The sequence below is a fragment of the Streptopelia decaocto genome (genome assembly GCF_964273445.1).
Source record: "Streptopelia decaocto genome assembly, chromosome: 2".
Taxonomy (NCBI): Eukaryota; Metazoa; Chordata; class Aves; order Columbiformes; family Columbidae; genus Streptopelia; species Streptopelia decaocto.
The window spans coordinates 53,057,991-53,346,348 of NC_138655.1; the positions used below are offsets into that span (position 1 = coordinate 53,057,991).

A 288,358-nucleotide genomic window follows, 5' to 3' on the forward strand; every position below is an offset into this window, starting at 1 on the left:
TACAGGTTAAAAATTCTACAAAAATGCTGAATGCGCAATCACTTATGATTGTAACAAGAAAGGGATTACAGTCTTTTTATCAATATTTTGTTCAGATATCCCACCAAAGTGACACTGTAATGGCAAAGGTAGATGCATAAATCATTAACGCCTTCACAAAACTGCATTTTGTTGTTCATAGCATTTAAAAAAAGGAATACCTTTCTTAAATGTTAAAGCAGTGGCTAAAGGTGGAAAGGGCATTATGTGTATATATATACACATATCTTAAGAAAACATATGTACATATATACACATATGCATACAGATGCCTAAGTATTTGATTTGCCCCTGGAAAACAGTAGTTTTTACAAGGATAATGTTATACAGCTCTGTCTGGTTGGCTTTTTATACAATTAACTATTTTCCCACATATTTTTTCATTACTACCCTAATTGTATGATGTGCAATATAGAAATATTTATAAATATATATATAATTTTAACATGAGGACTCACTTTCCCTGTAACAAATGCAAATGGCTACTCTAATTCCGTAGTTTCAGAGGAATCAGATACACAAGTATTGAAAATGTTCATTGCTGTCCATCCCCAGCCATTTTTCCCATTCCGTGCTGCAGAGACCAATTCCCGTTTTCAGCTTGTTCTTACAGTAACATTTTACAGAAGCAGCCAGCCTCTCCCAATGTTACTTTTCCTAACCTGACCACATTACCACTCCTTCATGTAATTTTAACTTGCCGTCTCGGAACAACAACAAAAAAAAACCCAGACCACAGCATTCAGCTGTGGATGTCAGCTGTCCCAGCTGAAGTGGTTAGATCAACATGTCATGAAGGAGCATGAACCTAATGGATGAATGGAAGGATATGAGCTTTTCTCAAAGTAAACCTCCAGAAAGCCCTATTGTGGCAGACAGATTAAGGAAATTTCCTTTTCTGCGCGTTATTAACATGGGAATAATATACGGGTAGTCTAATCTGGGCTATGGAGAACCAACTTTTGAACTCCTAGAAAATAAATTAGGGTCATTGCTAAGCAAGCAGCTACATAAAATTGCCTAAGGAATTTTTTTCTATGCCTTTGTGTCTTTTTTTTTTAAGATAAAAGAGTCCACATTAAATCACTCGATAAAAAAAATGACCATGTTAAAGTTCACCAAAGTATGATGTATACTTAAATTGGGCCTGAGACTGAAATATATGAGGCTATATTTAACAAAAATGACTTTTTTTTTTAATACTCTAATTAAAAACCTTTGAAATGCCACCAATTGCTATGATACAGGATTTCTATTCTCTTTGCCTAAATAGCCTTGTTACTTAACCTGTTTGTAAAGGACAAGCAACAGCTTTCTCAATGCTGTTTTTAAGATCATTTTGAAAAGACAAAGTAGAATAACAAAGATTTTCCTGTAATTTTGGGGGCTTTTTTTCTCATGAGTTTTTCAGTGTTCTAAAAGCAGTGGGTGTGTTTTGCTGCTACCAGTGAATCTCACCCATTCGCTCACATTCCCAGCTGCCCACGCAGAGGTGCATAAATACCTCACCTTTAGAGTGAAAATAAAAAAAGAGTGTAATCCTTCCAGAATCACAGGAATAGAAAGCACAGATGCTAAATCAAGTATTAGAAGCTATCTTCATGATGTATAAAATTCTTTTAAAGGAAATAGACCTCAAGCCACAGTGAAAATTTTCCTGACACAAGAGTCAGACATTTTCAGTCTTTTGTCACAGAGGGTATTGGTACTGAGCAGCAGAAGACTTTCACATCACTGTCCTTCACTTTCATGTGATTTTGTGGCACTCCTTGTTTTCAGCATCCAGGTGCTTTTTACCCACACCCACCCTTTGGTGTGGTGAGTCCTTCTGCCTCCATGCCTTCAGCGTCTTTCCATCCAAATGACAAATTAGAGATGCTCTTTTTTGTTTTTTTCCCCCAGAGCATGGAGAAATACAGTGCTTCTGGTTTTGGTTTCTTTCACAGAGAAAAGTACAAAATTTATTGCATAGTATGGCCTGAGCAAGAGGGATTAGGAAATTTATGCACAGTGCTAGGATGACATTTTTCCATGTATTGCTCCACTCTATTTCTTTTATTCAATCAGTGAAAAATGCTGTGTCTTACACAGCTTCCTTTAAAACTTAATCTAACCCAAGTTCACATTAAACTGATCCAAAATTAACTTCAAAGTTTTGCAAATTCTGTCCAAGTTTGGCCTGGCTAATTTAAGCTGGAAGCAAGCAATGAAATTCAATACCCAGAAATTTTTGTGTGATTTGTAGTTCAAAGGGGAATTTTGCACTTTCAAGGACTCTGTGGGTGTACTCCTACGATATAATGGTGCATGCCCCCACCATCTCAGGACAAGAACCCCTAGCTGATAAATCCCATCCCTCTCAGTGACAGTCCCCCTTTGATTTAACCAGAAAAGGGTGTTTAAAATTTGTGTGAAAAGTATATTAGTTCCTTTCTAAGCTATAGACATTAAATTTGCCACACAAAGGTTGCCCATTATGTTACTGCCACTAACAGTTACTAGCTAATATTATGAAAAAAGTATTATATTAGCACCAATGAAAATCTTTTTCATTCTTCTCAGTAAGCATTAACTAGTCACTGTGTTTATACTTCTTTCATATGGCTGTCACAAACCTTCTTCAGCAGGAGAGCTGAAGCCTTCATCATACAGCTATATAGCTACTAACTTATGTTTATGAAATGTTAGGTTCATAAAGGTTTTTCACTCCTCATTCTCGAAGTCTGGGCCAATTGATCCATATAAAACCAATTATTTTTCCAAATTTGTGAAAGTGCAAAGCATATTCCCTGGGAACAAGCATAATGTAAAATTCAAAATCACATGGTGCCTGCCTACCAAACCCCAGGGAGCTGCTCATGGGTTCACTGGCTACAGACTCTCCACAGATTCTTCTGTGCTGCAACTTCAGTTTACTGGTTGTCACTGAAAACATCCTCACAATATTCTCACCAAACCGGCATTTCCAGGTTATTTGAAAGGTCTGTGGAACTATTAACTACTTGAAAGAATAATTAGAAGTATAATAGTCCTGAGTACTCCATGATGTAGTATTGAAGAGGATCCTGTAGAAACACAAGCATGTTGGATTAAAATATTTTCCTACTTGCTTCTTTAGAAACCAGGAGAACAAATTCTCCATTAACTCAGGGAATTGCACAGATAGAACTGAAGGAAGAATCTGACCCATGTTGCCTTGTACACTTTTCTGATAGCTGTATCACTAGGCCAGTTAAAACTTTGTTTAAGGGCTGGTATGTGTCTCTAGTTAATTAAGTATCATTTTTAGTTTTCAGTAATATGCAGATGTCTAGCCCCAAGAGCTGTCACGTATATAAACATTTTTAGCTCCCAGTTTGAAATATGTATTTGGCTGATTAATTTTCAAAATATCTATTTGTACTTGTGCAAGTCTGCCATTTCCATACAAGACTCCAGTTTATGTGCAAGCACTTTATAAATCTCCAAATAAAATCTTCCATGTTTATTTTTCTTAGAGAGAAAATCCCATTTAATAAATGTGGGCCTCTTTTCTTTATATACATTTTATGTTGAGAGGCTAACTGTATTCTTTTCTAAGTCATATTGGTGTTTGGGTTTTTTGGTGTGCTGTTTTTTTCTTATTATGGGAAAAGAGGAAACAAAAATAATACTACAAATACATGGTATTTTTACTGTGGGCATTATCAACACATCACCTAAAGCACACAGCCATCATTTTGTTGTTTGATGGTACTGGAGAAAGCCTAGTTCTATGATGCTAGGAAGGGGAGAAAAAATATGTTCCTGGAGCTGCAGCCAATGTTTGTCTGCAGTCTGATCTCCTAAAGGACACCTATTCTGTTTCTGATGGTATTTGGTGTCTTCCACTATCTGTGTTTCTTCAGATGTTTAGTTTCTTGAAGTAAATTTTGTAGAATGCCCTCAAAGGGTGTCAGAAGGTATTTTATAATCTATATTTATAAATTTTTCATTCTCAGTATAATACATGCATTTTGGCTGATCAGTTTTCAAAATATCTATTTACACTTGTGTCAAATACAAATTTATATTTAGAATTTCCTCCCCGTCATCAGACAAGTGGGGTACCCACCTTCTGGTCCAGGAAGAGGAATGTAAAACCAGGGTAGGAACAGAAAAAATTCACATTTGCAGCAGCATCCCTGGTCATCCAGAAGCCAGATATCAACCTGGCATTCAGTCAGTGCTCCACAGGTTTGCAGTATGAGATCCATGGTGGCATCTATCATAATTTTTCAGACCCTATCCCTCTCTTGAATTGTGTTCACTCAGTCCTCACTGGTAGCACCATGGAATATAACCCTGGCACCACTGGCAGTAGGAAATGCTTCCAGAATTATCTTAGAGCCTTGTCCTTCATTTCTAACACACATACGTGGCTGCAGCGTGGCTCCCAGAGGGCCTCCACGCTGCCGTGGAAGCAACCATGATTTTACCCTGTGCAACCTGGCTTTAAAATATTTAATCCAGGACATGTTAACAGCATAGCAAAAGCAAGCCTAGAGGCTCTGCATGTTCAAATATTTATGCTTCCTGGGTGAGTCTGGCAAGAAGTGCTGCCAAGTATACTGTTATCAGTGTCCTATGCTGGCTAATTTAAAATTAACTTGGGCACTGCCTACATGAGTTACAGCAACATATTTGACTGAAACTGTCCTGCCCCTCCAGGCAGGATACGGAGCTCGGGGGAAGGTGGAGATGAGATGAATCATTTTTGTTCCCTTCAAAACCTGAGCTGCTTCGCCAGCTGGAGAGGCCAACAGTGTAATTTAGGCAGCCCTAAAAGATCACCCAGGAGAGCACCTTCCCTCCAGGGGCATGGCAAAGAGGAGCCTGATGGGCATTTTGCACAGCACCTGCACATGCGACCCTGCCCCAAGCTGTGACAAAGCTTCACAGAGGCTGATGTTTCACCTGTGTGCTCACAAGTTGCTCAGAGAGCCGCGGCTCATAGAGTAAAATCAGGGACATCCTTTCCAGAATTTTACAGGCAGAGAAATTTTTCAGGAACAGGTATTTATCAGAAACATTTGTTTTCAAAAAGCCCCGAACATCGAAGAAGTGGGAGAGGAAAATAAAGGGCTGCCTGAGTTTTCTCATTTTGTTTACAGAGTTTTCTCTGGGTGTTATTCCAGAGTTGAACCCCAGTATTTTTGCTTGATTGTTTTCTTTTGAGAGAAAAATATTCAATTAGCATACAAAGATAAAGTGCAATCATGAAAAAATATCGACTGCCTGGGAGTGTATTTATTTATGGGATTGCTCTAGATGAACGCACACTATTGTAAAAATAATTCGCTCATTTCCCAGTGCTCTTCTAATTATGTACACAGCCGTATCAGGAAAAACGAAAGATTTATCTGGTTTCAGGAGAAAGTAAGTGTGGTTCTCTGCCACAGAAATGATCTTGCATGTAGGAAATCAAGGTTCCTGCTCCTTGATAGTTTAAACAGAGCAGAGCCCGCTTGGTTTCTGAATCTCTCATGTAAGCAGCTTAAATGTCACTCCCTGCTCTGCCAAACCACTTTTTGTGTTTGAGTTGTGCTCTCCGCTCGTCCTCCTGCCTAACTGGTAAATAATTTTACTTAGTCGAGCCTATTTCAGGAGCAGGATAAGAAATTGGCTCTCAAAAGGAAAGGAAAAGAATGCAAGCAAGAAGTTTTCCCAGCGGTCGCTCGGTGCCGTGCAGGATTATCTCAGGTTTCTAGTTTCCTAGGAACGTAGTAACTTCCCTGTGGGTTGTTTTGTGGGCGGTGTTTTTGAATATATGCTAATTCAGCTTTCCTGACGGGGAGAGGAGCCGTGTCTCGCTCACACAGCTCTCCTGACAGCAAACGGTGGCGAGAGGCTGTGAGGGAGCCAGGCCATGCTCTGGCGCTCGTGACAGGACCCCTTGCCCTCCCATCAGTGCCCATCGGCACACCCCGGTCACCGGCCTTTGTCACCGGCAGCGGGGCCGACATGTGCCTATGACCATGGAGATGAAGGACTCAGGCAGCGTGGTCCTGACAGCCTACCATCCCCACAGCCCCGCCAGGATCCCAGGCATGGAGCAGAACTTTGTGCAGGACATTCCCCCTGGCCATTCGCCCACCAGCAGGTAAAGCCTGAGGGATGGGGACCGGTGCCGTGCTCTGCCATTTCGCCAGGGTCAGTCATGGTTTTTGCTGGCTGTATGTCAGCCCAAGAGTGTTTCCCGAATGCTCGGTCACTTTGCAAGCGCTTTGCTCTTGCACGTTTCTCCCCATTAGCGGGGAAGTGATTCAGCCCAGCGCTGCTGGTCAGGACTGGGAGGGGGAAACGCGAGTGCTTATTTTAAATCTTGTAAGTCAACAAATCAGGTCAGTTTCCTGCCCAAGATACTCAACAAGACAATCTCCAGGAAAAAAAAAAAACAAAACATGTGAATTCAGCTTCTGCTCAGGTTGTTTAGGACCGTGTTACGCGAAGTGAGAAGGCTGGAGTGACTGAGTCTGGCTCTAAGAAAGTTGATTCTGGCTTTGGTTTATAGGATTTTTTAATTCCTTCCCCATTCACCCATCAGGTCAGGACCAGCTCTTGCCTTTTTGTGAAATTGCAGTTACTGCTTTGCACAGCCATATGCACACAATGGGAGATTGCATGGTTAAAGACTTAGTCTAAATAAGAAAATTCCTTCGTGTTGCAGGAAGCTAAGTATTGTCTTAATTAATGCAGTCTTGTGTATGTTTACTTCCCTGCTCTGTAAGAATGCCTGTATTTGCACAGTTCAAAAATAGCATTTTGGTCAATTTTATTGTTTTGGAAAATCTGACCTTTTTCCTAAACATACGTGTCTGGGTTTTGCAAATTCTCCAAAAGAAGTAGTATGAAAGTTCATACTGCAAAAAGTTGAAGAAAGTAGGAAATGTTACTCTGTGGCTTGACCGAAAAAAAATGAGAACTGAAGTCTGAGGAAACAGTAGATGTTTTTATCCCCAGGAATTAAGTCTGTGTCTTCTCTTAATAAAAATAATGATATTTACTTCATATTGTTTATTTATAGCCGATAGCTGTTTTGTTTTCATTGTCATTATTTAGGTTAGCTGCATCTTCCTGTTCTTTGTGTATTTCCCTGGCTGTCTCATAAAGATAACTCCTTTGTTCTGTTAAACTGTTGTTTGAGAGCAGTACCAAAATACACAATTTTATGTTAAGAAAAGAAACACAGTCTGGGCTTTTAGACATGGTAAGAATGGCATTTGCTGCTCAAAGCAGAGAACAGTGGTTTGGCATTGGGTTACTGGGGAGCATGTCATTTCTTCCCCAAGGAAGAATGCTAAACTGGATCTCCCTTTGAGGAGAGCAACGGAAATGTGGTGGTTTGCTGTGTTTCTTGTAGGTGTGCTAATTGTTTTAAAATGCTCTTGAAACTTAAGCTCAGGGTGTATGAGGGTTTAAATCACATACGTGTCACCTACGGAAAGCAGAAGTGCAAACTGCAGTTCCTGAAAGTAAAAAAGAAAATAGGATCTTGGCATTTTGATGAGGAACAGGTTTTGGAAGCTCCTGCTATGAGGCAAAGCCATGTGTCCCTCTATATGTCTATGTGTCCCTAAAATTTTGGTGCTGCCAGCCTTTTCTTGTCTTCCACTTCCTGCAGCTGTCTAATAGCAATCGCCAAATTCTGCCATATGGGCAGTCAGTGACCGTCTGAGTTTCCAAAGCCTGTTCAAGAGAGGGATTTTATTAACCCAGCATGCAGTCCTCTGGAATGCAGAGTCCATGAAGGCAAATGCACTGAGAGTTTTAGCAAATGGTAAAATAGGCTCTGGCTTAATCCCTACTTCATCTTCTAAGAACTCTTTCCAGGACTGCATTTTCTGTATAGTTTCCTCTGCCGCCATCCTAATGCAAGAAGCTCCACTACAGACTCTGCCTGGCGTTCCTTGATCCCTGGGGCAGCCACCCACACCACAACATGCTAATTCCTTGACTCTCCAGCAGAATGATTTGAAAAAGCATGCAAAGAATAAAGGTGTTAGTCCATTTTTCATTTAATAACAAAAAACGTCGGGACACAAGCTTGACTTTCCTCTGAATTTTGTTGGGTTTAGTTAGATGTAGCTCTAATGAAGTCCATACTTCAGGTATGTATCTGTGAGAACAGAATCAGACTTGCCTATTAGCCTTCACTTTGATAAACTGCTGGCAAGTTCTTCTTCAGCTCAGGGATCAAGATCTTTCGATTTCTTTCTCCCCTCCAAACATCTCTCGTGCTTTGGAGTGCTTCTTCATGTCAGAAGAACAGCTCTATTCACCAGAGCTGGGCTTGGATACGAGTGTCTCCCTGCTACGTTTTCTCTTGCAAACACTTTCACTTTGGGAGTCTTCTAAGTGGAGGTTTCTCACAGAAAGGGGAACTTAATGCAGTTTCAGTTGACATTAAACTGCTCTGTTTCCCACTATTTAAAAAAGGAAAGATTTAAATAGCCATCATGAACCTTTAAACAAATGACTATCTCAAAACACTCTTGCAATCCAAGTACACAGCTGAGAAGCCCATGGACAGCAAAGTTCACACCAACAAAATAACTTATATGCATCACACCACTGGGACTCACATCCATTTACAACTCTTGAAGGGCCACTAAGGCAGGCATCCTGTGCACATCTAAAACATACACCAGCAGCATCAGCATCAGCATGAAGTATAGCAGCCACAAGTATTTTCACTCATAAGCCCAGTGAGGGAAGGGTTGTTAGTTGGTGGGCTTTAAGTGGGACAGAAAAATATGCACTTTAGCTTCTTCAAATGGAAGATGCAGCAGTGTGCAATGATGGATAGCAAATTCATAGCTGTAATGAAGGGGAGGGAGAGTGCGATATAAGTTTAACTATGTAGTGATGCCATCACCAACCTGCAAAGCAGAATTCTACCTTCCAATTTTACTGTTTGATAACACTAATAAAATTATTAAGAAGAGGAACCACAAATCCCAGCCATTCTCTAGAACAAGAGATCATCAGGGGGGCTAGTGATAGCTATACTAAAATGTCTCCTCCTCGGCCATCTATATCATTCATTTCTATCTTAGTCCTTTTGTTCCATCTGGCAGACTTACTTTACTAGTTCCATACATGCGGTGAGCCCTGAAAACTGCACTGTTGAGTTCGCTAGATGTCCAGGAGAATTCTCCAGTCAAATCTTCATTTCATTCTGTTAATGTAACTAGGAAGTTCATTTTCCATTTTTCTCGTGTGACATTCAGGTCCTTTCTCTTCACTTGTCATCTGGTTTGCATGATTGCCCCCGTTCCTCGCATTTATATTTTTCATATTTTTTTTTACTTATTGCCTTTAAGAACAAGGTGTTGGGGAGACCTCTATTTTCTTTGCTTGGCAATTAGACTAATTCTATGACAAATGAGCATAGTGGGGAAGGTTCCTGTACTCGTGGCATCCCTCTCAACTTTTTTTAGTCCCATTTATTAGAACTCAGATGTCACAAGTACCAGTATCAAACACCACAGAATATCATGCTATCCCTTTCAATACATATACTACCTCAGTGCAAAGGTGAAAATGCTGATTTATGTTATGTAATTATAAACTTTACCATTTTCAATTCAAATAATAAAGGCATTTCTAGTTGTGTAGAAATACTTCTCCTGTATTATACAGAGGAAAAGCGAGGCCACAGCCACAGGTCTTCCTCACATCTCCTTTTTATCCTTCTAGGAGAAGCTAGGAGGAGTTTTTCCTGTGCTCAGAGGAAACAGGCATGACCTCTGTGCCAAACGGCCAGTGAGCTCTCTGAGGTAATTAAGCAATTAGGGGAGTACAAAGCATTCCTAAGTGAGTCATGCTTAAGCTTTTCTTGCCTCAAATACGACAGAGAGTTCCTCAGCCCGTTTGTTACTAGCGTATCTACCAGCGAAAAACTCATCCTGCACTACAAATCACAAACATTTCCACTGCAATGAGTGTTTTAGGCTTATATGTTCATGAGATAAGAATCAGGGGAAAGAAAAAGCACGTTCACATGCTTTGTTCCTGCAGTGTGGGTTTAGAGAAGCTTTTAAAGGGCACATCAAGCTGTTTATACATAGAATAAACATCTTCATAATCAATACTCATGCAAAGAGCAGCATATATACTACAAAACCTAGGAGCATGCTTCATAAGGAAAGAATGAAGTGGATTTCACTACCACTGAACAATGCAGCCAAGACCCCTTCTTGGCTTCTCCCCTAGTCAAGGGCAAGTCTGGCACATCCAACTGTCTTAGGGAAATGCCTTTCCAATGTCCTAATGTTCAGCACATCTCCCTCCTCCTGCTGGCAGGACGTGACTTTTAGGCAGACACCACTAAACTGTAGAATCAAAAAAAAGAACAGGAATATTTTCTATAGTTTCCTTGAGTTCCCTGCTGGCAGCTTCCAGAATCCCCACTCTCCAAGGCTAAGACTTGCATTAATTTGGACAAGCATGGGTGCAGATCCCTCTGCAATATTCATCCCCTCTTGTGAGCACCAAGGCATGACAGAGATATGTCATGGTCAGGTAAAGTGTCCTGAAATAAAGACTGTTTCTCTGGAAGTAAAAAACTGGAGAAGCAGCCTTTGTGCACTGAAATTTGGTTTGTGACAAGTGGAGCTCTATGAGTAGTTCAGGTTTTATCCCAACAGAAGCAGATTTTATCGCAGGGAAGTAAGGTCTGTACGCCCTGAGGCTGAGTGATCTGGGTTTAATTTCAGTCAGCACTGATTGAGCAGCTCCCCTGCTCAGTTGTATACAAGTGATGTCAAGAATGTCTTCTAAGTGATGCAGGATAAACAAACTTAGGTATTTTGGATGTTTATCTCACTCTACCACAAACTTCCGCAGAAGACAAAAATAAAAAGCTGTCTCCTTTTCCACAACAAAACTTGAAATGACTTGGGCCTCTTGCAGTAACTTAGACTTAAAACCTATGAAATTAACATTTTAAAATGTACTAAAAGTGGTAAAAGAAAATCCCACAAAAACAGGGATCTAGGAAAATACTGTATTGGCACAGGTTGGGTAAAAATACGTTTTGTGGAAAAAACACTTTTATAATTTCTAGCAGCTTCCTAAAATATGATTTTTAAAGTATATTTTTATAGATGCTAAGAATGATAATTCTTAATAAAACAGTTACCATGAGGATACATATAAATAAGTCAGACAATAGTAGACATGCTTTTCCTGTAGGTTTTAGAAATGCCTACAGAATGTCCTCTGGGAGCTTCACTGAGGAATGTAATATTTATAGCCAGTTCCTCACGTTATGGTTGAAACTAGAGTTGGCTTCTCTGGTTTCTTTTTAGTTTGGTGCTCCTGCTGCTCTCCCTGGTACCTCCATATGCAGAGCTGATGGAAAACATCTGGCACTGTCCCTTTGATCATTTTGTTTGGTTGAGCATTTAGCCAGCTGCCCCCTTCATTTTTTAACTAAGTCACTTATCTCTGATTACATGAGGGTTGGAGCTGCTTGAAAAAAGAAAAAAAAAAAAGAAGTAGGACCTGAGAGCCCTGCATGCCCTACACAGACACCTTCAGATTGCATCAGACAGACTGACAGCACTGGCATAACAAACAGCCAGGAATCAAGAACTGTAAAGTGTCATTTTTGCACAGGAGATCAAAATAATACAGTGTAAATGTGTGGAAAACGTACAGTGGTGGGAGCTGCAAGACAGCTATGGAATACTAGTAAAAGTCCTAGCTAGGACAGTATCTGAAAAGCATCTGGTTAGCACTGTACAAATATAGATTCACATCCTGAAATAATGCAGAGTATCCATAGCAAACAGTCAAGTTAACATCCTGGATTTTGGCAAACCACAGTTCTAGCAGCCACTTGGCCCACAGCGGTGCTTTGCTCCAGCTGGCCAGGCAGCACCGCAGAATGAAGCCAGGAGGCAGCACATCTGCCATTGGGGTGGGATCGCTTTCCGTGCAGCCTTCAGGCACTACCGTGATGGGAGAAGAGTGTCCAGGGTCACGTCCCAGGCTGCTGACTGAAGTCAGGCATCCCATCTGGCATTTTGGCACCTTGGCCTGCCTCCCTCTTTTTGTCTCATTGGAAACAGTCCCCATTGTGTTTTTCCCAGTCCTGTTGTATGTGGAAAGGACTCAAAAGAGGGAGACAAAAAGAGAAAGCAAGGGGATGGGAAGAAGAGGGCAGCAAAGGAGGGCAGGAGAAGAACCATCTTCACAGGCAGGTGATCTAATTCTCCTCCTTGTGTGCAAATAAAAGGAACTGGAGAGAAAAAAAGAAATACGTCCCAAAGGATGTTGTATGGTGAGGCCATTCACAGTGGACCCCCAAGTCCCACCAGAGACACGTGCCAATAGGTTTTGGAATGGCATTTAAACGGTGATTTTTAAGTCAAAAGCTGAAGTGGTTTAAAATACAGGTTGTTTGAAAGAGAACCCCTGCTACTGTGAAAAAGAATTTTAGCAGAGGTCAGTAGAAATGCTTGAGTTGTCATCCCTTGTAATTAATGCAAGAGAAAGACTAGTGCTCTATGAGGGACCCCTCGTCTCTGTAATTTATTTTTTCCCCTGCCTATATCTGTTAGCTTTCCAGGCTCTGCCAGAGTCTCTGAGGAGAATGGAAAAAACACTGGAGCAGGGAGCCTAAAGGAGCTTGTTCATTTGAAGATGGTTATGTTTTCTTATTCAGGGTGTTATGTGTAATAATCGGTTATGTAAGGCTGCAGGATTTTCAGTTGTGCAAAATCATCCAGTTTAGGATGGACCTTTGCTGGATGTTTAGACAGAAGAAGGCTGAACAACAGAAAGACAGAAATCTCTGCTACTAAGTGTTGCTTTTATTGAATTTCCACCTGAAGACTATACGAGCCATTTATAACACCTCTTTTTGTAGAAGTTGTTCTGACCATATAATGAGCAAAATAATGATCATAAGTCTTTTTGTGGAGAAGAGCCCTATCAGTGAAGAGAGGCAGAGGGGATTATAAATTGAAAACCAATACTGGATGTAGAAGTCCAGCTGTGTTGACATCATTCACCAGCTGAAAGACAAGTAAAGCAAGAGGCAAGCTGGGCAACTGTGTTTTGAATATATGTGGGCAAAACCTCGGGACATCAGAGATCAGGTCACTCTCACAGCTTGTTACTAGAGATGCTTGCAGCTCTAGATCTGCAAGTCCTCATATTTTACTATAGCCAACCAGAAAAAAGACTAGCTTCCCAATGAACATATTTGAGCAGGGAATAACAAATTTATACAAGGCCTGAGTTCGACTCACTGAGTAGTATGTTCCTCACTACTGACACCCCTGCAGACATCAGAGAGTCTGCAGTTACCCAGACTCTGGGTTAGTCTATTCAAACTCTAGGTATGGTGATGAAGACCCTTTTCCCCATCAGTTTCTCTTTCTCTGGCTAATAAAAGCTCAGAACAACATATCATCCAAGCTTATTTTCTGGCCCAGTGATGATCATACCTAGTGGTCACAAGGGAATCTAAAAGTGATAATGTCAGATCCTTTTTAAGGTTAACATTAGTGTGAGAGCAAGAACTGGATAGTCATAGCATCCAATCTAACATGAAATGCTCTGTCTTTTTTATACTCTAATAAAAGGTCAATAACATATCCTGCAGTGGAATATCAAGTGGGGCATGAGCCTTGTTTATGCACACAGACTGAGTTAATGGATACTTAGGTGTAATAATGGAGGTTTTACCTCTGAATTTACTGGAAATGGAATCAAGCCATCAGAACTCAGATCTTTTTGTCAATAACTTCGCTTAAAGGGCAAGATCTAGTTGTGTTAACTCTTGTCTCAACTCAGATTGCCTTCCTATTTAATAGGATTCTTGCAGAACAAGACATCGTGATAGATAGATAGATAGAAGATAGTTAAAACATAATGGTGACTAGGCCCGTCTTCTTTTTGCAGTAGTTCCTTCTGTTATTCAAACATTTTGAAAACTCAAGTTCTAAATATTTGCCTGGAGGTATCAGAGATTAATATAAAATCTTTGCTGTAGTTACAGGTGGAACATGGAGCAGGGGAGCCTGGGGCATTCTCTGAAGATGTTTTGCAGGCTTGGCTGTCCTTGGCCATTTCTGGGCCAGATGGTGCCCAGATCGTGCATGTGCAAGGAAGTGAAAGGAAACCGGGAGCTTATACTGATGAACAGAGAAAAGGGAAGCCTTTGTACTCAGGCTGCAGCAGGATTTCACATTGAAAGTGACAGCTTTTGGAGGGAGGGTGGGCAGAAGGAAGCAGGGACAGCTGGCCAAGCACAGGAGAGGGGTCTTTTAAATATGTGGGAGTCTTTAGTCGCCTGCTGAAACAGTTGTGTCTGCCTTGTGTAAGGTCCTTCTTACATCTTACACTCAGAGGATGCACTTCCCCATAATCCCCAGTGATCTGCTGCGATCCTTTGATGCTGCCTTGTTTGCTTGCTTTCTTCCCTCCTCTCTTTCAATTATAAAAAGCAATTAAACCACAAGAATTTAAGTATAACATTACTGGAAATGTGAAGTTTCTGGAAGTATTAATTTGTTCTTATTTATATGTGTATATGGTATGTACCAGTCCAAAAGTGTAGCATGAAGCTTAAGCCTACCCATGTCTCATTGGCAATTCACAGTGTATATGGCACTTATCCCACAAGACAAAAAGTAGCTAGAATCTTCTTCAAGTGTATTTCTACACACCAACTGTCTCCTCCGAGGAAGAGTGGCAAATAAATCTACTATGTCAATTTTTGAAAAGCTTTCTTCAACATACAGGGCCTCCATGTTCTGTATTTAGGAAGCACATCACAGATTTTTGGGAGGGACATTGACTCTGCAGCTGTTTTCTGTGGTCGAGATGCATTTCATCCTGAATTAACTCCATCTTTTGTGGCTTTTTTTAACTGCTGATTTTTTAAAATAAGAATTAGCTAACCCATTCCTGAAGTTAACATTGCCACACTCAGCAATGCAGTAAGACCATGCAGACCAAACCAGCTTGCCTCAGTCTACATTGAATACAAGTAAATCTGTAGTTAATTATGTTAACATGCCATAAAACAATGACCCACTGTAGTTTTAAGTAATCGACCACTTGTATGGAGAGTTTATAATCATAGGATGTTCTTGGAGGCTCATTTTCTCTTTTCAGTTTCAAACATCGGGTATGATATTCATGCAGGTAATGGGGATGTCTGTAACCAACACTTGTTAATGCTATCAAGAAATCTAAGAGATACAGTGAGCTGTAATTTTCAGAGTTAACCTTCTCCTACTTACCTGGAGACTTACTGAAGCAAGAAGGAGGTACAGTGCATTTTTATTTAATTCACAGCCCTTTTTTTTTTTCTCTTAGACACAGGACACTGAAATTTATGTACTATCAGTATTTGAGGCCCAGTTCCGATGCCTGTATTCTGACACCTACTGAAAATCCGTATTAGAGGCAAAAAGGAACCAAATAAACCAATGGAAACAAAATTTAAAAGTTCAGTCTGACACCATAAGGTTTAACAGCAAAGTAATAAATCCATGGCTTCAGTGAATTTTGTGATTACCAGGTAACAATTACAACACAGCAAATCAGGATATCTTTTTATGGGGCGGCTGTGTGCAAATCTGACCTCCCTTTGGCTATGTCCAGGAGCTGTAGAGCGATGTTAGCACGGCTTTTTGCCTAAACCAATACACAGGTGCAGCACCGCACAACACAGCTGTAGGGCTTCTGGCCCTGGGGAGCCTGTTCCCAGCCTGCTGACACAGCTGTAGGTGGAACCTTGAAGGCTGGAATTCAAAATGTTTAGACTAATGCTTCAGAAGTGATAAGAATTTTTTTTTTTTTTTTTAAAAAAAAGGTATGTTTTTTCTGAACAGGCTACTCAGCTGGTAAACAGGTTAAGCCTGGGTATTTTTTTCAGGTCTAGATGCTTAAAGTAAGGAGGTGGAAAGCTGTACTGCAATTTTCTCAAATAGTTTGCAGGCTGAAACTTTATCTGACTTGAATCATAACAGAATATCTCATTCATTTGTGCAAATCAGATTCCTACCAGAGAAAAACACATGAGAGAGGAGTGCTGCTTGTGATATTCAGTTAGAAAAGCTTATTGATAACACTGTGAAAGTATTCTTCACGTCAGTCCCTGCAGATTGCAGCAGAAGAGGCAAGAGTACAGCAGGGAGCCAGAAGTAGTCCTGATGAATAAATTTAAAGAAAATTTTAAATTTTAATTAGAATTTTTTCTCTGAACTTAGCTAATTTGTGTGAAGAGTAGAGTTCTGATTTTCCTAGCAAATAGAGCCTAAAACATCTGGTATTTTTTAAACAATAGATAGGCCAGTCAGCATCTGACTATCCATTAGTATCCCTTTTCTAATTAAATCTCATCAGCTGGATCAGGAAGATGATGATGTTCAGAGGCTGAATTGAGCCACATTCAAACACTGTAAATAAGGTTCATAACCTTTATTCTTGAGCTGTCAGCTCAGCCTTTGGTTTCTGAATCATTGCATGGCATTGATCCAGAGCTTCAGTTATGCTGAGAAAGACATTGACCACTACATAAGTGGGTGGAAAAACACCATTCAACAGTTAGCTGGGTATATCTGCTGAAAGTATGTCTGTGATTTTGTGAAGGAGATGGTGTTACTAAGAACAGATTGGTTTCTGAGACTGTCTTGAACCCAGCCAGCTGTAGTTAAACCCTCAGAAGCTAACAAAGTGCATTCCTAATTATATCAGTGGAGTGGACGGCTAGATTAAGTTACATCCTTTGAGACTGTTGGTGATGAGTTTCCATCATGGGGATAGATTTTATATTTCATCCAAGCCAAGGGGGACCTCAGGCTATACAACAATAGAAATGAACCAATCACTGAAATGATATGCAACTGTGGGGCTACCCTAAAGCCTGCAGATATGCACCTCCCATGAATTCACCGGACGTAGCAGCAGCATACAGATTTGATAGGCAATCGTTGAAGACTTCAAATAAATTTGAACTTACTATTGTATTTATCTTATAAACTAAGTAAAGCATTTTGGAACAGGTACCAGAAACAGGCAGGAAAATGGTAGATAGTGGGAAGAGTTTTTCTCTGATATCTTTACAGAAACACATATACATGGGTTTGGCCATCTTCACATGGTCTTAAAACATTCACTGATGTCAATATACTTAAACAACTGGTATAGCTGTAGATAATAAGCTCAGTGTTTATTTTTCTCTGCTTTTCTGTGATCTATATTTAGTTAAAAACTTAATAGCACTTTTCCATCATTTCTGACAACCTATAAGCCTATAAAATGAGTAATGCTCCATAATGTGGTTACAGCAGATCAGCTTTGTCCTTGCTATCTACTTATTGCTTTCAAGCAATCTTCAGAAGATGTTTAACAATAAACAACACATACCTATGGTGAGAGGAGTGACATATTCTTACAGAAAGGGAGGAAACTCCTTAATCTTCAATATCAATTTTACATTTTATTAAGTATTTGCTTACTTCGCAAAACTGTTGCTGTGCATTTTATGCCAGGAAGATGTAAGGAAAAATCCTGTTTGCTTCAGCTAACATTTCTGTTACCATTGTTTTTTCACACATTTAAACCATGCTACCTAAAGTCAGAGAGATGATACAGTGCTTTGTACATGTCACCTGGAAAATCCTGTTTAGAATTATGTGGTGTGATGGGTCGATCAGATAAGTCACGTCTGTAGAAAGTACATGTTTACTTTAACTGTTGAACCGTTGAGGTTATAGGGAGTTGAATCTCTGGATTATAAATGTAATTGACATCTCACCACATTTAAGGCCAGATCCAAAACTCCTCTTGGTGACAGCAGGCTTTGGGCTTGCCTCTAAAGATAATGTCCCCACAACCAACTCTCTACCCTTCATATATGTTGCAGTGTTCCTCTTTGGTCGTTTATCCTATTCACGCCATCATCTTATTTTAAACCTCTTAAACTCCTCACAGGGATGAATCAGTTATTGATTTTCCCTGTAATTACATTTCTATTGAATCCACTTTTTGCATTTTGTGACTCTGATAAAGACAATAAACTTAGCCAAAAACTACTTAACTACACAGGAAAGATAACTGAGTGGGGCAATTTTGTAATGGTCACTCATGATGGAAAAACTTAGCAAATTCAATGGGATATTTTTTCCTATTAGATTCATCATAGTCACTTTTTTGGATTGCCCTCAGAGAAATATACTTATGAATGGAAATATTATCACAAGTCAGCACTGGACCCCAAAATCCAAAGAAAACAATGAAGCAGCACAGACTTTCCTTCCTATTCTGATTGCGTCACTGGAATCATTGCCTAATAAAGGGATTTTGTTTGAAAAAACTTCCTTCTGTGTTTTTTACAGTGCTGTGTGTCTGCATTCCTGTTCATTTGTCTGCTTGATTAGCCGAAATCAAATACAATGATGCAGACCTCCAAGCAGCTATAAAAACTCAAAGTGAGCAATACTAACAGCACAAAAAAAATATTCTACATTGCAATCTTCATGGGAATTGCTGTGCAGAAAGCAAAAGAGCTGATGCAAAATCACGTATGTTTTTTCCTTCGTGCTATTTTGTCGTTACGTAACTGCGCAGCAGGTTGCTCTTCACCAGACTTCAAATAGCCCTGGGGGCAGGTGACAAAAGATGGACTGTTGGTGTCTCTGCCTGGTGCACAGCTATCCTCTGGCCTGCAACTGGATGGAAACAAGTGGCTAGATTTTAAGAAATTTTGTAAGTATCAGGTTGTGGGATTTTTTTTCTTCTAGCTGTGATATTCTATTTGCTGTTGATATTTTGACTATTGATGAGTTGCTCTTTGGCGGTTTTGCAATGTGTCCTGTAGATTTTGAGAATTGGGAAGGTATTTCAATCTTTGCAGCTGATGTTGTACCTTCTAGAGATGAATTATTGAATAGATTCTGATCATAAACATCCATGAAAATGAATAGAAATAGAATTCTTTGGGTGCCTAAGGGAAGTAGATTGGTGGAGTTTTGTTATCCTATCCGTATTTTCATAAAGATTAGCTTATGTAAAGATAAGATAAAATAAAATAATACAACAACCAATCATAAATCTAATCAAGAAATCTTCCAATCATGACAAAAATCTAAAGTAACTCAAGAGAAAACTCAAAACATAAGGATAAAGATGTGATTAGTAAAGGGAATAGGAAGCACATAGGTTAAAAAGAAAATATCTAAAATCTACTTTCATGACAACCATGCTTTCATGTGCCGGTTTTCACTACTCAGATGAGGGGATTTCTTTGAATTTGTATTGTCATCAAATAAAACTTGGCTAGTCAGTCTTTGGAAATGAGACACATTCGACAGCATTGGAAGAGATTTTGCTCAGTGAAGTGAAGGATAGACCAAAACCATGATGAAAGTAGACGGAAGATCATGCAAAATTCTTTAGTTGAAGCTTATTTTAAATGAATCTCAACTTCAACATCTAGTTTGATGTGCTGCTTTATTTAAATTACTGGTTTATTCATGCACTTCTTGAAATCAAAGCTGTTGAAAAGTTCTGCAATTGCATTATGTGGAAAAAAAGCTTCTGACTAGAATATTAAATACTGATTGTTAAAATCGAATGTTACTCAGAAGTATAAAGAACTAACTAAACACAATGATGTCACTAGGCACTTCAACAAAGAAAGCATAAGAAAATACGCATCCCATATACCAGATTTGACATGGAAACTTTTTTGAAAGGTCAAGTCTGTACATTTCTTTGATGCAAACCTTGAAATGCCTAAGGTCAAATTATTGATTACACTGTGTGTTATCTGACTATTATCCTATACAATATGTAAATAGGAAAGGCCTGCTTCCCTGAAAATTATGATAAGAGAGTAGCTTCTTGGTTATCTGTGACCCCACGCTACAATCCAATGTTTGCTTAATTAAAATGAAATTAGTTTATTTTGCATGACAAAGCCAATCAGATATCTTAGTGAGAATTCTTAACTTATACACTTCTACTCTCTATACCATAGAAAGTTTTCTGATTTGCTCTGTTTCGAAGCACTTGGAACACCTTTTGATGAATGGACTGGTTTTAACCCTAATGACAAGATAAATAACAAGAAAAACTCTATGGCTGCTAAAGTTGTTTAATCTTCATTGGACGCAAACTTTATCACAAACTTATTCTTAGTGGTGCTTACCTTGTGTTTCTTGAAGAGTTTGCTGGGCCTGATTCATGCATTATTTATTCATATTCTGTTTCATATCAGGTTGAATTGTACTTTTGTCACAGATGGACACCTGAAGGAATTAATTGTGTTATCCAGTTGCTCTAAGTCATTTCTAAGCCTGACTGTGGAATTTGGGAGTGCTCTGGGATCCTCCCCATACATCTTCCAGCCCAGGTCTTTGCCTCAAAATGTTACAGTGAGACCAAAAAACTTTTCCCATCAGTTCTCGGAATGGTAGCTCTGCCTGTGGCCAATGTATGGACTGAAAATGTAGGAAAAACAAACAAAATAGCTGTCTGAAGACTCGTGTACCTCCTGGACCTCCAGGAACCTGCTCTTAGCGCAGGGCAAATAAGAAGTAACATGACTAGGCTTTTAACTCTTTCATGACAGAATAACTGAATTATACTACATTTGCCATGGACTAAACTTTCACATGATAGTTAATGTAGCTCAGTTGCCAACGAGGAACTTTTCCAGCACTAGCAAACAACATTATTTTTCTAAGTTCTTAAAATAAGATGCATCTGAAACTTTTTCCTGAACTCCATAACTGTACCTAAGAAAGAAATTTTCTTGGGTGATGAAAGATATGAAGAAAGGGGGGCATTAGTGCTTCCTCATGTACCTACTATCACCTTCTGAGTTAGGAAAAAATACTTTTTTAATTCATGTATCTCAAAAGTACTAGTCAACTGTCAACTTCTTAAATAATAATGCAGCATCAGGCATTCTCACTAAAATGATCATTGAACAACATTTCTCTGTCATAATCATTTGTAAGTGCAGGATCCACAGCACGAATAACTTTGAGAAAGGAAGCTTTTTGCGAACATGTGCTAAATTCATTTAAAATTTCTCTCCAAGGCCAGGAGAAAATTAATGCACTCATGAAAGCAAAGGCCTGGTGTCTGTGCCAGCTCCTTTTCCAGTTGCCTAAATGCTAAATTGATCCCAGAAACTTCCTCACAAGTCTCACTGCGTAGCCCACATATGTGCACAGCTCCAGCACAAGTGACGGCTGGAGCCTGGGAATGGTAGATACCCCTAACCTGTCTGGCAGCTGTCAGCTTGCCCTAATTCAGGCTCCAAGGCTCGGACTTGAGCCCAGACTGCTCTGTCTTGTGCATTAGCAGTACCAGCAGCACAGAGGCAGAGGCTCATGTCCCACCTTGGCTTCTCGCTGTGCCCTCCCTACAGGAAAGTGGCTCCAGCTCGGAAAACTTCCAGTTGAGCAGTGCTCAATTTCAAAAACATCCATGTAAAACCTGGCATGTGCACAAATCACAGGTCTGAGGAAGTTCTGGAGATAGTTGTAACTGTGCTGGAATGGAAGAAGAGGAAAGCCAGGAGCTTGTTTAAAAAAAACAAAGCGGCAAAAAGGGTTTTATTTTATTCCCACTGCCTCTGGCAGGTGACCTCAGTGGTTGTGTGAGTGCTGAGCACTACATGGCAGCAACCTCACTTCAGTTCAGTTAGAACCTGGTTTATGAACAGGCAAAGTGCTATCTCTCATTGTCCCTGCTCAACCATCCCCCAGCAAAAAACCCTGAAGGCATCAGAATGACCTCTGATGCAGGCAATGATGCTCTCAAACACAGCGGCACACTCAGCATGCTTATTTGGGAAGCTCATTAGAGGATAGAGTCAGCATTTTCCGTCCTTCAGCAGCTCCGAACTCCTGACAGTCCTTGTCCAAGCGCCGCTGATTAAATCAGATCTGAGTGAAAAACAAGCAGCAGTTTTCCCAGATCTTGCTTTACAGAATCACAGAATTACAGAATGGTTGAGGTTGGAAGGGACCTCTGGAGATCATCTAGTCCAACCCACCTGCTAAAGCAGGGTCACCTAGAGCAGATCACTCAGGAATATGTCCAGGAAGGTTTTGAATGTCTCCAGAGAAGGAAACTCCACATCCCCTCCAGGCAGCCTCTTCCAGTGCTCTGGCACCCTCAAAGTAGTTTCTCCTCCTATTAAGATGGAAACACCTGTGCTTCAGTCTGTGCCCATTGCCCCTCATCCTGTCATTGGGAATCACTGAAAAGAATCTGGTCTCATCATTTTGACACCCACCCTTGAGATTTTATAAGTGTTGATAAGATCCCCTCTCAGCCTTCTCTTCTCCAGGCTGAACAGACTCTCAGTCTCTCCTCATAAGAAAGATGCTCCAAACCCCTAATAATCTTTGTAGACCTCCACTGGACTCTCTCTGGTAATTCCTTGTCCTTTTTAAACTGGGAAGCCCAGAACTGAACATCGTACTGCAGATGCAGCCTCACAAGGGCAGAGTAGAGGGGGAGAAGAACCTCCCTCGACCTGCTGGTCATACTTTTCTTAATGCACACCAGGATACAATTGGCCTTCTTGGCCACAAGGGTATATTGCTGGCTCATGATCAATCTATTATCCACCAGGACACCCAGGTCCTCTGCAATGCTGCTTTAGTGTCATGCATGTGAAAAGATTATAAGGGGAAATTTTGGTACCTTGTCCTCCTGTCCCATTGCGCATGAGAATTGTTTTATAAAAAAGGCAAAGAAAGAAAGGAGGAAATAAGAGAAAGAGGGAGAGAGAGAAGTCAAAATGCAAACCAAAGACCCTATTAATATGACAAAGCTAGCACAAAGCCATCTGGTTTGTATCTCATCCCAATTTGGAGCTTGATCCTGCCAGGTGCTTAGTGCTCAGGCTGTTCCCTGGGGCATTCTCCAGAGCACCCCTAACACTGGTGGTTTACTGGATTGTGGCCAGCATGCTGAGTACCTCACAGGAATCAATCCTTGCTCAATATTTCTGGTTTGTAGAAAAAACTCTTTCCAGCTCTGAGCCCTGGCACTTCTGACTCAGAGTTTCCTTCCCCACTCCACTCCAACCCCCATATTTTTTCTTTCCTGTTGTGAGTAGTCAGAGCCAAGCAGGCTTAGGCCACAGGTTGCCCACCATGGAAACTCTAGTACAGGCAGCTAGCATCTGACAAGACTCCAGGAGAAAATATTTTAACCTGAACTAAAGTCCTACCTGGAGTTATTCAAAACTCCTATTCATTTTGCTGAGCCCATAAAAAAGAAAAACTTCAGAGGAAAAGGGATAGCATGTAATAAATTCTCGGGCATTGTCAGCATATATCCCAAAGGGGCAATGGGCTGTTAAATCAAATTAAAGAAATCCCTAGAAAACCAGGACTCGTGATGTCCCTGACAGCATATGCTGCATGAAATACTTCAAGTCAGTAACTCTAAATGTGGCTGTCACCATGATGTGCACCTTCCATGCACTCAACTTTCAATTCTTTTCAATAACAGTGAATCTTTGCGAAGAGCAAATGTAGATTACAGTTCCTAAGCAAATTTTCAAATTTTATGGCCAGATCTGTAACCAGTCTGAAAACTGTAATGAGAAAGGGATGACAAAGCAAGCAGAGACACTTTTTGCTGTCATGGCAAAGTTTTAGTTTCAGGGTCAGGCTGCATAATTCCCCTCTCAGTTGATTATTACTAAATGCTTTAAAAATCCTTGATGTGTACACATTCACCATGGTGTGGTGTCTCCAGTGCTCCATACCCATTTGTGCATCCATACATATGTGACTGTGTGCTGGATGTGTTAGTCACCTGCAGTGCATGAGCTGTGGTACCAAAGTGCAGACACCCAGCATTTCAGCCACGTGCAAAACCACAGTCCCCAGTAACACCACCCCTCACCTTTCCCCTGCTCACTCTCTGAATCCCCCCCCCCCACCCCGCAACAAAATTTTAACAGTGTTGCAAACCTCCAGCGATCTTCAAACAGCTGCTACATTCTGTAAACAGTTTGCCAGAAAGAAAAACAAAAATAAAGGAAATATTTACCTCTTTTCCTCAGTTATAAAATTGGCCTAGAATGTGGAAAAGACAAAGTATATGCCTGGATCACTGATTAGATTAAAGACTTGTCCGTCCACACATATGACCATACCCTCCAAGGCTAGAAATAGTTATTTACCAGACCAGAATGCGATGCCTTGTAAGACCCAAGAGAGCAGCTTTAAAATTGCTGTGTAATTGAATATGGGAAAGACACTGATTTTTCCTGTTATTGTTATGTTTTTCTTATCTCCCTAATTTTTTCAGTTTCTGTAGTGAGAAAGTAGCAATTCCATCTTTGAACTGTAGCATATAAAATGACATTTTCTGCCTGAACTGCAATCAGGATTTGGCCAGGGAGCACAAGGCTCTGCATGGGCAGAGGTGGGTGGAGGCTCTTGCTGGTAAACAGCATTTTTCATTTTTCAGTGTAGCTGGTACAAAGCACAGCACCCAGGAGGCTTTTGCTTCTGACTCACACCTCCAGTGCATAGTAATAATAATAATAGTAATAATAAAAGCAACAACAACATTTTCACAGTGCACAGAAACAAATGCAATAAGCAGAAGTAGCATAAGCAGCAGACTGAAATTTCACAAGTACTGTAAACAGGCCTCCATGTACACTGGAATTGGGCCAAAATACTAGAAACAGCACTGCGGCCCTACAAAGACATAGCCTTGTGGGATCACATGGGAGGTCTCTGGCACCCAGACCCCTGAGATCGATGCTGGTGAGGCAGGGGGTAAGGGAACATCTTCATGAGATAGCACTTGTACACGTCCTGTGTTTGTGACATTGGCAGAGATCACTGTCCTCCCTTTAAATTGCATGTTTTTTCCCATCTGCTAGAACCCACGGCTAAGTAAGTCAATATTACATGTCCTATACGACATAAGTTGCCCTCTAAGCTCATACGAATCTGCAGAAAAAGAAGAACAGGGGCCAGCTGAAGCATTCGTCCACCAGAACATTTGAAGAGGGCTGCCTGCAGGTGAGAGACCTGGCAAGGCAGGCTGTTACTGCGGCTTTGACAGTGCTGCCAGGAAAGCCTTTTGAAACACCACCTCTTATCAAATACCTTTAATTTTCCCTTTCTCTGATTCAGCACTTTCTATCAGTGATAATTAGCATTTTTGTTCTGTCTTGCCAGTGCCAGAAAAACCACTGGCACTGGGGTTGGCACCAGTTTTTCCATTAACAGCGACCTGAAGCACTTTGATACAAGGAAGAGTACTCCAAGAGGAAATAATTATCAGATAATCATCTTGCAGAACTACGTGAAACCTGTGATATTGTCACATTTCTGGTGTCCTTGGGCTTCCCAGCTGGATTTGTGCAAGTGTGAGAGGGACTGAGAAAGAAAAGCTGGAAATAACAGGTGATGATTGGCCCTGAAGAACTGCCCGTTTGTATATTGTCATTCCTGAAAACCGTGGAGCTGGGTACATCTTGTTTGGACACTGCTGCTGAAGCCAGAGATTTCTAGATCTTGAAAAAAGCCTTGTTCTTGAAAGCAAGTGGGAACCTCAGTCAGGCTTGTGAAGGCATTTGTGTTTGAAAAGATGATTGTTCCTTTCCTGAGCAGATAGAAGGGCTTTTAGGGGCCTGAGTCTCCACTGCCTTGCACTGCAGCCACTCAGACCTATACAAGTGAGGGCAAAACACTTTCAGTAGTGCTAGCAATGGTCCTGGTTCCTCAGGTGGCATAGGTGTATTTTGGCTGCACTGTGTATGCCAAGCACTGACCATGGTGGGCTCCAGGTCTCTGGACTGAAGCCAAGCAAGGGAGATCTGTGGCCTCAGCAACTGTCACTGTCTTAGTGCCATCAAATTGTCGCAATGGTAAACAATTGTATTACATTTACTTCTGAGGGGGGCTGCTGCCTTTTTTTTTTTCTTTTTTATCTCAGGTTAGAATTTTTTAATTTCTCTTATTTTTTATGTTGAAATGTCTGTTATGGTTCACAATGGAGTGGTTAACATGGATTCCTTCTTTTAAACTTTCTAACAAAAGTTTCTTTTCTCTTACCCTCTTTTTTTGCTGCAATGTACAAGACGGGCATCTCAAATTCTGCCTGACTGCCAAACCCAGTTCTGGTTTCATGACAAATAATTAACAAAATCTTAAACTAACCTAATATTTATGTTATACATGGTAATTAGATATGTCTTTGACTTACGTATGTTTTTGTTTAAAAGAATAAACTTTGGAGGTTGGACATTTGTAATTGATACAGCATATTCAGAGGCATAATTATGTATAGAAAGTAAAAACTTCATTTTCCTTTGTCTGTTTGTGTCCAACAGAGTTTTCAGATGTAATGCCTGTTTAGTTAGGGATTTTTTTTAAGTCCTTTTACTGGAATATATTTCATGATTTACGGTCCCCCTCAAGTAATATTGCTGATTAAATTGGGATTACTCAGTGGGTGAAATTAGTAAAATATTCTATTCAAATTAAGTCCTCCCCTTTAAGAAGTTAATTGGTTCATAGACCATTAGAAACTCTGTAGAAACTCACCCCATTTCTTAAAATAAAGGTTACTGGCCAAACATGAATTTGGCAGTTACAATTACTTTTAAAGTCACATTAGTGAAGAACATCTGTTAATATAAAAATATCTCTGATGCATTACAGTGGTTTAGCTGCAGTTAGTTTAGCAGTGCTTGGTTAACATCTAAGGGAGGAGAGGGAATAAATGTCTTACATTTGGCAATCAGTGAGCCAGGGCTTTTACCCATTGCTTGGCTTTGTTTGGGTTTAGACAAAGTTCCTCTGTTTTTGCTCAAGCTGCAGTAATCCTTCAGCCCTTGATGTCATGCATTCTGGGTTTTCTATACTTTTTATAATCATCTTTGAATCCTCAGCCCACATCATATGTTATGAATATTCTTGTTCTGGAGAAGAGAGGAAGGCAGTCATTTTAGACTGCAGGAACCCTACCCCTAACATTTCCCTGTGCGTCAAAGACATGGAGCAACATCAGGGAGAAAAAGCAGCAGAAAGACCAGTTTGGAAAGATTGTTCGAGATGAGAAAGTTGAAAGCTGATTCAAACTGTACCTAGAAAAGCCTCTTTAGGGCCACACCTGGTTCAGGATGTGGGCATGGTCAGGCTGTTGCTGCAGAGACGTAAAAACCAGAAATTGGTCCTGGTGAATGTAGGAAATTGTAGGAAATTGTGGTGTTACAGGCTATCAGCTCAGGTTCTTTTTTCCTGGTGAAAATACATTGAAAATTGGAGATACTAGCAAGTAATTATTTTCTTCATCTTCTTGCCACATGACTGTTAGGGTATGTTATTTATTTCTTCCTCACTTAGTGGCTCTTCCACTAGAGTGTTATCTTATTATTCTTGGCTGCCTTGACCTGTTCAGCTTTGAAAAAAAAGGATGTCTGTAAGGGGAAGTAAGTGGCTTCCCTAGGGAACTGTATTGTAAATCCTTGGGATTAAGGTAACTAGCAGATTCTCTATGATATAGTTATTGCAAGACATAAGACAGTCTTTTTTGTAGGGACCTAACAGAGGGATATTGTCAAAAGATGACTGAAAATTGAGGTGCAAAATAGTGTTCCTCCAAAGACCAAAGAGCCACCTGAGCAAAACCTCTATGTTCGTAAATTCAGCACAAAAAAAAGTCTCCCCTGTCATATGACTCCACATACTGTTTCCAGTGTACATATGGCCCTTGCCTGTGACTATTGCAATGGGCACTGGAAAACAAGCTCAGTCCCTTCCTGCTAATTTACTGGTGGAGGAAGGTTGTTGTTTTTTTTTTTTTTTCCACCAGGCAAGTTCATTTGTCAAAGTGACCTTTGCAGCTGACACCAAGCATTACCACAGATAAAGAATGCCGTCTCAGCGTATTTGTGAAACCCAGCGCAGCGGCCGGCCACGGGCCTCCTGCGAGGCACAGGGCCATTGCAAAAACAAAACCCTTCCTACGGGCACCGCAAGGCTTTTTCTGTTCCACACTTTTCGTACATCGGCACTGCATGTCGTGCAATCCTTCTTTTGACACACTCTGTAAACCCTCTTCTCTTGCCTGACTGGTTTTATGTCTAAATGGTCTCGAGGTTAAGTAGTTTCTTTTGAAAAATCCCTATTCTGTAAATTAATGGTCTCCTAGGCAAAGCTAAGACCACAATTAAATCTTAATCGATCATGAACATAGGTAAGAAATTTCACAGATCCTTTGCCAAAGCCCAGGCAGAAGAAACAGATCTTCAGAGATCTCTTAAGAGAAGGTTTAATCTTTCATGAAGAGCTGATGTCAAGTCTGGACTGCTTGGCCATGAATTACTATCTTCTTCCTATCTACATAGTTCCTTTCAAATACATCACTTATTAAGTTTTAGGATATTGCCTTTTTTTCTATCATGAAAAACAAACCAGATTTGGAGCATGTGTGCTTAATGTATCCCAGTGTTAATGTAAAATCCAGCTTGGAGAAGAGCCTCTGATTTTTGCTCACTAACAGCTGGAATAGATCAATAGAGTCCCTGTAAATAGCAGTCATGTTTCAGAAGAAACCACCACATGATTATGTCAGTTTAATTTCTGTAGAATACTTAATCCAATGATAACTCTTCCAGTTCCTTCCTTGTAGTTTTATTTTCATGCTTGCCATATGACATCTGTTAGACAAGTCCTTACAGATATTTCTCAGCAGCAGTGACCTGTTAAAACAGGAGACTGTGTGACTGTGTTTAGAACAGAGGCCAAAAAAAAAGGGCATTTCTTTTACAGGGGGGAAAAAAACAAACCACAAACAAACAAACAAAAAAAGCATCATTTGCATTGATCAGAATAATCTGTGGAGCATTTTCTTTTTGAGCCAAGAAATAAATAGGGAAAAATCAGAAAAAGCTGAAACATTTCATTGCAACAGCTTCTAAATGAACTGTTTTGTTTCTAATTTATGTGGATCTAACTTTCAACAGAAAAGTAAAGCAAATCTCAGAGATCAAACTGTTTGTTGTTCTTCTGAATTTCTACAAGAAAATGGCTTTGTTTCAGATGAACTTTAAATGAAGATTTTGTTCAATTATTTGTTTGGCGAAAGCCCTGAAAAATCAGTTATTTAGAAAGCTAAATGTTTATGACTGGTTCTTACATCCAGATACAGCAAAAAGCTTAAACATTTGTCTCATTGTTAGGATAATCTATGTATTTTTCCAGTCATAAAATGGAGTCAACAGCAGGTCTATTTTATGTCTCTGCATTTAACTTTAGAAAAAGACTAGCATGAAAACATTTGTGTCAGTGTTTATCAGTTGTATGACATTCAGTATATCTACTGAAATATTTTATCATTATGGCCCATATATGGAATAAGTTCAGAGCTACTTTTGTACAAACCATGAAATGCAATAGTCAGACTTGAATAAAGTTACCAGTGCACACATATCTCTGTGCGGTGTTTCGGTGGGACACTTGTGTATATGACTTCAACACTGTTTGTTTTTCACAGGACAGCTGTGATTAGCGCTCACCATTGTGCTGGTCCAGGGAAAGAGGGAAAGAAAAAAAAATTTAAAAGGTTCTTAATCATATTTATGCAGTTTTATGGCAAGACTTTTAACCAAAAGGGTTGTTTAAATTGTATTTCAAGAAAATATTGTATTTTGGAGGTAAAATATCTTAAGTGCAAGGACACTGCAGGGAAAGAGTTACAGTTCCCTTAATTTTAAGTGCACCTAAAGTCCAGTGAGCATTTATCCATTTTCAGCACTTAACTGCTCCTTGATGAGTCTCTCACTGCCTGCTCCCTTGATGGGCAGTAAGAAAGACATTCACAGGTGAGCTGAATTGCCCTTTGTAGGTGACTTCCCACACCAAGGAGGATCCTAACTCACACATCCTGGGTCAACATTGAATGTTAGAGAGAGAATCTGACACTTACCAAAACAGCGGGTGTGTTTTAATTGCCGACAGCAGGGAAGACACATTCACTGGGAACTGCTGTGAGGGACCTGACCTCTTCTTCCTCCCCTCCCTCCACAACCCCATTTTTCTGTCCTGCACAGGCAGCAAGCTGCAAGACACTTGGGTTGCAAATGGGAACCCACCTTCATATTTACCAAATGCAAACAAATCTCACTCTAATTCCTGGGAAAATCTAAGTCACTGTTACTGAGGCTTGTTTAAATTCCATCAGAGAAACTTTGGGAAAAGGCAATCCTAAAACTACATTTACCTGACTGTTCAAAGCCTAGAATTAGGTATAAAACAACTTTAATTTATTCATAGAGCAACAGCTTGAAGAAAGTGATAGTGGCAGCTATCTATCTTTTAACTAGAAAGACAAAGAAGACATCCTTGAGGGAAGCGGAGAGGGCAGGCTGGTAACTCTTCGGCCTGGAGGTGGCCTCTGAATGCCTACACTATAGAAGTATTTGGTCAGGATGATATGGACTAGCATCACCGGGCTATGAAGTTGGTGAAAGGTTTGGAGAGGAAATCATATGAGGAGTGGCTAAAGTCACTTGGTTTATTCAGCTTGGAGAAGAAGAAACTAAGGGGAGACTTCATGGCAGTCTACAGCTTCCTCACAAAGGGAGGAGGGAGGGCAGGCACTGGTCTGTAGTGACCAGTGACAGAGCCCAAGAGAATGGCAGGAAAATGTGCCAGGGGAGTTTTAGGTTGGACATAGGGAAAAGGTTCTTCACCCAGAGGGTGGTGAAGCACTGGAACAGGCTCCCCAGGGAGGTCTCATGGCACCGAGCCTGACAGTGCTCAAGAAGAGACTGGACAACGGCCTCAGACACAGTGTGAACTGTGGGGTTGTTATATGCAGGGACAGAAGTTGGACTTGATGATCCTTGTGGGTCCCTTCCAACTCAGGATATTCTATGATCCCATGATTCTATGATCACCATATCATTTCATGCAAAGCAACAGTAGCTGCCAAGCAGTTTCTGGTGACCACCAACACCGGCTGGATTTGTAGCATGAATAGCCCTACAGTCCGCTATCAAATTCTTGAGTCACCCTCTCTCTTCCCTGCAGTTTATCCTTTAAAGCATGACCTACCAGTCCCTAAACAGACCTACAGTAAATGACCAGAAGTTTCCAAAATTTTCTAGGATTTATGTAATCCTAAAAGTTCACCAGAAAAAATAGAAAGCCGACATGAAGTCCTGTTTAAAGCATAAAGCAAATTTAACTTCAAGATGAACTGTAAAACCAAACCACTTCTGGTTTTGCTCTTTTCTGTCCCCTTAGGAAATGTGTGACTGATTCAGGAAGTCCTTTCCTTTCCCTTCTCTTTTCTTTTTTTTTTTTTCAGCTTTTTTTTTCTCTCTCTGCTTGTTCTGATTAAATAATGGGCTTTCTTTTTCCTTTATGCTGCCGAAGGGCTTCAGCCATGTCTTGGGAGGAAGTGAAAGATATCAAAAAGCTTAAAATCAGAAAGTCAGCTTTTCCTCCTGCATTTCAGGCTGGAGGAATGACGACAGGAATGCTGTAAATTTGATAGACTAGTTTAAGTTAGTCTGACAGATAAACAAAGATTCAGTGGAGGAAGAAAAGTTTTACCATCTCATATGTTTTCCATGTTTAAGAGTATTTTCTTAGGGTTCCTTGGACTGCATTAACAGACTCCGGTAGGGAACTTTTTGCAGAGTTTATTTCCTCATCCCACAGCTGCAGCTCAAATCATCCCTGAATTTCAAGATTTTATCTATCTTGGGGCCAAAGCCCAATTCCGGGCCGCTGTTCCAGCAAAACTTGGTGCATGCTTTTCTCAGCATTCATCTGGGCCTCCCACTGATCATCCCACTGTAGGAAAAGCAAGAAAGGCTTCCCCATAAATATTTGATTTCTTAACAGCTGTACTCTGGCTCGCTTCTCCTTCCTCACTGGCATTGTGCACTATGCTTCTGCTTGGGGTGGAGCAGCCATCTCTGTGCAGAGAGGGCTCCTCGTTAATTTGCGTCTGGTCATCTATGATTTTTATGCATTATGCTAATGGTAGTGTCTCATATCCCTTTAGCAGAAAATACATAAATTGGCTCTGCATTTTTCTGGGCCACCCCACAGGCACTCTCCTGAGTAACAGCGCAACTCAGTGCTGATTACTTTTTTATTTCTCCTCTTAGGAAATGGATAAAAGGTTTAAGTTCTGACACAAACAGGAAAACACACTAAGAGGATTTATCCTGAAGGCATTTACTCTTTAAATAGTGATGGAGCAGTGTCAGTCCATTTCCCATAAGGGCCAGAAGCTCCACCGCTCTTTGTTCCCGCAGCCCTTGTATGACTAGAGGCAGAATACCCTATCACAGGCTGTCAGATAACTCCCAGAATATGCAACTTGGTGATCATAGGCTGAGGAGGGACTCACTGCCACAAGGAGCATGAAGAAATTGGGTTTCAGAAGGACTCTGCTCCGCTCCTTTAAGGATAACACCAAAGCTTTATTCTGCTCCAAGGTAAGACTTGCAGAATTTACTAAATCAGTAACTTTTCAGCCTTCCAAACCCTGCTCCCTCCCTCTTGTTTTCTTAAATGAGGAGCGACAGGAGGGAGAGCAAGCTGTCAGAGTTATCACTAGTGGAATTTTCCAGCTTTACCGGGCAGGAAAGGGGGGGGACAAAAACATGATCCACTGTAGAAAAACAGCTGGACACAGTGCAAGAAAAAGCAACTGCAGAATAGGCATATGCATGCTTTGCATTGACTCAAGTTGTATGAAAATACGCAACAAGAATCCATTAACATGAACCTGTTTAAGGTTTTATTAACAAGGTGTTCTTCTGGAAAATTGTACTCTGTTACAATACAACTTTTTCCTCTCTGTTTATTGTGTTTAAAAATGCGTGCCATTGGCATAATGATCCAGAGGGACCAAAACCTTTATTTCAAATTGGACTAATCAGAGTTTTTCCCATTTTTGCTTTCATTTGATTCAAGGTCAGAAATTTGCCTTTTGCAAGTTTTGTTGTCTGATGTCATGTAGATGTTTATGATATTGATGTGTATTTCAGCTCAGTGTCATGACCAGAATTTAACTTGCATTATGAGAGTTTTTTACAAACCTAGCTGTAAGGAAAGAAAAAACTTATGACTTATTCAACAAGAGGAAAGCCAGGTCTGATAATTGTGATGCGTTCACAATAAAGTGATGCATTCATACAGATTACATGGCTAAATGAACTGAAGTGCTTCTACATTCACAAATACATTATCCAAATCCACATTTTCAAACTGTGCTCAAATCTGGCTTGGTTCTGTACATTTGGCAGGCAGGGATTTGCAGGTGGCACCAGCTCTTTGTAATTGCTACTTTCAATGTGAAGGTGCTTATGTCTGGAACTCAGGTAAAAATCCAGGGCAGCAGGGGACTGGTGGTGAAAAGCAGGTAAAACTCTTTACCTAGTAATCAGAAGTGGAAAAAATGAAGGGAGCTGGAAACAAGGACTTGTCCAACATTGTTTCGAGGCAACTGGAAACTTGTTTATACAGTCTAAATAAATGAAATTGCAAACAATAGACCATCAATCCAGCTCTCACAGACAGGATCTCTCATCCCTCACGAAAGGATTCCAGGGGATTTCTCTCCCACTGGCTATCTGGCATGACGCTCACATCTCTGCACCTCCAAAGCAAACATCAGGAGTGTCTGAGGAGTTTCTTTTAGCAGCTCTTGCTCCACGGCAGTTTGCACACGCTGAAATGGCCAGCACAACCTTTCCAGTTCCAAAGTCTCCCTGCAGCAAAATATCATGAGCTGGGGTCACGACCATCAGCAGAAATAGTACTCCTTGCCTTGGGGAAATCTTTTAAAGGATTTCTTCCCCTGTTATTCCGTCTGTCGGGGCAGCATGAGGCCTATACTGGGGATCAAAGAGAAGTCTAAAATGGCATCAGGTTCTGCAGAGCAGCATGGTATGATGATCGTAGTCCAATATGACGAGTACTTAACAGGTTTTACTTGACTTTGATCAGGATGAAAGAGCAAGTACTTTTCCCTTGTCAAACACGAAGGCTCACTGAAAGGAAATTCAGGAAGCCAATGTTATTGGAGATTTGATTTTTGCTATCTAGATTCTTGATTGATTTATTTAGAAAAGAGAATCAGTTCCACAGAACTACTATGAAATTTCTACAGAACAGTTATATTCCTAACACTAATAGAGTTTCTTCAGTAAAACAGCATAATTACGAGTTGCAGTAGTGTTCTGTGAGGATGGGAGATAGGGCTTATTGGCATAAATGATTGTCCAAGCTGCTTTTTGCGATTTTGTGACTCCTTTTTCATATGAATGGAAGAATTTTTAAGATCTTGCGTCACTGTTTTTGCTCCTGTTTGTTCTCAGTGAAGGTGAACCTGTCCATCCAAGGAAAAGACAACTCACTCTTGGGTATTAGGGCTTTTTCAGGCAGGGCTTTGCAGTGCGATTGTGAAGTGATTGCTAATTCAGAAAGTCTCTATGAGAAACAGAAATGTAGATGTTTCTAGACAGCTTTTGATGCTGTTTTAAGATAATGAACAAACTCCGATGAAAATTAACCTAGCTACTCTAAGCAACGTATTTTCTTCAACTCTCTTAATTGCTTTTTATTAGAAAGTCTTTTCAAATGCATAATTTTGGAAAACCTTAGGTGGTAAGCTGTGCATAAGTGATCATGATGATATAGCAGCCCCTTAATTTGACAGATATTTCTCACAACCAAATGTTTCCAACTATTTTGAATAAAGTCTGTTCCATTTTTATCTTGAATTATACTTCCATTAAGAAAACAATTAATGTTGATTCCCTGGTTCATGCCATACAAAACATTCCATTTTATGTGTTATCTAGACTTTTTCACAAAGGCTTTTAGGAGATTACTATTCCCTGCCTTTGTTCCCATCCACTGTGTATTCATACACATATTTATACGCGAGTATGAATCCGTATATATGTATAGTTATCTTCCCCTTAGGATATTCTCTAGATATGTCATAAAGGAAAAGGAGATTAACAGTATAATGCAATACAAACAGGCTGACTTTATGGTGGTCTTGCAGAAAATTCTGCCAAGCAAAAGAATAAATAACAGCTGTGTTAATCAAAGCCAAATTTAAAAGATAAGGGTTGAATTTAGGTGGTCAAAATCCCAGAAAAACTGGGCAAGATTAATTCTCACAGAAACAACAAACAAACAAACAAAACAAAACAAAACCTAAAAAAACAACAAAAACAACAACAAAAAAAAAAAAAAAACAAAAACAAAACAAAAAAAACCCACACATACAAAAAAAAAAAAAACGCCACAAAAAAACCCAAACCCTTCAAGGACAAAGAGTGTAATTTTATATGAGTAAATTGAGGGCAAATTTTTAAAAGTGCTTTTGTGACTTGAAAGGTTAAGTACCACCTTTAAATTGACTTTGTGTGTGGAGGCATTTACTCTCCCTGCATATCCATAGGGTTTATGTTTCTGAATACTTCAGTCTTTTCTGAAAATGGGAGTTAGGTGACTACCCTCCTAAGTCCCTTTTGGAAACATAATCTGTAGTCACCAGAAAAGATCCTAGTCCAAGTAGTGGCTGAATACCAACCAGGTATACCAACTTGAACCAAAGAACTAGACGTACAAGCATGATTATTCCCATTTTACTGGAAAGCCATCATCTCTGCTTCGAATTAAACTCATGAAGATGTGTTAGCCTATTCAAGATCCCGTGGAAGCATTTTGAATCAATTGTAACTGAAGTAAATATAGCCCTTGACTGGCAATCTTCCAGAGTGAGAGAGCTGCAACAGTTCAGCCAAGATGCATTATATCAAAAGCATGGATAAGTAATTCGGTGTCCTCGTGGGAAGGATAGCATTACAGCTTCACAACATTTATAAAGTGCCTGCACAGTGAAAGATCTAACACAATCACTAAAAGATGGATGAATGCCCTGTGAATCCTCACCCCCTATCATGGATCATAGCTCTTATCTAGGCAGGAGCGGGAAGAGGAGCATGTATTCATGATGACAGAGGGCACAATAACTGCTTAGTTGTACCCATTTGACATGAGCATGTGAGCATTCAAACATGATTTACTATGTTTGTACAGAAATATTAATTAAGTTTTTAGAGACTGTCCAGCTGAGAATACGTACAGGGCTGACAAAGCTCAGTGAGAAACTTCAGCCAAGCTCTGCAGGACTTACAGAAGATTAGCAGTTCTATTACTCATGGTGTACCATAGCTTTAAGTCACGAACTATCTTTTGTATTTTTAACTCTCTTCTGTGGCAAAACATCTGTGTGATTGTAGAGATGTCACTTTACCTCCCTCTGTAATTCTTATTTGACAACACCTCTGTACTCCTGTTATGATGAATTAGCTCTTGCCCTTACAGCTAATTAAATGCTACAGGGAGTGGTTGGGTGTTTTAGTAGTTACCAAATTCTTGGTTCTGCTGTTACTATCCACTGCATGATGGTTTGGTATCTGCGTTTAGATTCCCAGCTGTGACTGAAGAGAACTCAACACAGCTTAAGGAGGCAATTCTCCAAAGTCCTCTTTCCATTCTCCCAATACAACCTGGTGCAAACCCAGAACAGCTTAGAACAAACCAGAACAAATCAGTAATTGTCAAAATATCCAAGAGTAATCCCTTCCTGTAATACATGATGTGTATAAAAGGTGCTGTAGGACTTTCTAGCATGGTTCTGGGACATCTAGGGTTTCTGCTTCCCAGATGAACATGAATGTGTATTTTGTACCTATGTTAAGATACTTGAAGCTAAGATAAGATCGCTCTTCTATGTCTTCTGAGCCTTGAAGACTTCCCTCAAATCTGAGCCCATTTTTCTCATAGATTTCCAAGAGCTACCTCTTACTCCCTCAGCATCAATATCAAGACATTTAAACTTCCAAACCCTATGCACAAGAGTCATCTGGCTGGCTTCAGCAGGGCTGCGTGTAGGATTCAGAATTAGTCATATCACTGAGGAACTACAGACCAAGGCACCATGTTTTGTAAACATTAGTGGTCTCTGTAGCTCCAAAAGCTTCAGGAACTACAGCATATTTGAAAAGCTAGGCTTGAAATACCTGGCATGCTGCAGCTTCCCTCAGAGTGCTCATGGATTAAATATTTGAGATAAACCTCTAAAATTAAATAAGCAGGAGGAAGAAAAGGTAGTTGTGGAAACTGGAAAGCTGCTGTGCATCACATACTAGCATTCCCATTGAAGAGTTGATTTTTCTTTTTCTATTATTTGCCTTTGTTGTGGGTATTGCAAAAAAGTGTAATGTAGTCAAACATTTCCAGATTTCACTGGAGTGTAAATGGTTTGTCAACATCACTGATTCATTTGACTCCTTACATCGAAAGGTCATGTTTTTCACAGACATGTTATACAAACATTTGAACACAAATTAGAAAAATACCACTTGAAATGTAGGGTGTTGGCTTTAGAATTCTTGTGAAGATGTTTCCTCCAACCCTTTGGCAGAAGACTCAAAATCACTTTAAGACCACAGAAAAACCTTTTATACCCCATTGTTTGGAATTATATAGCCAAAGTATAAGAAAAGGCATTGGGTTTTTCCCTTCCCTCTTCACTCCTCTGATGAAGACCTGCGAATATAATAAACTATATTTGATATTGTGGTCCATTGTTTCCTCTGAAAATGGGAATGTTTGCTCTTTGGAGAGCTGTGATATTCTATTTGGTCTTCCCTGTTTGTTGTGTTTGTCTCTATCAAATTTAAGTTTAGGGTCTTCATCTTCAGCTCTGCTATGCCCTTTTTATCGTTATATCTCCACCATCTCACCATGACCTTCATAGTATTTCTAATGCCACTACACTCACCTGTCAACTGAAGAGGTTCTTGCCAACACATTTCTGTATCTCTACATTATAAATGAAAATTCTCTAGACCAGTCTTCCACAGGAGTCTTCTATCAGCTTTTGCTTTAAATTCAGCTTTATGCCTATGCGGTTATGCTTGTAGAGTTACTGATGTCCTGAATGGGAAAGGTTACTAAATAATATGCCACTATTTAGTTTCCAAGTGAGTGAACTGCCCTAAAATTTTGACCAAAAATAAGATAAATGAATTAGCAAAGATTAGTTGTTCATTGTTTCCCTCAAAAAATGTAGGTCAAAAACCTGTTCCAATACAGCTTGCTTTTTAAAGCTTGAAGGTGAAATGTGCACTGCATTAGCAAAACTTCCATGTGTTCAGCAGAGCCAAGAGGACTTACTTCTTGACTTGTTGTTTGGACTTTTTTAGTTTTGTTTTGGGTTTTTTGGTTTTTGCTTGGTTTTTTGTGTTGTGGAGTTTTATTTTGGGGTTTTTTTTGCTTGTTTTTTTTTTTTTTTTTTTAATATAAAGTGGCCTGGTTGTTTTGACTCTGACCTTTTTATAAATATTTAGAACTGGATGGAGAGAGATGTTGGTGTGTGACTTCTGATAAAGATATATGATGGTCAAATGATGTTGGAGAAACATGTGAGAGCACACCCATCAGCTGCAATCCCCATCCCTCCCCCTGCATGCATTGGTATCACTTTCTCTCTGCTCAGAGCCATTATCAGCTTCCCTGCTTGCTCCACATCTACACAAGGTTTCCACCCAGCCCAGCAGTACTTGCTTTCTGGAGAGGAAAGGAAGGGAAAGAAGCAGGATTTGGGGATTCCTGCAGATGAAAGGATGGAAAGGGAGATATAGGTAGAGATGAGGCCCCATGTTGCCTCCAGTCATTCAGAATAAAGTCACAGACTGTTCTGAACATTGACAAAGTAATCAACAATGTGCTAAAAATCAGTTTTTCTGTAGTTTACATGTTGATGTAATTTCCACCAGCTTCCAGTTAATGCATAACCATTTTTTTTCAGGTAAAAATAGAAACATTGTGCTTTGAGATGTTCTCCAGGATTCATTGCTCTATTCAATGTACATTCTTTATCTGCACTGCTTTATTAAGCAGTCTCATTAACAAAAGAAGAGTCTTTTCAGCAAATTTGGGAGGCTTTTCAAAGTAACTCATACAACCTTTACCAATGTGTTTGAGTGGTAAAAAAAAGAATTATGTGCACATCTTGATTTGTATTTGGCTATGGCATTTTCCAGTGAATTTTTCATTCCTTCTGACTGATTCAGTATGCCACAAAGTACAATACACTATAGAAAATACAAGCTGAGGGTTCAGAATTGCCTGACAGCCAACCCAGAGCTGCCAAGAAAAATCTAAATGGTGAGAAGTACATTTCCTCATGAAATTTTTGGGATTTGTAGTAACTTCAACATTAGCAGTACCACAAAGAAGGATGTTCTGAATTTGAACATAAGGGATAAATTAAGCCAATGGGGTTGTAACAGCTTATAACTGTATGAGAATCAGATCCAGTATTTTTACAGTGACAAAGTTCCTCCTCACTCTGTTAAACAGTATCTTCACCGCGTAAGTATTTTTTTCAATTAAAAAAATAATTAGAAGTTGTGTGTTCCTTAGTTTTAAAAGTTCAATGTGTTGCTTTACATTATTTCAATCCAGTCCTGTGAATACTATTAAACACAATGTTCAGAATGTTTTCTCATTAATTGCAGGGTAACTGATACCATTCAGGACTAAAATGACAGTGGCTACATTAGGACGTTTATGTGCTCATATTTTGTAGCTCAACCATTGCCTCCTATATACATTAAAACATACTTAAAGGAAAACCCAGTTTCTCATGAAAATAGATACTACATGTTTGCTTAGGTCCTGAAGGGGCTTTAAAAAAAAATGTAATGTGTGGAGTGATGACATTTATTTAAAAGGGTGCATTAATTATAGAAGGGAGAAAGTAACAGCTGGAGTTCACTTAAAGCTAAGAAAATACAAAGCTTCAAAGGAATATTGCATGACTCAGAACTCCTGTTTGGTTTATATGTTCACTCTCTATGTTCACTCGCAGCTTAAAGAGCTTACACTTGCAATGTATGAAGTTGCATTAGATGCCTTCCAGTAGATGGTATTGTCCAGTTCTTTATGTTGTTGCCTTAATTCAACCAAAATGGCTGAATTTGTCTTTTGAAGTGTTTCAGAGAGAGAAAGTCCTATAAATACTGTGAGTTCCTTAATGACGATCATGCTGGTTGAAAATATAGCTTCTTTAGAATGATCTAAAATAAAAACAAGCATATATTCTTCCACAATTGCCACATGAATTCAGGCAACACTAGAAGCTGCAATGAAAGCTATAGAATAAAGTTTGACCCCTTACGTTTTGGCATTTTGGTCTTGCCTGTTGAATATTTACTACTGCTTTTTCTTTAGAAAATCTGGTTTGTGCTTCTTGAGCCACAAATCTTTTAACACTGTCCAGTTTACATCCCCTGTGGGTTTTACTTGGTTTGCTTCTTTGCTTGTTGAATGATTTAAGCCTCACCAGAGCTCTCGAACCTGTGCATTTCCTGCAGCTTTAACTGGAGCCTGTGGTGTTATAGTGCGAGTTGCTGGCAAAGTCTCATCAGTTTTACTGTGAGAGAAGATTCTGGATTAGTCTGCACATTATCTTCCTCCTCCCAACCTTCTTGGCATTTCCAGTTGTACACACATGCATGCATCGTGGCCTGACATATTCCAGTTGGCTTGAGACGATGCCATCCCCGGGGAGAGCTTACAAGGCTGTTGTTTACCTTAGAAGTGACACTGCCAGGGCAGTAGGAATCAAGAGTAAAATACAGCTTTTCCACCGCCTTGTCTGAGACCTTCCTCACTATTGCAGATAGCTCTCTGAGGAGGGACCGAGTGATTGCACAGAACAGCACTAAACTTCATGAAGTACTAGAGTTTAGACAGGGTCTGGTGCATTTGTCTTTGCCTCTTTTTATTCACATCACTCTGCTTCATCTCTGCTTGCTACCTCGGGTAAGACACTGGGTAGCTGCTTGCTCCAAGCAGCAGAACAAAGTGTGTCTGCCTTGCGTTTACTGAGTGGTTTAACCAGGTAGTACATCCCAAGGACTAGTAATCTTATAGTAGTATATCCAGGGCTGTCATACATCTCGATTTCAAATTCAATCCAGGCGGAATTTCAAGAGTTTGCCTCAGATTTCAGGCTGCTTATCTACCTAGTGATCTCTCTGGGTAAGTTCCAGACAGCTGGAATTTTTGGAGACATCTACTCAACCTGAGTGAATAAATTGTATGGTGCATGCACAGTGAGCCCAGCACTCCTGGAGGCCTTCATCAGCGCTGAGGCATATGTACAGTGAATGGTCAAACGCTCAGACACAAATTATTTGTACTGTACATGGACAATAGATCAAACATTTCCTGGAAGCATGGGATTTACTAAACAAGCACCATCTCAGCAGAAGAATTTCTCACTTCTGACAATAGAAATATGCTGGAAATGTTTAAGGTGTTCAAACTGGCTGCTCACAACCAGCTTTTGCCTGCTGTGGGCCATGTCCAGATGCTTCTTTTCTTGCACATAGCCATTGAAAATTACATCTAACACACTCTGTCATGACCTGCTCATGTCCTTAAGTCTTCATCATTCAAAGCTAGCTTATTATGCTTCCTCTTAATGTATATGAAAAGAATTCTTTTCCAATTCACTTGAAAAAAAATGGTTGATAGAACGTACTCTTCTTAGTGTTAATCATCTGGGAATCCCTGCTGCCCTTTAGGAACAGCTTTGTCAGGAGAATGAAGACAAAATAGAGACCCTTTCAGATTTTGACAGACACATTGAAGCCATGTAGTGCACTGTCTCTGTCGTATCGGGCCGGCGCTGAAGTGGTGTGATTGCCAGTGTGGAAGAGAGGTCTGGGTTGTGTCCCCAAAGGTCATTGTTGCCAGCAGGCAATACCTAGAGAACATATTCTTTGCACTCCCCTAGCTCAAAGGGTCTGATTGTGAGAGTCTTCACACTGAAACCCACAAACAGAGAGAGATTATTCTGCAATCTCCATGTCAGCCACAAAGTGGTCACAATGTGGCCCTTGTTACAGACTGGGACTTCCACACCACTCATGAAAACGTTACATAAAAGAGAGCTGAAGAACCCAAGGTGAAATGCATTTTTAAATACTGGCAGGTAACACTGGCGTGCAAACTCCACAGCTGAATCTCCTTACTCCTGTTAGTACCTTGATGAATTGCAGATGAGTTATAAATAAATAAATGAAACTCTTTTCATTCCTTTAAAACATTTTCTCTTTAAAGTCTCTAAATCTTAAGACTCATTGAACAAATCCTTCTGGTCCAAAAAATCCCTGTGGACGCAGAAAACCATCTTTAGAAGTAAAAGTAGTAGTTAATGGAATCATATTTTGTAGAATACAAAGACATGCAAAGTACTGAATTCCTGTGTTTTCAAGTGTGGCCAATACAGTAATGTGATAAGTTAGCTCATTTTCAAACCCAGCTTTGTAACAAAGAGCAATGAGATTCATATAATTTGGGCACTCTGCTAGGCAACAGGATTAGAAAATTATTAAGAAAATAATAACCTTTTCTGGTTCTCACTCAAATACTCTGTTACAAGGGAGGCCAGATGAAAACTCCATGGAATCAATCAGCATGATAGGTGAAATATTTGCTGTGCTAGATGTTAGAGAAAGAAAAGGGAAACTTCAGGATCCACTGCCTACAACTTACCTAACATCTGCAAGATGATCAGAAACAGAAGTGTACAGAGTTGGGAGGATATTGTTTGAAATATATCCCTCTGTGAGCAGAAGCTACCAAGCATGGAGAGAAGGAGCTATGCAAACAGCAAACAGTGCTGGAACAGGGTCACCAGGAAGGAACTAGAAGATGAGAGTACTCAGGCAAGAGTGAAGGATGCCATGAACTGTGCACAAATACATTATTTCAAATTGTTTTCCTCTGCATGGAATTTGTATACATTTTACTAAAAAAAAAAAAAAAAAAAAAAAAAAAAAAAAAAAGATAAATATTGGTTCATGACTGATTCCTAACAATTCAGACCAGAGAAAAATAAAGTTCTTAATAAAGAGGAATAAATTTTGTCTCCTTGTCAGTGCAAGCAGACATCCTGTTTATTACATTTGGGAAGAGATGAGCAGGGAGAGTGTAATTATTTTTTGCCAGAAGTTGGTGAATTGTGATGACAAACTGAAGAACAGAAAGATCTGGAAACAGTAAACAACACTGTACATTGCCACCATTGTGGTATTTGGGCGCTACTGACTTCATTGGATTGAGTGGCTATACTGATAGAATGATTGCAAGATGAAAAGGTGGATCTTAGTGCTAAAATGACCAGCAGAATTTGCTTCCTTCATCTTCCCCATTCCTATAAATGTGACTAATTGTAGTAAAGCAGGTTCAGGACCCATGAATTGAAATGAAGCATAATGGCCCACAAGAGGAAGATGTCCTGTCTCTCCATATAAACAAGGATTAAATGCTGGTTTTAACTACAACATGGCTTCATTGCAACAATTTGTTTTATTGATTCTTTACCACCCATTACTCAATTAAACTGAAAACACAAGCCTGGCTTTTTTATTACTCAGCCTGTGAGCAATCATTAGGTGTCACTGAACCAGTTCTTTGTGTGGTTTGACAAATCTTCACTTTGGGGATACGAAAAAAAATGTTTTCTGGATTTGGCTTGGCTATACTGAAATTGATGTGTGCTGTCAGATCCTGCACAGCACACTTGTGCATGATATATGCAACATGAAATACAGGTTCAGTAGGCCTCCTTTGCTATTGCATTTCATAAGTGTTATCAACATACACCAGGGCAAAACCTGTCACACACTGTTGAATCAGCCTCCTTGTGCCCATGGAAATACCCTGCTTCTTTGCAAAAATCTTTCCACAGAAAGCTTTCTACATGATATCATCATATTTCTCCTCACTGGTACTCTTTAACCCTTTCTCCTGTGACCAATATCCAGTAATAGAAGAATAGAGGAATCCTTTGATAAAGATAACATTGGCCCTTATGGTATACTTTGCCCTTCTTTCTTTTTCTTTCCTTTTTCAAGGTTTCTGTCTGAGTGGCTTTTTTTTTTATATATATTTCATCCTAAAAACAATTTCAGCTCATTCAGTAGAGTCACCATAATTTTTGCTTGGTACTTTAAGGTTCATTCTCCTCTCCCAGCATTTTCCACATAGGAAGCCAGGATCTGAGATCCCTCCTGTGTTTAATTTAGTCAGCATTTCAGATTAGCTCACCACTGCCTGTGTGCGTGAGGGGGGAAAATGAAACTGAGCATGAGCTTCATGATTATTGTTTACTTAACAGAATGGGGTTTCAACTTCTCTGTAAGAACAACAGATTCCGCTTAGTGAAAACATTTTATTCTTGTAAACTTCTCTACAGACACTGAGAATAAGAGCAAACAAGCCAGAAAGCCTTGTGGGTGAAAAAGGTATCAGGAACATAGGTTTTCTGCTACAAGAGTTGCCAGGTGACTGGCAACCTGGGCTTGCTGAGCTATTTCTGAGACAAGCAGGCAGCTTGTTGAGTCAGTGCTCATTCAGTGTCCTTCAAGAATGAATTGAAAGCAATGAAGAATATGCTTTGCTTCCTCAGTAGGATTTTTTTTTTTCCTGAAGCTGTTTTGAGCAGCTTTGGCTGGAGGAAACAGGGACAACTTCCATTATCACATAAAAGCAAAACCACTTCCTCCAGGACAAAAGCCACAGGTATATGGGTCGAAACAGAGGTCTTTTCAAACACGTCAGCTTTTAATAGGCAGATTTGAAATAATTGCAGAACATTTATACCAGACCACCAGGAAACAAGCTTCAGCTATTTATCAATAAGGATAAAGCACCTCCGCCTAACCTTTCTTGTTACAGGAATTTTACACAGCTTGATTTAATCCAGGTTGAGATAACAAACCTCAGATATGAGGTTCTCAGGAGACTTTGTTCAGCTGATTTTCCAAATAAGCTCTGTACTTGTAATATTTTTGTAAATGCACATTAATTACCCAGGAACCTTATATGTATTTGGTAAAGCTTGTTGTCACAGCAGTTGTTGCCATGCTACGTGGTCTGTTTTGCATTTAGCTTTTTAGTATGGTAATATTACAAAATAACATACTGTGAGGAGAAAAGAAATAACCCATCAAGATTCTTTCTTCCTAATATGGTGAAATAAAAAGCCTTGGTTCGAGCTAGCTGAAGTGCTGATGGAGTCAAAGCTCAAAGATCAGTCTGGTGTGTGTGAAGAGCACAAGGGTCATGGTCAAGATTCACACTGGGAGGGCAGAAAATGTTTAAATTCCCTGACCATGACTAAATGATGGGAGCCAGTGATGCTATCAGAGAAAAAGCCCTCTTTTTGTCCTGGCACGTGTTTGATTCCAGACCAGCAAGAGCATTCCTTCCTACAATCGCTGGTGCAGGAGCTCTGGGCTGTGCGTTACACTGATTCAGGGAATTATTTTTCACAGAGTTTCATCCTAAGCAGGGATATGAATTGCAGACTGGGCAGCAGTGTGTGGGGCTCAAACAGAGCTGAAAGGCCAGGGAGGGACAGGCTGCGGTGGGAGGATGGGCACCCACTGCACTCCTGACACCGGGCCTTGGCCTCGCTCACTGCTTGTACAGCGCCTGGTGAATAGGGGCCCCAAACACCGTCAGAGTGCCAGGAAGTTTTGCCTTTTTCCTTATTTGTGTTCACTATCACCTTTTAAACAAAAGAGCACAGCTTTTCACAGCAGTAAGCACTTGGCTGTCGGGAGCTGTTTCCCCCATCCCCATCAGCTCCCAGCTGAAGAGACGAGGGCTTCTGGCTGCTGCTCAGGGGTTCTGCTGGTTAAAAACTCTCCTTGGGGACACTTGGTTCAGTACAAACTCATGATATTTAATTCCTGTGAGACATTTTTTTCCTTGCTGATGTAGGGAAGAGGGATAGGTGAATCAATAAAAAACACAGAGGTCACATCTTGTAGATTCGTAATTACAGTAATTATGATTTATCATGTACCCCAGTCATTGGAGGCTTTACAAACAAAAGCTGTCTGAATAGCTTGCATCTCCCCAGAGGCAGAGCTACGTAGAGAGCACACAAATAGCTTTAACCGTACTTATGTCACAAATTCTTCTCAGATTTGGTGACTGTGGCTTGTTCTAATTAAAATATAATAAGTTTCAGTGCTATGTTTAAAAGCAAACAATCATTTACTGTTTAGGATGGGGAAAAAGGACTGAAACACTGAAGATAGCACTTCTTTTCCTGGACAACCCTGTCTCCACAGCACCATAGTACATTTTCTTCTGCTGAAATATTGTCACCCCTCTGAAAACTTTGCTCCCCAGCAGCTGACCAAGAACACATGGGCAGTTTTGGCAGCTGAATCCACCATATTACACCTCCCTGTGCTCAGAAAGAGGGAAAGGCCTGAGCTTTGCCTTTTTTTAAAACGTCAATAATGTCTGCAGCTGGATTTGTTGTGCTCCATTGTTTCCAGCACAGTTCCCCAACCTGGGGCACAGACGTAACCCAGCAGGGATTGCCTGGGACCACCCAGACGGAGTGAGGAGGCTCCAGGAGCCTCCAGGAAGCAGCCAGCCCTTTGCTGATGAGGAAGATGCAGCAAAGGCAGCACAAAGGGGGAAAAACATGTCCAGTCAGCTTTATTAAATAATATATTGTTTATACATCCATTATGAAAACCTTGACAAGGAGGGAAATACTGAAAAGGAAGTATCTTTTTTTCAGTGGAGTAAAAGTGATGCCTGTGGTTTTAAAACAAAGGCCTGTTGGCAGAATGATGCCATAAAGAAAAGGAAGAGAAAGGGAAACTGCATTTGAATTAAGATAAGTGAAGGCCAGAAGACTTTCTGATAGAATTTTCCATTAAGTCCTGTAGTCTAGCTCTCTGCCATAATTGCCTTACCTCATGATTCCTTTGTACAAATATTATTGTGGATATTATTACTACTTACTGTAACTACTGTAATTAGACTTACAAAAGCTGCTTGCAGTATTGCAGCCATAACGATGCAAAAGAGCAAAGTCAGACGGGACTTTTGCAGTGGGTATTTTATAAGATTTTGAATGAACTTGCATAACGGTCTTCAGCTGCAAGAACTTACAGTAGGGAACAACAAGAACAAAGGAGTAAGGAACAAACTTCTTTGTTTTGATTCCATCACTGTATTGAATCACAACTTTATTTTTTGTTAGTGAATCATAATTTTTTTGAACTTGTGATCAAAACCTTCTGTTTGGCCTAAAACATATTATTTCATTTCAAAGACAAATTTTGTTAAGATTTCACTTATTTTAATTTCATTTAAGAAAAAAATGGATTGTTTTTAAAAGGATTTTCAGATAAAAGCTAATTGTTCTTCTGAATTAAAATATTTCAAGATTTTTAATTCTCTTCTGGAGCCAAGATGAATTTGTAAAATACTTCAGGGTTCCCAAGTCTGATTATTTTTCCCCAAAGTAATTTCAATGGAAGTAATGTCAGCCACTAAGCAAAACAGGAAGAGACAGAAAGAGAAATTGTGGCACAAATAAGTTAAAATACTTTTCTATTGTCTAACTAGATGTGTATCAATGTTAGAATAGAAGTTGCACTTTCTGAGACCTACTCTAGGTGGTAAAAGACTGAAGGACATTGAAGAGATAAATTATTAGCCGCAAAATAAAATTCCATCCATAGCTGTTACGAGCAACAGAGATCATGAAGACCACCAGAACTATGCACTTTGCCCTAGTTGCATGTTTTGTCTGCATGGTACAAGTTTACATGATAGAAAGAGAGAGTATTTTTATTTTCATCTCTATCTTTTTTCAGAAAGTCTCTCCCTCGTTGTCGAAGAATTAACAGAATGCTTTCCAATGAGTCAGCACCTCCTCCTGCATTTAGTCGCTCCAACTCACAGGCATCCATGGACAGTACCTCCATGGAGGACTTCTGGTGCGAAGTGGAGAGCATCAAGGAGAGCAGGGAAGATGGATCTGAAGAAGCAACACTCTTGGAGTTCAAACCTGCTGATGGTGAGCACACAAACACCACTTCTTCACACCTTGACTTTGCCTTGTCTCTTTAGTGATGCCCTGATCTCCCTCCTCGTGTCATCCAGTATGAACAAAAGTGCTAGGCAGGGTATATGATCACTGGAGCTACACTTCTGAACATCACAGTCAATAAATGAGATGTCACTGGGAAGAAATAATAATTTAGTCTGGTGTATGCACTAGGACTGGTAACTGACTTCCGAAGTAAGGTTTTTTGCATTGATTTTATTTGCGCTTCAGGAGGACAGATGTGGTATAATTCAGAAAAGAGAGTCTCTAAATGAAAACTTCATCTCCAGCATGAAATAAACTGAATTAAAACATACAAAAGGACCAAGAAGTTAATTTAGTATACTGGCATTTTCAATTTCCTGGCTTTTGGTAGGATATAATGCAGAAGTTATGAAAGTCTTGAAGCAGTTTTTAGTTAGATATCATTTGGCACTATCAGAAATTTAGTAACTGCCTGTTTCTCTGAGATTGACCCATTTAGATACAATTCAAGGACAGATTACAGATAAGATTGAATACATATATGTCTACATCATTCAGACATCTGCATCATTATGCTGAACGTGTCACTACCTCCTTCTGTTACCTTAATGTTTTCCCCTCTCCTTTTTTGTAATGTATTTGGAAAAGCATGTAATAGTCTGCACCAGCTTGTTGCAACGCAGTTTTGTGTTAGGTGGTTTGATAACATCTAGAACAGCAGTTCTCATTTTTCTTTTCCACTTACGACCCCATTTACAAATGCATTATATTGTGCAACACGAAATACCAGGTGTTACTATAAGATGAAACCAAATTTATTCTGAAGTCATGAACCACTGATAACTGCTGCAACCCTTTTGTGGATCATGGCCACTAGTTTGGTAACTACTGATCTAGAGATGGAATTTGAAACAACACTGTATTTTTTCCATAAAATGATTAACATGACTGATGATGTATTTTTCTTACCCTGATGTGCAAAGGGATGTCATTAATTCTGCTACCAGGAAAAAGGGTGAAAAGGGGGAAAGGGTACTACTTTATTAAGCAACCCAATATGTAACCAGTCATGATAACTATCCCACACAGCGGTATCTAGCTCTGACCATGTACCATTTCTATGGGAACACTTCCCTCTCACTGGTTCCAGATAGGGCTCTCCTGGAAGCAAAAGGAGAAGACCTCCATTCACCAGAAGTCTCAGTCTGCTATGATAGTTATGATCTGGCAGCTTAAATCCAGATTGTACTTCTTTGTCCTGGCTTGGGGTCTCATATATAAATAGATGAAGGTTTAACATCGGAACTTTAACTGTTGTTATGAGAAGGCAGAAAATAAGTCTACCTCAATCATTTTAACCATATTGGGAAAATTCCTGTCTGATCATGCTCTCTAGCTTGGAGAGCCCAGAAAGAGACTGTGAACCTCTCAGCGTCTCCTTCATGCAGTTATCAGCATGAACTGGGTGTTCCTGACTTGTCTGCACAGTCAAGAGAATGTCATATATCTATGAGTTCCTAAGCCAGGTAAGTTAGTAGGACAAGGCAATAGAGGAGCCAATTTGCTATGTTCTCAGAAATTTTTCCATCAGTTTCATCACTTCTGAGCTAAATCTTCACAACAGTGCAAACTCTGCTGCACTCCCATGTTACCCTTTGTCTAATTACACCTCATTACATTGCATTGATTTTTTTCTCCCCTGTCCTGTATTAAAAATGAGACTGCAAGGTAAAATGTAATGCATCTCTACGCTTCATTTGCCTTCCCATTGTTGTTTTAAACACATATATATTGCATACATTCACACACAACTAGGCAGTGTTTGTCCTAGTTATTAACTTCAGGAATATATCTGGCCTGGGATTATGAATCTTGGAAATAACAGTGTGTTCTACTAAGCACCTAATTGGATGATATTCTTTGCCAAGAATCCAAACACTTAAAATTAATGTGGAAGTCCTCAAGGCAAAATAAAAACAAATATTCATCACAGTTTTGAGATGTCTGAGAGGAAGAGATGCAGAATCCTTAAGCAGGAAGCCAAAGCCAAGCACCAGTGACACTGCTGAAACCACGATGCTGTTTTTTGCCAAACCACATGTGCAAGGGGGAGACATCAGCACACTTACTCTGTTGATGTTAGAAACTATGGTCAAGAAACACCAGAAGATCATAACGAGTGATACAATGGACAAAAATGTAGAGGAAGAAGTAGTCATGGGGTATTTATTAATAAGATGGCAGTGATATACAGAACTGCTTTAACACTTTGGGTTACAAGACTGGGACGCTGTGAGTTATATGAGGTTATATCTGAAATTCAAAGAAAGGCACACCTTTTTCCTAACAATTTCTATGAGAAAAAAAGAGAATTACCAACCAGAGGGAACCCTCTCGATTATCTGTTTTTCTTTTGGTGGAGCAGAATCACATACTGTATCAAGACTTTGCCATAGAAGTAGCTACCACTATAAAAATAGTGTTTTGTAAAATGAAATGTTTTTTATTTAGCCCTTATTTAAACCTATGTATCATAAATTTTTGAGGGTTTTTTTAATGCAGAATTTCCTTCTCTTTGATAGTTTTACTCCTCTGGTTGTTGTCATTATTTCTGAGTCTATTGTTTGTGAGTGGTTGGAACAGGAAAAGAGCAAAAGCCAGAGAAAACAAGTCACAGGGGTGGCTGGTAAGGAGGCACAATTTCATGTCTGCTCTACTATTTTTCACAGCATCATGAAAGCCAAATTTGATTAAAAACTAAATTCTTGGAAATCATACATCAGCACAAAAACCAAAATGAATATAATTAAGAAACTGGAACATGAATGGATGTGGCTAGACCAGTGGCACAAGGAAATTACAGGAGACCTTGTTAGAAAGAAGAGTGAGGATGACAAAAGAACCATCACTTCAAGGAGGTAAAGGAACAGCCTGACATCCTATCTGTCAATACATAAAGGATCAGAGGGGAGACAAGTTGTTTCCCAGAATACAGGTCTGGTCACATTCCATCTAACACAGAGCAATGGTTTTAGAAGCAGGTATTTTTTGTAGAGCTTTATAAAGAGACCAAGCAGTTAACAACAAAGTCAGTGAAGGCACGTATGTAAGATACTTTCACTTGTCCCTGTGGTCCAGCCCTGTAATTTTCTCTTTTTGTGTCTCTAACTGCCAAAGTGCAGCAAACTGGTATCTATCAATCTGCCTGCATTCTGGTGTCAAAAAGAGGCAATAAAGGGAGAGTGGAAATACCAGCCCACCATTAAGGCCAGTGCTGGGACAAGAACAATTGGTGCATTGACTAGCTGTCTTACAGAACACACTGCAAATTATTCTATTTCCTGTTTGACATATTTATTTGTAATACCTTTTCTTCAGTCAAAGCTGGAATGCAATTATTGTCATGTCTCAAGAACTAGGATTGTTTGCAGAACTAAAATGAAGGCCCTCAAAACCTCCTATGTTAAGAGAGATTTTAACAGACTATGACTGTCCACTTTGAAAAGCAGACAAATGTAAAGGCAATGACAGCAAAATTTGAAATTACTAAATGGTTTAGGGAAGGTAGATTGGGAGTTTTTGCCTGTCCTACAGTGACAGGGAATATTCATTCAATGTAACAGGTAACAAGCTGAAACCCTGTATTGGCTTTGTGTGGCAAGGTTTTTGTAGGGGGAGGCTGTAGGGCTGGCTCTGTGAGAAGATGCCAGATGCTTTCCCCATGTCCAATAGAGAGAGGAAAGAAAATACTTTTTCACACAATGCATAATTTCACTATGGAACCAGCTGGGGTGTTGAACCAGTTGAGAAGCAGGTGTTGAACAGGATTCAAGAAGATATTAGTCACTAAACAAGATATCAAGAAATGCTGAGGTGTGGAGTGCCAGCTAGTTTTCAATTATTAGAAATCGGGATGATAGCTAGCATGCAAGGAGCTATTTCTGCATCTTCCACCCCTACTTGACGTCTTTGATGCCTACCCTAACATGACTCTTGCTCTTTAATGAGCAGCTCTGGCTCTTAATCATCTTTTTCAAAACAGGTTATTTGACTAGGTGGACATTACGCTTCTCTCAGTGAGGCTTCTTCACCAGAGACTACCAAACTGAAAGTTGACAGTATGTTGACAAAACTAACTTAACTTACACTTGTGGCCTAAGAAAGATTGGAAGTGGAGACTTCTTGAGGTAAAGGCCAAGGCAGCGATTCACCATGTCACCTCCCTTTCTTAGCCCCCTCTCTCTCCCATGCTAGGCCTGGTAACACGCTTTCTTCCTTCACAGAAGGGGAGCTGGAGGCAGAATGGCTGCAAGATGTAGGTTTATCAACGCTGATCTCGGGAGCTGAAGAGGAGGATGGCCAAGCCCTGCTGTCCACTCTGACCCGAACTCAAGCTGCTGCTGTACAGAAGAGGTACAACACCTACACTCAGACCCTGAGGAAGAAGAACAAGCACACAGTCCGAGATGTGCGAGACATCTTTGGCACAAGTGACTCTTCTGTAAGTAGCTAATGCATCTTACCGAATGTTTTTGAGCTTAAATTTTATGTATTTTGTGAGTAGCTCATCAAAGCTTCTACCAGACAGACACCCTTTTCTGCTGACAATGTACAGACAGCCAGTAGCAATACATGACACTAAGTCCAGACTTTTAATGCTGTATTTACTGCATTTTTAGAGGAAAGGAAGAACCCAAATAAGACAGTTTTGCAACTAACCTGTAACATAATGTTGTATCTGTTGCCAGCCTTCCTCCTGCAATCTCCTATCAAGACTAACATTTACTCCCTTATTTTTTGGAAATTGGTGAGTTACTCTTGGCAGCTGTTCAAATTTTTGCAGGCTTCTGGGGACACTTGCTATTTACTCAACAGTCTCAGCAGTGAAGTAAAACCTCTCACATGAAGCAACTGAGGTTCAAATATGCATGAGCTATTAAACACCTGCCGGCATTATTGCAACTGGTATACTGGCAGTTACATTTCACTTATGTAGCAAATGAAAATCTATTAACTGTTCATCTGCTTCATGGCTTCAGAAATGAGCATTGCCTTTGGTGGTTTGATTCGCTTTTCCCTGAGGATAGCCTTAAATGTGTCAGTTCCTATCCGTACACATTTTGATTTTGGTGAATGCAGTCAGCTGTGTGAGTTTATTCCAATGGTCAAAGCAACATGCATGACTTTACATATGTCACTCATGATATCTTAAATGAGAGTCACCAATAAGCTCGCAAGCTCACCTTTGAAATTAATGTTAAAGTTCTTGTCATTACATAACTCCAAAAAACCTCTTTTTGTAATGAAATTGTTTTGTCCTTTTCTATTTTTCCTACTTTCTCCTCAAGGCTTGGCATCCTGGTTGAATTTAAAACAAACAAACAAAAAAAAAGGGAAACAAAATTGTAGCTGCATAGTTATATTAAAATTACACAGACTTAATAGTTGGGAACTTAGTTTATTCATCTCCACTTTAGGTATCTGGGCTCTTTTGAACATCTTGCAAATATATCCAGAAACATCCAGTAGTTTCCTGTGGGCAGACTTTCTTGCATGAGAAATCATCAGGCATGTTTGCATGAACATTAATAAGCTGGTGGCACTTCTTATTAGTTTAGCATACTTCTCCCATTTCAAGTATCTGTAAACCTTAATGTGTTAAAAATTTTTTAAAATTATGATAAAGCCTAAGTTTCCTAACAAATTTCCATCAGCCAAATGAATGTTGTACCCATTCTCTCACCTGGTCATCTTATTGATCTGGTTTTGATCTGCTTCTTTTTCACCTCTGTTTCTTACTTGCTAAAGGAATGAGGAGCTCCAAAGCATTGCCCTTCAAATCACTTTTTTACCTCTTCTGAAATTCAATGCACTTACTAGTTCTGCATTGTCAAAGTCAGAAAGATAAGACTAAAAAAAGTAATTAAGACTTCTAATTCTTCTTTCCCACAAAAATACACAGTTCTGCAGGAAGCTTACCTAATGTTAAAGACAGATACACAAATACAGCTGGAGAGCACACATTCCCCTCCCTCCAACAAACTGCAAAACAGATTGTGTTTTTAAAAGCCTGCAAGGTTCCCAACACCCTTTGGGCATTCCCACTGACCTATCTCCTATTGATTGCTTCTATCTCTGCTGCTCATTATGGGATTTAGGAAGTCCATCCTAATTATCAACTCGTCAGGGGCAAATGCATTACAATGGGGTTGTTGTGTCCCAAACTGATGTTTCCATCAGCAGCCCTTTTTAAGACAGTGTCAGCTGAAGAACATCTTTAGCCATGGCACTACAGCTGTTAGTGAATCTTTGTAATGAATCATTTTAGGAAAGTGATCTGGAATAAAAACTACCCAGCCAAAAAAGAAAAGCAACAGAGAACAGGGAGAGGCAAATCTTTTACAGCTTAGCTGCTGAAGAGAGGCTGATAAAAAAGACTGCTTGAAATGGTGTGCAGGACTTTTGCTTTCCTGTCCTGCTTTTTAGTTGGGAAGGTAAGAAGTAAATGTGTTGCAAATAGCAAAACAGGTCTAATTGCTTCACATCACTCTATAATCCTCCTCATTAGGAGGACAGATTTACACCCTCTTCCCAACAACCTAAGCAAGATCCTAAAGCAATGGGTCACATGGATTACTCTCTTCTTTGCCTAATGATGAGAGAAAAGGTTTTTAGCTCACTAGGGTTACTTGAGGTGAGATTTAGAGGACCACTGAAGGGGCACAAATAGTTGTCATCCAGAGGTGGGGGGGAGACAGAGAGACAGATCTGCCCTAGATTATTTGTTCTGAAACTGCTACTGCTTTGATGGCCAACTTCTGTGTGAGTCAATACAGAGCAAAGGATGCTTTTCCCTCATGCTTTTCCCTTGAAGTCCATGCCCTTAGGGCAGGACTGTTCCCTCAACAGCCCAAGTGGACTGAAATGAAATTAAGCCATATTTCTGATCTGTGGGGGCAAAATGCAGCACCTGTGGTACCTTGCCCCTTGGAGAGTGATGACCTGGTGGAGCAGCCTCCCCTAGCTGAGGTGCTTCTGCTCTGCTTCAGACAGGTCTACACACAGCAGGCTCGACTGACAGTCACACTACGGGGATTTAAATTGGATGGTTTATTAATCACAGTGGCCTGATTTTCCTTACTGCTGGTACCCCACTGCTTCCATCAGAAGCTGTTGGCTCTGCTAGTGCTCAAAGCCTAGAAAAATCAACAGCAGAATCCTAATGGTGGGGTGGAACATTGATTTTATTACTGGAGGGAGGAAATGAAGCATTGTGCTCATTAACAGCCCAACCCTGTGTGCTGTGATCAGCTAAAACTCTTCAAGAATTTTAGGAGCATTTTACTTGAGCAATGCATGAGAATATCATGTCCTAATTAAAGAAGGATCACTAATGAACCCAGAGCTATTTGCATGAAAAAGCATTTGTGATGACAGTGCCTGGAAATATGAATATATTCAAAGCATGGGCAACCCGTATCCTGACCAGAGCTATAAATCTATCCTCCTCTGACAATAGATTCTGATCTCTTTGGTGCTCCAATGATTTGCTTTTACATCTTCTACAATGAGGGTAGCTACTAAAGAACTACCTACCTCATCTCCATCTTTTCCTTGCTTTTCTGGTTTCCTCTTCCCATTGGAAATTCCTGCATACATTGTGACAGTAAATATTTCTCTGATTTTTAGTATCAGATAATAAGAACTGTCTAATTAATCACTTTCAGTCAGAAATCAGGAGGTGAAAAGTCTTGCCTTCGCTGGAGCCCCAGCCACATGAATAAAGCTGTCCCAGTTTAGTTAAGGACACAGTTTGACTCCTGGTCTGTCACATTCATTAAGAAATAAGTTTCAAAAGTTTTTTAATCTCTTTTTTTTACTAAAAAAAAAAAAAAATGAGACCAAAAATATGATGGTTTTAGATACCCCTGATATGGTACATGGTTCACAATATTCAATTGCCACAAGCTAGAGCAGCTGCACACTCCTGCAAGCAGTGCTGGGTGCAAGGCAGAGGGTGCTGTCAGGTCCCTCCACTCAACCACAACTGGCTGCTGCAGCTGCCTCCTTATTGAGTTCACCTGTGTAATAAGGCTGGAGGGACTTTTTCCTTAATAAATTTGACTCACTGTAAATCTGTTCTGAATATTGTTCGCAGGGTCAGACATTTTGAGCCGTGAAAGTAGATGAGCAAGTTGCTAATGTTTACCATTAATATCTCCATCTGGATCTTAAGCAGGAGAATAACTACTATTATGGTTGATTTTCCCAAATTGCTGAGGCAAGTTAAACCATCCCCTCCACTTCCATACTCCCACCTGAAATATATCTTGATTTTTTATGTCCTAAAGCCTTTTGTGTAAATTTTACAGGATTTTATCATAAAAGCATCCTACAGTTCTCCTTTTAAAAAAATCAATGGTGCTTACAGTTTTCTGGCAAAGGAAGTCTATGTGACTCAAATCCTGTTTGCTATCAAGTTTGCAGGCCACTGAATGGACTCTCTCAGGAGAGATTTTATTCTTGTTACATTTGACTTTGTTACCCAAATATCTCAGATGATAGGACTGAATAAAACACCTGCAACATATTTCAGGCTTCCAATTGGAAGAGCTGCCTGTCTTTTAAACATCTGACACTTTTCAGCAGCCTGAATGCTGCTCCTGTGCCTTGGCTAAAAATGAGCATGACAAAATTTCTACCCTGAATCATTACTGCTTGTTGATGAACAGCTGATTTAGCAATTTAAATAGCGGCTGTTGTGGGCTCACTGGGTTCACCTGGGCTGAAGATTTGGCTGGGAAGCTGGGGGCTGCTCTGTCAGGCTTGGGAGTAAGGTAGCAGCTTTGGGAAGGAGAGAGCCCGAAGGGATCCCACCAGGATGCAAAGGACAGCAGAAAAAAATACAAGGCTGGTTTGGGGTATTGTATTAATTTTCACTGAGTACTCTTCAGAGCATTTTTGAAAAATTCTTTACTTTTTTTTTTTCTTGTTGGTTTAGTTGTGGTTTAGTTTTTTTTTTTACCCAAGAACATGCAGATGAGCTGTTGCTGCCCCATGCACGTACGCGCACTCAGATTTGTCTTACGACAAATCCTAAAACTTCCAAGAATAAGGGCAAAACTCAGCTGCCAAGAGACGTGACAGTGCTTCAAAGTCACTCACCGGGCTTCACAGCCCCTTCTGTGCTGTGCCACATTTTCACACAGTGCAGAATGATTTCTGGAGCAGAAAGAAATTAATTTGACTATAGAATAGGACTTTTTTCCCAAAAATCTCTTTTTGCAGTTCACTGATAAAAAGTGTTATTATACGATCTATGGCAGGGCATCTGTCCATTAATAATTTGCTAGTGTCCAAATCTTAAAAGACTGTGAACAGCCTGATTTCTGACAGGTGCTAGGAAGCAGCGGATGTCCGATGTGTCGGAGAGTCCTCAGAAAGATTTGTGGCCTAAATAATTAAAAGCAGGATGGATTACAATTTGACAAGGACCTTTCACTTGCTATGATTACATACAGCAATTTACTTAGCTAATTTGGATCATTATATAGAACAGGACTCATTAGCTACAGTGAGCTTCAGTATTACTGACCTCAATATGATCCAAATCTGCGTGGAGTGGGGAAGATTAATTCTCAGGCTCAGCTATGAAAAATGTACTCTGGCAAATCACAAATACGTTGTTTAAACTTGGCAAAAGAGTGTAAGCTGAGAATAATATGCTGTTGCTTGAACTGTAGCAGTTTCTGTCCATAGACGTTTACCTTCACTGCAGTCTGATCATTTTTCCTTGCCTATCAGCCCACATTTGAGACAGTTCCAGTGTCACCAGTTCCTTCTAATGGTATCCAGCTTCCTGGGCAGAAGCCAGTTTGGAAATCAGTTAGCTGTGAGTATGCCAACATGTAACCAGTGTTCACTTCCTCCTTGGAAAATAAATGATAGACAGAAAGATCCTTTTGTGGTTCTGAGGTTAGTCCCCTCTGCTGTGCTGGGGCTGTGCTGCATATATATTTATTGTCAGCTTATTGTCATGCAGGAACCAAAGTTTCCCATTCAAGACCAGTGTTGTATAGACACAGACCGCTGCCCTTTAGGCATCAGTGTATAAAAGTACTGATCAGTGCAAGGCTGGGAATGTAAAAATAACCTCTAAACAATAAGGTGCAGAATTTGTTGAAAATACGTCAGCAGTGTATTTCCTTGTTGCAAATCATGACAAGAAAGATGTGTATTTCGTTCACATTTCTTCTCCAGTACTGCAGAAACTGTAGTATTAAAAAATTATCATTTTTCTGGTTCTGCCCTATTATTCTGATGTACTAATGGTGTTATTTTGGACATCCCTTAAACTCTTTGCCCTGACAGTGACAGGCAGTGCTAATGAAAATGATAGCTCTGTTCTACTAAGTGCCTGGATAACTGTCAGCAGCCTTCCACAAATATGTCCATCTTTTAGCTTTTCCCATCACCATTGTTCAGGGCTTACCTAAAGGGAAATAATACCGAAGTTTCAAAATTAATCTCTTAGATGGTTACATCTGGATATAGTGTCAGAAACATTTTTCTCGGTTGCAAAAACCATTCATTTCGCTGCTCTGCTGATACCTCTGCTCCACAAGCAGTTGTACTAGAGCAGATAGGGAACCAAATTGCCAAAGACACTGTGGATGCTCTGTGGTCCCAGGTCCAAGGATAGAAAGAGAGATGGAAATCATCTTACAACATCTTGGCCATTAGGTAACATCTAAGGCCACAGTTCAGAAGCTACTTAATAGCACACTTAGCTTTTTCATGCAAGACTTACAAAACAAAGGCTGGCAAAACAAAGGGTGTTGCAAAAAATGCTTAAATCCCGGTGTCTGTAAATTCAGTGACTTAAAATCATGGGGCCCACACATGTAATGCTTTTTGATTGACTTTCTGATTTCCATGGCTTTTGAATGCACTTGGGTCATATTAGTAAACATTCTTGCAGTCCTGGGAGCTGAAATTTTACCTCACTTTCAATAAAAATTATTATTCTGTTACAATTGCATGAGTCTAGGAGCTGGACAGTAGTCGAAAATGTAAAATTGTTCTGAGATGTGAGGGACCAATCATGAAAGTCGGCAACACTGGAACTTATGCATATTATCACACTTTGGACTCCATGACAATAGGGCATTTCTGCACTTGATTGTACTGATTCCAAAAATTTTCCTTAGGCATCCATTACTTTCACTGAGTGACTAAATTTTAGAGTAGAACAATAAGTCGTTTTACAATATCTACCAGAAATTCCAGTAGACAGAGTATTTTTCAAACTGGAAGGTTGTACATTTAGTCCTGTTTTGGTGCTACACCCCTAACTAGCAACTGTGAGAAATATATGTAAGCATACAAAACATATACACAATATCTTACGATTGTAAATAAGTCAACAGTGATGTGAGAAACTGTGTCAACAGCATTTTTCTGTCAGGAACTTTTATTTTAATTGTTCATTAGACAAGTGCCAACACAGTTTGCTGGCCTGCGTAGAGAAGGATGGAGTACAAAAACCTGATAATTCCTGATAAACAGGAAGTTTCAGCCTGACGATCTTTCTCATGAAAAGAAACAAGTTAAATAATCTGAAATGAAAATAGGGATTTTATTTCTAAGAGGTTATTTCCTCCAGACAAAACAGGAACATGCTGTGGTTTACACAGAAATTCCTCTTTGAAGCACTTCCTTTATTACTTTCTCAAGATTTTTGTCATCTTGGTTCATTTTTTTAATGTCTTTGTACTAAATGCAAGCATTCATCCAGCATTCATATATAGTTTCCCTTATTTTCAGCTAATAGCTGTCTAGACTGTGGACTAGATAAAGGCAGCTCATCCATTACAGAAGAGCTCTCCTATGAGGTTTCTTTCTCAGAATCCATCACAGTCCTTCCAAAACCCCAAGAATGGCCGAAAAACCAGAGATTCAAAAAGGAAGACTCTGCTTTGCCTGTAAGTTTGTTCTTGATGTATTTCCTCAATTCTTTTTTTTTTTTTTTTTTTAAAAAAAACCCAGTAATTTCCTGATTTATATCCCCAGCACATTGGAGTCTGTTAAGAATCATTAGGTGTCTTTTGCTGTGTGTGCTTTATAGAGACCGCCCACTGTGCCTGCCTACCACTTGTGACTGATTCCCAGAGAGGCATCAAAGCTAAACTGGATATCCAAGCCTGGTTTTCACTTGTACCCATCACAGATAAATATGTGTAACTCAGTCTACAACTATTGCTTCACCCACACATTTTTCACATAGAAATGAAGGCCGGTTACTGGCACTAAAACTAGCAATCATTTTCATTACTGGTCTGCTTTCCTACTTTATTCCCGCACAGATTATCTGCCTTTGTTGACACATTGATTTAAAATTGCTTCACAGGTGAAGGGGGAAAGCAAGGCTTGGTCCTGCAGCAGTACTGATTGTCTCCAATTAGTAATCAGTGCAATTACACTATGGGAGATACTACATGAATAGTTAAAAGAAAATGTATTGTATCATCTGACCAGACATACACTGAGCAGTTGTGTCATTATGTAGAATTATTTCTTGAAGTCAAAGAAGTCAGTTCTCTATTTCCATCAGCCCTCACAACTTCCATTGCTGAAAACTGAAGCATTAGGTTTATGCTTCAGATACCACCTTTTTAGTGAAATGTATGAAATAGCTGTAAATTATTTGGAAGCATTTCCTGAATGTTATGATGTCCTGAGGTCCTGAACTAATCTGAAATTGTGGCTATCCAAACATTGCAATTTCCAAGAATTATCCATTTGTCCTTCTCAGACACCATCAAGGAAGAAGAACCTGAGACGCAGAAGTAAGCTTCCCTGCTGAAAGGAGGGATAAGACACCGAGTAGATTATACTGGTGTGAAATCCCTGTGCTTTAGTGTGTCTGGGTTTTTTTGTGGTGGGGATAACTTGGTGTCCTGTGGAGAGTAAGTATATCTCTGTATTCATCACGATTTTGTCAAACCAGAGGTTCATTCTTACTCCATGTAATACCAATAGCAAACCCGGGAACCCAGCCTTAGCTACAGCACACATACACAAACACACACATGCAAATTGTTCTCTGCTACAACTCAATTTCCAGTTGATAGAGCAGGGAAACTGGTAACAAACAGGGAAGATGCCACACTGAACACCATGGAGCTGTGGATGCTAAATTGATTAGTATTAGAAAAAGCTAGTATTATGCTGGCGATGAACTATTCTGCATGCAGGACATAATTTTATGTGCTCGGAAGAGTACAAGAGAAATATGCCAGGTCATCACAGACAGAGACTTTCTGAATAAAGTCAACAGCCGTAGCTGTCAACGTTGGCATTTCTCTTACTTCATCTGCTGCCACTCATGGTATTTGTTTTTTCCTCCTGATGGCTCAGACTGTACTGGGCCCCAGCAAAAGAAATCATCTCTTGCTCTGTTACACAGAGTGACCAGTCACCCACACTCTGAAGGAGCGTATCTTCATCCTCAAGGTGGGCCAACAGAGTCAGACTGAAGTCTACACAACATCATACTTTCTCCAGGGCAGGTCTGACACGTCAATGTAAAAACTTCATGAGTGGCATATGCTGAGCTGCGTAGAGAGAGATTATGTAGCATAAAACAGCATGTCCCCTGTAGCTCCCAGGAGTGCCAACTCAATGTCACTGTCTGCATAGCACTGCTTGCAATTTCCTCAATGTGGGGCCATGATAAATGTGACTTGGTTGAAGACATTACAGACCTAAGACTCAGTAAGCATTTCAGGCCTATCTTAGTACACTGTATAATTCTACATAGAAACAACATGTCACATAGTATCAGACAAGATCCTTAGCCAAAATGCTAGTAATCTAATTTCAGGATGGTACAGCCTCCTTCACTGCTGTGTATTGTGACTCCACTGTTTGTAAGAAAAAACACTGGAAAATTATGACAAAAGACAGAAGACAGAGGTTAAGCCCCAAACCTTGTGTTATCACTGCATCACATCACAGTGACCCTAGGAGTCAAGAAGCCACCATGAAAAAGTATTCTAGTTATCTTTTGTAATCAGATTTGGAGTCTTTGTCATTTTTTCTTGGGAATCATACTTGTTCTCTTTCTCCTTAGGAAATATAAGTATACTGTGTGATTTTTTTTTTTCTTATTTTCATCATGATTTATTGTGCTTTGACTGCTTTTGGACTTTTTGCACCACTGGAACCAAAATGCATAGATATTCTTTAGTATTTTATGTGTCTTCAGAAGACTATACTCCATGTAGCTTTTGTTACATTACTAAATCTCAGCATAAGAGTAACAGCGGAATTGCTGCATTTTGGGTAGGGAAAGTTCTGGCCTAAAATGCCCCAGACAGTGTGTAAATTAGTTATTCCACTCACTGCACTCCTTCTCCCCCAGTTATGATTAACTCCTACTGAAAGACCATGTGTAGTGTGATTTAGGAAGTCCTAACATACATGATCTAGATGTGCTCTGTCTTCTCTTACTTTTGAAATCTTGTGTAAGTTTAATTCTTTTCTTGTTTGTTCAGGGTTTGTTGTTGTTGTTATTAAACTATTTGACTGGCTTCATCTAAAAAATGGGTTAAACCTATTGAGTCTGAATTTATTTATAAAAAGAGAGAACTGGGCTGAAATGTCCAGAAGCAAAACATTATTAAAGGCTGGGTTTCCACTCAGTTCCCTAAAGGGAGGAGAAGATTTGTAATTCTATTTATTTATACCTCTAACAATTACTGGATTAAATTACAATTAATTTTTTTTTTAATGCAATACCAAAGATCCACAGTTCTTTGAAAAGCATGTTTTTTACCCTAGCTCTGTTATTATGTCTAACAACTATGTCAAAAACTGATGGTTATTTGTTCTTTTTGACACTGGTACAAATGCTTTTGTCATGACACAACATTCCTGGCTCTGGCCCATGACACTGCAATTTCTAAAATATGTAGACATCTTCACATGCCCTCAAATTACTAAGTATCCTTTAGTTCAAGTCTACTTGAATAAATTTATTTCTTAGCTGCTGGGAGTCCTGTTTCTATGCCTAAATGCTTCTTGAATAATGAAAAGTACCAGTAAATTGGCAGGTTGGCATTGGCACTGATTCTGCTTCTGGGCTTTTCCTCAGGTCTTTAGTTTGAACTCTTCTAGAAGACCTCATAAATTAATAGATATATGCAAAGCAAACATGGATTAATTACACACACACAAATTATATGCAACTCTATCCATGATCAAATGCATCAGCTACTTCAACAGCGTTTTAAAATGTTCAGGGAGAGGCAGAAGCAGAGCAGAATGTTATATCCTGCCGAAGCTGAGCAAAAATTTAAGTAGCACGTATCTAATTTATCCCAGCTGGGTTACAGGCACTGAGGTTAATGCCTGTGCTCCAGCACTGTTTATCAGTCAAACTGCAAGGGAACATGATGAGCAAGAAGCTAAATTTTATATTTCAGATGGATGCAAGTTATGTTAGGATTCCAGACCAACATATAGATGTGTCATTCAGCTCTTTGGTGTTACCCATCTACCCTAATATGACTTACTATCACATACGGGCATCTCTTTCAAAACAAAGATTCACATCCTGCAATTTTTGTGCAAATAAAGAAGTGACTCATCTCTATTGTAGAAATTCATTGTTCGGAAAAGCCGATTTGGACTGACAGAGGTTGGAGACCTCTCTCCTGAAGACATGAAGAAGATCCGCTACCTCTCCCTGATTGAGCTGACGGCCTTCTACGACGCACTGGGGGTGGAGCTAAAGAGGAACCGCTCAGAGAGGGTGCGAGGACGAGGTACCGTGCTGGGGCACCCCCATGGTGGCCACCTGGGCACCACTCAGCATAGCTAAGAACATGTGTACAAGGCTGTACTTTCCCTCTTTCATATTTGCTGTTATTATTTTAAAGAAAATGGTCTATTTGGAGTCCCTCTCACCGTACTGCTGGAGAATGATCAAAAGAAGATTCCTGGAATAAAAGTTCCACTCATTTTCCAAAAAGTGAGTATAACTCAGCCTTTCATCATTTACATTGACACTCAAAAGAGACATCAGCTAAAAGATGATGTAGGCTTTACAGACTTGAAGATGTCTACAGGTTGTCTATATGTTGTGGTTTGAAAACCTTGAGACAAGGAGACAAAATTTGATCCTTTTTTGTGTTTTATCTGTCATGGGAACCTCTTTCCATTTTTGTAATTATATTGTACTGTACTGCATACTTTGGGAAACAAATGTCTGGCTTTGTGTTTCCCTTTCTCATTAAATTAGAGAGCCATGCAAAATTGTGTTTGTGTACAGAAGTGACAGAGTTGAATTTTCTCAGGAGTTTTTATTTCACGTTAATTCAAACCATAGGTATTACTTAGCTGTTATTTCCAGAATGGAAGCGGTATCTTCTCACTGAGGTTTGCATAACAAGATAACATCATTTATGTAAGTCATTTGATAGTACAATGACATCCAGCAATCCATCCTCTTGGAGGGAGTTACACAGACACGAGCAAACATGCAGTTGCACAGGTTTACATGGGCTTGAAACTACAACAAATTTCCCTGTAAATACTGGCAAAAGGGGAAGTAGTGTGGAGTGTCAGGGGAAAGACTGACATGACTTGAATATTTACACGACTTTGCAATCAGCTCCACAGCTCCCGTGTCAAGATACCATGGGAAATTAGAAGGATCCAAAAGCCAGGGCAGGAAACAGAGGTGGTGGTAAAAATCCAGAGCTGTATGAATAAATGCTAGGAAATGATTTTATTATTTAACTTGTTCTGAATTATGTTAAATCAAAACATATTTATTTTTTTAATAAAGAATTAGAGTGGAAAGCCTATTTCTCTGTTCACAGAAATTTCAAAGTAAAATATCCTGGGATCATTTTCTAATCTGAGTTCTCAGTTCCCAGAAACGTATGTTATCTATGGACCTTTCCATTGTGCTCCTCAGGGAAAGACTTAAACATTTCTCAGAGGTTAATTTTCCCTCAAAACACCATTGTGTTTTACTTTACATTGTGTATCTACCCTTTTATTAATATGTTTATGTGTTAATTGTTCTATAGCAATGCCAAGTCTCAAATCAAGGACAGAGGGGCCCATTTCATTATCAGTTTTCCATACTCTGCATACTCTGTCTTTTGGGGTCAGGAATATGGAGAACAAATTAGGAAGGTCTAATACATGAGCTGGCTTGTTTTTAATAGCAAATTACATGTAAATTTATCTTTTATGAATTAGTTTCAAGAATATCTAGACTGAAAAAAGTTAATATTTTTATGTGTTTCTGAGTATTTTCCTGGTGTTTGTTGGGTTTTTTCAGTTGCTGCTCAAGCTTGAGGAAACGGGTCTAGAAACTGAAGGAATTCTACGAGTGCCTGGATCTGCCTCCAGAGTCAAGGTACATGCTTGTGCCAGTTTTCTGTCTCCTGCGCCACAGACCCTATGTAAAATAATGCAGCACACACAAATGCACACTGCACATAAATACTGATGTGGGTAGATCAGCATTTCTGTCTCAACTAGCGAAAGGCCAGATTGGTTCCTGGGAACCAATAAATCACGAAATATATAGACTATTGTTTTGCTTTTGTTAATGTTCTTTATAAAGAACAGATTTGAGACAGAATGCAGTTTTTCTCTACTAAACATTGAGGGATCCTTTCAGTTTATCTCTGTCATCCAAAAATGCTGTGATCTTACCTCTGTTTTAATTTATTCCAGAAATCCAGATACGCTAAGCTGAGTGAACTTCAGAAAACGATCTTATTCTATGTCATTTTAATCTTTGTGCTATTTTATTTCTCATTTATCTTCTGTGATCCTACAATTTCATGTTCCATGTGAGAGAAATTTGGCCTGCATTCACTGTTTGGCAGCCTCAAGTACTGCATTTTCACAGGCTATTTGCAGACTATGAACACAGGCTAGTTGATACCAAATAACCTGACAATGCAGTGCAGTAATGCTTGCAATTCTTTCTCCAGACTAACCTGATTCCAGGAGCTGAAAGCCTTTGGCAGAGGCAAATTAAGAAAACAATTTTTTTCTGGGCTTAGTAGTGTCTAACTCTGACCCAGATTTTTTTAAAATTCTTTTTAAATTTTCCCTAGTCTTTGTTTTGTTTTTGTTTGTTTGTTGGGAGGTGGTGTGGGCGGTTTTATTTGTTTTAATCTGGTTTAAGCAATGACTTAATAGTTCAACCCAAACCCACTTTCTCATCCTTAAGAATGCTAGTCTTGCTTTTTGACGCAGGAAGTCTCAGCATTGTGGCAGCCACACAAAGAATAATGTTGGGGATTGCTAAAGGGATCATAAAAAATGACCGTACAACAAAAAGCAGCATTAGATGGAACGTGCCGTTGATAGGCACTAGCATTCCAGCTCCGTTTGACTCTGTCAATTGATAAAAGCAGCACCATGCAAAGTGCCACATCTTGCAGAAGGGAGCTCCTAATTTGGCCTGTACTTTTCAGCTTCCTCATTTTTTTCATACAAATACTTAAGGTATTATTTCACATAATCTCTTTTTTTTCCAGTCTCCAGGGAGATTACACAGCAGGGCCATGCTCTACCTAATTTAATTACTTTCATATTCTTTGCACATACTGTACTGTGTCTTGTTCGCTTCTTATTCACAACCTATATCCAGAGAGCTCCTATGATATATGACTTTATATGTAACTCTCCTATGGTGGTAAGTTAAACTGCCTATATGAAAGTTTTAAATTATTTGAGTTTTGGCTTCATTTAAGTCTGTCCAACAAGTCAACCAGTGAGAGAATATTTTTTCAAAGCTGATCCAGATTTTATCCTTCAAAGTCTTCATACATTATTATGACATTCGGATTTGAGGGCATTCCAATTTTATTTCAGTCTTGTTTGGAGAACAAAAAGGCATATGGAAGTGATTAAAGATTACTCTTTTATAAAACAAAGGATAGAAGAAATATATACAAGTTTTACTTTGTAATCTGGTTTGTACCAAAAGATCCAGTGAACCAAAAATGCATGATAGTCTACTGTAGGATCAGTCATGTTTAAAAAAAAAAAAACCTGCAAAAGGTTATTTAAAAGTACCTAGGTGCATATATATATATATATATATATATATATATGGCGGGGGGGGGCAGGGTGAGTGTAGAAAATATACATATATTCTTGTCTGTGTAGATATATATATTAAATGTTTATGTTTTAAAAATCTTGCTTTCTATTTCTATGGATTTTTCCCAGTTCTCAGCAGAAAAATGTAGAGTATGTTTTCTCTCCCCTTGTGATTTTGATGAGGTGAGGATTTCTGTTCCACATTTCCCAGTCAGCTACCAGAAGAGAATTTAATCCAGGTGTTTGTATAGATTATGTGCAAAGGATGTGAATACAGAGGAAGCCAAGAGAGCCCAGATTACAACCAGTAAAATGTGTTAGTAAAAATGAGATTGTAACATTTTATACCCAATCCTAAATGACTTTCTATTTCCTTTTGTGCCAGCCATTTCACTTCATTATGTGTGACCATATTTGATATGTAATTTCCTTCCATTCATGTGAGGCACTGTAAACAGAATTAGTTTTTAAAGACTTTCTGTCTGAATGGACTAAATTTTTTGTATAATATTAAAGTACATTTGACAAAAACATGATCCGAAAGCTGAATATTAACTACAATCGTAATTTGTCATAAGTCGTCTCACAAAAAGCACCAACAAACTTACTATGGATAAGGCACTGTTTTGCCAGTAATATTGTGAAAGCTGCATTATTTATGGATATCCTTTGATTACAATAGCCTCATTCAACCTTATTAACCCAAAAATTTTCAGGAGCTTGCATTTTCCAAACAGTGATCTGTGTTTGAAGCCAAATCCTACGAGGAACCTTACTGAATATTTCCCATTCACACACATTTGTGAACTTTAATTAGTTACCCTCCAGAACAGACTCTGTTATCAAGTAAGATGCCACCACTGGATAATAAAAGCATCAAATGAGCACCCAAAATGGTATAATCAATTCTGTCTTAGTTATCTCTTGTGGTTTTTTGAGGGTTTGTTTTTTTTTTTTTTTTTGGCATGTATTAAGTCGATGTTTTCTGACAGTAATGCTTTGATACTTTTATTTTTCTGTGAAGTGATCAAATCTAATTATAACTATCCTAAAAGAAAATACCCTTCAAAGACAGGAAGATCTGAAGTTAAAGCTACTTGCTCAAGGTCCATGGACTCAGATGCCAACAGATTGTCTAGTACGTTCACTGGAAGAAATGCCACTCCTTTGTGATTTAAGGGTTAAAACCTCTGGAGAGCACTTTAAACAAAAAGAACAGCTGTGCTAAAGATCCTGTTTAACTGTATTTTCTGTTTCTTAGTTCTAAGACATTGCACAAAATTATCTTGCTTTAAAATGGTTCAAAGAGGTCACTGGCAGAAATCTAGCTAATGCAAACTGAATTTAGCCTGGGTTGAAAAATATCCCCAGGAACTTGATCTATCAGTCTCCTCTGAACTCCACACAGCTGTGCCTAGACTGCTGCCAGCTTAGGACTACTTTAATTTAACTATGGTGTAAACCTGCCTGCTGTTTGTAATGGGATTTCGGAAGTGATCTCAAACTGCTGGGTCAGAAGCCACGATTAAAAGTCAGATGTTCCTTTTATCTTTCAGAATCTCCATCAAGAACTTGAGGCAAAATTTTATGAAGACACATTTGACTGGGACCAAGTACGAAACAATGATGCAGCAGGACTGCTGAAAATGTTTATAAGAGAACTCCCAAGCCCCCTCTTCACAGTAGAATATCTGCCTGCTTTCATCACACTAGTGGAAAGTAAGTGGAAAAGGAGTTAGTATGAACTAGTCTAGATAAAATGTAATAGAAGATGTTACATGTTTTTCTCTCTCAGAAGTAGAGAGAGAAAAAGGCCCAGAGCGTTGCCTAAAGATTTAAATTTTCTGCAAGCTTTCCTTTTCAAATGGAAAAATGTCTCTGCATTTATCTCATAGCATAGATTGTTAATGTGAGATTTGAAATCTGTGAGCAAATGATGGCTGAGCAATGACTTTCATGTATAGACTCTGATTCACACAAATTATAGATTTCACAGATGAAAATTTCTGCAAAGTAAATTCAGGTCACTGCCCTTTAGTTGATATTCTATTTGATCTATTTTATTTCTCTCTGGGTTTACGCTGAGGTCAGAATATTCGTACAAAGATATATGTGATCACAGGAAGCTTCAGGCAGTTGGGTTTTGTTTTCAAGTGTATATACACCCTCTCAGTCTCAGTACATTTTGTTAATTTATTTTCCAGGAAGAACACAGTTGTACTTTGCAATACTTATTGACTTAATTGCAATTCACTTGAATTAGGACAGAGTGTAACTATCAGGATGGTGAATTTATTAGGCCAATTGGTACAGAAAACTTAGGACCTTTATATAAGGTTACAGCCAAGTTTTCAGTGTTTGCATGAGGCAGTTTAGAAGACACAGGGGGTGATTCCTTCCTGAAACCCTCACATACTTGAGTGTGCTCCTTGGCGGTCCCAGACTGCATGTAGCTATGTTCGCTTAGCAGTTTGGAGGAAAAGACTGAAAAGGAGGTGTCTATGCAAAATAAAATAACTTTATTCCCTACAACAGATACACTGTACACAGCTCACACACTTTTTTTTCCAAACCACTCTCATCCATCCTGAGGGGAGGCAAAAAACAAAGTTATTCTTCCTGTCTTCTCCACACCAGCTCTTCCAGTGAGCATTGCACAGTATCAATATATGCCAACTGCTGAAAACAGGATCGTGTTTTGTAACTGGCAAGGGGGTCTATTTTAATCTAGAGTGCTAGATTGGGACAAATAGTAATATTAGTCAAAAAAAATTGTGTAAACAAATATCCATTTCAGTTTGAAAGGGGAGAAATACTTGATTCATATTCACAAGACAATTTGATCATGATATACACGTGAAAATGGCTAGTACAAAAAAACATTGTCTCCTTGCTATTTAGACAGAATTTTATAGACACTTGTCTCCCCCCTGTGACAATGACCCAAGATGATGAGGAAAAACTCACTCATTAAGTAGATTTTATATTTAGAAAAAAAGGTTATGGATAATCAACACATAAGCGTACTAGTCCCAAATGGGCAGTGGTTGTTGTGTTTCTAGAACTGCTGACCTCAAGGTTTTTAGAACAAACCTATTACAACTGGGATTTTAAAAATATTAATCATTCCTATTCTTAGAAATCTCCAAGATCAAGTTACAGCTACAAGCTTTGCATCTGTTGATCATGCTGCTGCCTGAAGCCAACAGAGACACAGCCAAGGTAAGTTCTTCATTTGCTATCACCTGGCACCTGTGGTGCTTTTGACTTTAAAATGAGAGACCTGTTTTTTTTCTAACAGTCAGTGACCAGATGCTGCACCATGAAAGTATTCATTGGTGTTTTTTATAATTTCCTTGAAAAGAAAAGATGTTCCAATTCCCTGGCTTTCATTTATTTTACAAGAACCAGTTGCCGGAGGTATCCAACTGCTGCTGTCAGTAAATGGCTCCCAGGCATCATTAATTCTGGAGCATGCATTTCAAAGAGGCACGTTCCTCACATAAGTTTGGAAAGAGAAGGTCCATTTTTCTGTATAACTGGAATTCTCCAGGATGAAGTTAAATGAGAAGCTGCCCCCTAAGCTCACCTGGTGCACTCCCAGTGCTGAAGGGCTTCCAGGGCACTGGACCAGACTGGAGGAGGAAGTCCAAACTAAAAACCCCTGAAATGTACATCTGTAGCATGGATGTCAGGACCTCAGCCTCTTCTGGTTTGGCCTTTCCACACCCACATCCACATACTACTTCCTAATACAGACACAATGGCTACAGGCATTTTGGGTGCTTGGGAGCTTCCAGGTGCGTCTGCAGCCTGAGACACTGGTTTCATCTTTGCACTCGTTTCCACATAAAGGAAACCTGGGTGAACAAGCTGCCAGGGAGCCCCCAGACATTCCCCTGCTCATCAGGACCTCTGCCATGCATGTGCAAAAGTGACGTCAGTGAACAACCACTGAGTGCTTCTTGCTTTCATTATCCCAGCATAAATGATTGGTGGGTTGCTGTCAGAAATTCCTCAAATTACATCACATATGGGACTTTTCAAGAGAGGCTGATCATCCTGGTGACTACAATATAAAAAGCCTTGGCCAGATACATCAAAATAGACACCTTGAGATCTATGAAGACAGTAACTATTCCATTGAAACACCTTTGTGTCTTTCCTCTGCTAGAGGATTCAGAGCCTTAGTGCAGGCACTGTACTGGACTTACAGATTTGAGATTATGCTGTAAGTGATAGATAATTTATTAATGTGTGTTTTGATAACACTAACTGTTCCTCTGTGACTGTCTTAGGTGGTCATGCCAGCAAACATCAGAGTAATCCAAATTAGAATGCAAATAGCAAGTGCTACTCCAAAGTAGCAAGTGATAGGACAAGAGGAAATGGCCTCAAGTTGCACCAGGAAAGGTTTAGATTGGATATTAGGGAAAAATTCTTCACAGAAAGGGTTGTCAGGCATTGGAACAGGCTGCCCAGGGAAGTGGTGGAGTCACCACCCCTGGAGGTGTTTAAAAGGCATTTAGATGGGGTTCTCATAGACATGGTCCAGTTGTAGAATTAGGTTATGGTTGGACTCGATGATCCTGAGGGTCTCTTAGGGACTTGAACATAAGACCTATGGGGAGAGGCTGAGGGAGCTGGGGTTGTTTAGTCTAGAGAAGAGGAGGCTTAGAGGTGACCTCATCACTCTCTATAACTACCTGAAGGAAAGTTATAGCCAGGTGGGGATTGGTCTCTTCTCCCAGGCAGTTAGCAATAGGACAAGGGGGCATGGGCTTAAACTCTGCCAGGGGAAATTTAGGCTGGATATTAGAAAGAAATTCTTTACAGAGAGAGTGGTCAGGCATTGGAATGGCCTGCCCAGGGAGGTGGTGGACTCGCCATCCCTGGAGGTTTTTAAACTGAGATTGGACATGGCACTTAGTGCCATGATCTAGTAAATGGACTAGAGTTGGACCAAGGGTTGGACTCGATGATCTCTGAGGTCTTTTCCAACCCAGTCGATTCTGTGATTCTGTGATTCTTGCGACTTAAATGATTCTATGATTCTATGAAAAAACCTGAATTTCACCTCCAAGTGCAAATATGGCAGCTTTCTAGCCAGTTGTGCATTTGAGAATGCTGCATTTAAGAAATAAAATATTTTGTGAGATTCAACATAACAAGTATTGTTTTTCCAGGCTTTCCTTCAGTTCTTGAAGAAGGTGGTTGCTAACGAAGGGAAAAATAAAATGAATTTATGGAATGTTTCTATGATTGTTGCACCAAACCTCTTCATCTACAAAGGGAAACGTGCAAACCAACAAGAAATGCAAGCAGCCACCACCACAGCACACATTGTGCGGCTTTTAATTCGGTACCAGGACATTCTGTGGACAGTGAGTAATGCTGGTTCCCTCCTTACAGCTCCCACATGGAGAAGTATTTAGCTAGATGCAGCAGCTCTGTAGAAATCAGAGTAAACTAACCTTCCTAGAAGAAACAGTTAGCTATTCTCTGTAAACTGTCTGAAGTCTTCTGTAACTAGAATGAGATCGGGTGATGGATAACTCTGGATGGAGATTTACCTCACCTAAGACAACCATTTTAGCACAAATTGCCCTGTGGAGATACCTATACCACACCATTGATTATACAGGAGAATGCACAGTAGAATGATTTAATCTCAATGCCCAGGTGAGATATCCAGACTTCAATGAAATTAAATGACTGTTTAAAATTTAGCCTATAGTCCTTGCTGGACTTTGGAAGGTTGGCATGAAGATGATGACAGTGTCAGCTCATTTCCCTGTAAGAGAGAGAGGGTATGATGGGGATTGCAAAGACAACCTTGTAATAAAGTTCTTACAACTGCAAACATCACTAGAAAGCTTCATATTATATGAAAGATGATCTACAGTTTCACCAAAGGGATAACTGTGAGTTGTCAGAGGGAGCTACTAATCGCACGTATCTTCTGGCAATAAACAGAGCTTCTGCAGCCTAAAATTTGGTGCCTTTCTAAAGCCCCAACACCAGTTTTATAGGGGAAAAAATTACTGTATATTCTCAGCTCTGGTTTCCTCCCTTCAGGTCCCATCCTTCCTGATTTCCCAGGTGAGAAAAATGAATGAGGCATCAATGAACAACAGCAAGAGGCAGCTGATGTTTGACAAAGGAGTGAGAAAACTTCTGAGGAGAAAGACCATGGAGCGGGAAAGACCTGAAAGATCAGAGGTGTGATAAAAATATATCATTTTCAACCAGCCACCCTCCTCTCTTATCTCATAAAAGCTTCTAAGGTCGGGGAGGAAATTTTGCTGTACAAAATAAGCTGATTTGGGAGCTATCTTGAAAGATGTGCTTACCAGTCCAACATTTTGATAAGACAAAGCTCTGGAGCTTGATTGAGAAAAGGTGAGGAAGACAGAATGATTTCAAGCAGCCCAGGCTCTAAACTGTTATAAACACATGCTGCTTTTGTACCTGTTTTATAAGAAAATGGTGGATTGTCCTTGACAGCAATGATCTGTAGACATTAAACAAATGCACAGCTCAATAGATACCTTCAATGGCTTCAATAGATACCTAAAAGTAACTTACATGTTAGGTGTAATACATAATTTGGGTAAAAAAAACATGTTATGTACAAGTGCACAACATTTGCATTTCTTACAGCAACTTACATCTACTATTTCCATGTAGTAAACTACCTTTAAGTATCTGGAGAGAAAGTCTTTAGGGTCTTCCATAGTGGTTTGAAAGAATTGGTGAATTGCAAGAGGCATAATCAAGAAACTTGTCAAGGCCTCTACAGTTGTTGAAGAACAGTCTTGAGGAACAAAATAAAAGACAAATTGGGAAGGAGTGATATTAAGAAACTGTAAGAAATGGAGAATAAGCCACCTAATACAGACAACAGAGAAACTGCAGAAGGGAACCTCTGGAAAAAGAAATAGAGAAATTATATATATGAAGAGTGAATCCATGCTAATGCAGCTTTTTGGAGAATTAATTTGCCAACGTTGTCTGAAATATATTGGCGGTAGGACACACGTTTGTGCTGTAGATGGAGACACAGATGTTTGTTTAAAATGGCGGTGCAGACTACTGTGTTGCAAAACAGTATTCACCCTGGAACAAATACTTCTAAGGAGAGTCAATTACTGCAGTCATTGCACCTTTGGGAAGGCAAGTTCATTGATCATAGTAATTGGCTTTGCATCTAATAAGAACAAGACTAGCCATGGCAGGTAGCTGAAATATGAGGGGTAAACTGGAGACCAACTCTGTTTGGATAACTGAGTTGAATTTTGAGAGCACTTAACACAATCTCCAGGTCTCAGATGTTCTAAATTACACAGGGACAGAGACTGGAGAGACTATTGTACTCTGCTCAGCATGGTATTAACTGGATTAGAACTGGAATGCAAACCTTGCTAATTGATTTATCCACCATTAATCATGGAAGAGTGCATAAACTTCAGAGATGATCATTTGAACCCTACAAAGGGTCAAATTTCAAATTAACAGAAACCGTATGGTACTTTGATATTTTACTGTATCTACGCTTCGATGTAGTTGAAGCTATAGGAAACAGAAATAGGGAACTGGATATTCACACCTCAGAAGAATTTCATCTTTAAAAGCAGAACCAGATATTCTTAGTCATTTTTATATATTTTTAAATAAGCTGTTGGTTCACTGACCAATGATAACAGAAATAACTTTAAAAATCTCACATAATGACTTGACTCAATATTACTGCAAGCAACTAAAATGCAAAGGTCGTACTTTATTCTGCATGTATTTATGTGATGCTTAGCAAGGAGTTTGTGTTTTTTGTGTCATATCTTATTATACTGTATCTATAAATTTGCATTTGTAGGACTGTAAATATGTTTTTTGAATTAATAAGTGAATCCAAAAGAGATTTTTGCAAGCAACCTTAGAAGCATGGCAGAACTGCTTCTAAAAGGAGCTACGGCATTATTTGCCTTATACTTACTCTATTGAATATTGATTTTAGGGAGCTGTCACTTTTCCCCCATACCTGCAGACTGACATACCTGAGGGGGTGATAAGAGTTTATGCTCCACTGCATTCAAAAGTCTCTATGGCAATTCAACTCAACAGCCAAACAAAAGCCAAAGACATCCTGGCTCGATTCCACTGTGAAAACAGGTGGGTAAATCAGAACATTTTGTTTTTCCTGAAAAATAATGTCAAGCTTATTAATTAATATTGTCCCCTTTACAAAGATTAGTTGTGTTACAATAATTCTTTTTCTAATCTAAAATTGCTAATTTATGGTTGTGTTGGTCAAAGAAACCACTGATTCTATTCTTTATATTCTACTTAATAATTGGCTCCTATACAGAATCAATCTGCCCTCTGCCACTTCTAAAAACATACGTTTTATAGATTTGCTGCATAGAGAACCCGGAGGGATTGTCTTACATCTGCCAGTAAGACATTACTGCTTTTATTTCTGTAAGGTAGCAATTATTAAGTTATGGGAAATAGTAAATTGTATCTGAACGTCTTCTCTGCAAAGTTTTCCCACATTACCACATAATTCTGTTCTTTAAATAAATAATACAAAATAAACAATGTAATAGAAGGCTTAGTTAACTGTGACACAGTAATCTATCTCCATAGCAGATTCAGTATTCTGCAGTGCTCCATTTGGTGGAAGTCTTCGCTTTTGATAATTAAGTTCACAGTGGAAAATAAAATCAAATTTCAGCTTAACATAGATGGTGGCTGATAAGACAGTGCTTATAAAAGAAAGGCAAACTGAAGGTTTTTTTTCTATCCTAGCCACGGTTCATCACAGAACATGAGAGGCCAGATCCAAAGTTTACATGAAATTGGAGGAAATATAGGTAGGTCTCATTTTTGAAAATTCAATTCTGAATGTCCTTGGCCCCCTAGAACACCTCAGGCCAGTGCTGTTTTCACACAGCTGGGTCTCTCCAACCTTCCACTCCATCTGCAGGAAAGGTGTCTGACCCAAAAGCTCTTAAAATCAAGGTAATGATTCCTTCTGACTCCAGCATGACTGGAAGGGCACCCTGCTGGAGATAGTGACCTGACCGCAGCAGGACTCCTTACAGCCTTGCCAAATTCATCTGACCTTTCGTTTACCTCTATCACTCTCATAATTGAGTGTTTCTCCATGGTTAAGAGATTCTGAGTCTTCCTCTTGAGACCACATTCCACCTCGCTGTCAAGCCTTTTCCCAAGACCTATTTCTTCCTCACTGTGTTAACCTCCTCCAAATAAAAAACACAGAATTGAGAATTCAGCCCCTGCATGTATGGGTGTTCTATACTCCTACTAATCCATGTGCTTTATTTAGACTGTAAATTCCTTGCAGCGGGGAATTTGTCTTCCGCATTTCATGCAGAGACATTTTTGTAACAACAGGGGCTTGCCACACAAGTTCCTGGCCTAAAGGTCAAAAAACAGATTTTAATTTGATACTGCACAGTCCTGACTCTCTCCTTTCTCTATTCATATTAAAAGTCTGGATACTCTGTTGGAGTCTTTTGTCAACTGTCCAATTAGATTATTCCTTAATTCTTCTAGATTAAGCTCTAAACAGTTGCCATAAAGTTACCAGAAAACAACATGGACTTGCTTCAGCAGCAGCCAATAAGCAAAGTCTTTATTACTGAAGATACACTCATACAAAACTAAATTTGATTAGTGATTTTTTTGCCTGGTTTAAGAGGATGACCAACCAATCCTAAAACAACAGAAGTTCCCAAAGGCCTTGTGAAGCAATGCCAAGTATTCCCTGTATGCTCTTTCAAGCATCTGGACATTTAATTTGCTTCTTCATTTAAAATTATTTTTATAACCATAGATCTTCCAGGGCACCTCATTCCACTGATTATGCATTAATTCATTTATATTGCTTTCATTTTAATAAAATCATTAGGATCTCAATGACCTTATAAGTAACTGTACAAAAGTTTTACCATAATCCTTTGTGTCACAGCCCTGTAACCTTATCAGCTGAATTGCTTCATCACCCAGATTAAATGCAATATAGTCCAACAAATCAACTTAACTCAAGAATTTATTGCCTTATTACTCAATTAAGAGGCACTAAATGCCTTTTTCTGTGACAAAGGCAGCAGGGACCCCCCAGCCACCCAATTCCTAGTCCCAGTCACCCCCTAACAAAACCTTCCGACTGGCAGAATGGTCACTGCCAAAAACCTTGATATAGTTCCTGTATTTCTTTGCAAGACCTTAGCCTAGCTGGATGGGAAGACATGGTTTACAGAGCTACTTTTTCAGCATTTAAAAATAGTGTAGAAACAAAGTCACAGAGCTGCAATTCCAGCCAAGTAAATCCAAGTAAATTAAAAACAAACTGAAACTTACTGCGGCACTTACAGTAACAGTTTTGCTAATGCTTCTAAAGAAACCATGATATGTGTTCACCATTTGACTAAATGCTTCGTTCATAATGCAGGGCATCTTGCCTGGAAGTGAAAGTGAACTCATGACTCTTCTCACTGAGTAAAATCACTGACTAGTTCTCCAAAGCCCCTGTTTGTATCCAGGCAGGATGTCAGCTGGACACACCAAGCTAGGGCCTCTGTGTGCAAGTCAGAGATACATCCAAGGACATTTTAACATCCCGTTTATTCATGTGCTCAAAACATCTGATGATTCATGGCTGTCGTTTTCCATTTCAGGTCAGCACTGTTTGGATCCGGATGCATACATGTTAGATGTTTACCGTGCCAATCCTCAGGCAGAATGGGTGATAAAACCAAAAGCAAGCTGAAGCAGAAGGCAGCGGTGTACTGGAAAAAAGCCAAATGGACAACAGTGATTCCTGTCATTTCAAGAAGCTCTTGGCAGAGATGAAACAAAATGGTAGCTACAGGATATAATTCCTTCCTACTGTACTGTCCAACTGCTGGTCATCACACACTACTTTTGGTATGAGCATTATCACTCCAGCTTCTGGACCATCTGGAGATATCACATCAGTTACACTTTCATATGGGTTACGCTTGTGCTAGTTGGCCCAGGAGTTAAGGAGGACAGACCAAGGTACGGTGCACAGAAAACAACCTGTCGCATACAGAGTTGTTTGTTTCCTGACCTGGTGTTAGAACATTTTTTTTAAAGAATCCAGTAGCATCTGTGGATGCATGAAACACTACCAACCACAGCATAACACACAAGCATCACAGAGATGTTCAAGAAGAGAAGGTATCTGTCAAGTGTGGAAGAGAGGAGCCCGACCTTCAGCAGTGCCAAGATGTAGCTATGGGACAGAATCAAACCCTTCTGCTGAAAGTAAACCTGTGCAGTGTGCATTACTGCAATATTTATGTCTCTCAGTCACACCTCATGAGTACCTGATGCTGGGGGAGGGATGGAGGCAGGAGGAAGAAATACTGTATAGACAGCTAAACTCTTTATATATACATTATATATACTACTACCAGTCCTTCAAAATTGTCTGTCTGGATTACATTACTGTGTGCAATTGTAGCACCACAAACCATTTTCTCCTTCCTTCCCCTGTGACATACACAAGCTTTGGGAGACAAATGCTTGGTGAGAAGGGGCATATTCCCCCGCCTCCATCTTTTACATGATACTCTCAGATTTAAGTCTGTGTAATGCCATAATGAGATATGTGTTAATGGTGCAACTTACAGCCATCATCTTTTTTTGTTAAACATTATAGTTTCTTTATTTGTAACCTAATTATTTTTCTTTTGTTTATTTTAGCTTTAATATGTAAGCAACTTTTATACTATTCAGCTGCATTGAGAAGAGAGATCTTTGTCTGGACCTTGTAAACTACAGCATGGAAAAGAAAAAGAGCTTCCAATGAGCAGAGGGATTTAATACTTTTATTTAACATTTACACATTAAGGCCTTAAAACTGTAGCCAGACTAGGCCCAGTTGTGCTGGAGGGGTTTACAAATGCATAGCAAACTGCAGCTCCTTTTACAGATGGCAAGCAGTCTATGGAAACACACAGGCTGACAAGAGAACAGGGGCTGCAACTGTCGTGGGAATGCAGCACAGTAAATGTTAGACAGTATGGTTTGTAGCCAATCCCAAGGGTGAGCATCATTCTTCACCTAATCCTCTGATTTTAGGCTAAACTATATAGAACTAAAGCATGATCGTTAAGAAGGGAAACCATAAGTCTCTGGAAAACTGCAAGTCTCTTTTTGTTGTTGTCTAACACGAAAAATAGGAACTAATGCCTTCAACTGCACTGCAATGTCTGTTATCGGATGACAATACTGTACAATTAATTCACGCACAGTCTGAGCAGTAGGTTTTGCTCCTGATTCAGACACACGGATAAGGCAGAAGCTGGTCCTCTGCTTACCAGGTAGCAATGAAAAAGCATTCTGAACCAAGTCCTCCAGGTGAACATGAAGTATGTTGTCCTGCAGAGAAACTTGTAACCTGTGATGCTCTGCTGAAGCTGTGCAATAAGGATTTTCACATTCTGGAAACCCTACTTCTGATTCAAAGTTAATTGTATTGTCCAGTAGTTAACTTTCATTGTTAGTGTTCAGTGAAATAAATCAATGTTGAATCAATAATTTTACCAGCAACAATAATGTCTACAGAGGGCAGATCCCATTCATCTTTCTTACCTTCTTGAGATAAAAAAAAATTATAAAGAGTGAAATTTTTAACTTTCCAACTTTGTTTTTTTTTTCCCTTAACACTAACGGGTGCACAGTTGCAGCCAGGTTAAGACCAAGGACAGTTGTATTATAAAATACACTGCTTATTTTGGCAAATATTTATTTTAAGTATGTGAGAGAGAGTAGGTTCTGTGGTTTGTTCATTGGACTAAGCATAAATGTTTTGTCAAGTTCTTTATTCCAGATTCCCTTTAGTTCCCTCTGTGGCAATGGACAACTCTTTCTACTATGCTGCCCTTTTCTTTTAGCTGTAGAACAGGACTAGTACTTTCCTTATAAAGGTAACATGCAAACTAGTGGAGTTAAATTCTGCTCTCAGACGCAGCCAAACAATTCCCTGAGCAGAGCAGGAGTTATAAACACCCATCTAGGAATGACAAACTCAGCAAAGGGATTTTATGTGCCAAGTGCATTGAATACAAAAAGTATCATATAAATGCTAAGCATCATTGTATTTATAGCCAACGAAAGAGCTTTTATGATTATACAGAAAGCCTGAATGTTAACTAAAGAATTTGAAGTGATGTAGCAAATGAGGTAACTTTCTACAGGACTCTCAAACAAATGTATTGACCTCCTCCATCTTGCCCACTCAGTTAACTCTGTGTTCTCAATGGCCACGCAAGGGAAAGCACAGAGCACCCCTGTGCTCACACTGTAACTTGCTCAGCATGTTCTGAACCCTGAAGTGAGGACATCACTAAAATTTTCTGAAGTAGATCTCACTTTATACCATACAGGATAGAAAGGGTCTTTGGAAGACTTTCACCTCTACCACTTTGCAACTTAGGAAAGCCAAATCTGATATAAGGAAATCCATCCTGAGAATACTTGTTTTAAAACAAAAGTAATAATTTTAGTATAAGACATGCATATCAGCAGATGAACTAGATTCTACATACAGTGCCCAGAGTACTACAGCATGACCAATTATCTGCTGTCTCTGAAACAAAATGGCAAAAATTCTTTTTTGATACAAATGGACCTAATGACCCATGTGTACTGTGGTTAATATTGTTACACATTAAGTTTTGTGTTGTCGTGGTACACTAAATTGATTTAATATGCAGCAGACAAACTGAACAACCTGTATGACATTTTTGAATATGAGGTCTCAGCTTTAGGCCTTACATTTCAAAATGCTGGTGGAGACACCTGGATTTTTGTTCCTCCTGACAGCAGTTGAAGTCAAAACCAAGTTATGAGAGGATTGTCACCTAACAGAAAGCAACATATGTGGAAAGCTATTAATAATAAAGTGGTAGCAAGCAGGGAGAAACTCAGTGAACTCCAAAGATGCCTCAGGCATTTATGTACTCCGTGGTTCTACAAAGACAACATTTTGCATGTCAACACATAGAGAGTATATACAAGAAGTAGATATTGGAAACAGACTGGAATGCTCTAACCTGTTGGTGCAGCTAATGTCATTAGAATGTGTGTGTGTGTGCAAATGTGTCTGTGTCTATGTATAATATTAACTACCTCACCCTGCATTTTCCAGGAAAAATATTTTGGCTTAGAGGTTTAATATTAAAAACTTTCCTGTTACAACTTTCACCTCTACGCCAGTCTCTTCCATTGATACAATGTTTCTCCTTCTAATGGGCAAGATTTGGAAATTACCAAAAGAATATATATTAAAAGACATATTTCAGGATACGGATGAAATTTTATCCAAACCATGTTGCTTTAATTACTGCTTGTAATGTGACCCTGATGAGATCAGACCTTGGGGTTAATAGATAAAAAATACAAACATACTGTGGTTCAGTTTTTCAATGGCTTTCCATTAATGTATGTCTTCTCTGGAAAATAATACGATGCCACTAATCAAAGCAAAATGTTTGTATGTATGTTTCCCTTACAATCCTCATTATGTTATGTCTTTTGTTGAAATAAGCCCACACGTAAGTGTATTTGTACAGCAGAATGTGTCCACTGTATCGTATTCGTGTCAAAAATAAAAACAATACCAACAAAAAAAAAAAGCTTTTCAAATCTAAACACGTGGTTTTCAGATAGAAGCAGTGACAGAAATTGCAAACAGCAGTGGTGAAACTGTCCTAAAAACAACTCTCTTGTTAAATCACCTAAGCAGCTCGTCCTTGTTCAAGTGGAGTTCTTTGCTCCAGTCCTTGCTCAAGCGGTGCAGTTCTTCGTTCCAGGAGCTCTTCCCTTTGACTACTTCAATGCAAGGTACAAAATGACACTGCTTGGAATCGTACTTTATTGGAATAAATGACAAACTGCTTTGGGGTTTCATTTGAGATGGTATTTTTTTAAACCAGCATGATATACATGGAGCAAAACTCATTTGAGAATGAATTGTAAAAAAAGTATAGTAAAAGCCAAACAAAATTCTGATGAGCAAATAAAAATACTGCAAGTTCAAAGAGAAAAAAAGGGGATGGATGTGACTTGTAAAGAGCTATGTTTATTACAGATGCATCTTCAAGTACAAGATGTGGCTGTCAGTGCTCAATGATCCAGCCAGCTGATGAATGGATGTCCTCACTTGAGTCAGATCGAGCGACTGTCCCCAAACCTGGCTCAAGCGCAACTACTGGAAACCTCATTTTAGGAACAGAGGCAAGCCCGGTAGGAAGAAGTGAAGATAGAACTGCTAACTGGCCTGTGAATTAGGAATTGCAGGGCATGAAAGGCTCTTCCCTGTGTCCTCTAAGAAATACTGTTTTCCCAAGAAAGATGCATTAGTTCTGACTGCAAGAAAAACCAATAGTTGTTCCCATGCCAATCCAAATCATTTTTTCACCAACACAACATTTTATGTGCATCTCTGTGGTGTGGAGTTGCTGCTTGTCCTGCAGGTGATTCCATGAAAGCATGAACAGGAAAATAATCATCCTAGACAATGTGGCTATAATGGGCATTGGAAGCCCTAGATATCAAAGCAGAGGTAAAAGGGATCAGAGCTACCATACAAACTATAGTAAGAAAATTCTATCAATTAGACTGAATCCAAGACCTTCATCATTAAGGCTTTAGTCTTGTGCTCCCTCTGCTGGACTCCATCCACTTGAACGTGTCACTTCTTAACCTTCCCACTCTTTTACTTCTAACTGAAATACACAGACAACCGAACTACATGAAATAATGCACAGTTTATTGTAGTTTATTATGCAGTTCAAAATTACCTTTTTATAAAACGACCAACACTCAATATGAAATACTGTCACGTAATCAAAAGAAAACATACTGTAAACACTGATTAACAAAAATTCCCAAAAGAAAAACACCCATTTAATGCCATTACCATTGTAGTAGAGGTATTTGTTGTTTAAAACCTTTTTGTTAAAATGCAGACATAGAGCTTCTGACTATAAAAAAATAAATGACCTGAGTTGGAAAACAACCAGAAAAATCGAAGAGATGCAGGCTCTCACCAATTCTTCTTTTCATTACAAAATGAGAATGAAAAATAACAGATCAACAAAAACTCTCTCTCAGACCAGACAAGCTCTGCTGCAGTTCAGTGCTCAGCCCCAGGGCAGGAATGAGGAAAGACTCCACGCAGGTCAAAAGCTCTGCTGAAGTCAAACAACTCCACCTGTTGGCCCTTGGTCAACACAAGCTTCCTCAAACAGCCACGGAATGAGCTCTTGCTTGTGAGGCAGTTTTGCTTCACATCAGCTGAAAAACAAACATGAAATACATTGAATCTATATCCAGTGAACTGAAACAACACAAAGATGCAGGTTATTCAACTGCTTCCCTTCCCTCCTAAACAAGAGAGAAAACCAACAGCTGAGGAGTAGCAAGTTCCCTTCATGTTTGGATGATCTTGGACATTCCAGCATGGACAGTCACTCCTGCCTTCGAGAGTAAGCCATGCTCTGGGATAACTTGTGCAGAGTTTGAAGAAATAATTTGTCAAGATAAGAGAGGGGGAAAGGGCGGAGAAAGCCACTCTAGATAGGTGTCTTTCAAGTTCAAATTGGAACTGGTAGGGTATGAAGCAACAGTTGACCTGTACACAGCCATGGACTCCATTGGCAAACCAAAACATGAGGTTGGTAAAGAGTCCAACTCTTTTTTTCATCCAACCTGTGAAACAATTCATTCCACTTCTGCAGTATTCAACTGAACTGAATAATTTCTCTGTTCACTATTAAACCTAATCTTTACAGATGGAGCACTGAAAGAAAAATTAGTATCACTTTACCCTACTACTAAAAAAAAAAAAAGGTTCACAAGAAGCTGAGAAACCACTTTGGTATGTGAGGAAGATCAAATATTAATCAAGATCTGGTTAATTAGCATGAATTCATTGGACACCTTGTCCAACAGAAGGCTCTATAACATTTCAAGCTATTATCCCTAAAGCTTTCCAAATGTTTAAAAGCTGAGTTTGCCCTTCAAGACCTCATCACTTTGTTTTCACACAAATCTGAGTATCTGAACTGATAAACTGTAACAGCTTTTTCAGAGACAAATGGATATGGGCATTTTTTGCTACGTTTAAAAGCATAAGATATTCAAATCCACACAAAGCCTACTCACTCTCAGTACTGATGCGTTCATTAAAAAGTGTGCCTGCAAAAAGGCTAAACTCATGATGTTCAAAATTCAGTCCTCTTAAAGAACATTGTCTTGGCTCAAATGATCAACTAGTGAGTTGCACAAATTAACTGAAAAGTAATTCAATTATATATTTTTTTGTGTTATTGGCTTTTTACACTACCATCGTACTATGATTGACAGTTACTTCAGAAAGGAATTTACACAGAACAAGGGAAATATGTTCATCTGCAGCAGCCTGACTTCTGCCTGCACAACCCCTGGCAAAAATAAATCAGAGAAGAGCACTACAGAAGCCTTACTTAGACAAATTTAAGGGAAAGCCTTAGTATCAATTTTACTGCAAGAGAACTGCACCTCAGCATACACAGGCAGAGATACTGTGAAATCTGAGAGAGACTGCGAAAGACATGATGTGGAGGAAATCCCTCTGAGGAGCTAAGGAGCAGGTTTGTGTAGGAAAGTGACAGGAGTTGAGTCGATCTTGCCAACATACTCAACAGCTCAACACAGTTCTCCACAGAGACAGAACACTCAAACATTAATATGCTGTGATCCCAGCAACAATGTGGAAAATGGAAACTATGATTAATAACTCAGTCATGAACTCGATTAATCGGGGCAAGAGAGAAAGAGAGCGCAAGGGAGAAGAAGGGGGAGGGAGAGAGTGCATGTGTTAAGAGTCATTTTTATGAGAGAGAGCAAGAGTGGGAGGGAGAGAAAGGAAGAGAAATATTATTGTACCTACCAGGATAGCCTCCAACATAAATGGGATTGTTTGTATCTGCAGATGTTGACTGGATGTAGGGATTATCAGTTTGAACCAAATTCCCATCAATTATCAGCGAAATGTGATGTTTGCTTTTGTTTGCTTGAAGCTTGTGCCATTTTCCATCACACAAACTATTTGTGCCTCTTGGTTCATATGTAGCTGTTATTCTGCCAGCTCCATTGTTGACATGGAATAAAACCTGTATAAACAGCCAGATGCCAATAAAGATATAAAGTAAGAATACATGAACTAATTTGCCTAGATAAAAGCACAATCATGCTGGTGCAGAGATTTCCGTTTTAATAAACGTTTGATAATTATGTAAAGCTCATGTTTACTTTGATAGAGTGTGTCCTTATTGGAGTATCTTTAAAATCTAAAAGACTTAGATCTATCCATGCAGCAGTGCATTGAGTTAGCTTGGTATACTTCACTTGGGCTTTCAATGTTTTTTACAAATACAAATCATTTTCTCACAGAAGCTGAGACTTCAAGATCCACTGTATCTAACTGAAGAAAAGGAGAATGGACTGAAAAGCACTTGTCATTACCAATATGTGTATTGATTTATTTCATGTATTTATTTTTCAAAGCAGTAGACATTTCCTCAACTCTGTGGTGAGGATTAATATGTAAATATTGACTAAGAAAGCAGGTCCCGCAGAAACAGTGATATTTAACGCTGTCTCTAGCTAGGAAGCTTTGAATAAAAAATGAGCTGTTTCTCAGAAAAGCAAATACTTAAGAGCAATCAAGTATACATTTTTTATGCAGGAGATGAGTAGAGAACTATGTATTGATTGTTAAAAGGTTTATGGAGCATAATGGCCAGTAGAAGTAGATAGTGAGTTAATTGCTTATGAATATTGAGGAAGAAATTACAAAACACGGTGTTTTGTACATCCAATAACACGTTTATCAAGGGCAAGCATAGCTCTATGGCAGAAAAAAAATATTAAAATATTAAGCTACAACAAAAGTACATATTTGGTCTACCGTGCAAGGTATGTGGTACAAGTCACAGTAGCTGCACACTAACGTAAATGACACTAACTAACAAGGCAAGAAGTTCCAGGGACTTCTGCTAATCTCCTATTTTATCATATGATGACAAAGAGAAACCTTGAGACTGAAAGTCTGTCCTATTTTAGTTCTGTAGGGATTTCGTTTAAACATTTTGCTTCCACCACATTTCACTGGTGTCTATTTAGTGCCACCTAGCAGTTCTGCAGCCTACCTTGCCATTTACAATCTCCAGTCCAATAGCATCAACCTTAGCACTGCTGACCCCCAGGAGAACGCCGTGCAACGCTGTCGTACGAAACTCCAGTGTGATGTTCACATCCGATCGGACTTTGTAACCTTCTCTGACTGAAAAGAAGTTATGAGTTTCTAATAGAAGACTTGTAACCCACAGTAGAAAGTAGAATACATACATTGTCATTAAAAGGCCTAAAAAGCTTGTTAATTAGTCTGCCAGGATATGACCTTGTGGAACCTCTGAAAAGTAAGTTTTCCAAAAGTCAGCATTCACATTTTATATTGGAAAAGGCGAATTGCCAAATAAGTTTCCTTTCATTTATTTATATTTAATACATTCTATCTTACTTGTAAGAAACTGTAAAGAGCACATATTAATGTAATCCTTCATGTTACTCAACAAGCACCCTACATCTTCTATCTCTATACCATTTAACAGATGTTAACATCATTAACATGGATATTGTTAGCTGAAGAAAGAGGTAGCTCATTTCTTTCTCAGTGCTAGAATCATCAGCTCTTTCATATGTGGAAGACAGCCTTTTGCAGAAATGCTCACTTTGGGATGTACAGAATAAAGAGACCCAAGTTAGAAATATATATGCAGGGCATGCACCCTTTGTGTGAGGAGTCAATTAATTACACTAAGTTCCAACAAGACCTAACAAGAGTATGTTTTCCTTAATATTAATTCAGTAAGGTACTGCTTTCTTCTAATGACACTTACCAAGAGCAGCAAAGCCACTCCCATCGAAGAAAGTACCTTCTTGCACTGTTACATAGCATTTATTCACAGCAAAGATGGACACAGGGCTCTCGTTGTCCAGTTGCTTGCTGTTGATTGTCATGTTACCAATGCAAGCAGGAATACTGTGAGTCACCTAAACAAAATGAAATATGAAGAGTTAGTGTATAATACAAACTGCTGCAGTGCTCTCTCAGTGACTGACTTGATGTTATTGTAAATGAAAAATCCTCTAAACAAAACACAGCAGAATCTAAAATCATTACATTTTTTATTGTCCTGGTTTTGTTAAAAAACAAGTTTCTCTTTTAATGAATTTGCCTGTCAGCTAAAGCCTTCATATTAGCTGCATTTTCCTGGAGAAACAGATACATGTTTTGGTAAACATAGCAATGGAATGTGAAGTTATTGATAAGCATGGATGGACATCTCGCAATCTAAACCCTCAACACTTATTACATATACTTACATAACATGTCTTAAGAGTCAAAATAACTATTGTTCAGAAACAGTATTCGCTCCCTGTAGCATATAAAAAGAATTGCATTTGCCTGAAAATGAGCAGGGATATCCCCCCAACAGTTATGCTTCAGCAAATTAACAAGTAAATCAAGATTAAGACATTTTGTAAGTATACATCACCAGAGCCAAAGTTTCATTAGAATTACTCACTACTACTATTTTTAGCAATTGCAGATTCAAAGTATTAAAGTATTTGTTAGCCCCCTTATCCAATTAAAAAGCATGGATGCAGAAAGTGCACCCAGGAATTGAGAAACATTGTTATCATCACCAGAATCCTCCCTGAGACAACATGCTGCACAAGGAGGAAGGTGACAAAAACCTATTCTCTAAAACCATGTGCAAAAAGTATATGGTAATCTCAGACAGCTAAAAGAAGCCTTTCAGAGATATTTAAGGCACCTCATAAATAAAGACAATAGAATTTAGGTACCAAAGTGTCTGAAATTCTAAGTCATATTTTTATCTTATATTATGAAACACATGAAATTATATTCTTTATCCATTTTTAATAGTGAGATTGATAGGAAAAAACCTATTAAGGGCCATTACCAAAACACAAGGAAACAAACTCTAGTTAGAGTCGCTGAGCCACAGAAAGCTGGAAAGATTTATCTGGTGAAGGGTGATTACTTTCATTGTTGTTTCTTTCCTTAAGTACTACTGTTTTGCCAGTCAGAGACAGGATACTGAATTAGATGGGTTTGATACAGTATACTCATCCTAGTTTTATAAGATGTCAGAGACAACCCATTGCCCCGAATCTTCTTACATTCCCAAGATTCTTCGGCACGTAGTCTAAGGGAAGCCCTCCCAGATAGAGCTTCCCCTCCACATCCAAAGTACTGCCATCTCCCAGAGCATTGACTGCTGTTGATTCATGTCCATCCACAATGATTATACCTTTTCTTTTAACATATTCCGTCTTTATCTGGAAAAAAATGAGAGAATGCAAACATGAATCAGTAAGCTGAATCAGTTGCCTAGTCATCATCTGCCACAGAAGTAAGCAAGACAGTTTTTTAGCAGCTAAATGGCTTTGACATCCCACAGCGAGGGATCCTTGCAGAATCCATTATGAGGCTGAGGACCTTTCATAGGGCAACTGAGCAGCTAAACTGCCTCCTTGTGTGCCCGAGGGATCACAATGATTGCGTGTTGTCCTTGGAAATTTTTCAGTGTCTTAATGATTGTTATTTAAAACCACTAGTTTATCACCTTAGGATACAAGCACATCACTAAATCTGAAGTGGGGAGTACTGTGCTGGTCTTCTGCAACTACTGTGCTGCCCACCAGCTGAGCCATCATAGCTCTCTCAAGTGCACACTCCTACGCTGTAATTTGATGATGGGCAGCGCTCAATTTGCTCTGACCAAAAAGCTTTCCAGTTCTGTCCATCTTGTTCATTCACCCCAATACGCCTTCCTTGCACTAAAGCAATTATTCACATGCAGATGAGGCACTGTATTTTAAGTCAGCCAGACGTTTATTCTTCCCTAGTTACTTTTAGCCCCACTCAGAATCCTGACCAGGTTCAACATGAGGTTTCATGAACATTTGGGGTTGGTAAGAGGATAAAGTGGCACACCAGGATGATATGAGCAGACGGCAGAGAATGAAAAGGAGTAGTGCTTCTTTCAGCAGAAATGCATATTAGCTTAAATTGATTGTAGAGCTGCTGCAATAATCACTCCCAGCTGTGAAGTCATGTGACTCAGCCTTAATCTCTGAAAAAATGTTCAAGCTCATGTTTTTATGTCCTGGACAGTAAAGGTAGATCAGCTCTCATATGGAATCTGTTCATCTCTTGAAGTGGAAAGTGTGAGTTTTATATGAGTATATTTAATTTTAAATATGCAGCTATAAATCACAGAGTGTTCTTCCTTTCAAGGAAGGCAGCAGAGCTTAACTGTGATATCTCTGACAGAAGTTCACATTTGCCATCTTTATGTTGGGTTTTTTCTGTTTTTTCTTATGCTGATTATATATGAAAAGCAAAAATAACACTCTGCTGATTCTCAAGGTGTCTAGGGGAGGTGGCAGCTTTGAGTCAATCACTTTGTCCCACAGAAACCATTTTCTGGAGTTAAGGCTTCACATACAGACAAAGGAAGGGAAGCATAGCAGGATGAATGTTGTCATCCTCACTGGCCTTAAGGAAAAGTAATGTGCTCAGAGTTGCTTTTAAAACTCTTGCAGACACCACTGTCATTTCCTGCAAAAAGAGACAGAGCCGGCAGCAGGTAGGTTGCTCAGAGGATCTGAGCCAGCAGAGTCTGATCCGGAGCCTGGATAAAGAAGGGCCCGAATGCTACATGATACCTGAAAGCTGTAGCCATAATTTCTCCTCAAACTCAACTTGTGCCAAATCCTCCTCCTCCAGTCTTCATTTTTTGCAAATGTCTACCTTTCTCATGTTACATCAACCAGGGAAAGGAAAGAGAGTGGTTCCTTGTTAGCACTAGCTGCTAGGACATTCCCCGGTACTAAGCAATAAGTGGGAGAAAGGAGAAACTGCACCCACAAATCTTTTTCACCCTGTCACACACTCACTTGCAGGTCTTTGGTGACATAATGCAAAGACTTCTGTGGAAAAAGTCAGAGCTTCCAGACATCTCTGCTGAGTTCTTCTCTGGTGAAGAAGACCGTTATTACATAGTTGGTGAACAATTTATCTCTAAATAATCTGAGATAAGTGACAGTAGTTGGATGCTGGAATCGATGCATAATTAATAGGAATGTAAAAAGGAAATAACTATACTCAAACATGAGTTATCTGAATGGTTTTGTGATTTCATTAAAACCTATCCACCTTTGCAACACAGAAAAGTGTACAGGGAAAAACCAGCCCAGTATAACTCCAAGGAAGAGAAAATGGAGTACAAGATTGGTGACTACTTACCGTATGCCATTTTCCATCACTGATAACAGCAGGGTGAAAAGCTACTGCTTTCCCTTTGCCTAGATCAAATGAGAAATAGAGCTGTCCCCCACGGAGCTGTAGGGCTGCATAATCAACCTGGTTCTGGTGAGCCATGTAGTAAATCAGGCCACTGGAGGCAAAGGTTCTGAGATTCAGCTGGACAGAAAGTCTAGACAATAAAAATTCTGTGTTACTAAAAGCCATTTCTTCCGCATTGATAAAAAGCTTTTCTGGAGACAGAGGGCATCCTCAACTAATTTATTATGATGAAAGAAAATTTATTATTACAAAGGACAGAAAAGTAGGTTTTGCATTGATTCTAAGAAAACATGACCTATAATGTATTTCGTAACAAAAATCAGTGCCGTACCTGTCACAGACAGAAAAAGTGATTGTCACAGAGTGAGCTGGGCTTTAAGAGGGACAGGCCCAGCTGTTTGTGACTGCAGGTTTGCCTGTTGCCCCAAGAAAGAAATGAATTCCAGGATAATGTGATGGCATCCATGACTATTAGCCAGGCTTGCTGGGACATAATGGGCAGACTGAGAACAGGAAGAGCCTTAAAAGGTAGAAGAGCTGACTGAGCTATTTGTTATGGAGACACTAGGCTTAGACTACACAGCACCAATCCTCTGCAATGTCCTTATGTTCAAGAGTTACAACAGAAGGGCTAGAAGCAAAAAAAGGCTCTTTTCTCAATGACTGCAAAGGCTTCCTGAGTTGAAAGAAGCACAAGCAAGTGGCTTGTAGGCTGTGTTTTGGAGTCTCTGTTGAGAGCCTCTCAAAGAAATAAGAGTGGCAGAGAGGCTATCACACATTAAGACTCAATGGCATGATTCTTCTTGGTAGTTTTAGCTCCTTTGTTGACCTGGGGAGTGAAGCAGACATGGAAGGTGCAATTGCAGAAAATCCAGAGGAGAGGGCAAGATGTTATCTGCATCAGTCAAAGCAGCAGAGTCCAGCTGAGCTCTGTATGTGGAAAACAGTAATCAAAATACTTACAGAAAGTACAGTGGGGCTCATAAGTCTGAGGGGAAAAAAATGCAGAACTCGGACCATGAGTTTAACTCATGTCAAGAAACCTGGGAAAGACACACTAATTACATTGCAGTGGTAATGATACCTTCTTCCATGAGGAACCACAGAAATTTGAAGCAAGAGCCATGTTCAAAGCTGGTAATGCAGTGATCATTCAAGAAAATCGTAACTGTACCTCTTGTAGCTCAATACAAGATAACACACTGTGTGGATATACTCACTTCTTCCTAACTGCAGACTGATTGAAGAGCAGTGTCAAGTGGCTGCCTTTGGCAAGTCCAAACTGATGGGCACCTTGAAGATGATCAGACAGCTCAACTTTTGCACAAACTACCTGTTAATGAAAGGACTTTATTAAAAAATAATAGTATCGGGTGCTGAACAGCAAGTGTTGAATGGCAGTGTGCCTATGCCAACTTCGTAAGGAACAAACTGTACTACCAGATAAACACGAAATATACAGCAACATCAATAAGTTAAACTACAATCATTCTGAGCTATCTTCAGGATCAAAAAGAACTAGTTCTAATGATTAAGCTATGTCTCATGGACAGCATCGGTCTTTTCTACTGAAAAATGCTTGTAGTTTGAGCAGTAGTCATCCACCATTTGTCTTAATTGATAGCCCCTTTGATAACAAATACTGGAAGACATAGTACAATTCCAGTCTGAAAATCTTATGGACTTAGTAGAAATATTTTCCCATTTAGTGAGGACACACATTTTTGTTGTCATTTGGAGGATGGAGAGCTGAATAACAGAGTATGAGCCAAAGCTATACTTCAGCCCTAAGAAGGACAGCTTATTTCTTTTTATAGCCACAGTTGTATGAAAAGTATAAAATCCTGCTTTCTCTTGCCACAGAAAAATGATTTCAGGATGCTTTGGAAACACTTCATTATAAAGACGTGCAGCTGCAGGAGGAGAGAAGTGACGCTGCCTTCTCTCTGGGGAACAGGGACCATGCGAGAGGAAACAGGTGACGTGCAAGCTGCATTCAGACACTGTGTGTCTCTGGAATGGCTTGTGCCTCTTCTTTGACACAGAGCAGAGACTGCCTGTGTGTGACCAGGAAAAAGTGAATGCTGAATCGCACATCTAATGCAAATCTCAGCACAGAGCCACTTTGGCAGAAACATGCTTAAGATAATTGTTACTTTCAAGTCTTTGTGCTGGGGATTATCACTCTGCTTTTACCTTTTTTTTTTTCAGTCTTGCTGCCTAAACAATGATAAACCTAACTGCATTTCCCTTACAAAAGGCCAACAGGCTGCTACAAAGGTTTGTACCAGTTGTTCTGTAAGAAATAATAATTTCAAATCCACATGCATTGAACCATGCCATACCACAGAAGAAGCAAATATACACAGTCCATGCTTTGAAAACTCTCCACAAAGATGAAACGCATCTTGCTGTTGAACATTTTCCTAGAAGAGGCAATAGAGCTTTGCTGCAATACATACTTTTTTTGTATCTGTAAGAGGCCTCAGGGGAACTGGTAAAGCCTGAAGTTCAGGTTGAATCTCTAGATCTTCTGGCTGTATGGCTGGTTTAGGCTTCTCTGACAAAAAGCAGCTGTCCATATCCACATGTTCATACTTCATGGAAGTGGTGAAATACAAAAGCCTGTGTTTTAAAAACCCTATATTTTAAGAGGTGAAATGCCAAATCTTTACATTTCCAAAGCAGAAGAAGAGTATTTTACAGGGTCTTTCACTAGTAACGTGAAAAAGGAAAAGAAGTGGCATGCTGGGACAAAAAGATTGAGAAGTGGCACATAATCTGTCCATAGAACAATATTAATAGACAAGATTCTTGGAAAACCATTCTGTTTGTGAATGCAGATGAAATTATAGTTGACAAAGTTGCATTTTGGGCAGCGTCTCTATAAACATTAAAGACATTTTTAATGTTGTTTGGAAATTTAGCTGATAAGGCCCATTTTCTGCCTGTTGTAATACCCAGATCATCAGCATCATGCTTGTCTTATGTTAAAAACCAGGCAAATGCACAATGTCATAAAAGGATTACACGCTACAATTAATAATAATATACACTGTTTTGCAAGACAGGGCAGTTACCCCTCAACTTACTCCTTGTTAAATATAAGATTGCTGATACAGCCATGGAAGGATCCAGCCATTTTTAGCCCTAAAATGCCCTCTCCTGCTGGAATGCCACCAGCATAGAAATGGGAAATATTCATGGGGCTCATTTCTGCTGCTGAACCAAGCCTCAGTTCTGCAGGGTTACTTTCATCCACTTGTACAGTTATGATCCTGAAAAAGATAAGGTAGGGAAAACATTCAACAAGAGCCTTAGACATTCATTTTCAAATGAAAAGCATTCCACTCAGGCTCAAAAATGTCCTGTTCTAAGAAATAAAGATTCCATCACTTTGATAATCCTTTCGATGTCTTAAAACTAGAAGACTTTATTCTTTAAATAATTTTTAACATGCAGAGTTTTGACAAATATCTTTCTTAATTATTTTGATAGGTATCTTTCCGAATCATTTTGATAGCTGTATTTTTTTCTAATACTATTTAGCATACTTTACTGAAGCAGTCCAAGCTGTCTATAGATGTAGAGAGCTTTTAACTGCAATTTCATCAGTGGCTATATGCCGTGTACAATTACCATGTAAATCAGAACACTTCCATTAATAGCAAAAAAACAGAGCCCTGATTGTTCCACCTAATAAGCTAGCAAAGGCAGATCCTCAGAGAGCGCAGTGAACTGACAACAGTGTACAATAACTAAACAGGTAGTACTGTTCACAATTGCATGTACCTCTTGTTCCGGATTAGGATGACCGAGTGTTCTTGTCCATCACTGTATGTTCCATTAGCAGCCTGAAGAATTACTTTTCTAGTACTTGCTCTATCTCCAGTGTTAACATGCACAGCAAGATGACCATCAATCAGCATGATGGAAAAGAAGGGCTGTGGATTTAATCAGGAGATTAATTTTTAACTATAACTCACTTTCCTGGCACTCCTTCAGTGTTTAAATAGAACATACTTTGGAAAAAATTAACTTCCAGCTTAGTTGTAAACAAACTTTTAAATGAAACTCAGACTAGGAGGCATGGGTTGGTACCTCTGAGTGTAAAGCCTTCTAACAGAAAACATGGAAGCTGGAAATTTCTCTGGTCATGATAAAAACTCAGGTTAAAATGTAGGACTTTTTTTTATATCACGTTCCTACCCTCCACCCCCTCCCCTTAGAAGAAGAAACTAAGAAGGGGCAGGCATTCCTGCTAAGACTTTGTCCTTAGACTCCAAGAGCTCCAACACAGTCCACCAGATACGAGATAGCTGTTCATCTCAAATCCTTCAGTAACTACTGTTGACTAACAGGGTGGAAAGTGATATTCTGTGCATTTCATGTGCAGTTTACCTCCTTATTGCAAAAGCATTCTGGGTCCTGGTAACTGTAACAGATCTCTGCTAAGAGATCCTTCACCTCTTCTCTGTTACAATGAATATCCTCTGTCCTGTTCCCCACCTAGCCTCTGTATTTGGGCCTTCCTAAGCTGAATAAATTATTCTTTTTCACTCCCTGCAAGTTACAGTCATAAAAACCTAACCTGATATTAAGAAACAAAAATGGCAAAACCAAACCAAAACAAAAATCTTTGTTTTCAGTACTTGCCAAATATGCTTGTCTACGTCGTCGCTTTTTCAGTCCCCTGCTGAGTCCAGCAAGGATGATGCCGCTGCTGTTCTTTGTAGCAAAAGTTGCCATCAGTTCTGACTCTGGACTTAGGGACTTAGGTACCAACTCAATATATCCATTGTTCAAGATGCTCACACTACGGATAGGCTATTTTATGAGAGAGAGAAATAATTACTGACTTTGTCCCTACATAGTGCCCAGTAAGATTTAAAAAAATGAATTCAAGTATAAATTAGATTATTTTAGACTTTTTTTTTAAGATAAACCCATTTATGTGTTCACAAACATTGCTATTTGTTGTTCAATAACAATATAGATGAGGTCACAAAACCTAAAAGTCTCCTACCTCCAATACACAGCCTTTTCTTACTCCATATGAATTTCTAAGCAAGTCAAAGGTTGAACGGGATATTTCCAGATTTTTTATGCATCCCACATACATTCTACTATTAAGACCTTTCCTGAAACACAAAAAAAAAGGCATTTTTTCAAGGAGTAGTATTTGGAATCTCCTGAGAAAAAATATAAAGTTCCGTCCAGTAAGAAAAAAGAAAGATCTGTTTTAAAGAATGCAGTCAGCCCAATGTAAGTGAAAACAGGGGTAATTTAGGTTTTACTCTTAGCAGATATTAATTCTGATCTTAAAGAGAGTCAGACAACATTGTACCCAAATGGAAACATACAGGTGTGTAATAGTGTGCTGCCAGGCCGGGTCATTTTCAGTACTTTACGGTGAATCTTCAGCTGAAATGTAATGGCTTTTGTGTGAGCGGGTAACTGTAGCTCTCTATTACCTAGCAATTCTTTTTCATTTCTTAAGTCTGGAGGATGCCTAATTTGGTTCCAGGCTTCAACCAGAGAAATCTAAGGCTGTCCTTTCATAATCCCTTACAGGCTGCTATACCAGTTAAGATTACCTTTGCAATAACTGCACAAAGACAAATATTGTCCTAAAATTTACCTTATTGTAAAGAGCATGCAGTTTAATTATATTTTCTTTTGCCATGTTCATCTTTTCAAAGTGAAGCCACTGGAAGAAATCTGACTTTACAAGTTCAGCAGGGATGTGAAATACAAAAAGTACAAACTAGAGACATGCTGTAAAATACATATTCGTGACATTTTCTGTTGATCTGTTCTCAAAATTTTTTGTCCTCTGTTCCTTGTTTTAAAATTGAATTACAAGAGTTCCTCTCTGACGTAGAACTCCTGTCCTGCAGCACAGTTTTGCCTATAAATGCCAGCTGGAAAACACAAGGCTCACACAGGTAGAGATCAAAGGAGTATAGTGCCGGGCAGCAGCGCTGAATGCTTCCCGCAGTCTGACACAAAGAGCAGACAGCTGCTGTGGCAGCTGCAGTCGTGGAAATCATCCACAGAGGGGAAAACCAGCAGCTTGCCTCTGATCTGAACTGCAACATCAGACCTACCACTGGAAAGCACCATATTAGAGTTTGAAGGCAGAGGCCAGACAATTCTCTGGTATTCATGGCACTAAACAAGACTTCAGACTTCACCAATTTTCACTAATTTCAGTGGAGACAGCAGAATTTGTGAAAGTCTTTCCCTCTAAAGAGTCTTAGCAAAGGTGGAAAAGAGAGAGGACACTTCACCTCACAGTCCTTGATCTTGGCAGCCCACCAATGAAGATTGGGTCCTTATCAGAGCGGTTCAGGTCTGAGGCAACCCCAGGAGATTCTCCTTGCTTGGTTTCTTTATAATTAAGGTTATACGCATCCATGACTGCCAAAATTCCTGCAAAGAAAAGAGAGTAAAGATCTGGATAAGGACACAAATACACATTCTTTCATTTTGGCAATTTTGTCTCTAATAAAGAAAAATGTATTAATTGACTCAAACACGTATGGACAATCTTCTTATTTTTAGAATGAGTAATTTATTTTACTTCCAGCTATTCTGTTAATCTCATTCATTCTTCTCTGCCAAAACCAAATCTGGGGAAGTCTACAGGAAAATATATATATGAGAATATGTCATAGCTATTAACATTTATTATCTGTAATGCATTACTTCCAAAACGTAGACTCCGAATACTGTTGTACTGGGTACTGTTAAAACACAGAACAGAAAACATCATCCCTGATACACAGATTGGACAGAGATCTTTCACCCTTTGAAGACTATTGATCTGTTTTAGACTGTCAGCTTCTGCACTATCTGCTCTTCATAAGATGGGTCAAACTAAGCACAAGATCTTACACTGCTGTCCTTCTAAAAGTAAAGTAACAAAGGTGTGGCTGCTAAAGAAACTGCAACACAAGTGACCAGATCTGGTTGCAGTGAGGTTTCCTGTGGCTGTCTTAGATATTTGTATTTGTAAATGTGCAGATACCTGTTTTTTTTCAGTCTGTAGCCTACCTTGTTTCTTGTTCCGACTAAATGAAATTTTATACCATGTTCCATTGTTGTAACGATTTTCCGTTGTAAGAGCAAGAGGTCCTGAACCTAGGTCAACAGTCAGTCTCACTTTGCCATCAACAAGCTCGAGGGACAAGAAATCTCTCTGGGAAAACAAAAACAACACAACAGATTAAATTCCTGGAAATAAAATCTTGCAAAAGGATGCATCCCTGGCAAGTTTAGTCTACTGTGTGAAAAAGCTTTGGTAACTCTTGTACCCAGATTGTTTGGTAGGCCCAAGACACTTAGCTATGTTTAAGAAAATTAAGTTAAATGTACCTCACAAGCATGTCTTTTTGTTTTCTTTTGTTGTTATTCTTACTTAAACACATTGTCAGGTTTGATTACACGGCAGAGGAAGGTCTAAATAACAAATCTCACATTTGCTTTTTATTTTGGATGAAGTTGGGAGTAATTTGATATGATTGTTAGCATAACGATCAAAAGCTACAATGTTCTTCCACAAGAAGCAAAGAGCTTCTTCACACAGTAAAAAAGACTTTCTGAATCGTATTAAAAGTGACCCCTCTGCACTGTAAAACTTAAGTCATCTATCATTGTACAATGTATTCAGGCAGTGAGTGCATAAGGCAAATGATTCAGTGATTCTGAAACAATCTGTACCTAAACACAGCTTTGTTATCCTTCAGGAAAAGACAACCATGAGCTAAGTTTATGGTAAACTGCATGACAGTGAAGGTCTGGAGATGGGTCTAGGCTATATTGCTGTTGCAGGGAGTTTTATTTAATTTATTTCAGTTTACTGAATTCCCACATTACATATTTAATTCAATGTCTATTCAGTCTTATATTGTCCTTCTGCAAACTCAGTTCCAAAAGAGTTTACATTCTGCAAAGGTTCCTCCAACTGAACAAAACTTTTTTGTCTGTACCGTTTCTTTTTCTTGCCTTTAGTTAAATGATCATTAATTTTAGTCTAGAATTAAAACAAATTATGAATAACTTTTTTCATTGCTTAATTTTGACCTTAGTGTATGTGAATATTTGCTGTAAAAATGTCTCTAGGGTTCCTGTCTTTACTCCTTTGGCTTATGATGTCAGTCATAACTGATAATATATACAAAGATAATAACTTCTTTTAATATATGTAAGCGGAAAAATAACAAAGAAAGCAAGCAAGAAAACACCAAGTGACACAAATACAGTTTTTGAAAGCTTAAGAATCTGATCAATTTTCTTACAGTGCCATTTGAAGCAAAGTACAGAAGAAGTCCATTACGTGAAAAGGTACTGAAAAATATTATTATCTGAGTCACTGTTGAGCGGAGTGCCTTTTCCACAACTGAGTATCCACTGCCATCAAAATGGAAAGAAGTGTCCTCATCCTGTGGGCTATGGAAGTAGAAAGCAGTTAAAAATGTTAACTGAAGAATCTGTGGTTTTCCAGTCATTTTTATATAAAATATAAGACAAGTTAGATCGGCTGGTGTAGGCCCCAGGCAGTATGATTAGAAAGTGTTGCAAAACACTTCAGTCTTGATGTTACAAATAACTGAAAGATTCCAGCCAAAGGCCACTTTCATTATAGAATCTCACAACACATGAATTAGCCATGGGGAAGGATACATACAAGATAAAAAATGTTCTTCCCTGATGTATGAGAAAAAGCCAATGATTTCTTAAGGGAAAAAAATAACTGTTACAACATACACCCTCTTACTTAAAACATGTAATCCAATTATCAAAATGCTTGCGCAACTGCACTTATATTAAATGTTCTGTTAGCCCCATTCCCTGCAATATAATACTTAGAAAAAAGATCTCATGATCAAGCAGCACCCTCTGCTGTTTCTACATGAAACATTCTGCAAAAGGGAATACAGACAAGTATATTTCTTTTCAGTTCCTTAAGCATAAAAATAGTATAGTCTGCAATACCCTTTCACAAGAACAGTAGCAAGCTCATGGGGTTTTTTTTGCTATGACTTTGTTGTGGTTTTTTGTTTGTTTGTTTGTTTGTTTTTGTAAGAGCGCTTTACACTATTTCTTATTCTAGGAAAGAATATATTTGTCTTGCTGGAAATTACTGCAAAGCAAACATTCCAAAATAGTTTGGTTCACTGTCAGTCCCTGCTTTCAATGCACAAAACATATGACAGCAATAGAACTCCTGAGAAAGTGATTAATAAGTGAGAAGATTCCATACAATTAAATTATTTGACACCACTGGCAAATTCAGATTACTGTGTTCAGAACTGTAAGCCGATGATAAATGAAACTGCAGTTGGGAATGATGTCCCCAGGGAAGCAGTAGATTCCCCAGCAGTGGACAATTTAAGGATTCAGCTGGACAGGGTGCTGGGCCATCTTGTCTAGACCGTGCTTTTGTCAACAAAGGTTGGACCAAATGATCCTGGTGGTCCCTTTCAAACTGGTATTCTATGATTCTATGATTATTTTTAGCTAACGTAGAAATACATATGACAGATGTAAATTACTCAAAATCTGTTCACACAAAAAGAGAGTGGGACAAAATACCTTCCAAAACAACCGTTGCACTTGCCCTCTCTTTCCATGTAGTTCCAAAGACCAACAGATTTGCCATTCAGGGATGTCTCTCCCATGCACCCTTTAAAATGAGTCACCTTTACAGCAGGCGATTTCTATAAGACAGAAATACCCCATGAATATAACTAACGTTATGTACTCTGAAAACTATGCAGCCAAATTTTTGTCTGGTTATTTTCCTTGAACTCATAACTTCGTTAGATATAAATCATAATAAAAGAACAACACATTTTATCATCAACAATTACCATTTAGATGGTAATAGCTTAGTTTTGCAGCAAGTAAAAAAGTAAAATTGCTATATCCTTGACATACCTAAATGCCTCATGGCATGAATAACAATGGCAAAGTAAAAGAAGCCATGGAAGAAATAAACTAAAACCAAATTCATTGTGTAATGTCTATGCATCATGCATGCACACAGAGCCTGCCCTGGTTAACACTTTATGCAAAAACATCCAGGGAATATTAACGTCAGGATATCAGAACATCCTTATAGCATCTTTGTTTTAGTCAGAGTACCTGGGATTTCTGGATGAAGTAACCAATTCATGCAATTATTTCCAAGTCAAAAAGTATATCTTGAACATAATAAAAACATTTTAAAGAATGCTGATCTCAGAATTTAACCTTGATTTGCCCTCCAAGTCCTCCAATAAACATTAGGGTTGATTTGTTAACATCCAGTATGCTGGCTGTCCCCGGAGAGGTTGCAGATTTGAATGAAGGCTTCTGATTGGAGTTCATTTCCTCTATGCTGAGCGTACCTGTTTTTCCAAACCTGCCAAGTAGAAATACTAATAAATAGTTTTAGAAATCACCAGGCTTAATCAACACATGTTATCGGCTTCTCTTTTTAAAGTCAAGAAAAATCTTGTTACTGGAAAACTCAGAAGATAATTCGTGTTTTTTATGCCAAATTCATTCGCTAAGAAGCTGGTAATCTCTACAATACAGCCATCTCAAAAAAAAATAATAATAATTAAAAAAAAAAAAATTCCTATCTGACATTTGTGCCATTCTCATTTTAATTACCTGGTTGCATGTATTCTGTGCCATTTGTTGTTGTCAATTTGGAAATCAGGGTACTCCACTCTTGTTGATCCAGAGCCCAGATCCCAAAGAAGAGCTACCTTACCACGTCGCATCTCCACCGCAAGGAAGTCTGGCTGAAAAACAGCAGGGCTTATTCTAATACATGGCATTGAATGTGGAGCTTCTGTTTTCTGTATTTTACAAGGGTAACATTGAGAAAGTATTTCCAGATTCATGTCCCTACATCCCATATTACAGGAGTTGACTTCTAGCAAAATCAGGCCTCATTAAGTTTTCAGTGATTTTACTTTTAATGAAACCAAAAAACTCAGCTTATATACAAGTAGATGAATGTCTTCTTTATATATTTATAAAAACATGTGATGTACACACATAGACATATAGAAATGCACACTTTTGAGTGCATGTGAAGTGACCTACCACTGTGTGGAAAAGTACTACCATGTGATAGCGTGCCACGAGGAGCTAATGTCTGTGCATTTTTTGGGGATTACATAGAGGAGGGCAACGTGACAGTGACCCATCATGCTCCTTTTCAGGTGGGTGGATGCACCATCCTCATGAGGGCCAAACTCAAGTACTTTCTCTGTGATACCAGGCAAATGGCTTGATATATTCCAGCATGCTATATGAAAGCACATCACGGGAAAAGGAAGGGAGAGTGTCATGACATGGCCAAGAAGCAATGCTAAGGAATCAGGTGCTTTTATTCTCTTCCTTTGAGGATCTCTGGAATCACCTAAGGCACAAAAATATTTCTACCCCTAGCGAACACACTTGTCTGCAAGAGGCCTTACTTGGATACTTAGTTTGAAGTCAAGTAGGAAAAATCATCTATGTGGTCATTTAAAACATCTGACTACCATCACCTGCAGTAAATGCATGCCAGAAACTTACCTTTCCATTGCTACCCAGGTAGAAAAGGAGGTTATCTGGTTCAGCAGTTTTCACATTGAGTGTTAAGGTGTTGTAATTCGTGGATGAAATTTGGGGTTGGTAGGCACGAATGCAGTCTCTGTCTGCTGATACTGCAACTTTAATCTGGAGGGGGAAGGAGGAAACTTAATTTAATCAAGTCTTAGCGTACATAGCACATATTTCTGGAATATGTACTTAGCTTCTGACTAACAAATGAAATCCATTTGCTGAGATACTTTCATACAATGTAAGCATTGCTACCTCGGTTAGATCTCGGCAATCTCCTAGGTATCACTTCACAAAGAGATTCACAAATAGAAAAGGATAAAATCTGTCATAATTCACTCATTCAGTTAGGAGATTTGAAGCAGGTAAATTAAACTATTCAAATACCTCAGAAAATAATATCTTGGGTCAGAAGCCCATGTATCAGTAAAAGCCACAGTAGTAATACCAGAAAATAAAGATACAGAAATTCAAAATGTTTAAAAAAAATAAAGTTTTACAACAAAGTTTACATGATTATTCAAAAAACACATTTGTGAATATATTACAAGTTAAACTTTAAGATTAAGTAGAGAAATTAATATTTCTGCTGTCATACCACTAACTCTTTTGAACATTATCCAGTGTACTGATGGGACACGAATTCATGCTAAATGCAGCCAAACTCCAAGGAGGTTGGTAGTGTAATGATATTTTAATGACAGAAAAGCCTTAACTTCATCAACTTGATTGAATATGCCTGTAACAAACTAAATACATACAGCACACTTGTGCATATGCATATGGACACATATATATATACAGTTTCTGTCCTCTAGTAGAAGTTTACAAAACAACAGAATAAAGTCTCAAAATTCGAAAAGGGCATTTTGCTAATACTTCTTTTTACCCTGCCAGGAACCTCTGTGGCTTATGACACTTCAGAAAATGCTACTCCCTCTTTCCACCAGTGGATTCATTAAGCTTCAGTAGACTGTGACAGAGAAGCAATAACCATATAATTAAGGAGATTTGCAGAAAGAACTGAAAGCCTTTTATTTTTTAAAACAAAACCTCCCTAAACCTTACAATAAGACACACAAACTAAAGCCAAAGGCATACCAAAAATCACTGAGTGCAAAGTCATTTCCATATTCCCCTCACAGTTTAATGAGGCCTATAGTACAGTTGTTTTGCTTTTGTTGCCTTTAAGCAGGGGACAGAGATTTAAAAACAGGTATATTATTTGTCTTAAAGTATTCTGGATGCACAGCAGCTTCTTGCAAAGAAGAACATACAGACATGGCAGGACATGGATAATAAATTTGTTGATAGAATCAACATTCGTTAAAAAAATTTGCAATGATACTTGAAGCTATAGGGAGGCACTCCACATCAATCTCTAAAATAAGCTTATAAATGAACATCTTGTCCTAAAAAGAATGGCAGCACCATTTCCTCACTTGTCTCTTTCTCAGCAGACTACCTCTGTGATTGCTTTCTGGCATATTGTGTGTTCTGGCAAAGTCACAAATGCAGTAAGAAACCTGAAGCTAAAACTATAAAACACACCAACAGCCCTGTCAGTATGCTTCAAGAATCAGCCAGTGCTCTTGGACTTCAGTGACACCTTGGAATAACCAGGTACCTTGACAGTAAAATTCAGGCTCTTTATCTCAAAGAACTTCCCTGATAGAAGTGAAAGTGAAGCCCGTTAAGTCTGGGACAACGGAACTTACAGATGCTGCCTGCTTGCGGGCCTGGCTGATGAGCTCTTTAATTTCAGACAGGTTTCTGTTCAGGTTATCCTCCAGCATTTTCAAAGGTTTCAGCCTATCGAATAAAAGACTTGCTTGTGCTTCTACTTCTTTAACTTGTTTTTCAGCTGTGATTGCTGCCAACACATGAATGAAAAGTTGTTGCAGGCTGAAAGTTAAATGTACTTTTCACTGCTAAAATACTTAGTTTCTGATCATTTTGTTTTCAGCAATTTTAAACATCAGTAAGGAATATGCAAACTTAAGGACATCCCATGTGACTCCTCTAGAGGTCTTTTAAAAAGTTAGCACATTTTTATTGAATTAGGAAGAAATTTTCAGTCCATCTGACTCATATTTAACGCCTATTAAAATTTAATATTAGTACTGCTTCTGCAAGCAGTGACATTTCTAAAGAGCAATGAAGCAGCAAACATACCAGCTTTTGATGTATGAGTTATGAGTTCACTAGTTTTCCTCAATGTATCATTAACTTGGGACAATGTAGAAGAAGTAGTCAGCAGCTTTTGACTGAAATCCCCAAAGTGACGTAAACCCATCACAGCACTGGTGTTTGCAGACACAGCTAGCTCTTTCACCTCAAGCATGTATTTTCTTGTATCTGAAACACAGTTCACAGGTTTAAAAAAAAAAAAAAAAAATCACAGCTTTCATACATACTCGGGAATAATAAATGCCTGGCTTCATAACACAGTTACAAACAATCAAAACACTACAAATGTTGTCAGCTATGTTCCTTTTGTAGTCGAGAGTTCTATTTTCATTTGTATTCTTCAGTCTATGAGGGGAGCTGCAAACCAACACCTACTGTGATCTAACTTTGCTTAACTGTTGAATGCGTCATGGGTGACAGAGTGGGCCATTTACCTCCTGCGAAACTGGAGTGCCAGGAGGCTGGTGCAACTCCTCTTGCCCAGTTCTTAAGTAGCAAAATGGCCACAGACATGGCCCTGAACAAAAAACATGGTCAGTGTTCCCCAGCTGGTGATACAGATATGGTTACAGCTACAGAGGTAGTTCTGTTTGTTGTTACACACATAGGGGTATATAATAATTAAATATTTTACACAAACATATAAATAATAGGATTTGCAGCAATTTTAATTAAGGCTCCTCAGTTTAGATTTTCATGTCTTTTGATCAAGAGACTTAATGAATCCAAAATTTGAATTCTAGAAAAAATGTTTTATTTTTCATGACCAGCTCTGAATACAACATGGACACAGAATGCAGTGATGGGGAACTTGATTCTGCCTATCACAAGATGATGATAGGAATACATCAGGCTCAGTGTTTAATTTCCAAATGAGTGTTGCCACTTCGAGTCACCAGCCTGAGATTTATGTTTCTAATCCTACAGAAAGCTGCTCAGGCAGAAGGTTTATCATACCCTTTGCTTTGGGCTATAATCACTTATATAGTGAGTATGCCAATCTCAGCCTTCTCCTTATAGCACCTGTGCCCGAAATTGTGGGAAGATGCTACAGCTGGCACAAAAGAACTGATTTAGGTCTGCAGGGATCCTTCTTCCAACCAGTACCCTATACAGAGAGCAACGCTACCATGACTCTGTCCCCAGATTAAAAAAAAAAAAAGGGAGGAAAATTCAAGAAATGTAACAACAAAACTGAAAATTAATAAAATCATAGGACAGTCCTCCTTAACTCACAGCTTGTTTGATTTCTAAGTTTAGCTTTATGTAAGATAGCATCCTGCATTTAATATCCAGTGTAACTTCATCACTAATATCACAATTTAGTGTGAGTTAAGAGCCTCAGCTGTAAAATGAGCATTTTAAAGCTGTGAACTTAGAATTCTAATCTAAACATGTCATGTTTCATAGGTTTACTTAAGAAAAGGCAAAAAGGAAAATACTCCTTGTAAGGCAGAAGGCTAAATGAGTCTCCAGTGTAGTTTATTGCTAGGCCTCTGCAATCAGACAATCAACAGGATTTTATTACGATTGTACTAGATGGCTCTTTCATAAGGAAAATGTCAATATAAATTTCACTTACCATTAGGCAATGTTCTTAGTGTCAACAGGGAATCATTAAGCTGGTTGACAATTTTGTTAGTACTTTCCTGAATAATTTCTACCTTTTTGTTCAGCCCATTCAATCCAAATAAAAGGCCTGTTGGAAGAAATAGCTGTGATTTTTCCATGCATAAACAAATACCATACAACTCACAGGAACGCTATGCATAGGGATAACAAGCATTCACTCATTTAACCAATGCAACTGTGTTGTTGTTTGGTTGGTTTTTGTTGTTTTTGTTGTGTTTTTTTTTTTCCAACAGAAGGAGCATTTTACAAACAGGAATGCAAAATGAATACAGTATGCACAGACAAGATCCTGTGGGCACTGTTCCATTCAAAGTTAGCCTTTTTGGTCAATTCCATCAGACTTAATTGATAGAAACAGAGGAAAATACTATAAATTGACTCATGATTGTGAACCCTTATAATTTTTACACTGCTCTTCACTTTGTTGAATGGCTTGTGTCAGGTATCACAAAAAGTGTTTTACTTTCATTTGTGACCTGTTTGCAGAATCCTCTCACAAGAAAATAAAAATACGTAGAAAGAGCAAAATCAGTATGTATTCTGTCCATCTAAATGACATTGAATGTACACATATTTATAAAGCTAATGATTTTAAACGCAAAGACCATTTTACAGTTACAATTTATCTCTCTGAAACGTTCACTTTCTGTCCAGTTTCATCCAAAATTTCCCTTAGGGCCAAGCCTCTAGTTCTACACAAAGTCTGTGTTCAAAATGCTTTTCTGATCTTCCATGGTGCAGACTCCAACGCCTTGCTCATATCTTTGGAGTATTAAAAAAAAAAGCGAGGGGCAGGGGACACTTCGGAATTTCAGCTGTGTACGAGGAACAGGTACAAATGATTATGATTTCAGTATATGATCCTACATACTTGTGTAATCCGTAATATATTATATAAAATTGGATGAATGTATTTCTTCAGTAATTATTTTTGCCAAGAAAGGTTGAACCAGATGATTCCTGAGATCTCTTCCAACCTGGTATTCTATGACTCTGTTTGTTCTTCGTGTACTGCACAATCCCTAATGATTTAATTAATAACGTTTGGAAAAACAGCCATTGAAAGCAAGCATTGCTTGGAGGTAAATGAGGTACAGTGACGGCCAATTTTTTTACCTAAAAAAGTAAAATACATGACTCCATAATACATTAATCTTAAATGTATAAAAATATGTATATAGTCATATGCATTATTTTTCCTTTATTTATGCTAATTTTAAAAAAGGCACAAAAACCACCACTAAAAAAAGGAAAAACAAACCCCACAAAACAAACCCCACAAAACAAACCCCACAAAACAGGAGATAGGAAAATAAATAGAAGCAGAAATGTGAACTCTAAAAAACTGACCATCACTTTTTTTCTTCAGAGTTTTAGCTTCATTCTGAAATTTGGAGCTACGCAGTAGAGCTTCTTTTCCGAGAAAACTGAGAGAATCCTCTGGCTGAAAAACAGACAGTGGTTGTCACATATGAAAAAACAGAAATGCAACTCAAAACATGTAAGCATCTGCAGATGTCCACTTCAAGTTACTGAATATTTTCGTTATTTATGAGATTTCTACTTATTACCTTAAGGGTCAATTAAAAAAACCACAAGTTGTAACCATTTTTCCAAGAATGTGACACTGAATCTTTTTGCAAAATAACAAAAAGAGAAGACTGAAACAAAACATACCACATCCTAGTCTGAACCCGCTACTGATACAGAGTTGCCTTTTGGAACACCACTAATTCTAGTTCCAGGCCTAAATCAAAATTCCCAGCACTTTGCACTTAAAAGCGAGACATCTCAAAATCTCAGTCTTTAAAGTGTTCTTTTAATCCATTTATCCAACTAGAAAAATTTGGAAGAGCACCTTGAAGAATGCATACTGTGCAAAGCTTTAATAAGACAGACAGCTATAAAATCACATACAAGCTCAAAAAACAATGCCAACTATTTTGATCACTATCATGTAAATATTTCAGATATTTGTTTCTTCAGGCACAATGTGCCTGAAGGCACTCGTAAAACATAGCCCATTCCTTCCTTGGTTTTACAATCATGAAAAGTAGAAAGAGATAAAAGGGAAGGGAAAAAGAACAATATGAAAGTAATGAGGTCAGACTGATAACTGGTCAGGTCTTCTTAATCTATCCTTTCAGTAACAGTAACAACCTGATAATCTTGTAAGGCAGAGGGGTAACAGATGAGACACAAACATCCATTTGGTTATGAAATGTCCTCAACTAAGCAAAATATTCATGATTGGGAATATCTATATAGAAATGGAAGAGGGACAGGTCAAGTGAGGAGATGGTTGAATAATTCCAAAGGTGAAAGCGAGCACCAGAGGTTTGGGAACTTATGTTCTACAGGAACGCATGTCAGATGACTGACATAAGCACTCACAGAATGAAGACCAGTCCAGCTAACCATGCATTAGACATTCAAAAAAACCCAGAAACAGTAAATGGTACTATGTCAGAGAGAAAAGCAAAGTAAACAGAACACAGAATCATAGAATAGTTTGGGTTGGAAGGGACCCTTCAAAGGTCATGAGTCCAACCCCCTGCAATGAGCAGGGACATCAACTTGAGAGATTCCAGAGCAGATTTCAAAAGCTTTTTTTCTGCTTTGTCTGAAAGTGCCCCGTTACCGTTTTGGAGTACAGATTCAGGATACAGGATATACTAGTTGGTAGGACAGGCTCCATCAACAAGACTCAGATTTCAGCAAGTGAAAAAGAAACATTCCAAAACGAGAAAGGGAAAGATGTTAATTAAAATACTAATATTGATACTCACTAAATCCAAGGGGCCATTCATAACTCTAGATGCATCATCTGCCAAACTCTCTGTTCTTTCAATCACACTTTTAACGCTGGAGTGGGTGTAGACAGCAGCAGTTGTGTTCAGAGTCACATTTCTTACTTTAGAGAGGCCACTAAATACAGAATTAACAAGTAATTTTTTTTCAAGATAATAGCTTAGTCAAGCACTAAATTCCATGTCTTCAGTTATAACAGGCATATCTTTCTAGGATACATGATGCACTCTGAAAAAATGAGCACACCTTGCCCTATGTTGAATAAGGGGTTTTAAGTTCGTTTTTTTGAACTGAAAGAATTAGTTCAAAAAAAGGTTTTCATCTATTTTTTTCCCATTTCATTCCTTTTTGTTTGTGGTCAGTTTTTCAATTTATAAAGCCACTTAAGTCACATTTTGCATGAAGAACAAATCACATCACCTAAACAGAACAGAAACAATGTTCATAAATGAAGCTCAAAAGCAAAGTAGAGAAAATTACAAGCATCTGAAAGCTATTCTGTATGAAATTTTGCTTTATTTAATTTATCTGGCTGCAGCAAAGTCAGAATTGCTCAGACCAAAATTTTGTCTTCTCAAACTTAAAACACATGTAAATTTTCCAATCTGATAGGATTTAACTTTTAACACACGTATCTGCTGACCTTAAAAGACAAAACAGCAAGAATCCTAGAAGGATTCTTGGGACAGAAGATTAATTTCTATTGAATTAACTGGAATGGCTTTTCAACTTTCAAATTCTAAGAGTGCATTTGAGTGGATTTGAGATTGCAACTCACTCATTTTTGCGAGATGGTTTAAAAGCAACAATAATGGAGGCACAATAGGAATAGCTTCTTGATGAAATTCAGGTGTATTGTCAAGAATTATTCATACACAGACCAGAAGCTTCCCAAGTTATACCATGATATACTGAGTATTTAATAACACACTAGTTATTGTGTAAGTCAGCCACGTGAAAAGCAAGACTAATCAACCCCCTCTATGTCATTTAATAAAGGTACAACTGCATTAAAAGAGAAAAGGACTTTAAATGGAGAATAAAAATTGATCACAGAATAACAGAATGGTTTGGGTTGGAAGGGATCTTTAAAGATCATCTAGCCCAACCCCTCCAACTGTGGGCACGGACCTACTTTAGTGGATTAAGCTACTACCTATTTAAATTAAATCTGCCGGATACCACTGTAAATCTCTCCTGATTTTCTATTTGTCCAGTTTCTTACCTCTCTAGTGCATCTGCAAGTCTTTGGAATTGGGCAGCATGGTCCTCAGCTCTGTATACCAGGTCAAGCACTCCTCGCACAGACATCTGCATCACCAGTTCATCCACATGGTGTCGCAGTTTGGTGCTCCACAAGACTAACTCATCCTGGTGGACCTCCAGGTTCTGCACAACAAAATGGTTTCCCCTTTTATTTTCAATAGCAAAATACACCTGACAGTGTCAAAGGGGATGTTAAAACCTAAGAACTTACAGACGTAGAGTTCTTTACATCTTGGGCAAGAGCAGCAGCAATATTCACTAGGACCTTTCCTTCTTTAATGAGCACAGTCGAGACCTCTTCACCTTCCTTTATATTTAGCTTTTTGTCCTGTATCACAAATTAAGTGTTTTATAGTAGTCAGTCAGCTGGCGCAGATGAGGTCACATATCACATAATCAGTTTTTGGTTTTCAAACAGGGATCTGGTTTCCTTTGAGTTTAAGGTATCGCATACATTAAGATGTTTAAACCTGTATAAATTTATTAAAGTCTAAAAAGCAGCTTTTGAACACAATTTCATAGTTGGTATTTCTTATGCAACAACACTGTCCAGTCTTACATTTAACTCCGCCAGGTTGCTTGAGATAAGAGGAAACAAGCGGTTGGTCTCACTCATGTCAGCAAGCGCCTTATTCACCAGGTCCTGGGCATCTTGCAGTCTGTTGTTGTGCTCTGATAAGAGCTGGCTTGCATCCTTTTTCAGTTCAGCAAGCTCCTGCTGGGGTTTAAGATATTCTTTCTGAACCCGGATCAACAAATTCTCCGCAGCTCTGACAAAGAGAGGAATCGGTAAAATAAATAAATGGCATAGGAGAAACTTAGTCATGATTTCTTGAGGAGAAATTAGGGTCACGTGAAATTAATTTAAATGCATCTTCTTACAAAAGTCTTCATTTTTTTTTCCTATAATAGTATACATACACATTAGCTTAGTCACTCATCTTACCATACAATAAGATGACTGCCTGGGGGAGAAGGTAGGGATACATAAACTTTTTCTGTGGTGACTAGAGGGGAAAGGGGCTAGTATAAATCACATTTGCTTGGACTTGCTTGAGACATTCTCCACATTAAAACCTCTGTGAAACACCCCTCTGGCACTGTTCTATGTCTTAACTGTAGCGATTCATATTTTGAATGTAGGATCAAAACATCAATTATGAGGACTGACACTGGAAAGAAACAAGTAACTACAACTGAAAGACATATATATATATTTATACACATATATACACACACCCCCAAGAGTCCTGAAAATTTAAAATATAAAATAAAAATAAGTAGTAAAATGGACACTGAAATGAGCAATATCTGCACTTATCTTTTAAAATCAGTAACAGAAGTTATCTGGGAAATATCAAATATCCTCAAATATGTCAGTTTTTAATCATTTCAGCTGTCCTTTTTGGGAATATTTTCATCTCTACTTGACCACTTTCCATTTGAACACTTTCCAGTATTGAAGGAATTGAACTAAAAATTATCTGGAAAGTCTATTCCTCTGTTTCTCTTTGTTTCAGCACATATACTGTACACTGCAACTCCCGTAATGATACTTATAATCAGATTTCACATCATACAAAAACCTAGTTTATTTCATAATTATATACAGCACATTCCACCTTGCTTATTGAATAGCAGATGTGCATTTGCATGTATTTCTTAAAACTAATAATTCAGAGTCCTTACACTCACAAGCCACAGCCTTAAAACAGCTACAAGAAAAGAAAGTATTTTACAGACTGTAATGACTTCCACTTCAGTGTAGAGTAAAAAGGTTAAGTTTCAAATTATTTGAGAACTTTGCCTTACATGGTAAATGTGTGGAGACCTCAGTTACAAACATTGCTTAAGAGTGTGTTATTACATGCTCAGTCCACTGTGAGCCATGTGGTAACTTCTGCTCCCTGAAAAATGCACAGCCAAGCTGCTTATTTAAATCAGTTCTGAATTTACAGTTGCACAGCACGATAAATTTTGCAGAGCAAGCAATCTTGTAAATCTTATTAATTCTCTTCTTCAGTCTGTCAAAGGACACTTAAAGAACCTTCAGAAGTTTCAAAGCAGCCTATAATTGAAAAAGCTGATTTACAAATGCCTTGTGTAACAGCTCAAAAGTCGATGTTAAAAATCAGAACATTCTGTTACCATGCAACAGGAGATGTTCCTAAAAAATGTAACAATAAATGGTACATTTCTAGTCCATTTAACTTCGATACAATTTAATATTCAGTACAAGGACAAGCACAGGAGCCTGTTGAACAGAATCAGATACACTACCAGCATAAACATTCTATCCTTCCTAATCCAAAGCATTTAGTTAAGAAAAGTCAGATTTTCAGAAATATTCCACTCTGGTCTAAATCTTTCTCCCTTGAAGCCAATGCTAACACTCTTACTGCTTTTTGTGGGCTATGAGAATACTTAGTATTTCTGAAATTAGAACAAAAATTTCGCTGACTTTGGGAACAATCAACGTTTTCCACTGCCAAGTCTGGCAATAAGTACTAATAAATAATTAATAGAAAAGCCATTTTAAAATAGCTTGCAACTGGGGACAAATCAAGACAATGGAATACAATCCCAAACAGCGGCTCAGGATGCTGAAACAAGTGCCTTGGCTTCATGTCTATGTGATACATATTTCAGTGACAATAAATCGTCATGTCCTTCAGCAGACCTGACATGTTCTGGGCTTGCAATTGACTGAGACAGTTCTACATTTCTAGCCAAACCAGCAAGGAGATGTATATTATGGCCAAATCTGAATCAAACTGAAACCACTGAGTTTTTTCACTTATTGTAATGGAATTTTGTAACACGTCTAAATGAACAGACTGTGGCTACATTAGTATCATGTGGGATGCCCAAATATTTTCAGATAATGCTAACTTCAAATTTAGAGTTCATATAGCTCCACCTAGACTAGTTATCCAACATACCACCGCTTATCATGGCACAATGTTTCCCCAGATTTCTTTCCAAAAAGTAATATTGCATAGTATAGACATTCACCAAAAAAAGTTTTCAGGCTTACTTTAGGATACTGGTAGCATTATGGTGCTGTTGAACAAAATCTTTCTTGCGCAATGCATCCAAAAGGGTAGAAATATCATCATGCAGGCTCTGAGATGTAGCATTTGACAGTGGGAGATCCAGGCCCAGTGTTTCATTTAGTGACATAGCAGCTTCAGTAAGTACTAAGTAGGAGAGTAAACAATTTAGTCATACCATTAAAAAAAGAAATATATGTGAACCCCCTGTGCAAACTGCAGCACTTTCAGTGTTCTTTAAGAGTTGCAAAGGAAATACACTTCTGGGTCTTAAAGAAGTGGAAATATCTTGAAAGTGGGCTACCTTTGATGGTTTCATGTACTGTGTCAATAAATCCAGTCAGTTCTTTAGTTTTATTCCTGGTTTCCTGAGTCACTGTGTAAAGCCGCCAAGCTTTTTTCAAAAATCTGGATGACTAGAATAAAATCAGAGATAATCATTGGCAGTAGTCCCAAACCACTGACTAATTCACTACATTTGTCTATTGTTTTTACACCTTTTTTCCTCAATATTGAGAAAACTTTGTGAAAGGAAAGATAAGGCAGATCTAGCTGATTTATAAATCTCTGATTCTTCCATGCTTGGCAGATGCCTTAATTATATTGAAAGTTTCAACCTCTGATATCAGTGAAGAATTTTGTTATTAATTATTTTTGTAATCAGTAAGATGATATCTATCAAAGCTATTTCTTTAACAAAGTAAACATTAGTTGGGTTTTTTTTAGCTACAATTAATATAAGAAAATCACTCTTCTGGATACAACGCTTTTAGCAATGACAACACTGTTAGTACAAGCACCTAGTTAGATTACATATAAACGATCAGAAAATTATAGGTACGCATGGTCAGCAAATGAGATCTAATGGCTGAAGTACTGTTGTCACTTTTCTACCTGCAATTTTTCTTGTGTTAAAACTGAATAAACAATACAAACATTGTCTACTTTCATGTGGATTTTTAACAGATTTATTTTGTCTGAGATAATTTTAAAGATAATACCATAGATATCAAAGACTTCATGGTAAATATTGAGCTACAACATAATTTGGGATAAGCTCCATGTGTTAAAACTGGTGAGAAGAAATTATCTCCCTTTCTTTAGTTTTAGAGAACAAGCTTAATGTAAATCTAATTTACATTATCATAAAATACTGCAGTTTGCAGAAGAATTCCACAGACCAGTTAACTGTCATCCTCAGAAAAACTACAGAACGGACTGAATGATTTCCTTGAAGTCTATAGATGTTCTTATGTACCATGCTATGAAATCTCAAAGGATTACTTCAGAAAGGCTAAGAATAAAGAAGCCAGCACCTACCTCTTCATGCAGTTGATCAATCCCTCCTGATAAACTCAGAAGACTTTCTTTTGCTGTAGATAATGAGTAAGTTGGATCTTCCCTAGGAACTATAGATGCCTATAAGAAACAAGAAGAATTTGTAACTGTAATTTAAGGACATTGTTGTATATCCAGAAAAGTCCTGGGAACAAAATAACTATGCACACTGTTTAGATTAGTTACATGTTTTAAATGACCGATTTGTAAAGCACATAAGATGACAAACTAATTACACACATACAGTTGATGTGAATTGTGTCATTTCTTTAAATAAAGAAACAAGGATCCAGCCATGTTGTACTTTCAACCAAGTTATAATGAGGAAGCAAAATTTCTGCTTTTCTGATTCTCAGTTTCACCACAGTCCGGGGCTGCCCGCATAAGTTACTTTGAGAAAGAAGTTATGTGATTCCATCCAGTCCCACTGCTGCTACCATATTGACAGGTGGTCTTGTCAAAACAGCTGCATCTGGGTTGTTATATCTGTGAGGATGACCCTGGAGAGCTTCATGTTTCCATGACAAAGCTCAGTGCATTGCACTCAGGAGTTCATTATTTGGTCCTCCAGACATGATATGTTAACTACAAGCAGCCCTGTGGATCCTCTCACCAAGTAGAGAGAATAATGGGCTGCATTTGGCTTCAAGGTCACCTCAAAATTGCTCTATATATGCAATAAACAGGACGCTGTACACAAATGTATCATATTTGATATAGTCAAGGCCTGCAACAGAATATCACTTCTCTAAAGAAGCAAAGAAAGTTCAGGCATCTCTTACAAAGAGAGCAAGTCTGATAAAGGTTATTTTAAGACTTCAGATGCTTCAAAGTCAGCCATCATAAATACCATAATAAGTATCATTCTGCCCAACTTTTTAAAGAAGTAATACATAGGGTATCTGACAGCCTTGTGTCAAATGGAAATTTCAAAGTCTTTTCCTCAGGACAAGGAAAGAACAAGTGAAAGAGAAACACAAGCTGAAGCTCTTGAGCCTCCACAGATAAAGCACAGCAAAGTTTCTTTAAAAGTCCACTTTGAAAACCCAGAATGGGAAAGCAAGTATGCCTGGTTAGTCAGGGCAGTAAAGCATGGGGCACTAGAAAACTAACTAGAAAATCAGAACTGCCAAAGTCCTCAGATGCACTGGACACACAGAAGCAAAGAGGAACAGACGATTTGATAATTTTCTCATTATTGAAAGATCCACACCTAATGCATAGAAAAGAGTAATACTAGAGTATTTCATAATAAATATACATATACAATACATAAAGATATGTACTAAAGGAGAAACTTAAACTGCTTTTATTTTCACATAAGATCTGACTTTGGTTTCTAATTAAAGTGCTAAATAAAAGCTACATATTGAATATTTCTAGTCCCAGAAGGTGATGCACAAAAGTAAGTCAACTGTATTCTTTAAGTAATACAATAATTCAGTATGTTTATGCCTTATTTCATGCAACCAGCATGAGGCAAAGACACAACACTTTGCAGGGGGCAGACCTTCAGAGAAGATCTGTAATTCACATAAATTAACTTGAGGATTCTCTGGTTTCCAGCTACAGTTACTTTGATACGAGGCAAAAGGGAAGGTAATCTTTGATTAGCCAGGAAGAGGGGAATACCCACTTCCAGAGAAAAATTATGAGACTACTAACTTACCCTCAAGTTTAAGTTGAATACAGAACACTTTGGCCTTATATAAACAGAACTGACACCACAGTCACATGGTTTTATATCACTTTTGGTATCCCACTTTCAAGAGTGACAGCTGGCTTTGATTTGATTTCAATATAAAGAAAGATATGTACTAAAGGAGAAACTTAAACTGCTTTTATTTTCACATAAGATCTGACTTTGGTTTATAATTAAAGTGCTAAATAAAAGCTACATATTGAATGTTTGTAGTCCCAGAAGGTGATGCACAAAAGTAAGTCAACCATATTCTTTAAGTATTACAATAATTCAGTATGTTTATGCCTTATGACAGAAAGGAAGAAAAGCATAACTGAAGCTTTACAACTAAAATGTTACCAACTAGAACTAAAGGATAAGAGTATCTCTGCTGAAGCATAAACATGTAATTTAATTGGGTTAGCATTTAGATCTTGAACGTATTAACATGTTGGAGTACACTGACTGGAATTCAGTCTTCCTTACATCTTAAACAGAATAAATTTTAATTTGCCAAATCTAGCAGCACAAGAAGGCTCACATTATTTTGGTTTTATTGTGATATGGTGGAATACAAAAAAAAAAAAGGTTTTTTTGTCTTGGAGCTTGTCTTATTGCTGAGCAAACTGTTATGAATAAATGCCCATATTTTAGTGGTTGTGAACTTGGGAGGATTCTGTTTATCTCTGGCTTTGTGCAGAGACCACATGAACCTAATCCACACCAACACTACATGACCCCCTAGAACCACAAAACAGGGTATTTCATCCTTTGTTTAAGTAGGAGAGGAGCTGGAAGGAAAGTCTGCCACAAGCAGCCTGAAAGTGCCAAACACTGAAACATTCCACCTGGCTTTTTTGTCCTGAGATGGAGGACAACTACACAACCAGAAGGAAAGCAAACTGGTGCATCCCAGGCATGCTGGCTAATGGAGAAGCAGCCTGCCAGACCCCCTCCTCCCAAGGACTCCAGGGGAACAGCCTCAAGATTTATGCCTTGGCAGCTCTTCAACAAATGGACCAAAAAAGGAAAAGACCTGGTCTCATGTTTCTATTTCACTGATGAAAATTATTCCATTTGTTTTCAGTAGGTCTGGGCAATCGCACAATTCAGGTGAAGCACATACATATAGCACATTCAATAATGACAGTGCTGACTGAAAAACATTCATCCATTTATTTAAACGCTAGTTCCACAAACGAAAGTAATACAGGCAACTAAATAACTTAAAGGCATATTTCTATACCAAATTTAACGGTCTTAATCTGATTATCACACATACACACACAAGTTGTGAACTGCAGGAGGGTTTCTGCTAAATTACTGGCATATGTGAGTGGCTACAAGTTCTGTTTCAAAGGTGTGACCAAGCATTTCTGCTATTTGTGCACTTCTTTTACCTTCAGATGTTTCGTTGCATTCTCCAACTCTGACAATATCCCGTAGGGCACAAGGGGAACACCAGTGAGGTTCACTGAAAGTATGGCCTTGTTGAGATCATCCAAAGTGTTTAATAAAACTCCTGTGCAGTTGTCATCACAAGCTAAATAAACCATTTTAATAGGAGAAAGCAATATTAGTATTAACAAGACATGAAATACTGAAATTTATTTTGATTTACATGGTATGTGCCTTAACCTTTTGAGTTAAGAGCAATTAAGTATAATAATTTTGACTATACAGATTTGTAGTATTGCCCTCCCCCTTCTTACCCCAAGAACAGACCTATTCCAAACATACTTTCTTTAGGTTAGCACACATTCAAGTCTTATTGATCATGCTGGCTATTGAGCTGCTTACTGTATTACAAGCTTATTGAGCCTATTTAGCTATATTGCTATAAACCCAGGGTGATACCATTAACATTCACCCAAACAGTTTAGGAAGACAGGAAATTCAAGCCTAGAGTGGTATAATTCAATTTATTATTTGGGTAGAGTTTTTGTTCGTTTGTTTGGGTTTGTTTGGTTTTGTCTGGTTGGTTTTGTTTGTTTTACTTATACAAAGCAAAAGCTGAGTCCTAAATCCCAATTCATTGTAAAAGCAGATTACTGTACTTGCTGTGTCTCTCTGCTATCAGCCCTCTCATAAGAAATTGCATGACTAATTAGTGGTGGAATATGACTAATTACTTGTGGAGAAGGCCTACATACCTGAGATAACTCCAAAAGTATTATCAGCAACCTCACATCCAAAGGGTCAATGTCATGGGAATGCTACATTTTCTAATAAATAAAGGTATACTACGCACATTAAAAAAAGTATTTGAATTATCTTTCCTTAAACTTGTCTATAACACTAAATAAGCCATTTTAAGGATCAACTGTTTATCTCATGTTATGATCTCTACTGTAGTTTCCTCTGTGTTCACAGAATGGTTGAGGTTGGAAGGGACCTCTGGAGATTATCTAATCCAACCCCTGTTTTACAGAGACATTAAGTTGTTAAGATCTTTTTCTTTTCATAGAAAGAATATGGCCTGACATCATTCAAGGAATAATCATGCACACATAAACATCACTGGAATAGACCAAAGCCCACTGGGAAAGTAAATAATTTTAAAACCACCTACAAACACACTCGTCTTCCACAAGAAGATGTCTTGGTTCACACTTGTCACACAGTTGTCCGGTCACACCTTGCTTACAGAGGCACTGGCCAGTTGCTCGATCACAATTAACATGGACAGAGCCGCTTGGATTGCACTGACACGGATGGCAGCTGCCACCGGGAACCTGAGGGTCACCATAATAACCAAGAGAGCACCTAGACAGGGAGGAACAGGACACTGAACAACAGGGGATATTCATCATGAAATTGGATGTTACATTTATCTTTGAGGATCACTGATAGGTTTTTAATTAATGGCTTCTTAACAGTAACTAATAAATCACTATAAGTCCTTGAGCACTCATTTATATATTTATGAACACTGAATAATCTATTCCAAATACAAACATGGCTCATGCTAAACAAACTGTCCTTGGGAGTTCGGGATAATCGGGCATATCATGTGTAACTCACCTTTCACAGTACTGTCCTTCATATCCTGGGAGACAAGCATCACAGTAGTAATCCTGAACATTTTTCAGGACACAGGTAGGACTGAAACTGGAGGAAGGATAAACAAATACCTGCTAGCATATAAATGGAAGACCATACAAAGACATAGAACACCTTCAGCCACAGGTTAAATATTGTAAGCAACAACATCCTCTGCTCAATCTGATGCAATGCTCTAGAATTCGCACTCTGAATTATGTTTCTTAAAAAGTTTGCTTTTCCAATGTAACTCCATTACTGTATAACACACCAAAGCACCTTATTACTTTCTTTTTTAAAAGGTGAGACAAGGAAAAATGGATGCTGCATGGCATGGCTATAGTACATATCTAACTGAGACTTGCATGAGAACAGAGTTGCTAGACTCTTGTTCTGACTCAATTATCCAACAACAAATATGCTTTTCAGACTTCTGGAGAAAAAACAGCCTGCATAGCATTTTGATTTTCAAAATATGAAGTGGACTGTTCCTCTACCAAACAAACATATGTACGAATTTCAAACAAAAGAATACTTGTTCTTCCCCTAGGACTGATCTCATGAAAAGTTCCTGCATTGACTGGACATGGCCTGAATCTTTCTAAATACAAAAGCATTGTTAGAAGAAAGAGACCCAGATTTGAAACTAAATCATGTCAGAGCAACTTACTCCATTATCTATAAAACATTCTATGTGGCTGATCTACTTTTTAAGAAAAAAATGACTATTCTATCAGTTGGTATTTTTATTTTAAAACCTCACAGACTTACCAGTAGCAGTGAAAAACGCAGAATGTAAGCTCAATTTACTAAAATGGGTAGCTTTCAAATGTCTAAAACTTAAGGACATGGTAACTACTGTTGTCATAGCATGGAGGGAGAAGGAGTGGTGACATATAGCGCAATAAACCCAGAATGCTAAAATGCACATTGGATTTAATAAATTCTGGTTACCTAACAGGGTTGGCTCTGGGACAGGCACAAAGAGAGCAGTCGTTGAGGGATCCAATTACTTTCCCATAGTAGCCTGGGGCACAAGCACTGCAGTAATCACCAACTGTGTTATCTCTGCAGTTCTGATACACAAAAAGGAATTCAGACAGTTTAAAACAACAAACAAACAACAAGAACTTTATCTTGGCCCAAATCAATAAATGCATACAATTTCCAACAATCACCTCTAAATGTCACTGCCTGTTGGTCAGCATTCTCTGAATGGAGCAACCTTTTATGCAAAAATAAACAGAATTCTTATACGAATACCCCCTCAGGCAGGCTGACCTAACTTCTGTTCTACATTTCCATTAAAGTTTATATAGTTCTGCTTCTACTAATCCAATTCAGGCCAGGAAATCATGGTACAAAGCAAAAAATCCTCAAAGGAAAAAAAAAAAAAAGCAACTGGTGAAAAACTTAAGCAGGCTACTTGGATGAAAAACATAACCTTTCGGTGTTCCAGTAAATGCATTTGAATGCTATAAACCAAGGATCATCCACAGTTAGGATTCACACACACTATATTTAATTTGCAAACAGTACTGATCAATAGCCAGTGTTATTAATACATTAAATTGGTATTATAAGCATAATTCAACTGACTAGTCCCCAAAATGAATGAAATTCAGTTTCTCTTTTTTTTTTTCCTGTTTTTTGATTCATATTCTTGCTAGTGCATGTATTTTAGAGGTTAGTTGACAACACTAAGCAGTAGCAATGCAGCCTGCTATTGTACAGGAGCAGAAGTCAGAGGAGAAAACCATCTCTTTTGCCTTGACTGCTCAGCCACAAATGTTTAAGTAGTAATTTTAACATGCGGGTGAGTTGCCACCCCTGCAATAAAAAGCTGAGAGGAAGAACGACTAGCATTCACTAGTGTGAAAGACCTATGGCCTTGTAGAAATAAGAATCATAGTTCTTATTCACAACATTCATATTTTAGGACAAATCTGAAAGCTACAGAATAGTTTACAAAAGCCTAATGGACTAAGGAAACTCACTTTAAAAACTGACTTCTAGAATGAATTCAGCAGAAGTTGGCTTTGAAGTAACCAACTTACCACTGGAAAAGCAAAGAATATGAAATAAAAAACTTTAAGAAACAGTACTGAGCCATAACAGAGAACAGACTTAACATGTTTTATTTGGTTAGCTGAGAATTTGCTGTCCACAGGGCCGTCAGCCCAAAAGACAGAGGCAATGTTTTAGTCAGATATGGCCCCTCTTTGCAACCTCTGAGATAAAATGAGAGAAGTGAGCAAATAAACCTCGGTGAGGCATACCCTTATGCTACTTTAGTCTCTGAGAGTTAGAACAGCCTCACTTAAAGCTGCCCAGGGGATGCTCTTCCTGAGAGACAAAGAATTTGTCTTTGACCTAGTCTGTGGTATGGTATGGCTTACTGCTTCCTTTACTTCTTTTTTGTGTAACTACACAGACCTTGGCCAGATCAAGGACAGAAGCCCAAAAAGCCTCACAGAAAAACAGATAAACTAAACTGATACACTAGTTATTTTTAAAGTAAAACTAAAGGTAAAATAATAATTATTTTGAAGATGTTTGCTCCCAAAAAGCTTGATGATTTAACTGAATGGACCCTAAGTGAAATACTATTCAGATTTTCCATTTTTCAGAGTTGTAGGAGAAATTGTACTTTATCCAAGTAGTACAGCCATGTGTACTTGTCCCAGAAAAGCTTTCCATAGGTTACTGCCATTGTATGCTCAGGTGAAACCAATAGAAAAATGTAGAAATTGTACATACCAAGCACTTCCCAGTTTCAGGATCACAGGTCTCACTGTGATTGTTGCACTGACATGGCACACAAGGTGCAATCAGAGTGTGAGGCTCTTTCACATCGAGCTCTGTTTTCTTTCCCCTGTAGTATCCTGGAGCACAGCTCTAGTTTTAAGGAGAGTAAAATAAAAAATATATATGAATATGGCTATCAACAGTTACAAACAATTCTAAAAGGAGTTTAAGTAACTTCTTTATTATTACACTATTAGACACACAAAAAGGATTCAAGAATTCTGTACCTGACAGGATAATCCAGCATACCCAGCAGGACATCTACATTGTTCTACAAAATGAGCTCTAGTTCTGCCAAGATGCATTTCTTCAAACTTCACTGCAATTTCCATTGAGATATTTGCAATTCTACAAGATATATGCAGAAGACAGCGTGAACATCTAGAGAAGTCCTAGCACCAAAACTGAGATCCAAACATTTTTATGCTTCAAGGTCAGAGCTACCACATATAATCTCCCATGAACCCCTTTTCCCCATATCTCAATAAAATCTGAAGATTCCTCACATATTTATGGGATTTCAGGACGTACAACAACCAAATCAGTAGTACTTCAAAGTAATACAAGTCAATTCCCACTGGTGTGTGAAACTTGACAAACCCACCATGCAAGAGTACATATTTCTGCCTCTGAAATGCTAGACAGAAATACATTTGTTTTGCCCCACTGATTTTTGGACAGAGCTAATGAAAAGATAGTTGAGGGTCTGTGAATCAAAAATAATCTCTAATCTGGAGGCAGAACCACACTTGTTCAGAGCTGTGAAGATGCAGAGATATTGGGTTTCTATAGGATGCACCTCTGCTTGTCATGTTCATTTCTGAACTGACAGATGGCAATGACCACATCCCATCTCCTCCCTCTCATTAGTAACCCAGTTCTGTTCAAATGGCAGTAAAATGCCATTGTTCTGAAGCAGGAATATTTTACTACCACTGCTCAGAGTAGATAGATACAAGAGAGACCTAGATTGCTACAAAACAACAACTCAGAGAACCATTTGTTTCAACTGAAAAAACAAACAAATATTTCAATAGTCATAAAATAAGATGGGAAAGAAATAATTTAGAAAACATCTAACTATATCACCCATACTGCAGAACACTGCATCAGCCTGTAAGGTTCTTTATGGGATTTTCTATCAAAGTAAGCAGCAAACACATTCAGTGTGTCACAGAAAGAATTAAAGAGGGATTCTGCTGCCATTAAAGGTCATGTTTTCTTATCAGAGGAAGAACAAAAGTCAAATAGGAAATTGGAAATGTCTCTAATTTGAGTTAAAATGTTACTGTATAGCTCAGTCGGGACTATTTCTAGGTTAAATTACAGTAAATCAGATTGCTTTACCTGCTTTGCTGTAATCCTTTGCCATAAGCTGCCTTAATAAGGATGTATTCAACATTGCTCAGCACAGACATGAAGTCAGAACGTAAGACAGGTTCGTCAGACACGGAGTTAAAATACTTCCAAGAATCCTAGGGAAACATAACATATATTATTAAAACCAAGAGCATTTAAGGGTACTTAAACACTGCCTGAGAGTGACAATACCCGACTGTCTCTCATTTGTTGCTGAAATCTGAGTCTGTGTTTGAAAAGCTTGCCACAGCAATACCTTCAGCACTTCCAAACGAGAAAACAATGTCAAAATGGTCATTGCTTCTATAGCATGATATTCCCAGGCATTTTTTCCCTAAAACAGATGCATTTTAATCCAAGCAGTCTTTACTGCTCAGCTTATTTGACATCAGATACAGAATCATAGAAGGTACTGAGTTGGAAGGGACCCAAGAAGGATCTTTGAGTCCAACTCGGGACCCTGCATATGACAACCCCACAGTTCACACCATGTGTCTGCAGGCATTGTACAATTGCACCTTGAACACTGTCAGGCTTGGGGCTGTGACACCTCCCTGGGGAGCCTGTTCCAGTGCTCCACCACACCCTGGCAGAAGAACCTTTTTCTAAGGTCCAACCTGAACCTCCCCTTGGCACATATTCCTGCCATTCCCTTGGGTTCTGTCACTGGTCACTAAAGAGAAGAGTTCAGCACCTGCCCCTCCCCCTCCTCTTGTGAGGAAGCTGTAGACCTCAATAAGGTCTCCCCTTAGTCTCCTCTTCTCCATGCTTAGCAAACCAAGTGACTTTAACAGCTCCTCATACAGCTTCCCATCCAAACTCTTCACCAACTTTGTAGCCTCTTTTGGACAGTCTCCAGTAGTTTTATATCCTTCTCATCCCGTGACACCAACAACAGGTGAGGCCACACCAGTGCGGAGCAGAGCAGGACAATCATCTCCCTCGCCCAGCTGGCAATGCTGTGCTTGATGCACCCCAGGACACAGGTGGCCCTCTTGGCTGCCAAGCCACACTGTTGGCTCATGTTCAACTTGCCATTGACAAAAACTCCCAGATCCCTCTCTGTGGAGCTGCTTTCCAGCATCTCGTTCCCCAGTCTGTATGTGCAGCCAGGGTTGCCGTGTCTCAGGTGCAAAATCTGGCACTTACCCTTGTTGAACTTTGTGCAGTTAGTGATTGCCCAGTTCTCCAATTTGTCCAGATCCCTCTGCAGGGCCTCCCTGCACTCAAGAGTGTCAACAGCACCTCCCAATTTAGTGTTGTCAGTGAACTTACTTAGTATTCCCAGATAGGCATTTTTTGAAGTATTTTATTAAATATACAGAGCTTTTCTGTAAAATCTCATAGAAGAAAGGAAATATTTCCATACTAATATTTTGGCTTACCTCCTTCATTTCTACTTCCTTGTCAGTTCTTACTCCGTTTTCTGGAGAAGGGATGTCTACATAGATGACCAGCTTACTGGTGTGACCTCCTTTCATTAGGATTTGTGGCTCAAAATTTGAGGTTCCAAAGCCATCCAAAGCATAAAACGCAACAGTATATCTCAGCTTCCCTCCATAGGCCATGAGCTGTTTCAATAAAAAATTATTACTTTTATTTATTCCAAGGTTAGAGCTACTAGCTAAAAATATTTTAATGTCATCAGAAGACTTGAAAACTGCCAGTTCTTTGAAGAATTGGCAATAAAACATGAAAACTGAGTTAAACTCAGCAGTTTTTGCACCAAGGTTAAATGCATATTTCAAAAAAGCAGTCTCAGGTTCTTCTTTGGTTCTTCAAGGTGCATACTCAATTTTCATTTAATTCCTAAGCAATAGAGATTCCATGATCTATATACGGAAGCTAGCATCAAGGCTGAAAACTCCTTCAGGTTTCTAAAGTAAAACTCAATATATCACTCTTTTCCCCGCTGTATGATCTCTGAAGAGTAACGTGGTAATTAACTATGGGTGTTACCAATTTACAGGGTCAAGAAAAATCTCATTAGGAAAGGGTAATGTAAGCATATAGTTTATGCCTGCTACAAATGAGATCAGTCACCTAATGTCTATAGTATTATGACCTACAAGAATAGAACTAGTGCAGAAAAATGTTATTAAAATTAAGTGACTATTATACAATAAAGGAATGACTATTAGCCAATAAATAAATTATCTACAAAGCATTCTAATTATATAATGATCTTACCTGGTCTCCCTGAAACTGCTCCGGTAACCTCCAGTAAAATGTTTCTGTCTTTAAATATTTTCTGACTATGGCAGCATCCAGTAAAACATCAGGAAACTGTGAAAATACTCCTTGCACTGTTCCAGTCAGGTTACTTGGAGCTACTACATGCAGAATGGACTGATCTGGAGTTAAGGTTATCTGCAACACAAAGCAAAAGACTAATTGAACAAAAATATTCTGTTCCAGTGTTCACTGTTAACAGTTTTAGCTGCTTTGAGACAGTAAATATTCCATTGTGGATAAATGCTCAAACCAAAAAATTGGGAAATATGTTTGATTTTTTTTTTTTTTCAAGTGAAGAGTGAGGCACAAGGTTTCAGAAATAAAACTATGACCACTTACCACTTGCTTTCCTTTTAGTTCTACCATATGCTGCAGCCTCTGCAAGCCAGCCAATTACAGTCAGCCTGACTAATAAAACCATGTAGACTTAGTCACCCCAGTGTGGTACCTAACACAAGAATAACACAAAACCGTATTGCTATATTTTTGTCACTTTACTTACAGGAATTCTCACATGATCTTCTAGTTCTGAACAGGATGTGGACATCCCAAAACAGAAGCACGGAGTACAACCTAGTGCATTGTTAGCAGACAGAGCAAAAGTTCCAGGTTTACATTCACTGCATTGTAGACCAAATACATTTTCCTGAAAGAAATAAAAAAACCAACATAACAGCACAATTATGTTACTTTCCTAGCTTAAGGAAAGATGATGCTGGAAGAAGAACTAGCAGCTATGTAAACTACATAAGAGAAAGCCAATTAGTGTATCTATTCTGTTTTACTATACAGTACTTACTTTTTCATTATTTTCCAATACTATTAAAAAAATACACAAGCCACAAAACACCAGAACATTCATGTATTTGATTTCCTAGCAAAAATTAGCAGCTCTGTATTTCCATTCAAGACAGACAAATCTTTCCCTCCCCCTCATCACTCCATCTGGAAAATGGGCTCCCAAAGCCAAAGAACCTGCTCAGTATGAATAGGAATCAGGGGACCTATTCCCAAGTGCTGGTTTTGGCCTCAGTTCCCAACTGGTAAGTCCAACTTGAATAAATACACAAAACTACAGTCCGTGCCCACTGGTATCTTTAACCAGAAGAAAGGAGAGAGTCCTATGAAAGAGTATATTTATGGCCTTGAAGTACATTCTTTTATATCAATCAATGTTTCAAGAACAGATTCTCACCTTTTCAGAAAAATCTATACTAAATCTCTGTATTTAATTTTGCCTTTTTTTTAATACAAGAATGTCAATTCAGACTTCACTATTAGCAATACACATGAGTTATTCTTAAGCACTGCCTTTGGTTATAGCATTGGAAACAAATTTGAACTTGCAACATAACCACACTTTTTAAAATGTTAGGAGGAAACTTCCTATTATTATCATTTGGATTTTCAAAAGAACAGGTTTTATCATCTAACTCCATGTGCTGTTCCAAAACCTGTTAAAATCATGTGTGTATGAGCAGAAAAAACTTCTGTTTTTTTTTTCCATTTTTCCATTTTTTTCCATTTATATAACAAAGGTAAGAACATAATAGCTTTTTCATTGGAGTTTTCTAACATTTAATTAGTTTTTTAAAATGCTTTCAAATCTAGGATGGAAGAAGCTGTAGAAGTGCTGTCTATCTATACACAGAGAATGAAATAATTCATTGCCAAAACAGCATGCTTTTAGGTTAAGAAATAAACCTTTTAATCAGAGATTGTCCGCTCAAAAACTTCAAGATTATATCAATTAATGCGACCTCCACTCAGAAATACAACTCTTGCAGCAAAGTTTTCCTAGACTCTATGAAGGAATGTTTTTCCCTGGCTTGAGGTGGAAACATTTTCTCTGTATTGCTCATTGCATCAGAATACATTTCACTATTACAGCTGGTTCTCCTCCAACATTCTGTGTGTACTGAGGAAAAAAAACTTTTAAATAGCAACTAAGAAATGATGCATATGAGTCACAAACTATTATTATTTGAACTATTTGTAAGGCAAAATAAAACAGTAGAAAAAAAGAAAGCAGGATAAATAAAACATGTAAAATGTGTACCATTAAAATGGTTTATATGGCACTGTTCTCAGTATTAGAAGGCATTTACATCATACAGAGAAATATAGTGACACTGAAGTCACTAGCACCATCCCATATATTTAAAAATATTTCCAAAAATTTTGCACCAGAACTCATGGCCAGTACTTTGTCCTATTCAAAAGGAGGCAGACAGAAATCTAGGAGAAAAAAAGAGCAATACAAATGCATCCTCATCCATTTCTATCTTACTATAGTAATCTACAAAAATTCTGAATGTACTATAAGAATGATGTGGTTACAGAAATTCACTTAATACAGAATAAACACACAGATCTTACATTCAACAAATGTAATCTATTTCAATGTAGGACTGCAGTGAGACCACAGTGATGAAATATAACAAATAGTGTACAAGACTAGAAAGACAGCAAGTATTCAGCATTAGTCAGCTAGAAATGACTTTTCGTGATTATGCATACAATGGGTCTTGATCCCGACTTCTTAACATACGTCCACATCAAATTCCACTAATTCTGTCTAAAAGAGAACTTCAGTACCATGCCACAATACTTTTATGACCACAAACTGGAAATAAAATTATCTGGCTACATAAAACAAAACAAAGGGAGGTAAGAAGGAAACTGTCTAGTATTATCACAGGAATTTCTGAGAACAGAAATAACAATGCCATGTTGGTAGCACTGCTGTTTCTTCTACCTCCACCTGTGTTGTTGTCTGTCCAAGTAGGGAACCTCATCTGCCAATTTTTAGCACAGTTGACTAATAAGACCTATTTTGCACTAGCATGGAAAATCCTTTAGGGGTGACTTAGGTGTACTCAGAACCATCTCAAAGAAGAGATGCAGATTGACTTCTGAAGTCCTTTCAGCACTACACCTTCCATCATATTTATGTAACAAATGACCAGAGAAGCCCAATGCTGGCTCAAAAGTGTCTGAATACTTCAGTACCTTGCAAGTGCAGATGCCCGTTTCTTCTTCACAACCACAAATTCCATCAGTATCATCACACATCTCAGCTTTGGTTCCGCTCAAGTCGCAGTCACAGGCAACACAGTCTGGGTAGTCCCTGTAGCCTAATGCACACCTGGAACAGTCTTGTCCTCCAAATTCAACTCTGCACTGGCACTGACCCGTCAATACATCGCACTGGAGACTGGCTGAACCAGTGTCACTACAGTTGCAAGCCTTAGATGGAAAGAAGAAATGTTCATAAATAGCAGATCCTTAAAAACTTTTGTTACAACTGAAACAGAACAGTAAATTTAGAATGGCCCTTAAAACTCAAATGTTTGCCAACAAATAGTATCCAAGAATAAAAGCGAAGATCTTCCACATAGAAGTGGGGTTTTTTTACTGTGTATTTGAACAAAGAACAGCCCATGGCAAGAAGTAAGAAGCTCTGTTGATTCCTAAATCTGGGCTGCAAATCAAAAAAGTTGAAGAAATGTGTTCCAGAAAAAAAATCCAAAATTACTATGTATTGAATGCAGTAAATAAATTAAAATAATGGTATATAAATGTTGGATGAAAGAAATCCGTAAGTACAACAATTTTCTATCATAGAAAGAAAAATCTTAGTACTGACATTCAAGATTTCAAGAAGCATTAATAAGTTCTACATCTTGCTCAAGTTCCATTTAGTATTTAATAAGGAACCAAGACTCTCATTGTGTCGAAAGGTGGGAAGCTCAGCACCAAAGGAGTACTGTTCCCTGGCACAGCCTGTCCTGCAATCAGTAACATGAACCTGTTATTACAAATATGCAAAGTGGATGTACTTAATTTGTCTTTTTTCTTTTGAAGCAGATCTAATCTGAAGTATTGATTTCATAGCTGGGATTACTTAACAAGTCCAGTTTTGCTCTGTGGTTATTTCTAACAGCGCAGGCAAAAAGTCCATTCCATCTGTCATCACCTGACTGCCAGCATTTTCCCTGAGTCTTCTTTCCTCATCATCTCACTCTGAGATGAAAAGCCTTACCTTGTAAAGCACTCTACACAGAGACCCACAAAATCTCTTAGGATCACTATGGACCCTGTAGCAAGTTTGCTGCAAACCATTATAACTCTCTGTATTAAGCAGTGTTTACTCCAGCAGTGAGAATTAGGTACCACGCTGCCTAGTCTAACACATTATGACCAAAGTAAGTTCACAACTGTGGCTCCCAGATACCATTAAAGGTCTACAGCATTTAATGTCAAACTCAATTTTAGGAATAATAATAATATAAATAATTTACATTTACTTCAATCTCAGTCAATATGTGATTAAGTAAGGACTCTAAGGTACAAGTAACTGTGCTGCAGCACACTTGAAAAGGTTTGCAAGCAAAACATGACTACAGCTCTGCTCCATCACTGCACCCAGAGATGGACGCTAAACGCCAAGAAAACTGCAAGAAAAAAGCCAGATTAAATATCTCACTAATGCAGTCTGTGTTGCAAAAACAGACCAGCTGGGTTTCTGAAAGCATCTCCCCCATTTCATCCATGTAGAGAGCATGTGTGAGCTTTTCCAGGCCTTCTCAGTGGACATTGTACTGGAATTCAACCTGCCAGAGCTGAGTATTCAGCACAGGGGAGCCTCCATTGGGACTGTTACCTGCAGATCACAGTACTGCTTATTGCACCAAGAAAGTAACTAAAACACCTCAGAGCAGGGCTGTCAAACTCATTTTCACCATGGTCTGAATGTAATTTTAGGACTGTCTAAATGTAGGAGTAGCTACATTTAGACAGTCCTAAAATTACATTCAGCCCTTTGAAGGCAACCGCAAGGCTGATGTGGCCCTTGGTGAAAATGAGTTTGACGTGCCTGCCTTAGAGTAATTCATGTTAATTACTGTGATGCTGTAACCAAAAGGAATGCTAAACAACTTAGCAAAATTGAGCACTTACATATTTAATTAAACTTGACCATTAGCAAGTGCTGTGGAATCGCCCTGTGAAAGGAACACTTCAGGGAAATGCACAGGGACCAGCACATTGTATTTGCGCAACATTAGGTAACAATGACTGTTGGTAGCTGACAAAGCAGCAGTTTAAAGATTGGATGCCAAGTAAGTTGATATAGATCACTAAGATGGTAAACACTGAAGAGCTATTATAGGACTATTTTATCATCCTTACTCTGAAAAATTAAAGAGAGAAAAAAATAAAACAATTTGGCTGATACTTGTACTTGTCAAGTACTCACTGCATACAATGACAGACCTTGTCAAGTTGATTATATTTGTGGTTTTCCTCCATTGACATTACTTATCACATTTATGTAATTCTGAGGCTTTTTAAAATCTCAACATTTATAAAGATTGGCCCAATGCCATATCTGTCAGGAATTTACTGCATGAACCTAATTGCGTAAATGGTTGCTATTCCTTGGATCTGCACTGAGCTGGCATTTTACTGCTTAATTATACATACTAATCTGAGATAATGGCAGTTACCATTTTCCCTTTCATAAAACATTAACTGCCTTATACCTTTTTAATTTGAAATATTCAGAAAAAAAGTGTGCAGTGACTGTCAAGATAAACTAGATTTCATTGTTCTTAAAGCCACAATACCATCACTCCTTCATTAGCACAGAAACCTTTTCTTGTTGTCAACTGTTGCTACAAATCTGTTTCAGTATCACTACTCAAGCAGCTAAAAGTTAGAATTCAAAATTCAAAATTTTAATATGATCTATGCACCTATCCAGAATAGGCACTCTGAGTATTTTCAGACAGCTTTCTTAGGAGGTTTCTCTATAAACACTTTAGTCTGATTTTATTGTGGTGGGTTTTTTTTGTTTTTTTTTTTTTTTTCTTATGTGAGCATGTGAACACTTTGAGACAGAGAATAAAGATTGAGGTTCTCAAAACCAGAGTCCAGTTCTGACATTAGTTAACAGCCACGGCTTCCCTGCCAGCCTACCATACCTTACAGCCAAGTTTAGGAGAGAGTCCCCAGTGATTTTCTTCACAGAGTTCACATTTTGGTCCCCTAGTGTGAGGGGGACAAATGCATTGGCCAGAATCAGCATCACAGTTGTTCTGAGTATGAGCACAGTCACAGGCTGCAAAAGAAAAAGGACTCAATTATTAACCTTACTCTTGCATTTGTTACAGAGAAGAAAGTGCACATCCACTAATAGTCTTTCTTAATTATGCAGTAGAGTTTATCCATTCCACTATCCCTGCTGTCTCTAATCACTGTGAAACAAATTATGACCTCAGTGACAATCAATCTTTTTATTGAAAGTCCACTACTGCATCTTGACATAGCCTGTTCAGTGGTTTAAAAAGCAGTGCTTCATTTTCACAGGGGAACCACCAAAGCCAAACAAAATTATGGTCGAAAAGACTAAATTTGTAGGAAAAAATTCTAGTACAGAGCACACAAAACTCAGAAGATACGATAATGTTCTCAAGCAAGTGAAAAATAAATCTCAAATTAGTACTTTGCAATAACTGCTCAGTGAATAAGAGAGATGGGTAACTTTTTATAATAACTAACTGCTGCAGGAAGCATTTGTCTATTTAAGAACTACAATACTATTCTTGCTAAAAAGCAGAAGTTCAGAAAAGTGTTTTTATTAACATTGACAAAGTTTTTGAGACTGAAACAGTTAAAGGTACCTAAAGGATCTTTTATTCTTAGTAAAGAAACAGTATGTATGTCCCAAAAACATAATCCTGTCACATAACCTTACTGTAGATTTCATATTACTATACTATTTGAGGCATGAAAAAAAAAAGTTCCTGTTGGTTTGGAGAAAAGTAGGCATTCCTTTAACTATACTGTGTTGAAAAGGGCATCTTCTTAACATGATAAATTAGGGGGTTTTATGGCATGTTCTCTGTTTGGATTAAGATTTTCCTCTCTATCTAAAAACTGTACACACCCAGGTGATGATAGGAAAATAGATTCCATGACATCTTATCAAAGTATAAAATATATTTAAGAATTAAATGACAAAAAACAAAGCATGAATCTGTTAAGAGTTGTAGCTCTTAACTTTTACAGCTGGAGAAAAAAAAAAATAGAAGTTTCTATTCTCTGAAGGACTGAAGGGTTTTGCAAAGGAAGAGACAAACAAGATATTTAGGATGTAATATTCCTCTTATGCAACCTTCATGAGTTGCTATTTCATTGTCACCACCCTTTCACAAGGAACCACACAATAAGCAATCAAATGTCTTGTTCAATAGCTTAATCAAAGTATCAGGAGACAATTCTACAGATTTTTCCACATAGTCAATCAAAACAACTGACAATCAATCAAAAAAATTGACCTTTGCCAGAGTTAAATACAAATATATTGTTGAAAGAAATTCCAGACAAACCCTGAAAGGATCACAGATTAGAGCTTACGTGTGCAGCCGCCATCCTGGAAGGCGTGAAAGCCGTGAGCACAATGATCACACTTCTCTCCAGCCACTCCTGGTACACAGTGACACTGCCCCTGGTCATCACAGTCCTCAGAGACTGAGCCAAACTGGCTGCAGTTGCAGGGAACACAGCCAAGCCCAGTAAGCAGGCCATAATAGCCATTCTGTTGGACAGGAAGTAAATACATTTTGAGCAATATTTCATAGATTTTTTTAAAAACAATATGATGTACACTCATTTTCTCTTGTTTACTTTCCCTGCTGTCTGACCCACATGAGTATTGGTCAGTACTGTGTGACTGCTGTGGGAGGACTCTGCCTTTATCTCTTCACTGTTCCCACCCATACGCAAGTATGCATTAGGGTGCAAATTGACACTGAAATGCTCTCATGGTCCTCTAATCTTGTCAGTGAGACTTATGTTTTAAAGTCAGAGGTTATTTCAGTGTAAAGACTTTCATGAGGTGAGGGTGGGCTGTGCTGCTCAGGCACAGATTTCTGTGAATGTGAATAGAAGACCAGAAGAGAGCAGGTCAGTGACCTAGTACATGGGGACTGACGGGCATTCAGCTGGGCTGGCACAAGGGCAGTGATGGGGCACATATTTCCTGCTCTGGTCTTCAAGGCAGTTCTACACTTGCAAAGGCTGGAAACTGCTGGTTTGTACCACCATTGAATGTCTTCTTGTTCTTACAACAGGTCTGTCTTTTAGCCAATTGCCTTTTTGGTGTTCAGCTGTGATGTGTTTATTCTCACCAACCACATTCTTCAGATATTCCCACTCAGACTTCATTTTGCAGAAGCACAGCACTAAGATCCCTTCAGGTCTGTTACCAGTTTGTTTTTTTTGGTAAGCCAACACAACTGCATGCTACCAGTGAGCGCAGTGCTAGCCCAAACAGCCCTGTGCAGAAGGGTGCTGAGTTAACTACATAGCTTCACGTGTGCAGAGAGCACTGGCAGAGCAATTTTCAACCACAAAAGCCTGTGCAGACAAACCTTTGGTCACTGCTACAGCAACAGGTCCCCTCTCCCCTGTACACAGTTGCTGCTATTCTCTGTATCTGTTCTAAACAACACCTATAGATAAACAGGAAGACCAAGATACAAGAAAATGCAGATATTGGAAACATGTAAATATTTGCTTACCAAGCACTTGTCACATCTTTCTCCAATCACATTCGACTTGCAGTGACAAAAGCCTGTCTCATGATGACAAGTACTGGAAAGGGAACCATTCACATGGCACTCACAGGCTTTTGTTTAGACAAAAAGAAATCAAAATATTAATGACTATTAATTTGTATTCATTATTATACAGAATTCCAAATTTGGCATAAATGTATCTTTCACCTGTTTATATACTATTGATCTTAATATACTACAGTAATACCTGTACTATACATTTAGGCTACAAGATTTAAAAAAACACCTCTGTGAACATACATGTTTGAGAAGTTTGTTTCTTCCAGCCCCATATGTAACATTTTTAAGTAGGAAATGTCTACAGCAGGTCACTGAAGGAATAGTATTAAGCAAGCCAATCAGTTTCAATAATATGAAGTGTCAGATTCCAGTATAATACATTTCTTTCTCAGGCTAACCCAGGCACATAGTTTTCAACCTGCACTTGCCAAATCACAACTTGAAGGTTAACTTTTTCAGCAAAGGTGAGTATCTCACTATCCATTCTGCTACGTGCACACCACATTTTTCTGTCCTTTAAATTCTGAGAGTAATAATAATAGCTTACCACGACAGCTTTTCTCAGTCACTGCATCCCCATAATACCCATCAGCACACTTTTCACAGTGGTGTCCTGCTGTGTTCCCCAGGCATTTCAGGCATTGTCCTGTGAAGGTATCACAGTGGCCATCTTCTTGTGGGTTTACATTGCCATTGCATTCACAAGGAGCACAGGATTGTCCAGGCACAAGTGGATTTCCATAGTAACCATTAGCACACCTGCACCAGAGATCAAAAACTATGAGTCGGAAAGTGGTCACGTCAAACACTCTCTCCACCCAAGGGAGTATCTCCTATTAATTTTTTATCTAAAATGCCTCTGTATTACAAGCAAAGACGAAACGGGAAGGAAAATTTTATTAGGAATGTTCTGTACATGTGGTAGAAACACTTCAAGGCAGGTAGGATGATGAACAGTTAGTGATAAAAATGATACAGGTATTTTACCCAAAGCTAATGTACATACCTTTCACACTGCGAACCAGTATAGCCTGGAAGACATTTGTCACAGAAAATTCCACCTCCTTCACTCAGCTGGCAAGTAGGACTGAAACTATCAACAACATTTCTGGCAGTCAGCATCAAAACACAGAATCACAAGATTCCACAAACATTCAATATTCACCCTTCAAGTCCATGCACCTATCTATATAACCATGTGACTGCAAGTTTTTCTAGATTAATATCAGTGCTTTAAACATTACAAAATGTCAAAATGAAGTCATCATTTTCAAAACCTCTTTGAGGTTTTTTCTTTTAAAGGAAAGGAAGATTTGAAACTTCTAAAAACCTGGCCCTCTTTCTAGCAAATCTGTGGCAAGCTCCTCTTGTTGACATGCAACACTTCTGTCCTGCTGTCTTCTGAAACAACATGAAAGATAACAGTAATTTTTCTGACAAGTTCAAGGACAGGATGAAGTGTTATTTGCCCTTCATGTACAAACTCCACCAGTTCACTCAACCTGTCTATACATTTGTGTAACTGGAAAAATAGCTTTGAGATACACTCAAATGAAGAGGAAGACAAAAAGTCTTTCTCTCTCTCCTTCAGATTTCACATATTTTCTTCATCTCAACTTTCTGATTTTGCTGAAGATGGAAAAGAAATCTCACATAAGCAGCTTACTTGTTTGCAGCAGAATTCAGAGGACACGCACAGGGCTGGCAGTCCTCAGAAGTTCCTTGAGATGGATTTCCATAGAAGCCAGGCAAGCACTGATCACAGAAAGGTCCTGTCGTGTTGTGCTGACAAGCCTGTGAGACGTGGAAAAAAAAAAATCTTTTCAGATCTACTGTTGATGGCTTTTCAGCTCCTGAGGGATCCCTGCAGGAGCCTGCATGCAGAATAACATCCAAAAAGAGCCATGAAGAACACAGTAGAACTTTGAAAACAAGTGTGGGTTTTTTTCTGAGTTGTAACAAATCTTAGTTGTTTCTTTCCTACATCTTAGAATATGCTTTAGACCACAAAACCAGCCATTTTACCTATTCACAAACTTAAACATATTTTGCATATTGCACACATTTGCAGTAACAAACTTCTTATATATTTCTTACTGGCATTTAGCCATTGTATTTCTGTGACCTTTAAATTTCAGAAGAGATCTGACAGCTAAATTCTCTCTTCAGAAGGTAATGTGTAATTTCCACTGATGTCAGTCATGGAAGATACACATATCTGAAAACAGATATTTACCCAAAACACTGCTTAATCTTATTCCTTTCAGGAGAAATTTTATCATCACCTGCAGCAAGCAAAATTGAGATTTTTACCAGCCAGTATATGGTGACACTTAATTCAGTTCTGACTATTCCCCCCTTGAGATGACAAACTGAAACAAACCCTTTATTCGAGAACACGTTAATGGAGCCCCCAAACATATTCTTAAGTAAACAATGAAAAACAAGAAAAAATAAACACTTGGTACCCATAGCTTGAAATTTACATACACTGTGAACTTGTCTCCCACAGCCAAAATGCTCTCTTAATTCCTAAACAGATGCTTAAAACACAAACACTTTGAAGGATGACTTACAAAGCAAACACCATGAATATCACACTCAGTTGCATGCCCATTGCATTTGCAGGGTTGGCAAATACCTCCAAAGAGTATCCCATCCACACGGTAGTACCCAGGGAGACAGGACTGAAAAGAAAAAAGGGGAATGGGAGAAAAAAAAGCAGTAGCATTATTCGTGTTAAAAGCACACATCAAAACATTTTCAAAGAGCCCATTTCCGACCACCCACCATCTGACTCATTCACATTGTGGCAACTGAATACTCAATACTCTTTCAATTCTATTGATGTCACTGTAGCTCTTTTCTGGTGTGCTGTGGTTTTTTTGTTTGTTTTGTTTTTTGTTTTTTTTTTACTTGCACTGGATAAAGGGAATAAGAATTAACTCCATGAAACTTTGATTCAACCATTTGTCCCCTGGAGGCACATAAGTTAAGTTTCGTGCAGTTGAATATGTGAAGTTCTTTATTGTGGGACAATAAAAAACAGATGTTCTACCTCCTCTGCAGAATCGTTAATGATGCTATGGCACAAGGCTTCATACTGAAATTATTTGTCAAAATAATTCCTGCTATTCTGCAGATGGTGCTCTGCCTCCCTAATCTCCTATTCGCAGACATATAAGACACCACCTTGTGCAACACAAATACTAGCATTTCTGCCTGCTAAGATTCATTATTGCCTCCATAAACCTAATGACATAAAACAGAAATAAACTCTACACGATTCAGATCCAGGAAAACTGCTATTAATGAGTAAGGTAAGCTCAAAACAGCTTCACAGAGCTTTTACAGCTGCTCCCTCTGCAACACTGATATTCTAAATTGTATCATCATCTTTTAGTATCACCAAATAGAATTGAAGAAATAAGTTTAAAATCCCATTTATTTTATCTGGAAGAAGATATCTGCAGCATTCTGTACAGTGCAGTAGGTAGCATTTCACCACAACACATACACTTTATGGCAGTATAATTAAAGGTAGCCTGTCTTTAAAACCTAGATCCTCTCAGGGAGGAGATAATTTTAGACACATAAAACACTCTGGCAGTTTACCTCACAGGATATTCCTGTGTAACCTTGAGGACATTCACAGAATTCCACATCTGGTGCTGAAGAAAGATCTATAACATTTGCACTTGCGGTATCCAGGGTCACAGAGTCCAGCCTAGAATCAAGCATGAAAAACATCATATCATTTCTTTCCCCGAAACTGATTTTGGACAGGATAGTTTGCTTCTAGGGGAGTAACACTGCTGAGTGCTGCTCCTGGCAGTGACAGCTGAGAAACAGGCACAAATCTCTGCTGTAAAAAGACTACGATCATTGTCTTATCACTGCATTTGCAATTCTGGGAGTACATGTGCACTGCTTCTGTTATCATTATTGTTACTAACATAGTCTCTTCTCCCACAGCGAGGTTTAAACAAAAGCTTCTCCTTCTGTCATGGTATTAGAGGTATATCAACATGCTTTATTCCTGTATATCTTGGAGAAGAGGTAAAACAGATCTTCAATGAATGATGCAGATACTGCTAATGCTGAGTAGAGACTATGAAATAACCAGTTAATCCATTCCAGCTCAATTTTCTTATTAAGCACTCCCTTAGAGATGAGCGTCAGTGACACCTACAAAGAGACATTAAAAGAAACTACAGCCAACGTCTTTACTGGCAGGTTTTCAGTAGTCAGCAATGGATTAACTTGCCACATACCAAAATAAGCATACTGTTGAGAGTTTCAAAGGTATTTCACTCTAACAAAGCTGCCATTGTAATAAGGCTTTTATGCACTATTCCTTTAAAGCAGAAAACAATGTTTCTGCTATCAGATACCTTTAAAAGAACCAAATGCTGTCTTCCACACATTCCACATTAATGCGTTTGGGGGAAAAGACCAGTCTTGAGAAAATCCAATTGAAAAAATGTTTTCTTCTAGAAATTACTAACATAAAACTTTAGGAATACCGCCACTAAGAGTAGTGTTTCATATGCACAAAAATAATACAAATATATAGATTAGCTTGAATATTTTCCCTCTCTTACCTGTACACAGCTTTTTTGGCAATGTTGTAGTTCGCCCTGATCAGAAGATGGGTCACGTTTACCAGAACAGTCATCAACCTTTCCCGATCTATAGCTTTTTTTGTATTGAAGTCTATGAAATTCTCTGATACGAATCTTACTGAATTAGAGTACTCCTCATATGGTTGTAGTGACAAACCCGCTGCTCTTGTACTCAAAATCTGCCCATTACCCTGAAATTGAAAGTAAGAAAACATTTTTCATATTTGCATGCAAATTTTATTAAGCAATTACATTTAGTGTCAGATACACATCCAGATAACACAGCAAAGAAGCAATCCAACTAGATTTCGTGCACTAGAAAACAAGTAAGTAAGAGGTATACATTTTCCATGGCTTCAGGAAGACCATTCTCTTTTAGTTCAGAGACTCAAGAAATCAGATTTTCTTTTGGAAAAAGAATCAATTTAAATTTCAAAAATCAAACTCCTCTACAAAACAGAGTATCTTTTCTCATTTGCTTTATTGCTAAATACATTTTACAAAATAACACCCTCTTCTGGAGGTGCCTGGATTCAATATAGAGCCTTACTTTAACTGCAACATAAATCTAGAAAAGTAAGCAATCAGCAAGAACACCATAGAAATATTGTTTTATTTTCCCTTTTATAAACCCTTCCTATATTCCTCATAATGTCTGAAGAGTAACAAGTTGAAAAAAGACCCACCTGAATGATGACATCCACACTAGATACTATATCACTGTCCACACTCTCCATTGGAATGTCATAAGACACTGTATACTTCAAGTCTCCACCAAAAGCTGTGAGCTGAAATAACAAAATGCGAAGTCTTAACAACACGATAACCTCCAGCCAACACAATGAAGTGACATGGGACACTGCAATGTCCAAATTATAGGCATAGATGGGCTTACAAATACCTCTTTCCAGGGAAAATTTAACATTCTGTATGCACCAGCACAGAGACGAGCTCTGGCTTGTTGCTGTGCAAGTGGGGAAAGCCAGGTGAAGGCTCTACAAATGATTCAGATAAGTGCCGTCCTTCAGTGGAACACCTACAGGATTTCCAACAAACAGCATAGGTTTACACTACCCTCCCAGCCAAGGGGCACAGCATATCAGAGTTTGTCACATTCCATATTCCACCTTTCAGGCTCCTTAGCCCCACAACTGCTGCTGACTACTTCGAAGTTAAACAACAGTACCAACAGTTAGATCTATATTAAATGGATAAGAAATAAGAATTTGAGCATTGCCCTGTGCAAAACTACTCCATGTCACACTTCTGAGACCTGTGTTCATTTACTGTGTCACTGTACTAAGCAACAGGGCTGCATGTGCAAAGAGACTGGACCAAAAATAACTAAACAAGTGAGGCACAAAGTCCTATTACTCAGCACTGGTGAGGCCACAGCTGGAGTTCTGAGTCCAGTTCTGGGCTTCCAAGTACAAGAGAGAGATGGACATACTGGAAAGAACCCAGCAAAGGGCCACTAAGATGATTAAGAGCCTGGAGCATCTTTTGTATGAGAAAAGACAGAGTACCAGGACTGTACAGCTTAGAAAAGGCTCTGGGAGATCTCAAATAGACATAAGTATCTGAAGGGAGGGTGCAAGGAGGACAGAGGCTATTTTCAGTGGAGTCCTGTGACAGGAGCAGCAGCAATGGGCACAACCTGAAGCACAGAAGGCTCCTTCTGAACACCAGGAAACGCTTTAAAGTGAGGGCGATCAGAGTACTGGCACAGGTTTCCCAGGAAGGCTGTGGAGTTTCCACCCTTGGAGCTATTCAGAAGCAGCTCTCTGGACATGGTGCTGGGCAACCAGCTCTAGGTGGCCGCACATGAGCAGGGACATTGGGTAAGATGACCTCCACAGGTCCCTTCCAACTGCAACTATTCTGTGATTCCATTGCAAAAAATGGGAGACCCAGAACTTTAGGTAGTAACCAGGGCAAAAGTTAAAGGCTAGTTTGTTGGAAACTAACAAATGTGAAATGGGAGTGGCCAAGAGGAAGGTAAAAGGAATTTAATGGTCCTATCTACTGTATTGGAGAAGATGTGAAGGGTGTAAGCTTTGGGACAGGAGCAAACAGTATGAGGAATGTGAGCATGTAAGTTAGTAACATTGAAGAGAAAAAAAGAGACTATATTGTGTCAAAGACAGACAGAGACAGTTACAGGGAGATAAATGAGCACAAAGTTCAAGAAGAGGTTACTGAGAATGTCTCACCAGGGATACAATGAATTGGAGAGCAGAGATAGATTGAGAAGTCTGGTAATATTGGGTTTTTGTGTAACTTTTAATTACAGAAACTATATACTTACAGCAATATGGTATGACTCTAGCTGAGAACTTACTTTATTTCCCAGATATGGCTCAGGCGCTGACCAATAATAAGTATGTTTCAGTACTTTCACAGCGTCAGTGTTGTTAATACTTATTTGACGGGGTCCATCAAATTGGCTTTGCTGAGGTTGCACACTCTTTGAATTATACAGATCAGTAACAAGCCATCCCATCATGTCTGATATCTGCAAGACAGAATAGCAATATTAACGGAGTCAGGCTTTGTGTCACTGAGAAAGCACCCACTAAACTTAACCTCTCCACAGCTGTTCACTCAAGCTGATGGATCTATAATGCTTTCATTAACCCAGTATGACAACCAATACATGCAAATATGCCACTTCAGAATAGGGTTGTCTCTACCTCTCTATTAGGCAGGAACAAAAATACAATGAGTGTGATTTTCATCCTCCCAATAAAATTAGCATTATACCTACATAATTCTCTCAGGTGGAATTACAGGACTTCAAGGGATTTGAGTTCTATTGTTCCCATTTATAGATGGGCCTGAGTTGAAGGAAAGTTAAATTCAGAGTCTCAGAACAGGGAGCAAGACAAGAGGACTTCTGTCTTATTGCTGAAAGTTTTATACAAGCATCTTAAAATTTCAGTCAATTTGGTGTGTTTTCCTCTCTATTGACACATAGAACAGAGGACTAAAGTGTGACTAGCTCTATAAAGATATGGAAGGAATTTGGTGGAAAAATAGTGTCCCTGAAGCCCTCTAACTCAAGAAATTACTATTCAGTAGACAGTGGTATTTATAATCACCCTTTTCTACAAAATAATATTGGAAATATTGCCAGAGGTCACTCTATCCTTACCAAACAGATACGAGAGCAAGGAAACAGGTTTGGATTCCTCTCTTCAATACGCTAAGAAACTTTTATTAGCCCAAGATCAGATTAAAAAAAAAAAAAAAAAAAGACATTTTTCCCATGTGTTATCAGAGCCTCCACTACCCAATGCTTCTGGTATTACTGCAAGCCAGTGGGGCCAAAGCCTGCACTGGGGTGACACACTGACTATCTCAGAGCTGCAGAATAATATTGAAAATCCATTCCTGTGTAAATAGAGACATGCCAGAATTTGGCGTTAACTTGGGCACATGTCAAAGAGAAATATAGTACATTTTGCAGCTGCCTGAGGAAAGAATATTAGGTCACGGACATAACATATAAATACCTGACTGATGGGCCATGTTAGGCTGTCACAAACATCAGAAACCCCAAAGCAGAAACACTCTGTGCAGCCCTGAGGATTTCTTTCTTGCAAATTGTAGAATCCCGGTTTACAGAGATCACAGTTTTCACCTTCTACATTTTCCTGTAAATGGCATGTAACATTTGTTTGGCATCAGCCTTATTATGGTAACAAATACAGTGGATTAGACAGGATTTAGGCATAACAGCATTCAGAAGGTTATAAAAGAAAACAGACTTCAGCACAGCAGGGTTACTGAATAAGACTCTGAGATTAAAACTAAAACTGATTGGAAAAATTCATCAGAATTTGCCAGTTCATCAAAATCTAAACATGCCCTGGCAAGGACCCTATTGCAGTGAAATTTCAGCACATGGGCAGAGTTTGAAAAGCTTCAGCCTGCTTGCCAGTCTGCTTCTTTCATAGCTTGAAATTGTAGATTACTCAGAAAAAAGTTGCCATATTTACTGAATCCAGATAGTCTACATACAGACAGCATAGCTCACTTCCAGGCCAGGCTCCTAGAGTTACCATAGCCAGCTTCAAGGTAACAGTTCCTCAACCACATATTAATATTTATACTTTAATCCCTACCATTGCTGCCACCTCTTTCTGGAGGAACACCACACACACACTTATGCTAGCTGGCAGCTTTTCATCCTAATATGCTCTGGCTAAGGTCCAGAAACTCCTATGCCAAAAATAGAGGTGCTCCACTCCTTTAGCTCTTATTTCTGGCCTTCTGCCTCCTTACCATGCAAACTGGGTAGCTCAGAGCATACTGCTACATACTTCTTTCAATGTAGAACTTACAGGAAAAAAAAAAAATCCAGAACACCGTACTCAATTTTTTCTTGTAACATTTGTACAGACAATATGTAGTTAGTTATTCAAAAATTTAGACAATTGTTGCTGTCAAGCAAATCAATAGAGAAAATATTCAGTAAACGCCTACAAAGCCGTGTACATAGAACTCTGTGGGTATTTCTACACAGTAAGATACAGAACATTTCCCTTTGCCAAGGACAAGTCTTTATTCATGTTTTAGCTTCATATCAGGACAAGACCTGGACACACATCACTCCTCCATCTCAACCTTTGGTTTGCACTATGGAAAAACTTCACTACAAATGTGAAGATAACTTCACAGAGCTCTCCCTGATAACCAGGCTTCAGAGACCAAGACTGTAGGGCATATACTGAAGCACACCTGTTGTGCTATTTTGAGGAGGCCTGTATGAGTTCTGCATTGCCATTTGAAATGCAAAGCCTGTGGACCAAATTCTGCTTTCAGTAGTTACCAGAGTAACTTCAGCCAAAAGAATCACTCTAGATTCCAGACTTAAATCAGATTTGGTCCGATGGAGTAAATTTCAGGCTTACCAGAGAAACATTTGAGAGTTTTGGTGGCAACACAACCAACTGCCTCTTCTTCTGGATCATTGGTTGGCATATCAAGTTTACATAAGACCTCTCTAAACAGGTAGGTTACGTGCTTCTGTAAGCAAAGTACAGGCTGGTTTTGCAAACCATATGAGAAAATTAAGATCCCCAGCTCTGATTCAAAGGCTGAAGGGATGGCTGCTTTTACTTTGTTAACATCCAAACTTGGGAAAAACCTCAGATAAAGAGCCTCCTGAGATAATGAGATTTTAAAATCTTGAATTTTTACAGAAATAAAATTTGTATGCTCTTTTCAGTTTTTTCATTTCTCAGTCTTCAGGATGCACTTGGATCACACATTTCACTTTGTCTCTGTAACATTATTAGAAAAAATATTATTTATTTCTTAATGAAAAATAAAAACCTTACCCAATGACTAGACCCCAAGAGCTGTGTGTCACAAAAGATCAAATATTATGAAATTCAGAGCATGAAAAAGAATAGCTTGCACTACTGTGCTCATGGTGAACACCTAGGCTTAGTAATCCTGTCTCTATTTAATATTTGGAGCACACAACTTTTCTCCTTCCTTCCATTCAACTTTATAAGTGGGCTGCTGACTGGTGACACTCTCAGTGATCTGGCCTAAAAATTCTGTGTGCCAGATTCACGCCCACCACAGCACCGGAAAGAGGCAGTTTCTTAACCAGTCTATAACAAAACTTTCCACTGGTTGACTGTATCAACTGATATAGTGTTACTCTAGCTCAAGATCAGACAAAATGGCTGTTTCCCCTTTTTTGAATTTAAACTGGCCATTGGAACTGTTCCTCTCTTCCAGACACCAATTAGTTATGTTTGATGTTTTGGATCAGATAAATTATGCAAAAGGACCAAGAAATTTCAGAAAAGTTGTGAAACAAACCACATTTTTTTGGCTCCTATTCACTGTCATACTTGGCAACAAATACATAAACCACTATCTAACATTTGGTTCAGAAAATAAGTACAACTTATTAAATATTGATACAGCTTTGTAATAAAGTTCAGCAGAATCTACAGCTGCAAAATATTTCAAGGGGTTTGGATTTTTACCAAAAAATAAAAGAAGGCTGCAAAATTTCTCTTTTTAGCATTTTTATGGTTTATATTCTGTAATTGAATAATTAAATAATATTTCATCCATACAAGTAATGTAATTGTTCCAATAGTTCTTTCCAAGTGCATGCTGTTTCTTCACACAAAGCAGATGTTATAAACACATTCATTCTTTACAAGAAATCAGTGACTTTGAAGAGAAATATCAGCTCACCCCTAAAACCAAACCCAGCTAGGCTTACAACATTCTCTTTGTGATTCTTTCTCACACTCAGATGTGCAGCTATTGTTTGATTTTAGTGTCAGTCTGGCCCATTGGTATAGAAAATGGTGTATCAGTAACATACAGAACCATCCAACAAAATATCATGTTTTTCAATACAGAGAACGGTTAGCAATTTCAGGTTCTGCATTGTCAAGTGTACAGTTACAGCAGGTTACTTCCTATAAAAGAAGCAATCTCTTCAGTTAATGAAGTAGTTTACCTTACTAAAAAGGAGTTTACAAAGCAATGTACAGATTCGAGTTCAAACCAAAATGACAGTTGAATACTCACTTTGCAAAGACAAGGTTCTGTGCATGGATCTTCATTAATGCTACCAATCAGGCTGCAGTTGCAACGCAGGCAGTTTGGATAGCCCCGATACCCAAATGCACAACGATCACATTTTTCTCCTGTGTAACCCTCTCTGCATTGACACTGACCTGGCCAAGTCCCTTGGAAAGCAAAAACAGAGAAACAAATAAATTAGAGCTGGCAATAGGCTGGATTGAAGATGTCTCAGAAAGTGCAAGTAATTCAGCATTCCTTTTTTATTACACTCCATGTTATATTCCACACAGATACTTGGCATAATGTCAGTCTTGCCATCTGTTTTTCATGTTTAGAGTGCCACATGCACAGAAACTGCAGCAAAATGGATTCCATGACAGCTGTAACAGCATTCATAAACAGCATTAGATCTTAATTCTTCCCCATCCCCTTCCCCACCATCCCCACACAAGAACACATTCAGGCACCTGACATACCTTAAAATCCTAAATGTATATATGTTGTGCCTCATCTCTCCTTCCTAAATATTTACCATTGTTCTGAAGTGCTACCTTAATAGCAGCCATTCACAAGTAGATAGTGCTCCCTCAATGTCCAGAAATATAGCCAGATTTGAAGTTTAGAGAAAAGGCGCTTCCCGCGGTCTTACCACGCTGTGAGTCAGAATGCTGCTCGTCTTTAACACAGGCAGAACTCAGGGAGCCAAACGGGTCGCAGCCACAGGGATAGCAGGGGTGATCCTCATAGGGAGAAACCTACAAAGCAAATGTTCTTAGTCAAATTCTCAGATTGTTAACTGCAAAAAGTTAAGTTGCATCTGTTTCTTGTCTGGGATCACCAGAACTAATACAAACGAAGACTGGAAAAGTTAATATGCAGTAGTAGATCAAGGGACTATTTTAATTTTAGCAAACAGAGGATCGGGGGATTGCAGGAAGACACAAAGAAAACTTGGTCTTCAATAGCACAGACAAAGGTGTAGTAACAGCTAATAGATGGAAGCTGAAGATCAACACAACTTAAATAGATATTTTTTTAATATAGCAGCAATTAACCACTGTGACGGTTTGCCAAAAATTGTGGAAATGTCTAAGACAAGACTGGATGTTTTTTGCAAAGATACTCTGGTTCAAAGAGGAAGAAAATGAAATAAATCCTTGGCTCTACGTTCAAAAACAGGACAGATTATCAACTCATGAAGATTCATTCTTAACTTTACGATCTATATATCTTTGAAATATAAGACAATGCAATTCATATGGCAAGGATTTTTTTTTCAGGGAAAATTTTCCTTTGAGGTGCTTCACATGTAAAGTAAATCAGTAATGACCTCTAGATACCAATTTATTTGCTAGGAGTGGATTGAAGACTTCAATGCTTTTTACATCAAGTGAATCATACAATCTCCAACGCTGGTTTACATCTTTGGCTGAGCTATACCTGTTGTCTAACCATACTCCTACAGACTCATCTTGCCCTTTGCACCAATTTATGCTGGATTTCTAAAGCATGAGTTTTCCAAAATATGCATGAGCATGCCAAAGCAAGACCTTCAGTATGTCTCATTATGCAGAGGACAGGAAGTTCATATGTTTCACTCTGTTAGTCACATCTTAACAAATGTCTTTTGTGGATTTTAGGTCATGTTTTCAAAGACTGCCACTTGCTCAGTAACTGGAAAGTACACAAGCTCAGAAAACACATGCTCTTCAACAATCATGTAAAGAAGAAGAAGATTTGTTGCAACACCTCATGAGACAAAGAGTCTGATCTTAGAACCATGTAATGGTCCTTTTTAACACTGCTTGAAATGGGTAAATATAGGATGGTACACACTTTTTGCATTATTGAAGACACTGAAACTTCAACACTGGCACTTTTTAGAGCTTTATGTACAGGAGAAATGAGTTTCCTATCAGAACATCTACATTTCCACACTAGCACCCCAAGTTTCATCTACACTTACTCTTTTCTTCTCCAGCAGCTTGGCCTGCCCTCCCATGCAACTGAACAAGCACTTTGTTTTTCTCTGAAAGTTTTTGTGGTATCATCTATAAAAAAAACCCCTATAGTTTCTAACTATTCTGCAACTGATACATATATATATGTATATAAGAATTACAATGAGCTGAAATACACATCATATGTTGTAATTCACCAAAACATTAAAATAGTATTTTCTTACTTTCTGTGGTCTAAAAAATCCATCATCACACATTTCACAGTTGATCCCAGTAGTATGTTGAGTACAGTTTAAACAAACGCCACCTCCTGTATACTGGCCATGAATATTCATGCTCCTTTTCTGATCTGCAATACTCTGATCGTAGTAACAATCTTCTGCTTTGTTATGACAGTTGCACTCTGAGAAGAATGAAAAATAAATCCTTTCTTTTATATACATCGTATAACAGTTCCTATAATACTGACATTTTTCAAAATGGAAAATGTAAGTAGAAGAGCATATCAATTCATCTCATAAATGTGCTTTTTTATCTTTAACCATGCTATGTGCTTCAGTAGTCTTGATACACTGTATTTCTTAGCAGGTAAGCACATTTCCAAACCACTGTCACTGCTTTAATAGCACTATTTTTAACAGTATCCTGTATATCCCACTGAGACAACCCTGTCAGGACTGATGTCAACAGTGATGTGTACTACTACCAATAGCTTCTGTCCTCTGCATTACAGAAGAAAAAAAAAAAAAGCATCATTCTTCTCTTATTTATATTATAGACAGAAGTCTGAGCAGTCAACACACAAGCATAAATTCGATTTAGCTTAGAGGATACTTTGGTGCAAACAGTCAAACACCAACTTTCTGAAGAGTGACATTAAGACTTGTATGAAGACTTCAACTAAAAAGACTACTTTTGCATTCACAACTGTAAATTTTATCTGGTAGATTCTTAATTGTCTGCAGCTTGTGTTACGCATTAGCAATGTGAAGAGCAAAAATGCACTAACTTGCTCCAGCAACACATTCAGCTGTACTAGCACAGCTTAAATCAATCACAGAATCACACACAGAATCACAGAATCGACTGGGTTGGAAAAGACCTATCAGACAATCTGACATGTAATTGGCCAATACGCGTTTTCTTTCAAAACTTGTGTTATCAGAACAAAGCTGTTTACCTGACAAAGTTTATGATCAATATAAGAAATTTGCATTTTAAGTAGCTAACAAAGTGATGCTAGTTTTAACAAGAGGATAACAAATCTCCAACTCTTTTTCAAAAAGACACTCTGAAAGCTTTAGCACATGATAACTCCACTAGCCAGGGAGTCACACTGGATAGAATATTTAAAAACATCTTAATGGTTATTAGAAATAGGTCCTCTGCCTCTAAACAATCCCATGAAGACAGTTACTAGCTTGAGGATATTCCTTGGGAATTAGTACAGATCTGTATGAAAAGCAACCTCAAACAATATGATAAGCCTTTATGAAACTTCCCGAACCTCTGTGCACACTTACTCTCACATTTGTTCCCAGCAGAAATGGTTCCTGGTCTCCACGGTTTCTGGTGGTAGCCCGGACAGCACTCATTACAGCTCTCTCCACATGTGTTGTGTTCACATTGGCACTGCAGTTTCTAAGAATTCAAGATTGCTTTCTTAAAGTATTTTTAAATGGATAACTTAATCAATGTTGCCAAAATTCTGCCTGATATCAGACTTACTCCAAAAAATGTCAAAACCCACAAATACCCCACAACTAGCATTAGACTGTTCAACCATGCTGTATCGACTATTGGGGAGTAGCTTTTCTAGAACAGGAGGGACAAATCCCCTGTTGTTGCAAGAGGATCTGTTTCTTCTTGTACTCCTTAAATTGTTTCAATTAAATGCTAAACAAATAGAGTTTACTTCAAGAAAGTTACATTAGCAGAGACCCAGATATGCTTACACAGAAAAGGAAGAAAATTACAGCAAATAATTTTTGTGCACCTTATCTTAAAAGATCTCTTTTAGTCTCCTCCTCCTCCTTATTCTCCTTAGGCAAAGTACTTTTTTTTTTTAATTGGAAATGTTGATGTGAAAATAAATCAATGAGATTAAAGAATACCTTTGTGATTTCATCCAGAGGGCAGCTTCGAGCATGGCCGTAACAAATACACATGCCACCAACAGAGATGTCCTTTATTGAATAGTAGTACTACAAAAAAAAAAAAGTCAAAAAAGGATGAATAAAAGACATTTACATATATTTAGATCTTCCCCCTACTCTGGAAAATAAAATACTAGCCTTCAACTATTCCATGACTTGAAAAATTCCAAGAAAATAAAGAGGCTTTGAATTTTTGCCACTTGGAGAATCCTTCCATTTTGTGACTTCTTTTTTTCCCCCCATACTTTTCCTCACTAGCACAAAACTATAATTTACTTTTAACTTTAAATAAGTATGCACAATTTCTCAGCTTAAGGAAAGACCACCAAATGTGACCTCAGCCAAAATTTACTTGTAAAAAAAAAAAAAAAATCCTTTTTTCAACCCGTAAGAAGCCATGAAACATAACAAATTGCTGTATTTTAACTTCAGTGTGGGGAGCAAGAGCATGCTTTCTTAAAATGGGAACTCTGCCCTCCCTTAAAACCAGTTTGTGCACTTTCTTCCAGACCCACTCTTTGCTACTAGTGTATAGGCAGTGTATTATTCTATCCAAATTCCTAGCTTAAAACTTAGTGATGCAGCAGAGTACAATCCATTAGTATTGCCAGGTAGTGAGCAAAAGCAACATACATAAGGAAAGGATTTAATTTTCAAGGCAGGGAAGAGGCAGGAAATGACCATCTGGGTTCAGTTACAGCTGCAGTATCAACACGGTTGGCCTGTTTATATCCTGGCAAGTATGTACTACAGGGGAATGAAAAAGAAACACTTTTTGAGGATACTTCTAAGGAACGAGTTCAAGACTCTCAGACCTAACAACCCTATAGTCATCTGGTGCACGAGGAGGAGATGGCTGTGGGTGGTCAGACATGCTGACTCCTGGATTGTTGCCTCTTTGAAGGATCTTGGAGCTGGAGCAAACTAACCTCTTTGATTTCATACTTAATTTTTTATGTTTTTAAATCTTTTATTATATTCAGGGTTTTTGTTATAGGCTTGAATTACAAAAAGCATTCAGTGACTTATCATGAAGAGTGAGTCCTTTACTATAGAGAAGGAGGTACAGACTCAGAAAAGTAGGACAAAAGCAGAGCTGTATTTCTCACTGCATTCCCTGCTTCACCTCCTTCATCTTGTTTTCTTAAGACTCACAGTGTATGGCTCACAGCAGCTGTGTGCAGCTTGAAGCTGAAGGAGAGTGCAATGCTAATCAAATGCTACAGGCAGAAATAAATAAATACCATACAGAAGTAGAGGTGCTGTTGAACACTTAGAAAAGTTTTGTATCAGCCCTTTCACAAGACCATGTACAAGAAATTAAAACAATTGGTATCAATGACTGGATGCAAAGTCTTCAAAACCAATAAAAACACAATCCAGTAAGCTGGAAGTTACTACCTTGCTTGTAGTTGGTTGCACAGTGAGACATAAGGTGAGACATCAGGATTTGGGAACTCTGCTCAATAAAATCCATGTCTTGTGACAATGAAGATGCATAGTTTCTCATGCAAAACTGTACTAAGCAGTGCTAGGTAGGGTAGTACTAAGCCCCAGACTGCACAACTGTGTATGTTACAAAAACAATAGCAATGTCTGTCTTCAACACCCTTGTTTCCCAGATGTATGTTTGCATGCTTCTATGTTGAGCGTTTCTTTTTGGGGTATATTTCTTGGTATTACAATACAATCAACAGACCTAAATGTCAACTAGCCTGCTCCTTGGGAACATCTCACCTGCTTAGGTTGTGCATTAACCATTTCCCTATGGTCAGCTAGGCACAGCTGGAGCAGCAGTCCAATGCTCTGTGCTTGCATTCTTCACACTATAAATGCTCAGATGGGGCAGACAGAACAAGTAGAACATCCAGATTTTACACTTTAGAAATGCTGCAGCTGAATGGGCACCTCCATGACCGAGGTAAGAGTGGGGCTGCCCTGAAAATACCCAAACTCTGGACCAAATCAAAGCTCCTTTCTCCCTTCTGTACCCAGCTATCCAGCCTGACCTCACAGAAGCAGTGTCAATGCACAAGGATTGCCTGTATCAGAGAAGACACCAACTGCAAGGGCTCTGCTCCTGCACAAGGAGTTGCCTGAGGACGCTCAAGGCAAGTAGCTACAAGGGAGGGAAAGAGGACACCTTTTCTTGTATTCTTCTGTCTTCATTGGAAAGCCTGCCTTCATGGAAAAAACTGAAGCCACTGATCTCCTAACCTATGGGTCTCAGGCAAATTAAGAGAGGGTCAAAATGGCAAAATACAAAGCAAATACTGTAGAACAGTTAGTCACGGTAGGTAGTGTTATTAAGGGCTCCAGCACTGAATTTCTGCAAGAGCTTGGAGAAGGCAGCCTAAGTGCTTGGTAACTCAGTTTCCCCAGTTTTAATATCGAATGTGTAAACATTAGTTAATGCTCTCCAGAATTCTATCCGAGTGCCTTGCATTATTAATTCATGAGCTTTAAAGCAATTTATTACAACAACCTTCAAAAAAAATTAAGAAAACTCTCAGATGTCAAAATTCACAAAGGCAAGGTTTTAAAATAATTATTTTTGAGTCAGAGCATCAGGTCCTGAAAGCCTTAACAGACCAGAAGAGGTACTGCAATTGCATAAAGAGCAAGCTCAAGTGACATTTCTATCCCCCAAATCGTATTTTTTTACTTTGTTGATTAAGCATCATAAACACTGTTCCTAGCATAAATCGTTTTCACAAACAAATAAAACAAAAAGCCAACAAATAAAAAAACAATTTCTAAAAACTACTTTTTCAAAGTTGTTTCTGATAAGGTATTGTTGTTAATAATATTAAAGGCAAGAATTATTTAACAATCTATCAAAATAATTCTGTTTGTGAATGGCAAGGATTGAGTACTTTCTCCTCAAATAGATCAGAAAAGACTCTGCCATCAAATCATACTGAATATAATTTATGAACAGTGAGCTTACCCTTCTGGTAACAATGGGGTCCAGTTCTTTAGGATCATTATGGCTGAGAGTCATGAGATCGGCATTGAGGGTTCTAATACGCTGCAGTCGTAGGCGGATGTATCGTGCAGATGTAAACTCCAAAAGCTTTTGTGAAGGATCATCAGCACTAGGCCTACCGTTGATCAGTGACGTGTGAATCTAGAAAGAGCGACTGGTTTAATCATAAACATAACTGCAATTCATTCACAACAACAGACATCTTAGTGTGAGAACAAAAAAACATAGAACTTAAGCTGTTTTCCAACAACTCAGCATGGTGAGATGTTAAACTACCCCAAATTCCTTTTTCTTCTCCATCCTTTACCTGCAGGTAGAATTCCTGACTCACACAGTTCTGAAACCACAACTCTCAGCTCATTATAGTCTCAGGTCTCCTGGATTTTTCTGGAGACAGCATAAAGAGAAAAGCAGTACTACAAAGTAGTCTTTAGCTTCCCTGGCCTTCCTTTCTCTCCCTTATTGAGGGAGAGAATTATTGCTGGTCATAAGCATAACCTTGTCCTTACAGATTTCTCTTCTGTAATTTGTAAAGATATTACAAAACATCATACGGCACACATGCACAATCTAGGTTCATTAATCCCATGTCTTGCCAGGACAGGGCTGCCCAATCAGCAAGGAATACCCAGTGGTATGAGAGTGCAGTCAGAAGCCACCACACAGATGACAACAGAAAGCAATGCGCTGCCACCACAAACCAAACCATCTGGCCTCCATCTTTCTTGCACAGTCCTAATCGGCCCCACTAAAACAGCTCTTGGTATCGGGCTGCACAACTTAGTCTGCAACAGCCCCTTCCCTCTTTCCAAAGCAATTTAAGGACACACAAGGATTTAGTCTCATATCACCATGTAGTTCCTGCTCTGTTTAATGGAAGAAACTGAAAAATGAGATCTTACAGGACACAAATTTTAAACAGTTCACCTAGTGTCCACAAGAAAGAAGAAGTCACACTTCGGGCTTGTCAGCCACATTTTAGAGTGCATGACACATCCACATCTATAAAGAGTAACTTTGTCTCATATACTACTCCTGAATTTATAGTTTCAAGTTTGTACAGTACTGTCACATCTTTCCTCTCAAAATATTTCTAAATATTAAAGATTTTTTTGCTACTTTTTTTGTAAATATTATTTCTGCAGTGGAGCTAGAGGCTTCCTAGACAGTAACTGTGTTTTTTCAAAGACATCCAGAGACCAGTAATGGAGTTCACACTTCAAACATTTTAATTTTGCCATTTATAGGCTATCACCATTTCTCCTAACTATTCTAATATACTGCGTCCAAAGAATTCCACTTTTGTGATAGCCCATTCAGAAACTAACCATCATCCCTTTTCCAGCTGCAGAATAACAGTTATGAAACCTACAAACTTTTCCCAGATCCAATCCTGCAAATTAACACCAACTTAGATAATACTCAGATCTCACAAAAACACAGAGAATTCTTCCAGTCTATTTCCTACACCAAAGCAGGTTTTACTAGACTTGTTAGATATTTGACCAATCTGTTCCTGAAGACCACTGTGGTGGTGACTCTACAATCCTCCAAGGCAATCTATTACAGCCCTTTCTGGCTCTATTGTTAGAAATACTCTTGATCTATAAGCCATGTTTTCCTTGTTGCAGTTTCAGACCACTTTTTCCATCCTGTCACAGACATGCAGAACAGATTATTCCTCCTTGTACCAATGTTTTATGCAACTGAAGACTGAAGATGCCCACCTCATCTCAGTCTGTTCTCTATAGGCAAACTGGTTTTGATATATCAATTCAAAAGTCATGTTTTCGTCTGGGAATTGTAAGCCAAATATTCAAATATCACTGCACTACTTCCACTGAAAAAAAAAATTACATATATACTCAATATAGAGGAGCTCAACTCTAACATGGAACACCACATCCTGCTCTCATTTACCTTTAAATGCAGATGCAAAGTTTGCTGGGCTCAGTGCAATTCTTTGATTTCCACACCAGAGAAGAGGACCCACCCATGGCATTGGGAGTTCCAGTATGTTGTGTTCCCATTTTATCACTTAGACTCCAGAAATGTAAAGATCCAAAAAGGCCTATTACAACCAACTGGCCTTACCTCCTGTGTGACAAATGCCATCTCATTTTACATAACCTCTCCTGCCTAAATCTCAAATTCTCCAGTAATACATATTCTCTCTGCTCATTAATAGCTCCTTCAAGTGATGAAACGTGAAACATTATTCACATTTTAACTTGAAAGCTACCTACTGGCTTGACCAGTAGAAATTCTGTAATAAGATGCTATAACTTTCGTAGAGACAAAACACCTTTCCTGGTAGGAAAAGGAAGAAACAGTACAGGTAGATACTAGGGAACTATGGAAGAAAAGGAATCATTCTCCATGTACACTGCTATATTTGGCCAATATATTGTTTATATATGACTTAGATACACTGAAATATATTTGTACTATATATTTTCAGTTTACTCATCCTCCATAATTCAAGACCATTGCCAAACAACTGTAGTTTAAGCCTTGGAATTTATCGTGAACCATGACTTCATTACATTAATTTCTGGAAGCAGAACTTCAAGCAGTATAAACGAGGTAAACAGAGCTTACAGTAGAGTAGCTATAACTCTTCAAACCTGTGAAAAATCTAGTAGCAGCTAAGTGACATCCACTTTTAGACATGTGGTCCTTTTACCTTCCCCAAGTTCTTTCACACCAGAGCTCTACAAGCTGACTGCAGAACATTGGGATACTAACAAATTCTGGATACAAGGCAGGTGCTTCTAGAGATCTGCTGGTCTGCAGGACTTCCTATAGCCCCATATTTAAGTTCAATAGGTTGGCCAGAACCCATTCCAATGCAGTAAATATAGGTATTTTCAAACAGGTGCCGAGATTGACTAGTACAGGTTGTGAGATATTCTGTGCAGGGAATATTCCTATCTGTCTGCCTTTCCAGCTAAGAAGGAGCAGCCTGTCTCTTCGTGAATGACAGCTTTTATGTAGTAGACAGCCATTTAATTATGTAATTATTATGTTCTTATGTTGCATTTTTATGTTACTGCACTACAAAAAAAAAAAGCTACATTCTGGATAGTATCACCCAATCAATTCTGTGTGTGCATCAGGGAAAATAAATGAGAAAAAAATGTCACTAAACAGAATCTCTGGCATTTCCGTGTTTGGAGTTGTATGGCAAATCAGACATACATCACATGAGGCACTGCTCCTACAGAGTCAACATAAGGGGTTTTCTGGTTAATTGTGTGGAGAAACAGGTTAAGTTTCTTTGTCTGCTCCACCTGATCTGAGGTATGTGCTTACGTCACTGCAAAAAACACTTGATTAAAGTCAATGTGACTTGATGTTACTGAATTTCATTGTTTTTTTTTTCTTCCTGAAACAATGTTTCAAGTTTATGTGAAGAATTTTGACAGCCCTCAGTTGCATACACTCCAGTATTTATTTTTTTTTTAACCAGGAAATAAAAACATATTGGCTTCTATTAAGACAAGAGTTACAAACATTCTCCATGGGATAACACTGCATTTATTATCACATTCTTATATTATAGCACTCACAATAGAATAACTGCTGGTTTTAATGTATCATTTCATTATGTGGCTGCCTCTACATAATAAATTACACAAGTACCATGAATAGAGTTTGTTAAAAGAAAGAACAATCAACAGTGAGGCTGCACAACTCGTAGCGCTTTTAATTATGCTACATCCCTGAAACAATGCCAAGGCTTGTTTAGGAGTTCCAGCTGTGCTGAGCACTTCAACAATGTTTGTAGCTTTATCTCAGACAACCAGGTGTTCCAAACACAGGGTTCTTCTTTATTAAATCAAAAACCTGGCAAAACATAGAGCCTCTGTTGCAGACTTTCAGGATAAAGCAACTAATAATTCACAGCTAATAGCTACCATCAAATTATGCGGAGAGAGAGAACAAAGACTTTAGTAGCGGGAATACACAGAGCCAAGGACATGTTTCATCCCAACGTTTAAAAGTTTGCTATACTGCTACATGATGTAAAGATAGTATCATTAAAGAAGAATAACAGATCATCTGTTAGGGCTGAGGGTGATGAACTCTAACTGTAATCCAAACATTCTCAAATTGCTATCAGTCCATGTCCTTACCCACAAACCGCAAGTGCAGAAACAAACATACCTCTCCATGCTCCAGGGGAACTAGTCTGGAATAATAGGAGGTGCAGATCACTTCATCATCTCTCTTGTAAGTTGGTGGCCCAATTCTTGGTGTAATATTATAACGAGTTAAACATTCGGTATCACTAATTGCATAGTACTGCCATGGTCTGAACTCTGTGCCATCTATGGAACGTTCCAAAATCCAGTTTCCAGGTCGCGGAGCATTAGCAGCTTTGATAATGACATATGCAACTTGAAAGATCTAAAAAATTGCAAGAATAAAAATTAAACACTTAATTATGCTGTAAAAGACAACTAAAGGCCAACTGGGTACTAAACTTAAATTTTAAAAGCAGTATACTGTTGGCCTTGGGAGAGGGTAAAATTTTGTGCAGTGACTCTGGCTAAAATTTTCGCACAAACTCCTGATAAAAGGCCAGTCTAACCTTTCACTAATAGAAATATGTATAATTTTTTGTCAAAACTCTGAACATTACAACAAAACATTTGTTTATGTGACTAAAAAAAGACCAAATGTACTCAGTGCATCATTCTGTGTTAACGTAATAGCTGAAATCTATATCTACATGGTACATTTCAGGATGACTTGGGTATAACATTCTTTCTATGGGAAATGTGCTATTTATCTTTTCTGAACAACTGAGGGTTTCAAAGAAGTGGGTGGTTGTGTTCTTTTGCAAAACAGCTGCAGCCCAAACATCTCTTTGTTTCACATTTTAGCTGGGAGTTTAATCCTCTCAGTAACAGCATTTCTGATAAGCTTTTAACAGTCTATATTAAAAATCCCTGTGCATTCCATTTTCATTCTGTGCTAAACTTATTTAAGCAGAAGACTATTTACAGACACTGCTGAAAACACAGAGATTAATAAGATTAATGTGGCAAATATAAGCATGATAACCTTATTTAAGAACAGTAGCTCTTTTAACATGCACACTCTCTAAGCTACGCAGCAATATTGACTATTTATTTAACAATCCTGAGTCAAAAGTGACATCTTCATCCACACAACAGCACTGTTCAGCACTTCCGTGAGTAGGCAAGGCCGTAATTAAGCTTACATCACCTTTTAAATGACCTTGTCATGGCAGTTAGATAACCTGCACTGGCCCCCAACTAGCTACAGCATTAGAGCCTAACACTAAAGTGCACTTAATGCAAAGCTACTCTGTTCTTCCTTACCTAATACCCACTACATCACTTCACTGAAAAAGGCTGTCTTTGCAAGTTGATAAGACTTCTTAATAGGAGTTTATGTTCTACATGCACTATAGTATCAAGCCACATTTAGATGAAAGAAAAATGCTGTGTTATTCAACCAGTTCAGAGGCGTGTATTCTCACATAAGCAGACTGCCTGGTTGGTTGGTATAGTCATCAGAATTCCTGTCTCCATGTGCAGTTTTAATTTATTGATCTCCAATTTGGCCACAATCAGTTCTTTCAGACATTTTTCAATTCAATTTTTTTTGGTGCAATATAGATTAAAGCTAGAGCAAGAAGAGCACTTGACACAAAGGCAGATTTTGATTTTGTCAAATGGGGAAATAAACACAAAGAGATACATAGTAAGTGCATTGTGTGTGCAACTCAGGAAAATACTTCTGAAACAAAACATTATTTAAGTGAGCAGAGATTTGCTTAGCAGATCTTGCAGACATGAAAACAAACAAAAAATTGGTGATACTTATTTTCAAATTCTGACTTACTAGATTTAATACCTTAAAAAAAACTATCAGTTTTGATTAAAATCAGATGTAACTTAAAACATGATACACACTTGGTCTGATTTTCTTTTCAGGCACTCCAGTTTTATCCTTTGAGACATGGAGCACATTCAAACATAATATTTCCAGTTATTCCAATAAATATGAAAATTTACGCAAACAGAGCATTTCAGCAATGTAAACAAAAAAAGAAGCCAGCTCACTGTTTAGTCACAGACTTACAGCTGTAGAAAAACTAATTCTCTGGGATCTGTGAATCCTCTGTTGTTCAACACAATCTTAAAATTTGATCAAAGTAAATTGAATACCAAGAATTACGATCCAGCTTTAATGAAGAGCAAAGCCCCTTTTAAATACAACATCATGTCAACAAGCTCCAACTGAAAAAAATGCTAAAACACATGCTTTTAAAGGAAAAAGAATACAATTCAGGCAGAATCCAAGTCAAGCAACTGTATTCCCTAAATACAAACCTGGATTTCCTTGATGCAGTGGCTGAGTTATACACCTGTTTCGCACTGGGTCATGCACAAGCAGAATCTGGGGTATCGTCATTTCAGTACCCCTAACCTGAAGACACTTGTATGTGACAAGCGTCACTTGTGTGAGTATTTTCTCCATCACAGAACTGCAGAAAACTATAAGAACTAGGGAAGTTTTATTGACTGAGCTTAGTAACTGACTTCAAAGGAACTTGGAGACACAGAGCAATTATCTCTCTCAAATGCATAAAAGATGCAAAACTGGATTCCCAATTTTCTTCCAATGTCATGGTAGAAATTTTTCCTCAAAAACTTTTAGATATGTTTTATTTATATATTTTTCCTCTCTGCTTGCTGTCATCAACTAAACTACTTCCCTACTTATTACACAGTTGGCTGAACAACAAATGATCTACTTTTGATTACATTGAGATTTTTCAAGACCCATTATAGTCTGCAGCTGATGTAGCTAGTTTTAAATCCAGTTCCAACTAGTAACACTGAGCTATCCTTCATCACAAGCTAACTGCTGCCACTGCTACAGAAATAAAAGTTTTTTAACAATGCAAGTTAAATTTATTTTAAGTATCAAGTTTCTTTGGTGAGGGCAGAGTGAAAAGCTAGTAAGATAAAAATTTTCACAGCAACTGTGCATATATCCAATGCATAATTGAATAAATTAAATGTTTTCAAATCATTTTTTCCAGAAAAATAGCATATTTGATACTCAACACATCAAGGGTTTGATTTTTCCTGAATGCCTACACTTTACCAACAGCTGAAATTAAGATATCTGACACTATGAACCCAAAGGAGGCATTCAAAAATGAGTGAATGGTTCTATAAACCTTTAAAGTATGCACAGCATAGAAAATTATTCCCTTTTCTCCCAGATCCTCTAAGTCTCTTCCATACACACACAGAAAAATACTTCATAGGTAAATCCACAGGATAATGAATATCAGGAACACCAGGAGAATTTGTCAGCCCTTGAAATAATACACATTAAATACAGAAATAAAAGGATTTTGCATAAATGCTCCTGCAGTCAAGAAGTCACAAGAGAACCAGTCAGTAGGAGTTATATCCTCAGGGATTACAATCCCAAGCAAGGGAATGAAGCTGGAGGAAGGAATTAAGGTGTTCCCAGTGTTTGCAGATGAAGTTGTTTTAAGGAACATCAGCACATAGTGGCTTTGCAGTCCTCACAGCCTCTGCAACTCAAAAATCGATCAGAACTAGGAACTCCATGTAACACAAGCTGATTTTCCATATCCTCAGAGCACTTCTTTGCACATTTTTCTTTGAATAAATTCTTCAGGCTTGAACATGACCAAAGGCAGTTTCTTAACACTTTCCACATCCATTCAGTGTCCACCAATCAGCCACGTGATAAACTTGAGCTGTGTGGCAAGAGCTAATGATTTGTGCACTTTAGTTTGACTGTATAGCTTTCCCAGAACTCATTTCCTTATTGAGCTACAAGGGTAAAAAGGACAAGCCAAAGCAAGTCAGTAATTCCCAAGCAGCCATAGATTAAAAGTGTCATTTTACAGGCATTTCAGTCTCAACTGTAAAGACCAGCCAAATAAACTTGTACTGAAGAACCTCTTCTTTGTAGCAGCAATACCAAGGTAACAAGGCACTTGTGCCTTATTTAGCCTTTCTGATGGCCTCGTTTCCCTGAATGCAGATCCAGCAACACCAAGTACATTATTCTTGAAACAGATTTATAAATGAACCCTTCTCTCAGTTCATCAGGAAATTTTGCCCTTTTTTTTGGCTCAAGACTGTAAACTCAGCTATCAGTGGCCCCATAGCAGACACTAGCCACAAGTCCCCATTTCCAAGGAGCGTGGTCAGTGCTCCACAGTCCACACAGATACATGCTCTGGCAAGCACAGTTCTAGTAGTCTTTTCGGATTAAAACTCCCAGTTACATTTTTCAATTTGCACAAAAGGAAGTAACGATAAGGGAAGACTCCGTCTTTTCATATCTATGAGTATTTGAGCCCCAGGCTTCAAAAGTGAAAAGTTAAAGGTGAGACACAAAACTTTTTTCCTAAATTTCAGAAAGGTTTAACCTAGTAAAAACTGGGGTACCAACTGCTACTTCAAATCTACACCCCAATTCAAATATAAACTCTACCTAACCTTGAAAAAAGCTGTAAGGAAGAATTGATTTTAGGACCTCAGGATCACTTTCGGTGTCCTATTGCATCCCTTACTGAAATCACATGGGCATAATGTGAACTGTATAATGCAGAAGACTGCAAAATGAATAAGCCTGGAGGAATGCAAGACTCTTGGCAGACTGGGTCCTCCTGGTTTTATAAATTCAGCTAAATCTTCCCTTCAGGATGACTGCAGAGAAGGAATTGAAAGAACAGCTAAATATGCTTTTCAAAATAGCATGACAAGTACTGAGTTGAAAATGTTTACTACAACTAACATTACTCCACATTTTAAGCGAAACTGGAAAATCCATTCTGTTCAGTGTTGCCAACACATATAAACCTGGTTAACAGAAAAGCCTCTTTTTCTCAGATTTCATTTTACTGTCCAAAAAAACCTAAAATTAATCTGTGCAAACTGAGTAGAAGACTACATGAAGGGATATTCTGAGTATCAGCCTATATTGTTCACAGAATTGACTTTTAAAGGGATAGAGAGACTGTGAGGCCTACCAATTGCTTGCAACATCTTCCTCTGAGGAACTTGTGCTGTTAGAAGTCAAAAATAAACTAAACCCAGTAGAATTTCTAGTTTCCTGAACTATCTTTTCTCTAAGATTTTGATTCATTGTGTGTGACCATTGTTTTGGAATAGAAGAAAAATTCATTTTACTCAAGAAGTGTATTGTAAGAAAGCAGAGATGAGCACTCTGAATCTTGCATCACAAGTTTTACAGAGCCATGAAAGGCTTTTAAGGAAGTTTGTCACACACAATAAATTAGCACTGGTCCAGTGAAGTCAAAAGAATAGTATCTCTTTACATCAGCAAGGCATTTTTCCTTACAGAAATCTCTTCTTGCCTGTTGATTTCAAGACAAAAGCTCTGTACAAATTATATTATAATATTTACATTATTTTTTACTTCTTTAATAGCAGAAACTACAAATTACTCTGAGTGGTAATCCGGTGCTCACAAAATATTTATGAGCTACAACTTAATCAGAAGTGTTTTCTCAGCTCTCCAAGAACAATTGGGCTTGCTTTACAATTCAAGAACTTTGTCATACATTGTGCCTTTCTGCTACACCTAATACGAAGCACACTTAAATACCTTTAAAGTCTGAAGCATGGTAATAAAACAGAAGAATATAGTCTTAATTTAATGGTGTGGCAGATAAATATGTAACAGTTGGTCCAAGCACACTGCTGACATTTATAATATTCAGCATTTATTATAATTCACTATAATTTCACAAAGCAGCTGTCCAGAGGAGCCAAATTCAGGCAAAATGACATTTTTATCTAGAACTCCTGCTGTGCATTCTGTTTCTATAGAATTGCCAGTGTAGGATGTGCAAGGTCATAAATTAAATTTTGGTATCTTGTACATCAATACTACACCTCATTGCTAAACTACTATTTCCCTAGTTCTGGATCTTTGTCACACATTTAATGGAAAAGGCAGCGGGAAGTGGAAAAGAAAGACTATCATACATCTGGGTCCTGGAAAGACTGACAGGCATAACAGAATACATGTACCTAGTTGCTATGATGCATGTAAGCTAAAAAAAAAAAACATGATACACCCACTGGCTACCCTTACAAAATGCAGTTTCAATACTGATTTTACTAGCCAGCCCTCTTAATAAGATTCCATCCAACTGCTCTTCAATCCATCTGGTTTAGACTAAATAAACTAAGTGCAGGGCAGAATATTAGCTGAAAGAATATTCTCTGCTCCCTCTGACTTTTGAGCCAAGCTACGAATACAGCCAAATACAGGACACAGATTTTATCCAGAACTTCACCTAGGGTGAATTGGGGTGGAGTCAGTTTTCACCAGCTAAGGGAATATTCCCCATATTTGCCAGCCAAGGCTGTGTTCCAGTCCTCACCAATCCAACTGCTGGATTATATCTCTAAGATGTACATTGGTAACAATTCCAAGAAACAATTCATTCCTCCTACTGCTAGAACTTCAGTATTTACTAAAAAAAAAACCAAAAAATGCCCAGATGGTCATTCTTCAACTCACAAAAGGTTGTCAGGGAAAGTTAGAGGACATATTTACTTTAATACACTACTTGACATATTTAATGTACACAGCTTGAAACATAATAAAAAGTACCTATGCTAAAGATTTGCTGCAACACATATAGTTACAGGTACTGACTTTCAAGAATACTTTTAAAGGTCCTAGAAGAGTATTTTAACTCATTCTTAAGCAAATTCCTGAAGTAAACAGTTACTAAAATCAATAAGGTTCTTCATATACTTTTCTTTTGTTACTCTTTACTTGTGCTGACTCGCTTAAAGTAAGCACACCAAGTTGGCTCTAATAATTTATTGACTTCAAGCGATTTCCATTAACCAAATCCTTTCTCACAGAGCAGTAATTTACATTCAGTTTGCATAGCCCTAGATGCCTTCTCTCTCTCTCTCAAACTCTCGAAGAAAGGCCCCTTGGGGGAAACTTTTCATATCAAATTAGTTAAACTGAGCCTGTGTCAGGAGAGGAAATACATGTATTTGGTGAAACATCAACAACACTAAGGCTAGAGAAGAAAAGATTTAGAGGGCAGCTCAGCTGGTCTGTTTCCAAAGCAAAAATGTTCTAGGAGGATAAAAACTAAGGCATTCTCTCCTCCTTCATTTTTTCTTCCTGTTTGTCCATTTACAAACCAAACAAAAAGCCAACTCCTCAAACAACAATAAAGTCCAATCAATCCAAACCTCCTGTCACTGGCAAAAGATACCCTGTGATTATTTTCCTAACAGTTCTGCTTTCTAATTAAAGAGCAAACTAGACAGTTGTTTAAACTATGCTTCAATTTAAAACATCAAAGTTAAACCTTCTGTTTTAATCTTTAAAATAACTTTCAAGCAGGATCTAGAGATCTTGGAAAAGCTTGTTATCAACTGTACACCCCAAGTACGCATTTCTTAGTAACAAAGCTTCCAGAGTTTGGAAGAAGCCTCATATTAATAATGGATTGTTGAGCTATGATTTTGAAACAGATAGCCCAACACGTAGATCTGTTCAAAGCAAAACAACAACAAAAAGCCAAGAAAAACACATTTTCCTCAGAAATTATTTTGTCCTTTCTTGAAGCAGGGTAGGAGACTTCTGATTCTTCCATGGCTAGCAGACAAATGAGCAAATGTTCCGTACAGTTTAGAAGCCGCCTGACTAACGATGATGAATCCCTCCAAGCTTTGCCATAAAGTGCCAAAACAGAAATCATCTTCTGCCCAGAGAGTTCTAGCTTCCCCAGAGTCAAAAATCACTGTTGCAGCGATATAATCCCTAGCTCTTCAGAACAACTGATAGCAAATGTTCATAGAAGATATAATATAGAACATTTCTTATCAGTGTTCCTTCTAACAAGATGGTGATCAGAATCAGTCAGAAGAGAAGCACAGAAAGTGGCAAATCAACTTTTCTTTCAGCAACACTAACTTTGTCTCATTTTATGTGTGTTTTGCTTTCTAGTCCTGAAATATATGCCTCAATTGAGAAAAGTCTGTGTTTCCAGGGTTCTGGAGATGATGCAATTTAACTTTCTGACACTTTACACTGAAATCTGATCATTACATTGCATTAACATGTTCACACGTTTAATGAAAATATGCAAAAATACTGAGAAATTAAAACAGAAGAGTTTAACATGAGATCAGCTGTGAGATAATTGATGTGAATACAACAATCCTCTAGTCACTTAGCTTTCTCCCCTCCTATGGATCAAAAGAGTTTATATTTGAAAGTATATTGTGCTCTTGTTTTCTTATAGCAAATGTTTCTATCATGTCCTACTCCAAATCAGTTACTCTTTTACTAAGAAGCTGTGCAATCATCTGGTGACAGGCTGATAGTTATAGTCAAACAAAAACAGATGCATCCTCGCATGTAAAATCTGCACTTATGACAATAACCTGAAACACTGTTTTCTGCTTGAAAATAAATCTCTGATAACCCAGACTTCAAGTAACCTGCATGAAATCCAAGGTGGAGCAAAATATCAGAGGACTGCTGGGAAAAAGACAGCAGGGTCAGCCAAAGGAAGGTTACCAAAATAGAAGGAATGACTGTGTAAATACTCTCATCCACACATATGCAACTGTTACTGTGCCATGAATGAAACACAGTAGCCTGCCACATATTTGCTTACAAACATAGTCACTTCCACGCCAGTCTGACAGGAATGAAATCTCCAAGATATTCTAGAACAATTGAAAACCACATTTGTTTAAAGTCATATTAGCTTTAACTTTCCATGTTTTAACTATGTGCTACTAAATGGCAAACTGCTAAATATCCCACCATCTACACACAGAAGAACTGCCATTAATTGCATTGGCTTCTATCTTACATACAATAAATGACACTCACCTAAACATTACTTACCTGCCGTAAATCCAAGGTGATGGTGACCCAGTGGTATTGCCTCCCATTCTGAATGCTGGGACTTTGCCACCAGTTATTGGTACCATCGATTGCACTGGAAATAGGGTGCTGCTCTGTTTTAAAGCAAAAAAATTCAAAATCTCTTGAAAATATATCTCACTGCATTTTCTCTGACCCAGCACATTTATTTCACACTGAGCACAATTCTTCTTGTCATAAAGTAAAAGCTGAAATCTGCCCCCATATAAAAAGGCTGTCATCGGACTCCATGGTGCTTAACAGTGATTTATGGTGTCCACACTTTCTGTCAACCCTTTGCTCAAAGTTAGTTTCACTCATGTAGTAGAGAGACTAACAGTAAAAGGTATTCGACCCCAAAGCACCCTGTATTCATAGAGAAAGGTCAAAAAGAATGACACAGACAATGAAACTAAACCAAAATCAGATGACACTTGCCTTTGGGATTGGCACTGTGCTGGTCACAGACCCGGCACTGTGCATTGCGCAGGGGCCGTCCCGGCACGTGCTCCACCAGTTTGCAGAACATCTCTGGTCCCTTCTCCCCACAGGTGGCATTGGTGGAGATGTGAGCGTTGCTGGCCAGGTTCAAAATGGCGGGGAACAGGCCTTGAATGAAGTAACAATTATTAGACACATTGTAAGGCAAGCAAAATAGAGACATGTATGAGAAAAGTCTCCGAACATACAGAGTTTAATGACAAGCTTCCAGCCTAGTCCGAGATACACAAAAATACAGCAAAACCAATTTATTTCGTGAAAAGGTTTTCATACCATACTGACAGCAGCACACAATTGTCACAGCCCTGAGACAACGCAGCCCTGTCCATCCCTGCCCACTGCCTCGGGTTCCCCCACCCTGCCCACAGCCCAGGACCCCATTTCAGCCCCCCAGCACCCACAGCACCTGCCTCAGCGATGCCATAGCAGAAATGGTCTCCAGCTATAGCTACAACCTTGTTATTTCACTCCACCTTTGGGTGCTTTATCGCTGAGGAACACGTGAGCTAGTAAAATAACTCTTCCAGTTACTAAACCTTCTCTTCACATTGTGAATTGATCAAAACCAGGAGGACAACTGGCCTGCTGCCAGAAGCCAGGAGAAACTGTACAGCGCACACCCGCTGGTGTGGAAAATGGCATTTAATCCGAGTTTTCCACAGCAGCCATGCCACCTTCGACAACATGCTCCAGGCATTTTGGAGCCTGCACTTTAGACCTTTGCTCCAGGCTTTTCTACAGCCTGTGTAAAGTCTAAGGGATGTTTTGCTTCCCACTCATTAATGTTCACACAAATACTTCACTGAACTTTCAAATGGTGTTGCTCTTGTGCACTAGAATAATGAAACAACAAAGCAAGCATTTCAAGATTACTGCTACTGGACTGGGAATCCTTAGTATGTTCTAAAAGGAATTAAGTTTTACTTTGGCTTGATTGCTACAAATAAAATTTGAAGAATACTGCATGTGACAGAAAGAAGTTAAGCACAGCTTCTCAGCACGTTGTTATCAGTTTCCAGCCTTCCCTCCTGAGCTGCAAAGATTTTATTTCTTCAGCAATTCATACAATCATAGAATGTCCTGAGTCAGAAGAGACGCACAAGGATCACCAAGTCCATCTCCTGCCCCTGCACAGGACAACCCCACAGTTCACACCATGTGTCTGAGGGTGTTGTCCAGTCTCTTCTTGAACACTGTCAGGCTTGGGGCCGTGACACCTCCCTGGGGAGCCTGTTCCAGTGCTCCACCACCCTCTGGGTGAAGAACCTTTTCCTAATGTCCAACCTAAAACTCTACGGTACATCTTCCTGCCATTCCCTTGGGTTACAGTAAAACAGAGGTACTCCATTTCTAACTCAGAAGCAACTCCAAAAAAGAGAAACCATTTTGCAAAAAAGAATCCTGTCTTTAGAGATTAAACACAATGGGCTGAAATAAAAGCTAGAACCTTGCTATGGCATATTAACAGTGCTGCAACAAGTGTTGCTGTTGCAATAGTGAGGTATTAAAATCACATATCTGAGAGGGTTTTTAATATTTTTCTTCTATTATAATGAATTCTGAAGATAAAAAAAAAATACACAGGCATTTTTGTGGAAATATATGACTTTTCCACTAGTAAAACCGTGTGGATTCTTTTACTTTGTTAATCTATAACATAAATCATAAAAAGGTGTAATTTTAATACTTTGTTTTTCTTAGCTGTTCATCTCAACCAGGCAAAATTCAATATTCCTTTAAATTAAAGTGTCTTTGTCTGCCCAGTAATTGCATTACCCTGAAAAGCCTCAAGAAAAGTTTCAGTGCTAGTTAAACCTTGACTTCAGCTATTGAAAATGTGGCTAAATCCTACACCTCTGCACCACAGTATGAATAACAAACAGTGTGTTTTCAATTGTGCGATACTCAAAACTTAACAGGAGAGAGATGGAGCTTTTTATTTTTCTGAATAATGACTTCATTTAAGTTAAATCCAGACTAGGTCAGATGTCTTGGTTTCATTATAACTAAATCTGATGCAGATGATGATGCTGAAGACATCCCATTGACCACTTCCACAAGGCTCTTCTGCATTAACATGCTTTCCGCACAGCCTGCTCTCACCTTATGCAGTATGAATGGAGTATTGCTCCAGACTTTAAGTTGAAGGCAAAGCAGAAATGCTGCCCTCCATTTTCCTATTGGATAAGAAAGCTCAACGGTTGACCCTATTTTATATTACCTCCAGTCATATAAAACCTTCTGTAATCAGTATTTACTTCTGTTCTCATAGGTGTCTACCATCCAGTCTTCCAGAGCTATCCATTACTTCCCAGGTCATTCATTACCTCCACTCATGTTACACAGTAGCCCTTACCGTCTCTTTCCAGGGTCATTTGTTACAGTGACATTAATTTGCTTACAGTAACCTCTAGGCACTGGACTTGTGCCAAAGGAATAGCAAAGCTCTGAAGGAAAAGAGCTGATGGCAAGCACTGTACTGGCCAAGCTGCATTCCAAAACCCCAAGCTCAAGTCACCACAGCATTCACCCTGGCTCAGCCCTTTTGTCCGCTCATCATCAAGCATCTCACTGACTTCTAATAAATTCACTGATTGATAATGAAATGAATAACAGGTATGGTAACATTAAGGTCTCATGATGAGTTTTCTGGATCCCATCGAGATGAGAAGAAAGAACATTTCAGTTTAACTGAGCTGCACTGGAGTTTTGCCCCAGATTCAAATAAAAAAGAGCTTGTTAGCTTCATCCTGCAAGGTACTGCTTCTCTTCCAATCCTACCTGACTACATTCATCTCCGATTCTCTTTAATGCAATCAGATTTTATGGTAATCTGCAGAGGTGCGGTCACTGATTTCAGTGAAGACTGGGATCAGTGTAGGAGCAGTTTTAATAAGAAACACTAAGTATCTGTGATAAACAAAATAGAGGTAATTTTAATGAGTTGCATCTTTATAGAACATTGCTCCTCTTCAGTCATTCAGCATGTTCTTAAGCAAAATCTTTTCTTTAAAAAAAGCTGAGTATTCAAAATTGTGTATTCAAGAGCTCTAAGACATTCCTTTGACCAAAAAAAACCACACACACACACAAAAAAACAATGACAACAAAAACAAAACAAACAAAAACAAAACCACAAAACAAACAAACCAAACCCCACCCCCCCCACACACACACACACAAAAAAAAAAACACAACACAATACACCAAGGACAAAAATAAAATAATCTGATAAATTATATTTTTATGTCTCTTAAGAAGAGGTAGGTATGATAAAAATGAACAACACAGAATCATCACTTAAATGAGCCATTTACAGATAAATAGATTACTATCATCACATCCTGCTATAAAATCCAAGTGTCCATAACAGACAAACTTATGGCAGATGTAACTTTTGTAGTTTGCTATCTCAAGTCCAGCACAAATGATTGAACTAGATTTATCACACATCTTTCCACTAGAAAGGAAGACAAGTGCTACATACAAAATCCTCACTGTTTCCACTGCCGAACTGTCAGGCTCCATTATCACATTAGGCTATTGTAGCAAAGAGGCTTTGAATGAGTCTTGAGAGATCTCCATATGGATGACAACAGATCCACATGGATCTGCAGAGAGTTCAGTAGTAGACTTCTCAGCTGGCAAATCTAGGTTGATTGACTATATTCCATTTGTTAAAATACCTTGCAGCCAGCTTTGCACAAAAGTACTTGTTACTTCATCTTTTCACCATCAAGCCCATCCCTGGCAATTACTATTTAGCATTTTGCAAGAGATTGTGGTGGTCCTGATAAAAGCTAGAAGAATTTTTAAATTAAACTTATCTTTTTCTAACTGCTGGCCAGCAGTTAGAAGTAGGTCTTTCCACAGGAAGGTAAACTCCTTGATTTTTTCCAGCTACTCAGCTGCCCATTTGCCCCAAACCAGAGATTCACACACCACCCAATGCCAAAAAATGAGTAGTGTACAGATGCTAAATTGACCTTGGAAAAGAATAACAGTCGGTTCACTACAGCTCAGCACAAAAGCAGAGCACCATGTTTTCATCAGAGGTTCAAGCAAGTTGCTTTCATTTGGAAGGACTTGGTTTTAGCCAGATGCACAATTAAAACTCACTACAGGGAAACTGAAAACCTGAGTGGTATTGTTCAGACATTCAGACCTTTCCTACAGGGAAAGCCCCAAGTTCAAAGAAACCAGAGGGTATCAAATCCCTAACAAGTTGGTCTGCAAAGTGGATACGGCAGAGTTTGCCCCGTTCACACTCTACAATGTCTGATTCTTAAAGAAAATAACAAGATGAAAGAAACCAAAGGTTAGATGGATTTATTGTATGCATGGCATTAATATTTCACCAAAAGTCAGGCAGAAGACTTGTTCATTATGAAGTCAGTTGTAATGTATTTGAACAATGGCTGAAGAGGTGGCCAACATGCAGTATGACAGGGAAGACAGACAAGAGTTTTTAGGCAGATGAGGTAGTAAACTTCTGGTTTATGTGCTTCAATACACCTATTGACTCTAATCTTTCAGAATGAACAAGGACAGTTGGAACATGCAGCTTGTTGAGGCAGATCCAAAGCACTGACAGTTCACACAAAGTTGTCATGGACTGAGATACATCATTGCATAAGCAAAAGATGTTTGCAACCAGGAGAGCTATTCCTCTGTTGTGAAGGTTATGCCTGATCATATGGCCTACACTTCTTCAGGAATTATTCTACCTGAATCCAGGCTCTAGAGCAGTTCTCACAAGCTCCTTGTTGGTAAAGATAAGTGCCACCATCTTTCCTGGAGACTCAATTTAATTCTTTGTGGTTTTATAAGGGGTTCTTTTTTAAGCTAATTGATTTTGTTATAGGTATAGCCTACCAAGCAACCCTGAAGTTTCCTCTAAGAAGAATTTTACGGATCTGGGACGTTTCTGGAGTTCTGGCAACTCCAACTGGATGCATATTTGGGAGCTTTACTGTAACAAATGCACATCTGTCGATACATTCTGGATATACCTGACTCACTGCACATAAGCAGCAACTCCATAGTATTTGCACAGTGCATCTGACACATCCTGGACTTGTTCAACATTTCATCTAACTCAGATAGCCTTCCCACATACAGAAGCATTGGTGCACTCTGAAGACATTAAACTTACTCTACATGTGCAGACCACAGCACATAACACATCACTAATGGAAACTTGGAAACCACGTGCTGGTGTGATCCTTCTTTGTTATTTATCAAAGGCTTTTTAGACATATATTTTACTTCACTTATCTTTATAAAGTATTTTTTTTTAAGTATTCTCATTCTAGGACCCCCGGGTATATTCTGTACCATGAGATCTGAATGAAGCCCTAATTCCATTCCCAATTAATGATTTCTTTAAGTCAGGAAATTAATAGTCTTTCATAACTGTTTTGTTTCAGGTGGAGGAAAAGTGGCTTTGTGAACTTCAGCACGATCCATGCATTCTCTGTTTTTTGCCATGTTCGACTGCATGACAGTGAAACTGTCCCTCTTCACTTTTTACAGATGGCATGTGGAGAAAGGGGAACACTCTTCAGAATAACAATCTTCCTGGCAGAGGCAAAGCTGATTAAATTAATTCCTTTTACAATCACAAGAATACATATGAGAATTCTGCTTTACATAGGCTTCGCTATGCCAGCAAGTATGTTCAACAAGCACAATAAAGATGATAATAGTTTTTGGTATCCTGATCACCACAGTGAGGAGGCCACTTTCAAGACAGTTTCCCTCTGAATTCCCTTTGATTTCCCTCTCAAACAGGTCACTGAATTCAGATTCACTAATCTCAGTCTGATATGCCCTGAAAGCTGAATTAATTAAGGAGGTGTTTGGGATTTTTTTTAATGAAATCAGAAGACAGAAACTGATGGGAAATGAAGACAAAAGATTTTGTGAAGCAAGCCAAGAGCTGAGTCCAGAGATGACAATGTTTTCTGAATCGTTCATCAGCGTACACAAGGAGGACTCACAGTTAGACTTCAGTGAGCAACTCCATTGAGGCATTCAGAAAAGCAACAGTCTGATTTTCCCCCAAATATTCTGGCTTCTTTGTGCTGAGGGTAATAAAGCAGGAATTTGCAAGTGAACAAAGTAGATGTGACTTAAAAAATGTAAAGAGTTCATGTGTGTGGTAACAATGAGCTTTTTGTTGTGTCATTTCTCAGAACACAGAAATACTTGAAAGGGTCTAATCTCATTTGCAAGTTAGCGTTTTTAAAAATGTTAAAGCAATCAGTGGTTCATAACAAGCAGGCAATGCTGAAGTTTGATTACCAGCAATATATTCTCAATTTACTGAAAACATTTACAGAGGACACAGTAACAGTTGTTCAGAATAGTTTGATGCACTTCAGGAAAAAAACAAGAGCTAAGGACAAAATGTAATAAAATGTCACAGAGTACTAGATTGTATAAAATATGTAATAGTATTACACTGCAGAAGTTGAGGTCACATTCTTTATAACATTCTCAGGCAGTTCTCAATAGCACAGATTTGGTTTAGTTGTTCTGTTTTATTCAAGTTTTGGATTAAATGAGTTTACTAAATAAAAGCCCTGGAACTATCGGGCTTGGGTTCAGATTCCTTGCCTGCTCAATAGATTTATCCTCATTATATTTTACCAGTGAATGTCCCTAGCTTAACCTTTTCTATACACTTTCATCAGAATCCTATCCTGTAATCACAATGAAAATCCAGGCTGATTTCCCTAAAATAAATGACCTGAAATTGCTAACCTCTAACTGCAGGAATTAAGGCACTAATTCCCTGTTCTGAGAGTCAGCAAGAAATCTGGGGTACAACACGCAACCTGCCTTATAAACCATTTTGTGGAGATGTTGCCTAACAATATGCATTAGCTGCAGCATCAACCTGTTTGATAAGCTGAAACTTACAACTTACACAACAGGCTTCAGTAGCAAGACACTAGGTAGAAATCATTTTGAAAAGTGACCACTCATTTTTCTGTAGCCCCACATAGAGGAGAATTTCTGCAAGCACAACACAAAACTTTACAGGAGCTAAATAAGGGGTATGGTTTTATTAGTAGAACCTCTGCAAACTTCAATTTGCAATGATTAGATTAAACTATTTCAGATTAAAATGAAACTTCCTTATCATGACAGATCACTATCTTTTCCTAAAACCCATTTCCATTTCTTCTCATACTGTAGAGCAAAATTAATACGTCAATCAGAAATACTGGCTGGGGAGGATGAAATTTATTTAATTAAATCAGTTTTCAGTATAAGAATGTATGTACTAAGTTTGTCTGTTCTCCAGTGCTTCCAATGAGGGATATTCCTCAAGATCCCTGACAAGTCTACTCTGGTGCTTTATCACTTTAAAAGTTACAAATTTTCAGCCCTCTTTGCTGCATTCATTATCTTGATTGCAGCTTTTGATTACCTGAAAGGCTGCTATCATACATGCTTTTCTTTTTTCCGGACTAAGTAAACAACCTTTCAACCTTTCCACAGTCAATTTTCTGAACCTCTTATCCTTCTGAATTCTTGGCAGCCTGCATCTCTCCAACAGCACAGCTCCTCAGACCTCATCAGCACCAACTGAAGTAGAATAATTTCTTAAATTCTTGACAGTTTTGTTAACACGCCCAAGAATAAGTTTGGCTTTCTTTTCAAGGCACTACAGTTTGGTTTGCATTGCATGCAAATGTAAATAAAATATCCTCTTCTGTTGTACTGTAGCCTGGTCAGTCATGAAAGAGAAGTATACGCCACGTCAGGCCCTGGGATGAGCTCAGCTTATCTGTAAACCAGATTACTCTGCAGACATTCAGTGAATGCTCATAAACACTTGCTTACAGAACAATCTGCTGATTATTTTAGAGCTCTGATTTTGTCAAGTTTTTGCAAACCACACTTAAGCAATCCAACTGACTCACAAGAAGAACAACAATTAAAACAATCTTCTGCAGTGGTTAATGTGACCAAAAACATTCTGCTTGAGCACTGCAAGCTGTTAGTGCACAAACAAGCTACAAAAGACCACACCTTGCCACTTCCTCTACCCAAAGGACAAAGGGCTTCTCTGCCAAACATTTTCTGCTGCTGCTTGTAGGCACTCGGCATTAATGAGAGCCTTAATGTAGACGGGGTACTGCAGCAACAGGCATTTACTTACTGTGGTCTGTCTTGGGCTAGGCGATGTGCTAATGAGCATTCGGTGCTCAGAAATGTATTGGAAAGACATATAACACTGCAAATAAATAAAATGGCATTCTGTCAGATTCAGACTGCAAACACAGGAGGCAAAAGTCTGCTCACAAGAATGAACACCAGCTGTACTATTTATCCCGTGCTAGTTTCCTCCATGTAGCTTGTGAGGGTTAAAGAGCAAGAGTATGGTGTAACTTGCACATTTTCTTTAAAATTCTCAAACACCAGCATTCAGCGAGGTCGATGGCCAGAAAGCAGCAAAGAATTCTAACATAGCATAATGTTTTTTTCCAAAAAAGGTCAGACAACCTAAACACTTAACAAAAATTTTAAATTTCAAAGTGTAAGAAGCAGCATGCTAGACATAAAAGGCAATGGAAAACTGGTGCAGAGAAGAAAGCATTACATCTCAATGAACTTTTAATTGCATGATGTTAAATTTCCCAATATGAGGTATTAGAAGTATAGAGAGTTACAATCACAGAATTGCTAAACTCACTGGAAGTGTCTGTAACAAAGAAACCCAGAGTTCCAGATTAAATGTTTAGGAAAAAAAAGGCCAAGCCATATTAATACAATATTAATATATCTGCTCAAGAAACTGAAGCTTCTCACCTCTGATAGATACACAGTAACTCATGTTTTCTTACACAAAGTATTGAGATTTTTAATATCAGGGATAGGTTAGATACCAGCTTAGACTGAATGCTAACACTAAAACAATAACCTGTAGATTATGAAGCTAAGAGGTAACAAATTAGCTAATGTAAACTTTATGATGTCCCATGCTCCAAGTCCCTTATGTGCTTGGAGCTTGCACATAGATTTAAAATATACAAAGACTAAGTCACAACAGGTGCATTCACGTCAGCAGAGAGTGTAAGGATGCAAAGATGTGAGTCAGTGTGTAAATTCTTAACACCAAAGGAGTTTAAGCAACTAATTTTCAGTCCCACCCAGATTCCTACAAATGACCCACCATATTTCCCAAAGGAGTGCACTTCACCCTTGACAGCCATCAGCTTAAAGTTTTAAGAGGATAGAAAACACTAGGAAATACAATAGGTTGAATAGCTTACATCACAGGCCTGAATGTATTTTCTAGTATTATGGTTTGGTCCTTAACACATTTCAGGAATCTGAGGCAGAAAAATTGAGTTATTTGGGATACAAGTGTATCTAAATGTTTTATCACAGCGATTTCTAATACCTTCAATATTTGCAGTGACTTGCTGCTTTCAATCAGAACAAACTAAGGGCCAGCAGGAAGAAAAGAAAACTAGTTTTCATGCTAGTTTTCAGCATCAGGCAGTATTACTTGACAAAAAAAGTGGGCAATTTGTGAGTACTCTATATATTATGCATTTTCAAAGTATAATCAGTATTTCTCCCATCAAGTCATGTTTTTGCAAGTATTGGGGGTTTTTTGTATGGTGTTGGCCTGTTCAAGAATTTGCCTAGAAATTGTCACGGCATTTACACCAAAGCAAAAGAGCCAAAAGTTGACAGATGGGCAAGCTGCCAAGGAACAACAAACCTGCCAGACCATGAAATTAGTTCTTTCTTGTTCTCCCAAAGCTTCTTCCACATGTTGAGGAGGCTACATCATTGCGTTTGTTGGTCTGGGAGTTGTTCTTTCTTTTAGCATAACACTAGCTTACCTAGTCACCTTAATCTTGGGTACAGTTTTCACTCAAATCTAAAGTAAATACAAGCCACAGCTATTAAATATTTCAGTGTCTTGTCAGTTTTGCTTACATGCAGCCTAAAATACAATACTAGCTTACATTGATCTGACAGTAGTACTGGCAGTGTGACTGGCATGTCAAAGGCAAGGGACCTCAGTCATTTTTCACTTACTATGTGTCCCAATATCAACAACACAGAACATTTTTGTTCCTGCTGATGATGGATCTAAAATAGCTTTTTTTCCCCTCCTCACTTTTAACTAGAACTACCTCAATTGATTCCAAGCTGATGCAACAGTCTTCTTGTAAATGAAAATCCTGTCTCTGTTTATGCATGCAAATTTCATTAGGATGAAATGTGCAGCTTTAGGCTTCACACAGAATCATTTATTATAATAAAGGAAGTTATGAGCCAAGTATCCATTAGCTCTCTCCTGATTCTAAACTTATATTCATAAATTGCAAATTCTAAGAGACCTGAGGTTGAGAGGAATTTTAAAGGTTTAGTTGTCCCAGTCACCTCTGTAGTGTCACTCAGTATCACAACCAAACAAAATGTTACTACTTCTTTTCCTATGTAAACATGAAGAAGGACCCCTTGAGGCAGCTGGCATCTCCTTGGGATCATACGTGAAGTCATATAGCAAATAGCTGCACTACAAAGGAACTCTGAGATGTATTTTTCACTTAGTTCACTTAGTTCACTAAGCTTGTTCTTCGCCAGCCATATATAAAATCGACTTTTATTTGCAGCTGTCTTAGATGAAGTTAAATTTGTATTTAAAGTGGATTTTTTTTTCCATTAATGAATAAAAGCTATTTCAAGTTGAAAAGTTTTTGGCATCTCAGAACTAACAGCTCTCCTGTTGTAAGAAGTCATGTTTTTTTCAGACACAGAAGAAAAATGTTTTCATTCCAGCAGGCACAAAGCCATTTTCAGGGCACATACAGCCTCCTATCACAGCCAGATCTCTCTGGGTAGAATGGAGCCTTTTCCCCCATCCTGAATGGAGTTGAGAGGATTTGCAACAATGTAACACTGAAGACACACAAAACTTGACCATTCCCTTATGTCTACTTGTAAGATTTTGCAGTCTCTGATTTAAATGGTTAACTGGGAAATAAACAACCTCTGTAAGTTTCTTACAGTTATAACCAACTGTTCAACATGCTATAGAGGTGGTGTTCTGCTCTTTGCAAGAAGTAAAACATAGCCTGCTACTATTCTGGGCATTTTACTCTAGGCAATAAAGTAAAATTGCAAATCACCATGCTTTGTTTACTCACATCTGCTGGTCTCCAGGCGCATGGGTTAACAAATGTACAGGGTACATATTGCAACTATTCAGAAAAAAAATACTAACATCAAGTCACCTGTTGCACATTTCCTATATTTCAAACTCTCACTACTTTCAAACCCTCTTTATTTTTTTCAACAGTGAATGCCTTCATGAAAATCAAAGGCACTCGGGTCACACAGGATAAATTCCCAAAAAAGTATAATTTTAAGGACACAAAAACAAAGGGGGTGGAGGGAACAGCCAATATTGCAAACTTTAAAAAAGTTCTCTTCTGTATTGTGAATGCTCAACAACTCAGCCAGCCACATTGAATCTTAATCAAGTGTCCTGAAAGTATTTTGCCTTTGGCCTAAAAACAAGAATGATGCATTTCAGCCCAAAGGGCAATTTTTTAAAGAAAATTCTAACAGCCTCCTGAAGATCAGAACTGAGCTGTCAAGTAATCTAATTTAAAATTCAGCAATGCTACAGCAACACTAAAAAAAATTGCAAGGCACATTTTGGATCCTACCCTGAAACACCCCAAACATTTTTGCTGATTACGGTGGGAAATACAGCACTCACATACAGTGAGCTGCAGAGTGGGTAGAGTGTATTTCTCTTTGTCCTTAAGAACAGAAAAAATGAGGAGGGCTGCTCAAGTTAGAGAAACCGTATTATCAGTCACTACTATGTGATATATAGAGGGGTTTTTCTTCTTCGGAGCAAACATCCCAACTTCCTCCTGCCACTGTACCACTGAGAAACCCCTTCTTACACTCTTTTCCTATCACTACAGCAGGATTTTCAGCCTACCAGAGATATCTAAACTTGGATTTGTCCATCACCACCATTAGCTGTGGCAGTAAGCAACAGCAGATCCTTAAACCAACTGTAAGTACCATGCAATAAAAAGTTTCTGAGCAACCTTATGTATCACTGGAGCTGAACATCAGTGTGGCAAACTCGGATCCGTGTGAAGATACACACTGAATACAGCCATCCACTGGCAGTCATAATTTGTACCTACTGCTTCATTGCTGCCTTCAGATCATACACCATCTGTCATGACTATGGAAAGACCTATTCCACTTCAGTCATCACACAGTTCAGCTTGAACTTCCCTGCCCAGCCACATTCATCTCTCCCTCCCATTGCTTGCGAAGAGTAGCCTCCCCTGCCTCATAGGAAACCTGCACTGTGCTTTCAAGAATCATTTCTCCCACCACAATATTATCAAATAGGCAAGGAAATAAGCTGGCACAAGTGAAGAGTGGTCATTTGACTCTGGTATTTGTACTTGCTGTGTGCCTTTAGCAATGATAAACTTGTTCTGGAGGATGCTGGCAGACACACTGTAAACTTACTTCAAGGAAGATAAATTGTGATAGGGCTTGGAAGGACTTGATTCCTCTAAGTTTTAGCTTAAAATTCACGTTTATTTCTAAAAGTCCATTTCAGTAGCAAGCTCGCTTTTTTTAATCAGAAAAAAAAAAAGTATAGTTTCTAAAATGCTGATCATTTTTAGTGAGATTTATTGTTAGTATCAAAAAATAACCCTTAAAGGGGAGTTTTATTCACAAATCATGCAGTTCTAGATACATGGAAGATTTGATTTCTATTTGTAAAAATGTTTTTCCTAATCCTGTAAATGAGATATTACCCCATAAAAGCAAATTGGACTACTTAGGCAACTAAAAAAGAGCCTTTACCACACTAATGCATTAGTTAGCAACTTGTGAAGGAATAAATGAAAAATAGTCTATAGATAAATATAAACTCACAGCAATTCTCAAAGTCAGTGGAGTTCATTTGATCCTTCATTTTCCCATCAAAATTTTTACCTCTTCAGCATATTATATTGGGTGTTTTCTAGTAGAAGTCATTGAGTACACATTTTAGAGACTCCACAGGCTAAAGCAAATAAAAGGAATCCTAGAAATTTCAACAGCATATATTTCACAAGACTAATTTAAACCAGGGTTTCCACAGACCCTGACAATTCAAAGAACCTTCACTACAAACTTCTGTTATCTAACCCTTCTCAGCCAATAAAGTAGAAACAACCTAATCATCAGAGGCATTAGCACACAGTTAAAAGCCTTTTTTGTCTTCTCTTCTTACAACAGCTCAAGATCCAAACAAAAGGCAGCACTGTAAAGGCAAGTAAAATATATGAATGGAGAATAACAAAATACACATTAGCTATTCCTGCATTTGAATGGGAAATGTCTGTAAAGGAAAACTAGACAATAAAAAGCAGTGGACTCTCTTCTGCAGTTTTATTAGTAATAAAAAAAAAAAAAAAAAGCCAAAGCACCTTCAGGAGATGGTTCTCTCACTTCAGTAAAGCAACAGCAGAAACAGTGGGAAGGCATAGTAACTCCATTAATTGATTTTTCAAGCACAGACCTACTGCTGGTCCTGGGCTCTCATGGATTCACTTGCTGTCTAGATACTCCTGGAAGGACCTGGACTAACCCTGAGAAGCCCGAGAAGACTGGCCAGGCTCCATCCAACCCTGCAGCAGCTCTGCCCTGGGGAGGGAGCAGCAGGAGGAGCCCCAGGTGCAGCCATGCTCCCCAGCCTGCATCCCTCACAGGCACCCAGCTCGGCCACCCCATCTTGTGCCATCGCTGCAAAGCTCCTTCTGCTGGCACCCATGGAAACAAAAATGACGGACAACTCTGGCTCCTGCTCCCGTCCTCCCTGGAAGGGAAGCATTTGGGCAAAATCAAACTGCACTGCACGTGCCAGTGGTTACTGTTGTTTGTTTGCTTCCCTCTCCTTCCCACACAAACATACCTTTATAGAATTCTTTGATCAGATTAGGTCTATGACAGAAGGCAAAATGCCAGTTCTGAATCAAAACTATCAATACTAAAGAAAGCAAGCACCAGTGCTGTAGCTCCAGTTTGCATTTATACTCAGTAGTTGAATTTGAAGGTTTATTAGCATGACTCGTGTCACTGATTTGTAAAGAGATAGGATTTTGTTATTAAAAACAACTTCTTGCTTCATCAGGTCCACAAGAAAAAAATTATAATCAAATCAAGACAGTAGAGGTCGGTTCAAATCACGTATACACATTCTGCACTGTCCTCTCAGCCTTTCAGCAAATAAAAGCTGATATATCAAATATGATAAAGGAGGCAGTGGACATGGGCCTATATTCAAGGTCATTTTGGAACAAAACAGCAGCAAAAAATGCAGCCAGAGCCAAGGGGAAAATAGTTTCCACTTCAGGAAGACAATTTCTTAAACAGCTTTTTAACCTTTATTCCCATGCGGGAATCGAGAGGGTGGCTGGATCTCACAGCACAATAAACGAGCTCACAGAAAAGAATTACATTATGCTTGCAAAACAACTTTCAAATCTGAAACTTTAATCTAAAAGAACTGGTTAGGGAATATCTCCGACAGAGTTGTTACTGTATTAAATGACAGTTTAAAAAAAGATCATCAAAAGCTAACAAGTTAAAGATGATAAAACAGAAGGAATTGCTAAAGGCTGAAATCTACTCCGCCTACACAAAGCAGCAGTGGGATCTTCATGGCCTTGCCTGGTAGGAAAAGCCCAGAAAAGATGAAACAAAACCAACTCAGTCCATCAACCCACATTAGCTGCTGCTTTACACCTCCTGCAAGGCAGGATCACTTGTGGGAAGGGCAGTGGGTGAGACTGCCTGCCATGTACCCCCCTCCCTTCCAACACCCTCTCAGCCATCAGAGCAGCAGCGATTTTCCAGTAAGACTTAAAAAAAAAAAAAATCAAGTTTGGGGGTAAAAACCAAACCATCCTATAGGTCTGTTTTGCTCTGCTACGAACACAAGGGAAAACTTCTCACGAACCATAACTGCTGCTTCACATCAGGAGGGGAAGTCTAAATTACATGCATCTATGTATCTTTGTAATAAGGATATTGAAAGCTTACACTTTGATAGTATTTTTATTGTCCTACCCTTCTAATTTTTAGAGTGTTACTTATATCTACTGTAACTACAAAATAAATTTTCTAGTTTTTCCTAAAAAATTTTGATGTATACAGCTTTTGATACCAGAAATATATACAAAACAATTACATCTTGAGGCAAAAGCAGTTTTGTCCCCGCTAAAAACACAAAATTATTGACAAATCATTAAAATAAAGTCCTCAAATAGCAGAAATAACTAAAAAATAATTAACACAGATATACTTAAACTTTTTTTGCTCTGACCCACAAGCAAATGAAACACTCACCTCAAACCCAGAGAGCTGTACCCATATCCTAGTGCGCAGAGGCACTACATACAGATTCTGTTGTCTTAAGTACCCCAAAACATATAAAGCATGGAGTACCTTCAACCAGAGTACTTCTAAAGTACCTAAAAACATATAAAAATGGGAAGATTGACTGATGCGCACCTAAAGTTTATGCCAATTAACAAATTACAATTCCTGCAGCTGACCTAACCAATCTCATCTTGCAAAACTTCTCCAACACTTTTCCTCTGATTGGTCAGGAAGGGATGCCCGGAGGACAGAAAAAGATAGACATAGGAGAAGGCAGCAAGCCTCACCTGAAGATCTTGTGTAAGATTGCTGTAAATACCAACAACTGATTAACACGCACTGATAGTCCTGAATTTCCAGAGATGCATTTTCTAAACCCTCAGGGAATGGAGAAAATATTTATGACAGACAGGGTTTTTTTAATCTTAATCTTCAGTCTACTTAGAATGCTTCAATGGGATTTTTCTCTGTCACATAACTTTGTACTCTGAGAAAAGAAATAGTCTGTGGCTTGTTGGTGCTGACTTTCTTTGAAAATAAGTGAGGGAAAACACACAAAGCAGATTTTAAATTTAGGACTTCCTAATCAAGGCCAAGCACAATGTTCTCCCCACAGAATGTCAAAGGTGTTCTTTGCAGATCACTAGAAAAACTGACATTTCTCATGGTTCTTTCTTCCCCTCTCCCATCCTGAAGTTAGATCAGCAAAATTTGAACCTAGTTGAGATCCATTACCCTTTATATTATTCTTTTTACATTACAAATTCCTTCTAATAGGATCAAGCCCTATTTCTCTTTAATGGAGGTATCAAAATGTATGTGTTGCCTCTTATGAATTTAGGGAACCTTATCTTTTTAACACAATTGTACCCAAGGTTCATGGGGACACGTAGTGTGGCCTCTGAGGTCGTTTCACAGACGGGTCATCTAAAATTGTCAGTTACAAGCAGAGTTTAATAATAAAAAGACAGTACATGTACTGATGAGGTACGTATGTAGAGACAAGCATACTGACCTACTACAGCCAATTTACAGCCAGATGGCCTCCTTTAACATCTCACCCTTCTCCCTCCTGCCCCCCAAACTTGTTCTTTCTTAGATCACTTTGATCCCTGCCTCCCTCTCCTTGTTTTTGGCCCTTCCTCTACTCATCTCAAAATAAGGCTTGCGCAACCCCAAAATGTTCTTTCCCTGTGTTCCATGAGTCCCATACCCCTGTAGACAGCCACCACCCCCTACACACACCCTGTGAGCTCTGGAGAACTGCTCCCATAACTCACAGTGATGGCTGCCATGGGACAGCTCTGGCAGGGGCTCATTTCTCTGGGTTCATTACTGGGATCACCCCACCTTGTTCCTCTGTGCTCCTTTGTGTGTGCAGGCATGAGACTTATCATGTAATCTAACAAGTTAATAAGAGCATAGACAGTTAATAAGTATCTTGTGGCCCTGCTACTTAACCTACATGAAGGCACAAGGTTCACTGTAACTGAGGTTTTCCAACCAAGAGAAAAAAAAAATGAGAAATTAAGCCAAATAAACCATTCTTCCTAATTTTGCCAAAAATTTGTGCTTACCACAACATTAAGCAATTCTGCCTCAGACTCCTATCATATTTTTAGTAGATCAGTCTCCTGCCTCACACTGCAAATTGCAATCAGCACTGCCTCTAAGTTTTTGACAAGTCTCAAGTGACCTTCAGGTTTTTTTAGTGTTCTTTCATCAGAAAACAACATGCACACCAGTGGCAGCTAGCAGAAGTGTTAAAATAAAATATGTTAAAACAAAGACCAACTTCGTAGATAGAAACCCTTCCATTTCCCTTATCATTTAACTCTTTGTTGCAGATTTCATGAAAATCTGGTATATGAGACTAATGGAAAAAAGATCTGTTCAAGCAAATAGCATATACCAACCTAAGATGAAGTATATCAAAATACCTATGACACTTTTTTTCATGTCAGACAGAAAGCATTTGAGAATGCAACAACCAGCACATCTTGAAAGTGCAAGAAGTCTTGCTTTAAAGTTCCAAGATCATCCAAGTACATTCTGGAAGTCTGGCTATCAGTTTTAAAAGTGTCACAGGAAACTAAAACAACACACAAAGCACCTCTGGATGCATGAGGTGGCAGCAAGGCAACTAAGAGTGTAAAATCTACCTATTTAGGTTTGTAGACTAAAGGCCAGATCTAAAAAATTTAAAAAAAACAAAAAAAAAAAAAGCCAAAGTATCTTCCTGCCAAATGATGTCATATCTACAATTAAAGCACATCACCTCTGAGGCAGAATTCATCATTCTAAATTAGCCACCAGCAGTCCTTCTCCACTTAGTGAGTGGACAGTCATCCTTCTGAGTGGTGCCAGGCTTGAGTGACCCAAAAAAAAAGTTGCTCCTGAATTTGGACACCCGATTCACCTGATTGGTGCTTGCAACATAAGTAAATAAAACAGAAGGCCTGCAAGTTGATTCTCCTTCCATCTTTGACTGCTCTAAAGATGCAACTACACCACCAGCTTTTTCTCTTGCCATTTCTGCTTCTGCATCCATTAAACCTGCATTCTTGGCTGCACAGTAGCTCAGTTTCAAACAGAGTTTTGAAGAGATTTCGTACATACTTCCCCCTCCCCTGCATTACCTGTCACAGTAACTTGGTAATGCAGCACTCTATTCAGAAATCGCAAATGTGGGTTCAAACCATCTCAAACTAAGGAGATTAACCTAAATCTCCTACTTCCTGGGCAACTGCTCTAACAATCTGAGTTACAAGCAAATCATATCACTTATGCTTCAGCAAAAAATGTGGTTGCTGACCATAATGTCACAATTTGTTTATTAGTCATAGCCTAAGTATACTTACTAAACCAGATTCTTGAAGTAAGCTAGATTTGGAACCCAAACGATGATAAGCATGAGAACTATCCAAGTTCAGCTCTGCCCAGATGAAGCACCCCAGGCACCTTCTTGAGTGCTGAGCATCAGCACTTAAAAGACTATTGTTCCAAAACCCCAGGCAGGAACGATGGAGCAGGAGGCTGCTACAGCACACCAGCTTACAAAAACAAGCTGAGGTGAGAAGCAGCTGAGGAAATATTTAGTCTTCAACTACAGCCTTGAAAGTTACCATTACCACACATTCACAGTAGCAAGAGTTTTTTTAATTATAGACAAATCACTCGAGAGTGACAGAATCAAATCTATGAAATATAGGCAATAGCGTTCAAAATCGTTAATTCATTTCCTTTCATACTTTGTAGACCTGTATTATTGTTACCTCCAGTATAATTAAGAATACTTTCCAACAGGTGAAAGCTGCTACGTAAGTCTCCAAAATAGCTATTTGCTCCTCAGGTTGTAAAATAACTCTCATATGGATCCAGACACCAGTGATACATGCTTCATGTTACTCCATTAGTGGATACAAAAGACTCAATCGAAAATACAAACTCAACTTTTCAACATGATGGGGACACTTTAACAGAACACCTGCTATTAAAATACCAACTGAATTTTAGATATGTAGATATTAATCTTTAGGCTGAAAGAACCAATCATTAACCTTCAAAGTTGTTCAGTGCAGTGACTTTACTATTCTGTGTTTCTCAGACTGCAGCACTTTCCAACAGAACCTTGCAACTGTTGTATGCTGCAGTTTCCCCATCTGATGACAGGACAAAAGCAGGAATGAATGAACAGAAAAATCAAGAAATTCTGAGAGGTCTGTCAAGATACTCTCCATGGACATGCCAAGATACCTTTCCCCCAAACTTCTCCAATGCTCTTGCAACGGCTCCAAGAAATCTTTCCAGCCACACCACAAACTGTATTTTTATATCATCGCAATGCTTACAAGTTTGAGCTTCAGTTGCTTACTTTCTGCAAAAGCAACATGGCTATTCTAATCTGCATTGCATTCTTCACATTGTTTTAGGATCAGTTATCTTGAATTCTGTTTTTTCTAAGGCAGTTATCCACCAGGGGAGTTCAATACTCACTGCTTCCTCGGACAATCTGTGCTCTCATGCTGAGAAAAAACAAATGCTATCAACTTAATCTAATAGAAGAATGGTCTCCTGACCTGATCTTTCAACTAGAAAAATATAATTATGAATTTAAATAGCCCCAGGAGGGCTGGCTTAGGAGCAATTAAATATACTGGTATCTTTGATCACCGATATAAAAATATGCATTTAATCAAGATGCCTCTAACAATCTGAGCTGCTCTATAAAAACTGGAATATCAGCACTAAACTATTTGCAGAAGCTGCAGCAGATGACTGTAGTGCGATAATTGCAAATTTTTATGAAAAAAGGTATGGATCCTTGTCACCAGTATTTGATTAGCTTTAGGAAAATCAATACCTTTTTAAACTGTGTGGTGTGCTAACATACATATTCAAATACAAGTTAATACAGAATTAAGGTTATTTGGTGTGCCTAAGATGATAACTTATTAAAAAAAAAAAGTGAAAAGTCATTTTGCATCATTTTGTGCAGCTTTGCGTTTGTTTCCAAGACTGAATTTTCATAACCAAGGTGAAGTGTATTTATTTACAAGCTGAAATGTATGGACTCTGCAGTTTACTTCGTCTTGATTTTGTTTTCCTTACGTCGAGGATGAAGTTTTGTACACGAAACTAACAAACACACTCGCTTTTACTGCAGCGTGTATACATCCAGATGATAATCTCCCACACCATATCCATCTTGAGCACCACACTTCACCATAAAGAAATCTAAGTAATGCATCTGCACAACATATGCCTTGCAACCATTTTCCATTCTCAGTTTTTGCTTTTTAATTGAGACCTAACGCGCCTGGGAACTAGTGTGCTGGGAGAGGGGATCGGCAAAAATTGTGCTGTCGATGCCACCAGGAGCTGAATGAAGCCAAAGGTGGGAGCATGTGGTATCTACCGGTGCTTTCCCTCATAACCCAGCACGCCGCAGAGTCAACTACTGTTGACCTGCTAAGAGAGAGTGAACTGCTGCTGCTCACCAACCTCAGGCTCACTAGGAAAACACGAGTTACGTGCTGAGCACGCTGAACAAAGAGGATGTGTGTGATGAAGTTACTCGGAAAGCCAGAACTCGCCGCAGAGCGTCCCGGTATCCCGGCTGCAATGCACCGGCCAGCCCCACGTGCAAAAAAAGAAAGAATAACTTTCGTTCATTATCTCCATTACATCCTCATACTACCTCAGTCTCATGCCTGGAAAGTGGTTTTGATCCTCTCTCTACACATATAACTGAGCTTAATCTGGTTTATATTAGCGTCAGCATGAGGCATCCTCCGGCTTTGCCGCCTCCTCTCCTTTCTCCGTGAGTGAGACCCCCGGGACTGCGACCCCTGGCCGGCTCCGGCCCCGTCACCCGCCGGGGCAGGGGCTGCACTGGGGGCTCTGCCGCGATGGGGCGGGCGGCGCTGGGGGCCCGGGCCGCCCGCCAGCCCGCCCCCCTGCCCCGGGGAGCGGGGCAGCGGCTGTGCCGCCGGGGCCGCCACCTCCCCCGGGTTTCTGCCGCTCCACAGCGTTTCTCAGCTCCCACAAAGCGAGTGGGCGGCCCCGGAGGCAGCCGCGCAGAGTGGCCCCCGCCGCCGCGGGAGAAGAAAGGGCTTCAGGAAAGTGCGGGGGAGGGCGGCTACACATCGCGGAGCTGAGGGGAGAGGAGGAATAAAAGAGGGGGGGACGCAGAGAGCGTGGCACGAAGGCGAGCAGCACAGCCGGAGTCCAGCCCACCTCCCCACGCGGGGCTCCCCTTTCAGCACAGCACGGCTCCCCTCAACTGGCACTACCCGGCGGGGGCTGGGGGCACTCCGCCAACGCTCCCCCAGCCTCGCGGGGGTGAAAGCCTGCCCCAGGACGCGGCGGGCGGCTGCAAACTAACTCCGCACGGATTGCATTGCATTGCATTGCATTGCAAAGAGTGCGCACCTCCGCACCCCCGAGAGCCCCACCGCGCTCACCTCGGGGCTGGCCCTGCCCTGGCGCCCAGAGCAGCAAAGCCGCCGCCAGCAGCGCCAGCAGCCACCGCCCGCCGCTGCCCATCGCCGCCACCGCCGCCAGGAAGGGACGCTGCCCGTCCCACCGAGCCCGCCCGCCTTATATGCTCTCCCACCGCCCCCAGTCCGCCCCGCCCCGCCGGGGGCTAGGTCACACACTCACACTCTCCCACACTGTCGGACCCCTCACCCCGCACCACATGTGTCCATCCCCGCAAAACCGACCCCAAAGAAACACTTGCAGCCCGGCCGCGCGTTGCGGGGGATGCGTGGGGTGCGACGAGCCCGAGTTCGGTGCCTAAGAAGTTTCGGAAAGCTGTAGTCTATAAACTGGGACGTTTTGCAAGGAGGGAGAGAAAGGAAAGGTGGGTTACTTGAAATAACAGAGTAAAACTATGTGGGGGGAGAAAACATTGCTAAACTAATTCAATATGCAGCTTGCCTATGTGGCTGATATTTTCAGGTGTTTTTAAAAAATCAGTCTGCTGATGCTTTTCTTGTAAATTTCTCATCTCCACTTTGAAACTTCATGCCAGTGCTGATATCCACCATGTTTGTAAATGAAACTAGTTCTCTCCTCAGTTGGCAAACTGAGAAATGGACTACGTTTGTCACATAGGAAGTCTTTGCAACTTTTAAATGACCAATTACCTCTTGAAACTAGCATAAACCACAACAAACTAGTCGTAGAATTTCCTTAAAATAGAGACCCTTATTTAACACTTCAGGAAAGTCCATTTCCATTAGGCTTTCCTGGTTTAAGGTTTGTCAGTCACAGCTCACATCTATAGTACTCCTTAACGAGTATTTGAAGTAAGTTGCAGCAAGGAACAACATTTTCCTGGGAAAAGAACTGTATGCCAAAAGTGAGTTGGTTGAGGTGAGGGAATTTTAATAAAATGATACTGTCTTCCAAATGTGAATCCCCACTGGCTATGCATCTTGCTTACTCTTTAGGAAAACATTGTGCTGCTCTGTATGGTGTTGCATTTAAAACCATATTTCAAAATACAATAATGTGTATGAGTTGCATGAGCAGAATTAGACTGCCAGTGTGTTCTTCAAATTGGGACAGCTCTTTGTGGAGTTCAGACTTTAGCCTGGTTGGCATTTGTTTTCATTGATCAGGTAAAAAAATTCAGGAAAAGAATAGTAATTTACAAATTTTGTATAAAATAAAGCTATTTCTTATCATACAGCTCAGAGTTATGAGCTATACTTGAGAAGTCATCGCAATGTTTATATTCAAAACATAAACAAAGAGGAAAAATCTACAGGTCAAGGAGATAAAAATTGAAAAAAATTCTGCCATAAAACCCTATCAAAGGCCTTCAAGCCTGCAAATAAATAACACCCCACATCTGTCCCTTCCAACAGATCTGTCCTTTGCTCACACCAGGAACTTCTTAAATTTCAGGACAGGCAAGGGGGAGGAAAGCAAAATATCTGTGGAGAGAAAAGTCAACAAATTTCAAGAGCCAAAGTGTCGTTTGTTGTAAAATCATAGAGGTCATGTTAAGGAATCCTCTGTCCAGGATCACAAGTACCAGTTGGGAGCCAAGTACAGAGGAAAGGGAAAGAGGGAGCATCTGTGCAACATAAAATCCTGCCGGTTTACAGCTTTATAATCAGTTTAACCATTTCTTCAAATTACAGCAAGCTGAAGAGTGCTATCTTACATCCATGCAATGATAAGTGCCAGTTTATTATTACATGCATTTATCCTCATCAGAATATTTCACAAGAATTAGAGAATGTCTACTGAGATCCAGATCTGGACTTTATCATCTGACTCAGTTATTATCATTTACCTAAACATCTCTATACAACTTGTAACTGAAATATATACATTGAATTAGTCTCCAGGACTACATCACCATTGTTCAGTGTCCATTATAATGATTCTCTAAGAAAACTGACTCTTCTCAAATTTCATTTGAGTGTGTACCTTCTTGAAGAAGATGATTACTCTATTTTCTGTTGTTCCTTTTTCCACAGTTCATTGCTGGGATTACAAAGTACCAGGCAATCAAAATGCTCCCTGGTTCAAGACATAGAACTATTAATATTATTCTTTCCTAATCAAGGTTTCTAATGACCTTTGAATGATTATGCTGTTAGATGACAATCTCAGCTTCTTAAGCGTAACTCCACTGGACATTTACACTGAGGGAGTGCATTGGATATTATAAGTTGAAGATTAGATATTTCTCAGTCTTTGACAAACTAATCTGATGAGAAAATGGAATGCCGTGGTACAGGTAAGATCTTGAACGAGTCAAGAAACGTGTGTAAGAATGAAAGCATTTTAGGGCACTGTGCTTTCATGCATGTTTATACAGTCCCCCAAAAACATCTGCACAAACTGAAACTGATCACTACTATATCATATATGCTTAACACAGATAATAGCACTGCAAATTAAAAATCACAAAAGAGGCTTTTATATTGCAAAATAATTAACTTGCTACTGCTCCAGCTTGAAACAAAGACAGAGATGGCACAAACTTCAAGAAGGGTAATTTCTGAATACTTCATGATTTGTTGTGCTAATCAAAATTCACTCCAAAATAAAGTGAAAATAAAAAAGTGTTCTATGGTAAGACAAGAAAAAAGTTATCTGTAAATACCCAGAAAATACTTAGAGATGTGGTTACAGGGAACTTCTTAAAATCTTGTTTTCTCTTTCACCAACTTTCGTGAGCTAGAATTGCCTTAAGGACGAAGTGTTGCAGTTGCTAAGGAATGCAAATTCCTAATATATAGGATGATGTAGCACAAACTGAATATGTTAATCTAGCCATCTGTGAATAAGAACCTATGGATAAAAACATTGCCTTTGGCAAAAACAGAGGTTTAGGAGAATTCGAACTGGAGAAAGCCCAAATACACAGAGCCTGAATTGAACCGCTCTGCTATCCTGCACCTAAGTAGAGTCCCAGTGAACAGCAAATATGTTTTTTCAGCTTTTGTCTGTGTTGCTGTGCTTAAGGCAGAGCTATTGTGTTAATGGCAGGTTCCCTTCAGGCTCCGCAGGAGCATGAAGTCACCTCCTGACCCCGGAGGGCAGCAGGGGCACTCATGGCTGTCAGCAGTGCCGTGCTTTTCCTCATCCAGAGCATTTAATAACTTGCACATCCCATCATCCCACCTTACTGCCCATCCCATTCTCAATGATCCTTTCTCCTTGCTGAGTATCAGCGCATTTCTACACTGTGGACACCATTGACACAACATTTGCTGGTAGTGGGGTAGGGAATTTGGAATAGTTTGCAGAAGGAGGTGCACTGATATAACCAGACAATAATCCCACCCAGAACTACATTTGATGGCTAAATAAGGTTTTTATCAATAGCTGTACTGTAAAGCAAAGGATCTCTAATTTTTAGATAGTTTGCATTGGGCTTTTTTTCACACACTTGTTACCCATTCTGCATCTCTGCCTCATTATCTCATAAGCACTACCAAGTGTTCTGAAAAAGCATTCTGGGAATAATTATCACTTGTAATCAAAGGAAAAAAATAGAGTAAACTGCCTGTCTGCCTTTAATAAACATTCACTCACTACTAAAACCTGGTTTAGATAACTCTTCAGTTGTTCCCCAGAACCCTTCAAGTGCTTTTCTTCCTTTTTCTCCCTTGGAAAAGTATGTCCAGAGGTTAATAAATCTGAGCTGTGACAGACCAAAGAGAGGAGTAAATTCAAAGCAAAAGGCCCTTCACATCACACCCTGCCCACAGCTTCCTCTCAACAGAGACACCACCTCTACGGCTTGGTGGGCTGAAAGTGCAGCCCAAGGCAAGAGCTGTAGGCCAGCACAACTACCAGGTCCCTTCTGGTGTTCCTTGACTGGTAGCCTGACACTCTAGTTCAATAGCAGAACTTTTGCTCTTGCTGTTCCTGACAGTGATTTCAAGCAATGACTGGGCATATGTGCTATGATAATTTGGCTCTGAGAAGATGAAGGCTTCCATGAGGATTAAAGGAAACCTGCTGTTTCAGAGGAAGCTGGGAAACAGCTGCTCCAGGAGACTGTAGGAACTGTCACAGGGCAGGGGAAAAGGCGTGAGTGGATTTAAGGCCTTTTACCTGGCCAGAAAAGGTACCATGTGCGCTACCCCATGGGGGAAGTTCCCTCAGGGGCTTGCCCACTTCATAGTACAAGCTTCATTGAAGGGGCCTATAAAAAAATGATGGGAACAGACTTTTTAGCAGGGCCTGTTGCGATAGGACAAGGGGTAATGGTTTTAAACTAAAGGAGGGGAGATTCAGTCTAGACATGAGGAAGAAATTTTTTACAATGAGGATGGTGAAACACTGGCCCAGGTTGCCCAGAGAGGTGGTAGATGCTCCATCCCTGGAGACATTCCAGGCCGGGCTGGACAGGGCTCTGAACAATCTGTAGTTGAAGGGTTGGACTAGATGACTTCTGAAAGTCTCTTCCAACCCAAACTGTTCCATGATTCCATGATTCACTGACCTCAGGAGCTGTCCACACTTCAGTGCTCACCAGAGAGGAGGGCTGGCTTTGGAGAGAAGCAGGAGCTCTAGGGCAGTCCGGATGCAAAAAGGGGAAGGAGAAGAAAGAGAACGAGAAACTATAAATTCCTACTCTGCTCTCAGAACAGTAAGTCCCATAACACAGAGGATTTTTAATACCTGGGCTATCGCACATGCCCGGTACATGCCCCCACCTTCATGCACCTCCAGGTCCCTCACACTGACAGCGCATAGTTTTAGCAGCACCCTTCCCTCCAGGCTCTCAAAGGACTGTGAACACCCAGTCACCGTTTCCTATTACCACTCAAAATCTAACCTGGTGCTAAAGGCAGGTCCAGCCACCTCCTGCCAGGCTGCTGGGGAGAAGGCACCAGGAGTTGCAACAAAGAGACTGAAAGCTCTGCCAAGGAGATGTAGCCAGGAGTTAAGAGAGCACAGAAGTACCATGGCTGGCTGTTCTTGCACAGGGTCCTTTCTCAATCTCTGTACAAAAGGCACAATGCCAAATAGTGTAATAAGAGTGCTCTAATAATAAGATACTAACAATAAGAAGAATATAGACAATAATTCTTAGATCTCTTCATCCTGGGGTCCCTGTTTTCATGCAGCATCAGATAGACCTGATGCAAGCGGCTTAGTTGCCCCAAACCCCCTATTTTGAAATGAAATAGACCCCCTATTTTGAAATTTAATCTGGAATTATTTCATTATATTTTGGTAAATATATCACATACCTGGATCATGCCTAGGCATCTGACTATGAAGACACTTCTTCTAACTCTTGCCATGCCTAGCAAAGCCAGAGAAGCAGGTAGCAAGAGATACGGGGTAGCAGGAAGCCATGCCTGCAAAGGGTGATATGGTTTGGAAATAGGTTAATAGATCTGCTTGAAATCACTGTCAGGAACAGCAAGAGCAAAAGTTCCACGTTGCAAAATAAGTGGTGATGTTTTCCGTTGATTGATTTCTGCTGTTTTCCTAGTAGAACTGACTAATTTGCTCTGAATGGTGTCATAGGCAAGATTCAACATGTTTTCTGTGAATGGCTCACAGGGTGGAAATTGTGATTACTGTCCAACAGGAATGGTTGGATGGGATACTGCATCATGGTGAATGTATTCTCCTCAAAAGCTCACAGCGAATTCACGTTAATTTTTTATTCTGTTGAAAAAATGGATCCTCTAGACAACAGAGAATACGATATTGTCACTGCTAGTAATCAACAACTACATTTCCATAATGCTTTTTCCAGTCTGAGCATGGGACTTTTCCTTACATGTTGATTGAACTGTATACAAGAGCTCTAAAGATCCAGTAACCCATGCAGGCAAAGGAACAGCCACAGGTAAGTTCATGAGAGACATCGGTGACATGAAGAACAAATCTTAACAGCAGCAAAAAATCTTACTGATCATCTCCAGTCTGATCTTGGACCTGTGGGAAGGACTTGAGGGACTTCAAGGATCCAAACCCCTCATTTCCAAATTTGTATTAGGAAGGGGAAAGAATATAACTTGGCCCTCACAGAAATATTCAAGCTGAACAACATTTAATTTGTGGTCCTAACATCTGAGATGGTTCTGAATGGATAGAGAATTTATAAAATTATTTAGTTCATGCTTTTAAACCACAATTGATTTGTGATTTAAGTGATTTTGTTATTAAAGGTTGTGACTAGTTTCTGATTCCTTATTTGCAAAAATTGTTAAATAGGAGTTAATCAGTTAATCACACCCTCTGATCTTTGTTTCAGTTAGTCTGGATTTCTTCTCAAGTGTAGTTAGGTATGCAGTTGGGAAAATATCTGTAGGACATCAGTACTGTTCCAGTGGTTGAGCTTTTAACAGCAAATACCAAGATTTTGCTTCCCAGAGACATACACCTGCCTATGAAAAATCTGTGTTAAAAGAAGGCATCTTGATGTGAGATCAGCAAGCTTTCATCACCTTTTTTTGGGTATATCTAGAGATAATGCAAGAAAAAGACTTATAGAAAGTAGAAGGTGAAAAACAAGAGATTAAATATGTGACCTCTTAGTCCCACTTGTGGAACAATGAACATCCCTAGTTGTCTCCTGTAGGTTTTAACATGAAGTCATTTATTGATACACTTAAACATTAATTTGATGTCAGCTTTAAGATTCATATATAGAAATTTGCCGTAGAATCTAATTCAAGAGGCAATGTAACTTTATAAATGTGGGAGGAAATCTGCACATAATGTGAGCTATTTTTTAATCTTAACTGCCATTCCTGCTATTGCAAGAAAGTACCTTACACCTGTCTGGAAAGCCATTATTAGCAAACTGAATAATTTATCACTTCCAGTTTTCAAGAAATTAGCCCTGCCTAAGACTGAAACCAGAAGCCATTTAAAAAATAGTAATCCGAAAAAACGTGTCAGGTTCTTAATTTGAGGAACAGTAGGGGTGTCCTAATGTGTGGTTCAGAGTTTCAAAACCAATACTAACTCTTCCTGTCTATAAAAGCAGATGAACATGCCCTGCTTCTAAATGATGGGTACCCTTATATGTATTTCAACTGAATTTTCACAAGTGGATTAACAAAAGGACATTATAGTCTGGAAATCTCTGCCATTCACCTTTCTAATGCTATTTTGAGGGATCCTCTGCTACTCAAACATTACCATTGATACACATATATTTATTTTTATTCTATCTTTAAAATTAACTCTGTGGTATTCAAAGTACATGATTTTTGAATTAAATGCACTTACATTAAACTAACTACAGGTAGTTATGGAATCAGTCTTTAATTTGTGTTGAAAGAATAGCCGGTTGTGGAAAATAGGGAAAATCAAGTGCCCTAGTAATTCCTAAATATGGGCAAAAGGGTAAAGTTTATGGATTAATCTTGTTTTACTTACTGTTCAATTCGATTGCACTGACTAGAACTTATTTTCTGATTCCCTTTCTACTTACATTGCTATCTACATTGGAAAGTCAGTGTTAAATGCAACTGAGCCTGACAGTAGCATTTTCTGTCTCTTTTGTGCTGTGTAAACAAATGGTCATCAGTGAAGAAGCAGTCTAATATTTTAATATCTAGAGAGCTACCAGCTCCACTTTAAAAAGACTTATAATTAAAAATTCATGAGATACTAGAAATGTTTAGAAAATGAATTGCATAGCAAGAAGAGACAACTGTGTCTACATAAATGCTATACATATGATAGATGGATTGTCAGGCTACATTTACTAAGGTAGTATTTCTGTGTAAACTCTGTGGCTAATTAGAGGTTTGTTTTGGAGAATGAGATGCAAAACCAATTAGTCTGATGAGGGGAGAGCTTAGGAGGTAAGCTCTCTACCTCGTCTTTGACTTCAATGAAGAGATGCCTGTGTTTAAACAAATGAAAATGTTATTAAGCTTTCTTTAGTCAGTGGTTATCTGCAGCGACACTGCAGCGCTGTGTTTACCTTTCCTGGATTCCTCCCTGCACATTCCTGATCCTCTGCAGGAAGCAGGCAGAGGTGCTGTCCTGTAAGGGGCAACTAAAATTCTTGCCCATCTTCACAAATTCCCTTTCCCTTCCACTATCATACAGCTGGAGGTGATCCCACTGCAGGTGCTCCCAGGAATGGGCACCTCTCTGGTAAGAGGCACCATCAGACTGAAAATAATGTTTGTATTTCATCTTGAGGGGCTCATGAAGCCATTGCTTGCTCTTTTTTCTTTTTTCCACTCTATCTCATTTGTAAAAGTAGGAAAAAAAATAAAAAAACCCAAACCTGACTTGTATCACATGCACACTACAAACAAGCAAACTTTTTCTTTTTTTTTTTTTTAATGGCTTTTTTATCAATACTATCAAGGAACAGGAAAAATAGGTATTATTGCTGTAGCATTTCTGATAAAATATCAGGACCTACAGAAGATTGAAAGTTGATCTGTCAAAGAGTGAAAATGAGACAATTGGCAAACAAATCAGCACACAGAGTTTACACAGTGATTTTTGGTGAATACTTTATATTATAACATTTTCAAGTAGTCTATAAGCTCTGTAAGCTGGTGCCACAAACAACATAAAAGATTCAATTCATTGGCATGAAAATGAAGCCACAAACACAAGACATTGAAGGAAAAAAAAAAAAAAAGGCTTTGAATCCCAAACCATATCACTAACATGTAGGTCAAGAATTTCCTAATAAGATTTTCTTTAGCCCAGCTTAATTTTCAGACACTGATAAGTTATTTGTGACAAAATTGTGCCTTGGTGGATTGTGTTCTTACAGGATATTTGAGTTTTTAATAAAATTTTTAATACTAATACAAATACTAAATTCATTTTAAAAGTAGAGAAGTACTGAAAACTCATTAAAGAGTAAATACTTGTAATAAAAACTTAATTATTAAAACCAACACATTTAAACTACAGTTAGTCTGTTTAATGTAATTTAAGACCTATGTTCTATTTCATTGAAATCTGAAAGTATTGCTACGTTGTAAGATCTTCAATAAGCTCCCGTTTTCCTGATTTTATTCTGCAGTCATCTGAACAAGCCACAGGATGGCACTGTAAAACTGCAAGTCAAAACCTTTTAACTCCCTTCTAATACCCACTTTAACGTGTTAATGAAATCAACGCCACTTGTATTCGCATAGCAGAGCCCAACAGCTTCCTCTTTACTGGTAACTTTTTTGCATTTTTCACACCTTTCACGAAGCAAATCAGAAAACCCGGGTTCGGTTTTAGTTGGGCCCTGCTGCCGGCTGCTGTGGGCTGGGGCTTGGTGCTGGTGGTGCCCAGTGGGACGCTGGCCAGCTCTGGATGCTTCAGGCAGACAAAGCAGTTACTCTGATGGAAAAAGTGATGAGCCAGGCTGTCTGTAGGGGAGCTTTCCTGCTACCGATTAGTTTAGTATTAACTTATTTCATAAAGCATGAGTTTTACGTGTTTATTTTTCACCTGCCTTATGTAACTCACTGTCTGCATGAATATCCTCCTTGTGCATATAGCGCTTGAAGATTGACAGTATCAGGCTTATTTCACACTCTGTTCCCCTGATGGTATTTCTGTAAGAAGCAGAGTTCAGAGAAGGTTGCAGAAGGGTGGGAGAGGGGTGCAGGTGGGTGCGACAGCTCATACACAAAGTTGAAAATGAACATGAGTACAATGGGTACTTCTTGGCTATAGCATTTCACTACATTTAAGGACACAACATCTATCTTTTGCATCATCTAAATGCCTCATTTCTCTGAAAAACAAAACAAAAACTTTCATGGAGCCTTTTACTCTCTCAAAATTTCCAATATTGAGTTCCTCCTGGCACCATACTGAACTAGCTTATTAGCATTTGACAAGTAGGACACTTGCAGAGTTCATGGGTTTAATTGCTTTGCCAAGATAACGGGTTTTACTTTTATATATTTTGTGTAATACTGACAAAATAATAAATTCCACATCCCTTCCTGAAGCAGATCTCTCATTAAAGTCAGTTTGAACTTTACCACAGGAAAAAAAGAAAAAAGTGCAAATAACTGAGCCTGGAATTTGGGATTACCCCATGCCAGACTTTGCAGCAGCAGCTGCAGTGAAGCCAACAAAAGCCAAAGAATTTTGCTTGAGATCAAAACTTTTGCTGGCAGCAAATAATTAATGAGCAATTGTTACTAGAAAATACTATCGAGGGAAGCTAACGGCTGTTCAGTTTAAATTCAAATTTTTAATTTTTTTTCTAATACATATTTTAAAACACCTGTCTTTAAAATAAAGTTCATTTTCATACTCATGTGAATTGGCTACGCATTATGAAAGAGCCTTTCCAAGAACGTCTGAAACATAATAGCTATCATGACAATTTTCAATAAATCATTCCTGGCTGAGAGTCTCAGAGGAAGAGAAACTAAATGATGATTGAATTATCCTTTTATTTCTAAAAGTGATCTTTCTGAATCAGAACTGATGCACTGTGCGGAAATGGGTTTGAAACACTTATGTTTCTGCTTTAATGATTCCCCCTGTTCTCTGAAGAGCCAACATCCTGAATTTCTACTTTATGGATGGGAATTCACAGGGCAGAGGTAGATGTGACTTGATGAGAGGGTTAGTGTACAGGGTAGCGGTAGCCATATACCAACTAAACTCCTTTGGAAAAATGCTGGAGAGGCAAATATGCTAAAACCAGAGTGGGATCCACCTGCGTGTCATGGATACAAGGCTTGTAAACCAGGATTTGCACAGATAAACCAGGAGTGTTGCCTCCAAAATATAGGCTCCAGGTCACAAGCACGCAAGGGCTCTGCTCCCAGCTACTATGATCCCAACAACATCCATGCCCCCGGGAGAGAACCTCTGCACTACCTGCTCCTCTCTTTGCCCTGGCTTTGCCTTCTTCATCTCCAGAGGCAGAGGAGGAAGAGATGGCTGTAACCGAGATGGGATTTAAAGCCAGGTCAGATGCCGCTCGTGGAGCTGAATGCCCTTCTCTGGCCAGAGTGCACCCACTTAACACCTTTCATTTGCAGATAGCTGAATGTTTCATTTCTATGCTTCCAAATGGCATCATCACCTGTTTTGCAAACAGCAAAGCACCCACATGCTATGGCTTTCTATCTTTTCCAAAAAAAGGCTGTGCTGCTTAGACAGTCCCAGTCCAGCTAGAAGAATAAGACACATAGTCAGAGCCAGTGGTGAGCAATGCCTGAAGCCACTAAGGGATGTTAAAGATCCCAGATTCAGCATCTCTCTGAATAAAAGATGCTCTCACGACATGCTACAGCATTGTAACTGGCTTCAAGTCTTACTTTTTCTAATCTGATTGCAAGCAAGGTTTGAATATTTCCTGAAAACACACATCATTGGCATATTTTAATTGCATCATCATTTGAGGCAATCAATAAAATCACAACTGCTGAACTGTACATATGTTTTGGTACATTTGAGTACCTATTCTTATATAATTGATTAAATAGTTCAATGGCCCCTTTATGCTTTGCTAGGATGCTCAGTGGTTTAGAGAGTAGAACTCTCACAAATAAGACTTGCAAAGGCAAGCCATACACAAAGCCTGGTTCCTATCCTCCCGTGTCATCCATACATTCCTTAAAAGTATTTGAATTAATACTTTAAATATTTATACTGTGACTCCTGTCAGGAACTAACGGGCTTTCAGTTAATAAATTATTTCATGCACATTTAATAACTTCAGCAGTGTGTGCAAATCTCTCTTCAATGAAGATGTAGAGACTCACACATTTCTGTCTTAACTGCCACAACAACTGAACAAATTCAATGGATGTTGTGCAGTTATTTACTGCTAAAGGGCCAACAGACAGTTTAAACAAAAGGGAATTAGCTGTTCAGGCATAGTTTTCTATTAATCAGTAGATAGAGCACTTTCTAGGGTTAGAATTATGGAAGGGATGCAATGGTGGGACTGTAAGAGTCTGTAAGAAAGCTCCCCCATTATTGACTTTGAGATACATGTGAGTGTTTAAGATGCAAAGCCAGAGGGTCACATTCCAGCTGAGAATTAACAGGTGTGACTTCCAAAATAAACAATGTTGATTGACATTGATTCTGAATTTGGCCTGTTGTTTAGAAAATATTTTTGGCTGATGAAAGCCCCAGAATACAAAATACCTTCACACAGTCACAGGTGTTGTCAAATTAACTAAATGCAATGGTTTGCATTAAAATGTTATTTAATTGTAGAACATAAGAATTTTGATAGTCGTACTGGAAATATACAGAGCTGCTCTATACCTTATGAAGATAGTGACCACCTATGAAGAGATATAAGCAGAGGTCATGGTAATACTTAGTACTATGTTTATTTAAAAAAACAAAACAAAACAAAACAAAACAACACTGTTTTCTGGTGGTTTTTTTTCACTGCATTCTTCATGTCTGAAACAAAGCATTTGCTTTGGAAGCCCCCAAATTACCTAAATGCCTGAGGAAGTAAGTCTTCATCAGGGGCCACTCTTGCCTTCAGGTCAGCCCAGAGCAGAAACTGGAGCCCTGCCATGGCAAATGTGGCGCTGCCAAAGCTTATGCCTCTGCTGAGCTGTGCCGTGGAAATTATGATCATGGGTAGCCTGAGAAGGACTCACTAAGGAGCACATCAGGAGGAGCTGAGAGATTATTGCTGCAGTGTCTTGCCTAATTCTATTTTTTTTTTTTTTTAATAAAAAGCTATAATAATAATAATAATAATAAAATCCTGCAGTCTGCACGTATAGTAGTGGAAGAAATATAGAGCTACTTGAATCAGAGAGTATAACTGCCCTTCAGAAGGTAGTTAGGAAGAAACTGCCTCCTCTCTGTAGCACTGTCGGATGACACCAGTTCTGTCCTGTGGTAAAAATACAGAGGGAATCGGTCAGGCTTTCCTAATAAGAACAAAGTGGGAAAAAAAATCCCTGGCTGTGAAGAAAAACTGTTAGTCTATCATAGCTGATACTCTCACAAATCAGTGGTGCAGAGCTGTGCTTATTACATAGCAACAGAATCTCTTACAAAATCAGTTATAATTTTTGCAGCAGATGTTATGTGCTGCACATAGACAACGCAAATGACAATCACTCTTTCAATGCTTTTCAGTGATTGCCTACATAGTTCAATAAGTTATCTGGATACCACTGCTGCAAGGACATGTTATGGTTGTATACTGCTGCTAATGGAGAATTCCCCTTAATTTATTACTTCTACCTTTCCAGCATTTTTGTTTATTATTCAAACCATTTATTTGAAAACTAATAAAGCATGTAAGCATTATAGTTATAGCTAAGATTTTTTAATGAGATTTACTGGGGAGAGTTTGGGCTGACACAAATAACATCTTTAACTAGTCGATTATTGTCCTTCCCAGAAGACTGATCCAGGAGTACATCAGTGATTTATCAATATTAAAAGACAACATGCCATATCTAGTGCTTTCCATCTTACCCATGTCCATACTTGTACACATAGTTTAGCTAATTAGAAAGAAAAAAAAAAGTTTGGCTTTTGGGTCTTTCTGTATGAGACCTGGCTGGTGCAGAATCCTTTCAGTTATGTCTTAAGCAGCAAGACAGCAGCAGGTGCCTCAGAGAAAGGCAAACTAACATCAGATTGGCAGGTCCTTGGGCTGTCCTCCAGTTTAGTTTCCTAATCCTCAGCAGCTACAGCCTGGCTCAGTTCCTAGAGCCCAGGGAAATCTTCCCAAAAATTCTACATAATTCTTTGATCTATGTGTTTCACTGTCCAAATTTTTGGCCCCTTTTTTGCTGCACCTACCTGTGTGCTTCCTTCTCCCTGCCTTTTGAACAGAGTAAGCAATTTACAACAGCTCTGAGCAGCACGAAATAACTTGCTCCCTGTTTAAATGCTGATTCAGAGTAATTATTGCTCTTGGGTGAGTGTAATTTACAGGAAAATCATGCGGCTTTCTGTTGCTTACATTCACCTTTTCCCTCTTGTTTAGGAGGCAGCCTTGTTCAGCACAAACATCCGTACAACTCATATATGAGAGGGCATATCCTTGACTTATCATCATCTGTGATTTTTTTCACTTGACAGGTTGAAAAATGCATACACCTATTTTCTCTGATGGTTCCCTTATCACCGTGGGCCTTCCCGAGGCTAAGTCTGCTCAACCATTCAATTTTGATTCTAGAAGCGATGTTGAGGCCATTAGCTGTGTCCACATAAGGATGCTGTTATAAAACTTGACATGCTTATTAATCATAAATTCAGTAGACATTCTGCTTCAATCTTTCTAGGGTCTGCTTATGTTTCATTTATGATGTAAAGTGAGGGTTTGGGGGGAAAGTGGTGTATTTTTAGATCAATATTTATGTCAGGTAGGAGAGCATATTCAGTATTTCCATATCGGTTTACACCCAAGCCAGAGCACTTAGCTCTTTTCCACTTGTATTGCACATAGTTTGCTCCATACTAATACAGTGAAAAAAAGTGCAGTTAGAGAAGTTCAAGAGCAGATGGCTGCAAACAAATATTCCCTGTGCCTTATCAGTGAGGGAAGATCACTGTTCCTTTGTCATTGTATATTACTCAATATTACTCCAGCATTATGACACCATCATTTGAGGGGTAAGGAAAAGCAGCATACTAAGAAATATTTTTCTTGCTGCTCCATTCCACCAATGCCTTTTAAAGTGAGGCTGCAAAATCTATATTCCTAAAAAGTTACCTGACTAAACCCATAGAGCACTGGTGGTTTCCAGGCTGCTGGCTAAATATACCTAATGAAGATTGTGCATGCATATTCATTTTTAGATTGCCAAACTGACTCAATTAAGACATTGATAATGCATTGTGCATTCAGCCTGGACTCATGAAATGGCTTAACAAAGTTCATTAACCTTGGAAAACTTGAATCCATTTCCATGGATGAGGGAGGGAAAGAGAGTATAACCCTCTGCTAAGCACATCGGCCAACACGTTCCTCTGAGCCCACCAGCCCAGGTTATGTCTGCACCTATCCCTGGCTGCAGATAAGATTTCTTATCACTTGGAAAACAACTGGCTGTAACTCCATTCTAATTGCATTTTCCTCTGATTGCCTACATTTGTTCAAATCCAATAAACTAAAAGTGAAATGCAGTGAGGCAGAAAACGTGTGGATCAGCACCAAAGATAATGTGAATGCACTGGCCTGTGAACTGAGGCTCCTGAATTTTGCACATGCAGGGGAGTCGAAGACAGCAGGAGAGGAGGTCAGATTTAAGACTACAGCATGGAAAGAGACAATATGGGTCACCAGATCTGGTCTCTGGATCTCACAGGCAACTGCATCATAGAATGCTTTTCATCAGTTTATTGAGCTCTGTGTGTAGTAAATTTTCATGACAAATGCACAGGCTGGCACTGTTGTTTCAAATCCTCTGCAAATACTCCTTGTCATCTTCCCCAGCCCAAAAAGATAAGAATAAAAATAAAACACTCCAACCCTGCGCCCTGCTCACCCCAATCCAACCTCCTGTTTAAATTTCATTTTTAAATTTTGGTATTGCCATTTGCATTACTTTTGAATCTCACATCTTTTTCCACCTTTTTGAAAAAGCTTTCCTGATACACATCAGAGTATCAGTGCTCACCTTCCACTTACCCCCACAGCAACCGAATGTGCCATCATTCCACCTCAGGTGGAATCATTAACTGCAATATCCTCTCTTCACCACAGTCCAGTGAGTGCTGAAACCCCACAGTCGTACGCCACAATTAATCTCTTGTGTTATTCAAGTACAGAACAGGTTAATGTTTGATTCTCTCTATTGAGAGTTGCTCATTAGAGGTTCTGAAATAAGAGAGATTATGATTACGGGTGCATCTTTCTTCTCCTTTCTTTTTTCTGTTGACTGTACTTGAACTCTAAGATCTTTATTTTCCCTTTGATTTCTCCTATTTCATTACTGTTAAGGTATTTTTTTTTTAATATAAGTTGTTTTTCATATGCTTTTTTCACCTATTGGGCTGTACCTTCTGCCTCCAGGCTGTGCTCGCTGTGATGCCCTTACCTCCCCTTAACTGCAGCTTGACTCAGATCTCACCAGCTTTTGCTTGACCATACAGTGACCCATATTATTTCATAGAATTTCAAATATCATTGTCATACCAATAACACCTAGATGCATTGCTTTGCTGATTGCTTGAGAAGTTTTATTTGTTCATTCAAGCCCTTTGAAGCTAAGCATTCAATATGTTTCCTTAAGTTAGAGCCTGGAAATTTAAAAGTCAAGCTATTAATTGTCAGCATTGAATTTTCAGATGTCTAGAGGGATGTCTGCCCTTTTGTTTGATAATGTCTCTGATAAATCCCCAACTGAGAAACTGGTATGTGTTTTAGGGAGTTTTAATTAGATTCTGTCTTATCATTTATCAGGCATATGAAGGTAAATGCGGAGTTTCTTCTTATATCAGTAAAATTTGTGTAAGAGTCATGAATCTGGGATTAAGGCTCCACAGTAGCTTTGATTGAATTATTTCCTAAGTTCTTTTTTTTGCAATCATTATTGTAATGGACTCTGCATGGAAATACCTAAATGCCTTCACACTGGGTCACATTAATTTGCAGTACTGATTTGCCAAATTTCATGAGGACTAAGATAAAAAGGGCTTGTGCTTTCAATTGGAGAAGCATGCATTTATTTTAAACACAAAATCAGTCATGAAAAACTGGATCATTTGGTGTTTGATTTTATTTCTGAAATAAGTTTACAACTTCCCCCTGGTTTTGTCCTTTAAGACTTTATGACAAAACAGCATTTTCCAGCACACTTAAATAATTAGAATAAAAAAGAGGAGTATTGGCACAGCAGTAATAAAGTTTGCAATATATCATGTTCAGTTGCCTGGTCTTTACTGTGGCATGCAGAACCCCATGGAGCCAGGACACAGACACACTGACATTAACAATGCCTGGAGAGAATTACTTATTTTAAAAACAGTCTATCAAAATCAGCATATTGGCAGATTGAGCAGGGAGATTCTGTAAGACTCTTATTAGATAATGCTGTTTTAATAGTCTAGCTTAAATCCCATCTGTCTCTAACTACAGGTACTACACCTAGGATCCCCATGGAAATGCTTGTTTCTTCTCAGGACCCTCAGGGTCATCTCTGCCTTTTGTTTTCAGAATAGAGCATGGATTTTCAGATTCCAGAAAAGCAGGTAACTGTGGTGACCCACTAAATGTAAAATACTTAAACAGTATTTGGAGGAGGGACTGGGAGTTCTGCCAGCAGACCATAGAGTCATGCTTATTTTTAGACTCTCTGCACCCACAGATGTTTAGAAAAAAAACCCTGCTAATTTGAGCAACAGCTTTAGGAGAGGTGGGGATGTTCCCTCATCCTGGAGTGATGTGTAGTCTCTGGTCACAGGATCCTTCAGAGAGCTGGGGGTTGTACACCACAGGCAGCTCAACTGAATCCGCTCTGGGCACTGAAATAAGTCTGTGAGAAGTTGTAGTACAAAAGAAAGACGGAAGGAAGGAAGGGAGGGAGGAAGGGAGAGAGGAAGGGAGGGAGGAAGGGAGGGAGGAAGGGAGGAAGGAAGGAGAGAAAGAGAGAAGGAAAGAGAGAAAGAGAGAAAGAGAGAAGGAAAGAGAGAAAGAGAGAAAGAGAGAGAGAAAGAGAGAGAGAAAGAGAGGAAGAGAGGAAGAGAGGAAGAGAGGAAGAGAGGAAGAGAGGAAGAGAGGAAGAGAGGAAGGAAGGAAGAGAGGAAGGAAGGAAGAGAGGAAGGAAGGAAGGAAGGAAGGAAGGAAGGAAGGAAGGAAGGAAGGAAGGAAGGAAGGAAGGAAGGAAGGAAGGAAGGAAGGAAGGAAGGAAGGGAGGAAGGAAGAGAGGAAGGAAGAGAGGAAGGAAGGAAGAGAGGAAGGAAGAGAGGAAGAGAGGAAGAGAGGAAGAGAGGAAGAGAGGAAGAGAGGAAGAGAGGAAGAGAGGAAGAGAGGAAGAGAGGAAGAGAGGAAGAGAGGAAGAGAGGAAGAGAGGAAGAGAGGAAGAGAGGAAGAGAGGAAGAGAGGAAGGAAGGAAGAGAGGAAGGAAGGAAGGAAGGAAGGAAGGAAGGAAGGAAGGAAGGAAGGAAGGAAGGAAGGAAGGAAGGAAGGAAGGAAGGAAGGAAGGAAGGAAGGAAGGAAGGAAGGAAGGAAGGAAGGAAGGAAGGAAGGAAGGAAGGAAGGAAGGAAGGAAGGAAGGAAGGAGAGAAAGAAAGAAAGAAAGAAAGAAAGAAAGAAAGAGAGAGAAGTATTGATGCATTCTGCATGAAAGCCAACAGAGTAGGCATGTAATGGACATATAGATGATCTGATTCCTTCTGTGAGACAGGCCAAGAAACAGCTCTTTTTAGACAACATTGCATTTAGGCAAGGAGAATTTGGGCTCTCTCTTCTGCTTTCCAATAATTGCTCTTTTCTTTCTTAGGACACATGCAAAATGTAACAGAATGACCTTCAAGAGCTCTGTGAAAAAAGAGTACCTGTGGCAGACATGGCAGCAGTTACACTAAAACGTCATCCACTTTGCAAAATCTATTCAGTTTGATTTGGAAGGCACAGACCACAAGTAGCATTTGCAAACATCCATATTGCTAACAGGCAGGTACAAGGTATTTTATGGGTGTTTATGAATGTAGATGTGACTGTTCATAAATGTAGTGATGAATAATAATAGAACAGTGAATGCCTTCTATACTACATTGGGATTCTTCATGTGATGACTACAAATACATTTATAAGTGGTGTCAAATCTGTCACCACACTGTCCTGAAAAGGAAGAGAAGGCTGAGACACAGAGGCTGAGTGCAGATGACTAAATAAAGCAGGACAGGGTCCTAGGTGTATTCCTGTGGGATGGTGCCCTGGGGCATGTCCATGTGCTAAACTCCCTGCAGAGGAGTGGACAAGCACTTAAGGCAAGCGGTTTCCGGTGGTGACAAGGAGAACTATTGTGGGCATGGGATGAACTGGTGCCCCAGAGGACACAGGTGATACCACAGTTCAGGATCGTGGGTTGCCTCTGTTTAATACAGCCAGACAGACCAGCTATTTGACTTGTGTGCACACAGGGAAATTGTGGCAGAAATAGGAGCTGACCAACCAGTCATTTATGCATTTTGAGAAATTTCAAAATACTACTGCAAGTTTGCAGAAAAGAAATAAAACTTCCTGTAGTTCCATGTAACAAGAGAGTAGCTTCTGGCTGCTGACTACCAGGAGAAATCAAGCCTATCATTTCTAGTCTACATGTACACACAGAACCAAATCTGTCTCTTTTTATTCCATACTAATGATAGGTTGAGCTCATCTTCTGTCAAGAGGTCTGCAGAAAAACTTTGCCAGAGCTTTTTTTAAATGAACCCCTGCACAGGCATTCACCTTCAGGTCCAATTTTTCATGGATCAGGTGATCCAGCAGCTCCACATGGGACGTTAATAAAACATTCCAGGAAAGCTCCAGGGACACACAGGCATTAAAGGCTGTTAACAACACCATAATTAAAAACAAATTAACAGGAAATCTGAAATTGCCTTAAGAATTGTTCCTGTCTTGTGTCACATCTCATAAATCTCAGATTACCTTTGAAATTTGACTTAGTATTTCACAATAGCTGCAAGATCAACAAACCACTACAAAGTAGTTAAAAACCTACAAAATTTTCTTCCTTGGCACTGAGACCAGAAGATATCTTTGGCAGTCTGCATGGCACTGACACTTTAAAAACCCTTTATTTACTTCAGAGGAAAGAAACAGCACCAGAGAAGATGGTTCAGTAGCTGCAATTGTATCTGTAGTGGATATTTCTCCAGCAAGATTGTTGAGTTCTTCTGAACTTAAAACAAGTAAACCCTTTTTAGCCAAAGCATCCTTCCTGTCACAGGAAGGGTTAGGTAGTTTCTGCACCCTCATTTGGCAAGGTGTTCATTATAGCACCTAGAAAATGAATGAAAAAGAAAATTTCTCCCGAAAGAGTACAGATCAAACTTCCTAGCACTTTAGAAAAGGCTCTTATTAAAGATTTAAACATTGCATTAATAAGTTTTTTAATATAGCTGAGCCAGAGGAACTGTGTAAGATCTTGACTCCACAGAGAACATGACATTTGCTTCAAAATCAACTGTGAACCTATAGGTACATGCTGATGAAACTATAGGTATCTATTATATGCTCACTGATTTAAAAGACAATGACAGAACTTGGTTTTGCAGGAAAGCAAAACTAAAATTGAATGTGTCAGGATGGCTATGGTTTCATTAAAAGCTTGATGCTATCTGATATTTCATTGAAGGCTCAAATCCTATGGAAAAGTAATTATGTGATGATCTCAACTTTTATTTAAAAACATTGCAATTGTCCAACCTCTCCACCTCGTTGCAGAGAAAAACTTGAAAATGTTTACCAAGTGTATTCTAGAGACTCCAAACCTGCAGGCAAATAAAAAAGCCCGTAGATAATAGACTTTAAAATTCCAGATCTTTGTGACCTCATCTTACAGGTTTTTTTCAGGGCTGAGAATCCTGTTTCCTTCAAAATCAAATCTAAGCATTTGCATTGTCAAAGAACGTCAGAAAATACAGCTTGTCATTTTTGTCAGCTTACTGGTTTGGTTTTTGTTTTTTTGTTTTTTTGTGGGGTTTTTTTGTGGGTTTGGTTTTTTGTTTGTTTGGGTTTTTTTTGTATCATTGCTAACAATGCAGTTTCTCTCATTATGTTAGTTAGACCACAAAGTTCTTTGGCAAGTTTTAAGCCATTTTTTTTCCCTGCACACTAACATTCTTGATTAATCCATGAAGCAATTGTCATCTACACTGTATCATGTAAATCCTACTGATATTTGGTTGGTTTGGTTTTTGTTATTTTCTGCTGCCAGACTTGAATGCATGAAATTAATTTCTGCTTCCTGCATCCAGGACACCAACAGATAAGGGACTACTTTTGTTCAGAAATTTAGTTCCTGGGATGTCCAGATGAGGCCACTGTGGTTTTATTATCCCAGTTACAAGAATGCAATTTAATTTGGTTACCTCAGAGTTTCCCGTCTCCACAACTGCAAGCGTGCTCCATGGCCTGTTTTTCTGTTGGAGAACAAAGAAAAGGAAATGGTTATTTTTTTCTTCTTTGCACAATGGTTACAGTACTCACAGAGGCAGGAAGGGAACGGGACAATGGAAGCTGCAGATGTGGAATTTCTTTTCTAAATCCCCTTTGCTGCTGCTGCCTGCCAGGCAGTGGAGATATGGCCATGCAGTAGCAGGAGATGCTGTGAGACCGAAGCAGTGCAAATATTTTTGTTTGATGGAGAGCCCTGGGGTGAAGCTTCCCTGACTCAAACCGTACTGGGCTATATCACAGGCTTAGTTTCAAATCAGCAGCATGATGCAAAACCAGGAGCACTTTGGCTGAGTCACGCTGTTAGGAAATGGGGATTTCTGTGGCGAGAGGTTGGGTGTGGCCCTGCCAAGTCCCCGGGCAGTAAACTCTAACACGTTTTTGAGATGGGGACAACATTCTTATCAAGAAATATATATCCAGCCAGGGGGGAGACTGTGACTACAGGGAGACTGTGCTTCCTTTGTGTTTTTTGTTGTTGTTTGTTTGTTTGTTTGTTAACTATTGTTAAAGTGACCTCCAGAAGGAAGAGCTCCAGAGCAGTCATGGGGAGGTGGGCACAAGTTGGAGCCCAGCCACAGGGAGGCACATCAGCCTCTGGGCAGAGTTGTGACAGGTTCTTTGTTCCAGCAGTGTGATTAAAATAAGGGAAATGCCAAACTTTGTAAATGCTCTTTAAAAGTCCTGTTTCTTCCCTTTGTGTTTGCCGCTGCAGAATAGAATGCCTTGTTCATATCCGTTCAGGCTGTCTGATAATAGGTGCATTTTTAACAGCAGTGGGGCAGACAACAAGGAGTCACAATTCGTGAGAGGCTTTCATTTTTGCTTCTCCATCTGCTTGCGCTGAAGGGCCACATTTTAGCCTTAGATCCTTCTGCCCTGAAAGACCAAATCTGGCCAGAGGTTGGCCCAGCCATCGGGTTTCCTCCACTGAGTAGCATCTCTGCTTACAGCAGCAGGGTTATCTCTGCCATTCTGGGCAGCGCATTTGGATGGTGATTAACAAGAAGACTGAGTCAGAGCTTATGGCTGCGGTGGGATTTAATATAATGTTTGTTTGTAAGCTGACAAATATTGGCGGAAAACACTTGCAAGGGAGGTATCTGTGACTCTCAGTCAGGCTGCCAACCCACTGTAACCAAACAGCTACAACTGGCCTCAGCCCTTTCCAGTCTTGTCCAGGCACGCCAGGGGATGCAGTATTTCAGCCTCAGTTGTTTTTATGCCACACAACTCTGGTAAGGTTCATGTTTTAATTGTGTGGCTCGCTGAGCTCACTGCCATCTTGTACTTCTCACGGTGGTCCTGGCTCCTCTCCTGCTGGAGGACCTCACTCACCAGACACAACCACAGGGATGCCCTCCCTCTCCCCTCTCCTGCCAAGCAGGTGCAGCTCTATAAGGGACCCAAAACTGAAAAGAGACCAAGCACTGCCTGGCAGCAAGAAGGGACTGTGGGGACTGACTGCAAAGAGGTTGCTGGAGTGCCCTGACTCACAGCTGCAGCTTTGGTCATGGTCCTTTAGCATCTGAGCTAACACAGGGTTTAAAGGTGAGGGTCTCTGAAATGAGGTGGTGGGGAGAGCACATCCATCAACAAATCTCTCAGGCAGCAACAAAGCAGATTCATCATCCTGGATCCACTGGAGAGGAAAAGCCCTGAAATTCTTGTAGTATTTGCTGCAATTTTCACCTAGTTTAAACAGTGCCTGATGTTTTTGCTTACCTTTTTTAGGGTCCCTTTGAGTTTAAACACACTGCGTATTCCTGTAGCAATACAATTTCCTTTCATCAGCAAAGCCAGCTTCAGCTGTTGTTGGGTATTATTATACCTTACTGCTTCCTTCCTCTCCCATCAGTCCCTCTATCTCAGAGTTCAGTGTCATTTATAGTTCAAGCTATTTGACTGCTAGTCCCCCTGTACCCCAGAATAGCCTAGAAAAACAGGAAAATTTGCAGGGAAAGGGACATTAAGTAGCTGCATTTTCTGTAGCACAAAAGAAGCAGACCCCCAAAATCTCACTGGTAGGTGTGAAAGTGGCACAGGACATTTAGGACAGAGTAATTTGCGCAGAACTGCATGGTATGACTGCTCACACTTGGCAACGTGGGTAGCAAGCAATCATCCAAGTGGGCGCAGATACTGCTGTAAAATGTCACTGCTGCAGTGAAGGTGGTACCCACTTCTGAAAAGAAAGAGGCCTACCCTACCACAAAGGGCATATAAAAGCTAACACTTTTTACAAGCACAAGTGTTGGGTTTTGTTTTTGTTTTTTGTTTTTTTTTTTTAAATAAACAGAAAACAAGAACTCGCATGAAAAGTCTTTACTGGCATTTTGCAGCATGCAAAGTTTTCTGATGGACCGGTATCTATTTTAGTGAAATCAGGAAGAACAAAATAAAAATAATTGTGAAAATGTCCTTTAAATTTGAGTTGAAATGATGGCCTGTTTGCTTGTTTTCTTCTATAGCTTGCTTGTTTGTTTTTTGAAGTCATCCTGTTAATTGTCCTGCAGCCATGGTATGTACCAGATAGCCAAGAAAGCTGACATGGTGAAGTTATATACAGCATCCTTGTGACCTTTTTGCAGTGAAGACACATATCTGTCCAATAAAGCCCAGGCCAAATGACAGTGACAGCTGCCTGGTGGCATTCAGTTTGAATTGAACAGGTTTGCTCACAAGTCAGGAGCAAGTATTTCATTACAGACTGTGCACCAAGACCAACATAAGCCCCCAAAAGTGAAACTTTCCCTCAGCAGCTATGGAAACTGCCCTGGTGGACTGAGATGCATTTCACAGGCTCCTCCTTATCTCCTTGCTTTGACTTTCCTGCCTCCTGCAAGCTGTCATCCTCTGTTGGCATTCGCATGTTGGTGTAGCAAGGGAAGAAAACCTCACTTCATCTCTCAGGAGGGACACGAGTGTTATGGGAACTGAGCACTCAAAGAACGAGGGGAGAAGCAGCATGGTTTTTTTGAGGAAAGGTCCAAAGTTGCCTGCATGGGAAGATGCTCTTCTCTCAGGGAAGGAGCCCAAGTCACTGCTGAAACGGGGATTGCGTTATGTCAGCTTGAGCCTCATAATGAAAGGGATGACCAGCACGCCTGACTTCTTGTGGGGACTGCCTGAGGTGCAGAAACTGAACCTTTCACGCAACCAGCTGGTGGTGATTCCTCCTTCACTAGGGAAACTGGACAGGCTGGTAGTGCTGAACTTGGGTGGCAACTGCCTCAAGTGTCTACCTAAAGAGATTGGGCTGCTGAGGAACTTGAAGGTCTTGTTTGCCAACATGAATTGCCTGAAAGAAGTGCCATCAGAGCTCAGCTTGTGCAGGAAGCTGGAGGTTTTGAGCCTCTCGCACAACTGCATCTCGCAACTGCCCTTGAGCTTCACTGACCTGACAAATTTGAGAAAACTGAACCTCAGTAACAACTGCTTTGTGCAAATTCCCCTCTGCATTTTTGCATTGAGGAGTTTAGACTTCCTGCACCTAGGGTCCAACAGGCTTGAAAACATTGCAGAGAGTGTCCAGTATCTGGTCAATCTACAAATCTTTATCGTAGAAAATAACAACATACGCACCCTGCCACGGTCCCTCTGCTTCATCACCACTCTGGAGTTACTAAACGTGGATTACAATGCCATCCAGACTCTCCCGGATGACCTGTACCTGCTGCGTCGGCTGCCGCGCATCGCGTGGAACCCGATGGACAAAGGCCTCCACATCGCCCACAACCCCTTGTCACGGCCCCTGCCTGAAGTCGTCGAGGGAGGACTGGATGTCCTCTTCAACTACCTCAGGGAGAAGAAGGAGCACAACTGAGTTTCCGCTGAGCTTGGGATTAAGCCTGTCATCAAGACTCAGAGCACTTTCCTGCACTGGCATTTCCACTTCATAACGCTTGGATTTCGAAGACTGTGGATGGCTTTAGCCATGGCTGGAGGAAAGCAAGTAAAGTATGATGGTCTTGATTAAGTGTGTAAAGAGTAGACTTTCTAAAAATAGCCACCTCTGTAACCTTCAGCGTTGGTGTGCTTGTGTTTTTTAGGGGAAAAAATACAAAACAAAACAACAAACTTGTGATAAAATATTTGCTCTTCATTTGACAGAAACAAATTAAGGCAGACTACTAGAAGTGCAGAAACACGTATTTGCCAGCTATTAGGTTGGAGGAATATTAATATAAATTGGATTTACTATATGTGATTGCCGTTGCACTTTAACTCCTGCTCGCTTCTTCATACACAGATAAACCACTACATAAACAAACACTGCTACCTAAGTGAATCTCGAGGAAAATGTTTAATGTACTTTCAGTAGTGAATATATCCTGAGCTATATTAGCTCACAGACAGTATATGGCCAGTTCAATACCATTTGTTGTTCATCCCACAGCTGTGTCCTGGCCTCTATAAATTACAGGTGAATATTGCCTTCAATAAGGCCTTTCCCATTTTTTTGGAAGAAGACCCCAAACTTCCTCAAAGCCACTAGTTCTCTTCCTGAGACACACAGCCTTTCCAGGACGCCGACACCGGTGTGTCACATCAGCTGGTAGCAGCATCCACACGAAGCAGAGACATGTACATGGGTCCTTATTCCTTCAAACGGAGGCTGTCAGGTGGAGTTGCACATCACTAGATGAACAACTGCACTCCATTCCCTGTCCTGCATCCTTGCAATCGAAGCGGTGGAGTAACTTTACTCAGGAAGCAGTACATCTCCTAAATATTTATTCCAAGAAGAGCAGCATCAAACCAGTCATCGGCTTAAGTAAGAGCTTCAAAAACAAATACTTATTTCTGTTATTTTCATTGTCAGCCAGTAGCATAAAAGTCAGGTCCTCTGTGGTTTCTCATATTGATCTTCTGTGAATGTCCTTCATCAAAGTTTTATCTGGTAATAAAGAAGCAGTATGAAAGAGCTGTTAACAATTTATGCAACCTGTTTTTTTGTTCCCTCACACCAGCGTAAAACAGAAGCAATTCTGTCGAAATCAGTTGAGATAAATGCTTGTAATGGCAGCATAGAAGAGGAATGAGCTTGTAATTCTTGAGCTAATTAAGAGTATTCAAAGCCACTTTTAAAGTGCTTCCTATCCTATATGCAATCCCAGGAATCAATGATTACCTTCTAAAACATCATTTGCTCAAAATTATGGAAGGCTGATTCTGCTTCTAGGGAAGTTAATGGACAATCCCTGGCTGAGGGACAAACTCTTCAGCAGAGGTAGAAGCAGCAGACAATTATGTATTTCATAGGTACCTCCAAGCAAACACAGGACTTTTGGCCACACTAACATTATCAGTGCGGTATTAAATGTAGGAATGAAGAATCTGTGCCCACAGAATATTCTGCTCTGTGGCTGCCTACCCTGATACTTTATTATGTTGGATTGTTTTGTGTGTCGTTTGTTATCTTAATTGAGAATTTCATTGTTACACCCAGGAATCGCAGTTTCCAAGTGTTCAGTCAAGGACAAATCTTATGTTTCTAGTACACAATAAACCTTTTTCAAGGGCACATTTTCTCGAGCATTAAGCAAACAGACAAAGCAGGTAAACAAACACCAAAGCACAGTAATTTTGTGACTTTTTTTACTTAATATATGCTTCAAATGCAAAAATATTTTATATGTAGCTTTACATGTATTTATTTCACCCATGCAATGAGATTTATAACAAAGTTCCAAGTTTTTTAATGAACAATATATATAATGAATTAATATATAATTCAATGAACATCAAGAAATAAAGATGCAATTATTTATAGGAATACCAACAGATAATTCTTGGAGGGGATTAGGCACAGATTATTAACTTTTCTAAATGTCTGTTTCATATCCCTAAGTCTGGCATTCACGTTAACTCTGCAGTCCTGCAATAGTGCTTTGCAGGAAAATCAGATGCCAATGGCATTAATCACCTGAAAAGATTTTCCATGTATCAGTATCCAGGATTATGTGACACCAGATAGCCTCTGATGTGATCTGACTAGAAGAGGTATGCACAGCAATTTACATGGAAGATGTGAGACCAGACTGTGTGTGTTCATTAGGAGACCGCTACGTGGGGTGAGAAACAGTGCATGATTCAAGTAAATGGTCTCCAGACAGGGGATTAAAAGGCAAATTTGACATAATCAAATGCATCTGGAAAAGCAGTTATAATATGAAGTGCAATACCAATAATTTAAAATTCAATTATTCGATTGAATAATAACCTTTTACTCAAGCTAATAAACCTTTGTAAGCATACGAAACACATTAAAAGTCTCTGCCTTTTTAAACAGAATAATAAAATTCATTGAATAAATGGTACTTTAATGTATAATTCAGATTTTACCATTAAGACGATAATTTCTACTGAACTGCTTGAGTCTTTCTTTCATTCCTCAATCAAGACCCTTATAAATAGCTTTCTCAGAGACAAAGAAAATGATCTCACATACTAAAGGTAGTATTCTGAATTCTTCCTGTAAAAAGAAAAGACTGTATATCACTGCTAATGTATAGAAACATATATGAGATGCAAATAACGATATATGTGCTTGTATCTGAGAGGGAGCAGGATAGAGAAAGCAAGCAAGAGGCACAGGAGGGAGATGGAAAGCATGGTGTCACACGCTGGCCCTGGTTTTGAGCAAGGCATTAGCAAAGAATTGGTGGATCTCAGCACTGTCATCCAATATTAGCTGTACAGACGGTTGAAATGCTGCAGGGACTGTAGTCATATCTCATGATATATGACAACAGTATCACTTCTATGTGTATATTAAATTATATGATTTTGACTTAGAATTTTTTAGAGAACTATATTCCAAATATTATGCGTGTTTCTAGTACTGAAGTTTTCTCATTCTAAGCCTCACAGCAGCATAACTTTTGATGCATCTCCTATTTATGTTGGTGGTGGTGTTCTTCAAAGGAATGGAAAAGTGGGATCCACTTGTGGAAAAGGATACTCTCTTGGCAGGGTGACTTATCTATGGCTGTCACTTAGAGAGGCTCTCAAAAAGCTGAAACTCAGAAAAATTCTTGATGTGGATGAAACAAAGGGCAAAGCACAAGAACAAAGTAGGAAGAACATAGTCAGGGGTCAGACGGTTGGGATAAATGTAATGCACAACAGGGCTATACAATTTGTTCCCCAGCTATCATGAAACACACTGGTGGTACATTTGGTGACGTGAACAGATTCCATCTATTTTATTTTAAAATGAAAAGCAAGCTGCATTCTGTGAAAAGTTTAAAGTCTAGTCAACAAGCAAAGCCTTTGAAAACTGCAAGTTTTCAGGCTCTTGGCCTAACCAAAGTTAGTGACTTCAACCTTTGACTGAAAGGAAAACATTTTAATCTGCTGCAACACTTCACTGCAAGTTAAAGCTGCTCTGGAGTTACTGGCCAAACCTACCACATGGGTAAACTTCCTCGCCCCTTTTGTGACTTCACAAAATCCATTGCAATGTCCTAGCAGCCCTGTGGGGCCCCGACGGACATGTAATCTGCCCAGGAACACCAGCCCATTACAAGAGTGAAGCAACAAGAAGCTACAAAGACCACATTCCAAGATGCACGGGGGTGGCATTTCAAAACAGCATTTTTCAGATTCCAGTTGAAAGCTCTTGAAATTCAGTTTAAAGATTTTATTATTATAATTTGCATTGAAAAATATGTCAACATTTTTTTAAATTGCCAATATTGTCTCCATACTCTTCTTCATTCCCATAAAAATTCCTATTTTTTTGTCAAACTCAATAAAAGTTTCTGGGCATTTTTACTATATACATTCTGCAGTTTAAGCTTTTTAGGATATAACTGAATTCATTTCCTATTACTACGCCGTAGCTTCAGGAAATCATATCTTTCACTTAATATTTTTAAGAACTTTACAGTCATCATTTATGTGAAGGAGGAGATGTCTAAAAAGTGTTGCACTGACCCTGGAGAGATTTGAACACCTTCTTTACTTTGCTAGGCCAGCACATTACTTGAAAAAAACATGTCACAGCATATAATTTCCACAAGTAGAAAAATCATTGATACTTCAGCTTATTTCCTTAACTGAAGGAAAAAAGAAGCCTCAAAGGCCTTCACCACATGAGAGATAAATAAAGGTAAATAAAGAGAGATAAAGAAGGGAAAGAAAAAGAACTAATAATCTGGTCAGTATGGTTTCACCAAATTCTAAGAGTAAATTTGCTGCACAACCTTTAGATGGCAGTTCTTGAGCAATTCAGGAGTATTTCAGATTGCCTTGCACGGTTCTAGTAAGTATAATTATTATGGATGAAAATAATTATATAAAATTAACAACATTTCATAATTCCTAAAATATTAAGAAAATATGCATATTATTATGTCACGTGTTATTCTGCAGTCCACAAATGTGGGAGCTGAAATTCTGAAACAGTTACAGTCAAAGGAAGACTTCTCCTGACTATAGAAGGGTCTGTATTTATAAGAGAGTATATACATTTACCATTTTGTATACGATGAAAACAAGACTTAAAGACTCAGTAGATGTTTAAATGGGTATGAGGCTTTAGATATATTGGGACAGACATACACTTTAATACTCACATGTGTAGTAAGTCTGAAAATCCTTCTATAAAATTGCATAATCCTTCCTCTGTACATGTAAGAGGCAGAATAATAATTGTAAAAGATGAAAAAAGAGACACTGAAACAGCTCTTCTTAGAAACGTATTAGGTTATCTGAGCACCCTGAATATCCCAAGGGGAAATCAAATTCATATAAAATTTTTTTAAAAGTGGGAATTACATAAGAAATGTTGGGTTTTTTTTTCTCCCAGCAATTCAGAGAAAAGCAAACTGCTGACATCATTAGTTTTAAATTATTTTTTCATTCCCTCCCTATCTCATTGATTCCATGCATTTATCTGCCATGCAACAAGGGCCAACAAGCCTTCAAAAACCATCCCTCAGCAGCATCTTCTTCAGCCCAGCAGTACCGACAGCACCCTGCACCCCTAGGGCCTCCAACCGCCCCGGATTACTTTGCAGGGCTTCATGATAAAGCCTGAAATTTATACTCCGATGTCTGTGGAGTCACGTCATGCATGGCTAAAAAGGTGGTTTCCAGTGAAGCAGGCAGTGTAGCAACAGCTCCAGAAAAGGTCACTGCAAATTACGCTGCCTCATAAAGTGAGCTTACCCAGGCAGACTGAAAAGAAGACCAAAGGGCAGAGCTTTATGTTTTCCTGGGGCTCAGAGGAGCTTCAGGCACCATAAATTCATTGTTGGATAGCCTGTTTTTAATTTCCACTTCCCAGAGATTACAAAACAAATATTTCTCTTTTTTTTTTTTTTTTTTTTTGCATACAACTGTTTGAGGGGAATATATGTTGCTCTGTTTTCTTCCTGACCTCCAGCCTTTGCACCATGGGCATACTCACAGCAGCAGCAAATTGCTTCTCCCCTCCTGCAAAGCCAATGTTGCCAGGTGTGGGTGGCCACGAAAATGTACCGAGGGCCTGATCTCTCACCCACCACACAAGGAGGGCAGGATGGGGGAGGCTGGCAGGCTCCACAACCACTGGTCACAAGATGGGTAACCTATCCAAAACAGGTGTCGTGCTCACAGCACCAGCTTCATGGACCTGCCTTAGAGGTTTACGGCAGCGATTAGTCCTCAGATGCTGTTTCCATGGGTAGAGTGAGATAGACACGATACTCCCGGGAGGATGCCAAAGAAGGAGCCTGGCTGAAGTGTTGTGTGTTTTCCCAGTGTCTCGCCCCGCTGGCCAGAGAGCACCCCAGGACATCTGCAGCCTAATTTAGTCATCTGAAATAAAGTCAGTGAAGCCATATGGCACAAATACCTTTCTTTGCCTGGCCTTGCCTCTGCAGCATGTGCACGCAGGACAAGAGGTACTGTCTTGTAGTCTGATACAACATTCAGACTTGCTGAAGAAGGGTTAGAAGATATGTCAGAGAAACATCAACACACCTACAGCAACCTATGCCAAATGCTTTCATTGTCAGAAAATCCTTTCTCCCCAGCTGTTACAGTTTCCTTGCTTGTTCTTCATCCTTTGTCTTTTTAAAAATGTAATGGAAGTGTGTGTATGTATATATCATGTTTGTATTGATCCGTGCATGTAGACATATTTGCCTGTAGAGGACAACAGAGACTATTAGTGGTTCCTAATTTTGTTTGGCTATGTAAGCAGACAAGTCTTACCAGCCTAGACTAATATAGTGCCTTGCGAATGGCACTAATGGGAGATCTGAAGAATCTAGAATACCTTCAATTTTGGAAATTTATTCAATCACGTGTGACTTGGTTAAGATAATACCTTTTCATAGGCATTTCTGTCCACAACAGTCCTGTATGTCTTTCATCACACTTACCTTCTCTTTCCAGTTGGAAAATAACACTGAAAGAATTGATTGTAATGTGGAGTTTGTGTGTCCTGCCCACATACAAAGGAAATTACAAAGATGCTAACCTTGAATTCAATTCATTAAAAAAAAATTCCCCCTGAACATGCGTGTGTGTGTGTGCATTTGTGTGTGCATGTGTTTGAAGGTATTTTGGAGGTTTTTACAATGCTTTGAGATGTAGCATCTGAGGAATACATGTGAGCTGACTAAAAAATAGTATATTCTACTGCAAATAAAATGCTAGCAATTTAACATCAAAGAAGGACTTAAACCACATAATGATAAATTATATTGCTTCTGAATTTATTTTACATTAGTTGTTCTAGGTGTTTTTAGTGTCAGATATCGCAAAGTTCATTGTGAACTTCTATTAAACAATGTGGGGTTTTAAAATATGGAAGAATACTGATTTGTGGGGGTTTTATTGATCAATAATCATAGAAGTAGATAAATTCATTTTCTGTTAGTCACTGAAAGTTTAGTAGCTCTTGCAGTGAACTATTTGACATACATTCTTTAGCCCATCAAAAAAGAAAAGTTAAATTCTACACAACCTGATCTAAGAAAATTTACAGCTCTGATATCAGACTGAATGCTTTTGGAGTTCAGTTTGGCCCGGATGTTGTAGAAGGCTTAAATAGAAAAGTTTAGAGAATTTTCACACGCAATTTTCTGGGCTGCTCCTACAGATGGGGTGAAACACAGGCTGGTTCAAGATTAAGTTTAAGTTCAGAAGAACTTTAGTAGTTGGTTGCTTATCAAAAGATTATGTATATATTTTACCCTTTCTCTTCAATCTCCATATTTTATTTGGATAAGTAAATATACAGGGAGTTTCAGAAAGATAGACCCAGTCCGAAACACTGTATCTTTGAACTTGGGTCCATCTTTTTGAAACACCCTGTAGCAATCATACTATGAGTGTTTTGATAGTCTCTTCTTACACTGTGTGAGAACATAAAGCCAGTGTCTCACAGATGTCAGGTACTACATTTTCTAGCCCTGCCTGGAGCTCTGGTCTAAGTGATCTCCCAGGGCTTGTAGAACAGAAAGCAAATGAATGCTTTTAGTTAGACTTTGTAAGTTTTCAGTTTTGCAAAGCCTGTATCAGGGTTAGATTTGATATATTTCTCATTTGGCTCCAAGTTATGAATTTACAGCAGTTAAGATGTTTCATCTTCCTTGAACTGGCATGCAGATATTGGAGTGCACAGGTGAGAAAACTCATCCAGCATGTCCAAATCTTCATAAGAACTAGCTGTAGGGGAGGATGTGGAAATTGGCCAGGACCTCAGAATTCTCTTTCGTGCGTCAGGTGGCCATTAGAGAGGCTATTTAGTGTTCTTTAGCTAGCCTAATATGTTGCAAAGCAGTGACATTTCAAGACTTATCCGTGAAACTAATAGTTCTCCTAAGTAAGTCATTTTCACATTTTACATCAATTTAGCATAGTGTAGATTTGGATAAAGGCAAGCATCGTGTTTCTCTTGTCAGCATTGCCAGAGTGATGAGTCACCAAACTGGGATTTCTGCAACAGTCCCCATTCTCTCTCGTACTGCCCAAGCCAGCAGTTGACTATTCTGAGCAGGACCTGGGCTCGTCTGCATATTCCACAACAAATATACAGCAGAAATGCCCTATATTTGACTAGCCACAGTTCATACTAGCAACAGTATATTTTAAAATGTCAGATAAATAATAAATATAAGGGGCAGGGAGGGGGAAACCATTGTCACTTTAGAGGCTACTGCTAGACATCCAGTCACTTTAGTAAGAAACCTGGACAGCTGATGTACAGTTTGATACTAGCTATCTGCATTTGCCCATTAATTCTGTTGCCTTTTATTTTTCATTTGTCCTTCTGCCTTGTTTTATTATGTTCTCTTTTCTATTGCTACCCACTCTCCTTCCTTTTTTTTTGTTTTGCCTTTTTGTTTCTTATTAATGAGTTTCGACATATTTAATTAAATTTGACTGCTTGACTGATGCTGGTTCAACCCTCCTTTTCTGAATTTGCCCTCCAAATCAAGTTAATCATTAGCAGAGGCCTGTCTTCATCAGCTATACAGGGGGATAAAATAAATGAATAAACGAAAAATGGTGAACAAGCCTCAGGAAGCAGGAACTAGACTGAAGAAGAGCAGAATATACTTTACTCTTAGTGGCATTTTTCTGTGTCCCTGTAACTGATAAATCCTCAGTCTCCAATGTGATTCTAGATGGACATTTATGTTAACCAGCTGCTGAAGGGCTATTACAAATGTTAAAGACATAGGAAAGAGTCTATGCACAACTGTGAACAAACATGAAGTCATGTCCTTGCCTGACTCATTCTCAAGAGGTCCTCTCCTGCTCCCAGTGAAGCTCTACATAAACTCACTGCCTCTGTTACTTGTATTTTGGAAATGAGGAATTTTGGTCCCTCTGGTTGTCATCTTGCTACGGAATGATTTAGAAACGTATAAAAGAAGGAATAGATTAGCTTGTCTAGCCCCACATTTTACCATGTCCTGTAGCCAGCTACATTTGTGTCTAGTTCTCCATTTCTGCTGTAAAAATATGCCCTCCTCACTCCCTTACACCTGTGTGTAATACACTCCTATTCTTTGGTGTCAGCCCTTTGAGAGGGAAACTGCAGTTCTGAGGTTGGAGCAATGATACATGGCCACAATCACAGCAAGTGGTAACAATTACCCTCGTCACAGGAGGAAAAAAGGTAGGATAAAAGGGAAGGTAATGGGATGCGGTAAAGAAGCACAAATGTACCTGCCTGGTTTGAACTGACCTAGCTGATGCGCATGTGTAGTGCAAAGCTCAGTGTTGCCCTGCCATGACTGTCTGGTGATTTGGGGGCGACGACACCTCTCCTTGCATGGGGTACTCAGCCCAGCAAAGCAGGACCAAGGGAACTGCTCCTACAAGTCTCACCTCCCATTGAGTACAATGGGAACTGCAGGCATGCAGAAGTGAAGAGGGCTGGACCCAGTGCACACAGGGCATTATGGTGCAAGATATCATGACATATGATTATGATATGATTATACATAATAGTATAATTTATCCACTAGTTCTGGAAGGTATCAATCAGAGCTGAAAATAATGTTGTTGCTTACTGCGGGGTGCCTGGAGGTGCAGTCAGTTCCATGGAAGGTGGTGCTGCATCAGTTTTGCCTTTAAGGGAAAATCTCTTCCACCTCCAAGGAGAACCTCCTGTTTCAGGATCCATAGAAACTGAGAAACAGGTCTGAACTGACTATGACAGTCAGTTTTTAAGTCCCTTCTCAGCATGACACTACAAAACATAAATCAAACCACTGTACAGTATTGCTGAGCAAACGTAGTTAGAGTCTTATTACATAAAAGCAGGCAAATAATATGACTAGAAGGGTATTTCAATACATTATACTCATTACTTGGAGGTTTGATGTCAAATATATGAAATATTAAGCAAGATATAATAATCCCTCTAGTAATGTAAAAATGTTCACATTTTTAATCTAGAGATCTCACTGATGAGGCATGATTGTTCAACATCCTAGAAGGCAGCTTTCTAAATTATGCTATTCCCCATGGCAAGTGAAGGACAGATCACAGACTTAATAGGAGCATTTTTGTTTTTCCAGTTGAACAATGGGATTTACATTTCAGCCCTCCAGCAAGCAGAATTACTCATGATACCTTCTAAATTAGTACCACCTCATAAGTTGCACCCAGGGTACCTCCTAATTTAACAAGTAATACATTTAGGAATCCCTGAAAGGCTTATTATCTCCTGTCTAATATATCATTAGCACTGTGTATAATTTCTGACACAATGTGCCCACCCCTTCTTCTAGTGAAAGATTTCCATAGGTTAAGTAGGACACTGTAGACGTCCATTTCTGGCTCCCCATTATACTTCTGTATCTGCAAAGGAATTAAGGCTAACTGCCAAAGAATTATTTCCCTGGTCTTTCAGTTTATGTGCTTTCGTAGCCGCAGAATAACAGCAGAATTGCTGGTCCATTACGTTATCATTTCTATTTGATGGTATAAAAGTAAATGCTATATTCATAACCCCATCTCTAGATGAAAGAGAGTTGTCATTCCAAGGTTAGGATATTTGCTTCTGTATCCCAGGCTCCTGGCTGATTCAGATACCTATGCTGCTGCAGTAATCTTTGAGCTGCTTGTGCAACTCTGTGTCACCACTCAAGACAGCAGCAGAAAACAACACCGGGAGAAGAAATGCTGATATAACAGTTCCCGTTGGGAAGCAGCTGCTCATTAATATGCTCTCAGACTGTCATACTTTGAGATGCTGGTCAAAGGTGTTTGCAAAGCTGGAAATCAAGAAATGTTCACCTCTTCAGCCTTATCTGTGCTAAGAATTTAACTCATTGCTGACAAAACACATCAGCAGCTGGAGCAGCACTCACACGCGCTTAGCCAGAGCATGGAGATACTGGTAACAGCTTAGTACATCACCCCCAACCCTCATCTGAGCTCCTCCACTGTTTGCTTCCAGCACAGAGCACGTCTGTGGCACCAGGATCCAGTTGCTTTGAAAGGCTTTGTTCGCTCAGCATCAGTATCAGACACCTTTATCCCAAGCAGGGGACTGCTGGCAGCAGAAAGCTGCTTTTAGGCAACCTGGATCCCCACAGGCATTTGCTGTGAGAAAGACACCTGAGACCTGGTATGGCCATGGCTGGCTGGGGTACAGCGATTCCTCACTTCCCTCAGGCAGTTCCCACAGTCGTTGCTTCCAGCAGAGGCCTCACTGAAGTTCAGCTACTTTGCCTCAGCATGTGTAAGGCAGAGCAAATACTGAATCTTCTGACTTCAGAGGGAATGTCCATCACTTTATTTATTTACTTTGTTATTGTGCTAGCTAGAATGACTTGCATCTATGAACTTTTGATAATATTCTTAACCATAGCTAATAAGCATGGCACAAAGATGCCCATCATCTTCTTGGATATGGGCAGCCAAGACTATACGCAATAGGAGGGTGTTCTTTTTTTTGTCAGACTCACAAGACAACATATATTTATTTCTGGAGATACCTTCCAGCTGCTTAGTGAGGTGACAAAGAAACAAATCCATCTACAGACTCTCTGTTACTTCCTTTGTGAATAGCCACCATTTGCATTATAAACATTTTAACAAAGACACATTGAGCTAAATTTAACCCTGTGACTTTGATGAGTTTAGTCCATTGACTTTGTGGAGGAAAATACAGAGCTGAGTCTTGTTTTTGATTAAGGTCACGAGTACAAAGAACTCTCTCAAAAACTGCCACTGTGGGACCTCAGCCAGCAGAAGCCCATAACCAAATAATGGGAACTTGTTATCACTCTTTGATTATAAGTATCTGTTGGCTAAATATGCACAAAATGAGTATCTCTTATTTTTAACATAATCTTGTTGCATCTATTTTTAAAGAACAAAGACTCCACTCTCCATTTTTGGAGGTCCCACTAACTCACTCAAATATGGTAGATTGAATTCCAGAATGACTAAATTTGATTTGTAATGAGAATCAGATCAACAGATTTTTCTTATCTCAATGCAAATGTCCTTCATCTCTGTAACTCAAGAGTCTCGGTCAATTCAGAGTTGACTTTCACAAACTCCCAGAATTCAATTTCCTGAGCAGGAGACAGTATAGATTAGTTTGATTTATAATAAATTTCAACTCTCTCAAGGTAGCTACTGCCAGCAGAGTCTCCTCTTTCAGAGCTGTAGATCTTAAAATATAGGAGTCAGATACTGAGGTTAATAATTAATGTGAAGCCTCCAGATCTTAGAGCTATTCCAATCTAAACTAATCATGCAAAGTTCCAAGAAGCCAAAAAAAGAGACAGCAATAAAGTCACATGAAATGTATCTTTGATGCAGCCTGTGTGTTTCAGATACTTCAGTGATGGAGCGTGCATGTGTTCATTACCAGTAGACACTGGGATTCATATTTTGAACCCATGCAGGAGCTGTCTTCAATTCTTGGAATTCATGTCTCTTCGTAGCAAACATTTCATCACAAGTTTTATCCCTTTCTGAAATTCAAATTCAGACCCTTGATTGCAAAGATCAGGTCTGCAATATGAAGCATCTTGGAGTTACCACAGAGCATCTGTTGCCCCAGAATCCCACACCATCTAGTTCCAAAAGCCTTGCCTCCACTCATCATTAGTGAGTCTGGGAACAGTAGCAGAGGATTTAGAGGACAGCTTGGAAGTCTGCAAATTAACAGAAAACCAAAGTTTAACACCTACAGCAGACAAATCACAAGGATTCTGTAACACATGTGCAATAAGAATAGGCACCTAAGCAATGGTCTAATGAGTAAAATCATTAGATGCTTGTGTATGTCAAGAATAGCCTTTTACCTAAAAAGAAGGTTGTCCTAGTATGGAGACCTATTAAATATAATACTGACTGAGCTAATGATGATAGACTACTCATCCTGCAAAATGTCCTTAAGGAGTAAATTGAGCATCCAGATGGAGTTCATAGGACACCAAATTACCTTGTCAAAACTCCATTCCTACTCTTTCCTGGAGATGTTTTGGGGGAACTCTTTAAAAAAATAAGGTTGTTCGAGTAAGGGCTAAAAATATTAGATGCATAAACATGGATATGTGGATTTCAAACTTAAATACACCAACATTTTTTGCAAAGTGACAACACCTGTATTTTATGAGTTCTATTAGGTTCGATCTTTAGAAATTAGTTTTGAGAGCTACTGATGAAAGGCATTATAAAAATTCATAATACTGATGAGAATTTTCTATTATAATTGCTTCAGATAATGTAACGTATAAAGAGATGTAATGAACACTGTGAAAAGGACTGTGCATAAAAATATGGATTGAAACCGACACCAGATTTGCACGAGTAGCAGAAAGCCCTTTTACGAGGTGACATAAATACAGCATAGAAAATAGAATGGACAGCAGCTGTTTGGTTGCTTACACATTGATGATGTGTCTCTCTGACAGACTGCTTTATAATGGACTGGTCCTTCACCAAGTGTCTGAGCACAGCGTCCTGATATGCCAAGAGAGAAAAAATGTTTGGTTTGTTTGTTTGTTTGTTTGTTTTTAAATGGGCAATGTCTCTAATAAGGATAGTCCAGAAATGTGTTTTCAGGAGGCCTGTGTTCACATTCGGGTACAAAGCTGGGCTGGAGGAAAGGCTGGGTTTGATCCCCTCCTCAGCCCAGTGCTATATGGGGGCTCTCAGATTTACTGCCATCAGTACAGCCGTGCAGGAGGCAGCGAAAACCAGCTTGCTTCCATAGGAGAGTGTGCGGCAGATGGCACTGTTGCTTTAGCAGTCCTGCATCAGTCTCTTTTCCCTTTGTGTTACAGGAAGTCCCAGGTACATTTTTCCTCCTTACCCTCCCTCCTTCTGTGGGATTTTACCCCATTTTCTGTGATGAGTTCCATCCATGCCCAAGCACGATGCTGCAGCGTGAGGGTCCCTCGGTGTGAGTATCGCCTCCTGGGCAGCCCCGCATCCACCCCCCTCCTTGTTTAACACCACATCGACTCCTGGCAGTTGCTTTATGTAGGGAAAACCTTGCATTTGCATAATAATTTATTCCCATTGGTTCCCTTCTATGCCCAATTTAATTAGTTTGTAACGTTTCAGTAGCGTTTTTCTCAGATGTTAATAGCATGTTGGGGAAGCTGAGCACGTTTCTGCCATGTCTTTTCACTTGCAATGCACATGGACTTTTATCTCTTTCCATAACTTTGTCTCAGCAATTTTTTTCATTTGTTTTTTTTCATGCTAGATGCCTTGATGCTTATCTTCATTCATTTTGTAATTCTTATGCCAAATAATTTTTAAAAGGCGAATATTTCTGGGTTTCCCTTACCCATTTATGGTCAGTCATTTAGATGTTAAATTAGTTTAAACTTTCCTAGATGTGCTTTAATTAGAGAGATACTTGTTTATTTACCACTAGTTGCATATGCATGAACTGGCTTTTTAATGCAGCCCTATCCTGAAAGCTGCTGCAATCTTCCACTAAAATCAACCAGCATCAAGGCAACTGGAAACTTATCAGAGATTTAGCCGTTGAAACAAAAACAGCAACAACCACCAGCCTGAGGAATTGCAACCACTTTATATCTGTCCTGGCAAATACCCAAACAGGCTTCTGTCCTGCTAAAAAGCATAGGCTTGATGTCAAAATATGTAACCCTGATGTTCCTGGGCAACTGCTTGGAAACTAAACCACACCATTTGAGACCATTTCTGAAAAAAAAAAAAAAAAAAAAAGAGTTTGATGTTTCAGACTGGGGAGGTGAGTGTCCCACAAGGAGAACATGAGCTGCCTGGAACAGTTAATAGATTTCAGGCACAGAGGGGTGTCTGCATCATATGCCCGAGCTCAACCAACTTTGCAGGCAACATCTGCTGTGCCCCTGGATCTGACAGGTAGGACTCTTATCTGAGGGTAGTGATCCACACTTCTTTGCTTGAGCTGGAAATGGATCCCTGTTTTCCTCTGGAACATGGGAGGAACATGAGGTGTCCGTGCTTCCAAATACTTAGTCTTTGTCCAAGAAGTAGGAACTTCCCCCCAAGCTGAGATTGCTCATACCTATTTTTGCCTCTTCCTGTGGAAGTGGTAGAATAGCAGAGAAAGAAAAGTGACTTTCATGGAAGATACAATATCAAAACAAGCCTGACTAGAGATCCTGGAAGCTAGGTCCCCTTAAGTGGTTGAGGTGTTGCTCTTCTTCGGACCCCCACTTCCAGCATTTTGGGTCAAAAAGGAGGTACTTGGTAAAGGTGCCACCAGGATTAAGTGACTGTTGAGTGCTGAGCTCACAGTCACAGTTTTGAAATTAGGTACTAAATCTTGTTATGCTAACTACAGTTATGTCTATGCTGTGGAAGTCAGGAGTCCTTCCCACTTTCTGTTGTTAGAAAAACCATAATCATGTACTGCTGCCATTTTGAGAAAAAGCTTGTCATCTGTCATCCTTTTGCAGAGTCCCTTTGTGCCCTGGGTTTCTTGCAGGGTGATGCAGTGAAATTCAGCATATCCCGGTCTAGATCTGGGGGCACCAGAATTACTGAAAGTGCTGCCTTCGTCATCTCCTTTTGCCTTGTACCTTTGAGCTAGAAGCACATTTGAGCCCCAGCAATTTAAGACAGCCAGATTTTTGTGCCCACCTGAAGCCTACGTATCTTCCACAACTGTAAATCTAAATGAGCCTTAAGGCAAGAATAACAAAATGTAATCTTTGGGGATGCACATGGAGCAATGGACTGTCTGAATCAGGAACACCCATGACTTTGGGTTCAGGGACTTCCTGGCTGCTAGGACAATGGAACATATAGGAACTACTAATTTGGCGTGAAATCCTGAAGTCTATGCTGCCCTTTTGTCACCCTGTAAATGTTCAGACCTTTTGTTTGTTGTTGGAGTTAATTGACATTAAGGGATTTAGAGACCTCTCCTTAGGTCCTCCCTTCGGTTTTCCTGGAAGTGCACAATTGTTCCTTACAGCACAGAAATGTTCGCCTTCTTTAGGCAAGAAGTGTTGCGCTTTTGCTTTGTTTCTGGCTGCATTTAGCATCAAAATTAATGTTACCAGGAAAGCAATCTCTAGAAAATCTGTTTGTGTATGTTTTCTAGGAGAGTGAACATGAAAGAAAAATCAGGCAAAACAAAGCAAAATAAATGCAAAAACTGTAGACTGAATTATGTAATCCTTACTCACATTAATATTAACTGGAAGTATCCAAAGGAGTAGATGTTGCAAAAGCAAATCAGTATCTCAGAGGATTGCTTTTGTTTGAAGACAGCTGGAAAACAATGTATTCTTTAATGTCATATGCATGTTAATACAAATTGTATACTCTCCACTAATCTAATACTCATGAAATGAGCACATCCATCATGGAAATTAAACAATAACTTCTTACTTGAACAAATTCTGCAATGAATATATTACAAAAATAACTAAGAGATAATATCAATTGGCTAGACCTTTCTGGTGTCTATTTGTGAGATTTAAAAAGTCCAAGGCAAATCATGGACAGTTATAAAGTCATACGTGTGCTTTTTCAAACTATGAGACATATTTTTTGACAATATTTTCTTATTATGACACTGTTTCTATTAAACCAGTCAATTGAGGGATGCTTTAGACAGCTGGCTGACAATTGTTCTCTGTAATATTTTGGGAAATCTGGGTCTTGATTAGCTTCGAGAATTTTTTTTTTTGTTCCTAGCCAATAGAAAGTCACTGCTATCAATAAAATAATAATTTCTTATTAATGTGCTATATATTTTTGAAGAAAGAGGCTATTTGGTTTCTTTATATGGCAAATTAGACATGACAAGACATGCTTTGAATACATCACCACCCACTCATTTCTTCAGCAATGTCCATAAGAAGGGAATAAAAGAGGTATTTTCAAGCATCAGAAAAACTCTTGCTAATGTTTGGTTTTCAAAGACCGGAAAAGGTCAGTTTGGTTCTTATTTAATCTCAAGCTTTTACTTGGGGCAGAAAACATTTATATTTTCATTCCTCTCAGGTATACTGGATTTTGCCAGATTTTCTTCAGATTGGTTGAATAGACTGCCTCATCTCCCACACTGCAAAGACAGGCAATGTTCTGCAAAAATACAAAATGCCTAACAGCCTCTGGGAATCTGTACAAAACTGGAAGCCAACATTTAACTCCCAGTTCTGCCAAGTCTTGTTTATGTTTCCTGGTAGTTCCCAGCCTTTGTTTTAGACTACAGCAACCATTCTAGGAAGCTATCAGGTTTTAGTCCCTGCTTTTACAAATAATTTAAGAGAGAAGTTGCACAGATTTACTTCATATAGAGATGCAGCCAGAAATCCATATTCAAATTGTCAAAAGCCCTGATGTGATCAGAAGGCATAACACCATGCAAAAGTCAGAGTACTGGCTGTGGAAAACACAAGTTCATTTGTCTGTTGTAGCCTGTGAAAAGCAAACTCTAATTTCTCATCTCACAGGGCATCCTGCTGCATGCTTAATTTAAGCCGATCGTATGGTATAGCCAAGAAGAAACAAAGCTGGAAAACCTTAGTACCTGTTGGTGAAGCCATTTCATCTTGTACAAGAGTTTTGTGCACTTGTTAGAGCCATTAGCCAAAATACACAGGCAACCTCTTAGGTAGGTTTTTTTCACCTCACTTGTAGGTGACCACACAGGTGCTTCTGCATGTACGGGTAGGCTCTTTTGTGCTCACTTTGTATCTTTTCATTTATTTTTGCATGCTATGATATTCCTTCAAAAGCAAAGGGAAAGGGACCTTCCACCCTGAATTAATTTATGAGACAGTTTAGCTAATCAGTCCTTTACCAGGGTCACGGCAGAGGAGAGAATTGGACCTTGGTTTCTAATTTCCAAGGTGAGAGCTATCAGCCTTAGGTATACTAATGGAAAGGAAGCAGCATAATCTCTTTTTAAGGAGAACTGGCAAGTACTCGAGGTTGTGTAGACAGGCAGATCTGGCTGATGACAACTGGTACTTCCAGGGCCCATCTACTGCATCAAGCTCCTTGCATGGGGGGACCTGGTAGGCACAAGTCCCAGCAGCTTGCAGAGTTTCGATGTCTCTGACATCTCCTGAAGGTGAGCCCCTGCTAATTGCTATTTGGACTTATATCCAAGCTGAAGTTTAGATCCAAGCTGGAGCAATTATTACCTTCTCCAGATGCTGTAAACATTCTGACTGGTTATACAAATGCCATTAGCAGTAAGGATTTTTGGTTTGGTTGGGTGTTTTTTTTAGATAGCAGTGGCAGTTGTACACAATGAATGATTTGACTCATTATTTTTACCTTGACATTGCCATTAACTGTAGCTATAAAAATGCATTGTACCTCTTTTAGAATACAGACCTAATCTTACTTTCATTTAAGTTAATGGCTAAATTGCTATTGACTGTGGTGGGAAGAGCTCTCTGTCCCTATATATTTAACTGAAGTAATGTAATTGCTTCACTGTATGGATCAGTGTTTGTAATACAGGATTTAAGTTAATAATCCTTTTTATATTGCTATATATGTGAAAAGCAAACTTATAATTCAGAAATAATATAGTCAGTGTTGGCAATATGAAAGATTAAATCATACAACTTACATTTGCTATAATAAACGTGCAGATCCTAATTAGAATTAGAACGAAAGTGAGTACTGTCTATGGATTTATCTTAACTCAAAAGGATTATCTTCTGCTTTATAATGTGAATGCAGCTTTTATAAATTGAAAAGAAATAATGAACTTCCAGGTTGATTGAAGCTGTCAGAGTAACTAGGGCAAGTTAGAGTTTGAAGCCCATTGGCGAAGCAGGTTTTAAAAATACATCCTTTGCTTATCTTAACTCACATTCTGCCTCATTGGATAGGCTCAGGGCTTCACCTCTGTGAAGGAAAGGATGTGGTACATCATGTTTTGAAGAACATAAGCAGATTTGATAGAAGTCTGGAAGTAAGGACATACTTTCACGAAAATGCAGATTTAAGACTGCATGGATTTCACTCCCATCTCTTAAGCAACCATCTTGGACCATCTTCTTTTGGAAAAAAACATTAATTGCAGATAAGTTCATAGTTTTCTATTTGAATTCTGCATTTTCTTGACTCAATAAATACTTCTGAATTTCTAACAAGCATGCAAAGTATTAGGTAATGTTGCACAAGGCCATTCTGAAGGTGCAAATCAGTTTACACAGTATTTTTTGTGTAGTCAGAGCAAGCACGTATTTGGCATCACAAACTGATATAATTTGTTATTGAGGTCATAGGTCACTAGTACATTAAGTGTCTGGTAACAGAGACGATATTTCTCTGTTTGGTTTGCTACATAAGTAAATATGCTGTCTAGTAGATAAAGTGGAATCAGAATATAATTTAGCCAACATAAAAAACCTAAACCACAGTGGAGCTAGTTACCTAGAGACTTCCACAGCTAAACCTCCCATTTTGTGAGAAGGAAGTATCTCTGGTTTATGCCTCCACCACCAAAATATAGGACAACCACACAATGCTGAACTACTCATTAGCACAGGCAGTGGTTTACCAGCAAAAACACTCAGGCACATATTTACTAGAGGATATCAGGAGCTATTACTCCCACCGCTCTTCTGTAGCACAGACACTACTCACATGTTCAAACTGCACTGCAGTTTTCTTTGTGCCCTGCACTGGGGAATACACCTCAAGGAGCACCCCTGAAGAAAAAATTTGGCTGTACCCGTGAAATGAATGACCTTATCTTCTCACTCATTGTGTAAATATAGAAGGTGAGGGGGCCACGGGATCATGCAAGGATGGAGTTGCTGAATCTGCGCACAGCTCCCTTGAGCTTGGAGGTGCAGTTTTCTGTGAACACACTTCTTAAAACACATCTCTAGTGTTCTCTGCTTTGTACATATATGTTTATGTATATATATGTACTTGAGTAAGTAACTACCCAGTAACCAATTGGTAAGGACCACAGACCCAGCCTGTATTACAAGCACGTGCAGCTATTTGCAGAACATAAGCCTCTGAGATGTGACCAAATCAAATTTCCTCCTTCCCCCTCCCTTTCAAAAAGATCAAAAAATAAAAAGTGTTCTCCCAGCAGTAGAAGAGCTCTTACAGCAGAGTTGGGAATGCCTTCCTTTCCCTTCCTTCCTCCCTCACAAAGCTGTAGACTGATAATTAGGGCATGTCCTAAGACATGAGATACTCTTCAAGCTTTGGGGTGGGAGGGAGGTTATTGCTTTTTAGAAAGCATTTTCTGCTTCCACAAAGAGTTCGCTAACCTCTATGCTAATATACAAAGAGACAATGAGTGTCCTCTGCCTTGCCTACCTCTTTCTGAAAGAAAGACCATCCATACCCGCTGTCAGAAGGCAGCACGCTGTAAACCCTGGGAGACGAGAGGCTTATGAGTGCTCTCTATCCACTTCTCCTGTCTCAAGAACTGCAGACCTAAAGCACAGCTCTGCTCACAAAAGTCTGTTCTGTTTTCTGGCATAGGCAGCCCTCTTCTCAGAGCCCAGATCCACACGTTTATTCCACTGAGAGCCTACAAGCAGCTCTACTAGTCTTTGGAGTGCTTGCATTAGCAAAATTAGCCATATGGATATGAATCAGGAGTTTAGGGCAATGATACAGAAACAGTTTTCCAATTCTAATTAGTTCTGCCCAGTTCTATAAGATTTTGTAAACTTTAGCTTTTCTTTCATCCTGGACAGCTAAATTTCCCATGCGAACAAATCATTTCAAAGAAGCGTAGTATCATAGAAAGGTTATATCAGAAGGGACTTTTGGGGGTCAACTAGTCCAACCTCCTGCTACAAAGCAGAAATTATTTCAAAGTCAGATCAGGCTTGCTCAGGGCCTTTACCTGTCAAGCTTTAAAAATCCCCAGTGGTGGAGTTTCCACAAACTTTCTTGGCTCCAGGACTTAGGCAGGTTTGCTGTAAAGAAGAACTACTTTTATATCCAGTCCAAATTTCTATGGGTGCAACTTATTATCGTATTTCACTTTGTGCCTCTGAAAAGGGTTGGGTTTTCCTTCTCTGTAAGTTCTCCTTAGGCAGTAGAAGGTGGTCAGCTCTTTCTTTGACCCTGTCTTTTGCAGTCAAAGCAACCAAAGGTCCCTTTACATGTGTCATGTCCTCCAGCTGCCAGCTACCTTGATGCCCCTTCACTGAACTTGGTTCACCTTGTCCATGTCTCTCTTAGACTGGGCAGCCCTGGACTGAGTCTAGTATTTCATGTGCAGCCTTTCCAGTACCATGTAGAGGGAAATAATCACATTTCCCAGCCTGTTGGCTGTGCTGGTGCTAAAGCAGTCCAACATGATGTCCACCTCTGTTGCTGCAAGGGTTTGTTGCTGACTCTTGTGCAGTTTGTTGTTCATCAAGATCTCACTCCACCAGTCCCTAGCCTGTGTAACAGCACAGGATTACCCCATCTCGGAGGGAGGACTTTGTGTTTGCCTTTGAACTTCATGAGGCTCCTGTCGGTCCACTCCTCCTGCTCATGGAGCCTCATGTGAGTGGCAACCATATCTTTCAGTGCACTGATGCCTCAGCCTAATTTAGGTCTAGGCACAAGCTTGCTGCCGGTGCTTATCAATCAGGACAGAGATGGACATCAGTCAGGGCATGTTAAATGGTATCAAACCTGGAATTTCCAGCTTACTTCGGTTAGACTTTCTCACATGCCAGCACAATGCAGCAAAATCCAAATTTCAGTGGGCTCTTTTTTCTTGAGTTTAGTTGTGGTTGTTGTTGTTTTATTTCTACAGTTCTAGCAGAAAATCCATGGAAGTGTTTCTACCATCTTTACATTTCATAAAAAGCAAAGTTACTTCTGCATTGCATTCAACCAAAACATCTGTTTAGCAGAAACATAGTAGTAACAGTAGTAGTGTTAATGCTACTGAATGAGGTGGTTATTATTTTCTTTAATCTCTGAGTCTTAAATAAACAGTGTATGCCTAAGTACATTTCAGTGCTTTCCAAGAAAATAAGCAAAAAATTTCCCTCCTTACTAAAATGAAAAATGAGGTATTTGTGGAGGGAAAGGGATTCAGTAGAGGCAGCTAAAATGTTTCCAGATGAAACATTTTCCCATAACATCTGACAGCTCCTGTCAAACTGCCTATCAAGATAGCAGTAGGGTCAATTGTATATTGCATTTTTTATGTATTTCTAATTCATCTCCAAACACACACACATATGCACCCCTACATGTGCTCACACTCTCACGCTTCTCTCTCATTCTCTCTCTCCCTGTATTTTTTGTTTCTTGCAATTGCCCTCATATACGCTGAATTGTAAAATGATTCATTTTGTCTGTTTAGTGCAAAACTACTTTCCATTTAGTCTTACTACTCTATTCAAACCTTTTTGTTTTGGATAGGGAGGGATTTTAAGCTTAGTTGGGTTTTTTTTATGTTTTTTATTGTTCTGGAGGAGGGAAAAAAAGTTTCTCGCAAGCTATTATTTGTAGCTTTTAACTATATAATAATAATAATGTTTACTTTTCGAAAATCAAAAGCCTAAAGCTTTCTTCTGATTTTGCATAAAATAAAATTTCTTCTTTCTTCTCCCTCACAAAGGATAAGAATTGTAGAACTCCAAAAGTATCTTCAGCTGATACTGCTTTGTTTTCAGCTTCCCTCATTCAAAACCATTTACATCTGCAGACTTTAGCATCTTTATCACCCACATTTCAGAAACTCTTACTGCTGTCTCTAGGGGTTTTCCCCATTCTCACCGTGGGAGACTTAAAAGGTATGAGAAATCATATACCATTAGCAACAAAGCAAACTCTTGTTTGCCAAACACTTAAGAGGGAGGTCGCTGAGGAAGAGGAGGATGAGGATGCTTGCAGCCATTTCTGTAGCTAACCAAAAGAAGAGCAGAATTGCTCAGTGCAGACTGTGTGCTTTGTGCTCTAATTGTACTGAGTGCGCCAGGACAGTAGGCCAGGCTTAATTTCCCCCTTTTGTTCCAGTCTGTGGCCATAAATTATTTAAGGGAGAGGGGTGTTATTTTCAGAAGCAGGTTTGAGGTCCTTGCCAAACTAGTGAAGACAGCAGAATTTCTAGGTAAGGATTTCCAGCAATAGCTCTTGAGCACTGGTTGCTGATGGTGACCATCTTGGAGCTCCCGGCAGCTGCCTCTTCCCAGTGGACTGCTCATTCCTAGAACATCCTGTAGCTGTGGGTTTTGCAACACTGAAAAAACCAAACTTCCCCCTCTTTCCCTCCTTTTGTTCATGGGAATTTCACAATGTGATATTTAAAAGCTGAGTGGCACTCACTTAACCCTAGTGAACTGATTTTTGCAAAGGTTTAGTGTTCCAGATTGCTTTTGCAATGGAAAAGACTGATGCTATTTTAGACTGAAAGATGAGACTTTCCACTGTACCTTCAAACTGAGTGTGGGTAGTGCAGCCAGAGGGTTTAGAGCCATCAGGAATGCTAGCAGGAAAAAGATGACATGCAACAACAAGATTTTATAGCCTCAAAAATCCTACCTTATTTTGATTTGTCCTCAGCTGACTGAGAATTGGCAAACATTACTGTTCTTCTAGTAAATGCATATCTGTCAAACCAGAAGGGCAACACATCATCAGGTCAAAATATACCCTATCAAAGATGAAATAAATGATGTCACTATCCTGTAGTCATAGCAAAATTTCCACATCAAAACAAACCAAACCAAAACAAAAACAAACAAACAAACCAAAACCAAACAAACAAACTAAACCAAACCAAACCAAACCAACCAAACACCCCATCCCAACAAACCAGCAATGTCCAAGCAATTTTACTGTTACAGCTGCTGCAGATACACGTGTTACTGCTCCACTTGACTTACATGTGGGACTGCAGCAAATTGAAAGGAAAATCGCATCAGGTTATGCCAAGTCAACCAGAGAAATGTATTGTGTCTCCTTAAATGCATCCTTTCTCCCTGTTTCAGCTGAATAGTAGTACCACAGCTGTTCTTATGCTGTTGGCAGTGCTATATATGTGTTATGCATTGACTTCTGCAAAGTGAGCCACCTTGGAGGAGCTGCCCTTAGAAATGCTGATCTGCTGCTAAATCCTGAGCCCCTCCAGGGCACTTCTAAGAGGTTGCCCTGAAGGTGGGAGACCAAAACTGCAATAAATCCTTCTGGAAATCCAGGGCAAGTATAGCATTGTCAAATGAGAGAGATTCAACCAATTTAAAAGTATTAACTTGCTTGCCATATTTTTTGTGAGTGTATAAAATAGTATCATTAGCACTAATAAAACTTTCATGGTTACAGCATCTGTGATTATCTCCTATAAGTGGTATTCATTTACGTACATTATGGAGAGGTGTGGGAGTATTTACAAAAGGATTAACATATTACCAGCAGTGACAGCTACACTGAAAATTGTTTATTACAAGACCCAGGTTTCCAGTTGCTTTTAACTTTTCAATTCTTTCATGTGTTTTTTTATGCCCAAAGCTTGATTTTGGAAGGGGGAGCAAATATTTCTCTTAGTGAGCTCAACCCTGGCAGGACAGAGGAGAGTTTTGCCAAGCAATGGTTTGGTCAGAGACAATCAGGTAAGGGAGAAGGTGGCCCATTTCCTCCCATATGCCACAAATATACAGTAATGAACCATCAACATCACAGCTATAACCAAAAAGAGGCAGAATATGGAGTTGGGTGGTTAATACAAAGTTAAATTCTCCAATGCTTTCAGCTACACACAGAGAAGAATTCTGAGTCCCTGAAATATCTCTTCTGACAAGGTACCACACGATCTATGTACCAAACTATTGCTACTTCCTTGTTCTCACCAGCTTCAAGAGGGGGGAATTGAAAATTGTATATTCTCTAAAATATGGTGTCCTTCACTATTGGTCTCTTGCATTTTTCAGTGCTTTCTTTCTTTATATTCCTTCCAGTCTGTTGCTTGCCTAATAGTATTTCAGACTTCAGAACTCCGTTTAAATATGACCAGCTTAATGCCAGCATTTTCTGTACTGACCTAAATGCCATGTGTCCTTTTGTTGCTTTCTGATTGCAAGAGGTTAAGTTGTAACCAACTAACTGTGTCTTCACAACATCTCCAGGCAGCTCCTTTTGTTTCCTCTGAGCATGCACTGCAGTCGGAAGAATCTTCTGAAATCTTTTCTTAGCCCCATTAACTGGTGAGTGATAAAGAGCTATGCTCTGAGATATAATTTGTTACTTTATGAATGCTGAGCTCTTTCAGAAACAGATGGAGGTTCGCTCTCTTGGGAAAAAAAAAGAAAAAAGAAAAAAAAAAAAAGAAAAACCATAGCAATTTTGTGATGCTCAATATAACAATTCTTGGAAGAAGCCTCCTTTCATATTTAAAATCATTTGCTATTTAAACAAGCTGGTACATTTAGAACCACCCAGCCGACGATGAACCACTTCTCTGGAGATACTGACTGCTTCGCATACTGCCTGTTCCCTAAGTACACGTAGCAGAGTCCTTGGCAAAATTTGTTAATACAGTTTTACCTCTTTGCCAGAAAAAATGCTAATCCAGTCATAGGAGTTCTATTTAACTTTTGCTTCAGCTGTAATATTGTCAATTTAAAAGGGAGTGGATTTTGGATCTCATAAGAAATCACATTGGCTGAAGCATGAAATCTGGAAATCCAAAGACTTAAAAGGTATTTGTTATATAAAATTCACTCTGTGTTTTTTTCTACTAGATATTAGCCCTCTGAGCAGCTGACATGAGCAAAAAAGCAGCCCAATAATGCTGTGAAAGGTAAAACTGAGTTCAAGAGGTAATGCTGCATTTTCCACACTTGGTACCCATTAAGGTCCATAATACACCTAAGTTTGCAATGTTTTCTGATTTCATTTACACCGATGTAAACTCAGAGTAAATCTGTTATGAACATGATTATATTGGCTTCATCCCAATGTAAGTGAACAAAGGATTTATCCTGCTGTCTGTTCTGTCCCTATAACAACGATTACTATAACAAAATGATGGAGTGCAATGTTTCTGATTATGCTAATAATGAGCCTAAAAGAAATCCTTCAATCTTACATTCATGTAAGCAGCAGAACAAATTTTCTTGCATGCATGTCAAACAGCAGTTTATTCCTTTTCTCTTCCAGGCAGGTTTAGAAGGTAAGCTGATACAACAAAATGACAGCTGACTCACTAATGTCTCTGTTATCCGTATCTGCCAAGGTGCTTGTCTACTGCAGCGATAGGTACCTAGGATGTACTGTTATGTCCTTAATACTGTTGGTTTTCAGTACTTATTCAGTATCACAAACATGCTTAATAATCCCACAAAAACAAAACAGGATGTAATTCCCCCCCAAAGGTAGATAATTTGCAACTATGTATTACAGCTGAGCAAGATGCCTCATTTGTGTTCACAGAGGAGCTGTTCTTGTACAAGTAGCAATGAACGTGCTTTAAGCTGATCTGCTCAAATACTTTAACTTAGCTATAGTTTGTTTTATACTGGATTTTAACACAGATTGCCACTGCCAGGATATCACATTCCCCATCGCATTCCCCAGTCTTTGCATAAGCAATTACAAACATGTCAGACAAGGTGCTGATGATACCTTCTGCAGGAAGAACTAGTTATTCATATACTTTTCCTGTGGAGAAATGTGATAAAACAAAATTAAATTCAACTCCACAGTTAAATCTTAATGCAGCTTGTTTTTTCTCTTTTTTTTCTTTTCTTTTTTTTCCTCCCTGGCAATGATGCCTCAGGCAAGGCAAGTGTGCTTCAGTAAGGAAATGGATTAGCATTTTCTAAAATTTCCAGTATTTTTATCTACTACCTTTCCTTAAATTGCTAATGCTTCTTCAGCTATTAAAGCTGCAATGGCTTCTGTAAATCCACTTTCTGATTATGTGAGCTAAACTATACATTTGGGACCAAAAAAAAAAAGCCTGTCACAAATTGCTGTTAGTGTTTCAAATCTAGATTATCAAACCCACAGGCACATTGTTCAGGACTGTTTCAGCATTAAAAAAAATACTATTATGAGGCCTTAAGAGAGGTAAATGAATTACAGTCTTTTTGCAGGTGAGATAAGATTTGTGGGTGGAAAAAGTAGACAGGAAGGGCTTGTATGCCAGGAAGATTATCTCCTTTTTCCCACTGTAGTAGTTTTTCCAGTAAAGACCTGCAAATTTTAGCTTGCCTGTATCCTTTGACTATCACAGTTATAACCATAGTAACACAAGGCTTTTAAAAAGCAAGCTGCAAACTAAAAATAAATAAAACGAAAAAACAAGAGGCCATCTTCAGCCTGCAATGTTTTTGAACTTTCTCAACTTCATTGAGTCCATTGAGGTTACAGTAGGACTATCTGGAACGAGTCTTTATAAATTAAGGCCTGTGTACTGCATTGCTGAGAACAAAAAAGCCTCTTTTTTCCAGGTCTTCTTCTAGTAACAGCAGAGGACAGGAGGGGAGACAACTGGCCTCCTCAGAGCATGCTTTTGTGAGGCTGCCTGCATAATTTTGCCCTGGCTGACTGGATCTTTTTAGGAAAGGATATATTGGCAGACATTTCTATACCCTTCACGCTTCTGTACAGGATTTAGCAAGGATTCATTGTTCGTACACGTTATGCATGGTATTTGACAATGATGTTTTTCCGTTACAAGTTAAGAAGCTGCACTGTGTCCTTCATTTCTTCCACATTGCTCTGCTCTTCCTTTCACACCATTTCTTCTATTTTTCTAGTCTCTGTTTCCTCCTTTTCGCTATTTTGCCTGCTTTCCCATGAGCAAAACTCCTAGCATATTGGTTAATACATCTTTAAAAATGTCAGGGATTTTTGTTTCCAGGGCCATCTTCTCTTTTCTCCTGAATATATTTTGCTTCTTGTCCCAGAAGCAAAGTAAAACAAAATCCAAGTGAGGTGGCATAATTAGGCCACAATTTTATTAATAAAAAATCACCTGGGAACAGTGGTTAATAACTTGTGCAGGATAGGTCACAGTCTCTTCTCTAATTGTTTTCACCTGCTGGAAGCCTGTTTCTTCCTTCCCTGTCACCCCACTCCCTGCCATCTCCCTGCCCTATGGAGATCTCCTCCTTAGCTCTTCTCCACGGCTGCTCCCCAGCCCAATGATGTTGGGGATCTCCAATCATTCAAGGACTAAATGCCTAGGAAAGGGACATAGTTTCCTTCCAGTGACATAGTAGGAGCTCTGTGTTTCACTGTGCTCTCATCTGATTTGGGTCAATCATCAAGCAAGGTGTCAGATTCCTCATCAGGTAAGTGTCTGAAGTAGCTTTCTGTTGCCTGTTCAAATGGGCCAGTCTGAACTTACACTTTCTAGTGACCCAGCCCAGGTTCTTGGGAAAGGCAGGAAATTTCACCCTGTCTCAATCAATCCAGTGACGGAGGAAAATTACCCAGCACCTCAAAGCATGGTAATGACTGCAGAAAGCTAAAAACCTATCTAGATACATATCCCAGTGTCACCTAGGTGTGAGGGGGCCTTTGCATCTTTGCTGTTTTCCACCTTCCTTCTAACTCTTCTTCTAAATTCATGTTTCAGTTATGTCTGAGCCAAGTAAGTAGCGTTTTCCTGAATTCAGGTGAAGAAACTCCCCTCTCAGTTCAGGTGAAGTGGCTTCTGGACAGGGAGACAGCTTGAGGAAGAGCCCCTTTCACTCGCATCTCGTTGCACTGGTGGTTCAGTGGGAAGGAGGGAGTGAGCTTGAAACCCAAAAAATTACTCTCCCAAAGCAAAACCACACAATTTCAGCAGCTGATGTGCCAAATTCTCATCCCTAAAAAAAAAAACCCAACAAACCCCATGACAATGTGAGACTGCTGAAGCTAATGAGAGAAAGCCTGACTACTTTTGTAAATGTGCCCTTTTTTAGATGGAATTGCACTGTGCTACCGTCTGTGCAAACAAATACAGAAAGTTTGCGATTGAAGTGGAAAAAACAGGGGAAGGGAAACATGAGAATGAAAGCAGTTTGGCCAAGGTCATATAGGCAGCCAGTGGCAGAGCAAGAACTAATACCTTCAGTCTCCTAATTCCCAGTCGTTTTCTCCTGTCATCTGGAAATGCTTTATTTCAGGCACTCACTATTTGCTGGTCTCAGTGGGTCAAATTGGACCAGAACATTTCAATGAAAAACAATCATTTTTATGTTCCAAGAATCACACTGAACAATCCTGCAGCTGAGGTTTCTTAGGTAATACACGGCTGTTAGATGGAATGAAAGTTTGCTCTAAGTGCTGGCTGCTGAAATGTAAGAGTGAAAGATGACTTTGGAGAGCCTCAGGAGTAGCTCAGGCAATGTGTGTCCTCCCACAGATAGAACAAGGAAATTACATAGTCAGGGACAAGGCAAAAATCATAACTGTTTTTTATTAGGCTATGTTCTCTATTTGTTAGGATTATTGCCTTCACTATCATCAAACTCTAAATCTGTTTGTTGTTGTTGTTGTGTTTTTTTTTCCCTTTACACTGTAATTACAGTCTTGTTTGGGGGAAGTAATATAACTGGGGCTGAAAAAATACCCCCAAACCCTCCCAGCACTACTTGCTGAAAGGGAAGACATACCTTCTTTAAATAACTTTAATAATATATTTTGTTCCTAATAATATAGTACAGCAGACCTACCTAAAATGTATGGCAGCGGTCTCTCAGGAATGAAAACAAGAGATTTAATTGAGCATCTGTCCTAGAGCATTCATTCATTCTCAGATACCACATTACATGTAAAAATATCAGGATGCGCTTTCAATAACAAGGTGATGTTTCATTCAGGCTATGGGTTTTTTCTGTGCTGTATGTATTCCAAGGTCTGCAAAAACTTGCACAATCATAAAACTATCATAATGATGAATGGATTGTGTTAATTGGTATTAAAGAATATTTATGCTGGATTGACTAAGTTAAAAACATTAATTGGCCAGAGACACTTGGGTGGCGATACCCGGGGAGTCCTATTAGCGCTGAATTGATGTAGGACCTTATCCTTCCAGTTGATGGCAATACAGCGCAGAGAAGAAAGTTGCAATATACCACAGTAAGAGTAAAATTCCCACCTTAGATTGATGATACTGAGAGGTACAAACCACACTCCATGCTGCATGGTTTGAATTACAGATCGCCATTTAGCCAGACAACATAGACCTGCTGTTACAATTATGTCTACAACTACAACGCCTTCGAGTGTGCATTGCATTGTAATGCAGTTATTTATGCTGTACCTTTTTGCTTAAGGCAATAATAGATCAGTATGTATAATACAAGCCTAAGGAAATTGTTGTACCTCATTATTCAAGACATCTTTCCTTAAGATAAATGCAAGTGAAACTCAAAGAAATTTAAGTTTCTCCCTGCGATCGTTCAATGGTAACTTGCATGCCAATCTTCAGAAACGTTCTTCCTTTGCCTGAACGTGTTATTCCTGTGGTTCTGTGCCAGTTCTATTCAGAATCTCTGGAATGTCCACCCAAGTTTAGGAGCATGTAGATCCAAATCATGCTGAGCCACACAAGGTACTGCATCTCTCTTTTACAGAGACTGGGCACTGCAGCCTTCACTGGCACTCCTCTAATCTGGGTTTCTGCAGATGTGATTTATAAATACAGCCTCACACATCCTGAAACACTACACAGTCCATTAAGAATGTTTTGCCTTTGTCTTTCCCTCTGATCTGCCCAGTGGTGATGAGCCTTGTGGCCATGGGAAGGCCGTGGAGCGATAGAATTTCTGATATATTTCTGGAGCCTTTCCGGGGGAGACTTTTCAAAAGGAGAGCATGTGCCTCACCTTTTCTAAAAAGAAATATGTAGAAGGCATCTGAGCCCTCTGGTTACCTTAGAAAAATCCTCATAAAAGGATTCCACTTACCCTTCCACAGCACTGAGTAACTTCCTTTAAAGATGACCTCTACTACTACAAGCCAGGTGACACTAGAAGCTTCAGGTCTCTCAGGGCAGACAGTCACCATTTCCTATGCAGTTTCTCATAATATCTCAGCAGTTTGAAAGCTGCTAGTTGAATGTGGCCATTGGCAAGAATTATTTGTTCAACCTCTGTTGCATTGACTTGACTTTTGCTGAATACTGATCCAGACATCCTGGGAATGCTACACCAATCACCACCATTGACAGCCATGTCAAAGGGTAGAAAGATCATTAGGTTGCACCAACCAAGGCAGGATGGAAATTTGCTTGGCATGAAGTAGTCCTCGTTTGCTTGGCATGAGGTGACGCCTTAAATGGGGAAGCAACCCATACATTATGTAGGCTTGCCAAATTCCTCTACAAGGTCATTCCATCTCTGTCACTACAGAAGAAGTGTTTAGCAATATTTTGCTAAAGTGTAATAAGAACGTTTTGGTTTAAAGTCACTTTATTCACTGTTAATGTCTCATTAACTCTGTTCAAAAGCAATCACATACTTGTTTCCTCAAAATTACTTATATTTGACAGAAAGCAGCTGCAGGATACTTCCTTAAGTCCACTCATGCTTATCATCACTGTTAGGACTATTAATTCACTGCAGTATACTTTAATGTACTATAACATTTAGAAATGGCATTTGGATGTGCAGTAATATTATTTTGCACAATTAACCTCTGGTTCCCTTCCATATAAGCCTGTTCTAAAGAAATATCAGTTATGCTGTGTTATTTTCAAATTACATTGGATTTTGTGCCTTTTTCCTAATAGGTTGCCCTTTCCTTGGAGAGTAATAACATACATTGAATTGTAATAACACTTTATTGTGCGTGCAAGAAAACACTATAAATCACAGAGATAAAGGAGATGAACCCATTTCCCAGTCCTAGATCAGACAGCTCCTGACCAGACTCTTTAACATCCAGTCCTAGACCCGTATGCTAGTTTTTCAAACAATAAAATGACATAAAATAAGAAGGAAATATTTCTCCTTAAAAAAAAAGAAAAAATTAAAAATCTAGATAATTACACCTTAAAATCTGTGCCAAAGACCGAATTGTTCAGTTCTGGGCCATCTTAACATAAAACTACATAGTATGTTTTATTGCTTAAGAAAGCGGGAACTACAAGGCTTTGATACAGTGTGATGCAGAGGATTATGTAAGATTGCTATTTTGATAAATGTAATCTTGAGTTCTTTAATTCTCTTTATGCAACTGGTACCTTTCCAGAGACTTAAAGAATTACAAAACTATGGGATGATTCTAAAATAATAAAGAAACTTTTAAAAAAAAAAAAAATCATTAGAATAGAGATACGTCACTAGAACAGCAAGCTCCATTACAGAGTGATGGAAGCCAGCACTGAAATATAAAAAGTTTTCAGATAAGGAATATACATTTTTAGCTTGTTCAGGATATGACGGGTGAAATTCTAACCTCATTTATTAATCTCACTAGTGAGGCGTAACAGGACTGAGTTGTTCCACTACAATGTAGCCGATCTCACAGATTCATCCTTCTGGTAGAGTGAATGGGAAAAACTAGTTTACAAGATTTGTTTCATGATTTACTGCTTTGCAGTAAAAATGTGAAAATGCACAAAACTCTTGATACAGGTATGAATTTAACTTTTTTAACATAGATACTAATGGTTTCTTTGAAGACTTGGCATCTCATCAAGGAGAATCTTTCTCTAAGTCTCTACAACAAATGGCTATAATTTTACTCTTTTTTTGCTAGCATATTTACAAATGTCAGTAACTTTGCTGACTGTATTATTATCTCAATTATAATAATGCATTTGAGATCAGAATTTAGCCCAGCTTACTTTTCCAGTGTTTTATGCCACTGAAAGGAATGCATTTGGCTCAGTCAAATTATGCTTTCTGTTGTTTCATTCATAACTTCAGATGAAGACTGTCAGAGTTGTATGTGTGCATCTCACAGCAGAATTTGGCCCAAGGGTTTAGAGCTCCTAATATTTACAAAACAGGTTATGTACAATTTGGTGACACAAATATATAGCTTTAATACTGCAAGGCTTTAAAAATTTATATTCATGACTAGATGCAGGATAACAGTGGAGGTGAAATGAGTAAAATCTTCATTTTCATGCTGCTTGTATTGAGGTAGAGTGATACGATTCAGCAAATTAGTCTCATCTGGGTACCTCACTGCATTGATTTTCATCCGAAGTCATGAAGGTTTTCACAAGAGCATACTCTTAATCCCCCCTGCTTCTTGCTAGATTTTCTAATCTTGGACTATTATGTTCAATCACATGTGAACACATTTCTCTGGCATTTGAGCTGCACAAAATCTTTTGTGTGTGGTTTCAAACAAGCTTTAATGTGCCGCCAAGTTGTTCAGTTTATTCAGTATTTCCAAATGGGGAAAAAAAAGTTCACAAAGCGGAGAAGAATTGTTCCAAGGACAGTGTTTCTATCAAAGAAAGAGGTTCAAAACTTCATCAGCAATGCTTTCCCCTCACCTATACCTGGGAGAACACTTGGATTTGCCTCAAGTAACCAAGTAATCTGGGCTAATTAATTCAACCATAATTAAGAAATCTATCTAAGGGTTTGATTTTACACAGCACAGATGTGAAGTGCTGCACAAAGGCAAGGTTAAAAGAAGTGCATGGGATGGTCAATGTGGGAGGACACAGCTCGACTGGAAGTGTGGACGCTGGATGGCTGCCAAACCTCTTGCTCCTAGCAGGAAAACTATGGGCAGCTCAAATACCTGATGATATACTGACCAGCGGGCTTGAGCTCATGTGGTATCATGAACACCTATTGCTTGCCCATTCGTATGTTTTCAACCCTCGGTGCTCCTGAATAAAAGCAACTCTGGATGGAAAGACTCTGGATGGAAAGTCCCATGGAGGACTTTGCACAGCAGCTCACTCTGGTCTTGTAGACCATTTGCTTGGATGGGGACATGGCAACTTGGTGCACCACACAGCTCTGGGAGAGCGGGGTTGCTTCTGAGGTTCAGACACATAAGTGTGTCTTGGGAGACTGGGTGGAGGCTGAATGCCTGAAATAGTGTTTCACAGCAGTGCAGGTGATGAGATACAGTGCAAGACAGCAGTGAGGAGAAATCCAAGCTCCTCTGGGCTTTCAGTATCTGCTCTCTAAAGTGGCATTATAAACCATGCAGACATAGGAGTGCAATGAGGAAACAATGTCCTAGCAGCTGGATAACGGGAATTCCACAACAATGCCATCCGTTCAACATAGCCACGTTTTTGTTTGTGGGTTTTTTTTTTTTCTGGGCTCATCCATGGAAAAGAGAACAAAGGAAAAGAATGACACCCTTTCACTCCCTAAAGCTCACTTTGTGTTTGTTTTTGTTTTTTGTTTTTTTCCCAAGGTTCATTAAAGCTACTTCTCTCTTCTATTTCCCTCCCCCCCTGCTATCCCTTTTGTCACCCACTTTACCCATGTATCTCGCTTTTCACATTCCTGTTCCATTTTCATGCATCCCTTCTTCCTATGGCTTTGGCTGTCACTTCCGAAGAGCCCAGAGTGTGTCCCTGGGGCCAGCTTCTTGAGCAGAGAGCTCCAGTGCTTCAGGAAGGTGACCTGCCAGTAGTTCTAGGCTTGATTGAAAAATCAGTAAATAACATAAACATGACAAGATTTGTGCTTTGCATCCCTACACGCACATTTTGGGACTTGAATACTTGGTGGTAATGCAGCACAGAGGTTTGTGCATGCGCAGGGGGAGAGAATTTATCTTCAAATACATTAACCCACACAGAAGGAATAAACATACAGCTTCCACACCATTTACTGGGGAAAAAAAAAAAAAAAAAAAGAAGAAAAAAGATGAGTTGGGCACAGATAATAATCTGTGGACTCTGTTGCAACCATGGAGCTGAGCTCTGTTGGCTTATTGAAAAGAGAGGAGGAGGAAAAAATAGAACTTGTTGTGGTATAGAAAAGTCTCTCATGCTGCTAATCAATTCGGTGGCCAAATTTGCTATTGTGATCTGATGGTTTAGCTCTGCCAACTGTTGTAATTATCTCTATTCCCATTCTCCATTAGTGGCCTTTTCAGAGGATATGAGTTTTCACAGTGTCAGATTATGCCATGCAGCGAATACCACAGCATCAGTGCGTTGCAAACAGAATGCAGCATAAATGCTTTACAAATATAGCCTCTTGCGACAGTGGGTGAAACGCAACAGTTATGTGCTTCTAGGCCTCAGGGTTATGCTTTCCTAATGGATGACCTTTGCTCCCTTCACATCCTTTTCCTCACAGATTATGGTGTGGCAGTCCCGTGCTGTCTCACTAGCTGTGGGAAAATTAGAGCATATGAAAAGATGAGGAGGCATTCAGAGATCCACAGCTGACAGGTAGCACAAAGGTGCTGGAACAGCCAGGGGACTCTGGCCAACCATTCACTCTGCTTATCATTCCCCCAAACATCATTTCACAAGATGCTGTTGCAGAGAAGGGCATCACACCAGCCCACACGCACACCCCAGCCTCTGCTGATGTTCACAGAAGTGCTGCCACACAGGAGCAATATTTTCAGACAGCACCAAAACTTACAAAAGCCACATGACAGAGCTATTGAAAGACCTGCTGTAGGTGAAAATGAGCAGGTGGTATAATGATCAAAGTCAAAATGAAATATCTGCTTTTGACTGCTTTGCTGTTTTCCCAGGAACCAAAATGTGGCTTAGGGACCTTTTAAGTGCACGCACACATGCCAAGCACAGTATTTAAGAAATGCGACATCACATAAAATATTTAAGAAATTAAACATAACATTAGAGAAAATGAGAAACACCACACTAAAAATTCAAAGCGACTTCACAAAATTGAACGACCAGATGATTCCCAAGAGAATCTGATGATTAACTGGCTAAATCAGGACATCTGCAGGATGTAAGAATAATAGAAGGAAGCGGGAGTTTTGGCTACCACTTTTATAATTAGCAATTGTAATGATCTTAGCCGTGTCCTCCTGAAAGAACTTGAATATTCATGTTGAGGCACAGCATTATGTTTCAGCGCTTTTGGTAACTGTAGCCACTTGCACAGAGTCAAGCACACACTCAAATCAGGAAGTCAAAATGAGTGCTCCAAATACTTTCTGTCGGAAATTGTAAGGAAAGCTGTTATTTGCATGCAGTAAGATGGGGAAGAGAAGCATAGCGTCCAAGAGCTCCCTTGGCATTTTCAGTTTCCTAAATAATTGTCCTGCTTCTGCGCCCTTCTTTTTTTTTTTTTCATTGCAGTTTAAATTCACACTTGACCCAAGCAAATGCAAAACATATCCAAATCTGTAAAGTTAGACTTCATAACATCAAGCCAGACTGCAGCCAAAGGCACCCAAAGTAGCTGTTACTATCTATGGAAAGCCAGACATCCATCCATTCTTCCTGACTGGATGCGAAAAAATTTTATAACAACCTAGGATGAGCCTGTAGGTCATACAGGGTTATTCGCGGTCATACTTAATTAGCAGTTCACTGGCTTCTCTGGCTGTTTCTCAGTTTTATCATCTTCACAAATAAGTCTGGCCAATTTCCTCTACCCTTTCTCTATGTTCATGCCACAGAGGAACAAAGATGGATGAGATGGATCATCTTTGTCCAGAATCATTTAGACCAGAAACTGAGAATCTAGAATCTAGACCAAATCTGAGAAACAGTAGAAAGAGGGTGCTGGATGGTAGATCCGGCACCCTCAAAACGTTGCATTTGGCCAGGCAAATTGGGGTGATCTGAGGAGAAATGACTTCCTTTGCTCTCTTTATTTGCTGGAAGAAGAAAGTATAAATAGACTCACACCAATCTGAGTGTGTGCACTTGTGTGCTTTAGCTGTGGAAACCAGGCAAAACATGCAAACTCCAGTTAACGACTGGTACTCACTAACAAACATCATTATGCTTGTGAATTGCTCTTGGGCAACTAAACTCTGTATTTCTATTTAGGGCAAGAAAGAATTCACTAGCAGAGCACTGAAATGCAATGATCCAGGTGCACCCTGCATCCAGAGGAGCTGGCTGGCAGCTGCAGTGTGGTATCTGGGACAGAACCAGCTTGGTAGGGTTATGCCTAGATAGTGTTACAGGCACCTAACAGGCTGGTCAGGTCAGATCTAGGCTTCCTGTCAATCAGGGATCAGACTGACTTAATTTCCTGCGCTCAAGTAATGCAGTGGCTATTCACAGAAAGATTCTTATTATCATCAAAATCCTACACTGATAATCAGTATTTACTCTTTTCCCCTGCTTAATAAAAAACTATGCAGGTGTACAGCTCCTCCTGGGATTCCATTTATCAGCTTGTCTACGCTTTTGTTGGTTCCTTGCACATGAACTACTGCATGCTTCATGTAGCACCATGCCCTGTGAAGTGCATTTGAGGGAGACAGGACAGCTTTCAAACACAGAGGGTACCTCCATGGATGCATGTTTCCATCGATGCATGATTCTCTCCCTTATGTGCCAGAATGGAAGTGGCACTGCTGTTTTCCCCGTCAGAGGCTGATGTTCCCTTCACAAGCAATCTGAGTTGTGATGCAGCTGCCTCCAGCCATGCTCTATACTTTGGATAGCCGCTGCATTAATTTAACTGCTCCCCATCACTTCAGTTCTTAATCTAGGGTTCATTTTCATCGCTGTCAAGATGTTTCTCAAGTTCCATCAGTGTGAAGTTCAAGTGCCTAAAGGTCCCATTCTTACCCTGGGCCGGCCTCCAAATCTTCCAGGTGTTGAGAAATTTATAATGCTGGTGCACAACACATCTTTTCAAGATTCCTCTATCCAGATCAAGGGAGCACTTTAGAAGCACAAACGAATACCACAGATGGCCTTCCTCTGTCATTTGTACACCAGCATCCTAAACTGGGTTCAGTTAGAAGAGATTTAAATCAACCTATATAGCCAAATACACCTGAAGTGAAGAAAGCTTCCTATGTGTAAAAAAAGGTAATACAAAGCTGACAGAGGCATACCCAGCAAGTCTGAAAAATGAATGCTTTACAGAAGACCTTCATGTCACAAGCCATTGCAGACCATTTTCACAGCAGGATGATATGTATCCTTTTGGACACTGGTTTGTGTACCCACATGCACGAAGCCTAGCAAATGCTTAAGCTGCCTTGCCAGGCAGGGTGAAGAGTCTTTGCCTTTGCTGCTTGATCTTCTGCATCAACAGTGTTGAATTTTGGCCACAACTTTTATAGAAAATTACTCAAGTGAGCAACTGTTCATGCTGCAAGTTAAGGCCGAGACTCAAAAATCCACTTTTTAAAGTCCAAACACATCTGTGGATAGGAAATGTATGTAAAACAGGGGAATGTCAGAGATAGAAACTGTATGAAAATCCCTTTTCCCAGCATATTAAAATCAGAAGTTTATATTTGCTCATATTTGCAGATCCATATCTTTCATTTTTTGTTTGTTGAAGACTTACCTTTAATTCTACAGTAAATAGAGTTTAGTTTAGTGTTTAGGTCCAACTTGTACTTTTTGGACTGCATTCATCTACACAGATTTGCAAATAGCAGCAGTTGGACTCCTGAATACTGATATGCTGATACTGGAAGAGCTAGCTCAGGGACTGCATTGCCAGCTCCTGTATTACATGAAAGTCAATGAGTAAACAAATTAACAAGAAGGAGTTTTGTTTTTGTGGACTGCTTTCTTTTTTTTTTTCTCTTTTTTTTTTTTTTTTTTCCACTGTAATAATATTTGTGCAGAGGAAGAAATAATCCAGAATTTGCATGAAGGGTAAAAGGCTATGAAATATCCTGCTTGCCCTTAGATGGACTAATCATGGCCTGTAAAGCCCAGCTGAACATCAGTCACAATGCTCAGGGAGGCCCCGTGTCCTCAGACAGCTGCTGGCTTGGAGGTCACTGGGAAGGAATAGGAGGAGCATCCTGTCTGCACACATTTCCCCAGAAGAAAAGCTTTGCTGGCAAAGCCAGGAAAGATGCTTTTCAGTGATAGCTCCAGTGGTTATTGTTTCGTACAATATGGCCAGGGTTTGGGAAGGCAATATCTAGGTAGAAAGGTATTGTCTTATAGAAAAAGATAATGAATGGATCTCAGCTGATAACTGGCTTTGCCTTTGTGTAGGAAGATGAAATAATTCCCAGAGTATGCTGCCCAATAACATCTTTCTGCATTGAATATTTGTGAGCAGATTGTGTTAAAAAGCTTGTGGCGAATCGCCACCAGTCTCTTGGATTACTTCATTTGGGAATAACAGGGTTATTCACAATTCTACACATGTAAAGATGCAGCAAGCAAAGACTGTTGTTTGAAAGGTCTCTCTCCAAATAATAGGGTACTACATGTTTTCAGTGTAGGATTTTGTTGCTGGCCTGGTTTGTCTTTGTTGCTCTCCTCTTAGCTTAAATATTAGGAGGCAGAAAAAGCAAGAGAAATTACATCAAAGACAGATTTTTGTAAGTGTTATGATACTGATTCATGAAAAATTCTGATATCATGCAGCTCATGGATATAGCCGAAGACAAGGGAGACATGAGCACTGGATCTGAATTTCAACAGAGGGCTACTATTACACGTAAGGTGTGGATAATGTAGCAAAAGCCATTGAATATAATGACATTCCTACACTTAGGCATAGCACATGGCTCCTAGAAGGATATGGGTTGAGCCAAAGGATAGTGAAACTCCTTAATCCACTTGTGGCTCATGTTGGGGAAAAAATCATAGGAAAGCTGATCCAGCAAAGCCAGGTCTCACCCTCCTTTCTGGGAGCTCAGGGTCTATCAGCCAGCCTATCTACTGCTGCAGGATGGCTCTTGGCTTGCGCTGTATGTAGCCATGCCAGGTGGTGTACCACAATCTCCCAAAGTGTCACACTCCTGTCCAACAACAGGGGATTTTTGCTTAGATGTTTTTTTTTTTTAAAAAAAAACCCATGATCTGAACTGTCTTTAAACCGCTTATTGTCAGATGGATGCATTTCTCCTTAAGCTGAATGGTTCCTTGTACATGTAACATCTTTCTCTGTGTGCCATCTCACCTCTTCCCATGCCTGCTGGCATTCTGACCTCTTTCAGACGCAGCTTTCCCGCAGCCCTCACTATGCTTCCTGTCCGCTACACGTGCTTTGGCAGCGTGGCCGACCCGGGGAGGCACATGGCTTTCCTGACTGCCCGCAGCAGCCTGGCAGCCCTTCCCTGGTCTTGCTAACAGGTCTGCAGTGCTGCTGCCATCGCCTCCTTTTCTCCAGGAGGACTTTGCTGGATTGTGCATTCCCTGAGGTGATAAGCATGAGCTGGCTCCACTCCAGCCCTTGCACTGCAGCAGGCAGACTGACAGGTGCTCCCCAGGACCTCCAGCAGTGCAGCCCTCCTTTCATTGCTGCATCCTCTCATGAGTTTACCTCGTTATATACTCTCTATTACTGCATATTGATGGCCTAACCTGCATGATCAACCTCCTCAAAGACCTTCAAGGCATCCTCTGCTTTCTCTTCTCTGACTGAAGAAACCAGCCAAACAAACCCCAGGAGTGCCATAGCCTGTGGGAGCTTTCCTTTGCCCCTTTTTTTTTTGTACTGGCCTTTCCCATCCTTTCCCAGGAGAGGAACGAAGCAGCACTGACTCACCTGGGGATCAACCTTTTGTCCCACTGAATGGCAATATTTTGTAAATCACCTTCTGTAGAAAAACACTAGTTTTTCTTACTGATGACCACTCTCGTACATACTGCTGCTTCCTTGTAATGTTTTGATAAAGGGTATTTTAGACCTGGGAAGGCTCTTTTACTGGAGCAGAAATACCAATAAGGCATCACTGTGGGTAATGGTCATAGTAACATGGGTCAGTAGGTGAAGCAAGAACACTCGTGGATAATTTAACTCCCTATATGGACACACTTTGGCCAGTGAGTGAAAGGGTACTTTAAATAAGGAGAGCCCATTGACTCCAAGGTAGCCTTCTGCACGGATAAGCAGAAGATTGATATGCCAGGGTCAAAGCACAATTTTTTGCTCCTCGAATTGGCACAATTTAACAGAGAGAGAATGCAAAGGGAAAGCACCATTCTGGGTTGCCTGGCAGTAACTTATCTAAGAGCTCAGCTGGGAGAATATTTCAGAGTAAATACTTTTTTTTAAATGTGTTTGCCTCTTATTCCAATTGAAAATTGTCTATAAACATGTTTTTACAAGTCTGTTTGTCATTCAGAATGATTTACTCTGAGTGAAACTCAAACTTAGGCCCATTCACAGACAGATCATTGCAGGCTTTCAAAAAAAGAAATTCAGTCTGATCCAATTTAATACAGAGATCACATGCCATGTCTTCTTGCCTCAATTGGATAATTCTTTGATTCAGTTTTTTGATGTGAATATCAATTATTCATTTGAATTTTAACATTCTAGTAGTACTTGATGCTACCATAATAGTATATGCTGCTTTAGCAAATATTTATGTACAGATATTACTTGTCAGAAAATTTATGGCGTGAAAATTAAAACCAAGGAAATGTACAGTTCCTTTCAAAATACAGATGAATATTCATAAAAGCATTACAGTGTTTGCCTGTCTCTGATGTTCAGTGTTGTTCATTCATCCAAAGTTGGAAAGATATAAGCTGAGACATGATACTTCAAGAGAGCAGTTAATTGAGGAACAGGGGAGATTAAGTTATAAGTTTTAAGATGACTATAAAACTCCTGGACATTTTGGGGCCACAAAGCCTTTATCAAAGATGAGAGAAAATTCTGCTGGGTGCAATGTAGGCATGATGTAGAAAACTAGTTCAGAAAACAGAATGTTCAAATTACTGCAAGAGCCCTGGTCTGATAGTACCTTGCCAACAGGAGTATATGGATCATACTGAGATAACAGAAATTTTAGTGAGCTTAATTTTTCAACTTTGAGGGCCCACTTCTAAGTTGACAACATCGAGAAGTCTACATTGGAGTCTGATACAACAATGGGGGGCCAAATTCTCTATAGGAAAAACAAACAAACAAACAAACAAACAAAAAAAAAACCACAACACATAGAGGAAAGGATATGTCCAAATCTCTCAGTAGGTTGCTTTCACAAGAAGTGGCTAAGTTGACTAACCAGGAGTGCACCTCTAATGGCAAAACTACTGGAGAATGTATTGACTTTAATGCCTTGAATTATTTGGGTCTTTTCTTGCTGCTCCTTTTTGTTTTGTTCTGCTTTGTTTTCTTCTGCCTAGTATAAAGTGTTTGGGTCAGTCTCCCAAATATAAAAGGGTTAAGTGCATCCCACAGAAAAACTTGAGAGGTTTGACAAAGCCAAAAATGCAATAAGGCTTCGCCAGTGGTTGCACTCTGAAATTGTCGGCAGTTTGAGCCCCAAGTGGTAAAGGTGAAATAACCATGTAATTATACACTTGGCTAAACCTCTTTGAAACCCGAAGGTGGAGGAATGTTTAATCACAATTCTCCACTTCAATATAGTTGCAAGAAACCAAGTGAGTGGCTCTGATTTCTGGGGGAGTGGATACCACAGCAGCTTCACCTCCACACGCCAAAGATGGAGCAAAGGCACCCAGGAGCACAGCTGCCTCACCCCTTTTTGTTCTGCTGGAAATTTTCTGTATCTACAGGAGAAACTGCTGCAAGGACAGAGACTCTGAAAAAAAAAAGGAGGAAGCAAATAACAGAGTAACCAAGAAGAAACCATCAGGTACAGAAGGATGGGCAGAACAGGTTCAGAGAAAAAGCCCAGAGAGCTTTTGGGCTGGGTGCTAATTCAAAGAGATTCTTTGCTCACTGCTCTGTGCCTTTTTTTGTAGTCGTTGTTGTTTGATTCCCACTGCAATCAGGGAAAGTAGATTAGAATGCATAACAGATGACTAGTTTTGGCATGAAGTTTGCTTCCTACCAGATAGCACTTCAGTTAACTCTATGGATCATCATGTAAGTTAACCTCTTTGGAACCTGAAGGAAATGCAACTAACTGTCCTCCACAGAAGTGAGCCATAAGAAGCCATTAATCTCCCTTATGTGATATGGCAGGTGATATGAAAACTTCCAGATGGTGATTTGGACCTCTTTCTGCCCTGAATTTAAGATGAAGCTGCCCCAGGCCTCTGCTTCACTCAGCCTTTCATCAGCTGACATTTTGAAAGTTGCTTTTTCGCCACAGAGTTAAATTTGCAATAAACCAGTCATTCTTCAGGAGATAAGACATATTAAAAATAAAAATAAGGAACTTCCGAGCTCCAAAGATGTAGCCATTAATTTGAACCTGTGGATTTGGACCTGTATCCCTTCTCTACCCTTTTCCTAAAAAATTAATGAGTGTGAGTCTTAGGTTCTAGCTTGGGCTCATCTCTGTTTAAGTCTAAGGGTGCAGGGAAGGCTGGCCCTTCATCTCTTCTCTTCACACAATAAACACTGGATGAAGTTCATACTGCAAGCATTGGCAGTAGAATCTCTCGCTCACAAGCAAAAAGAGATTAAAAGTGTCTCTTGGCACATCCCATCAGGGGATTTCTTTTATCCCCTGAATCAACAGAAGCTTTGGATCAACAAAAAGAACTGAAGCAGGTGTCTCTTTTACCTCATGCCAATCTATCCTTCTCTTCATCTTCAGAAAATTGTTCTTTAGCTCTCTCAAGGCTACTCAGCACTTGCGTAACCATTTGTTTCTGCTGTATCTTGACAGTACAAACCAGAATAAGAATAACCCTGGGATGCAGAAGGACTCAAAATCACCTATGCTTTTATTATTATTATCATCGTATACATGATATATTGACTTGAAAAATACCCACACTATATCCTATTATCAGATATGAAGCAGTACTCCTCTTCAAGGTTTAGTGTCTCTTAAATGAGTCTTTTAATCAGAAATTTCTGGCTGTCCAGAAGGAAGTACCTCTTACATGGAGATTCTCTTATCTTTACAAAAGGTCTTTCTTGAGCCATAGTTTCCCACACAGTCTAAGACTTTGAAAGTGCAGTTTAACCTTCTGCCACTTCCACCAGTCACTCATTTACACTTGTTACACTTTCAAGCCTATGTTGATAGGACTATTTAGGGGTTTTGCACTGAGCTAGATAAGGGAACTAGGGAGCACACGACAGGGAAGTGCTGATTTTCAGTAGCAGTGCTAACTGTTCAGATTGCACATGGAATTATGGCTACAGGACATGTTTTCTTGGGCTGACATAAAGGTAAAATTGTAGCTTGCTCCTGCCATGCTCAGGTCTTAGCTGATAAGGAATAAACACTGCTCCACTGCTCTACTGTGCTTCCACAATAACATTACCCTGTTGAAAGACAGGATTTGGGATCTGTCCTGCTATGGAGTGGCAGTAGTTATTCTGTTGAGTATTTTTTTTTTTTGTTTTAGTTTTGTTGAGCAGAGCACCAATTTCCTGCCCTGCTCCCTCAACAGAGATTCTTTCAAAGCAGCAAAGAGCCGTCTGTTCTCCCAGATCTGTGGTATCCCCTTTTCTTGTGTTTCCCTTTCACTTATGTATTTTTCTTCCTGTTCCCCAACCTGCCATAACCTATTTCCACACTTCTGCAACAGCTTCAGAAAGAGCGTTCTCCTTCCCACTCCTTCCTTCTGCCTAGCTCACCAACCTGTGGCTGGAATCTCAAATCCTCAAGCACTAAAAGAAGAGAAGCTTCTTTTCTCAGTTAAATTAACACCAATCTGCTCTTGTTAGCTTGCTGTTCTCCTGAGAGCAGCCACACAACCCCTTCATTTCATTTTCCCTTCTCTTGATGCTTAAGAAGTAGCACATCCTCACACCAGAGACACTTCCGTGAATCAATTTGCAGTGACCAGCTTAAATCTCGCCTTTGCCACTCTGGCTTCTTTCATTTGGAGCTGAACAGTAAAGAAATATCTGCCCTGCGTAAAGGAAACCTGACAAGGGACGGAGGTGAAGTGCTCGTATTGGCACACCGTGCTTGCTTCTCCAGTCAGCTCCCATAGCCTCGGTGGGAGCACCATCAGGCCTGCTAAACACGTCTAAAATATTACTCTTTTTTACAATCCTTCCAGTTTTCCTAGTATACATGGGACATTTGGGCGTTTGTGTAGAAAAGCAGTCTGATATCTTCCCTCAGGATCAGTTTTATGCCAGTAATCCTTGCCAAACTTGACACAAGCAACGGGTGAAATCCTGGCCCAGCTAAAGTCAACAGCAAAGCTCTCATGAGAGCCAGAGTCCAGACCATACTGTTAGCTTTTTTCCACAAGAACCAGCCTTCTCATGCCTATTTGTCTGGGGCGTTCTCTGTCAAAAGAAATATTCCTTCCTTGCAGAGGAAAAAGGGCTGGAAGGCAAGCAAAACAAGTCTAGTGTGGAGAGGATCTTTAATGTGACTTTAGGGCTTTTAAAGATGGTCTTACTTTCTCTTTGAAAGGTGTGTCATAAATGTAGCTTGCAGGTGCAAAGCTCCCCCAGGTATCCTCATCACCCCTAGAATGACAAAACGCTCTGTAAGAAGCAATGTATACATTTTCTCCCTCTGCCTTTTCTTCAGTGAGTATCTCTCAGAGAGGAAATAACCTTAAACAAACTCAGAAACTCTGTTCTGTAAGTCACGCCTAGAGGGGAGGAGCTATCTAACCTCCTGGGTGATTCTTTTTTTAAAAAAGCACTTTTTGTTTTCTGTTCTGTTTTTTTTTTTAACTGTAGCCTTCATGGATAAACCAGCTCCTGATCGACCTCACTGTCGAGCTCCTGCACCAGCAGCTATCCAATTACTCACTAAATGTCTGTGAATCATTCAGTGTTCTAGAGACGACTTGCAGTAGGTTGCGGACTCCAAGTTAGTACATCTTGCTGGAGAAATTAAAGTCTTTGTTGCCATAGTTCTGCTGACTCTTTTTCATCACTGTGTTTTGTCATTTCACTACACCCCAAAGATGCAAGTAAAATACAAAATAACGTCTTCTAAGATTTTACTATCTTCCTGGCTCTGAAATCTCCCAGGGACAGGAGGAGGGAAATGTAAATATTGTCATGATAGCATTTTCAGGAGAGAAACTATGAAGGTTTTAAAAACAAAGAAAGATCGATGCTGTTAGTAACATTGATCTCCTTTAGCTGCAGTTTCAGGTGAACCGAAGACACTATTTGTCCTATGGCTGGACAATCCTCTAAATTCCCAGAGGACCGAATTGGTAGCATGAGATTTTCATGCCAAACCCCACTCTCCAGTCAGAATAAATAGCAGTAGCTATTTCCTTGTTCTTTGTCTAGGCTATGAAACCATATAAAAAAAACCTTATATACTCTGCGTTTGCAGTAATTTAAACTTTTGGGGCTGCAGGTTTTGTTTGAAGCCACATATTCCCTCTAACTGTAATCAGAAATATACCTGCTATCAAAAGCAGAATATTCCCCTCCCTGTTCAGCAGATTGGTTTACTGCAAGAAAACTACATATACAAGCAAATCTCCCAGACATGTCAGACTTCTAACAGAGCTATGAATTCTCTTAACAGTCAGAGGTACAACATTAATAACCACTACCATAAAAACTGCAAAATAATAATAAAAATATATATATTTATAGAGGCAACACAGGAGATGGAATAGTATAAGAGCCTCCCTTTGGATCATCAATTCACGAGTTCTGTGATCCTGAAAAACGGGCATGCTTCCAAATGATAAAATAAAACACATCACCTATTCAAAATCACTAACTTTCCTCTTGCGTTCCTTAAAGGTGAATTGCAGCAAATGTATAAATTTTAGTGTGTTGTAACTTCTGTGTCTTTTACTACCATAGGAAGTGAATTTCACAGTATTTATTGGAAATCATTATCTTCCTGCACTTTTAAAAGTTTAATTTAAAATTTGTCGCAGCAGCAGCAGAGCTGCTGCAGCCTAACACTGGCGATAAAGTGATACTCTCTGAAATAACTCCATAGGAAGATCTACCATGATTCACTAATAACAGCATCTGTAATGAAATTTGTTTACCAAAAATCAGTAGAGATTCCAGAATAAAATAATGAAATGTTTGTGTCTGAAATGGACTCATGGACAAGGATCATGAGCAATTAGAGAAGAGCATTAACTGATCTAAGAAGCAGCATCAAAAAAATCAAGCCTCCATGGAAGGAAAATACTTGGCCTTATTTCCAGTCTTCATTGGTTAATTCATTCTCTAATTATTTTTAATAATTTCATTTGGGACTCTGAGAGCAGATGTAACCACTTGCTCAATTAAAGAATGTTTTACACCTGCACTATCCAGACTGAAGAGGCAAGCAGGTGAAAATCAAGCTTCTGTCTATTCTAATCAAGGCATTTTTGACAGAACAGGCATTTTTATTGTTTGAAAACACTCTTGTAGGCAAAACTGTGTCACCACATTAAGTAACACATATGTAACTCAACATGCGGAAATCAAGCCCCTGCTGTTAGAACTGTGCTGAGCACCTAAGGGTCATAATTTTAAAGTATTTATAAGCTCAGGATATGATTGGTGAATGAAAACTAGCAATCAAAGAGGGATGTTATCAAATGCACATTAAATATGTGTCTGCATTTGTGGGTATGCACATGTGTTTATCTGTTTCATCGTAGGTGGACAGGCGAATATCAAGTATTCCTATCTGACAATCATTAACCAATTGATTTTTGATAGGTGTTGTGGTAGAAATCCTTATTGTTAAGTTGAATATTGTTTTCATTCCAGCCTGAGAAGTGGAGAGGTTTTTCTCTCCTGACTTCTTTTATGTGATTCCATGCTGATTCGAGTAAATGGAATTTCACCATGAGTTTCATGAAGTCCTTAATATATTTTCAGGGGCTGTCTGACAAGAGTTATTCCACTATTTGGTTCCTGCAATCTACATCTATTTATAGTTTAAGTTCACCCAGTAATTGATCATTACTTCACACAGGCTTACTGAAAGGTGCTAGATTCAGACACTATGGTGTTTGCACTGCCTTCAGATGAGGGTTTAGGATTGTGGACCTCTGACCTAACTACAAATAATATTAAGGAAAGGCCAAAAAAAGTAACACTATTAAACACAGGGAAACTTCAAAAACAGCAACATATGGTACATAGGTAACTATTAACTACCTACCAAGAAATCCTTGGTCTATCTCCATAAATCCTTAATCCAGAGATACCCCCATGAGAGAGCTCCTAGATAACCTTTTAATAACAATCACACAGTAAAGAATGGGCTCCACTGTCTCTAATCCATTTGAAGCCTTCTTCAGTGTTTGCTTCTAAACCAGCAGAAGCAGTAAGATGTGGTACCAAAATGCATGCACAGCTGTTTAGTCTCTTAAAATCTTTAAGCACTAATACCATCACAATTAACAAATGTTGCCATTCAGTCTCAGATCCAGGCAGGTAAGAGTTAATGTGATAAGATTTAGACAGATAAACTGTATGTTCATATCAAATGCATAAGGATCCACAATTACGACCATCTGCAAGAACGTGTGAAAGGGAAGCTAGATCTGCCATGATTTTGTACTTTGCATATTAAGGAGGTAGACAAGAATTAGGCAGCTAACAGAGGAAACGAAAGATTATTTATCATTTGATGTTTTAGAAACTATCCCATAACAACCTGTAAACATGTCAAACACAGAAAACCCTTCATTTGGCATTTACTTGCTGTGCTCTTGTGAGGAATCCAGCTCAGCAAGGACTTAAGCCTGACACCCTCAGATCCCCCACCTATCGGTTCCCTCTACTACCACAAAAAAGGAGCTCAGTCAGCTAATGGTGGTAGAAAGCATTGTCATTTTTCAAACATCAGGCCACAAGAAGGAACAGATCGTAACAACCTCCCACAGTTCGTAACTAGAACAGCAAAAGCGCGAAGCCCTGTGTGTGCTTCACGCAGTTTATTTCTTCAGGGCTCCAGCAGCTTTTTCCTTCTTTTGGTTTATTTTACATTAACACTACAATTCTGTGAGCAAATGCTCAGCTGTAAAGATAAGGGTAGCACAGGTCCTTGTTTTGGACATTGAAAGTGTTGAGAAGCAGCAATAGCAGCTGCAGATTCTGTAACGGGTATGGAATCTACTTCACTATGGAAAAATATTGTCTTACCTTTAATTGTGTGTGATGGTACATGTAAGTGTCCCCAAGAACTTAATTTGCTTAAAATTCTATATGGAGGTGTGTTTGGGTAGGGGTTTTGCTTATTGTAGGAAGGTTATAGAGGTAGCACACAAAGGTATTTTGCAGATGGGTTCAAAGTAGCAAAGCGATTTCACTGCCTGAATGTTTCTTTCCATGTACGTATCTTAATTGTACTTCAGCTTTCCTCTGAAATAAATAACCTGTTTATTTGAGGCAAAAAATAGAACTTCTTCAAGAAGGATAAGAGATAAAACAATTAATTTCTTAAAACTATACTTTCACTTCTAGAAATGTGGTAGGCTGAAAGCAGCTGTTTACTGCCTTGCTTTACATAAAGGTGCTTGTCCCATCCTTTGAGTGATATAAACTGGCTTTTAGTCAGACCTCCACAGAGGAGCATACAAGAGAGCATGGAGACATTTTCAGAAGCAAAGATGGTTGCAGGATTTTCAGCCTGCCAAATTATGTGGGAAATTATGTTTCTGCTATGGCTGCCAGCTTTGCCTCATACCATTCCTGACAGTGAACCCAAAAAGTGACATGACTGATCTCCACAGCTTGTGAAAATGCAGGTACATTCGGTGTGAGTCACCTGAATTGATGGCTCAAGTGTTCTCAGCTGCTTAGTATGCCATTAGGCAGCTTATTACCCCAGCAGGCCCACCTGGAGAGCCTGCCTATAGGCATGTCTGCAGGCTGCTTCTCAGGTCTCTTGTTAAATGGGATGGGCATGCACTGGCCTTCCAGTCCCTCTGGAGACCCCTGCCTTAAAATAGGGGGTGGACTCAGCCAATAATTCACATTCAGGGAAATGGAGGGAATGCAGACAGCTAAAAAAAAAAAAAAAAATGCTTGTTGTCTTGCTTTAATGAGAGAACACTGAAAATCTGCCAGCTCGAGCCTAACAGTGCTGCTGTCTAGTCTTCTGCATCTGTTGGCTAACTAAACATCATGCACCAAACAGGAAATGAGAGAGAGCAAAGCAATTCTCTGCCTAGGGTTACTCGGTATGTTTCCCAGAGGGTGGCTCTGGGTCGTGTATCCTATTTGCACCATGTTTATTTTGGGCTGTAGAAAGAACTCAGAATTTGTTGTTTGGATCTAGGGATCTGCCAAATGCTGAAGAAGAGAATCAGGCCCACAAAACAGTTCTGGAAAAAAGCATAAATATCAGGCACTAACTAGAACTTCAATTTGAGCAGTAAAAGAATAGAGTAACAAAAGTTAACTAATCCTATTATATCTTTTTCCCTTCCTCCCCCAAAATGTGAATAATCCATTTCAAAGGTCATCTGCCATAGAAATCAGATAGCAGAACTCTGAGGGTTGGCTTGGGAGGCTACTGTGGCTATGATGATCATTAATTATCTACATTTGGAGCTTAGTAGAGTAAGACTGTTCTGACATAAGCATGATGACATGCAGCAGCTAATATTTTTCAGTGCTTGGCTCTTGAATAATTTTCTCCATGCTTTCCAATATTTTGATTCAATTTTGGCTTTGGTCTTATTCACTTCAATGTATGCATAAATACTGCTGTTGAGCTTTGACTCTAAAGAGTTTTACTCAGTTACACAACAATTTTAACCAAGTTATTAAATTCCTTCCCAAAAGTTTACATGGTGTTATACTGTCCTGTGGGTGGTTATGGTAGAAAGTTTGCTCAGGGCTTGAAAATAAATTTCTAACACAACACCGTCTACAGTGTTCAGTCCATAGTTTTTGCAGCTATATATTGATCTGTCCTTAAGATGAAAAACCTAACAGAGAGCTACAGTTTATTCTAGGTTAACATTACAAGGAGAATTATCATAAAATGGGATAATAGAGCAGTTGTTTACTTAAAGCAATTTCACAAGTAAGCTAAAAATAATTGCATTTAATTATATTAAATATGTGCCCTGAACTAGCTTTTATGACAGTTAGTTGTAAATACCGTAATAGATTTTCTGTGAGCTTAGCAGTCTACATATCCTAGAAATAAAAGCAGAAGGTTTTGTAGTTTACTCTCACATAATTGTGTTTAACTCATTTGCAGCCTTGTAACTAATTGAATAACCCAAAGCAAGTACGCCAATAAATAACATTGTCTCCCTCTCTGTTCTGCTGGAAAAGGACCAACATATATGTACAGATATATACAGGTATATATGCAGGACTTCTTGTACAGACTGTTATAAAACCTGAGTAGCCCTGTACAAAATGAAGAATTTAACATTACTTACTTGTCCTTCAGAGAATTGGATAAACGTATTAAACTGGACTTCAGCATCCCCCTAATAGTATTCCTGTTGCTAGGAAACAGTTGTCAGGACCCCATAAGCCTTGTCTTTGGGACTGCTTTCATATGTTACCCAGAGCCCCTGTTCTGACATCCTTGAAATTGTGTTTCCATTTTTCATTGTCTTTCCAGCTATTTTTCGCCATTTGTTTTTGCTTACAAAATCCAATTTTGCAAATGAGCAGGTACGTATCATGTAACTAACCAGCTGTGGAAAATGGAGCTCTCCTTCAACATGTATCCTCTTGGTATACACCAAAGGTATTCCTGGAATAGCTTGTCACCCTCACCATGTGTTTTGAGATACATGCTAGATGAGACTACTCACGGAAGATTGCCACCTTCTATGTATTTACTGAAACATTTGTATTTCTGTGTAAAATACAATGCTTTCTTTCCCTTTGCTGGTGAGGTATTTATTGCACCCATCTACTGCAAGATTATGCTTAATTGGAAACCTCCTTGTTTCATTTGATGCTCTTTTAGATGATTTCACTCTGCATACAAGACTTACCGTGCCACTAGAAGTAAAGGGCACTAGGTCCTCCTGCTTATCAAGCTTATAAATAGATTGCACAGTTTATCTTTCAAAAATCCTAGCAAAGCCAAAATGATAATTATAGCTATATAATTATTAAAATGTGTTCCTAGCTGAGCTTGTTATCACCTCTCAAGAATCAATGAAGGAATAGATGCCATGGATTTGATGACAGGGCTGTTAGAGTGGTTCTTGTTTTACAAAGCACAAGTAAGGAAGTGGTGAAAAGGTCATAGAAGGTGGCAAAAAGGGTGAATTCAGCATTCTGCTATAGAAGGCACTCTTCAGTATCCACCAAGGAAGTTTCAAAAAGTCTAGTCTGAGATATAAAAAAAGCCCAAAGCTTCTAGACTTACCCTATTTAACCTTTACATATCCCTTATTTAACACAATCTCCAGATATCCATTGCCAAGACACTTTTCCCTCAGTGTATCAAACTTCTGACCCTGCAGCTGTTTTAAGTCAATCACAACAACATGTCCTGCTGTACCATGTTATAAATAAAGGTAACTTGCTCATCGAATGCCAAACACCTACCAGGACTATACAGCTTGATCCTACAATTCTCACACAGGCAAGACTGCCACTGAGCTTAGACTATATTTATACTACTGATGGCCTCAGCTCCATTTTTTTTCATAGTGGTATAAATCAGGATGCACCCAAATTAAATCACAGGTTTAAACAGAAAATCAAGTGTGAGCAGAGAGCCAAAGGACAAATTCCTGTGTGCAGTTATCCTTTGGACTTCAGTGCAATCCCCAAAATCTTGCTCAGCAGAGAGCTTGTCCCCCCAGCTACCTGAAACCACTGGGAACCTTGCCTCTGTGGGAACTGTAACTTCGATGCTACTGAAAGTAATTTCTGAATAATTTTCAGGGCTCATTTCTTACGCTGCCCTCTTACAGAGTTGGGTTGCTACAGCCAGGCTGTAAGCTCTTCCTTCTGCTTCTTGTATACTGTAGCAACAGCCAAGGTTCTCTCCTTGCCCCATCACTTTGCTTTTCCAAATGGAAATTCAGCTGCAAAAAAAGGAGAAGAAAAACGTTGCAGTAGGAAACAGCTTGCTACGAGCAGTTGCTGCAGGAATTATCCCATTGTCCTGAAGTAGGATCCTGATTTTCCCTTCCCTGGTAATAAGACTCAGATTAACATTATCCAGGAGCTGAAATGCCTGATTTATATTACTAATAAATGACATAAAATTTGTGTTGCTGCCAATGCAGGCTACTTAGAATGCAGGATGTGAACCAATACACATATACTGTAGATCACAGTAAGTCCAGAAAAGAGACAACAGTGTAAAACAAATCCAGCCTACATAGCACAGTCTTGTAATGAAAATCCCAGTATTGGTGATAATTACCCCTCAGTGAATTCAGAAATTATCCAGTGAATCTCTAGCAGCAAAAAACACAGGCATTCTCCTTGGATTTTACATCCAAATCAAAGCACTCACTGAAAGCCCTGATTTCAGAAAACCAAATTGTTCCAGTTTTAAGGCTACCTTTGGGTGAGGTCATCAATAGGACAATATATTTATAGGCCAAATCAGATACAGGTTTAGCCAAATTCTTTTTTTACTGTGGAAGAGCTGATCACAACTTCATCACTTGAATTTGCTTGGCTGTCATTCACTGAAATATGAGTACCAGCTATTTCATTTTGGGCCCAGTGACAAGGCTAAATAGTGCTACAGTAAAGAAGTATAAAAGATATGCTCCAGCTGTCCCCTGCAGCTTCTCCATCCTAAATATATCTCTTCAGTAGTTTGGCTGACTTAGTTTCCAGGAAGACTAGCAAAGGTTTGGCTTTACATATGGCTAGCAAACTGAATGGGCAATAAATAGAGCAGGGTTTCTGTGCAAAGGTTTTTTCCTCACAACACAGAGTACAGGACTTAAGAAGTGGCTTTTCTGTCCCCATGTATTTTGTTAAAAAGAACTTCTGAAAAGGCATAATCCAGAATATGGTTCTTTTCCATGTCTGCATTATCCTCTTCTAAAAACCTTGGTAAACCTGTTATTTTTCAACATAACTACAAAAACTTGGAAACAGTTGGGTTTTGCTGTGGTATGAAAAGTGTCTGTCATGTTGGTGGGGAAGGTCTTACTGCCTCCTTACAATCCCCATCTCCATCTGCTGCCTCATGTGCTGCATTTAAAGATCTTGCTGCAGGGATGTCTCCCTGTCGTGGGTTTGTGTAGGAGGTACTGGTCTAAGGATAAAAATCTTAGTTCTAAGTTCTAGAAATAATAATAGCTGTAAAGGTTTCTCAGCTGTGTCAGCAAAGTGGTATTTATGGCAGTGACAGACACCTTCACACAAAGGATCAAGGCACAACTCCCCTGGCCTGCTCTTGCCTTTCACTTTGCTTGTGATTGCTTTGTGCACAGGCCTGACCACACTGACAGCCAGAAGAGGAGGGAAAAGCAAAAGAAGGGACACACAGGCAACCTGTGAGCCTCCCAGGCATCAGGAGGACAGGGGATAAGGCAGGGACAAGCCTACCACCGTGCTCTGGCATATCTGCATCTGAGGAGCTATGTGAGGAGGGACCCTGATCAAGGGCCATAGACGTGGGGAAATCTCCATCTCCACCTCCAACTCTACCCATTTTGCTGCCCTTCAATGCATTTCACCTATGCCAATAGTAACATTTATATTCCAATACCAAATTCAAAGTTCCAGTCGAAGCTGTGGTTAAAACTGTAACTCTTTCTGCTCTAGAAGAATGGGACTAAGCCACAGAGAAAGAAAAAGAGCTGGGTCAAGGACGTTGGTCAGACACACGAGGGACTTGATTCTCTGGGGTACATCAGGAGTTATGAGACAGCTTTGGGGTTTCATTGCATTCATGGTGATAGGAGTCTTTGGGTGGAAGGCCCTGAGACAATCAGGGTTTAAGGAGCCCTCAAGACACAAAAATTCAAAGAACTGTCAGAGGTGACATACACCTAGGCCATTTTCATAGTCTTTTTGGACTAAAACCAGGGAGCTTGGCATGACTTGCTGGTATTGTGACCCCATCTCTCACTCAGACTTGGTACTTTGAAGTTTCCCCACCCTGTGTTTCCTTTTCCCCTTGCACAGGGCCTGGAGCAAGGCTAACTTCCTCAGCCAAGCCCAAAGGTGTTTGTGTGCTGCCATCAGAATGGCAGAGCCAAGGGAGTCCTGCCTGTGGATTCACACCTCCCATCACTTTTGCATGCTGCTTTTTGGACCTGATGTCTCAAGTAGCGCAGAGTCTGCTGGGCACTCTGCCACAACTACTCTCTCAAGAAAATACAGGTGGAAAGCAGCAATTAATTCTGCTCAGCAGAGCACTCATTTAGGCAGCATAGCTGCTGGGATGATCACCAGAGAAGAGGGAGATCTTTTATCCTGTCCCCCAAGGCCAGAAAAGCCCCAAGTGATCTGTGATAGTCCTGAAGAAGGTGTGTTGGAATAGTTGACTGAAAAATGTGCTTTTCTTTCTGATGCCTTTCCCCTAAAGACCATTCAGGTTAACAAGGAGAAGCTCATTGAATTGTGGAAGCAGAGGAGAAGCTAGACTCCTGCAAGCTTCTTTTGCCCAAATGAACTTGTTTAGTGAGGCAATTTCCCCAGCCTGAAACTCATTCCTTTGAACTTTCACACTTTGTGGGCTAGTAATTAAAGATATTAAAGGGAGCGATTGAGGGAGGGCACAATTGCTTTGTTTTGCTCACTTGTTTGTTTGTTCGTTTGGAGTTCAGCCATTGGAAGTGTGATTCCTCTGATGTTTAAAAGAAACCAGACTACAAAATATCCTATTGCTTTTGTCTCTTGGCTTTCTCAGTTGCAGAGCATATTACTCAGCAGGAGAAAAGGAAGCCACGGCTTTCATCTTGGCATCTAGCTACTGGCACTTACGCTTATGTAATCAGCCTTTCGGAGAGACTATTGCATTTTAACCATTTTCCCGATTGCTCAATTATCAATCTATCACTTCATCCAAATTTTAAGGGGGCTTGACCAGTCCTGTTTTCACCACAGATTCAAAGCTGATTACCTCCTCATGATCCTTACGAACTCCATCTCCAAATCTAGTGTTTTCCTGCAGGTTGGTCTTGTCTTGTTTTTTGTTTTTTCTCTTTGTCTGGGGTTATTACTTTGGCTGTCTTAATAAGTAAGAGCCATCTGGAGGCACGGTTGACCGAGTTTGCACCTGCGTCTACATCTGCACTGTCTGGCCACGTCAGGTGGATGTTCACTTAAAAGATCCATCTCAGTGTGAGAAAAAGGAAAAGAGAGGGAGGGTGTAAAACTGTTATTCCTGCCTCACTGCAACAGCAGGTGCACCAGATGGCTCACAAAGTAATTAGGGTGAAGAAACAGTGTCAAGACTTCGTGTGGTGTGGTCTGTAAATGATCATCAAATCAAATTCTTTATCAAAGATGGAGTTTTCTCTCTCTTCCCACTGGCAAATCAATACAGGCTTGAAACAGTGCATGTGATCTGCTTCCTTACGTGCAGGTACCTGGAATGCAGACAGAGAAACCTGGTCAAGAGACCATTCTTGTTAAGCAGCCATCTGTCCTAACAGACTGTCCCTAAGCATTCCCAGCCTGTTGAGTAGTTACGCTTCACTTTATTTGAAGACCATCTTTCCTGAAAAATAGTTTTTTCAGCTCCTTAAGTGCTCACCTAGAAGCAATTTTGCTGTGCAGTATGTAAGGTAAGCTGCACAAAGTTTCCTGGCAGAGTTATGCTTTGGCAACAGAACAGGACCTTGAACTTTTTTCATCTACAGACCTAATTATTTCTAAAGCTTCCTGTAGATTTCCACCTTTACTTAGCTTTTCACTGTGTTACGTCCCTTAGACACAAGGAGTTACTGGCTCCTGCTGGAGGCTGCTGGACAGATCTATTAGGTTATGATTAACATATGGGATATTGATTAGTATACGATAAGGTACTATCCCCGTGTCTCAGCGTAGGGTGTCTCAGCAGAGGACCACTGCTTCCCAGCACAGTCTACCATTTTGAAAAGGACTGCTGCTGCACAGCTGCCCTTCTCTTAACCTACCCCCTCTCTACCTTGTCTGAAACAACCACTCCACCAGAGTGTTCATTCCTATTTTTTGTTGCTTTGTTCCCCATTTCAAATCCTGCATCATGCTCAGGGAGCTCTGTGCCATTCTGGCACCCATGGGAGCAACAATGATGGAGACCACAGCCATTGGTGAGTGGTTTAAAACAGGCCTGAGGCTTTAGATACTTTTACAAGGGTATTTCTGTTTATGTTCTGAAACTTGTCTCTTTGTCACACACAGCATTTCATCAAATAACTACAGTAAAGCAATACCACATGAAAAAGGAGAAGCCTAAACTCGAGCTTTCATCTGGCTTCTCAGATAATCACAGAGTAGTGGGGGAGCAGCTGTACAAGGCTTAGATACTCCAGGATAAATTCTGTAGAAAAACTTACACATAGAAAGAAGTTTTAACAATGTGCATAACACTAGCCTAGGATTTGAATCTAAGAAAGCCAGTCTGTTGTCGTGCTGGTATTTACTACAAACCAAATCATTTTTGATTTGACTGTCAGCATGTTTGGGTTTTTTTCCAAATGATATTCTGCTACAGTAAGCTTACAGCTTAAAATTGATAGAAGATTTACCTTTCCAAGTCCTTTTTTTTTTTTTTTTGAAAGCCAGTCTGTAGCTAAACATGCTGTGCTAAAGGAAGTTATGGCTGAGTTAAAGTGATACAGAGTCCTTGTGGCACTAAGGTGCTGCATATGGGACAAGAAACCTCACATGGGTTGCAGTGCAGGGGACTGTAGTGGACTGCTGTAGTGTAGGGGCTTGTAGTCTAGAAGTACAGCATGAAACATGTGATGCTGAACCCAAGAAAGTTCTCCAGAACCTACAGTTGCATCTGCAGCATTTAGGTATATAAATCTAAAACTATGATTTTGGCCCAGCTCTTCCTCATTTTCCACTGAGATCCAAGAGCTAATGAGGGGGCAGTCTAACTCCTGGTACGTCTCTGAGGCTGGACTGGGCCCCACAGACATCAGTGGTGCTCTTGCTTTCTTTTGAAATACCACTCTCTATCTCTTCTCTTCTGCCAGGCTTGGCAGGCCTCTGAGCCTGATTCTTGAGCACACGCTACTGCAGAAAAGATGCATGGTGGGAACATCTTACTCTGTCTTCTCAAGAAGAAAACTCAGTTCCCAACCTGAAGTACCAGGCTCTGGGTCCTCACCACATGGAGGGACCTTCATTCACTTGGATGGTTTGGCACACAGCCTGAAGTTTAGTCTTTCCTGCTAACTAGTTGAGAGCAGGTACCTGGTCAGGGTTTTCTGCATGAGCTGGATTTTAGTTTCTGCTCAGGGAACTGCTTATTTTCTGTTTTGGGCAAAGTAGTGCCTAATTAGTGGACTTATAAGTCCTTTACTGCTTCTAGTCCTCAGTGTAATATAGAATCAGCAGTTAAACTATTTTTCAATTTCTGCACTCTGTTCAAACCTAGATAATTATCTATCCCCATAACTACAGTGGTGAGCAGTGTGTCACTAACTTAGAAGTGCATTCTTGGTTACTCATAGCAATACTTTTATCCTCCACTCCAGTAAAAAGGAACCAAATTTCCCCATTGGTATTGCTAAAATCACCTTCACGAATCAAACCTAAACAAATAAAGCAGCTCTTGTATATCTGCCCCAACCCTAACGGTTTCCAGAGCAGATAAGGTATTCTGGATAATTTCTCCTTACACCTGGAATCTACACTATCAAATACATCTTCCCTGAAATGTGAAAAAAATAATCTGTTTGTAAACCACCCACATCTTCATTTTCCTGTGAGAGGCAGTCTAGGAGCTTTAGTTTTCACTTTTGCCTTTGTTTTTTTGTAATATCTTCATAGGTACCCAAAAATACAGTTTCTTTCCCTACTGTTTTGATTACTCCTGGTTAGTAAAAAATGAAGATTAATTGTTTTCTGATGTAGCATAAGCAAACGTGACTCTTATTCACAAGTAACCTGGGCAGTGTCAGGAGGGGCACACACAGCCCTGGGAACAATGTTCTTAGCCAGCTGCACTTACAGAGCCACAAAGAAAGCTCATGTTGCTGTTTCTTAGGTATAATAGATAAAACTATGGCAGAGAACTAAGATACGGTCCAAGTCTCATATTTGAATTAATAGGTAATCAAGTTGAAATTAATCTTTGAACTTATTTCCCTGTTTTTATAAAGTTCTTAAATTTTTATGGAACATTTGAGGATATACTTGTTTTCTTGCTGTACAATCTTAGCTTCTTAGCTTCCATATCTTGCTGAAAGACCTGAGGCAGGAACATAAAAGCAGCGATGGGACTGCTCTTGGAGGAGGTCTGCATGGAAAAGAACAGGAAGCAGCCCGGCCCTATCACAGCCCAGATCCCAGTCCAGTTGCTGAGAGATGAGGCTTTACTGGTGAAGGTACAGTGCTGTGTTTTAGGACTTCCATTGCTTCCACTTTAGGTTACTAGCAGGGCTCTGTATACCAAGGCATGCACATACAAGCTGCGATGAAACCTACCTCAGGCATCATGCTGTATCCCTTTGCAAAACACGAACATACCTTTAGTGATGAGTGGAAGGAGGGGCATGTAGATCTTAAAGTAGACGTCTTTTTTTACAGAATAATATAAGGAGTCAGGGTAATTTAACTGCTTATAGAATGAAGGAAATGGATATATTTACACTGGTAGATGATGGAATACAAAAATGCTATCATTCTGCAAATTTTATCTATGTTTGCAAACAGAGAAAGAAAAGAAATAGCAAAATTATACCATTAATCTATTCATTTTGCTCTGTGGTGATGTTTCTTCAAATCAAATTATTCTATAATGACCTATTCAGTGTTTTGCATTATCTTTGAAACAAATCATATATTATTTTGGTACTTCTCCAGCCCCTAAAAATGTATCTCAGCTCTTCAAATATTGATGTAGGAAAGTCACAAATAGGAAAGTGAAGTACTGTGCTCCTAAAAATCTTAGTTGCTGGTGGGAGCAGTCCCAGAGAAATTCTATGCATAAGCTTTGCAATGGCAGAGCCTAACATGGGGCCAAGATAAAACAAGAATGAGGACAGGACTGTGACTAAAGCTAGATCACCTCACACCGACCTTGGACAGACTATTCTTCTTAGTTGCAGCAGGAGTTGTGCTCAAGTAAGAACTATAAAATTAGATCTCTGTGCATTTAACATTTTTCATAAAATCCTTTACTCACAAGTCATAAGTGTAAAAGTCAAAATAGCTGTATTTAATAGTGGAGTATTTCCTTGTGGTCAGCTTGGGTTCTAACACACTTTCAGTAACCTAATTCTGCATTGTGAGGATGCTATGCCAACATATTGAGCTTGTTTTGAGCAAAAAGCCAACTGTGCTCAGTATAACTCTGCTGAAACTGTTGTAGGACTAAGCCCTATGTGGCAGTTAAGTCATTTGATTTCAGGGACTCAGTAGAATATTTTTGCAGCTTTTCTAATTAAAATAATAATTATGTAGTGTCTATTAGCATGGAATTCCAAATGTAAGCCTCAGGGTCAAATGGCTTAGAAAACTGAAATTCTCTGCTCCCTTTGTAGGAAAAAAGGAGACAAGACAGATCTGGGCAGCTTCATTTACATAAATTATAAATATTGCTTACCAATAATTCCATCTACTGAGTTCTGCTTTTCGGCTGGAATCTTTCTGTATAAATGACAAAAAAATGTTGCTCGTGCACCCTGGCAGCATGCACCCCAGAAGTGGTCAATCAGTCTTATTGACAGGTAGTGATTTTATGTTTGATAGTACCATAGAAAGAGGTCAGTTAGAGGGTTCATGGTCTTTTTATGAGCATGGATAGTATTCATAGGTCTGGTGCTCTTGAGTACTATAGTTAAAGCTCACATAACCTGGTTAGCTTTGGGACCGAAGCCAACACATGCTTGAGATAGTTAGAAGGCCTCTTTGGGAATAAAACTCCAAACTAGGAGAAAAAGATTTGAAATCACAGAACTGAGTACAATTAGCTGCACATCAGAGGAGATGCTGGTGAAGTGATTTTCCTTGAACTGAAGCTGTATGGTGGAGGACCAATCAATCAATTTATAAGCACCTCGAGGGTAATAACAGTCTAGTGAATGCGAATTTGTCAAGGACAAATTGCATCAAACCAATCTAATTTCTTTCTTTGACAGGATAAGTGAATAAGGGGGAAGCAGTAGATGTGATCTATCTTGACTTCAGTAAGGCTCTTGAGTCTCCTACATAGCATTCTCATAAGCAAATTAAGGCATATGATTAAATCACTGCAGAGAAGGCTCACAGCTGGTCGAGAAAACAAAATCAAAGAGAAACTATCAATAGTTTGTTGTCAAACTGGGAGGACATTTAAAATGGGGTGTTTCTGAGCCCAGTTCTATTCAGTCTGATCAATGATCTGGATGATGAAATGATGAGGATACTTTTAAATTTGGAAGCAGTTCCAGAAACTGGAAAGATGTTCCAAAATCAAGTGATGGAAATTTTATAAAGGCACATGCAAACACTATAAAATGCTCTGCATACATGAAATGGGGAAAAACTAGGAAGCAGTATAGGGCAGAACAGGAGTTATAAGTTAGGGGGATACAAACAGTGGTAACAGTGTGACATTATGTTAAAAAAGATTCCTCTTATTCTTGGATATATTAATTTTCATTTGTAAAGGGCAGGAGGCTCCAGATGGCTCTAGATAACCCTGCTTGAGCAGAGGAGTTGGACAAGATGACCTCCAGAAGTCCTTTCCAACTTCAGTGCTTCTGTGTTTCTGCACAACTGTAGATACTCTTGAGACAAGTGATACCTCAGTTAGTACAGTTTCAGGCTTCAGACTGGGGGAAAGATGTAAACACATATTAAAAGGGCAAAAGCAAGATAAGATAAATGATACAGGCTTGAAAGACTTGACATCTGAAATAGGCTGAAAGTGAAGTAGGCCACCTCTGTGTCATTTGTTGCACTGGACAGCAAATGTCCTACAACTTCGTAGCGTTATTAAAGCAGAAAACTAACAACTGAAAACCTAAGGTTCAACAAACTTCTGATGTATGTTTGATTTTGTGTCATTTTGTTTTGTATTTAGAAGGGGAGATGTTCTTTATTTCTTTTTCTCCAACTGAAGCTCCCCATGTTTATCAAGTTTTCTTGTTTGCCTTTTTGATGGCTTGTTTTTTGTGTTTAGAAATATCCCTAGACAGATGAAACTCTGCTCTTGATGTTGGCAACTAAGATTTACAGAAAAAAAAATTCAGCTCTGTCTATTTAGGGCTTTGTAAATTTTATAGTATTATACCACTTTCTTCTGCATCTCTGTTCTACTGATTGGAGTAACACAGGTGAACTAAATGAGTAATGGTAGTTGAGAAAACACTGTGGCTTTATAGAGTAACTATTCATGAAGAAAAAGCCTTGAAACATTTCCAGAACTGGAGGCAGAGAATTTATTGTTCCTGCTGGAACCCAGAATAACTACTGCTTTGTGTCATCATTTTATAATCCTTGTCTGTCAATAAACATAACTGTAGCTAGCAATAAAAATGATACAGGCTCAGTCAGGCAATGCTACCCTGGTAAAATAAATTTATGAGCCAGTTAATATTTTTAATCCTGTTACAGAGACAACCTCAAAACCCAGACCATGTATCTAAGCCTCTGTCCCCTAAAGGAGCACATGTGGATGTCAGATAAGTGAAATCTGCTTTTGATTCATGTTGATCTTGAGCTGAGGTTGGTCAACAAGAGGGAGAAAAGGTGGAACCATAGAAATCTGTCTGCAAAACCAAACCACACCCATTAGTCCCTGTCTCCTACCTAGTACAGAGTTGGTCCAACACTTCTACAGACTCAAATGAAGCCATTCCTCTGATAACATAAAATCCAGTATGTTGTATTTTTCCCTTCTCCACATCAGTTACATGCCAGCAATTATTCCAGTTCCACCATTGATCCAAGATGACTTATCACAACAGGGAGTCATTCTGTTTACGCTACTTCAGAAATCTCTGAGATGTTATTTGATCTACAGCATCCATTAGACACACAGAATACATTTTCTTCTCTATTGTTTCATCTTATTAGCAAGATATGGCAATGACACTGTCTGCTAATTGCTATCCAACTAGTGCTTTGTGTCTTGTTAATTTTGACTAAGACACTTTTCCTGCATATCACAGTGTAGATATTACTAATACAGGAAAGACAGGTAGTTAATTGGTGTCTTGAGTGCTACACAGACAAATAAAAAATTGTCTGATAATCAGTTTTTCTCTGATGGAAAAGTCGGCTCTTGTCTGTAGCTTCTACACTGTCCTTTCTTTCTGTGCTGTAATGTATAAAGTCTTATCCTTGTAAAGGGTGCTGAGATCCATAATGGCTACCAGAAGAATACATGCTGTTGCCCACAATTTATAATGAATTAGTACAAAGGAATGCTCACTGTTTAAACCTCAATTAGGTACTCTCCTGAATGTGAAAGCCAGTGGGGTCCTAGGTTAGGGTGTGTTTTTGCACTGATTCTGAGTTTCCTGGAAAGTCTGCAAGATATTTAGGCAAGATACATGGTCTTAATAACCCAGTTATAGGATCCATCAAATATAAAGTGAGAGGGGCTACGAAGATATGTATTGTTTTTGTCCGGGGAAGCCAAATGTGTCAGTCTGGCAACAGAGGTTCTGCTTCTAGTTCTAGTCTGTCATACAAAGGAGGAATTTTTGATGGCTCCAGACATTGATCCTTTGAGTCCTAAAAGAAAATAACAGAAAGTGCAAGGAAAAAAGTTTACTTTCACCACAACTACTGATAAATTCTATTTGTTCTTAGACTTAGACCTGAAGCCAAACCTTCTGTATTGCCTTATTAAAAATACAGGTTGATGTTTCGGTTCTTATGCGTTATGTATACCAATGTCCTCTACTGAACATGCAGAGATATGTCTCAGGCACAACAAAAGATGGCTCTTACAGAGCATGAGCAAATTGTCGAGATACGTGCATAGAGACAGAATTAAAATATCCTAAAATAGGAGGTAATAGAAGCTTTCTGATAATGAGGAAATATATTTACATACCTGGTCTTGTAGAAGAGATGGATTGAATATAAGTTTTCTTTGTGCAAGTTGTCGGTCTGTGGACAACTGGTGTCCTGCAGCCCACAGTGAAGGCAGAGCTGTGAGTATGCAGCATTTGTGAAGTAAGGACAAGACAGAAATACATGCCTGCATTAAGACAAATTTGGTAACTATGTGGAATGCTACACATCATATTCAATATCTGTCTGTTCCCTACAAATGTTTACTTGTGAGAAAATGTTCTGGTTTTGCTGTTCATTTTATTCAAATTTCTGTATCTGATGAACCGCCTTCAGACAAATAATCAGTTAAGTGTAGCAGCTGAAAACAAACCCTAGCAAGACTATAGCATCAATTAATTTCTTAGACATTGGAATGGCTCTCTGGATAACAATCAGAAGCAGCCAGACAGGAAAAAATCAAGAGACAAAATGAGTGCAACAAAAAGGACCACTAAATTCACTACAGCCTGGTGACAGTCAAACTCCAGATAGAGCTTCCTACAGAACTGCAAGCCAGTTACGTGTGGTCTTCATCATGTACGGTGACATGGGGGAGCAGAGCTCAGCACAGTGCACCCACCCTCTTCGTTCTGCCTCACATGCCAGTGCTCCAGCACACAGAAGCTGCTGAGTTCCACCTGAACTTACAGATATTATCAATTTAAAAATCATATCTCCATTGAAAAATATTATGCCTATCTTGTTATAATAACATCTACAATTAAAGAAGGGGGAAAGAAACCTATCAATTTTTATCTCTGTCTTGAAGGTTTGGGGGGTTTTTTTGTGTGCATTTGAAAGCAATATGTACATTGTCTGTCTCAATGTTTGCTCAGTCTAGTCACTCCTATATCCTAGGGGAGGGAGCTAAGGGAGGGGCTGGAGAAGAGGAGAGAGAAAATATTGTATAGCAACAAAAGAGGGAATTAAAAAATAAATAGGATAATGTGAATTTAAAATCTGAAAAAAATAAAAAAGGTGTTTGTGGATGCATCTAGAGGAGGATAAGGAAAGTGTTTTAATTGACCAGATTTGGAACTAACAGCTCCTCTTGGAGAAAGGAAGGGCTGTGTCAATTTTCTCCCTGCAGGGAAGGCAGAGCTAGCAGGGGAGGAAAAACAGGTGAGAACCCTCCTCCCTCCTGTGGCTGCGGTTCTGTGTCTGTGTTGAGATGCGCCTGTGTTATACACAGCCTGGAAAAAATGACTGATGTACTTTTCTCCCAAGTCTGTTTGTGAAAGAGCAAACACTTTCCCAATCAGTTCACTTCCTCTCTGTGTCTCAGTGCAATTGTCAAGTTTGAAAATTACAGATATTGCATATGCTTAAGGAATTGCTAACTCACTCTCCTGATTTCCTCCTTCTCTTCTTTTCACCAGGTGGGCAGTTTTCATTTTTCGCATTCAATGTCACTCCTTGTTTTATCCTTTCGAATCTAACAGTGACGCAGGAAGAAAAAATGAAGACGTCAATAGTATAAAGAATACTTTGTTAGTTTTGATTTATTATTTTTTTCCTTTGCTTGCAGAGAAAACTGTAGATTTAATTTTAAAAGGAGCCAAATGGTAAACTGCTACCAATCAGGAATTTAGCTGGAGAAAAACGCAACTCAACAAGAACAGTTTTGATAAGCTTATTTAAATCCCTTATACACAAGCTCTTTCTTTCCCTCTCCTACATGTGTGGTATGTTGTCTCTTGTAATACTGACTACCCTAAAAGGCACCTTGAAATTCATTTCACAAAATATCACTTCCAAAACATGTTTTCAAAACTTATTTATGACTAGAGAGGAGAGCTGAAAATGTAACCTTTGATCTAGACTAAATAACTTTTTGCCAGTTCACCCTGAACTGTCATTTCCAGTGAATTGACTAAAAGAGACAGAACATGTGAGAAGGAAAAACCTGTTTTCTGAAAATGCTATGATTTTGCCAGTGTCTCACAGACAAGTTGGAGCTAGTCTATATCAAGCTGCTTTAAAAATTATTGTTTGTACTATTGCAATATTTCTTCTTTGAAAGAAGAAAATTTAATGATAGGTGGAGGCCGCCATTTCCCCACCCCTTTTGCCACACCGTGCAGGAGCCTTTACCCAAAGAGACCATTGCTGGAGATCCAGACAGAGCCGATTCCAGATATATGTTTAGTCCTTCATATGGCCAAAGGGGTTTTCTACTCACCCTGTAACCAGAGGTGACTGATCCCACAGTCTGCTCTTAATCCCCAATCCTTTTGCAAAAATACCTGGCTTTGAGTAAGTGTTTTCAAAACTTGGATGCTGAGGCAAATATCAGTTTCCTAAAGTTAAACACGTGTTCTAATTTTCCAAGTGACAGGAGAGGCAACGCAGCCCAGGAAAACAGGAATGGCAGGGAAGGAGGGAGAGGGAGGAGTGGAGGGTTTGGTCTCCATGTCTAAAATTGACACTGACATATCAGCTTTGTGGGATTGAGGCCTGGCTTGCCCTACATCTTTGTAAAGTGCTTAGCACATTTGGACCCTGCGAGCTGTTGCATTAATAATGACCTTAGATTGCAAATAGCAAAGGGTTTTAAGCTCAGCCCAGTCAATATTTAACCTGGGTTGGGAGGGAAAAGAAGGTGGCACTCCGAGCCCTGTGCATCTGAGTTCCCAAGCTGCGAGGTAAAGCTCTCAGCTGTCAGGCAGATGTTCACATTATGTTAATGCCTTCTGCTTCTTTCATTAACACTGAAAAGGTTAACAGTGAGAATTATTTAAAATGCTGTCTTTGGCTACCAATCTTTTCTTCAGTGCTCTCTGTGGACCCAGGCCAATGTCAAATTCTTGTTCACAGGCCCAAGGTTTTTCCTTGCAACAGGTGAGACTAGTGGAGATGGCTTAGGAAAAGATTCTTGAACAGAAGTGTGGCAAAAAGGTGCTGCACCTCTTTGCAACTCAAGATGGATTATGCTATATCTGTAAAGATGACATGCTATTTAATAAGATGCTGTTCATCTGATGTACATTTCATGTAATGGAAATAATTATACAGGGGAAAAAAAAACAAACCTAACCAAAGCAAAACAAACAAATAAACAAACACAAACAAACATAAAACCCAACAACAAAACAGATAGAAAAAAGGAGAAAATTAAGTCCAAAATAGTGATCTGTATTCTGGGCTTTTACAGTGCTAATGTAAAGTCATAGTAAAAAGATATGATGATATACAGAATTTATGAACCACTGGAAACAACATGAGATGTTGCAATAACACTAGCAATAACAATTTGTGTCTTTGTAGTGTTTAGCCCAGGAAGATGATAGAAAAAGAATGTAATACAGTTTAACAATCAATGATCTTTAGAATGTAATAGTCCTGAAAGGGTTTTTCCTGAGAGGATTCTACTTGTGATGGCAGAGAAGAAGGGAGAGAGAAATTCTTCGTATTAGTTTCAGGTTTGTAGAACAGTTTCCATTTTCCAAGGAAAATGCTACAAAAAGAAAAAAAAAAAGAGTAACATTTATTGATCATTTTTTAACTATTAAATACTGATGCATTACAATAATACAAATTCTTTTGTTTCTAATTGTAAAATGTACGAGTATTATAAACATGTTGAGCTCCTTTATTGTTATAAGTCAGTATGGACTAAAAAAATTGATTGCTACACCAGCTGTAGTCAATATTTATTTTTGGACTTCCAAGAATTTTAGCCAATGGTTACATATTTGTGAATATGTATTTTGTAATTTGTTTCTGCTAACGAATCCTGTTTCTACAAATAAAGATTATTTAGTTCCTCTTTAGGGACAGAGTCCAGATAAATGGAGCCATGTAAGAAGGGGGAGAGGCATTTGCTGTGAAGGGGAGGGTATGAGGCGAGTGGGGTTGTAAGGCAGTTGCGAGTACCAATTAAAAGCAAAATGTCTCTAGAGAGATTTCATTTATGTTTTTTCTCCTTGTAGTGAAACTTTCTAATGAAGGAATTGTCTTTTAAATTCAGTCCTAAGTGCTGCTAGACTGAAATGTGCATTATAACTCCAATCTTAAAGACTAACAGATGTTTTAACTTCTGTTAAAAGGCAAACCACATTTTTTGGAGACTGCTAGTGTTAGTGGGTGCTTGTTTAGAGTTAGTATACTTAAGTAAAACAAAGTTTAACCTTGACACGATGATGGAAACTGAAAAAAGAAGTGACTGGCTGAACCACTCCATTTCCTTTCAATGGCCCGGTGCAGCAGCACAAGTCACCTTCCTGTGTGACATGCAGAGCCTTTAACAATAGCACATATGGAAAACTCTTTAAATGACTTTTTTTTAAACAGTCAGTGACGAATTCCTGAAATAATGAATTTTCAGATCTAACTTCCTTCAGTCTTCTCCCCCCTGGGCTCTTTGTCGCCCTGGTAAATTTATATAAGATCTTTACATAATAGCTGGAGATTCAGCATTTTAAAAATAATTCGGTGTATGATGCCTTGAGTGTCAACAGGAGCATGAAGGATTGGGAAGGAGGTCAGACATTTTGTTTAACTTTAAATTATTTTGCTTAATGGTACAAACTAGTTGATGAAGATAGATCTCTTGTTTATGCTTCTTCTTGGTAACTCAGTTCTGCAGAACAAGAAGAACTGAGGCACCTAAAGAACAGAATCTTCATGTATAGTCAGTTCAGGGAGGTATTTCTGAGGATAACTCAGCCTGTCCTGAGATATGTGAAGGACAAAAACCTTTTTCTCTCTCTCACTACCACCTCAGTGACTATATGAGATGGTCACCTGCCTTGTTTACAATACCACAAACTTAATTTTGTATGTGGTATAGTTAAGTGACAGAAAGTCCACCTATTTTGGTTGGTTTTGCTGTTGTTGTTTTTTTTTTTTTTCCCAGTAGCTTAAAGTGAGTCTGCAGCACTGCAGTAAAAACTGAAATTAGTGATAATTTTCTTGGGTCATATCCACTGGATGGGGTTTTTGAGGAGCATAACGCAACGGAGGGACTCAGTTCTGCTTTTCCTGGTTACACAAACTGCATCTGACAACAATACTGAGCAAGGAAAGCAAAACTGTGCCCCAGAGCATGAGGAGGATATCCTACTTCCACTGACCATATGTGGATGACAAAGAAAACAGGATTTGACTGAAAAGGCACAGCTAGTAACAACAGCAATGTAAACACCTATAACAGCAATATACCTAAAGTATAAGACAAAGTTTTGGTACTATTATGAGTGAAGGACTTTCCAATCAGGAATATCAGCTGATCTACCTGAGAACCACCTGAGTGCAATGTTCAGTGTATTGTATGATTGCTTTATTTTCAGGTTTTTTAAAAAAAATCTAGAACTAAAATAACAACAACAAAAACCTAAGAAACCAGTAAAACTTTTATTGTGAGCTATTTTTTTTCACTTAAGCTATTTTAATCAAGATTCCCAGAACTGTTTTTCTTCACAATTTGAGAACAGAAAAGCTGCTAGGTGGGGTTTTGCTGGTTTCCACATACACCTCCAGCATTTTCCTGTTCCTTGTAAGTGTTCCCCGCATTGGCTGCACCTCTTTAAGACTGCGCAGTGAAGCTCAGAGGTTACTTTGCAATTTGTGACTTCCATGACTTGTCTGAACAAGGTCATGGGAAGCATCAGAGGTAGCAAGTTTGGCGTTGCTGTATGTTAATTGCCTCATTAGCTTCCACAAAAACAATGACCTCTACTAACATCTTCTCTAACATGGTCCTCCCCAAACTAAATTCTTCCTCTGCCCTGAGGGGTTACTTCAACCAGTGAATGTCAGTCTGCTTTCTCTCCAATTACTTCTCTAATTCCCATTTGGTGCTGACCATGGACTAGATTTCTATGCAATATGCAGTTCTTTAGGCTGTTCTCTTCTGATTTTCCAGATTTTCTCATCTGTTCTGGGCCAACTCTTGCTTTCTGTGCCTCCACAGCTTCTGATCTTCATAGAAATACTGTTGGAGTGACAGTGGTTAACACAAACACTTCACAGAATTTCTTGACACCAGAATTATTAAAATCTCCTCTTGATGGTATTTTTCCATTATTCACTGCATAAAGTGCTAAAGCAATACCTCAAGTAATGTGGGGTTTTATTATTATATTTTCCTTGCATCATCCTCTGTTTCAGCTGATCATTGATTTTTTCTGAGCCAGGATTCAAATATGTTGGACTCTGTTCCTTCTGGCTGCTGCAGATCTTTCGACTGCCATGTGACCAGGGCCCCCATAGCTTTCATCTGTTTTCACTCCAAATCCTTCTTCTAAAATGTAAAATGATGGCCTCTAGCCAGCATGTTGCCTTTTACTTTTCCTGTGGCCCAGACCTCAGTTAAAAGATTTAACAAAAGCAAAAAAGCTCTGTTTCAAGCCAAATAAAGGAATAAAATCTGAAAGTTTTTCCAGATGAGAATGTTGGACCTTTCACAGACAGCTCATATACTGTTCAGCAATTGAAATCTAGCACAAGCTTTGCTCACATAATAGGAAATAGCTTTTTTTAACATAAACTATTTCTGGAGCTTCCAATTGTTGCCTTTTTCTTTCAATTAATCTTATTTTATAAAATCTACATGAAAGATGAAAGCAAATGAAACTATGCATCTGTGGAAGGAGGCAGACTTCCTGGGTCATCATCTCTAGTTCTGTGCCAGGAGTGCAGGATTGCAGCAGCTGCTTGTACTTCAATGAGCACCACTCCACCCAGCTTCCACTTGCAAGCACATAATCAGTCCCTGCATGGGTATACAGCTCTGTCCTGAGTTTTCTCATACCTATGGAAGACCCCCACTCTTTTCAAGGACTGACATGCCCATTGGAACATCTGAATCTTGTAGATAATTGTGCGGGTTTCACTGAAAGCAAGTTAATTTTCTCCATGCAGTTAGAAGCCTTTCTTTTTCATAGCTAGCACAGTTGTTTGGATTTAGGTTGAGAACAAGAAGATAACACCCCAGGATAGAGTTAATGTTTTTCAGTTGTTGTTGTCTGGAAGCCAATGACTTTTCTGAGCTCTCTGCCCACAGGTGTGAGGCAGCTGGGAAGGGGGCATGGATGGGGCAGACCTTGACTGACATCCAGACTGATCAATAAGAATATTCCATGCCATTAGCATCATGCTTCATATTGAAGGAGAGCTGAGATTTTCTGGCTAGAAGTACAGGAGGATGGAGGCTCTGTTTTGGTGGAATTCTGTTCATGAGTTCCTTAAGTTTGATCTTTTGCCATCCTGCCATTTTGCAGAGGCCTCTGGACCTTTCGGCCTTTTTAATCTCTTTCCCCTGGATCAGCTGTCCGGGACCAGGGTGCTCTCTCTTGTCCCGGGACTGGCTGCTTGGCATGGACAGAGTTCCTGAGGAATTGCATTGAGTATTTTTTATTTTATATTCTATTTTATATATATTAGTAGTGGTAGTAGTATATTAGTATTATTTTGTTATTAGTATTATTAAATTGTGTTTATCTCAATCCACAAGTTTCTCCCTTCCCTTTTGATTCTCTCCCCTATTTGGGGGTGGGAGGGAAGTGAGCAAGCAGCTATCGTGGTTGTGATTGCTAGCTTGGGTTAAACCATGACAATGATGTATATACCTGTAAAGCAGTATTTGCTTTTGAACATCAACAGCAGAGCCCCATTTTAACAAACCCCTCTGAAAAAAACTGTGTTATACTCAGGAGAATCTCCTATTTAAAATTCAGCAAGAGTGGGGGCATCAAAAGCTGATTATCTTCATGCTTATTGCACTGTGAGCTTTTGTTTGCTATTGACATGAGTTTATAAGGAGAAACTCAAAAGAGGGATGGGGTGGAGGAGAGGATAAACTCTTTCCCTCCCACTTTCCAAATGACAGGCCTGCTGCAATGTAGTTATATCCCATATTCATGCTAAGCTTTTTCACAGTACAAAGTACTACTCAAATACAATGGGTGATTACTACCATTTCCTCTCTTTGGCTCACAGATATTATTTCTCTAAGCATCTCTTAATTTGCAGTTTGTGATGCTAAAGTGCTGGACAGGATTTTCCTCTGCCATTATTGTTCCCAGCAGAATTTCTCCTCGCTGTACAGTTCTCATCAGAGCAACGTGAGTGCGTGCGTCTATTGGGGCAACCCAAAGGCAAGCTTAGTTCTCAGTCTGCTGGGGAAGACAGTCCTGGATGTTCTGCTGGAAGAGATGATTCAGAAGGACTTCTGACATTAAAGGACTTCTGCCCAATTTGGAATGTGTGACACTTAAAACTGATCCAGCTGGAGGGTGATTTTAAATAGAAGATGGTGAATCTTTTATTTCTCAGATGCCTTTGAGACAAAATGGATTTGCTTCTCCTCCCAAACCACAGAGTTCTTTCCTTCCTCCTTAATTCTTAGAACATCTTGGCATAGCTGTTTGTGAGCCATTGGTGCAAAAATAAGTTTAGTTCATGAAAACAGAATCACAGCAATTACTGGTTATTTCTTAAGACTTAGTTTCACAAAGCAAAACATATGCATTGGGTCAAGTTCTTTTTCTGTTCCACACCTTTTACCTTGATCTTGTTATATTTAATGAAAAAATATTATTTTTTTTTTTTTCTGGGGGGCTGTTGTTTTGTATGGATTCTGACAGATACTTTGGAAGTCTAATGGCCAGCAGTATTAACACACTGAGTCATACCAAAAATTTCTCTCACTGTTCCAAGCGCAGCTAGAGTCCTGAGGTCCCAAATACAGATATTTCCTGTGAAGTTCAAGGGTGGCCTTTAATTAAGCTGAGGAACAGGCTGCAAGCTGCTGCTTGAAGCCTAATATTGTGATGGCAGTTAAAGAAGAAAGTGAATGTGCAGATAGCTTTTTGAAAGGGGTGGTGAGACAGAAGAATGAAGAGATGGGGGATGTAGAGATGAGTTGAAGGGGGGAGACAGGCAGGAATATAGAGGTATCAGTGTGAAATAAAAGCGAGAAGAGCATTGAGGAACAAGGAACCCAGAAAAATTTAGAAATGTGCTGTGAAAGAAGATCTCTTCTTACAAAGAAAGCGTAGAAGGCGTGGCATGCATAGCTTAGCCAAATAAAGACTGTGTGGGTCTTGTTGTTGTCCATAATTTCAGTATGAAGATACATATGAGGGAGAGAAAATAATTTCTTAACTAAGGGGCTGAATTTGTGTAAGAGGAAGAAACTCAACCATGGATAAAATCAGAGTGGAAACTGGATTTCTAATTCTAAGAAAAGGAGGTGTCCTAACAACTAGGCTCTCTGGGCACTCTGAGGTAAAGCATCCACCTCTGTTTAAGGTGGTACTTGATCACCCTGTGAAAACAACTATATGACATTAATCTTCCTAGGCCTCTCTTTCTACAGAATATCAAATTTACATGCATCTATGCATAGAACTAGATGAAACATGAAAGGGGTAATATGAAAGTTTATGTGACCTTCACTGGTGTTATTGTGGTAACCGTAATAATACCACCATAGTAGAAAATGCTGATTTCATTTCTGTTTGGGGAAATTGTTTCTTGAAAACATTTATTGTCGTGGAGTATTTCACCTGAGACATTTTCAGTAAGAAACAAAATGTTCTATAAGCAAAATGGCCTTAATACAGCATTGCTCTCTGAAACTGAAATACCTTAGGAAAAATTGTTTTTGTAGTAATGAGTTGCACAAGAAAAAATAGCGTAAGAACATTGAGGGAGGAGGACACAGGAGCTGCTGTCGGATTTCTTAGTCAAAATCAATGAACTACTGAGTGATGTTGACAAGGAAATAAATTGAGTGAATTTTGGTTTTTAGACAATATATTCATAAATATGAGAAACTCACTGCAAGTGCGAGTCTCTGGTCCCTACATGTGCCAGTGACTGGCTCTTTTACGTTTCAGTTAACAAATCAGAGATGCTTCCCGGGGTCTTGGAAACAATTCCAGATTTTTGGCAAATTCATCATTAAAACAGTCCAGCATGTTAGGACAAATAAAAATTAATTTGTGTCATTAAGAATTCATTTGCATTGCAGTCACCTCACCTTCCTGCTCCTTGTTTTTTGTTCCCTTGATCTTCTGATTCATTCTTCCATCATTACTTCTTTCCTTTATAAGCCATTAATTTTCATTGTCTTGGAGACTAGCATATGCTGGCTCACTTTCCAGTCCTGCTCTGCCTTCTTTTTCTTGTACGGCTTACATAAAACTGGCTGCGCTAAATAAGAGTCCTTAACTTTCTGAATACAGCAGGGGAAGATGCAGAGACCATATAAAAAGACCTAGACAACAACTGTGATAAAAGTCTTGCACTGATTTCACAAGCGTTACTAATCTCTCCCTCTCTTGGGCTGCATATGAAAGGCATATAAAAAGTGTGGAACAAGTAAAATAAATTTAAAACAAAAACAAAACCAAAGAAACAGCAGCTTCAAAAAAGGAAGACTGCTTAGGATAGTCAAGGTAAAATGTAGTTTTAAAAACAGGTCAATTTTGTACTCATCAAAGGAGATAGTAAAATAAATATTCTTCAAAGCGTTTCAAAGAGTTTATTACAGCTAGTCCTCCCAGTACTTTAAAGTTTCTCTCCCCTCCATAGATAAGTAGAAAAGTAACTCTAATGCCTTATCTTTTTGAAAGAAACATAATACATCTTAGACAGCTAGACCTTTAAAATATCATGAATAAGCACTTACAAATGTCTCATCAGCTGAAAAGAAAAGTAACCTAGGTCAGAAATACATCATTTTCAGAAGCTGTAGTGATTAACACCATATTAAACCTTAACAAAAACATCCATAAGAAAGATTCTGCCACCTTTATGCAGGCTGAATAATAGCTTACTCTGAAAAAAGAAATCCCAACTGGAAATTAGTAAAAGAAGATACTTTGCAGTCTCTTTAAGTGTGTCAAAGCCTGAGCCAATAGTAGCAGAATTTTTGAGATGCTATTTTTGGATATCTTAAATATTTGTTCAGTTTGGAAGAGAACAATTTAATAAGTATGAGTCATCATGGATTTGTGAAAAAGGTAAATCGTCTCAGACAAATCATAGTACTTAATGAAATAACGGTTGGTACAGACAGAGCCAGCAGATTTAACATATTTGGATCTTCACAAACTTTAGACGTGATGAATTATTGTGTCATGATCTTTTCAAATATAGGACAGGTAAAAATGTAAAGTAAAGTAAAATAAAATAAAATAGGTAAGGAACATCAGGGAGGCAGAAAGCAAATTGTTGAGATTACAAAGGCCTTAGCACATTCAGAAGAGCAATGTCCAAGAGCGTTCTCTACTGAGATCAATGCCTTTTAATACTACCTTATACAATATTTAAAGACCGTTGTCTTCTCGTGCAGGTTCATTAGGATTTTGCCCACAGCTTTAGGTTGCGATCTGATCTCATAAACTATTTATGGAGTATATGAAATTACATCTTATCTGTTTTAGGTTGATCTCGCAAGCATGGCCAAACCAGAAACACAACAGAAAGAGACAAAAAGCATCTTAATGTGTACAGTTCTGCATTTGAATAGAAATGAGGCATCTGAAGTAATCCTTACGTCATTCAAATGACATTTTGTTTGCTAATATGATTGACACAAAGGCAAGTATTTCCAGGCACACGTGTACACAACAGCAGCTGCAGCAGCGCAGAGTATTGGCTTTAATCATCCATATGTGTTCTGTCACTTTTCAGTGCTGCTACCTGTGCTTGAGGGTGTAGAGGCAACTCCCTTCTCAACTGTGAACCAAATGCTGGTGATGGAAAAGGCCCTCTGGAAGAAAACTAATTTACAACTTA

The 288,358-nt window shown here is 39.2% G+C and overlaps 3 protein-coding genes across 5 annotated transcripts; 2 read left to right on the plus strand and 1 right to left on the minus strand.

The window, feature by feature from the left end:
- Nucleotides 1-5,897: 5,897 nt before the first annotated feature.
- On the plus strand, nucleotides 5,898-78,232 carry ARHGAP28 (Rho GTPase activating protein 28). Of its 3 annotated transcripts, none has more exons than XM_082046580.1 (15): nucleotides 5,898-6,160; nucleotides 47,861-48,063; nucleotides 52,362-52,579; nucleotides 57,883-57,970; nucleotides 59,905-60,062; nucleotides 63,743-63,908; nucleotides 64,023-64,114; nucleotides 65,438-65,515; nucleotides 68,778-68,940; nucleotides 70,361-70,443; nucleotides 72,408-72,605; nucleotides 73,300-73,443; nucleotides 75,236-75,390; nucleotides 76,030-76,094; nucleotides 77,925-78,232. In XM_082046580.1, the coding sequence occupies exons 1-15, from the start codon at nucleotides 6,030-6,032 to the stop codon at nucleotides 78,014-78,016; spliced, it is 2,034 nt and encodes a 677-aa protein (XP_081902706.1). In that variant the 5' UTR covers nucleotides 5,898-6,029; the 3' UTR covers nucleotides 78,017-78,232. The 3 variants fall into 3 exon arrangements, with proteins under 3 accessions (XP_081902706.1, XP_081902707.1, XP_081902708.1); XM_082046581.1 differs by lacking the exon at nucleotides 5,898-6,160 and adding an exon at nucleotides 18,700-18,795; XM_082046582.1 differs by lacking the exon at nucleotides 5,898-6,160 and adding an exon at nucleotides 32,350-32,551.
- A 4,057-nt stretch (nucleotides 78,233-82,289) lies between these two features.
- LAMA1 (laminin subunit alpha 1) lies at nucleotides 82,290-187,675 on the minus strand (the record flags this gene model as incomplete). Its single annotated transcript, XM_082046579.1, has 63 exons — nucleotides 82,290-83,577; nucleotides 85,214-85,436; nucleotides 86,475-86,608; nucleotides 87,225-87,378; nucleotides 88,537-88,695; nucleotides 90,668-90,857; nucleotides 91,948-92,056; nucleotides 93,186-93,352; nucleotides 93,820-94,005; nucleotides 94,520-94,671; nucleotides 95,384-95,554; nucleotides 95,754-95,868; nucleotides 97,021-97,162; nucleotides 97,787-97,931; nucleotides 99,031-99,181; nucleotides 100,328-100,452; nucleotides 100,988-101,138; nucleotides 101,393-101,526; nucleotides 102,311-102,454; nucleotides 104,056-104,210; nucleotides 104,513-104,695; nucleotides 106,110-106,226; nucleotides 107,510-107,599; nucleotides 108,945-109,087; nucleotides 110,196-110,359; nucleotides 110,448-110,564; nucleotides 110,796-111,006; nucleotides 113,274-113,436; nucleotides 113,594-113,705; nucleotides 114,610-114,708; nucleotides 117,709-117,851; nucleotides 118,881-119,074; nucleotides 119,333-119,419; nucleotides 120,305-120,426; nucleotides 122,111-122,248; nucleotides 122,386-122,506; nucleotides 123,506-123,633; nucleotides 124,903-125,088; nucleotides 125,708-125,887; nucleotides 126,255-126,398; nucleotides 128,765-129,001; nucleotides 131,740-131,876; nucleotides 133,175-133,355; nucleotides 134,341-134,447; nucleotides 134,945-135,156; nucleotides 135,404-135,490; nucleotides 136,064-136,191; nucleotides 136,974-137,084; nucleotides 138,013-138,124; nucleotides 139,002-139,213; nucleotides 139,709-139,810; nucleotides 141,364-141,537; nucleotides 142,538-142,678; nucleotides 145,593-145,753; nucleotides 146,239-146,344; nucleotides 147,775-147,953; nucleotides 149,074-149,191; nucleotides 149,665-149,754; nucleotides 152,657-152,836; nucleotides 156,866-157,108; nucleotides 165,656-165,768; nucleotides 166,112-166,282; nucleotides 187,594-187,675. The coding sequence occupies 63 exons, from the start codon at nucleotides 187,673-187,675 to the stop codon at nucleotides 83,417-83,419; spliced, it is 9,294 nt and encodes a 3,097-aa protein (XP_081902705.1). The 3' UTR covers nucleotides 82,290-83,416.
- A 23,957-nt stretch (nucleotides 187,676-211,632) lies between these two features.
- On the plus strand, nucleotides 211,633-212,661 carry LRRC30 (leucine rich repeat containing 30; the record flags this gene model as incomplete). The annotated part of the gene is made up of 1 exon (XM_082044691.1): nucleotides 211,633-212,661. The coding sequence occupies one exon, from the start codon at nucleotides 211,633-211,635 to the stop codon at nucleotides 212,527-212,529; it is 897 nt and encodes a 298-aa protein (XP_081900817.1). The 3' UTR covers nucleotides 212,530-212,661.
- Nucleotides 212,662-288,358: the final 75,697 nt, after the last annotated feature.

Coding starts and splice junctions, on each gene's coding strand:
- ARHGAP28 (XM_082046580.1), top strand. CDS start 6,030: ATGACCATGGAGATGAAGGACTCAGGCAGCGTGGTCCTGACAGCCTAC. Junction 6,161..47,860: donor GGCCATTCGCCCACCAGCAG/GTAAAGCCTGAG, acceptor ATCTTTTTTCAG/AAAGTCTCTCCCTCGTTGTC. Junction 76,095..77,924: donor TGAAATTGGAGGAAATATAG/GTAGGTCTCATT, acceptor TTTCCATTTCAG/GTCAGCACTGTTTGGATCCG.